This window comes from Pongo pygmaeus, chromosome 13 (genome assembly GCF_028885625.2).
Source record: "Pongo pygmaeus isolate AG05252 chromosome 13, NHGRI_mPonPyg2-v2.0_pri, whole genome shotgun sequence".
Classification (NCBI taxonomy): domain Eukaryota; kingdom Metazoa; phylum Chordata; class Mammalia; order Primates; family Hominidae; genus Pongo; species Pongo pygmaeus.
The window spans coordinates 121342455-121590998 of record NC_072386.2 but is presented as its reverse complement, the minus strand read 5'-3'; the positions used below and the strand labels follow the sequence as shown (position 1 = coordinate 121590998).

The window sequence follows — 248544 nt, the reverse complement described above, 5'->3', positions numbered from 1 at the left end:
TGTGGACACCTCTCAGAGCCACAGACCTCAGTCCTGAAAAAGGACTCGGCCCCAGTGGTTTCAAAGCAGAACCTTTTCTGGGAGCCCAACGTGTCAAACACAGGAAAGTGGGGCTTGGCCTGAGGGGCAGAGGGGTGGCCTGTAGGGGAGAGGGGTGCCTGTGGGACAGAGGGGTGCCTGCGGGGTTGGACCCCATGTTGCCTTCCCCAACTTCCATGGCCATTCCTGAGGAATTCGGCAAAGCACAGCTTGGGAACTTGAACCTCATTTTACACCACAGGAGCACTGAGGCACCCAGAGGGCAGGCATCCGGTCCAGGCTCATAGCACAGTAGGGACCCACCCTGGGCGGCACCCCATGGATAACTGGCACCCGCTGTCAGAATCAACCAGCACTAACCAGGGAGACAGGACACCACACCTCTCGTCTCACGAGCACACACACGTACACACGTGCACATACTCATGTGGGTGCATACACACACACACACGCACACACAGGACAGGGGCACCTCAGGCCATCGGAGGCAGCCCTGGCCTGGGGGATGGAAGCTGGTTCTGGCCAGCACAACTCAGTCATCGGCTTCAATCCGCAGACCCTCTGCCCGAACCTGGGCACTCAGCCCCAAAGGGGGATCGAGATTCCAGCGCCTTCCTCAGGTCTCTGGGGAAGTGTCCACAGGCTCTCTATTCCCATGACTTCTGACCCCCCAGTACCCCGGATGCAGGGGTAGTCGGCTGGGTGAGGGCCCCTGGACTGGGGGAGCCCCTCTGTGCTCAGTTCCCGACAGTGGTGGGGTGGGGCCACCTCATCACCCCCCCGCCTGCTCTCAGTGGAGGAGAATCTCTGCCCGGCGAGGAGCAGAGGCTGGGTCCTCCCGCTGGCTTCCCAGAGGTGACCCTCGGTGACAGTGGGGGGCCACCCAGGGCATGGGGCCACAGGCAAATGCTCCACTGCTGTCTTGGGCATCTGCTGTGCCCCCTTGGTTGGTTCCTGGGTAACAGGCCGCTGAGGGCTCCACCTGCCAGGGAAGTGCACCTGGCTTAGCCGCGCAGCCCCGTGCCTGTGAAACACGGGCCTCATGGGTTTCTGTGGCTTTCCTGCCCATGAGAGCCATCCTGCTAGCTGGGCAGTAGGTGTGTCGGGTAGATGTCCACCCACCCTATGTCCTCTCTGGAGCGTGAGGTGCCAACCCAACAAAGGCAGGACCCTTAGGGTGAAGGGTGGGCTTGGAACCCCCGCCAAGGGACTCGAGGGTCTGTGCCTGCAATTTGCAGTTAATGATGCTGTCCGCTCTCCTCCAAAGGGCAGCCCGCCTGCCCTCTCATCAGACTACATCCTGTGTTAGATTTTATCAACGCAGTCAGCACTGCCCCCCTTCACCACCGGCGTCCCCAATGGAATCCCAGGGTCAGGAATGCGCAGCAGGCAGTCGGCACAGCAGCAAGCGCACCTCGGGCCATATAAAGCAGGGAGAACCCAGGGGCCATGTCTCCTGGACGAGGACCCAGAGCAGCTCTGCCCAGCCCAGCCCCGGAGCCCAGCGATCCACCAGCCAGCCCTCCTGGGAGCAGTCCCAGCCACACGGTGAGCACAGCCGCCCTGTCCCCAGCAGGAACCCCAGCTCAGACCCTGCCCAGGCAGAAGCTGGGCATGGGCAGTCAGAGGGCACACAGAAGCACAGGGAGGGAGGGCCCAGAGAGGGGACACCAGTGCCTCCCCTGCCAACAGCCCAGGGCAGCACAGATTGGTCACGGCAGCCCTGCCAGGGCTGGGACCCAGCCTCACCCCTGTGCTTTTCCTGCCGCTTCCTGGCTGTGGGGCCTGAAGCCCTGACTCTGCTGGGGCCGCCTGTCCAGTGAAGAGCATCCCCAGTTTCTAGCAGATTCTTGAAGGGGTGCATGAACCCCTAAAAGGGGTGAAGGGCCATTCCAGGGCCTGCTCTGTGTCAGGGTGTCTCCTTTCTAGACACCCAGAGGCCACTCCCGGGTGGATTTATCCACCAGGATGCAACGGTCCCCGGTCCACATTGCAGTCAGCAAAGTGCTTCCTATGGGGAGGAGGGAATGGGGCTGGGCCCCTGCAGAAAGCCACCTCGTGGAAGCCCCCACTCTGCCTGTGCCCTGATGGAAAGGTTTTCCTGGCAGCACGTGAGGGAGGTCACTCCATCCCTGGGGGACGAGAGCTTAGAAGAACTGGATTTGGGTAGAAAGTGGGGTTGCATTTATTATTTTTTTAAAAGCTTCCTGGCTGAGCTCGCTTCTTTGAAATGTGTTCAAGGGAGCCATTTCTGGAAAGGGGTCTGGGGACTCCTGTACTGTCTTCTCCGGGACCGGTGCTCTCTATTCTAGCCTCAGTTTGACTCAGCAGAGGCCAAGCCAGCTCCAGCTCCCCCGTGGTCATTGTCAAAAAGGCTTCCTTTGCCAGACAAGGGAGCAAGTGTTACCAAGGCAGTTTCATTCCAGGAGGCTGGGTTTCAGATCCCCCGAGTGCCATGTGGAGTAGAGTAGGGAGTTAGGGCACGCCTTCCTGAGTCAAGCCCAGTTAGATCTGGGATTGAACTCTAGCTCTGGCACTGATAAGGCCATGAGATCTGGGGCAAGTCACCTCAGCTGTTTGAGCCCGACGCCACCCCTGTGAAACAGGAGGGTTGGGAGGACCTAGCAGATATGTATGCTTCTTGAAGAAGCCGTCCGGCCATTAGAATCAAGAATTCAGAGCCTCCACTTTCTGGCTGTGTGGCCTGTGCACAACCTCAGTTTTTCTGAAAGTTTTGTTGCCTGAAAAAGTGGGACTGGCAGGACCTACCAAGCAGGAGTACTATGAAGATGAAGTACAATCACGTGTGAGCTCTTAGCTCAGAGCCTGGCAGACCTACGGTGCCCAGGCCCCAGCGGCATCCACACGCTTCTTCCCAGGTGGGTGTCCAAATTAGGCCAGGACCATCCAATCTGTTTCTGGCTTTCAGGAGCAACTCGTTCCAAGGTGAAAGAGGCATTAGCAGGATGTCCCAGCTAAACAGCATAGCTAGACCCATTTATTATCAAGTTGAAAACTCAGGGAGATGGATGCTTTTAACTTTCCACCCCATGGCTCTGCAATGATATGGCCATTTTATAATAAGAGAAAAATGAGCATAAATTCGCTGACTGTCCCAGGGCCGCCTGGGCACTGCTCTGCCATCCAGCAGCGGTGGATTTACAGTGCTAAGCTGCCCAGGCAGGCAGATTGTGGGGACTGCAGAAGAACCGGCCTAATTGGTACGATCACCTCCTGATCCTGCTAATAAAACAGTGGCCTAGTCCCAGCACTGCTTGGAAGCCGGGCTCAGCTGAGCCCCCTGCTCACATCTGTGATGGCGGCCTGTCCCAGGGAAACATTTTGGTGAGTTGCACTTGGCCACATGTGCAGCCTGTAACTCTGCCTCTCTTTCCTCTGGGTCAGATGGTACGGCCTTACCCCCTGGTCTACCTCCTCTTCCTGCCGCTGGGCACCTGCTTTCCTCTACTGGACAGAAGAGAGCCCACAAACAACACGGGTGGCCTCGGAGCCGGAGAATGCTGGGCTGACCTGGCCACGGGGCCCCGACCCCACTCTGTATGGGGCTCCTCTCGGTGGCTGAGAGCTTCACAGCCACAGGCCCTGCTTGTCATAGCCAGGGGGCTGCAGACTTCGGGCAGAGAGCATGCTGGCTGCAGATTCCGCTTCGGGAGGCAGGACGAAGGCAGTGAGGCCACCGGCTTCCTCCCTGCTGCGGGGGAGAAGGCCAGCGGCCCGTTACGGAACCTGGCTGAGGAGCTCAATGGTTACAGCAGGAAGAAAGGCGGCTTCAGCTTCCGCTTCGGTCGGCGGTGAAGGGCCAGACGCCTTGGAAGGATTTGCTTCTTGGACTCACCCCCATTGTCTTCACTCCTGCCTTCTCCCCCAGTCTCAAAGACCACGACACCCAGATGATGTAGGCATGGTTACGATCAATGATCCACGGTAGGACAGGTTAGGTGTGTGCTTACTTTTGATTTCCAACTGCTGAAGCAAAAAACTAGGCAGTGTCAAAAAGGAGGCTGTCTTGGAGCCTCGGTCGTCCCAGCCTCTCTCTTCCCCTGGGGCTCTGACTCCGAGCAGCCCCCAGGCCCCAGCAGCACGGAGCTGAGGCTGTGGCTGGGCCATGAGTGTGAATAGCAGAGCGAGGCAGCAGGCTGAGTGCTTATAGTTGGGTAATCAAAGTTGTGACAGTCTCTATAGAGACGACTGCGGGTGACATCAGAGTGCAAATGAGTGCATTCCACTGGGTACAGAGGATAGTTCTGAAAGTTAAAAATGGGAAAAAAGAACCCGATCCCCTTCTCCATGCTATGAGCACAAGATCCCCCTGGCAAGAAGCCCCTGCTGTGGTTTGCCTCTCCCTCTGACCGCAGCCCTTCTCCGCGGCCCAGTGTTAGCCTGGCCAGGAGTCTCCTGGGAGATGCATTGGGAAGGAATCCGTTTTTGCTATAGCAAGGTTGCATTTCACATGTTCAAAATCAGAGTATGTCGTGTGTACCTTTTCAAATAAAAGTTGTGACAACTGCAAAACCATACTGGAATGCTGGCTTCTCCCATAGTCTGAGTTCTGGGTGCCTTGCCTTTAGGGAGATGGAGCTCCTGTTGACTGGACCCAAACACCCCTCCTCTAGATCCCCGTAACTGGCAGTCGGTCAAAGGGGCTGAGGAACACAGTACATGTGCTTTTCACTTCCACTCGGCTGCTCCTTCCCAGGTTTCCTAAGAGCAAGGAACATTCGGAAAACAACTCCTCTGCCCCGGGGAGAGCCCACGCTCAGCCGGGAGTGGCTGCAGGCCTGGGGCCAGGCAAAGCATCCATTTCAAACGTGCCTTTGGTGTCTCCTGCATCCCATCCCGTGTCAGAGGCGGCGGTCGGATGCTGCTCACTACTGGGCTGGCTTCCGCTGCTGAGATGAGAACTTACATTGATGTTACTATGGCAACCCCTCCCCTCCTCCTCTAGAGCTGCAGCTTGCCCCTGTTCACAATTGAATAATTTCCCATTGAGCTGTCACAATTAATTGGTGGATTTTTATTAGCCTTTTAGAACCACACTGGGCTGGGCCCAGCTTGGCACCTTGGAGTATTTCACAGTGTTTTCCATGCTATTAGTGACTTATACTCCTCAGTAGCAGCTCTCAATCCTTGGCAGCCAGAAAGCCACTTCATTAAGGGGTGACAGATCTGAGCCACAAAGAACCAACCTGACTGGGGAGCAGAATGGGTGCTGAGATGGGAGAGAACACTGGAGTCAGAACATCACCCAGTATGAAAGCAGCCGCCTTCTCCAGGAGCTCCTCACCGCTTCCCCACCGCTTCCCACACAGAAACTAGCCCCCCAGGCTTGGTGCATGTGCCCTGAGTCTTAGGGCTGCTGTGATGGGGACAAGACAATGATTCCTGAGGCTGGTGGGGGTCGGGGGGGGCACATTGTTCTCTTGGGCTCTGCCACTGTCTGAGGACGGAGCGGTTCAGGATGCCTCCTGCAAAGGGATGTCATCACCGCTTGCTAACACGACACTGATGGGGACGGACACATCCCCGGGGTCCTTGCTGTAAGGATGGCCCTGGCACAGGGTGAACGGACAGATTCATTCACCGCAGGTGTGCTCACGCACCCCATTCTGCTTGGCTCAAGGGAGGGGGAGCCACTAAGCTAGATCTATCCCTCCCTTGGCTCATTCACGCAAAGCAGCCAGAGATGTGCTCGCCAGAGACCGGGTGAAACACAGCAGGCTGAAGGCAAAGGGACGCCCTGACGCAAGGTCCCCTGGCCACTCGTCACTTGCCAACTTCTGCACCCTGAGCAAGGAGCCACCCACGGCCAGTACTTTATAGAGAACACCAAGGCTGAGCCATCCTGCACTTTCCACAGGCTCTTTGGGGATGCACTGGCTGGTTGTTAATTTAGCAGGATTAGATTAACCTTGATGGAGAAACCTGAGATAAAGAACACGGGGGTGGGGGATGCCTTCAAAGCAGTGGATATGCTGTCATTATGCTTTTATCATTTTAAAAAACCCAACAAAGCTATTCTTTCCAGTTTGCTTGTACACTTGAGCTCAATAGCCCTGAAAATCCGAACAATCAAGCTGCTAAGGGCACTGCTGTCAAATCAACTCCCGCTGGGCTTGGCTAAGCCTCCTCTTTAATCCCGTGCCCCTCTGCCAAGCCCACCGTGTCTGTCAAGGTCTTTGGGCCTCTCATGCCACCCCAGCGCCCCCTCGGCCCTCGGAGGGGCTCTCTCCTCCACAGGTAAGATTACCCCTCTCCAGGAGGGTGAAGGTGAGACTCCAGAAAACATTTATTTTGGAATCAGAGAGATGAAGCTCCCCTGAGCGGTGCTGGCTCACTCCGCCTGGCCCGGCAGTTCCAACTCCTCCAGCCCAGAGCACTTGCAAGCTGCCAGCATCTGCTCGTTACATTTATCCAAGACACAAGGCGGTCTTCATCTTGGTGTGTAGATCTAAAGGTATTTAGCTATCAAGATGAATGGAAAATATTTGTCTTTTCCTGTATGTTTGAAATATTAATAAAAATATTTAAGAAAAAACTCCAAACAAAACAGGCTCCTGGGGATAGTCAGCCATAGACAGCTGCTGTAGTAATCAAGAGGGAAGCCACCTCGTCCTAACTTTGCCCCAGTGCCAAAGATGCTGCTTGACAGATTTCACTGAAGACCCCTAACCTGACACGGTACTTTCCAGCTTCTGGGCAGGGAGCGGGGGCATGCCCTGTGCTGCTGGTGCTCCTCCAATCGGCAGCTCCTTGGCCCCTCGGAAATGCCCTCCCAGAAAAAGAGCTCAGAGATTTCCCTGATCACAGCAGTGATATCAACTGGAGTGTGGGGGCAGGGGAGCAAGACATTAGGTGACCCCCAGGGACGAGGGCAGTGCTGACAGGGACACCATGGTCAGCCTGGTCTCACCTAATGTCTTCTTGTACGAGGACGTTTAGAGTTTGCTTCCCCAGGGCACTCCGTTTAGGAAGGCCTCCTGAAATGATGTCTGCGGCCCAAGGAGCTGGGCTGGCTGTAATACTTGGCTGCTTCTCTTCCACTGTGGAGGGAGGAATCCGGCCCTGGGCACAGTTCTCTCCTGGTCCTGTTGGGGCTGTCTGCACTGTCTACTAATTAGGCTGCCGTGGTAGGCACCAGCTGGTACATGTTGTGTGACCTCGGCCGAGCTGCTTGACATCTCTGAGCCTCTCAAGCTTCCTTACCTGTCAGAGGAGGACAGTAACAAAAACTCTCTCATTAAAAAAAGTGGTGGGCTTGGCCGGGCGCGATGGCTCACACCTGTAATCCCAGCACTTTGGGAGGCTGAGGCGGGTGGATCTCAAGGTCAGGAGATCAAGACCATCCTGGCTAACATGGTGAAACCCCGTCTCTACTAAAAATACAAAAAATTAGCCGGGAGTGGTGTCGGGCGCCTGTAGTCCCAGCTACTTGGGAGGTTGAGGCAGGAGAATGGTATGAACCCGGGAGGCGGAGCTTGCAGTGAGCCGAGATGGCGCCACTGCACTACAGCCTGGGTGACAGTGCGAGACTCTGTCTTAAAAAAAAAAAAAAAGTGGTGGGCTGGGCGCGCTGGCTCACGCCTGTAATCCCAGCACTTTGGGAGGCCAAGGTGGGCGGATCATGAGGTCAAGAGATCGAGACCATCCTGACCAACATGATGAAACTCCGTCTCTACTAAAAATACAAAAATTAGCCGGGTCTGGTGGTGCGCACCTGTAGTCCCAGCTACTCGGGAGGCTGAGGCAGGAGAATCGCTTGAACCCAGGAGGCAAAGGTTGCAGTGAGCAGAGATTGTGCCATTGCACTCCAGCCTGGGAGACAAGAGAGAAACTCTGCAGACAAAAAAAAAAAAAGAAAAAAGAAAAAAAAATTTTTTCTTGAGACAGGGTCTCACTCTGGAGCTGGAATCCAGTGGCACGATCATAGCTCACTGCAGCCTCCACCTCCTGGGCTCAAGCAATCCTCCCACCTCAGCCTCCTGAGTAGCTGGACTACAGGCACATGCCACCATACCCAGCTTGTTTTTGTATTTTTTGTAGAGATGGGGTCTATGTTGCCCAGGCTGGTCTTGAACTCCCAGCCTCAAGCAATCCACCCACCTCAGACTCCCAAAGTGTTGGGATTACAGGCATGAGCCACCTTGCCTGGCCTTTTAAGAAAATGTCTAATACCTTAGGCTGGTGTTTTGTAAATAATAAAAATGGACCTTGAAGGCAGGACTCGAAATGACCTGGAAACTGCTGGGTGTGTGCACACAGGTGCATTTTTCTGGGGCTGGGATCCAGTTTTCATTAGGTTCTCAGGAGGTTTTGTGACCTAGAAAAGGTTAAGAAACCACTGTCTTAGAATGGCTAGACTAAACTAAGCTCTATAAGCTCGGGTGACACCTATGAAAGATCCCCATTTGGGAGATGAGAGGCGTCTTCCTCCACACTGGCCCAGTGTGACCAACTGGCCTCACGTGCAGGAGCCGACTCGGGACACGCAGCCTCAGCGCTTAGCGCTGGGAGGGCGGGGTGACCGTCCACATCTGACACGAGGAAGCGGCCGCCAGCTGTGGCTGTCACCAGAGTTGCCCTATGTCTTCATTCAGACCTGGGAGAAGTAGCCATTCAAAGGACAGCCCTGAGAAGCCCCAGGCTTGGTGGATCTGGTGGCCAGCTATGGTTCAACCGGCAAGGAAATTGGGGGCCCCAGCCTGGTTTTGTCCCTGTGAAATGAGGGGGAGAATCTGGTGCCTGGCACTACTCGCACTGGGCTCCACCAGCCCCGGCCCGGCTGGAGTTCCACCTGTCACCCGCCGCACAGCAGTCTCGCTCCAGGTCTCTCAAGTGGAGCTTCACCGAGCTGTGATCTTCATATGCTCTGCTGAGCACGATCTGCACCCCTGACAAACCTGCTGGCCTGATCAGTATCATTATCAGAGGGTGCTACTCACTTCCCAACCGCCCCTTTCCAAGTTGTCAGCTCGGTGGGGACTGAGCTGGGAAAGGGCAGTGGGGCTCAGTCTGGGATGGCCTTCCCAGGCCCTGAAGGCCAGCACACCTCCACTCCTCCTCATCCACACAAAGATCTAAGACACCTGGCTCAAGGAACATGCATGAGTAAGGGCACCTGGGGGCTTAGGGCGGAAAGGTGGAGAGAGAACAGGCGCACGTGGGGAGGGATTTGCCCTCAGCCAGCAAGAAGCACAGGACGTGACCTCCTCACTGCACTTCCACGTCGCTGCGACAGCCTGACACCGCCAGTCAGATGTGGCTTGCATGGTGGCACAGCCCACTCCCAGTGATGCCGGTGGGGCCAGGCTGCCGGCAGGTAAGTGCCAAGGGTACAGGAAGGGTCCGAGCATAGCAGGGCAAGTGCCTGAAAGATGGCTGTGGGCACCCAGGCCGCAGAGGCCCTGGGCAGCTGGGGGCAACCTGCCACCGTTCTGCTCTGTAAGACCTGATGCCAGGCCACAACCCCATCGGGAAACCAGAACCCACTACATCCCAGCCCCGCCACCACACAGGCTCAGAACAACAGGGCAGGATCGCAGGCCGAGGCAATCTGCCAAGGATTCTAATGTAAACACTGATTTATTTAAAAAATACTACAGACGACAGATTTGGATTCAAAAAAAAAAAAACACAGAGAATCATATACAGAAACAAAATGCACTGGACCCAGAGAAGCAGAGGAGCAGCCACCACGGGCCCCGAGGGAGCAGGGCAGGACGCTATGCACACGCCACTTATAAAAGAGCGTCTATAAAAGATGCATACCAAGAGATACGTGTAAAATATAGTGGCACGTCACGTTAACAAAAGGAAGGGACCAGTACCTCATGGAGACAGGCAGTCGGGGGACCTGGGTGGGCGCTTTGCTCTGTCTTCAAGGCCGCTGTCGGTGACTAGTGCCTCCCTCGGGCTGCGTCACAGCCGTCGGGGGCAAAGAGGTGATGTGCTGTAAGAACCGCATAAAACGATCCAGAGGAAACCATTTCTAACAGAAAAATAAAGTACAAGTTTAGGTGATGAGCGTAAACCTAGGGCCTGTGTGAGGCTGCTGGCATGAGGCGGTATGAGGGGGCGGGAAGGTGGCTTCTCCCGGCGTGAAGCCTCAGGGGTGGCCACCTGCCCACTGCTCTTGGAGTTAGCTGCTCTGTCAAGGTCCAGGAGACCCCGGGTCCCTGCCCAGAGTCACAGCCCCCGTACCTGGGCTCCAGCCTGGGGCAGCCTCGGGGAGAAGATGGCAGGCGTGCTGTGTGAAATACTCGAGGCTTTCAGGGGCTCCGTTTGTGGTTTTCCGAACACTCCCTGATGACCCCCACAGAACATGAGGCTATGTCACTCATGGTAATTAAATAAGACATTCGCCCAGTTCAAGAGTGCAGCCAGGACCAGGACTGGCCAGGCCCTCTCCTCCCACCTGTGCACAGGTGCCCGGTGGCAGCTCTGTTCTCTCTCAGGGCGGCTACACAGAGGCAGGACTTTGAAATGCTTCAAGAACTCAGAAAAGTGAAGACTGTCTTGTTCCAAAGGAAAGGGCCCTGTAAGAATCTACTTTGTCTTAGAGGAGTGGGGGAGGGGAAGGGCCCTTTCAGGGCACCCAGATGTGTGAAAGGTTGGTTCACTCTGGGCCCTTGCAGACCTGCCTGGACCCAGTCTGGGGCTATTTGGCACCAGCTGTTCACCCCACTAGCCACTGCCTCCCTTGTCCCCTGCCTCCATTCTGCTGGGGGAAGGATGTCGGCAGTGACAGTGACCTGCCACCCTTGAGACTCAAGCTTTCTTGCCAGGATTCACAGTGCACGTCACAAGAGAGCAAGAGCTGGGTTCTGGGGATGTGGAGAGGACAGATGGAAAGGACATGCTCCGTGCCTCGATCCTTTTCAGCTCCCACCTGCCCAGGACCCAAAGGCTGGTTGGCTTTAGCACCCTGTTTTCCACCCAAATCAAGAGCTGTCCTGCACGTGAGGAGATGGCGAATGCACCCCGCCCCGGGCAGCATCAGAGGGCAGAGTGACCAGCCGTGTGCATGCCTGTGCGTGCCCTTCCCGAAATGCGGTTCTTGAAACATGTCTTCAGCACAGGACGGGCAAGGCCAGGGAGTGCGGGCAGAGGGCCTGATGCACAAGGCCTCAGTTCAGGCTTCCATTCTTGGAGAAGTGGAAGAAGGCGGCCCAGCCAGGGGAGGAGGGGCTCCAGAGAGAAAAAAATGAAAAGGACACTCCACATCAGCCGTTCCCACCTGGCCTGAAGAGCTGAGTCTGGAGCACTAGGTGGGAGTGGGGCTGGCGGGTCCTGGCATGCCGACTGCAGTCCACGGAGCAGGAACTCCACAGATAAAACTCGAGGACAGAGATGGAGCAGGGAGCCCGGGCGGGGAGGAGGAAGGTGTGGGAGGGCAGGTGGTGCAAGCATAGGTAGTAGAGCTGGACTCCACAGGGCCCTCAGCTCTGCCTGGCGCAGAGCTCCTGAGCCAAGGTGCTGACTCACTAGTCCCTTGTCAGCCACCGTCACGGGTATGGGCGAGCCCGCGTGTGCTGCAGGCAGCTCCGGCGGGCCTGACACCTGACCCCTGACTGCTGCTACCTCTGCACTATGTCACTGATTTCCTTCACCGAACTGAGGAGCTTGCTGAAGTCCTGAGTGGCCGCCGGACCACTGCCTGCTGTCGCCGGGCAGATCTGAAGCTCCCGGAGATGATTCTCCAGTTTGTTGATGGCCTCTCGGAAGGCAAACTTGTTCCTCATTTGCTGGATGGAATCCACGTAGCTCACGCAGAATGTGTAGAGGTTTTTGCCTGCCTCGAGCACTGCGCTGTGGCTGGCCATCTGCTCGGAGTTCCTAGAGATGGCGAGGCACAGCGCCTCGGTGCTGTCCAGGACCACGCCCTTAGTGATGGCGCCACTGGCGATCCGCTCTGGAGGCTGGCGGGTTTTCCGAAGAGACACTCGGGTCGATATGAGAGGGATGAAGGCGGTGGAAGATGGCTGGTCCCCTGCCAGGGCCGAGGATGCTGATGGCAACGTGGAGGGAACAGGGGCTGGGCTGATGGGGGTCCCCGATGGCTTGGCGGACTGTGGCTTTGGAGTGGCTGGGAGCACGGGCTTTTTGAGGCTCTCTCCCGGCTGGCTGGGCTTGGCAGCGTCACTGTTCACAGCATCAACCAGACTTGAGGCTTTTGTCTTTGCGCCCAGGACCGCCTCCCCGGCCACCTCCTGGCTCGGGCTCTGCAAGGGCTTTCCTCCAGCCTTCCCTGCAGAGGCTGCTGGTGGGGGCGGCGGGGCAGGTTTGAGCCTGGACAATTTCCCCTTGTCCCTCCCTGGCGACTCAGAGGAGTGCTTGTGCCTCCTCACTCTGGACTCCTCGGCGGGGCCCTTGCTGGTGCCCCCTGGTGCACCTGAGCCTGCTTTGCTGGTGGGGGTCACTGGCTCAGCTGCAGCAGGGGTCCCTAAGGCACTGCCCTTTCCAGCTTCTTCCTTGTAGGGGAGGCCCGAGGCAGAGGCCACGGTGACCTGCCGCCGGAGGGGTTTTGGAGTCAGGTTGGGTGGGCTGGAACCCGGGCTGGACTCCATGATGTCTTTGAAGACCTCATCAGCAGCTTCCTCGTTCTTTTTCACCAGCCTGGGGGGGGGCGTTACTGTGCCTCGGGTCACCTGGTCAGACCTGTTCTCCCCTGCCCTCTTCCGAGGCAGAGCCGGCTTCTCACTTTTGTGCCCTCCAAATGTGGACGAGTCAAACTGTCTTCCCGTGGACTGCAAGTCCCGAGGCAGCGTGACTGACCTCCACTCCGTGTCCTTGGCCCCGTGGGGAACGCAGGAAGCGGAGCAGGAGCGCAGGAAGCGCTTGCTGGAGCTGCCACCACCCTCTTCCTCGCCAGTGGCTAGGCGGCTGCTGGTCAGCGTGCTGGACTTCTTCCACAGGTGGGGAGACCGGAAGCCTGAGCCCCCGGACTCCCGGAGGGCTCCATTGGGGACCCCAGCCCCATTGCTGGGCTTTGGGGACTTGGCTGGGTCAGCTGTGTCCAAGGGGGTGAAAGCCAGAGCCCCGTTGCTGATGTCTCGGCCCTCTTCCTCGCCGGCTCCTCTGCGCTCCGGCTGGCCGTCCATCTCCCGGAAGGAGCTGCTGCGTTTGGGAGGGGTTGGGGCTGTCTTCTTCTTCTTCTTGATCAAGGCGCTGAACAAGTTGGTCTTTTTGTCTTTGGGGAGAAGGCGCTCATCTTCATTCAGGCCACCCTCCGGGGGACCTCGCTCTTTTCGAGGGAGCAATGGAGACACGGCAGGCTCATGGTCCAGAGGATCTGAAACGCAAGGGGAAGAGCTGACAACTCCAGACAACTCTAGAGGCTGAGACAGGAGAATCGCTTGAACCCGAGAGGCAGAGTGCCACTGCTGCACTCCAGTCCGGGAGACAGAGTGAGACTCCATCTCAAATCAAACAAACAAACAAAAAAATTGTCAAAGGTCATCCCTTCTTATCTCCTGTGCATAATGGCCCATTGTCCCTTCCCCACTGTGGGACACAGCCCCTTATTCCCAGAGCTCCTCGTAGGCCTCTCGGCTAGCTGGCTGGCAGGACAGCTACAGGTTTTGACCCTTTGCTTGGCCTTGTCATCGTTTTTATACTCACTAGAGAGTGATGTTGGTGGGTGGCGGGGCTGCTGCCTTAAAGTAAACCAGTGCAGGGATGAAGAGGCCAGGGCCATCCAGCTTTTTGTTCCCATCTTCAGGGAAAGAGATCTAAGTGTTGTTTTTTGTTTTTTGTTTTTTTTGAGTTGGAGTCTTGCTTGTTGCCTAAGCTGGAGTGAAGTGGCGCAATCTCAGCTCACTGCAACCTCCGCCTCCCAGGTTCAAACGGTTCTCCTGCCTCAGCCTCCCAAGTAGCTAGGATTATAGGCACCCGCTACCACGCCTGGCTAATTTTGTATTTTTAGTAGAGATAGGGTTTCACCATGATGGTCAGGCTGGTCTCAAACTCCTGACCTCAGGTGACCCACCTGCCTTGGCCTCCCAAAGTGCTGGGATTACAGGCATGAGCCACTGAACCCGGCCCAAAGCCTTTCCTAATGACAATCCTAACAGCAATGATGGCTTTATTGAGAGAAGCGTGACACGTGCTTCACCTTTACAACATCGTCTGCATTCTCACAACAGCGCTGTAGCCCAGTTGGGACTTGCCTGGCCTCAGGGATGGTGGCATCAGAGCCAGTTATCAGATCCAGGCTGTCTGAGCCCAGACGTTTGGGTGCTCCTCTGAGGAGCATGGGGTGGGGGCAGCCCCCAGCTTGTGCCACAGGAGCCTGACCTTGTGATTCACCCACCTCAGCCTCCTAAAGTGCTGGGATTACAGGTGTGAGCCACCACGCCCGGCCAACAGTTTTTTAATGGACACTCTTTAAATATGAATCATAGCTCTTAAGAAATCTTTCTGGTAGCCAGGCGCGGTGGCTCAAGCCTGTCATCCCAGCACTTTGGGAGGCTGAGGCGGGTGGATCATGAGGTCAAGAGATTGAGACCATCCTGGCCAACATAGTGAAACCCCGTGTCTACTAAAAAATACAAAAATTAGCTGGGTGTGGTGGCACACGCCTGTAGTCCCAGCTACTCAGGAGGATGAGGCAGGAGAATCGCTTGAACCTGGGAGGTGGAGGTTGCAGTGAGCCGGGATCATGCCACTGCACTCCAGCCTGGCAACAGAGTGAGACTCCATCTCAAAAAAAAAAAAAAAAAAGAGGAAATCTTTTTGGTGTTGCCAAGCTCCTGCTAGTGAGTAACAGAATTCTCCCTCAGAGGTCAGCTTGCAAGAAGAGGTTTTCTGTTGGCACCTGTAACTCAGAACAGAGGTACCAGTGTGCATTTATCAGAACCCGAGGCAGCACGCGGGACATCTGAATCAGGGAACACCAAAGCCCTCCCAAAACTTTAATCTAGTAGAAGGAGGCCAGGAGAGTGAAATTGCAATGAATTATGCACCACTCAGTTTCAGCACTGAGCAGTTAATTGACACCCTCGGCTCACCAAGAGATCACTATCAAAATACCCCTCAGATGAAACTGACGGGCATAAATGAACATGACTGCTGATCACTGGGTTCTTAATAAGCACAGCGTTCCCACAGAGGCCTCTCCTCCTACTGCTCAGCCACCTGAAATCAGGAAAACTGACAGGAGGAGGAAGGGTGGAAGATTCTGGAGAGTCTATACGCCATAACCTCCAAGTGGGTGAGCGAGATGACCCAGCGGGGCGGGAAGTATTGCTAATTTGGACTTATTTAGCATGCAAGCCTTTTAAATGTGCGTTTTGGTACATAACATACACACTATACTCCTACAGTAGTGGACGTACGTACTTTATATACCATATATATGGGCTGCATGTTCAGGTTTTTTTTTTGTTTTTTTTTTACTAATGAGAGTATGTGATAAAGAAAACTCAGGTTTATAGATTCTGCTGTCAGTAAACATCCCACCATAAATCTTGAAGAAGTAGGGATTTGTCCAGTCCCTTCACATGTACCCAGTCTGCGGTCCATTAGAATGGAGTCCACCATTGGCATCCCCAGGATCCCCTACGAACCCAGATGCTTAGCCTACCCCCCACCTCCAATATGGTTTGGCTGAGTCCCCACCCAAATCTCACCTTGAATTGTAATAAGCCCCACGTGTCAAGGGCGGTGTCAGGTGGAGATCAATGAATCATGGGGAGGTTTCTCCCACATTCTCGTGGTAGTGAATAAGTCTCACGAGATCTGATGGTTTTATAAAGCAGACTTCCCCTGCACAAGCTCTCTTGCCTGCCGCCAAGTAAGACGTGACCTTGCTCCTCATTCGCCTTCAGCCATGATTGTGAGGCCTCCCCAGCCATGTGGAACTGTGAGTCGGTGAACCGCTTTCCTTTATAAATTACCCAGTCTTGGGTATACCTTTATTAGCAGCATGAAAACAGACTAATACACCCCTCAATGCTTTTGTTCAGCTGGTCTGCAGCAGAACCTGGACTGCTGGTTCTGGGGGTCAACCACGAACATAGAACAGAGCCTGGCCTGTAGTAGGCACACTACATAAATGTTGGCAATTATTATTTTTGCTAGTGTCTTGAGACCCCTCCTGAGCTGACCCCAACTCCCTTGCTCGCCTAGGCAATGGCACCAGAAAGATGCTCTTCCCAGAGACCACCAGGACACAGGCTCTGTCCACGGGAGTGTCCTGGTTCCACCTGGCTGCAGCGAGCTTGTCACATCAGTGCCTTCACCGTGAGCTGCTCGTCACGCAGCCTGGTGCTTACTATTGTTGAATCTGCTCTGAGACAGCAACCACAGATGCCGCGGGTAACAGGTGGGTGATGGGCTAGCTCCTTGGCAGGCTTCAGAAGCACCTCTGCCTACAGGAGTGAACTCACTGCTAGAGCCTATGCTCCTCGGGGACTCTCAGAGGGAGGGGACAGGAGGCAGGTGGGGAGAGGAGAACCTTCCTCCTTCCGAAGCTGAACCATTGACAAAGGCCGTGGCTGCCCTTCTGTGCGGGCTCCATTCACAGCTTCCCGTTGGCCTATGATGGCCTGAATGTAGCCTCTGGCAGGGAGGGGAAGAGCAGCGGGGTTGGGGGAAGCAGGGGACTTACCGCTCTCTCCCTGGCCCTTGGAGTGAGGCATCTCAGGCACGTCAGTAGCGTCTCTGTGCTCCGCAGCTCTCCTGGAGGTCCTTGTCTTGGTGGGCAGCTCTGGGGCCTGCAGCAAGGCACTCACAGCCCCACGGACGCCTTGTTTCCCCAGCTCCTTTTCCACTTCTAAGAATCATACAGAGACAGAAACAAAAATCCAGCAGCCATCAGTACTGGCATTGGCTTGGTGTGGTGGTTCTCTTTCTTTGTAAGATAACAGTGCTCATCTGCATACAACTAAAGAAAAGGCACGTGGATGCGGGAGAAACAGCCCTTAGCATTTCTTAGAACTCTGCAGGGCTGCAGCAGACAAGAAAGCACAACACTCCACAACTCTGCCCAGCTTTCTGGTCTCAGGACAGGCTGGTCTGTGAACTTTCACCAGGAAGTGAACTGAATGACCCAGGCTGCAGTCCCACACGGCCGCCCTTTCACCCCACTGCAGGTACCCCGGGATGGGTACTTTACCGTCTGAGATACTGGATTCCTGGAACATTGTTTCAAAGGCTTGGTGGATTTCAGCAAAGGAGGGCCGGTCAGAGGGATTCCACTGCCAACCTGGACAGATGAAACCCAAGTCAGATCATCCATGAGATCTGGCTAGCAATACGGGGCTAGCAGTTCTCAAGGAAAAGTCTAGAATGAAAGCAACATTCCAATCCTGCTAACCATCTTTTGCTGCAACAAGTTACAATGATGAATGTCATCATGTCCTGTTATAGACATTAAGAATCTGAAAAGACGTTAGATGCTGGCAGGAATATGGACTGTAAAACCCCAGAGACAGTGACAGCAAGAACTGCATTTACAAATATATTGTTCCCAGCCCCGCTCTAGTAGGTGTAGAAAATTACTAAGCCAAACAGCTCACCTTCTATCTTGTTCTTTCTTCATGGTTATCAAAGTCTGAAGTAAAGAAATTCTCATGAAAATGAGACTCACATGAGGACTAAACAGACTGACAAAGCCTAGTACTGGGGACCATGAACAGTCACTCCCATACGCGTCTGACTGGAGCATACAATGGCACAACCTTTTTTAACAGTTTGGTAAAATGTATCAAAATTTAAAACCCAAGCAGTTCTTTGAACCAACGGTTCAACTTTTAGAAATACCAGCCAAAGTGCCCAGAGATTCGTGTACATGAATATTTGTTTCTGCTTTGTTTATAAGGGCAAAAACCAAACAAATGTGTAAAACAACCATATGCACATCAAAAGAGGACCGGATGAATGAGTGAAATCATTTAATGGAGTACTGGGCAGCTATATATAAATAAGAGGTGGGGAGAGGGAGAGATCTGAATATATGGACATGGAAAGACATGTGTGGGAAAACAGTGTAAGAAATGGCCATATAAATACCTTATAAGATATATGAAAACATCCTGTGTGTGCATAGTATAGATAACATATATGTAATTAGTATAAAACAACCAGATAAAAATCACCTCGCGGCTGGGCGTGGTGGCTCATGCCTGTAATCCCAGCACTTTGGGAGGCCGAAGCGGGCAGATCACCTGAGGTCGGGAGTTGGAGACCAGCCTGACTAACATGGAGAAACCCCATCTCTACTAAAAATACAAAATTAGCCGGGCGTGGTGGCGCATGACTGTAATCCCAGCTACTTGGGAGGCTGAGGCAGGAGAATCGCTTGAACCAGGGAGGTGGAGGTTGAAGTGGGCCAACATTGCACCATTGTACTCCAGCCTGGGCGACAAGAGCGAAACTCCGTCTCAAAAAAAAAAAAAAAAAAAAAAAAAATCACCTCATGAGCTTAGCTACTATAGCAGAATGTCTGTCTGTGAAGGCAGGGCCCAGGAATCTGTATTTAGGAATACACCCAAGGTTTGGTATCTATCAATACCATTTTTGCTTTAAAAGACAAGTCACGCACATACTATTTATCTGTAAATAAAGGTCAATAGGTATCAAATGGCTACATTAGCTGCTTCTGAAGAACTGGAATGGAGAGAGCTCATGGAAAAACTTTTAACTTTGTGTACACACTCCTGCACAGTTGAATTTCCTGGAATGCCCACATATACTCATGAGAACAGGCTGAGGAAGGCTTACATGCTCGCATGAGTTCATAGACCTTCTCTGGGCAGCCTTCTGGGCGCTCCATGCGGTAGTCCTTCTCTAGCAGCTCATACACCTGGGACAGGTCAATTCCCGGGTAAGGGGACATGCCATAGGTAGCAATTTCCCAAAGCAAGACTCCAAATGCTGAAAGAAAACCGAAAGAGAAAGGCTGTTCAAGATGTGTAGCATTTCACTACACTACATTTAAAATCAGTTACCTCTGCAGCAGACCTCAGAAGGGATGGCCCCAGCAGCAGCCCAGGCTGTGACATTTTACCAGGCTCTTTATCATCAGAAGACCAGGACAAGGCTGGGTGCGGTGGCTCACGCCTGTAATCCCAGCACTTTGGGAGGCTGAAGTGGGAGGATCATTTGAGGTGAGGAATTCAAGACCACCCTGGCCAACATGGCGAAACCCCATCTCTACTAAAAATACAAAAATTAAGGGCCAGGTGCGGTGGCTCACATCTGTAATCCCAGCACTTTGAGAGGCCAAGGTGGGCGGATCACGAGGTCAGGAGATCGAGACCATCCTGGCTAACATGGTAAAACCCTGTCTCTACTAAAAATACAAAAAAATTAGCCAGGCGTGGTGGTGGGTGCCTGTAGTCCCAGCTACTCAGGAGGCTAAGGCAGGAGAATCGCTTCAAACCAGAAGGCAGAGGTTGCAGTGAGCCAAGATGGTGCCACTGCACTCCAGCCTGGGCAACAAGAGCGAAACTCCATCGGAAGGAGAAGGAGAAGAGAGGAGGGGAGGGGGAAGGGAGGAAAGGAAGGAAGGAAATAAATGAAGCATTTTGTATCTACTGATGGAAGGGCACACCATCTCCTCTGATCCACTCTTACTAAAAGAGAAACAGTCAAACCTGAATGTGATGAGGCCGTCCAGATCCAGCCACCCATTACTAGGAACACTGAAGTCAGAGGAACATATTAAATCACACCATGGGAGACAATGAGCAAAACCCAGAACATAAGAAACTCTAAGGATGGTTTCTTCAATAAACAGCAAGGGAAATAAAGATACGGAGAGGGGGCTTATAGAGGAGACTTAACAGACAGATCAGCAGATACACTGTGCATCATATTTGGACCTCAGGCCAAATACACAGTTAAAAAAAAAAAAAGAGTGGCTGGGCACGGTGGCTCACACCTGTAATCCCAGCACTTTGGGAGGCCAAGGCAGGCAGATTACCTGAGGTCAGGAGTTCTAGACCAGCCTGGCCAACATGGTGAAACCCCATCTCTACTAAAAATACCAAAAATTAGCCGGGCGTGGTGGCGGGTGCCTATAATCCCAGCTACTCAAGATGCTGAGACAGGAGAATCGCTTGAACCCGGGAGGGAGAGGCTGCAATGAGCCAAGATTGCACCACTGCACTCCAGCCTGGGTGACAGAGTGAGACTCCGTCTCAAAAAAAAAACAAAAAGAAAGGAAGAAAAGAAAGGGAAGAGCAAGAAAGAGGCAGGACAAAAACCCTCTTGTAGTCAGGAAGGACCACTTCAGTGCAGCAGCAGCCCTTACCCCAGACGTCAGACTTGATGGAGAACTTGTTGTAGGCCAGGCTCTCGGGTGCAGTCCATTTGATGGGGAACTTGGCTCCAGCATGGGCTGTGTAGGTGTCCCCTGTCATCAACCTGCTCAGGCCAAAATCAGCTACCTTCACCAAGTGGTTCTCCCCTACCAGGCAGTTTCGGGCAGCAAGATCTCTAAGAAAGGAAAATGTTCACCCATGAGAGCTCCTGGCCAACATTCCACTTCACAAATCCACCACTGCCGAGCAAAGGTGCAATGCTGACAATGGGAAGATTGAGTCCAGTGCCCTGGAAGTTTGTATTAATGCCCACGGCAATTAACACAGTGCCAGCCTCTCAGCAAACACACCCTGAGATCCCAACATAGGAAGAGGCTGGTGCTGGGAGCGGGCTCCCTGGCCTCATGACCTGGAGCAAGTTAATTACCCTGGGACTCAGTTACCTCATCCGTAAAATGAAGACGATAATAACGGCAACCCCCTCTTAGGGTTGCTGTGAGTGTAATTAATTAATATGCTAAGTGCTTTGATTGATGTGTCGAGAATAGTAAGTGCAGTTATTGCTACTCTATGCCAGGCACAGAGACAAACACTTAGCCCAGTCCTTGATTGCAAGAAACTTCTATCAGAGTGCATCTCTACTGGTCCTATCCAGACTTGATGAGACAAAATAAAACAAAGCCCATGGCATTCTTTACCCAAACTGTGTTTCCTACTTCCCTCTTTCTTCCTGAGGTGTACCCAAATGTATCCTAAAAAACTCTCTCCTGTATAATCTTCCTCTCACTTCCTGATTCTCCCAGGGAGGCAGGAGTCTAATCTTTGGTTCATGAACATTAACCATGAAATCACAAGGCAAACGGGAAGAGAGGAAGGAGAGGGGGCAGCAGCTTGAGGCGATGGCTGCATGAGATAGCCTGATCGTCAGCAACGAGAGTGAAATTAAATACAGAAGAGTTGTGCCTAAGAGGATTTTGGTAAAGCATTTTAAGTTCGCTTGAATGAAGAAGGAACGGACCCGGCCGTGCCAGGCAAACCAGAAGTCAGGCAATCTCAATTTGCAGCATCAGAGGGTTCACTTTCCTGAAAGCCAGGAGTATCCGGATCAGGCTCTCGTGGAGCATAGAAAATCTGTCTTACAAGGAGCTGCCAGCATTTCACACATGCTACTCTTATTCCTTGCTATGAAATCTCATGTAGAGGTTTCATACTTGAGCTAATTGGGTAGGAAAGGTCACAGTGGTGGTGTGGAGAAATCTCGTATAAAAGACGCCAGCAAAGCCCATCAGGCTCTGTCCTGCACAGGCCGTCGCTTTGCTGGGAAGCCATTTCCACCAGCAAAGAATTTGAAGACCAAGATAATTGTGGCACATTTGAAGGTCAAAACACTTCAGGGTTTAAAACAGCAAAGACGCTTAATTTAGACCTCCACATACACAATTCTGACAATTGTGAAAACATCCCTGAACCAGAGGACAGCAAGTTAAATGGAGAATGAAAAGATAATAAAGAGAAAGCAGGAAAAAACCCCCACACACTAAAAAACAAAAGCCATGTACTGGTTGTTCCCATGAGTTTGTGTAAAAGCAATGCCAGCGGCTCCCAGGAAGAGGCCATTACTGCTGGGCGCTGGCCCCGGAGGAACAGTGAGTGCTCTGTTTCAGAGGGGGCTGTGATTATTAGGAAGGATGCCTTTTATGAACTTCATTTAATATTCCACTTAGCCCAAAATGGTTCAAAAATGAAATATTTCTTACTCCGGGGATTAGCTGCTCCACTGGTCCGAAGACTAGGCCTGGCTGAATTGAGCCCTGGACGCATGCCCAAAGCTAGCTTTGCCAGGAGCCTAGTGTTTCCCTTTGTTCCAAGGTCCAATGTGTTGCCAGCACTGAGGTTAGAAGCTGCGCCCTGAGACCTCCTAGGCTGGGGCTTTTTGTAAAAGGCTGCCCGGCTCCACGCCCTGTGACTCTGTGGCGCAGGCTGCCTGGCCAGGCCCCTACCTGTGGATGAAGTTTTTCTTCTCCAGGTACTCCATGGCTGACGAGATCTGAGTGGCCATGTACAGCAGCACCACGGCGTTCACCTCCTGCCGGTTGCACTCCCTCAGGTAGTCCAGGAGGTTCCCGTAGGTCATGAACTCAGTGATGATATAGAACGGGGGCTCCCGCGTGCAGACCCCTGCCAACAAGACACCGAGGACTTTAACACGTGGTTCCACTCCCGAGTGAACAAACAACTGTCTAAAGAAAAAGCCTTCTGAAGGATTCTGACTCTGCTCCTCAGTCCTGGGCCCAACTTCCAACATGGTCCCAAGCACCTGCGTCCTGAGACTGTGCTCATGTGGGAGGGACATGGCCAGGCTCTTTTCTTCTTCTCAAGCCAGTGAACTTGAATTTACGAAGGGAGAGGCTGCCACAGAATTCAGAAGCAGACCTGGCCCCACCTCAAATGACCTTCACCACCGTCAGTTTACCCCCGAATGGTTATGTCTGATGGTTATGTGTCTACTTACGGAATCACTTCAGTGAGAAAACTCTGGAAAATGCCCAAGTTTCAGAAACTAATTTCAGATTTGCATTTGACTGCTTTTAGGTATCCACTTAAAATAATCACATTCTCCCTCTCATACATACATGTGCATATGTGCACACACGCACACACCCATCCCATACAGGCCTCATTTTACCCATGGCTGAACGTCGGCAGAGCACAAATGTTCCAATGAGGTTTTGTGCAGTGAGCCGCCCGTGCTTCTTCCCCAGCGCCTGTGTCACCCTGGAGGCGTGGTGCGAGACCCTCTCTTCAGAGCCCCGGGCTTACTCACCAAGGAGCTGCACCAGGTTAGGGTGTTTGATCTCTTTCATGACTGCAGCTTCTTTCAAGAACTCTTCCACCTCCATGGTGTCCTCCTGCAGAAGGAAAAAACGAGGGTGAAATTATTTCAGGAAGTGCTTTTCAGTGGGTAAGTACTTGAATGGTTAATGCAAAATGGAGCTTCAGCGCACACTCGTCCTGGGCTGCGTTTTGTGACAGCCACATTGTTGCAGACAGGTTCCATGACAGCTGACCAGCAACCTGATGGCAGAAAGAATTTTCCCCTTTGGGGCCAAACTTTTCAATTCTCCCCCAGGGCAACAGGGCAAAGCTGGCTTGCATGTGCCGACAACCTGCTTCTGGTGCCTGCTAGGCAGGCCACATGTGCTTTCCCACCTCTTGGAGCTCATGGGGGTGTGGGAGAGCTATACGGGCAAACACCACAAACGTGGCACACTTTCCCCAGGGAACCTGGTTTCCAAGGGGTGCTAACACACTCAGCCTAAAAAACATCACCTGAAGAATCTGAAATGTACCTGATTTAAGGGAAGAGACCCTGATGACAAGAAAGAGATATTGCATCACAAAGAAGAACATGTCTCAAAATATAGTAGCAACAGAGGATGCTGAACTGTTCTGGCACGTGGTCGTGGGCTCTTAATGAAGCAGTCATCACTGTCTGTCAGGTCAATTACTCAAAGTCTAAAATAATCCTCACCAGCAGCTCCCCTACCAACAAATTCATAAGGATCATCAGTACATGTCACATTTTAACAAGTCCACGGTATCTAAATGCCAAGGGGGAGAAAAAGATAGGAGCATGGACTCAGCACAGACAGGTCGTGACTTCTACAGGTCTTCTCATCTTTTCATTCTGGGGTCAAGTCTGAAGTGCGTGGCACTGAGCCCTGGGGAGAGCCCCATGACACAGAGCCTTGACCTTGGCCTACATCACTAAGCCTCTTTTTGACTTAAAAAATGCTACTGTCTACTGAACCGACCATCAGAACAAGAAGCAGGTGGGTGTTAAATGATATGGTCTGTTTGCTGCGAAAACCTGGCTACAAAGGCCAAAGGAGGAAGCGAGATGCCTCCAAGTTTCAACAGAGTTTGGAGAGAACGACTGTGCAGGGGAACAGAGAGTGAATGGCTTAAAAATTAGGTTCCCCAAAGAGGAAGACTTGATCAGCTTTCTGTTAAACGTAGAACCTTGTATGTTCCGGCCCCTTTGGGAGACACAGTGTCCTGATGGTCCTGCTTGCTGTGGCTGCCCCAGTTCCCCACCCTGCTGTGGGGGAGGCTTCCAGAGGACGGGCCAACCTTTACTTAACAGCCTTCTTGCTTTGGCCAATCCTGTTTACAAGTGAAGCGTGACCAATGAGGCTATGTGTCAGCCCATTATCTCTTAGCTCAGGACTCCGTGAGGCTGAAATTTGGAAACAATTTATTGCTCTTTAAAAATGGTGAGCTGCTCTTAATGTCAATTAAACCTCGTTGGTAGTCACCGTGCCAAGCTGTCCGAGGGGGAAAGAGCTCACCCCTGTCGCCACATTGGCCGTTTAATTCTTCTGAGCCCTCTCTGCTCCTTAACGTGCTCAGCAGACCATGCTGTTTTTGGCATGGAGTGCTCTGATTTACCAGGGTGACATGCTAATGTCAAAGGCTGGACAGTGAATGCCTGCCAGCATCCGGGGATTCAACGCTGCTCACGTACAGGACTGGGGCTTTAAGAATCTTGTTTGATCAACAATATGGTTAAAAAGTAGCTCTCAAAGGAAGCTTTCGAAGCAAGTGGGGTTTTTCTGTTTTGAAGACCACATAATAAACCACATACAATGAAATCATTTCATAAATATCATTTGCTTTTATAGCTACTGACCCTCTTCTAAAAGACCCATGTAATAATCCTGAGAGGCATGTACATGCAAAAGGAACATGGCTTTCAAAGGCAGCCCTCTTCTCATCTGTCTCTCTTACATACACACAAACACACACGGGAGGAAAGTACAAATAATTCCTTTTCTTACAGAAAAATCAATGTGAATTTGTCTCCCCCTGCAGCAATCAGACCTTGTTCAATTTATAATTTTAACTATTAACTACAGCTGGCCGAGTGCGGTGCCTCACGCCTGTAATCCCAACACTTTGGGAGGCCAAGGTGGATCACCTGAGTTCCAGAACAACCTGGTCAACATGGTGAAACCCCATCTCTACTAAAAATACAAAAAGTAGCTAGGCGTGGTGGCGCATGCCTGTAGTTCCAGCTACTCAGGAGGCTGACGCAGGAGAATCACTTGAATTCGGGAGGAGGAGGTTGCAGTGAGCCGAGATCGCACCACTGCACTTCAGCCTGGGTGACAGAGTGAGACTTCATCTCAAAATAGAAAACCAAAACAACAACAACAAAACAGCCTACGTTTGTAGTTGTGTTAAACTGGAAATATCCCTGATGCAATTCTGTGACATTCCTTTACTTTCATTAAAAAATTTCCTATCATTTTGCTGAAGAAAATCCTCTTTATATAGTAAAATAAAACTAACTCGGATGAATGAGGGTGAAGGAAACACTTTGAGTGAAAGCTATGAATTTTCAGCCTGGTCTCGTCTGTGCTTGTTAGGGAGGGAGATGGGTCAACTGGCCTCTTTGCACGAACTGACGAGGCTGGCCCAGATGCAGATGAACATTCTGGGCGGTACGGCGGAGCGGTTAAGAGAATGACTTGTGGATTATACTGACCTAGCTCTGCTGCTGTGTGACCATGGTAAGTTACTCACCCTCTCTGAATCTGTTTTCTCATCTGCACAACAGAGAGAATGTCAGTATCTCCCTTGTGCACAGAGTGCCAAGAGCAGTTCCTGGAATGAGGCCAGCACTCACTCAGCAGTGCTTGCTTTTACTACTATTAAGGCAGTTTATCTCTATTCCTGAGTAGACTGAACAGATAGCTCGTAGAAAACAAAGGCTGGTTCTTTAATGAATACTAGGGTTGTTTATCTTCTCATAGATACATTCTCCCAGACCCAACATCTCACAGGTATTTTCTTTTTTTTGAGACAGAGTCTTGCTCTGTCACCCAGGCTAGAGTGCAGTGGCGCGATCTCGGCTCACTGCAAGCTCCGCCTCCCAGGTTCATGCCATTCTCCTGCCTCAGCCTCCCGAGTAGCTGGGACTACAGGCGCCCACCACCATGCACAGCTAATTTTTTGTATTTTTAGTAGAGACGGGGTTTCACCATGTCAACCAGGATGGTCTTGATCTCCTGACCTTGTGATCCGCCCTCCTCGGCCTCCCAGAGTGCTGGGATTACAGGCGTAAGCCACCGCACCCAGCCCTCACAGGTATTTTCTAATCAGTTTCCTCCTTTTTGCTCACCCCCGAGCATAGGTATTCTACAGCATGAAAAAGAGCACTGTTTTTAAAAATGGCTTGGCCTCTCTGGGAGGCCGAGGCAGGCAGGTAACTTGAGGCCAGGAGTTCGAGACCAGCCTGGCCACATGGTGAAACTGCGTCTCTACTAAAAATGCAAAAATTAGCCAGGCATGGTGGCAGGAGCCTGTAATGCCAGCTACTCAGGAGGCCGAGGCAGAAGAATTGCTTGAACCCAGGAGGACGTTGCAGTGAACCGAGATCATGCCACTGCACTCTAGCCTTAGCTACTGGGCAAAACTCTGTCTGAAAAAAAAAAAAGAAAAAAAGAAAAAAGAAATGGCTTGGCCTTCCAGCAGTTTCTGTGTAGCAGGCTTTCAATATCTCGCTCTCAGCAGGGACCCCCTCCCTGAGCAGGGCCATTATCTACAGATAGATCAGTTTCCACATCTGTTTCTGGTTAACCAAATGCTAGGTGAGAGAGGTTACAGGCACAGTGAAACACCACAGGGATTATCCTTACTTCCAATATTCCTTCACCCATCAGATGAATCAGGATCAACACGGCTAAATACATCGAAGAGACTGCCGGGTGTGGTGGCTCATGCCTGTAATCCCAGCACTTTGGGAGGCCAAGGAGGGCGGATCATGAGGTCAGGAGATCGAGACCATCCTGGCTAACACGGTGAAACCCTGTCTCTACTAAAAATACAAAAAAATTAGCCGGCGTGGTGGCGGGCGCCTGTAGTCCCAGCTACTCAGGAGGCTGAGGCAGGAGAATTGCTTGAACCCGGGAGGCGGAGCTTGCAGTGAGCCAAGATCGCGCCACTGTACTCCAGCCTGGGTGACAGAGTGAGACTCTGTCTCAAAAAAAAAAGAAAAAAAAAGAAAAAAAAACAAAACATTGGAGGGACAGAGTTAGACTGAGGAAGGTGATTCACACTCCAGAGATGGGACTTGACGCTCGAGAGGAAAGCCCATGAGAGACCACCTCGCAGAGGAGCCCCCAGACGCATCTCCCTGGTCAGAGGAGAACCCACTGCAAGGAATGCCTGTCTTGCAAGAGCAAGTGCAACCTGGCAACAGTAGGCTCCGAGCCCTCCTTGTGCGGCCAGAGAGCCACTGCGTACAACTGCCAAGGGTACAACTGTCCTTCTTCTCGGCTTCTTTCTGGAGCTCCCCAGGTAACACCCATTTCCTGGGAGAAATAAAACCGAAACACACTGTGCTGGGTAGAGGAAACAGGCACTCTCTCAACACCACTGGGGAGTGCAGATTGATGACACAAACTCCTTGGAAGGTACTTTGGCAGTATGGTCAAGGCCATAAGTGCACATGGTCCCTGATCCAGTAGTTTCTGGAAGCTGACCCACCAGGATAGTTTCACATACATGCAAATGAGGGGAATCCCTGTGCTGCTGTTTAGAACAGCAAAATATCGGAAAGAAGACAAAGGCCCACCGAACATTGGTACATGTTAAAATATATCCATACAAAAACAAGACAACCTTATGTATATCGATAAGGAACAACTGCCAAGACACATGATGTGGACAACAGAAGACAGAGATCCGTGCCTATGGGATGCTGTCACCTGGTTAAAAAAAGGTTCACATATGAGGACTCAGGAAAGACACAGAACTCGAGGGTGGGACAACCTATTCAAAAAAACATATCCTGTACATTATTTTCCACTGTTTCAGTAGTAAATTTGTCAGTTAGCTCATGAGTCAATCTAAATGCCGCAGCTAGATCACCAGCGGTCTTTTCCAAATTCTATTACTTAGAGAACTGATTCATAGAAAAAAAAACACTGATGTACAAACTTTGAATACAGTTCATTTAAAAATTGCAGCCTCTTAGCTGGGCACAGTGGCACAAGCCTGTGATCCCTGCTACTCAGGAGGCTGAGGTGGGAGGACTGCTTGAGCCAGGAGTTTGAGACCAGCTGGGCAACATAGTGAGACCCCGTTCCCCCACCTCAAAAAAATTAGAGCTTCTTGTACTTGACTGTTGGTTTTCTTAAGCACGTCCTCCCTTTAACACAGATAGCAAGACTATGTCCTGCCCAATACTGTCAAAATTCAAGGGTGCAGTTCCCAATGAGCCTTTGCTGTAATTCCAGTTTCCCATCTGCAGGGGTCAGCCTAGTGTCCTCCTTTTTTCCTGTTCTCTTCTGTCTTCCTTCTGCCTGGAAGGTACACCCAAGGCTGCTTTACTTGTTCACTATGGAGTCATGGTTAAAAGTAGGCCTTTGCTCCCCCTGCTGGCAAAGGAGGACTCTGGCTCTGCCCTTGGAGAAGCCAGCGATAGGAAACAGGCTGGATGGGAGGAAACTGAGGCCCAAAAATCGGCTGAGGGAAGGATGCTTGGGCGAGGCTGCAAGGATTTTTCAAGGGTTTTGAAGAGGAAGGTAGATCGTAGCCACAACCTGTAAAGGAAGTAAATGGGAGAGTGGGGGAAAAGGTGATTTATTTTTTAAAGGCCTAACTGTGGCTTATGTAAATTTTTTATGGTGTTTGAGAAATAAGAACCTGGGTTCAATTTAAAAAAAGAAGAGCTGAGCTTTGGAGCTGAGTGCCCCGGTTCAAATCCTGATGCTGCCACTCCTGGCTGTGTGATGCCAGGTCAGTCACTTAACCTCTCTCTCTTCCATTTTCTCAGTATTCAAATGCTGATACAGGGTGAATGTCCCTTAACTGAACGGCTTGGGACTACAAGTGTTTCAGAGCTCAGATCTCTGCAGATTTGGGAATATCCATACTATATTACCAGATGAGCACTCCAAATATGAAAATCCAAAATCTGAAATGTTCCAGTATGCATTTCCTCTGAGCTGCATGCCGGTGCTCAAAAAGTTTTGGATTTGGGAGCATTTAGGATCTGGGATTTTAGGGTTCGGGATGCTCAACCTGGAAGGATCTTAAGGTTGTGAGGATTCAATGAGATGTGACATGTAGTAAGCACAGAGGTCTCTGCCAGGCACACAGCAAGGGCACAATGAAAGCTGAATGTTAGCCACTGCCATGATTTAGGATCCACTCAAGGATTTCAGCATTTTTTTTTTTTTTTTGGAGACAGGGTCTCACTCTGCTGCCCAGGCAGGAGTGCAGTGGTGCGATTACAGCTCACTGCAGCCTCAACCTCCCGGGCTCAGGTAATCCTCCCATGTCAGCCTCCCAAATAGCTAGGACTACAGATGCACCACCAAGCCTGGCTAATTTTTTTGGTATTTTTTGTAGAGGCAGAGTTCTGCCATGTTGCCCAGGCTGGTCTTTAACTCCTGGACTCAAGCAATCCACCACCCTTGGCCTTCCAAAGTGCTGGGATTACAGGCGTAAGCCATCGTGCCTGGCAATTTCAGCTTCTATAGCAAAGGTAAATGCCCAATATTTACACTCATCTTATTTGACAAATAGGCAACATACTGCAGGGATGTTTCCGCACACGGCCAGGAGGAAGGAGGGCTAATTTATTTAGCAGTTGCTTAGTACCGTATTTTCAGGTAACACACTTCCAGAAAGGGACATACTGCCTTTTCCCTAATTAGATACCACTCCGGGTGACTGCCCACAGAAATCCACGCAATGACATCCTGTAATTCTTTACCAACTGTGAGATCGTAAGTTAATTAGGCTCTTGGGAAAAATTATTACAAGTATAATTAAAAGCAGAGTAACACATTATTAGTAAAGCACATTCTGAAAGGCATCCACTTTAGATTCAGTGATATAAGAAACCCACCCCACAAACCACACAGGTCTCCAGTAGGTACCCTCCTCTGGAGTCTCCTCCTTCACTTGTTCAGAAAACAATACCACAGCACCATCTACTGAAGTAGCGTTTCCTCAAATGTCAAGTTGTACAACCTGATCTTGGAAGTTTTCAGACAAGCTTTTACTGGTTGAAATCTAGTGTATTTTGCGCTTGGAATCTTCCTTCATTTTACAAATCCTGGTAAAAGTGTGCTGAAATCTAGGCCTTTCTCAGTTTGCTGAGTTGGTCAAGGCCCCATTTCTTGGGTCTGGTCTTCAACCCTGTGCAACCCAAGGAGATGGGGCACCTGCACAGCCCCCCGTCCCTCCTTCATTCACCCCCTGGTGGTGTCCCGAGGACTGCTGCGCTGCAATCCTTCTTCCTCCTACTACCTGGACCACCCCATGTCTCAGGTGAAGAACTCTGTCCCATTCATCTTCTAATCCCAGGGTTGAGCCCAGGAACCGTCAAATAGAAGTGAAGAACTTGATAAATATTTATCAAGTCCAGGGCCGGCGTGGTGGCTCATGACTATAATTCCAGCACTCTAGGAGGCTGAGGTAGGCAGATCACTTGAGGTCAGGAGTTCGAGACCAGCCTGGCCAACATAGCAAAACCCCATCTCTACTAAAAATACAAACATTAGCTGGGTGTGGTGGCGGATGCCTGTAATCCCAGCTACTCGTGAGGCTGAGGAAGGAGAATCGCCAATTTGGGGAGGTGGAGGTTGCAGTGAGCTGAGATCATGCCACTGCACTCTAGCCTAGGCAACAGAGTAAGACTCCATCTCAAAAAAAGAAAAGAAAAAGTCCTATCTGAGAAATATCCAGGGTCCTTAGGGTAACCCCAAACCATGCCCCCACCCCAGTGCCAGTCCTGCCTCAAAGACAGGCACGTGTTGAATAAGAGCAACCTTTGGTTTCTAGGACTAAAGAATGTGATCTTTTCTCTAAAGCAGCCACTTTATACCAGCCAGAAATCATACTTCCCATTTCACTATGCCTTTGGGTGAAGGCATCAGGTCAGTCAGAGAGTCCCTAAAAGGGAGGCATGTGGCTGCACCAGTCTCAATGTGTGCACCTGACTTCTGAGACACATGCACAAACTAAGCTCTATTTTTCCCAGAGGTGGATGTTTCAGTTCTTTTCTAATAGCTCTAATAAGGGGCTCCCTCTCTTGATTTCTGTGCACAGGTCAAGGTAATCAAAGTTCATTTAAAACAAGTGGATATAATGTAAGTCAACACTAGGGGACACCCTCGCCACAGGGAATAGCCTGGATCACATTTTGAAGAATGCAAAGGGCTGAAAATGAAAACTTCCTTCCCTTGGCGTCCTAAGGGTTTCAAAGAACTTCAAAAGAAGAAAAAAACCTGCCTGGAAACTACAAACACTATTCATTAGTGGAGAGGGTAAAGTCCCAGTTAACAAGAAAGACCAGACTGTATCTGAGTTGGTCAAAAGCGAGTTTCCTGGACGCCTTTCTAGCGGGGACACTTCCACCTCTGCCTGCAGGAGTCTGGGCAGCTGCAGAATTGGAACCCACTGGGGATGCCCAGGGCACCTGCCTTCCAAATCAGCCCACAAAAATCCACAGAAGAGTCAAATGTATTTTGGTTAAATCTTCTTTCAAAACTCAGAGATCTTTTTTTCCTCCTTAACTCTTAGGTAGGAAGTGATTTCCATGCTGCACGAACAGCATGGAAATCCACGGCTTTAAAAACCTTGCCGTAGAATGAGAAAACCTCTCCAAATGACTAATCTTTTTACACCAAAACCCCTACGCGCTTGTCAGCTCTCACCATATGTGGAAACACACTCGGACGATGAGAATGATTCTACTCCTACAAAGACACAAGGATGATGTAAGACGGAAAAGTCAATTCCGCGGCACCAATGAAGCCCTCGGACAGCAGGCGGGAGGTAGACTTCCGGGCAGATGCATCGCCTAATGCCAGCAGACGCCTTGCCCCACGTACCCTGGGCGGCCCCCGGTGGTCCCAGCCTACCTTCAAGGTCTTCACGGCCACCGTCAGGCTGTATTTCTTCCACACGCCCTCGTACACCTCCCCATACTGGCCCCCGCCCAGCTTGTGCTTCATGGTGATGTCCGTGCGTTCCATCTCCCACTTGTCGTAGTTGGGGGACACACCGTAGACAGTGGGCTTGTTGCGCTTGGGGGCTGGATAATGGAGCGTGGTGATGAGCCCATCGGCCACTGTTGAATGATGATGAACCAGCTCGGCCAGGGTGTTGAAGCGGCTCTCGGAGGAGACGTAGAGCTGAAGGAAACAGGGAACAGCCTTCAGCCCACAGAAACAGGCAAGCTCAAAGAGATCACGTGAGCCAGTTTGGCTGAGCCTTAATTCACTTCACAGCAAAATCTCACATAAGCAGCTCTCCACACAGGACAGAGTGTTTAGAAGACCACTTCTGCTGTCTTTCTCTACGTGTGTTCTAAGTTACTCGCTCAAGCAGAAAGACACAATAAAAGGCCTCAGGGCCTCTACCTGCTGCTGCTCCCTCTGCCTGAAATCTCCTACTCCCTCATCTTCCGTGCCCAGTTCTCGCTTCCCGTTCCAAGGCCAGTTTTAACGTCCATGAAGTCTTCCCCAACCACCCAATCTAAAGTCATCACACGGCATGAGTCATCCTACCACCTGTCTTATTTCTCAGCAATGGACCCACTAGTAGCTCATAATTTCCTGTTTATCTGCTTAATTACTGTCTGTCTCCACCTAAGAGCATGGAAGCTTCATGAAAACAGAACCCTATGCTGTTTCCATTCCAATGTTGAGAACCGGAAATCAACATGTAATAAGTATTCAATAAATAACTGTTGATTAAATTAACACACGGTAGAACTTGGTGGGTAGTTGCTGGTAGGAAAAGCAAAGAATTCATTTAATTTATAATTTAAAGGGGATAAACCTAGAATGAAATAGTGACCAGAAGATGAAAACCACTAAACACATCCAACACGAGGAAGCAAAAGGAAGGATTTACGACACTACAGCATTCGGTCCCCGTGTGAGAGCTACAGCAGGTGAGGACCTAGGGTCAAACCCTGCATGTAGAGTTTGCATCTGGACACAACAGAGACGGAGAGGAAGAAGGAACAGGCTGGCAGAAAGCAACAATGCAGCAGGTGCCAGCTACCTGTTTTCTTCTCTTTTCATTGGTGTGGCAAGGGAATACTTCCTTACCAAAAACAATTCCACATGAAAATCCACATAAAACATCTGGACTCCAGGCACATAACTGCATCTACTGGCTTGCTCAGGGCAGCCAACCATCACTGAAGGTAGAAAGAAGACTTAAGATCATGACTAGGCGTTCAGAAGACTTGCCCAAACTGCAAAGACGTGGGAAGAAGGAGCAGATTTGGGACAGGGGTGATGCTTGGGACGAGAGGGAGAAAAGAGAACAGGATCAGGCTTCAGCTGTAACTGTAATATCTTATTACTTAAAAAAAAGAAAAGGGAAGAAAAAGCCTGAAATACACACAGCAAGGCCAAGGCCTTTGGCTGTGGGTTATGTCAGGCACCATTACTATATGTCTGTAATAGTAAATAAGAAAAATATTTTTAAAAGAAGGTAGCAAAGAAATATACAAGTTAGTCCCATTGACAACCCTCAAGAAGGTAAAAAGGATTTGTCAACATGAAGGTTTTTCTTTCTTTTGTTTTGCTCAGGGAGATAACACAAGTGAATTCCTAAAACACGCAAGCCAAAGGCACACATTTTGGGGTTACACTCTTTTGGTAACAATCTTACTAAAATAAAATTCTGAGAAATGCAAAACTTGTCTAGAAAGATTGCTCCGCTCTGGGGAACTTGCTCCTGGTTTAAGGACTGTGGCCTGGGGACACTGACTTATTCCTCTGCAAGACAGGGCCTCTGAATGGCAAGACTTTCCAGGACGTGGAGGCCCCGCTTTTATTCTTGAGAGCACTGAAGAGAAGCCTCTGAGTGAACTGCTCTAGGGACACACACCATGAGTCATGCTCAGACCCACGAACGTGCACACAGGAATGCGTCGGGGAGCGGAAGTCGGCACTGCTGAGGGCTGCCGTTAGCTTCATAACCACACAGTGACGTCCACTCCTTCAGTGCTAGTCACCAACACAAGTGCTGTACACAAAGAAAACGGAGCAGGACCTGGGGTCAGCTCCCAATCCCCGACCCTCTGGAAAAGTCTGTCAGCTGTCCGATTACTTCACAGCAGGTGGCAAGTGCTCCAACCCCTGTTCTCAGGTTAGCTCAGCTGATGGTGTGCTCCCTACCAAGGACTCTAGAGACGCGAGAAAAGCCATTCCAAGAGGACATTCCTGGAATCAGAGCACCACTCCCACCTTGGAAATCATTGGCACAGTACAGAGTCAAAGAGCCCGTGTGGCCTGCTGGGCTCCAGGGCAGGGCACCTGGGAGCAAGTCTCACTATCCCTCTCTCCCGTCGGAGCAGGAAGCACACAGGCCTCGAAGGAGTGCTCCCCAACTGGCAGATCGGGTTCCTTCACTCCAGCGTGGAATGCTAATGGCTCCCCTAAGTCCTAGTTTATGCAGAATTTCTTCTTGGGCTCATTTGATTCCCCCATTGGCTACTGTGTTAGAGACTTCAGTTACAGGAGGTTTCACTGAATGGCCCAACTTTATCCTTTTCAATAATTAAATTTATAGACCTTGTGACTTAGTTCATTTTTCAACATAAAACTTACATACTGACACTTACTAAATATTAAAACCATTCTCCCCCAAAGGCACTGCATATTCGGTTCACAGCCATCTTCCCCGTGTCCCACTAACAGTCAAGGCTGGCGCTTCCTTCTGATTAGTTCTAGGTTTTGAGCAGCATTTGTTGGGGAACTGTGTAATCATCAGGAATTCATGGCATGTTCAGGGAAGAAAGTAAAGTTAGTGTCATGAATGGCATGTCATTACGCTATGCACCTGGTTCCATTAACACTCAGGTGCTCAGTCAGGGCTGCTGCCTCTCCCTAATCATGCACGAACCTGAAGGATAGGACTTGTCAAAGAAACTCTTAGAAATAGCATTTTGCCGGGAGCAGTGGCTCACGCCTGTAATCCCAACACTTTGGGAGGCCGAGGCGGGCAGATCACGAGGTCAGGCGTTTGAAACCAGCCTGGCCAACATGGTGAAACCCCATCTCTACTAAAAATACAAAAATTAGCCGAGCGTGCTGGTGGGCACCTGTAGTCTCAGCTACTTGAGAGACTGAGGCAGGAGAATCGCTTGAACCCGGCAGGCGCAGGTTGCAATGAACCGAGATTGTGCCACTGTACTCCAGCCTGGGTGACAAGAGTGAGACTCTGTCTAAAAAAAAAAAAAAAAAAGAAAAGAAACAGCATTTCTTTTGGCAGCCACACTGACAGGCCTAACGGAGCTTAGACTTGTGCAACCTTTGGCTGCTTTGGGCCCGGGAGTCCCACCTCAGACATACTGTTTACAGGTTGCTCAGCCAGGAAGCAAGTTCCCCTGAGAGCTGCTCACACACCAGCAGGAAGGCAAGTCTCGCAGTACACAAGAACAGTCCAAAGCTCCTCCTCCAGAGCAGGTTAGCCACGTGCTCGGCTTTTCACCAGGAGGCCTACGCCTGCTGAGCCACTGTCAGGGCAGGTAAACCTTAAACATCCAAGAGGCTGTGTAAATGGTCCCTTCCTGCAACTCTGCTGAAGCTTAGGGCCTTGGATCTGTCACTTCAGCAGACCATGAAAATAAATGTCAACTGGGCAAATTTCTTTCAAAAAAAGGAAAGACTCTATTAAGGACTAGAAGGAATCGAGGAACTGACAGGGGCATCTCACAGAAGTCAATGAGGTGTGGACACATTCAGAACTAAGAACTTTACACAGGAGGGGGTGAAGAAAAATCAATCTTCAATTCCGCTATGTCAACAGAGGGTTACAACTTTGGGAAAGTATCAGAAAAATGACAATCAAATCCCAGGGTATCCTGAGATTTTTGAGACTGTCAAGGATCCTAGGAAACGGCAATGGCTCAGTTTAGTATTGGCCCCTTCAAGAGTCCAGCTTATAACTCCCAGTCCCCAGCTCTGGGCCCCGAGCTGGTGGTCCTCGGCTGATGACCCACAAGGGCTGCTGAAAAGCTCAGAACACGAGGAGAGAGGCAAATAAGAGCCAAGAGGGGGAGGCAGAAAGAAATCCTTTGGGGCCTTACAGAAGAATCTTCAAAATTCAGTTGTTTTCTAAAGATGAGCTATTTTAAAAATAAGAACCAAACTTATTCAACCCCAGCCTATTCCTCCTATCAGTCTTAAATTTTCCCCTTAGAAATCCAAAAAGGATTGCATCAAAGTTCTGCTATGTGAGCAGCATTTTTCAGCGGCGAGCCACACGGTCACACGCATAGCTGTGGGAGCTCCCTCTAACGATGTTCACTCATTCCAGCGATACGATCCTACCCAACACACCCCCTCGAGTGCGGCCCTCACAGGAAGGAACCTCCACAGACGGTCTGCTGGATGACGCTGTGGGCTCAGAAGTCAAACAGCTGATGGGAGAGTCTGTGCCAGGTGAGGAGGGAGGAGGCAAGACGCCAAGGGAAGTGTGATGTGTTGCCCGATGGTGGACACTACCTGGTCACGTGAGCTCCCTGTGCTCTACCTGGAATGAAACAAACCCACCTGGCACATACTAGCTTTTAGACAGAGGCATCTTAGGCAGATTCTCCCTCTTTGGATGAATCTCAAATTCTGCAAATCACGTATCCCATATGCAGGCCTTTCCTTGCCCCTTTGAACAGTATTTTAGACCAACCCCTAGCTAATGAGCTGTCACACTAGATCATGCCTGCCTGCATCTGTTCCAAGGTTGCTGATTAAACAGCTCTAGGGAAAAGAAACCATTATCCTGTTCGGTGCAAACCTCAAGTGATTATCTCGGTGCAGCATGACTTGCCTTGGATAAATAGCACAGATGGGAAGCAAGCTGTCTGCTCCAGAAAATCACCACCCATGGGCGGTGCACCCTGGTGTTCTGATTCACTAGAAAGGTACCTTGTGGTCTGAAGGCTCTTTCAAAGGGCCCAATGCCCTGAAGTACATCCCTCAGAATGGAAGAACGCAGCTCCACCTCTGGGATAAGAACAATAACCCAAAAAGCAAGCTGACAGGCCCATGTCTAGTCACACAGGGATAACAGGCTCTGTTGTCCATCATGCACACTGCAGTGATGGTACTAAAGAATTCTGCAGTGGTGGAAAGCATCAGATATGGGCAATAGGACTTCAGCCAGAAGACTTTGGGATGTGAAGAAAAATAAGAACATTAAAAAGGAAGTATATGTATGTTCATATGGTACAAGTGAATGTGTGAAGACAGCCAAAAAAAAAAAAAAAAAGTTAAAAAGGTAAGTGGGGACTGGCCTGTAAGATACCACATGGTATAAAGCTATAGCAATTACAAGTTTGGTACTGGCATACAGATAGACAGACCAATGGAAGAGAACAGAGAGGTCAACAGGCCTAGGTACACATATACACTTGGTATATTTCTAACATGTAGAAAAAAGATGAATTTACTAATTGGCATAAAGATGACTCAAAATATGCCACATGCATATTCAACATAATGAGATGCCATTCTTTACCAGTCAGAGTGACAAAGATGTTTTTACACATCTAATAATAAACTGTTGGTGTGGGTTAAGGGGAAACAAGCCCTTTCATGGATTGTTTGTGGGAGAACAAATTTGTATAATTTCTATAGAGGGTGACCTCTATACCTTCAATCAGTTCTACCAACTTATCTGCATCCACTTACACCCACACAAAGAAGCACGTGCAATGCATTTTCAAACCAGGCCATGGGCCACTAGTCAGTCTATGAAATAAATTTAGTGGATTACAACCAGAATTTTTTAAAAAATGAAATAGAACAGAATGAAATACAAACTATCAGAGTGCGTTACATACAGTAACGGTAGGTAAGACTTCATAAAACTTTTGTTATATTGTGAGGGCTGGGTGGTGATGTAAAATGAGTTTTTCTTACAGCAAACCCAGATTTTTAAAAAGGTTTGAAAGCCACCTCATATCAGCATTATTTACAATAACTAAAGATTGGAAACAACCTAAAAGTCAACCAGCAGGGGACTACTAAGTGACAGTTCATCCATGATACACAGTCACTGGTAAGAATGAGGCAGCTCTAAACCTGTTGCCATAAAACAATCTCAAAGGTGTATTATCACACGGGAGACGCATGATGCAGAACAGCCTGGAGCATGTATCATTTGTGTGCCTTTTTGAATATAAACATCCATATAAACATCTATATACCATTTATCTATGTCCAGGTAACTCTAGAAGGAACTAGTACCAGTGCTTGCCTCTGGGCAGGAAAAGTGAATTAGGAGACGATTACTTTTTACTGTAATTCATTTTGTTCTTTTGATTTTTTTTAACCATATGCATGCATTACATAGTATTAAAAAAATATAGGCTGGGCGCAGTGGCTCATGCCTGTAATCCCAGCATTTTGGGAGGCCAAGAAGGGCAGATTGCTTGAGCTCAATAGTTTGAGACTAGCCTGGGCAACATGGCGAGACCCTGTCTCTACTGAAAATACAAAAACGGCCGGGCGTGGTGGCTCACGCCTGTAATCCCAGCACTTTGGGATGCTGACGCAGGTGGATTACCTGAGGTCAGGAGTTCGAGACCAGCCTGACCAACATGGTGAAACCCTGTCTCTACTAAAAATACAAAATTAGCTGGGTGCGGTGGCAGATGCCTGTAATCTCAGCTACCTGGGAGGCTGAGGCAGGAGAAATGCTTGAACCCGGGAGGTGGAGGTTGCAGTAAGCCAAGAACACACCATTGCACTCTAGCTTGGGCAATGAGAGCGAAAACGCCATCTCAAAACAAACAAACAAACAAACAAACAAAAAACAGCTGGGCATGGTGGTGTGCGCCTGTGGTCCCAAGTACTCGGGAGGCTAAGGTGGGAGGATCACTTGAGCACGGGAAGCAGAGGTTGCAGTGAGCCAAGATCGCACCACTGTACTCCAGACTGGGTGACAGGGCAAGACTCCATCTCAAAAACAAACAAACAAACATACACCATCGGGACCACCCCAATCCACCTATCTACACTGTACCTCAACTACAGCCTGGTGCACTAGAGTAAACTGTGGGATCCAAGCCTATTCCATCAATGACTCACTAGGTTGACATCGGGCAAGATCTCTTTATGCCTCCCTTTCTTTAATGCAAAGATGCAGGTATTACAGCAATACCTCAGTCAATGCTAACTCCTCCCTTCTCTTTATGGACTCTTAAGGACTATTTATATGAAGACCACAAAATCATATAGGCCACCTCCCCTACAACACCACACTTTGGGTTTGGTAAGCTGTGGGTCTGATCCCGGTTTTCACTGAAAACTGCACGCGTGTATGCACGTATGTCCACACACCTCTCCATGAATGTGTTCATCCGCAGGAAGAAGCCCACATGCCAGGCGTCTGTGGGGGAGGGGATAGTAAAGTGGTCTTTCGCTCTAAGAAAGCTTATCTATTATTTGAATTTTTCTCATTGGGGATGATTTCTATCATTATAAAATATTTTTTTAAAGGAAGAATCTTATTGTAAAAAATGTGTCCAAAACCCAACAGATATTCCTCCTATTTTAAGTAACTTGCTAACAACAAAACTCTAGCAAGACAATAAGAGAATCATACCAGTCCCAGGAACTTGTAATATCACAGAACTGATCCTCAGTAAATGGTCTTCATAAGGCTAACGGAATGACTCCCACTGTTTACTTGAAAGATTCTTTAAACATCTTCTTGGTTGAGCTTTCTTGCAATAATTTATCAATCCGACAGCAGGACCTCTGGTTCCCCTGCCCCAGGCCCATCAGCGCCCCCTGCCAAAGGTCCCCTACCTTGCCATCAGAAGCAGTGTTGATCCTGTAATGGTACACCCTCCCTTCGTATCTCAGCGAGATGGACCTCTGGCCAGGACTGCTCTCACTCTCACGCACCAAGAAGCTGCCATTGATCCCGCTGCTCAGCAGATACTCAGCAGCATTGCGGGACACAGGCCCATGGTACCAGGAGTGTTTCTCCAGACTGTTGACTGGCGTGATGTAGTTGCTTGGGACCCAGCCTTGGCCATTTTTGGTTTGGGCTTCACACCATTCCCCATTGTGATTATAGCCTAAGACCCGGAGCTTTTCACCTGAGAAGAAAGGAACCAAATCAGGTATATCAGCTCTGGAAACCAGCTTCGTTCTTTTTCATTGATTCTTGTGTAACTACTAAAAATCCCCAAATTCCTAAATACCAATTTCATTTTAACAAGTCCACATAAAGATATGCATTTATAAGTGTATGAGAATACACGTTTATATCTGAAGCTTCCTGTTTGTACTGAACAGATAGGTAAGTATATAGCCTCAGTTTTTATAAATCAATTATGTTTATTCAAGTGCTCTGTTCCTAATATAAGACATTTTAGGGAAATAATGCTTTTTCTTAGGGGAAAAATTGCGTTCAGTATTTTGTCCAGCTGTCCTTTTCAGTATAAAAAATAGGGCAAGTTCTGCTTTTGCCCAGGGCTATTGTACAAGAACTCCTCTAAGCAGAGGCGACTCCCTTAGAAACATGCGGTTGTTGTTTTGGATATCCCTGCAGTCCAGATTTCAAAACTGCTCCTTTAACGAGCAAAGGGTGGCAGGTCAAACCGCAATTCCCAGATTTCTGTCTCCTGTAACCACCACTAGCTGCCCACAACCCTTTTACCTTTAGTTATGCTTAGAGTGTTATCTCCACTGGCCACAAAATCATACAGTGCAACGAAAAGGTTGGGGTCATTTTCACTGGGTCCAGCGAGAAGGTTTTCCTTGGAGTTCCAACGAGCGGCTTCACTCAGACCCTGAGGCTCAAAGTCAGATGCTACTGGCCGCTGAAGGGCTTCTGGAAGAGAAAGGGGGGAACAGAAAAAAAGAAAAAGGAAGAGAAAATTGGGAGAAAAAATTAGTTTTATTCTGAGAAGCAAAAATATTTGTGTTTCCAACTTTGCACATTCCTATTTCGTTCCTTAACATTTATACATACTATTATTATTAAGGTGGTTTTTCAAAAAACTCTTCCTTTACTAAATCTTGTGGAAATTAAGTATTTTCACTCCAAGGTGGTAATTATTGTTCCCCAATAGTTTGAGCTTCTAAAATTCATTGATTCAATATGAGTTTAGTCAAATTAAAACAGTCTATCCACATATGCGTTTGCCTTTGCTTAAAATATGCAGTGGAAGTTTCTTGCTTTAGCCGGGCATGGTGGCTCATGCCCATAATCCCAGCACTTTGTGAGGCCAAGGTGGGTGGATTACCTGAGTTCAGGAGTTTGAGACCAACTTGACCAACGTGGTGAAACCCCGTCTCCATTAGACGTACAAAAATTAGCCAGGCGTGGTGACACACGCCTGTAGTCCCAGCTACTCAGGAGGCTGAGGCAGGAGAATCGCTTGAACCCAGGAGGTGGAGGTTTCAGTGAGCAGAGATTGCGCCACTGCACTCCAGCCTGGGTAACGAGAAACTCCGTCTCAAAAAAAAAAAAAACAAAAAAAAACAAAGAGGCCGGGGGTGGAGGCTCATGCCTGTAATCCCAACACTTTGGGAGGCTGAAGCAGGTAGATCATGAGGTCAGGAGTTCAAGACCAACCTGACCAACACAGTGAAACCCTGTCTTTACTAAAAATACAAAAATCAGCCGGGCACGGTGGCAGATGCCTGTAGTCCCAGCTACTTGGGAGGCTGAGGCAGGAGAATTGCTTGAACCTGGGAGTCGGAGGTTGCAGTGAGCCGAGATCGTGCCACTGTACTCCAGCCTGGGTGACAGAGCGAGACTCCATCTCAAAAAGAGAAAAAAAAAAAAAAAGAAAAATCAAATCGTACAGAAGGGCTTAAAATGAAAGACAAATACTTTCTATCCCAGTCCTCTCCGCTTCCAGAGGCAGAGCTGTTTTTTTGGTGATCACTTCCACCTCTCTAAGTACCAGCTAGATCACTGGAGCCCTATTCTCCGTAACAGACACACACCTTCACTGCTTGTTCTTCCAGCTAGGACAGCGTCTCTGAGGACTTACTTCACAAGACAAGGCTATTAACATCCCACCCGTCCTTCCAGCTTTCTTGCCCCTACGACCACCCTCAAATATGTTCTTCTGTACATTTTTTTTTTGACCTTGTGGAAATTATTATTACAGAATAGAAAAAACTGTTACTAAACTTCCATGGTTTGTCTGAAACAGATTCTAAAAGTCGGAAATCAATCAACAGCTCTTAAATTAGAAAATGTGTGAATATTATTCATTACAGGGTCAAATAGGTTATTTCTTCCTGAAGTTTCTTCTTGTCTTTTTTTTTTTTTTTTTTTTTTAACAGGGCTCAAACTCTCCAGAATTTCTCTGTGATAAAGACAATGTGTAGACGGGTTCTTGCAAACCAGCAAATCAAATCACCTCAAGTAGATCTTACAGTTGAAGAACATTGTGCCAGTGATATCCAAAATACTCATTTAAGGAACTACAATTTAAAAACCACTAACTGGGCCAGGCACAGTGGCTCATGCCTGTAACCCTAGAACATCGGGAAGCTGAGGTGGGCAGATTGTCTGAGCTCAGGAGTTCAAAACCAACCTGGGCAACATGGTGAAACCCCGTCGCTACTAAAATAGAAAAAACTAGCCGGGCATGGTGGCGGGCGCCTGTAGTTCCAGCTACTAGTCCCAGCTACTCAGGAGGCTGAGGCAGGAGAATCGCTTGAGCCCGGGAGGCGGAGGTTGCAATGAGCTGAGATCTCGTCTCTGCACTCTAGCCTGACAGACAGAGTGAGACTCCATCTCAAAAAATAAATAAATAATAAAAATAAAAATCACTAACTGAAGTAAACCTTCAGGAACTGTTTCTCTGAAAGAGTAAATCCCAAACCATGTGATTATGATGTTTAGTAATTTTTATTATCTTAAAAAGAGAGGCCCGGCACGGTGGCTCATGCCTGTAATCCCAGCATTTTGGGAAGCTGAGGTGGGCAGATCACCTGAGGTCAGGAGTTCGAGACCAGCATGGCCAACATGGCGAAACCCCATCTCTACTAAAAATACAAAAATTAGCCAGGCAAAAATACAAAAATTAGTGGCAGGCGCCTATAATCCCAGCTACTCAGGAGACTGAGGCAGGAGAATTGCTTGAACCCGGGAGGTGAGGCTGCAGTGAGCCGAGATTGCGCCACTGCACTCCAGCCTGGGAAATGGAGTCAGACTCCGTCTCAAAAAAAAAAAGGAAGAAAAAAAAAGAAAAAGAGAGAGGAAAATTCTAATTTGAAAAGAACTGAAGGATCTACCAGATGCTTGAGCCAAACAAACACAAATGGTAACAAAATTGTCTTAGTTTTCCTTCTCTATGGATTGAGAGGATCCTCACGCATTCTATCCTGGGTAATAATACCATCTCAGGGGCGGGCCTGATTCTGATTTATCTTTAAAAAAAAAAAGATCCCCTCTGAGAGACTAGACTAAACTTCCGGAAACATGACCAGAGAACTTTCAGAAATGGATGTGCTCTAAAATATCTCTTTGGGATAAACCAACAGAACATAAATCATAAAGGTCTTCAAGTCTAGCTTCTGTACTGCTAACTGAAGTCAACCTTCAGGAACTGTTTCTCTGAAAGGGTAAGTCCTAAATTACATTATTACAATATTCGGTAATTTTTCTGAATGGTGGGGGGCAAAGATAATTTCAAGGAACAGGGTCTTGCAATACTGACATCTCCTAGAGTGTAGAAGAAGCTTAGTCATATGTTTGGCCCCCTTTCTCGAGTATTTACATTGGCTCTAAAAGTACACCCTAGCGCCATCACTATTAGGGATTATCAATTTTATTAAAATATGTGATCCTCGAGGTCAGGAGATCGAGACCATCCTGACTAACACGGTGAAACCCCGTCTCTACTAAAAATACAAAAAAATTAGCTGGGCGTAGCGTGGTGGCGGGCGCCTGTAGTCCCAGCTACTCAGGAGGTTGAGGCAGGAGAATGGCGTGAACCTGGGAGGCGGAGCTTGCAGTGAGCCGAGATCGCGCCACTATATTCCAGCCTGGGTGACAGAGCGAGACTGTCTCAAAAAAAAAAAAAAACAACAAACAACAATGTGATCTCCGCCCCCATCTAGTGTACATTGGTTTGGTAGTCTTGACTGTAGGGCCAAAGACTGTCCTTTGAAATGTAGGTATGTGGGGCTGGGTGCGGTGGCTCATGCCTGTTATCCCAGCACTTTGGGAGGCCGAGGCAGGCAGATCACCTGAGGTCAGGAGTTTAAGACCAGGCTGGCCAACATAGTGAAACCCCGTCTCTACTAAAAATATAAAAATTAGTTGGGCGTGGTGGTGCACACCTGTAGCCCCAACTATTCAGGATGCTGAGGCACGAGAATCGCTTGAACACAGGAGGCAGAGGTTGTAGTAAGCTGAGATCATGCCACTGCACTCCAGCCTGGGCAACAGAGTGAGACTCCATTTCAAAAAATAAATAAACAAAATGAAATGTGGACATGTGATTAGAGCTTGATGTTTTCTTCTGTAAGTCCTCCCTATAATGAATGTATCATCTCACTTCCAGCTTCAATTTCCTACAGATGGAGGGAGAACTTAGAGCCATTCACTATGCATTCCCACTGTCGAAGCTTTCTAGATTTCTGTAACTCATTCCAATCATTTACAGTTGTCTTACACCTAATTCTGTAGTAATTTTTTAAAGTCATCTTCCGTTACTGAGTCTTTCTAAAGCATTCATCTTAATTTTCCTAGACACAATTCTCTTTTCACGCTTGCATTTCATTGGTTTCATATTAACCAAGTAATTACAACAACAGATATATCTGAAAGAACCAGGCTTGGAAACAAACATGACTGGCTCTTGTGGACAGGAACATATGCAGCAGCAGACAGTGGTGGTGTGGCTACCCTATCCGGTGTGCCATGGGGCATGGGGACTATGGAGGCATGTTTTATAAGGAAGTGAAGAGTGCTGGTCAATTTAGCAAGTCAGTCAAGTGGAAGCCAGTTAAGACCTTCCACTGTCATTATATTAGAAAAATTGTCAGGCAGAGCATTCTTGACACACGAGGACTTCACATACCAACAAGAAAAAGAAAAATCCCTCCACTATGGAAAAAATGGGGCAAAGCCATGAATAAGCAATTCATAAAAAATTTACATTATCATTAAAGGCCAGGTGCGGTGGCTCACACCTGTAATCCCAGCACTTTGGGAGGCCAAGGCCGGCGATCACTTGAGGTCAGGAGTTCGAGACTAACCTGGCCAATATGGTGAAACCCCGTCTCTAATAAAAATACAAAAATTAGCTGGGCATGGTGGCGCATGCCTGTAATCCAAGCTGCTAAGGAGCTGAGGCAGGAGAATCACCTGAACCTGGGAGGCAGAGGTTGCAGTGAGCGAAGGTCACGGCACTGCACTCTGCCTGGGCAACAGAGTGAGACACCGTCTCAAAAAAAAAAAAAAAAAAAAAAAAATTACCATTAAACATGGAAAGTGTGTGAACGCTTGATAATAATCAAAGAAATGCAAATTCCTTGCCAAATCTGCAGATACATCTTTTTGACGCTGACAGCCAGTGGTGGGTAAGATTTCAGAGAAACGGGCACTCTCATACAATGCTAGTAGTAGGTGTATAAATTGAGGGCAACTGGAATATGAACCAGAAGTCTATGAAGAATTTAATATCTGATTTACCTCTAGGAATTTATCCTAAGTGATCAACACAATGATTTCTATACACTAACTTTAAATAACAGCACAGAAAAGGGCAAGTATAAAATATCTATCAACACAGGATAAGTTAGTTTATGCTGCATGCATAAAATAGGATATATTTTAAAAGCCACTCAAAATATTTTTGGAAAAAATATTTAAGTTTGAGAATATACTCACAATAATATATTAAGTGTTTATATTACATTCCAGTATATAGGCATGGTCCCAATTGTGAAAAAATTGAAAGAAGACTAGGAGGAATTTCACCAAACTGTGAACAGTAGTTAACTCAGGGTGGTGGGATTTTAAGTGCTTTAAATTTACTTTTCTTTTTCTTTTCTTTTCTTTTTTTTTCTTGAGACGGAGTCTTGTTCTTGACACTCAGGCTGGAGTGCAATGGCGTGATCTCTGCTCACTGCAATCTTCACCTTCTGGGTTCAAGCAATTCTCTTGCCTCAGCCTCCCGAGTAGCTGGGATTACAGGTGCCCGCCACCACACTCGGCTACTTTTTTTGTATTTTTAGTAGAGACAGGGTTTCACCATGTTGGCCAGGCTGGTTTCGAACTCCTGACCTCAGGGGATAAGCCCGCCTCAGACTCCCAAAGTGCTCGGATTATAGGCGTGAGCCACCGTGCCTGGCCTTAAATTTTCTTTATACTTCTCTATATTATGGTATATTTCTCACAATAAATGTGGATTGTTTTTATTACCAGAAAACAATGACAAACATATAAAAACTTTAATAGAAGCCAACCAATTTTTTTTTTTTTTTTTTGAGTTGGAGTCTCACTCCATCGCCCAGTCTGGAGTGCAGTGGTGCGATCTCGGCTCACCGCAACCTCCAGCTCCCAGGTTCACGCGATTCTCCTGCCTCAGCCTCCTGAGTAGCTGGGATTACAGACGTGAGCCACTGCGCCTGGCTAAGTTTTTTTTGTTTGTTTGTTTGTTTTGCATTTTTAGTAGAGACGGGGTTTTGCCATGTTGGCCAGGCTGGTCTGGAACTCCTGGTCTCAAGTGATCTACTCACCTCAGCCTCCCAAAGTGCTGGGATTACAGGCATGAGCCACCGCGCCTGGCCCTAAACTTATATAATTGATAGTTTAACATGAAAAAGCATGCTGGGGAGGGAGGCTTCCCTCAGGCTGTCCTGAAAAGGCACTTAAGTGCCTCCCTCTGGTGTGTCAACCTCGTGGCCATGAGCATACAACTTTGGCAGACCAGGCCCACACAGGAAATTAAACCAAAGTCATGAATACAGAAATGCTTTTCTTCTCAAATGCCATTTGACCTCTTCTATCAAACATTCTGCCGCATCTGGATTTGATCAAAGTTACATAATCGGGGACGTGGCCTGGAAAACACCTGGAATAAGCAGAATGCAGATCCCCGCCCAGAGGTGGCCATCCACTTGAAGTGTGGGTTAAAGTGGGACCGTCCCGAACATGTCGACAGATGCTGGGAATGTTATGCAAGAGGATGAGGCCTTTGTTAGGAAGGAAAGGGCCTCCCACTGCTTTTTGATTCAACAGGACGTCAGGCGATCCAAGGCAGTCTCTCGACTTTCCTCTCCAGTTCTTGCTCTATTCCACAAATTAATGGCTAAAGCCCAAAGGGAAGTATTGCTCATGCATGCCTCTGGATCCAGACACTGAAGGGTAGCCACAGTCCAACACCAAAACCTTCCAGTCAATTCCCAATCCAGGCTGATGTCAAAATTGACTCACAATGTATAAATGCCAAGTTACTTGCTTCATTTCATAGTGAACTATGCTCGTCAACTTTAAAAATGATCACAGCTTACAAGGCCAAAGTTGCAGAATGTACTTAAATCTTTCTTGCTTAAGACACAAACTTTCCACCGATCCCTCTGTCAGGAAGTGAGATTCCCCTAAAGAAGCCTGAAGGCTTCATTCAAAAAAAAAGATGCCCCAAATAGTTCCCTTCTTCTGTTCTTCCAGCAGATCTTTTGGCTATTGTCTTGGGAAATAAATTTTAGCATCTGCTATTATTCTTAAATTTTTTTAGTGAACATTTTCTGCAGCCTCCTTTCTGAGTCATACTTTAAATAGATTTAAGATCTGGATCTTCAAAAGTGCCTCTCACTCCACTTAAAACCATATTGTTATTTTGTCATAATGTTAACAAAAAGGTTTCCACTCACCAACTAAACTCAGAAAAAGTCACTAATTAGCTAGTTGAGCATGAAGAACAGTGATACATCTAAAAAATGCCTCAAACCTCTAAAAAGCTCTGACTCTGGCTATGACAGTATAAAATTATTTGGAAATTTTATAAGAACAAGGCCACAGAATTCACTGGATCTGGGCATGATTAACTTGTTTAGACAGTATTCTAAGAAAATGGTTTGGGTCTTTAAAGTAAAACTGAAAGATCGTTTTATATAAAAATAATCCTTTCTCAAAGCTGTGAGTCACTGATGAAAAATGTTTACAAAAGATTCTCGGACATGGCATACCTGGCCTAGACTTCCAGGGGCTGCTGGTGCTGTGCTGGACGCTGGCGAACAGTCAGGCAAGGGAAATGCCCATGAACCCCAGCACCGGCTACTTCACAGCCCAAGGGGTTACTTGACCTCCAGGAAAAACATCCCTGGGAAGCTTCCCACCTTCCTGCTGGCACTTGTGCCCAACATCATAGTTCCCACTAGAGTGCAAGGTGGCCAGCTATAGAGCATTCATTACTGTTCACACTGCAGGCTCTCCGGAAGGTTCTTGGAGATGGTTCAGTGTGGGGGGGGACAGGAGGATGGAGCATGTCAGACGTGACAAACGTTCCCTTTAATTTTGCTCACATTCAATTATTTAAACTTGTGCTGCTGTATTCATATTTCCTTTGTGGGTCCTTCACTATTATCCTCCAGTTCAAGGAATCTCTGTAATTCAAAAATCTATAAAACAGATCCTTCTAAAAAGAGGCTTCGTGTTTTATTTCATACTCCGTTCCAACGGATGAGATCACGCTCAGACTATTCTCAAGTTATTTTATAACAGTCTCACACAACTTTTCAAAATATGAGCTTAGAGGAAAAGTATTATTTCCCACATTTTGAGCTTGATGAAAGTCATTTTATCTATTTCTACATGGTCCTTTATTTGGTAATTTACACCTTCACCCAGAGAAATTAAAATTATTAAAACACACACACACACACACACACACACACAGACAGACATATGTTTAACTGAACACAGCCTTTGTGTTATCTTCAGACCCCAAAACACTGTGTCAGCTGCTAGGGTGCAGGGAAGGGCAGGGCAGTGGGGGAAAGACGTAAAGAACCAGCAGTAGCCCCTGCTCCTTGGAGAAACACAGCTCCTGAAAACTTACAGACTCAACAGCAAAAGTCTAACGGAGGGCCAGTGCTGTCCTGTGGATGAATTTTTTTTTTTAGACAGAGTTTCGCTTTTGTTGCCCAGGTTGGAATGCAATGGTGCATTTACAGAGGATTGCAAAGGAAAACAGCCCTCAAAAGATTTTTTGAAACAGTCCTCAAAATACTTTTAAAAACTTGTAATATAGCTCTTATTAATGCATTAAATAGCTGTCTCTTTATTCACACATTAAATAACAAGATCCAGTGGCAACTACGTCATTTCAAAGTAGTGGTGTGAATAATAATCACAACTGTTACCTGATATGAAATACCTGGTTTCTGGCCAGGTGTGGTGGCTCACTCCTGTAATCCCAGCACTTTGGGAGGCCAAGGTGGGCAGATCACCTGAGGTCAGGAGTTCAAGACCAGCCTGGCCAACATGGTGAAACCCCGTCTCTACTAAAGATATAAAAATTAGCTGGGCATGGTGGCAGGCGCCTGTAATCCTAGCTACTCAGGAGGTTGAGGCAGGAGACTCGCTTGAACCCGGGAGGCGGAGGTTGAAGTGAGCCAAGATCACGCCACTGCACTCCAGCCTGAATGACAAGAGTGAAACTCGGTTCCCCCACCAAAAAAAAAAAAAAAAAAAAAGAAATACCTAGTTTCTACCAGAGACAGTCACAAGCACTGTACCTACTACTGTGGTTTGTTACCTATGTTCTTAAAAAAATGAAATGCTAAATTTTAGTAAGAGGTTAGTGAAATAGAGTTTTAATTTTTCCCATCAGAGGACATGGAGCCCTTGAATTCTATCCCAGACTCCCAGGGTCTTCCAGGTTAACAACTCCTGCACTAAAGAATTGGCTCAGTAAAACCTCAGCTTTCTCACAGGAAGAGCCTAAAAAGGAGACTGGGATAAATTAGTGAGAAGTCCAAATTATACAATTTTCTTTTAAAATAAATGCAGTTTTATTACTTTCCACTTATAGCCGTTATAGGCAGTAGATTAAATGAGCTTCTAGAGAAATCTTTAAAAATAAAGTTATTTAAATTAGTCCAAGGTTTAAATATTTCCCCTGGAATCTTTTACAATGACAATGTCTTAGCCAGACAATTTTTAAGAAACAAAATTCTCCATCCTAACTCCTATCCCATCAACAGTCCAAATCTTAACCTTTCTTTTTTCTTTCTTAGACAGAGTGGAGCTCTGTTGCCCAGGCTGGAGTGTGGTGACGCAATCTTGGCTCACTGCAACCTCCACCTCCCGGGTTCAAGCAAATCTCCTGCCTCAGCCTCCCGAGTAGCTGGGACTACAGATGCGCACCACCACGCCCAGCTAATTTTTGTATTTTTAGTAGAGACGTGGTTTCACCATGTTGGCCAGGCTGGTCTTGAACCCCTGACCTCAAGTGCTCTGCCTGCCTTGGCCTCAAATATTAACCTTTCTGAAGATACACAGTCCCTGTCCCCCTCCCTCAACCAAAAAGGAAAAAAAGAAAAAAAAAATTGTGTCACCTTCTAAGAATCTATGGTGAAAAAGTCTCCAATTACTGGAAATGGAGTACAGAGACACTCATAAATAGAGACGCCACTATCTTCAAGGCCATTCCGAACACCTGCCATTCACGCCCATGTCAGGACCGAGGCTGGAAGTCATCCTCTGTCAGTTCCCACCCTGCATCTTGGCACTTTTCCTCCTTAATCTCTCATCACTTCTGTCCTTTCCATGTTCCACCACACCCTTGGCTGGGTCCCCCTTTGGCCATTCCACCTCCACTCCCTACTATCAGGGCCATCTTTCTCAAATGCAGACCTGACCAGGTTACTTTCTTGCTTCAAATCCCCTAGAGATGGCTGCCAGCCGAGAGGCAGAAGAGAGCATGGGCTTGGGAGGTGGCCCTGTCTGCCAATGGTCAGCTACCACTTACTGGCAGTGTCATCGGGGGCAATGCTGGATCATGATGTGCTTTGCAGGGTAGCTGGCAGTCTGCAGCTAACATGGGACATGTTTTTGAGGGCCTAGGCATGCCCAGGCCCTCAAAAAACGGCTGGGGTTGTTATTCCTTCCACCACTATAGTAAAAGTCTGAGCTCCTGAAGCAGGCATGCCAGGCCCTTCAGGGTTGAGTCTGGGAGCATCTGGCCCTCTACTCCTGCTTTCCATTCCAGCCTCCCCAAACTCCTTTCAGATCCCCCAGGCCTCCTGTTGCTGGCCTCTCCTGACTGCACTGTGACAAGTACCATTTACTCTCCCTAGAGTTCCCTCCCCAGCCTCTTCTGCTCTTCCTGGCCTCCCTATCTCCCATGAACCTTCTCTAACTGGTCCTTCCTCCTCCCCATCACCTCGCCCACAACAGGTTGCTTCTCCTTTAACCCATTTGGGTACCTGGCGTCTGTCTCTATCACCACCCTGCATCTATCACCCAGTAAGCAATCTGTTCACATGTCCCCTGCAGTACAAAAAGCATGGGCTCTGGGTGGACAGGCCTTGTTCAAATCTCAGCACCAGCATGTCTTGAAGACATTTGTTTCTGAGCCTCAGTTTCTCAACTGCACAACAGGGCAACAACGGCATGGCATCAACCTAGGTGGGCTGTCGGGAGGGCTCAATGAATCCTGCATGCAGAGAATTTCTGCATGGATGCCAACTGTGGCACCCGACACCGGGATGCTCACTACGGAACAACCGCGCCTTCTCTTATACCACGCCTTCTCTTCTGCCACCACAACAACGTAAACTCCTGTGGGGTGGAGACCAAGTCTCTCGTATCTCAGAGCCTTCTGTGCCTGCTCAGTGCAACGCAACAACACGGCACTGCTGGGTGAACTCAGATGTGGAACACCCTGCACTTGTTTATCTTTAGCAACAAGGTACTGAAAAGTGCAGTTTAATAATCTGTTAACCTGTAATAAGAATAGCAATAATGACAGATAGTAAAGTTGAAAAACAAATGCAACCTGACCAGGAAAACCTATATAAAAGCCTAGGGAACGCAATGATTGTTTTGACTGAAATATAAACCATGGCCAAAATCCTAAAGGTATAACGTAAAAACACAGTTCTCTGTGCTTTCAAAAGAAATAGGATTTGCTCCAGATTCCTAACAGACACCACAGTGAGCTTGCCGGACACCTTCCCAAAAGGTTCCAGGAATCCCTGCAGTGGCCGCAGATCCAAACTGTCCACAGTCAGCCTGCTAATACCCACAAAGGCATTTTTATTGTCACAGCCCATTTGCAACAGACTGAAAGGCCTCCCCTTCTGCTGCCAGCCATGACTGGTTTGAAAGCATTCACATTTCCTCTTCTTTTAACATGTCTTCATGGACTCCTGGGTCAGCGGACACCAGAGGCACTGGGCTACCCAATGACAGGCAATTTCCCCAGAAAGCCTTGTTAGCCATTAGTATTTTTATTGCTGATCTGGGTAAATGAACATGACCCTCCCCACCCTCATGGTATTTTGGCTTCAAAAAGCAATGCCTAATTCTATTCATGGCCTGTCTTTAAATACAATTTTAAGGTATTCAATGAACAACACTATTAGCTAAATTTGAGGGCTTGTAAGACAGATAAAGACTAGGTTTCTATAGAGAACTTAAGAGTAATGAGGTTAAAGTTTATGCAACTTAAATGTGATAGAATAATAGCTAATACTTTACTGATCCCGTACCGAGTGCCAGCACTTCATCTGCACTGAATCCCTATAACCTTATTAGGTAGACTCTATTATGAAGGCATTTGAGGGCAGGAAATGGAAACAGAGAGACATGAAGTTACTGATGGCCTCTCTCTCCAGCTACCTATCCATACGTCAGCTGCCTGTCCATCATCTAACTGTCTCCTGCGCTTCTCTTGCTCTCACTTATTCTCTGTACCCACCCACCCCAGCCCCACTGTCCATCCTCTTCCTCTTTGTCTCCCTTCTCTGTCTTCCTTCCCTCCCAGCTTGTTTTTTTTTCCCCTTTCCTGTCTCAACCTTTTTGTATTTGTCTCTCAGTCTCTGTCTCTATAGATCTCCCCCTTCTGTCTCCCCTTCTTCCCTCTTTCTCTCTCTCTTTCTCTCTCTCTCCTTCCCTCCTATTTCTCTCTGTCTTCCCTATCACCAGTACTCAACACAAGCAATGTAACAAAAATATTTATGGTGTAACATGGTAAAGAAAGAAGGATTTGAAAACCAACTTTTTTTTTTGAGCTGGAGTTTTTGCTCTTGTTGCCCAGGCTGGAGTACAACGGTGAGATCTCGGCTCACTGCAACCTCTGCCTCCCAGGTTCAAGTGATTCTCCTGCCTCAGCCTCCTGAGTAGCTGGGATTACAAACACTCGCCACCATGCCCGGCTAATTTTTTGTATTTTTAGTAGAGACAGGGTTTCAGCATGTTGGCCAGGCTGGTCTCGAACTCCTGACCTCAGGTGATCCACCTGCCTCGGCCTCCCAAAGTGCTGGGATTAACGGCGTGAGCCACCGCGCCTGGCCTGAAAACCAATTTCTAGAGCAAGCTTGTTCTACCCATGGCCCACGGGCTGCATGTGGCCCAGGACGGCTTTGAATGTGGCCTAACAAATTTGCAAACTTTCTTAAAAACATTATGAGATTTTTGGCCAGGTGCGGTGGCTCACGCCTGTAATCCCAGCACTTTGGGAGGCCGAGGTGGGCGATCACGAGGTCAGGAGACCGAGACCATCCTGGCTAACACGGTAAAACCCCGTCTCTCCTAAAAAATACAAAAAAATTAGCCGGGCTTGGTGGCAGGCGCCTGTAGTCCCAGCTACTCGGGAGGCTGAAGCAGGAGAATGGCATGAACCCCAGAGGTGGAGCTTGCAGTGAGCTGAGATCACGCGACTGCACTCCAGTCTGGGCGACAGAGAAAGACTGTCTCAAAAAAAAACAAAAATGAGATTTTTGTGGAATTTTTTGTTTGTTTAGCTCATCAGCTATCATTAGTGTATTTTACATGTGGCCCAAGATAATTTTTCTTCCAATGTGGCCCAGGGAAGCCAAGATTGGACACCCCTGTTCCAGAGTAACAATTCTACTCATCTGAGGACAAAGTTACACTATCAAACCTAAGTAATTATAATTAGCAAGCTATTCTTCCTAATGGCTTTGAAACTATAACTTCACTATGTAAGAAAACAAGACTGACTATAAGCTGATAATTGTTAAAGCCACATCATAAGTACACGGGAGTTCATTATGCTGTCTACTTTTGAGACAGTTTTAGGCTGGGTGCAGTGGCTCATGGCTGTAATCCCAGCACTCTGGGAGGCTGAGGTGGGAGGACTGCTTGAACCCAGGAGTTTGAGACCAGCCTGGGCAACATAGTGAGACCCATCTCTATTTTTTTAAATTAAATAAAAAGAGATAGTTTTAAAAATTGACACTAAAAAAGAACAAACAAACCTATGAATTTATTTTATAAACTGTTCTTCTATGTGTTTAATTAAGATCCACCATTACAGAGGAAAAGTTAAAGTCTTCCAATGTCCCACTTAATCTTTAGTTCTTATATATTTAAGAAAGCTACCCATTGATTTTTTTTCTGCTTTTATTTCAGATCAATGATTATACTGGCACAATTACAATGACTCGATTTTACAAGGTGGTAAGTGGCACCAGATTTTCAGTTTTCACGTTTGAGGCTGTGGAAATATTGTCTCTGGACAGGAGAAATAAAATGCCAACCATGAGCCAATGGGAATTTCTCTTCCACAATTAAAATATTCACTATGGGAATAACAGAGGGTGCGAGGAAGAGAAGACATTTTTCAGCCAAAAATCAAGGACAGGAAGTATTAATTATACGCATCAAAACAAACTTAGAAACAAATTGCTTTATTAACAAGAAAAACTATGGGTGGGATCGGCTGAATTCTATCAACACTTCAACCATTAGAGAAACTGGTAAAGCCACCATTTTAGGCTGCTAAATATTTGCTTAAAATAACAACAGCTTACTTTCCTGCTAGGCTCTTGTTCTGTGCCAGGCTCCCTGCTAAACAATTTACATGAAGTCTCTCAACAACTCAGTGAGGTAGGGATTACTACAGACCTTATTTTAGAAATGGGAACACCAAGGTACAGTGAGCCTCAGTGAATGCGTAAGACCAGCCAAGAGCACAGGTGGCATTTGGGTCCAGGCTGGCTGGCTCGGGAGCTGCCTGCCTGTGCAGAAGAATGCGACCCTAGGAACGCTGTGGGAGCCATAAACCTGCCTGGACTAAAGAGCATCTCAGAGGAATCTCGTATCAACATAATACAAACATACATTTAACTCTTATCAGTTTCAGAGCTTTCCTTCAATCATCTTATAGACCCTCAAAACAATCCTCTAAGGTGGCTGAACAGAGAACGGTCTCTCTGTCTTAGAGGTAAAAACACGGAATCTCAGAGAGGTCAGAGGAAAACTGGGATCTCCTGCCTCCAAATTGAAAAGTACTGCCACCTAAACGGGGGCCCTTCCTCTTCTCTAGAAACCTCAGGGCACTGGTGTCAAAATTAAGTGAGGCTGCACATGATGTGCTCAGTGCCAGGGCCTGTGACATTGTAAATGGTCAACAATGTTAATAGCACCCAAAATGAAATGGAAGGACTGGCCTTTTATTAGGTAACAGAAAGAGTCTCACTTTCTTTGTTACTGAACAAGGGAAGTATCTGATGACCTAAGGAGAGAGCAGAAAGCAAGCATAAGCTTCTCCAAAGCTCAAGTTCTAAAAGCGAATCTGTATGGCTGGCACCACATGAAGCATCTGCTGGAAAGTTAGCTGCTGAAAAGAAGCATTTAAAAGTGGGCCCTTAAAATAAATTTCGAAAGTTCAGGCTGAGTGCAGTGGCTCACGCCTGCAGGGATGCACTTTGGGGAGGGCAAGTGGGAGGATCACTTGAGGCCAGTAGTTCAACACTGGCCTGGCCTGGGCAAACTAGTAAAAATAGTGAGACCCTGTCTCTACAAAAAAAAAAAAAAAAAAAAAAAAAAAAATTTAATTAGCCAGGTAGCATGTGCCTGCAGCCCCAGCTACTTGGGGAGGCTGAGGTGGGAGGGTTGCTTGAGACCAGGAGCTCAAGGCTGCAGTGAGCTGTGATTGTGCCACTGCAGTCCAGCCTGGGTGACAGAGCAAGACCCTATCTCCAAAAACAATAACAACAACAACAAAAAGTTCAAGAAGAGTTCAGTTCACAGACATTAGTTTTTGATTCTACAGTACACAACTGTCACATACATGTACAATATTCATGCACAATGTATGTAAATACAAACACATGAACAAATGAAAATAAAATGAAAAGAAAACCCTGAATTCAAAAGGCTAGTGTTCATGTTTTCTTTGACGTCTCCAGGGGAAAGAAATAATCAGAAAATTCAGTGTTCAAAGTAGACCGAAGATTGCAAAGCTAAATGCGGTCCTGGTGAATAGATACTGCTATAAACACGCATATTCACAAAAAGCTGGAGAGCAAAAGTCACATGTTATAAATGCTTATATGTGCACACAGTATTTCTAGAAGGACACACATAAAACTCTAGGGTGATTGCCTCTAGGTGGGGAAAATGAATACGAGAGGGAATTACTTTTCAGTAAATACCCTTTTAGGATTTCTTACATACAGGTATTTTTATATACATTTAAAAAAATTTAATCCTACTGTTAAAGCTAATCATTTTGCCAGGATCAGGTTTCTAGAAGAGAAAAAGAGACTACCCTTATATTTCAGGGATTAATTGGAGGAGTTTCTGGAGATACCATTTTAAAAACCACAGTGAATTCCAAAAGTGACAAATTGTCACAATCAGTAGAGCATCCACTGACCAAAAGTGGGCTCTCCCAAGCCAGATAGGATGAGTTCAAATTCCAGTACCCCCACTCACTGGCTCTGTGACCCTAGACAAGTTACCTAACCTTTTGGTGACTCAGTTTCCTCATCTATAAAATGGAAATAATCATAGTGCTATCATGAAAGATAACTATATTAGATCACATAGAGTAATAAAACAGTATTTGGCACATAGTAAACATTTAATAATTGCTAGCCATCTTTATGTTTACCAATGTTGCTTTGACAGCTAGGCTGAGTAGCAGGTAGCACGCACCATCAAACCACATTTATGGTGGAAGCTTCTTTGATAGAACAATGAAAAACTTGATCTCATTCAATTCTCTCCCTGACAGGGAATGCCTGGGACCCTGAGTGGGCGTCAATAAACACTGACTGACTGATTGACACTGTTTGACTGATTTAGGCTGTCAGTGAAAGTGGAAAGCCTGGATTACTTATCCAGATGTTAGGAACTATTTTTCCCAAAAGACAAATAGCACTTCCAGTCTTTAAGAGACGATCGCTGAGGCTTGTTAAAGTCTATCAACTACAAAATGATAATTCCATTTACTTTCTCTAATTAACTATAACAACGAAAAGAAGAAAACTCAGTAAGAAAGAATTCCTAGAGTGACACCTTCCTAGAAGAAGGCTTAACCCAAGGCAGTCTGCTGTACTAGAACTTTTTTTTTTTTTTGAGACTTGAGAGTCAACATTATAATTCAAGACATGTTGGAATAAGAGTTTTAGATTTTTTTTCCCAAAACAATAATTAAACCAGCCAGGTCCATACTAAATCTCCGGTTTACTCCCAGGAAAACAAAACAATGCCTTGGCAAAGCTGTGACCTAAACTTTGCTTCAGCTCTGCACTTACAAAAGTCCATTCATCCCCACCTTAGGCACCCATCTGCAAAGTGGAGATGATGATGCCTAACACTAACTCGATACAGATGTAAATGAGAATGTGCTCAGAATTTTGAGCAACTTGGAAAAAATAAGCGATGTATTAACTGAAGATGATTTGGACTGCTCAGATGTCAACTTTTAGGGACAAATAAACCATCTCCACCCTCCAAATGCTAGGCTCTGTGAGCCCACTCCACCTAGATGAGCCTTCTCTGGGCCATTCAGCCCCTTGGAATCCCAGAGACAGAAGAGGAGTGAGGTACACAAACTGTGGCAAGAAGGGCAAACAGGTTTCACCCACACCGCTAGTGTGAGCTGCATTTGTGACTCCAAGCAGGCCTTCAGGGTAGAGTCAGAGATTAAGGAAAGAAAAATAGGTTAGAAAATTAATGAGGCCTGTTTATTTCTCCTGCTTTTTTAAAAAGAAAAACATGGCATTCTAGCAGAAATCCTACTTGATCTAAAGTGAGCTTCACATTTCTACTCTTCTTTTTTTTTTGAGACCGAGTCTTGCTCTGTCGCCCAGGCTGGAGTGCAGTGGCGCGATCTTGGCTCACTGCAACCTCCGCCTGCCGGGTTCAAGCAATTCTCCTGCCTCAGCCTCCCGAGTAGCTGGGATTACAGGCGTGTACCACCACGCCCAGCTAATTTTTTGTATTTTTAGTAGAAATAGGGTTTCACCATGTTGGCCAGGCTGGTCTCGAAATCCTGACCTCAAATGATCCACCCGTCTCGGCCTCCCAAAGTGTTGGGATTACAGGCGTGAGCCACCGCGCGCGGCCACATTTTTACTCTTATATTAAGTCCTAATTGAAAACAACAGAGAAGTCCAAGTGCCACTCCATCTCTGAAGCACAGATAGCCTTTCTGCTGAAGGCAATGGTCTGGGAGCACCAGTCTCAAATCAGATCAATTTCATACCCACCCAGAAGCTACGAAAGTGAAGACCCATAACCCTTAATTTACTTTTTTTTCCATTTATAAAACTAAAGACTACAACAGGAAATAAAAATAAAGCAGATGTAATTAGAGAAGGAGAGTAGGTAGAAAGAACGCAAAAGTGAAGACCTCTTGGCCCTGAGCTTCACTTAAGGAACCGAACTTGACACCCCAGTACTCTGGGGGACTCCTTGGAAACGCCTTCTTAAATGGGCTCTCCTCCCCTGAAAAGACAGCGAATTCCTAAGACCTCTTCGTGGTCTGTAGATAAGATGGGGGTGGGGGAGATGGAAAGATCACTTGAAATTCTGTATCCATAAATGGTAGAGTGGTGCTCCTTGTGTACATGATGCTTAATGGAAATCGCATGTTTTCACAAACACGGGTCGATCTTTTTAACACACAATCCCAATTAACGGTGGAAATTCCACAACGTGGGATCCCAGGGATGTTAAGGCCTGTCGAGTTCGCTTTCTCAAACTTTTTCGGGGGAGCCCGCAGTGTGGGGCCCCGGACGCCGCCTTCACCATCCGGCGCGGCTCTCCCAGGGCTGGCGCCGGGGCTGGGGGCCACGCTCCGCCGGGGGCGCCTAGGGGCCATCGCGAGAAAGAGAAAGAGAAAGAGACAGAGAAAGAGAAAAAGAGAGCGAGACAAGAGAAGAGAGACAGAGAGAGACAGAGAGAAAGAAAGAGAGACAGAAGAGAAGAGAAAAGAGAAGAGAAGAGAAGAGAAGAGAAGAGAAGAGAAGAGAAAAGAGGGAAGGAAGAAGAAAAAGAAAAGACGCGGGGAGGGCGCAGGCGGGAGCGCGCGGGCGGCGAGGCCTAGGAAGGGCCCAGCAGCAGCGGGAGGGCGCGCGGCTACTCAGCCCAACCCGTGCGGCCCGGGCTTACCTTCCAGATAACAGCTGGAGGACGAGGACAGCCCCTTCTTGGATTTGCAGCCCACCAGCTTCAGGCAGATCTCCAACATTTTCCCGCGCCAGCGACGTCGGGGGCCGAAGCCCCTCTCCCAGCTCGGTCCGCGGGCCCGGCTCAGGCCCGGCTCGGCCCGCGCGCCCCCCCGGGCGCCCCCGGCCCCGCCAGGCCGCCCTCACCGCCGCTCCGCGCGCCCGCGCCCGCCCATGGCCGCGGCCGCGTCTCCGCCTGGCCGGGACGCGCCTGTTAACAAAGGGCCCGGAGAGGGCGCCCGCCAGGCCCGCCCCCGCCCCGCCGCCGCCTGCGCCTTAACCCCCTCCTGGCCGCGCCCGTCCGCACCCAGGGGCCCCCGGCGTTCCCGAGGCCGAGCCCGGCCAAAGGCCAAAGCCAACCCGCTTTCCAAAGCCAACCCGGGCCAATGGCGATCCTCGCAGGGGGAAGGCCGCGCGCGGCCTGCGGAGGTCTTTCTCCGCCTGGAAGCGCCGTCCCAGCCCCGGCGGGGAGGGTGCAGGCCTGCTCCACTCCACTTTAGAAGCCGCGCGCAACTCCACCGCGGCCTGGGGCGTCTCCAACCTGCACCGCTTTTGGCGAGTTTCCCAGTGCACGGTGCCAGGCAAACCCTCTGACCCGAGAACGCTGGTGAAAATGCAAATTCCTCTGTAGTTACCAATACTAACTGGTCTCATTTCTACTCAACGCGCGTCCTGTGATTAAGGCTGAGGCAGTGGGTGTCTGGGGAGGAAGTCAGAGCTGGCACCCACAGGACAACCACACGGGCGCACGACACCCCGGTCAGGCCGCACATCCAGACCAGGATGTGAGGTCAGGCTGCGAACAGACGGGTGTGAGTTCAGAGTGAGAGAACTTAGTCCCCACAATGAGAATTTTCGGAGGCAGGGTCTGAGCCTCTTCTCTGATTCATTTTCTTTAACAGAACTTTTCCCCTTCCTTTGGCCGAGTGCCACGGGGTGAGGGTGGGGTGACCGTTGTTTAAAATCCATTTCATTCAATTATTTTAAACTCTTGTTTGGACTGACCACAGACAATGTTATAAAGTAGCAACAATCACAATCATGTTACTGGCGAACACCCAGAAATCGAGGTCAGAGGGAAACAATAAGAAACTCAATGGCACCAAATAATTCAATAAAATCAGGTAAGTTCCCCTCATGACAGGAAAAGGAATTTATTTCATTTATTTCTTTCATAAATGGTGTTAATCACAAAACTGTAAAGGGGGAAGTTTAGTCCACGTCTTCTAGCCATGAAGAGTAAGAGCTGACATGTATTGAGCTCTTCCTATGTGCCATGTTACCTTCATTACTGTACTGCATCTGCGCAGTGATCCTGTGAGGAAACAGATTATCTCAATTCTTCAGATTTAAAAAACAAACAAACAAAAAACCCACAGATGCTCAGAGAAGTCAAACACCTTGCCCACAGCTGGAAACAGGCGGAGATGGACTCAACCCAGGTCTGCCTGGCTCCAAGGATCAGGCTCCTGACCAGTGGATGATGTTGACCCTTCACATCAAAAATAAATTCCAAGTGGATTAAAGCATTGGATATCTTTGGTCAAATAACTAGCACTGTCATTATATGTTTCAGAGAAAGCCTTGGTTATGAGACCCTGGCTACTTTCTAGCCTATCCTGTAATGACAAAAACCCGGGGTATCTTCAGTACATCAGGAATGGCTAAGTAACAAGATCTACACTTGGCTCTGCCAAAAACAGCACATAAAAACTGCAGGTGGACTGGATGTAACCAGTGTATATCACAGGGGTTCTCGGCCAGGATGTCATTAACTTTCCACATGTGTCCTGACAAATTCTGATCAACATTCAACATGTATTTTTACTGTCATTGAATGGACCTACTGCTAGAGTCGTGGTACCAGATCAGGCCTCATGAGCATCCAAGAGGGCACCATCAGGGAAGTTTGCAGCGCCCATCATCTGGAGATGCAGGACTACAGGGCCCCCATGGGGTGGGTGCAGTGACTCTGGATGCGTTCTAGGATCTGGGAGGCACTGTCATTCTGCTGGACAGCCTGCATGTGGTGACTGCTAACATGTTTAGTGTTGTCTTGAATCTTTCAACCTCTATACGTAATGCCAAAAATAACACTCAGAAGGGTGCCACCAGTACCAACAAGTGAAAAAATACAGTATCTGTCTGTTTTGTTGCCCTTTTGGAAAGTTCAGGGGCCTTGGATCAGACTATAATAAAGTCTGTCATTATACAGCATTTCATATTAAAGGGCCATATTCAAATTGGCGGCTTAATGCCAAGAATTACACATTATTAGGCATTTTGGAAATTCTAGCCATATCCTTGAATACCGTCTGTTAATATAGTCCCTGATATTTGCTTGCCTTGTGCTTGCTGTACTTTATATTGGTATATGTTTATTTTTTTAAGCTAATTATTATTACTAATATTCTGATCTTGAGTCTAAAATGATCTTATCCTCTTAAATCCTCTTAAAATGAATAATGCTTATAAACTGTACCCAGATCTTTTAAATTTTAGTTATAAAACCATACATCAACAGATCTAACAAAATACTGAATTAGTGGCAATGGATACTGAAAAAACTGCCAAACTACACTTCCGTATCAAACCTGGCCTATACTTTCCATATCCAGCTTTTGACGCTTTTGAAACTCACTTGCAAGATATGAAGAGCATTCTGTTACAAGCAAATAAAGGAGAGCTTCAGTCTTCTTATCAGAAGAACACCCCAAGAAGGATTCCTTCTAATCAGCCTAAGACCTAAAAGCTATTAGCTAAAAAGAAAGGGAAAAGGAAAGAAATTAAAGACTGTGAACTAACTTGTTTGCTATGTTGCATTAGTTTGGGAAGAAATACACTTTTAATGTGCATGTAATATGTGCCAGGCACTCTTAAGCCTCACAGTAACCTAGTGATTTTGTATAGTTTAATTCCATTTCACAAGTAAGGAAACTGACTGGAGGGAGAGGGGGAGGTATTCTGTCCAAGTTCACACAGCCAGGAGGTGGGAAGGTAGGAAAGTCTTGAACTTTGTAAAATGGCAGAAAATTTCCAATTTAAGTGAAAGGTGGATAATATGAGTAAGATCAGAAGATGAAATAAGTAACATTACCTGTTGGGAAAACATGTCTTAGGAGAAAATAATTCAGGGAACTAGAGCTATTTAATTTTTTTTTTTTTTTTTTTTTTGAGACGGTGAAACCCCATCTCTACTAAAAGTACAAAAAAATTAGCTGGGCGTGGTGGCGGGCACCTATAATCCCAGCTACTCGGGAGGCTGAGGCAGAGAATTGCTTGAACCTGGGAGGCGGAGGTTGCAGTGAGCAGTGATCGCACCACCACACTCCAGCCCAGGCAACAGAGCGAGACTCCATCTCAAAAAAAAAAAAAAAATATATATATATATATATATATATATATATATATATATTTAGAAGGAAAGGATAAAATCCCCAATTACATTAAAGCGTGGGATCTGAACAATGTTTCTAAAAGCATAATCCATGGACAATCTATTTTGAATAATGTGGGGCTTGCTTAAAATGCAGAGTCTTGGTTTCTAGTCTAGAATCAGAATATGTGCAATGGGCTGGATCTGAAGCTCCCAGATGATCTGTATGCATATGTAAGATGGAAATCCACTGTTTGGGGGCCAGGCACAGTAGCTCACGCCTGTAATCCCAGCACTTTGGGAGGCCAAGGTGGGCAGATCACCTGAGGTCAGGAGTTCAAGACCAGCCTGGCCAACATGGGGAAATCCTGTCTCTACTAAAAATACAAAAATTAGCCAGGCATGGTGGTGCACACCTGTAATCCCAGCTACTTGAGAGGCTGAGGCAAGAGAATCGCTTGAACCTGGGAGGTGGAGGTTGCAGTGTGCCAAGATTGCACCACTGCACTCCAGCCTGGGCAGCAGAGCAAGACTACATTTCAAAAAAAGAAAAGAAATCCACTGTTTTGGAAGAGGGAAGAGTTGCTTATTTTCACTGGGAATAGGACGAACAGGAATGGATATTTCTAAAATTTAATTCATTTGAAAGCAATTTCTGAATTTAAGATATGCATAGCACTAGAACAAGTTACCAAAAGAGGACTCTTCTTGGATGATTAGAGGAGAGAGACTGATTTTTTTTTTTTTTTTTAATTTGGAATTTAGTCCTATTAAGAAAAAGGTGGGCAGGCACCCACCATAGAAGTGCGTCAAGGGAAGGAGGCAAGATTCAGGGTGTGGATGCTCCATCTCTCAGCAGCAAAACTGGGTGTGAGTGCAGGTGGAACAGAGACAGATGAACCTGACAGGAGGCCTGGCTTGGGACCCCAGGACCAGATGACCCCAGGTCTGGCTGACCCCTTCACTGTTTCCAGCATAGCTAGTAGCTTTGGCGGGGGTGCGGGGAACAGCAAAGATCTTGAGGTATGTGCACACTATTTCACATGCAAATGCCAACAAAGCCCACTTTCTCTGATTCAGCAAACATTGTCCAGCGAGAGCCTGCCAGGTCCTCTAGCTCTGTGCGTCCAGTGTATGTCCAACTAAAGGATAACATAGCTTAAAAAATCATTGCCGTCATACCAGTTTTTGCCACTGTATAGGGACACGTGCATCCCTTTAAGTCTCACATTTTTTCAATCGGGTAGCACTACCTGCTGGTCACGAGTTATGTGTCACAAAGGCTAGCACTGAGTCTCAGATCTGCCACTCACTGTGGGGCCATGGACAACAACTTCACCTCTCAGAGCCTCAATTTTCTCATCTGAAAAATGGGAGGTAGTCATAAGAGCAGTTATCTCACAGGGTTATTATGAAGATTAGGAATCATGTAGGGAGAGTGCCCAAAGCACAGAACGTGCTCAATAAACAGTAGCTATTGTTATTTCCAAAAGAGGACTATTCCTGTATCAGGTCTGTGTTCCTGCCTACATCTCACTGGGACTCAGTCAAGAGCTCAAATTAACAAACATGCTATATGAAAATGATTCCAGAAAGCAGTCTGGAGGTTTTCCAAGGGACCAGGAAATCAATTTATTTTATGAAGAGAAAGAAACACTAGCTATGAGGTAGGAGTAGCAACTAAGGTTCAAATGTAACAAAGAGCCCCACCTTTCATCCTAAAGCAAAGGTTTGCAACCACAGCTTCAGCAAAACACAAACCCCACACCCCCACATCTTGAATGGGGGCCTAATTCAGACCCATGATTTCATGCACAGGCTGCACAGATGACTGTCCTTCAAATGACACTGATTTTTCTGTTAGTCCTCTTGGTATTTCCAGGCTATAATTCTCAGCTGGGGACCAAATCTGAACTGCCTTAGAGTAAATCTGCTTTCTAGAAAATCTCATTACAGTAAGACTTTACTATATTTTTATAATTAACAAGTCTAAACCTAACTGTTAAACATTTTTCACTAGGAGAAAATTAATAGTATTAGTATGCTCATTTTTTAAAATTAATTTTTCTTTTTAATCAAAGTAATATACATAACATGGTTAAAACTCAAACAGTACTAAAAGTCTTGTAAAAAAGGCTAAAAATAGTCTTGTAAAAATCTGGTAATAAAAAACAGCAATCCCTTCCTTTCCCCTGTATGTTTCCCAAGAGACAGCCTCCTTCAGATTTTTAGCTAGTAACATCATCTTGCTCTTTCTGAATTCATTAGATTTATCCATTATCTATTAACTTATGACAGCAGTATTATACTATCACCATCCATAACCCCCCAAAACAATAAAATCACAATTTGGGGGATAAATCAATAGTTAGTGTTTACATTACTAGGATGATATAAATATTGTTCACTGCTTAGCCAATAATATACTATGAATGTTTCCTTTATTATACAACTTTGTTTATCCTAGAGATATTGCCTTGTTTTCATTTAATTAGTCTTCTATATACCTATCACCATTTTCCCTCAAATACTTCAAAGATCTGTCAAACATCTGGTGATATTTTTTCCAATCACTAAAACATTTCAAATATTCTCAGTTGTACTTTTTTTTTTTTTTTTTTGAGAGGTAGTCTCGCTCCGTTGCCCAGGCTGGAGTGCAGTGGCGCGATCTCCGCTCACTGCAAGCTCTGCCTCCCAGGTTCACCACGTCCTTCTCCTGCCTCAGCCTCCTGAGTAGCTGGGACTACAGGTGCCCGCCACCACGCCCTGCTAATTTTTTTGTACTTTTAGTAGAGACGGGGTTTCACTGTGTTACACCAGGGTGGTCTCGATCTCCTGACCTCGTGATCTGCCCGCCTCAGCCTCCCAAAGTGCTAGGATTACAGGCGTGAGCCACTGCGCCCGGGCTCAGTTCTACTTATTGACTGACTTCTTCATTTTGCTGGAATTCATCATCCAGTAGCTTCACAGAGGTGGGGAGGGAGGGTGCATGTCTAAAAAAATACCTTTCTTCTATCTTGACAGTTTGTCTGGGTATAGAATTCTAGGTTAAAAATAATTTTCCCAAATGAATTTTGAAGGCATTTATCTACTACTATCTAGTTTCCAGTAAGTATTGTTTAGAGATGCAATCCCATTCTGGTTTCTGACCCCTTAAAATGACTTGCTTTTTTTCTCTTTGGAAACTTTTAGGATCTTCTAATATTCTTGGTGTTCTGAACTTTCACAGTGATATGGCCTTTCATATATTATTCTGAGCACTCATAAATCCAGAGATTTATGTCATTCTGTTTTGGAAAATACTCACTTCACTAAACTCTGAAATTTTTCCTTACATTTAACGTCTCCTAACTTCTCCTCCATTTGTTTCTTCGTTATTATCATTATTTTTTTGTTTTCTTTCTGGAATTCCTACAAAAAGGATATTAAAGCCCTGGGATTGAGTTTCTAATTTTCTTTTCTTTTCTTTTTTTTTGAGACACAGTTTCACTCTTGTTGCTCGCCCAGGCTGGAGTGCAATGGCACAGTCTCGGCTCACTACAACTTCTGCCTCCTGGGTTCAAGCAATTCTCCTGTCTCAGCCTCCCGAGAGTTTCTAATTTTCTTACCTGTTCTCTCTTATAGTTCTCTCAACAGTCCATGTCTTTGTCTTTATGTTCTATTAGGTTGGTGCAAAAGTAATCAAGGTTTTTGTCAATAAAATGGCAAAAGCCCCAATTACTTTTGTACCAACCCAATACATTCTGAGACAATTTTCCACATCTTCTGTTGGATTTTAAATTTGGGCTATAATGTTTTTAATATTAAACAATGCATTCTTGCTGGGTGTGGTGGCTCATGCCTATAATCCCAGCCCTTTGGGAGGCTGAGGCAGGAGGATCACTTGAGCCCAGGAGTTCAAGACCAGCCTGGGCAACATAGTGAGACCCCATCTCTCTACAAAAAATTTAAAAATTAGCCAGGTATGGTGGTGCATACCTGTAGTCCCAGTTGCTTGGGGGGCTGAGGCAGGTTGGGGCTGCAATGAACTGTGACCTTGCCACTGCACTCCAGCCTGGGTGATAAAGAGAGACCATATATCAAAAAAAAAAAAAAAAAAAAAAAGAAAAGAAAAGAAAAGAAAAATAAATAAATAAAAGAAAAATAATTCATTTTTATTCTTATTCTGATTGTTATTGTTTTTAAAAGCATCCTGTTTTCTGACATTTGCAATCTCTCTCTCCAAGGATGGCAAAGAATAGTTTTTTTTTTAAAGCAGTATTTGTGGGAAATGCATAGCTTTATTTATTTATTTATTTATTATTTTTGAGACAGAGTCTCACTCTGTCACCCAGGCTGGAATGCAGTGGTGCAATCTTGGCTCACTGCAACCTACGCCTTCAAGCAATTCTCCTGCCTCAGCCTCCCAAGAGCTGGGATTACAGGTGCCTGCCACCATGTTCTGTTAATTTTTGTATTTTTAATGGAGATGGGGTTTCACTATGTTGGCCAGGCCACTCACTATGAATGAGCAACTAAAAGATGACTGTTAGTTTTGTATGCGTGGAAGGGGCACAGCCACTGGTAAGCTTCAGTGAAAGGAGATGGTAAACTCACTTTTTCAAGGAATCCCTAAATGTTGGTATCTGTAGGGCTCTTCTCTAGGGTCATTCAACTTTTTCCCCCTAGAAAAGAATATTTCAATCTCTTCCTTATTAGGCCCCTGGCTAGCAGGTATTAGAAGAGGGCTGGGAATCTTACTATTCAGTATGCAGACTTTTAAAAAATCTGCTCTTTGCGCACTCCACTATTTTCGGCCAATGGCCTACCCAGACCCATGCTGGGGGTCAGGCTCCTGAGTCCAGAGCCTCTACAGGGCATTTTTTTTTTTTTTTTTTTTTTTTTCTGAGGCAGAGTCTTGCTCTGTCACCCAGGCTGGAGTGCAGTGGCGCCATCTCGGCTCACTGCAAGCTCCGCCTTCAGGGTTCACGCCATTCTCCTGCCTCAGCCTCCTGAGTAGCTGGGACTACAGGCGCCCGCCACCACGCCCGGCTAATGTTTTGTATTTTTAGTAGAGATGAGGTTTCACTGCATTAGCCAGGATGGTCTCGATCTCCTGACCTCGTGATCTGCCCGCCTCGGCCTCCCGAAGTGTTGGGATTACAGGTGTGAGCCACCGCGCCCGGCCGGGCATTTCTCAATATGATGCCTCTGGTCTCCTGTAGGTGGTTAGGAGAGGTGGTCATCTGACTATATGGGGTTGGGAGGGGTTTGAAGAATCTAAACCCTCCTTTTACAGGCTTTCAATTGATCCCCTTGATTTCAGCTTCAGGCCTCATCCCCTGCTTTCTGTGGTATTAATGTCTCTAATTTCTGAGCTTTCCGCAGATTCTTACAGGCAAACCAGCTGACTCTTAATCAAAGTCTCTCTCAGAAGAGGTTTTGGCATTCTTGGTTCTGCTAAATCTATTACCACTCTCTTTGCCTTTCTTATCCCCTACTGTCTCCTTTGGGCTCCTTTAGTCCTTACACATCTTCACTTCAAATATATATATATATTTTGGCCAGGGCGTGGCACTTTGGGAGTCCAAGGCAGGTAGATCGTTTGAGCTCAAGAGTTTGAGACCAGGCTGGCCAACATGGCGAAACCCCATCTCTACAAAATATACAAAAATTTGCTGGGCATGGTGGTGTGTGCCTATAATCCCAGCTACTCAGGAGGCTCAGACAGGAGAATCGCCTGAACCTAGGAGGTGGAGGTTGCAGTGAGCCAAGATTGCACTGACTCTGTCTCAAAAAAATAAATAAATAAAAATAAATCTTTTGATTGTCATTTTAAGAATTTATTTTCCCCATATTGCATTTCAGACAAGTGTGACACAGATAGGTTATATAACTTGCACTAGGTCACATAACAAGTTAGTGGCAGAGCAAGGAAAACCCCTATCTTCAAACTCCCTTGTTAGATCCCTTTCCCGTTACATGACACCTACTAGGTACCCATAACAGACAAGTTTTAGGACACTAGGCTGAAATACTAAAATTTTTTGCAAACTATAGGTTTTAAATCTTAATTTCGCTGATGGTGAAGAAACAACAAAACTCTAAATTCTTAAATCCAGTTACAACACTGTACCTTAAGGTTTAATTACAAACAGAAATAGTATTAAGCAAAAATGGTTTGGGATATTCTTATTAAACTCTAAGTGCTTGAATTCAACTTAAAGAGATTTTGCCATGTTTTCATGAGATGTCTCTGTCCCTTTACCTTTTTACCAAATAATTTTAAATCACTAAGTCTTGTTTGTTTTTAATCTGAATATTGAAGATTAAGATATCTATAAAACAAATACATCAAAAATAGCAATGTTACAGCTTTGTTGCAATAGAAAATAGCAATGCTGTAAAAACCCTAAAGCTGTCAAATTATTATCTGTGTGATAAGATTTATGATGAGGTAAACTCAGCCAAGTAGGAGGAACTGATAAAAGAAAAGCCCAAGCCCTGGTTATTGACAAGCTCCTTTTGTTTAAAATGTTGTTAACTTTGAATTGGTAAACCAATGGTTAATATTTTCCTCTCTTTCTCTAAGACTAAAAGAATCTGCGAAAGCAGCAGAGCAGGCCTAGGAGATCACGTTACATTTGGGGGTGGGGGAAGAAGGCAGCTGGAGGGGAGTGTAGAGAGAAGGGCTAAAAGGGAAAGAAAACAAGTTGTCTAAACCTCCCCACAGTGTAAAACCCAGCAGGGATTAGGAGGTAGTGGAGGAGCCAGTGTTTATCCAAGTTATCTCTGGGGCAGTTGGAATTGGCTATAAAAGTATAGTCTCCTCCGGTATGAAGATCCTGTCAGCAGCCTAGAGCTGTACCCCACGAAAGCAAACTTCTTGGTAATTGTTACCAAGGCTTGAAACCCTAGAAATGAAATACTAAAGGGGAGTTAATGTTTATTTCTTCAAACCATTCACTACCAATTTGTTTTGTTGTCAAGGTTTTCAACACACACAAAGGACAAATGCAACCAGAAGATTTCTTCCCTCTGCTTGTTAGAAATGACTGCTGTCCTTAGAAGAGCAATGGGATCTCTAAACGGAACTGCTCTTTTTCTTCCTTAAAGTGACAGATGTGGCATATTAATCCAGAACTACATATTAACTGAACAAGAGCAGCTACAGTTAACCTTGGAGAAACTGTTCACGAAGTGGCACTGTGGTGATGGCAGGAAAGGGCTCGCTCAGTGGCCACGCAGCCACTTGAAAACAAAACAGCAAAGCAGTTTTACTTCCAAAGGCAACCTGGTAAAAGCTGTCCTCCTCATTTACCACCCGCCTCCTATGAGCTGGTGCATAAGATCTATATTCTTTACAGCAACACCAAAATCAAATTTAATGTCTAAGTTATTTTCATATTCCCTAAGTGTGGTGGTTAACTGTATGTATCAGCTTGACTAGGTCCCCAGGATGCCCAGATATTAAACATTATTTCCAGGTGTGTCTGTGAGGGTGTTTCTAGAAGAGATTAGCATTTGAATTGGTGAACTGCCTAAGCAGATGGCCCTCCCCACTTTGGCTGGGCATCCTCCAGTCCGTTGAGGGCCTGATTAGAACAAAAAGACAGAAAAAGGAAGGTTGGATTTACCCTCCCTCTGCCTGACTGCTTGAGCTGGGACATGGATCTTCTCCTGTCCTCAGCCCTCTGGGTTCTCAGACCTTCAGACTGTAATCCACATCACTGGCCCTCAGCTCTCAGGCCTTCAAACTACACCAGCAGCTTTCCTGGGTCTCCTTCTGGCAGAGAGCAGACTGTGGGACTTCTTAGGCTCCATCATCTCATGAGCCAATACCTTATAATCAATCTCTTCAAAAGATACACTTTTAGGATATCTATTCCAATAGACAGACCCTATTGTTTCCTATGTCTCTGGTAAGAACTGTAATACACTAGGCGATAATCAGTTGTATTTATAGTTATTTCATATGACAAATGTTCTGGTGTAATTCAACAGTAAAATTAGCTCCTCAATAACACTTAGGCCAACAATTGCATATCAACTAGACTTTCTTTGATGAAAATGAACAGGAATCCCACACAGGACCCTGCAATCCCAACACTGGCTCTCGACATCTGTTTTTTCTCCTGCCTTCAACCCCTAAGTTTTAGGCCTTCACCCCTCAGTTGCAGATGGGACACATCACCCCAGAATAAAGACTCCATTTCCCAGTCTCTCTTGTGGCCAGGCACTGCCACATGACTAAGTGATGGTATGTGGGCAAAAGTGCTGTGTAAGACTTCTGGGTCAGGTTCTTCAAAGCAACAGGCACGCACCCCCTCTCCTCTTTCTGGTGTCCACTTTCCTCTTTCTGGTGTCCACTGCCTGCGAGGGGCCATGGCAGCTGGCGTGGGCATTTTGGATCCTGAGGTAGAAGCTGTGCCTTACAGAGTAAGGGACAGGAGGTATCTGACCCTGAGGAGCCATTGTGCCCCTCCAGGACTGCGACTGTCAGCCTGTTACAGAGAGAAGCATCTCGCTTGTTTGAATCGCTCCTATTTTGGGTCTGTAACAGCCATTTAGTCCTTATGGTAACAATGTTAAAAGGTCAGTTCTAACTCGCATTAACCTAAGAATTCCCCAAATCAATCTTTTGTTTTCTTTCTCCACTGAAAACCGTTAATAGAAGGAGAGGTGTTTGAAACAGTCCTATGACCTTTAGAAAATTGAAGAGTGACCCAAATCATCCCCATGAAACATGCAGCCCAGTGTCCAGCTCCTAAAAAACATTCAAATATTAAACATTATTATGATTACTATTAACTGTCCCTTTTCCTTTCTATAAACTCACACTGGTGTAAGGAAGATAAAAAGCTACATGTACTATCATATACCTGATAAAGAACTTGGAAGGCCGGGCACGGTGGCTCACGCCTGGGAGGCCGAGGTGGGAGGATCACAAGGTCAGTAGCTCGAGACTAGTCTGGCCAAGATGGTGAAATCCCGTCTCTACTAAAAATTCAAAAATTAGCCGGGCGTGGTGGTGCACGCCTGTAGTCCCAGCTACTTGGGATGCTGAGGCAGAAGAATCGCTTGAACCCAGGAGGCAGAGGTTGTAGTGAGCTGAGATCATGCCACTGTACTCCATCCTGGGCGACAGAGCAAGACTCCGTCTCAAAAAAAAAAGAACTTGTACCCACAATACAGAGAACTCTTACCACTCAATAATAAGACAGTGCACAAACTTAATAAAAAAAATAGGCAAAAGATTTGAATTGACAGGTCACCAAAGATGAAATACAAATGGCTAATAAGCACACAAAAAGATGTTCAGTATCATTAGTCATTCAAGAAATGGAAACTAAAATCACGAAATGCTGCTTCACACCCATTCCAATAGCTATAATCAAAAGACAGACAACCCCTAGTACACTGGTGTGTGCCTATAGTCCCAGCTACTAGGGAGGATCACTTGAGCCCAGGAGTTTGAGGCCAGCCTCAACAACACAGCAAAACCCTGTCTCTTAAAAAAAAAAAAAAAAAAAAAAAAAGCAGGGGCGGGGATAGGTGGGCAGACAAAACCAACTATTGGCAAGGACGTGGAAAAACTGGAACACTCACACATCGCTGGTGGGAATGTAAATGGTACAATCACTTTAGGAAATAGTTTGGCAGTTTCTTAAAAAGTTAAACATAAACTTACTATAAGACAGCAATTCGGCCGGTTGCAGTGGCTCATGCCTGTAATCCCAACACTGGGAGGCCAAGGTGGGTGGATCACCTGAGGTCAGGAGTTTGAGACCAGCCTGACCAACATGGTGAAACCTTGTCTCTACTAAAAATACAAAATTTGCTGGGCGTGGTGGCTCACGCCTGTAATGCCAGCACTTTGGGAGGCCGAGGCAGGCAGATCACGAGGTCAGGAGAGCGAGACCAACCCAGCTAACACAGTGAAACCTCGTCTCTACTAAAAATACAAAAACAAAATTAGCCAGGGGTGGTGGCGGGTGCCTGTAGTCCCAGTACTTGGGAGGCTGAGGCAGGAGAATGGTGTGAACCCGGGAGGCAGAGCTTGCAGTGAGCTGAGATCGCGCACTGCACTCCAGCCTGGGTGACAGAGCGAGACTCCGTCTCAAAAAACAAACAAACAAACAAAATAGCCAGGCGTGGTGGCGCATGCCTGTAATCCCAGCTACTCGGGAGGCTGAGGCAGGAGAATCACTTGAATCAGGGAGGCGGAAGTTGCAGTGAGCCGAGATGGCACCATTGCACTCCAGCCCAGGCAACAAGAGCAAAACTCCGTCTCAAAAAAAAAAAAAAAAAAAAAGACTCAGCAATTTTACTTCTAGAAATCTACCCTAGAGAAATGAAAATGTATATCCACACAAAGACTTATACATGGATATATATAGTAGCATTGTTAATGACGACCAAAATTGGAAACAATCCAAATGTCCACCAACTAGTGAATGGAGAAAAACGTATGTCCGTACAATGGAATAATACTCAGTGATAAAAAGGAACAAAGTACTGAGACGTGCTATAATACAGATAAACCTCAAAAACATGCTGAGAAAAAAAACAGTCACAAAAGGTCATATATTGTATAAAACTTCATTTACATGAAACATACGGAAAAGACAAATCTATAGAAAAAGCAAATGAATGGTCGCCTGGGGCTGGAAGTGGGGGCAGGACTACTGCAAAGAGACAAAAGGGATCTTTTCGGAATGCTGGAAATGTTCTAAAACTGGATTGTGGGGCCAGGTGCGGTGGCTCACGCCTGTAATCCCAGCACTTTGTGAGGCTGAGGCTGGCAGATCATGAGGTCAGGAGATCGAGACCATCCTGGCTAACATGGTGAAACCGTATCTCTACTAAGAATATAAAAAAATTAGCTGGGCATGGTGGCACGTGCCTGTAGTCCCAGATACTCAGGAGGCTGAGGCAGGAGAATCACTTGAACCCGGGAGGTAGAGGCTGCAGTGAGCCGAGATTGCACCACTGCACTCCAGCCTGAGTGACAGAGTGAGACTCTGTCTCGAAAAAAAAATAAAAAATAAAACTGGATTGTGGTTATGGTGCACACTTTATAAATTTAGTAGAAATCATTGAATTGAACATTAAAATGGTAAATTTTATGGCATATAAATTACACCTCAGTAAAACTGCTAATAAAAAAGGGGAAAAAGCAATATGTTATATGATTTTAACAACTTTTTCTAAGTGGATGTCATACAAATGACGAGACAAAGGATTAGAAATGCACCCAGTGAGGGCTGCTCAGTTCCAAGCTGCAAACACAGAAAGACTGTGCTGTACGTGTTGCTGGTTTTCAGCTTATTTACTGATGCTTCTAATGAGAGCCATGTCTAGAGAGTCAGCCTGAAATGATTCCACCCAACTCTGATGCCTCTCCTCCCAACGCCCAGTGCAACGAAACTTCTGCAAAGAGGTGTGTGTGAGGGGAAGGTTGTATATACACAAATGAGATGATCAAGACTGGGTGGGAGTGGGGAGATGGAATACAGGTTGACTCAAATAAAGACATCTGAGAAAGCCAGCAATCCAGCACAGTGAAGACAGTGAGGCACAGAAACACATCTTCCATTCACAGGAAGCATTTGGACGCCCTCACAAGCAATGGCAGCTTTCCAACCTGCAGCCTTTGTAAAGGCACGAAGGGCTGCCATTTGTAGAGTTCCCAACTACGTACCATGACCCTACCTGCATCTTATGGGCAGTACAATTCCAACTGTTAAATCTCTCATGGAAACCAAGTATCATGGTAAATTGTTTAAGATCAAAATGTTAAGAATTAAAAATCTACTGTAGGAAAATTTCTAGGTAGTAAACATGTTTCCAAAGTGCTGAGAAAGAGAAGCAATCAATTAAATATTGGAATTAATTAACAATAAATATTTCATGAGTCTGAAACTTGGGAACTGCAGTGACTGAAGTCCAACAAGCAGAAGTCACCAAAGATAGGGTATAGAGAAGCCAGGTGTCCTCTGAAGCTGAGAGCCCACCAATGACCAAAACACCTGGTATAACATGTCCATGCCAGGAATGCAAAGTAGAATCACAAACAGCTCCTGCTGTTAAAAAAAAAAAAAAAAAAAAAAAAAAGTAGGTATTTTTCAGCTAGGTGCGGTGGCTCATGCCTGTAATCCCAGCACTTTGGAAGGCTGACGCGGGCGGATCACGAGGTCAGGAGTTCGACACCAGCCTGGCCAGCATGGTGAAATTCCATCTCTACTAAAAATACAAAAAAAAAGTAGCCCGGCACAGTGGTGAGTGCCTGTAGTCCCAGCTACTGGGGAGGCTGAGGCAATAGAATTGCTTGAACCTAGGAGGCGGAGGTTGCAGTGAGCTCAGATCGTGCCACTGCACTCCAGCCTGGGTAGCATGGTGAAATTCCATCTCTACTAAAAATACAAAAAAAGTAGCCCGGCACAGTGGTGAGTGCCTGTAGTCCCAGCTACTGGGGAGGCTGAGGCAATAGAATTGCTTGAACCTAGGAGGCGGAGGTTGCAGTGAGCTCAGATCGTGCCACTGCACTCCAGCCTGGGTGACGGAGTGAGGCTCCATCTCAAAAAAAAAAGGTATTTTTCTTCACTTCCTGGTCTCATTTGGCTGGTTTAGCTCTCCTAAAAATGCTTGACTTATCAGAGATTTGGGAATGGCCCTTTCATTCAACGAACATTAGAGAGCCAGCCGTGATGAAGATGACAAAAAAGGATGAGAAAATTTATTTTGTCTTTTTTTTTTTTTTGAGATGGAGTTTCGCTCTGTCACCCAGGCTGGAGTGCAGGGGCGCAGCGATCTCAGCTCACTACAACCTCCCCACCTCCTGGGTTCAAGCGATTCTCCTGCCTCAGCCTCCCGAGTAACTGGGACTACAGGCACGTGCCACCATCCTCAGCTAATTTTTGTATTTTTAATAGAGACAGGGTTTCACTATGTTGGCCAGGCTGGTCTCGAACTCCTGACCTTGTGATCCGACTGCCTCGGCCTCCCAAAGTGCTGGGATTAGAGGCATGAGCCATCGCGCCTGACAGGATGAGACAATTTGTGACCTCTAAGGATGCACAGTCTTGAGAAAGAAGCTGAGAGAGAGGGAGAATCAGACACTGAAAGAACTGCAAAGGCCAGAAAAACTCAATAATAAACATATGCACAATAGCTACAGGGGCCTAGAGTGGTTAATTCTGCCTGCAGGTGTTAGGAAAGCGTTCTTGGGGGAGAAATTGGAAATGCAGATATAGTGAAAGAATCTTCCTTTTTATCATTTTCCTTTCAGAATTTAGAAATCAATTAAAAACATGTAAGTGACCCATACATACATGCTGAATTGATCTTCCACAAAGGTGAAAGGGCAATTTAATGAAAAGAGGCTATCTGTTGAATAAATGGTGCTAGAACATCCGAAATCCCTATGCAAAATGATGACTCTTGAGCAATACCTGGCACCACATACAACATTTAATGTGAAATGAATTATAAGCCTAAAAGTTAAATTAAAACTTATAAATCTTCTAGAAAAAAACAGAAGAATCTTTGTAAACTTGGGTTAGGCGAAGATTTCTTAGCTACAATACCCCATGCATGAACCTTAAGAGAAATCACTGATAAACTGACATTTTTTTTTTTTTTTTTGAAATGGAGTTTTGCTCTGTTGCCCAGGCTGGAGTGCAGCAGTATGATCTCGGCTCACTGCAACCTCTTCCTCCAGGGTTCAAGTGATTCTCCTTCCTCAGACTCCTGAGTAGCTGGAACTACAGGCATGCACCACGACGCATGGCTAATTTTTATATTTTTAGTAGAGACAGGGTTTTGCCATGTTGGCCAAGCTGGTCTCAAACTCCTGGCCTCAAGTGATCCACCCTCCTCAGTCTCTCAAAGTGCTGGGATTATAGGCGTGAGCCACCCAGCTTGGCCCGATAAACTGAATTTCATCAAAATCAAAAACTTCTGCTGTTCTAAAGATACTGTTAAGATAATGGAGACAAGTCACAGAACGAAGACCAAATGGAGCAACTGGTGTGAATACATATGGTGTGAACTGCTGGTAGTAATGCAAAATAGCACCCTTACTTTGTAAAATAGTGTGGCAGGGTCTCCTAAGTTAAGCATATACTTATCCTACGACCTAGCAATTCTACTCCTAATTATTTACCAAAGAGAAATGAAAACTTATGTCTACACCAAAGCCTGTATGTGAATGTTTACAGTGGCTTTATTCATAATCACAAAAAAACTGGAAACAACTCAAATGTCCTTCAGTGGCTGGATGGATGGAGACACAGGGTACATCCGTACAATGGAACACTACTCAGCAATAGAAGGGAATGAACCACTGATTACATGCAGCGACACATATGGATCTGTTAGAAATGCTTGTTCCCTGCTGCCCTAAAGAAATAGCACTTGAATGTAAATTTAATTTCCTCAGCAAGGCCATTTTTTACTTTCTGCAGAAAGGGTACACTCACCAGCAGTTTTGCCACGAGAGTACACTGAATGAAGGAGACAGGGTCATTTATAACCTGACGCGTCCACACTACTGCTGTGTCCAGTTTCCATTGGCTGGAACAGGACCTCACATTCTGTATTTGTCCTGATTGGCTAGTAACTTAGAACTTTTTAAAAGAGGCAAAGGCAGAGGAGAACAAAGGAAGGAGGAAGTAACTTGTGGAGTGCTGAGAAAGGTAAAAACACCTTCAAATAAGGAAGAGGAACAGGCTATGACCTAATGCTTGCTTGGACCAGTAAAAGCATGCCAGGGCAAATATTTAGGCTAAATTGTGAGAGCTAAGAATATAAAGTACATTGATTTCTTTATTATGGCTAGCAGATATTTAAGAATGTTAGCACAGGTCTTTGAATAAATTTTGCTTCTAAGAGAAGTTACTATTTATTCCTAATTAGATGGGGAGGAAAGTCTTTGAAGAGGAACATCTACTTTACTTTTTACAGATCTTAAATGCATTAGGACTTAAAAGCTTAGATACTTTATAATTCTACTTATATGACATTCTGTAATAAGCAAAATTCTAAGGTCAGGGAAGTGAGCAGCAGTTCCCAGGGCTGGGGGGGATGACTGATAACAAAAGGAATGAGAGAGACCAGGCGGTGCCTCACGCCTGTAATCCCAGCACTTTGGGAGGCCAAGGCGGGGGGAATCACCTAAGGTCAAGGAGTTCAAGACCAGCCTGGCCAAGATGGTGAAACCCCGTCTCTACTAAAACTACAAAAATTAGCCAGGTGTGGTGGTGCGTGCCTCTAATCCCAGCTACTTGGGAGGCTGAGGCAGGAGAATCACTTGAACCCGGGAGGCAGAGGTTGTAGTGAGCTGAGATCGCACCACTCTGCACTCCAGCCTGGGCAATAGAGCAAGACTCTGTCTCAGGTTTTGGACTTACTTGGGACCAGTTACCCCTTTCTTCTTGCCTATTTCTCCCTTTTGGAATGGGAATGTCTATCCTATGCCTGTCCCACTGTTGTGTTTTGGAAATAGATAACTTGTTTCATTTCAGGGCTCATGGCTGGAGGGAATTTGAGACAGAGCAAGATTCTGTCTCAAAAAAAAAAAAAAAAAAAAAAGAGGAATGGGTATGCTGGGGTTGAGGGCTGGGAGCCGCAATTTTAAATAAGGTGATCGGGGCTGGGTGCGGTAGCTCACACCTGTAATCCCAGCACTTTGGGAAGCTGAGGTAGGAGGATCGTTTGAGTCCAGGAGTTTGAGATAAGCCTGGGCAACATAGCAAGACATCTCTACAAAAAAAAATTTTTTTAATTAAAAAATAAAAATTAAATAAGGTGATCAGAAGAGCCATCACTGAAAATGACAACTGAGCAAAGACCCAAAGGAGGTGAAGAGTGAACTATGGAGGAAGCACCTTCCTGGCAGAGAGAACAGCAAGTGCAAAGGCCCTGGGCAGGGAGGATGACTGGGGATCATTCAAGCAAGAGCAAAGAGGCCAATGTGGAAGGAACAGAGTCAGCAAGAAGGAGTGTAAAAGGAGGTAAGTCAGAGATTATAGTAGGTGGGGAGACGGGGTGAAGCCTCACAGGTGACTGCCAGGGCTCTGGTGCATGTTTGTTTATTTATTTATATTTTTTGAGATGGAGTCTCACTCTTGTTGCCCAGGCTGGAGTGCAGTGGTGCAGTCTTGGCTCACTGCAACCTCCGCCTCCTGGGTTCAGGCAATTCTCTTGCCTCAGCCTCCCAAGTAGCTGGGATTACAGGCGCCCTCCACCATGCCCAGCTAATTTTTGTATTTTTAGTAGAGAGGGGGTTTCACCATGTTGGCCAGGCTGGTCTTGAACTCCTGACCTCAGGTGATCTGCCCACCTTGGCCTCCCAAAGTGCTGGGGTTACAGGCATGAGCCACTGCGCCCGGCCTCTGGTGTTTATTTAGAAGGAGCTGGGAAGGCACTGGAAGGTTTGCAGCTGAGGTGAGACAGAAATATGACATTTAAAATGATTAACTCTGGCTGCTATAGAGAGAAGAAACTAAGGAAATAGCAGCAGAAGCAGGGACCCTGGCCAAGAGGCTAATGAAATCATCCAAGTGAGAGATGACAGGGGCTTGGACAAGCACAGGTGACCTGGATAGATTCTGAAGTTACAGTTACCTGAAAGATTGGTACAGGGTTTGACAGAAAAAGAAGAGTCAAGGAAGATCCCAAAGTTATTAGCCTGGGCAAGCAGAAACATGAAGCTGGGTTTAACTGAACAAAGGAAGAAGTGACTATATCAGACTTGGGGACAAAATATGAAGTTCAGTTTTTTATTTTTATTATTTTGAGAGAGTCTTACTCTGTCTCCCAGGCTGGAGTGCAGTGGCATGATCTCAGCTCACTGCAACCTCCGCCTCCCAGGTTCAAGCGATTCTCCTGCCTCAGCCTCCTGAGTAGCTGGGATTACAGGCGTGTGCTATCATGCTTGGCTAATTTTTGTACTTTTAGTAGAGATGGGGTTTCACCATGTTGGCCAGGCTGGTTTGGAACTCCTGACCTCAGGTGATCCACCTGCCTCAGCCTCCCAAAGTGCTGAGATTACAGGCGTGAGCCACTAGGCCCAGCCTGTCTGATTATTTTAATTTACAGTAAGACTTTAAGTCAGACAGAGGAGCTTATTTTGGCTACTCTAGATCCTTTGTTGCACACACATTTTAGAATCAGCTTTATTTTTACTCAATTTTATTTTTATTTTACTAAAATTTTTTTATTTTACTAAAATTTTTATTTTACTCAACTTCATTTTACTAAATCAGATTTATTTTTACTAAAAACCTGCTGGGATTTTTATTGGAGCAGGTTGCTTCTATAAATTATGTGGGATAGAAGTGACATTTAGAGTTGTCCAATCCATAAATTTAGTGATCTTTTCATTAATTTAGGCCTTCTAATTCCTCTCCATGATATTCTGTAGTCTTCATTATGATGGTTTTGCACACCTGTTGCCAGATTTATCCTTAAGTGTTTTTTATGCTACTGTAAATGGTACTTTTATGTCATTTCAATGTCTAATTTGTTGCTGGTATATACATATACAACTGCTTTTAAATTCAATTTACATCTTACAACTTGCTAAATTCACTTATCAGTTGTAGTAGCTTTTTTGTAGATTTCATCATATTTTTTTACACAGGCAATCATGTCATCCGAGCATAAAGACAACTTCGCTTTTCCCTTTTCAATCTCGGTATCTTTTATTCCTTTGCCTAGCCATACTGGACACACTGGAGCCTCTAGTACAATGCCGTGTAGAAGCAGTGATGGCTGACGTCCCTTCCTCGTTTCTGATATTGGGGTGGAAAGCATTTAGTCTTTCATCATGAAGTATGATGTAAGCTGAAGGTTTTTCATAGATGCCCTTCATCAGGTTGAGAAAATTCCCTTCCATTCCTAATTTGCCTATCAGAAATGGACATCAGATTTTGCCAAATGCATCTTCTGCATCTATTGAGATGATCACAGGGATTTGTTGTTGATTTGCTAAACTGGGTTTGCTAAAATTTTAAGAATCATGAGGGATGTTGGTCTAGTTTTCTGTTCCTGTAATGTCCTTGTCTGGTTTTTGGTATTAGACTGACTTCATGGAATGAGATAGGAAGTGTTCATTGCCTCCTTTTCTATTTTCTGAAAAGGTTGTATAGAATTAATACTATTTCTTCCTTATATCTTTGGTAGAATTCACCCGTGAAGCAACCCAGGCCTAGAGTTTTTCTTGTGGGAAGGTTTTTAACTACAAGCTCAATATCTTTAACAGATTTGGGGCTATTTAGATGGTTACTTTTTTTTTTTTTTTTTTTTTTTTTTTTTGAGACAGAGTCTTACTCTGTCGCCCAGGCTGGAGTGCAGTGGCACGATCTCAGCTCACTGCAAGCTCCGCCTCCTGGGTTCACGCCATTCTCCCGCCTCAGCCTTCTGAGTAGCTGGGACTACAGGCACCCGCCACCACGCCCGGATAATTTTTTGTATTTTTAGTAGAGACGGGGTTTCACCATGTTAGCCAGGATGGTCTCGATCTCCTGACCTCATGATCCGCCCACCTCGGCTTCCCAAAGTGCTGGGATTGCAGGCGTGAGCCACTGCGCCCAGCCGATGGTTACTTCTTGTATGAACTTTGGTAGTTTGTGTCATTCAAGGAATCTGTTTCTTCTAGATTGCTGATCAATATTCACTTATTACGCTTTCAATATCTTTAGAATCTGTGTGATGCCATCTCTTTCATTGCTGATATTACAGTTATTGTCTTCCCTTTTATCCCCTGATCAGTCTGGGTAGAGGTTTATGAGTTTCATTGTTCTCTCAGATAACTAGCTTTTGGTTTCATGATTTCTGTACTGGTTTTCTGTTTCATTGATTTCCACACTGGATTTTTCTTTTCTTCTTCTTCTTTTTTTTTTTTTTTTTGAGACGGAGTCTTGTTCTGTCGCTAGGGTGGAGTGCAATGGTGCGATCTCGGTTCACTGCAACCTCCGACTCCCTGGTTAAAGCGATTCTCCTGCCTCAGCCTCCTGAGTAGCTGGGATTACACAGGCAAGCGTCACCACGCCCAGCTAATTTTTGTATGGTTAGTAGAGACGGGGTTTAACCATTTGGCCAGGATGATCTCGATCTCCTGACCTTGTGATCCGCCCGCCTTAGCCTCCCAAAGTGCTGGGATTACAGGCGTGGGCCTCCCCGCCTGGCCACACTGGCTTTTTCTTCTGCTTAAATGGGGTTTCACTAGTCTTCATTTTTTCTAATTTCTAAAAGTGGGACCCCAAGGTCATTGATTTGGGACCTTTGTTCTTTTCTAATACAGATGCTTAACTTAAAATTGGGTTACATCCTGAAAAACCCATCATAAAATTGAAAAATGTAAGTTGAGACGTCATAAGTCAGGGACCATCTGTACTATATAAATTTCCCTTTAGCTTCATCCCACACATTTTATATGGCACTTTCACCTTCATTCAGTTCCAGATGCTTACAACTTCGCTGTTTTTTTCTTTGACCCATGATTTATTTAAAATTATGTTATTTTCCAAATATTTGAAAGATCTTCCAGATACCTTTCTGTTATTAATTCCTCATTTAATTCCATGTGACCAGAGATCATACTTTCTTTTTTTTGTTGTTGGAGATGGAGTCTCGCTCTCTCAGCCAGGCTGGAGTGCAGTGGCGCCATCTCGGCTCACCGCAACCTCTTCCTCCCGGGTTCAAACAATTCTCCTGCCTCAGCCTCCTGAGTAGCTGAGACTACTAGCGAGCGCCACCATGCCCAGCTGATTTTTTTGTATTTTTAGTAGAGAAGGGGTTTCACCATGTTAGCCAGGATGGTCTCGATCTCCTGACCTCGTGATCCGCCCGCCTCAGCCTCCCAAAGTGCTGGGATTACAGGTGTGAGCCACCGCGCTTGGTCAGAGATCATACTTTCTACAAATTGAATCAGCTTACATTCACTGAGACTTTTTTTTTTTTTTTTTTTTTTTTCCCTGAGACAGAGTCTTGCTGTTGCCCAGGCTGGAGTGCAGTGGCGCAATCTCGGCTCACTGCAACCTCTGCCTCCTGGGTTCAAGCGATTCTCCTGCCTCAGCCTCCTGAGTAGCTGGGATTACAGGCATCCACCACTACACCCAGCTAATTTTTGGTATTTTTAGTAGAGACAGGGTTTCACCATGTTGGCCAGGCTTGTCTCGAACTCCTGACATCAGGTGATCCGCCCGCCTTGGCCTCCCAAAGTGCTGGGATTACAGGCGTGAGCCACCGTGCCGGGCCTACTGAGGCTTTTTAAACGGCCCAGAAAATGATTTGTCTTGGAAACAGTTCCATGTGCACTTGAAAAGAACGTGTATTCTGCTGTTTAAGGGCAGAATGTTCTACTGAACATCAATTAAGTCAAGTCAGTTGATTATACTGTCCAAATCTTCTATATCCTCATTGATTTTTGTCTACTTGTTCTATCAGTTTTTGTGAGAGTTGTTAAAAACCTTCAACTATAATTATAGATTTGTTTATTTCTCCTTGAAAAGTTTGTATTTTGAATTTCTGTTAATACATGCATAAACATTCAGAATTATGTCTTGATGAATGTATCTCTTTATTATTATGAAATAATTCTCCTTCATCCTTGGTGACATTCATTTTAAAATATAGTTTGTTTAATATGCCACTAAGGTTTTCTTTTCATTAATGTTAACATATTAACATCTTTTTCCACTCTTTTGCTTTTAACATATTTGTATTTTTATATTCAAAGTGGGATAACTGTAGACAGCATATAAATATAAATAGGTCTTGCTTTTTTATCCAATCTCACAATGTCTGCTTTTAATGAGGATTTTTTTTTTTAAGGTGGAATCTTGCTGTCACCCAGGCTGGAGTGCAGTGGTGTGATCAGAGCTCACTGTAGCCTCAAACTCCTGGGCTCAAGTCATCCTCCCACCACAGCCTCCTGAGTGGAACTACACCACCACACCTGGCTAATTTTTTTTTTTTTTGTAGAGATGGGGTCTCACTTGGCTTCCAAGGCTGGTCTCAAACTCCTGACTTCAAGTGATCCTCCTAACCCACCTCTCAAAATGCTGGGATTACAGGCATGAGCCACTCTCCCTGGCCCTTAATGACGAATTAGTTATTGATATGAATTTTAACCTACCATCTTGCTCTTTGTTTCATATTTGTCCCATCTGCTCTGTTTGCTTTTCCTGTTTATTTTTTTTCTGCCATCTTTTGGACTATTTAAAGATATTTATCCCAACTTTTTTTTTTTTTTTTGAGATGGAGTCTTGCTCTGTCGCTCAGACTACAGTGCAGTAGCACTACCTCGGCTCACTGCAACCTCTGCCTCCTGGGTTCAAGCGATTCTCCTGCCTCAGCCTCCTGAGTAGCTGAGATTACAGGCACGTGCCACCACCATGCCCAGCTAATTTTTGTATTTTTAGTAGAGACGAAGTTTCACCCTGTTGATCAGGCTGGTCTCAAACTCCTGAGCTCGTGATCCACCCACCTCGGCCTCCCAAAGTGCTGGGATTATATACCAACATTTTATTGTTGTTGGCTTATTAGCTATAACTCTGCTACTATAGATTTTATCATATTCATCTTTAACTTATCACAGTCTACCTTCAATTGATATTATACAACTTCACATGTAGTGTAAAAAGCTTACAAGAGTATATTTGTTCTCCCACTCCCAGTCTTTGTGCTGCTATTGTCATAAACTTTACTTCTATGTAAGTTACAAATGCTACAATGTGTAATTACCTCTAAGACATATCTTTTAATGAGACTGAAACAAAAAGAAAAAATATCTTATGTATTTATCCACTTAGTTACCCTTTGCATTGCCTTCATTTCTTTTTATAGCTCCAGTTTTCTTTTATTTGTTTGTTTATTTAGACAGAGGGTCTCACTCTGTCACCCAGGCTGGAATGCAGTGGTGCGATCATAGCTCACTGCAGACTGGGACTCCTGTTGGCTCTGGTTTTCTACCAGGTATCATTCTCTTTCTGCTTTAATTACATCCTTTGATATTTCTTGTACTGTATATCTACTGGTAATAAATTCTTCCTTTTTTTTTAATGTCTGAAAGAGACCTTATTTTGCCTTCATTTTTGAAAGGTATTTTCACTGAGAAAAGAATTCTAGGTAGACAACTGTTGTCTTTCTTTGCTTTAAATATATTGTTCCACTGTTACCTGGCTTACATTGTTTCCAATGAGAAATCTGGTGTCACCCTGATCTTAGGTATACAATGTATGTTTTTCTTTGGCCATTTTAAACCATGGTTTTAAGCAATTTGCTTAGGATGTGCCTTAGTATATAGTTTTTCTTCATGTTTCCTGTGCTTGGAGTTCCTTGAAATTCTTGGATCTGTGTGTTTACTGCTTTCATTACACTTGGAAATTCTTCAGCCATTTTTTTTCTCTATTTTTTTTTTTTTTTTTTGGTCCCTCATGCCCTCTCTTCCTTCAGGGACTCCAATTCCACACACATTTGGCTACTTGATGTTGTCCTTCGCTTTACTGATGTTGTGTTCATGTATTTTTTTCAGGGTTTCTTTTTTTTTTTTTTCTGCTTCATTTTGGATAGTTTCTATGATTAAGTCTTCAAAATCACAAATCTTTACTTGTGCAATGTTTATTCTGAGAGTCTTCATTCAGTGTATTTTTCATCTCTGTATCTTTCTTTTTTGTGGAGATGGAATCTTGCTCTGTCGCCCAGGTTGGAGTGCAGTGGTACAATCTTGGCTTACTGCAACCTCCGCCTCCCAGGTTCAAGTGATTCTCCTGCCTCAGCCTCCCATGTAGTTGGAATTACAGGTGCACGCTACCACACCCAGCTAATTTTTGTATTTTTAGTAGAGATGGGGGTCTCACCATGTTGGCTAGGCTGGTCTTGAACTCCTGACCTCAGGTGATCCACCCACCTTGGCCTCCCAAAGTGCTGGCATTACAGGCGTGAGCCACCATGCCCAGCCATCATCTTTCATATGTTTACTTAACATATTAAATATTTTCTTTAGCTTATTGAACACATGGAATACAATTATAATGACTAATGTCTGTAATGTACTACTTATATAATCTGTCTCATTTCTGGTCAGTTATTGGTTGTATTTTACTACTTCTGCTCATACCTAGTAATTCTGGAATGGCTGGTAAACATTGTGCATTTTACTACACTCGGTCCTAGATAGTTTTGTATCCCTAAAAATATTCTTCAGCTTTTGTTTGGAAAAGGTTTGATCTTTTTGGTCTTGCACTTAACCTTTGCTAAGCAAGACCAGAATAGCATTTATTCTAGGATTAATTTTTCCCAACTATTGAGGAAAGACTTTTGTGATGATTAACATTATGTGGCAACTTGACTGGGCCATACGTGCTCAGATCTTTGGTCAAACGTTAGTCTGGCAGACTGCATAAAGCAGCTTGGCCTCCCTAATGTGGGTGAGCCCCATTCAATCTGTTAAAGGCCTGAATTGAACAAAAAATCTGACCCTTTCCTGAGTAGAAGAGAATTCTTCAGGCCTAACTGCCTTTGAACTGGGACATCAACTTTTTCCTGCCTTTGGACTTGAACTGAAACATTAGCTTTGCCTGGGTCTTGAGCCTGTCAGCCTTTGGACTATAGCCACACCATTGGCTCTCCTGAGTCTCCATCTTGCTGACTCACCCTGCAGATTTTGGGACTTATCAGCCTCCATAATCACATGAGACAATTCCTTACAATAAATCTCTTCACATGCGTGCGCACGCGCGCACACACACACACACACACACACACACACACATATGCTCTCTCTCTTTCTCTCTCCAGAACCTTCACTAATACAACTCTTCTTAGTACTCCAATCAATACCCCTGAATCATGAAATTTTCTACTCTTGCTACTGGGAACAGGAACTATTTCTGGCCCTGTGTGAACTCCATAAATGGTTCTCTCTAATCCTTTTGAGTGGCTCCTTCCCTGGACATAAGGGGTTTCCTCACATGCATGCACTGATCAGTACTCAACTGAATACTCGAGTGGGCTCCCTGGGCATCTGCAGGCCAGTGTTCTCTTCTCTGTGCATCTCTTGCCTCTTTGTTTCTCTGCCTGTGAACTCTAGCTGCCCTGGCTGCCCTGGATTTTCAGTTTTACCTCTTCAATGGGGAGAGATTGCTGGGGCCTGCTGATGTTCCTTCTCCCTGCACCACAGTCTGGAAACTTTCTCTGAGCATTAAATCAGAGCAGTCATAGGGCTCTATTTCTCAGGTCTCAGGATTCGCTGTCCTTAATCACCTTAGATCTAATAACTTCAGAGTTATTGTTTGACATATTTTCTGCAGTTTTACAGTTGTTTCAGGTGACAGGGTAAATCTGAGCCCCATTAGCTTAGTCAATCATGTGTGGACACAAATGTAAGAATTTTAAGAGTTCATTTTTGACCTGTTAGATAAGTAGTTGAGTATACAAATCTGGGATTTATAAATGTGGGAGTCATCAGAGTATGGCTGGAGTTCAGAGCTACAAGACTAAACGATCTCACCACAGAAGTGTTCAAGGTGAAACTGTCTTATGTAAAAGATGAATGCGAGGCAAGTCTGAAGGCCATATCCATCTACCCACCTGCGTACCTACCTACCTACCCACCCATCTTGAAATTGGGATAAAAAAGCTGGATGCAATGGCTCATGCCTCTAATCCCAGCACTTTGGGAGGCCAAGGTGGGCGAATCACCTGAGGTCAGGAGTTCAAGACCAGCCTGGCCAACACGGTGAAACCCCATCTCTACTAAAAATACAAAAATTAGCCAGGCCGTGGTGGTGCACGCCTGTAGTCCCAGTTACTTCGGAGGCTGAGGCAGAAGAATTGCCTGTTGGAGGTGGAGGTTGCAGTGAGCCGAGACCATGCCACTGCACTCCAGCCTGGGTGACAGAGCGAGACTCCATCTCAAAAAAAAAGAAGAAAAGAAATTAGGATAAAGGTTGTCATAGCAATACCAGGTTAACATGCTTATTTGATTTAAAAAAATGAAGTCAAAATTTTACTGACAGAAAGTAAATCTATGTTTGACCAGTTAATCTGTTTTTTTTTTTTTGATCAGTTAATTTAATAAAGAGAACTGGTTTGCCAATTTATATAAATCTACAGCTGCAAAAATTTTAAAAACTATAATTAAGGGAGGGCAGGCACAGTGGCTCACGCCTGTAATCCCAACACTTTGAAAAGCTGAGGTCGGGGGGGATCACCTGAGGTCAGGAGTTTGAGACCAGCCTGACCATATGGTGAAACCCCATCTCTACTAAAAATACAAAAATTAGCCAGGCATGGTGGCAGGCACCTGTAATCTCAGCTACTCAGGAGGCTGAGGCAGGAGAATCTCTTGAACCCTAGAGGCAGTGACTCCGGTGAGCTGAGATCATACCATCACACTCCAGCCTGGGTGACAGAGTAAGACTCCATCTCAAAAAAAAAAAAAAATATATATATATATATATATATATATATAATATATAAAATTAAGGAATGTATAAAATATAATGGAAAATACATCCTTTACAACTATTTAAACTTATAATAAAAATCTTAGATGCCAATTTAAATGTGCAAGGGGGTAAATATAGTTTTTAAAAATTCTGTTAAAAGACCAGGCGCGGTAGCTTAAGCCTGTAATTCCAGCACTTTGGGAGGCCATGGCGGGCAGATCACTTGAAGTCAGGAGTTCAAGACCGGCCTGGCCAACATGGTGAAATCCCGTCTCTACTAAAAATACAAAAATTAGCCAAGCATGGTGGCATGCACCAGCTACTCAAGAGGCTGAGGCATGAGAATCTCTTGAACCCAGGAGGTGGAGGCTGCAGTGAGCTGAGATCGTGGCACTGCACTCTAGCCTGGTCAACAGAGCGAGACTGCATCTCAAAACAAAACAAATTCTGTGACAGAGTACACAGAAAAGTTTGAAGACCACTGGATGATGGCCTACTCACACAACAGAATACCATGCAGGTATGAAAAATAAAAGCAAATTTTTTTTTTTTTTAAGATGGAGTCTCACTCTGTCACCCTGGCTGGAGTGCCGTGGCACGATCTCGGCTCACTGCAACCTCTGCCTCCTGGGTTCAAGCAATTCTCCTGCCTCAGCCTCTCGAGTAGCTGGGATTACAGGCGCCTGCCACTATGCCCAGCTAATTTTTTGTATTTTTAGTAGAGATGGGGTTTTACCATGTTGGCCAGGCTAGTCTCGGACTCCTGACCTTGTGATTCGCCTGCCTCGGCCTCCCAAAGTGCTGGAATTACAGGCGTGAGCCACTATGCCCAGCCAAAAACAAATTTTTTAAAATAATGATGAAACTTTCTATAGACAAACAGGAAAATATATCCAAGACATATTGTTATGTTAAAAAAAAAAGGTGTATAGGTCCAGAATACTTTACACAGTATGCTAGATTTTGTAAGAATGGGATTTAAAAGTATATACTTATATTTGCATAAATTAAGATATATAACATTTTATGTCATAATTAATTTTTTTTGAGACAGGTTCTTCACTTCACTTTGTTGTCCAGGCTGGTCTTAAACTTCTGGGGTTCAAGTGATCCTCCCACCTCTGCCTACCAAGTAGCTGGGACTACAGGCTTGCATCACTGCACCCTGCTTATGCTAATTTTTAAACGTGTGAATGCAATTTTTTTTAAAGTCCTCACAGGAAATAGAGCTGGCCTGGCTTACTAACAAGCTTGAATGCAATATGGGGTTCTCTGGGATACAAGCCTTATTGGTACAACTACCTACAGTAATTAAATCACCTTGGATTGACTCCAAGGCAGATTTATCTTACCATAAAGGCAACAACTATAGTAATATTTGCCACAAAAGAAGAGTCAGACTGTGAGCTCCTTGTGGGTTGAAATTATATCTGATCCATCTTTGTATACCTGTTAAGCAAATGGTATCATAGTGAGCTTCCATAGACCTATTTCCTAAGGATGGTGACAGATATCTACTGTTGAAGAGTTTGCTGGGATTCTACCTGGTGGTGTCTGGTCTTTGACCAGCTTCTGTAGACATGAGGTTTGCAGAAGCACCATTTTCACTCACTATTGTAACTCTCATGGGGTCTTCTTAATCTGGTCCTCTGGGCCAAACACCTGCTTTCTTCCTATTTTAAATCATTTGCATCTCTCTCTGACTGGTATAATTCCAGCATTCTGAAACTGCAGTTGCCACTCTGAAAATGTTGTCATAAATAAGATTATTCATTTAAAACACACATTAACTTCAGAACAAAAAGGTTAAAAAAACCTCATGAGGAGATACTCTGTCCTGCCTGTCTAAAAGACAGGTCAGTAACTTTGTTTAACTGAAGGTCTTCCCCCTTCATCCCCCTACTTAGTAAGAGCTGGCTTTTAAAGGACATGGCTTAACAGAATTGTCAAGGTCCTGAGTTACTACTGAAACCAGCTGAACTGATTCTGGCTTCTGTGGTTTGAGTTGGCATGTCAAAATGAGTTTCCCTGCATCTAAGTCTTCTCCCCTCCTTAAAGAGAGAAGGGAACTGGCCCTTCCTATCTCGCTGAAGCCAACTTCTGCTCACTTCTTTCTTCCTTCCCCTCTACTTTTTCTCTTTTCTTGGGAAACTTTGGAGATCAATCAATCATAAACAATTGTTCTGTCATTATGAATATACTGAAGAAATATCTAGTACAAATAAACAGTCAAGAAATTCCGTAAGAAAAAGAAAAAAAACTTTCTAGACATGTGATTGTAGAAGGTTTATTCATATTAAAATGTGCCACTTTGAAAATGTTGTTATAGCTGGGTGCAGTGGCTCACGCCTGTAATCCCAGCACTTTGGGAGGCCGAGGTGGGTGAATCACGAGGTCAGGAGTTTGAGACCAGCCTGATCGATACTGTGAAACCCCGTCTCTACTAAAAACACAAAAGAAGTTAGATGGGAGTGGAGGCATGTGCCTGTAGTCCCAGCTACTCGGGAGGCTGAGGCAGGAGAATCACTGGAACCCAGGAGGCAGAGGTTGCAGTGAGCCGAGACTGTGCCACTGCACTCCAGCCTGGGCGACAGTGCGAGACTCTGTCTCAAATAAACAAACAAAACAGAAAAGAAAATGTTGTTATAAACAAGATTATTCACTTAAAAGACATATTAACTTCAGAATAAAAAGGTTAAAAGAAAACCTCCTGAGGAGATACTCTGTCTTGCCTGTCTAAAGACAAGTCAATAACTTTGTTTAACTGAGAGACCTCCCTCTTGGTCCCCCTACTTAATACGAGCTGGCTTTTGAAAGACGACTCTTTGGACTAGAAATAGAAGTTAATATTAGCTTAAAAACAAGTCTATGCATCCTTCTGATTTTATTATTATATAAAAACAATGTTAACACAACAATTAAATCAACCCAAGATTTGGGCTTAATTTCTCGTGATTTAAATCTTCTAAATTAACTACATTAGTTTTATAGGTCCAGTAGGATCTCGTTTGCACAAATTGTTTAAAATTTCAAAAATATAAAACTGTTTAATTGAAAGAAATTATAATAAAAGAGATCTTTTTTAAATGATTTAGTCTCATGAATTTTTTTTTTTTTTTTTTTTTTTTTTTTTTTTTTTTGAGACAGAGTTTGGCTCTTGTTGCCCAGGCTGGAGTGCAATGGCGCGATCCTGGCTCACTGCAACCTCCACCTCCCGGGTTCAAGCGATTCTCCTGACTCAGCCTCCTAAGTAGCTGGGATTACAGGCATGCGCCACACGCCCGCTAATTTTGTATTTTTAGTAGAGACGGGGTTTCTCCATGTTGGTCAGGCTTGTCTTGAACTCCTGACCCCAGGTGATCTGCCTGCCTCAGCCTCCCAAAGTGCTGGGATTACAAGTGTGAGCCACTGGTGTGATCTCGGCTCACTGCAAGCTCCGCCTCCTGGGTTCACACCATTCTTCTGCCTCAGCCTCCCAAGTAGCTGGTACTACAGGCGCCCGCCACCACACCCTGCTAATTTTTTTGTATTTTTTTAGTAGAGACAGGGTTTCACCGTGTTAGCCAGGATTGTCTCGATCTCCTGCTCTTGTGATCCACTCGCCTCAGCCTCCCAAAGTGCTGAGATTACAGGAGTGAGCAACTGTGCCCAGCCTTTTTTTTTTTTTTAAAGAGGTCTCACTGAGTCTCTTGGGCTGAAGAACAGTGGCATGATCATAGCTCACTGCAGCTTCAAACTCCTGGGCTCAAACAGTCCTCCTGCCTCAGTCTCCTGGGTAGCTGGGACCACAGGTGTGTGCCTTGCCTCATTAATTCTTAAAACACTTCAAGTCATAAAGACTTTGATGTGTTGGCCTAACTTTTAATTTCCAGGTGTTTAGTCAACTTTAAGATCTCTTTAGCTCATAATAAACTGAGTTAATAAATAATTTTTGGATACATGGACAATTTCTAATTAGGAAAAAGGTCCAAACACCGGCCTTATGTATTCCGTTTTCAATAAACCTTTTATTGTCAAATGGATGATATACAAAAAGTGAAATCAGAATTTGTTTCCTTTCTGTAAAATGGTGAAGTTATTCTGACTCCAGATAACAGATTCCTTTCCTTTTTATCATCAAAATATTTTGTTAACTATCTGAATTTTCCAGATACATATAGTTTTAAGTTACCCTCCCTCTTTATTTTTATAAATAAAATACTTACAGATTATTAGAAGTAAAAATTTCTTGAATGATGTTATATCCAGCTTATTTTGCCACCCTGAAATTTGTTAAAGTGATATAAAATGTATGTTCATAAAAAAAAACTAGACAATTCTTGGTTTTCCTTTATGCCTATAAACTTGAACTCTATACAACTGGTGAATATAAATGGTTACAGTGAAATTGAAATATGTATATAAAATGATAAATGTAGTTTGTCTGCTTTTTTCCTTAAGGAAACCGTTAATTTATTAAGATGGTAAATCAATATAATAGATATCATTTTCTTTAATGTGTTGATATAATTAATGATATTTTAAAATTAGTTAAAAGCTTTAATCCTATCACCTACTCACAGAATTACATATTTTTATACACTAAACACACACCTAAAAAGGTATATTAAGATTGATTCAAAGGTTTATAAATGATAATAGGTAACAAAAGATCAATGTGAATGTAAACTATTAATGGCAAATGTATTAATAAAAAGTTAACTCTGCATGTCTGGATTTATAAGGCCTACAGATGATGAATCTGAAGAAATAAGGAGTTGTGTTTAAAAAGTCTTGCAATCAGCCAGGTAGGGTGGCTTACGCCTGTAATCCCAGCACTTTGGGAGGCTGAGGCGGGTGGATCACCTGAGGTCAAGAGTTCGAGACTGGGCCAGGCGTGGTGGCTCACATCAGTAATCCCAGCACTTTGGGAGGCCGAGGCGGGCAAATCACAAGGTCAGGAGATCGAGACCATCCTGGCTAACACAATGAAACCCTGTCTCTACTAAAAATACAAAAAATTAGCCGGGCCTGGTGGTGGGTGCCCGTAGTCCCAGCTACTCAGGAGGCTGAGGCAGGAGAATGGCGTTAACCCGGGAGGTGGAGCTTGCAGTGAGCCAAGATCGTGCCACTGCACTCCAGCCTGGGCGACAGAGCGAGACTCTGTCTCAAAAAAAAAAAAAAAAAAAAAAAGAGCTTGAGACCAGCCTGACCAACATGTTGAAACCCTGTCTCTACTAAAAATACAAAAATTGGCCAGGTGTGGTGGCATGCACCTATAATCCCAGCTACTTGGGAGGCTGAGGCAGGAGAATTGCTTGATCCCAGGAGGTGGAGGTTGCAGTGAGCTGACATTGTGCCACTGCACTCCAGCCTGGGCGACAGCAAGACTCCAACACACACACACACACACACACACACACACACACAAAATATTCTTGCAATCTTGGCTCATGCTAATAAATTTATTCAATTTTCAATAAACCTTTTATTGAAAGTTGTCAAATGGATGATATACAAAAAGTGAAATCAGAATTTGTTTCCTTTCTGTAAAATGGCCAAGTTATTCTACCTCCAGATAACAGATTCCTTTCCTTTTTATCATCAAAATATTTTGTTAACTATCTGAATTTTCCAGCATATTCAGGAATCATTTTAACAAAATGTTCAACTTTTTAAAGTTACATCTCTATAACCATTTTATTTATTGTTGTATGTTTCCAAATTATTGCCTTTAACAATTTTGTGTCTTAGGATATTATGATTTATGTCATGCACAGACATGACAGAAACATGCATAGAAAAAGTCATAGCATTTCTGGCTGGGTGAATCAGAAAAGAGAAGCCAGGAAACTATGAATAATAAAGAGAGTGGGCTGGGCGCAGTGGCTCTCACTTGTAATCCCAGCACTTGGGGAGGCTGAGGCGGGTGGAGCATGAGTTCACGAGTTCATGACCAGCCTGGCCAACATGGCGAAACCCCGTCTCTACTAAGAATACAAAAATGAGCCGGGCGTGGTAGTGCGGGCCTGTAATCCCAGCTACTCGGGAGGCTGAGGCAGGAGAATCGCTTGAACCCGGGAGGTAGCGGTTGCAGTGAGCTGAGATTGCGCCATTGCACTCCAGCCTGGGTGACAGAGGAAGACTCTGTCTCTAAATAAATAAACAAATAAATAAATAGACTGAAGTAATCCTAGAAGGGAAAAAGACAGGGGAAGATCTCCAATCCCCATACAATCACATCCCTGACTGACCCTTGAGCCACTCATGCATGGGACAGACACAAAGCAGCTCAGCTACAGACTAAAGATCTCAGAAAGAACACATTTGTGTTCAAACCCAGCCAAGAAAACTACCTGATAAAACCAAACAAGTATTAGAGAAAAGTAACAGAATCCAGAATTTCCAGAATTTGACATTCATACAGTCCAGTAAACAATCCAGAACTACCCACCATACAAAGAATCAAGACAGTGGGACAAATTAGTTCGACCTCCAGTCTAACCTGTAGATCAACAAAATGCTGGAATAGACAAAGATTTTAAGCAGCTATTATAACCATCTCAATGAAGCAGAACAAGGCATGTTTCCAATGAATGAAAATCTCAGCTAAGAAGTAGGAAATCTCAGTGGGGGAAATAGGAACAACAAAAAATAATTAAATGGCAACTCTAGAACTGAAGAAAATTAACTTTTTGAAATAAAAAATTCACTGGATATGTTCAGCTGAATGGATAAAGAAAAGGACAGTATGTGCATTTCAAAAAAGATGAGTAGAAATTAACCAAGATGAAGAAGTGAGATAAAAAATTGAAAAGGCTGGCATAGTGGCTGACACCTGTAATCCCAGCATTTTGGGAGACCATGGCAGGCGGACTGCTTGAGCTCAGGAGTTCAAGACTAGCCTGGGCAACATGGCAAGACTCTGTTTCTAGTAAAAATCAAAAAATTAGCCAGGCATGGTGGCGTGTGCCTGGGGTCCCAGCTACTCAAAGAGGCTGAGGCAGGAGGATGGCTTAAACCCAGGAGGCCAAAGCTACGGTAAGCCGTGATCACACCACTGTACCCTCCAGCTTGGGCAACAGAGAGAGACCATCTCAAAAAAAAAAAGACTGAAAGAAAAAAATGAACAGACTCAGACTCAGAGACTTGTTACATAATGTCAAGTGTTCCAGTAGGTAACTACAATACCAAAAGGAGAGGGACAGGGAGAATGGGGTAGAAAAAATTTAGAAGAAACAAGAGCCAAAAACTGCCCAAACTTAATGACATGCAGATATTTGAAGATGCAAGATGCCGAACGTACACCAAGAAGAAACAAAGCAGCTTGCACTTCATAGTCAAATACTCCAAAACCAAAGATAAAGAGCAAATCTTAAAAGCAGCGAGAGAGAAAGGGCAGGTATGGGAACAGGTATTAAATAGATGAGCACAAGGACCCAACGAAAGGCTGACTTCTCATCGGAACACATGAGCCAAAAGACAGTGAAACATCTATAAGGGGCAAAAACAAAACAAAAGCCAACAACAAAAAGGACACAACCCAAAACTAAAACCAATACCAAAAAACTTGTCAACCTCTATACTCTCGGGTCATAATTCTATACCCAGAGAAAATATCCTTTAAAAATGAAGGCAAAGGGAAGACATCTTCAGATGAAGGAGAAAACAAAGAAAATCCATTGTCAGCTGGGCGCAGTGGCTCACGCCTGTCATCCCAGCACTTTGGGAGGCTGAAGTGGGGGGATCACGAGGTCAAGAGATCGAGACCACCCTGGCCAACATGGTGAAACCCCGTCTCTACTAAAAACACAGAAATTAACTGGGCGTGGTGGCACGTACCTGTAGTCCCAGCTGCTCGGGAGGCTGAGGCTGGAGCATCGCTTGAACCCAGGAGGCGGAGGTTGCAGTGAGCCGAGATCGTGCCACTGCACTCCAGCCTGCATGATTGAGCAAGACCCTATCTTAAAAAAAGAAAGGAAAAAGGGCCGGGCACTGTGGCTTAGGCCTATAATCCCAGCACTTTGGGAGGCTGAGGTAGGTGGGTCACTGAGGCCAGGCATTCAAGACCAGCCTGGTCAACAGGGTGAAACCCCGTCTCTACTAAAAATACAAAAATTAGCTGGGTGTGGTGGCGGGCCTCTGTAATCCCAGCTACTTGGGAGGCTGAGGCTGAGAATTGCTTGAACCCAGCAGGCAGAGGTTGCAGTGAGCCGAGATCGTGCCTCTGCACTCCAGCCTGGGCGACACAGAGAGACTGTCTCAAAAAAAAAAAAAAAAAGAAAAGAAAAGAAAAAGGAAAAGAAAGTGAAAAAGAAAAGAAGGAAGGGAGGGAAAATCATATGCTTACACAATGGTGAGTACACAAATGTTCACAGCAGCAGTACTATAATAGCCTCAAGTTGGAAGCAATCTAATGTTATCCACTAGTAAATGGATAAATTGTGAGATATTCATATAGTGCAAAATTACTCACCAAGAAAAAAAGGAAATGTAAGTACATACAACAGGAGCATCTCAAAAAAATGATGCTAAGAGTAAAAGAAATCAAATATAAAAGTCTATGATTTTTATATAACTTTTGTATGGTTCCACTCATAGGAATTTCTTGAAAAGACAAAACTACAGACACAGAAAGCGGATAAGTGTTTGTCTGGGGCCAGAGGCTGAGGGAAGGAATCCACTGGAAAAAGGCACAGGAAAACTTTTAATGTTGAGAGAACTGTTTTTTGGTTTTGGGTTTTTTTTCCCCCCCAATAGGTTTTTGGGGAACACATGGTGTTTGGTTACATGAATAAGTTCTGTAGTGGTGGTTTCTGAGATTTTGGTGTGTCCATCACCGAAGCAGTGTAGAGAACTGTTTTATAATCTTGGCTGTGTTTGAGGTTACATGATTGACACACAAAAATTCACCAAAATGTATACTTAAAAATGGGTGGATATTATATGTAAATAATACCTTAACTTTTAAAAAAGTACTTTAAAAAATAATCACCCAGCCGACATCCTAAAATTCAATAAGTATCTATAAAAATACATTTTATAGTTGGGTGCAGTGGCTCACGTCTGTAATCCCAGCACTTTGGGAGGCTGAGGCGGGTAGATCACGAGGTCAGGAGTTCGAGACCAGCCTGACCAAGATGGTGAAAACCCGTCTCTCCTAAAAAATACAAAAATTAGCCGGGCGCAGTGACAGGTGCCTGTAATCCTAGCTACTTGGAAGGCTGAGGCAGGAGAATCACTTGAACTGGGGACGCGGAGGTTGCAGTGAGCTGAGATTGCGCCACTGCACTCTAGCCTTGGCAACAGAGCAAGACTCCATCTCTTAAAAAAAAAAAAATTTATAAATATCCCAAAATTTATAAATAAATATCTTCTCTTGACTCAGACTCTGTCAAGGTAGCGTCCATTATTACACAAAGCTTTTTTTGATTGACAGAGTTCCCTGGAAGTCTCCGAGGAGTTACTATTGGCAAATTTCAATTATATTGTACTTATAAAATAAGTTACACACTTTATCATCATGATATTAATAATGGTCAACATTTCACTTACTGTGTACTTACAATGCCTCAAGCACTTTCTATGCAATATTCCACTGAAATCCCATCAAACCTTTTAAGGAAGTGCCATTATCTAATCCGCATTTTTTTGGAAGATGAAATTGAGGCCATGGAGTAAAGTTACTTGTCCAGGGTCACAGCTAACACATGATAGAACCTAGATTAGCACCTAGACTAGGGTATGTCTGCCCCTTAGAAGTTTGTGAAGACTTTCCATGGGTTATTGGACATGGATTACTTTAAAGGAGTAAACTGTCAAACCTCTACCTGCTCTGTGCTCTTTCCTAGTGTCAATCTGCCTGAAATGATGCACCTGTAACCCATCAATAATTCTTTCCTATGGCCCTTTTGTGGTCACACTTCATGCATTTTACAAAAGCAAAGCTCACCTTGCGCTTATCCTAAATCTCACTATGGAGCATCTCCTATGGGCGCAAACACCTCCAAGAGGCCAAACACTGCTCCAAATACTGGCATAAGTGAAGCCTTCTCTCCTCATGGCACCTTACTTAGCCCACAGCTTTATGACTCCCCTGGCTTTACAGATATTTCTATTAAGGGTAAAGCAAAGTGCTCTTCTGAACTCATATACATCATAGAGTGGGTGGTGTGTGTAAAGATGATTTTTGTTTAACCACCTTGCTTCTTCCATTCCCTTCTAATTCTTTCCTTTTTTTTTTTTTTTTTTTTTTTTTGAGACGGAGTCTCTGTCACCCAGGCTGGAGTGCAGTGGCATGATCTTGGCTCACTGCAACCTCCGCCTCCTGGGTTCAAGCAATTCTTCCGCCTCAGCCTCCCGAGTAGCTGGGACTACAGGCATGCCCCACCACACCCGGCTAATTTCTTTTTTGTATTTTTAGTAGCGACGGGGTTTCACCATATTGGCCAGGCTGGTCTCAAACTCCTGACCTCATGATCCGCCCGCCTCGGCTTCCCAAAGTCCTGGGATTACAGGCGTGAGCCACCATGCCCGGCCCCCCTTCCAATTCTTAAATAATCCATTGTTACTGTGGGAAGAGGCCTGGAGAACAAAGCCAAGTATGCCATACAAAGGCATGGCAGAACATACTAAGGCACAGGTGCTTTATTTCATCCAGATAAGAAACCATGGCAAAGTGCTGTAGGGTTTTCAAGAAACAGTAAAGCCAAGCTGGAAAATACCACTCCATCTCACAGCATGCCTCCTCTGCACTTCCACTATCTCAGTAGTTAGATTAACTTCATAGGAATATGTTACAGACTCCACTGCAAGCAATACTTAATAACAATCAGTAATATAGCTTTTCTAAGTCCCACAATTAGTATGGTCCAATGTCTTTCTCTGCCTTTTGTTAATGATGTCCACAAAGTATATTAAACTGTACTCTGAGAAGCAGAGCCTTCACTTTCATGTATGGGTGTGAGGTAGAATGTTTCAAAACTGCAATGTGGAAAGAAATGTCTCAAACACTCAAAAAGCCAGGAGAAAAAGCTATGAGAGAATATTCAACAAACTTAATAGTGAAGTGATTAAAAAGATTTTTCTTATTTTGTTTTTCAATAAGCAAATGCTACCTTTGTAATAAAAACAATTTCAATCAAAAAGTGTTTGACAGAAAAAGAATTAAAAACTAATCTTTTGCGTACTACTTCTATTTCTTCTGGAAGCTGTATCAATTCTGACCTGCTGAAGAAATTAAATCAAGGAGGGGAAGGGGAGAGAAAGAGAGAGGGAAAAAAACGAAAAGGCATGGGGTGCAGTCTCTTGATGCAGTGTTTGAACTTGAGAACAGGTCCATGTTCTTGGAAACAGAAATATGCAGCTAGAATCACAACACATCAGCCACGGGAGAAGAATATCCCGTGTTCTTCTATTTGGCAAACTGTTCCTATATGGAACATGTTTGGAATAACTGTCAAACACAGAAAAGGTCTTAGCAACAAAGATTTAAATGTTAACCAGCAAGCTGTTAAATATTTTGTACGGAGTCACCACCTAATACTTAAATACAGAAGCCAGGCGTGGTGGCTCATACTTGTAATCTCAGCACTTTGGGAGGCTGAGGAGGGTGGATCACTTGAGGCTAGGAGTTCGAGACAAGCCTGGTCAACATGGCGAAACCCTGTCTCTACTAAAAATATGAAAATTAGCTGAGTGTGGTGGCACGCGCCTGTAGTACCAGCTACTGGGGAGGCTGAGGCACGAGAATCAGTTGAACCTGGGAGGCAGAAGTTGCAGTGAGCTAAGACCATGCTACTGCACTCTAGCCTGGGCAACAGAGCGAGTACTTGCCTCAAAACAAAAACAAAACAAACAAACAAAAAGTATCCTATTCATTAAAGTATAATTAATTATAAGCTAAGTTCTCCAAAGACAAGAATAAATCTTACGACAGAATATGACACAACGAAGTTTATTCAAAGTTCTTTTTTTTTTTTTTTTCGAGATGGAGTCTCACTCTGTCGCCCAGGCTGGAATGCAGTGGCATGATCTCGGCTCACTGCAACCTTTGCCGCCCGGGTTCAAGCGATTCTCCTGTCTCACCCTCCCAAGTAGCTGGGATTACAGGCGCCTGCCATCACGCCTGGCTAATTTTTGTAGTTTTAGTACAGACAGGGTTTCACCATCTTGGCCAGCCTGGTCTTGAACTCCTGATCTCGTGATCCACCCGCCTCAGCCTCCCAAAGTGCTGGGATTACAGGTGTGAGCCACTGTGCCTGGCCAAAAAAAAGTTCTTTTTTTTTTTTGAGATGAAGTTTCGCTCTTGTTGCCCAGGCTGGAGTGCAATGGCGTGATGTCAGCTCACCGCAACCTCCGCCTCCCGGGTTCCAGTGATTCTCCTGCCTCAGCCTCCCGAGTAGCTGGGATTACAGGCAAAAAAAGTTATTATTTTTTTTTAAGACAGTCTTAATCTGTCACCCAGGCTAGCGTGCAGTGGTGTGATCTCGGCCCACTGCAACCTCCACCTCTCAGATTTAAGTGATTTTTGTGCCTCAGCCTTCCAAGTAGCTGGGATAACAGGAATGTACCACCACGCCCAGCTTTTTGTAGAGATGAGGTTTCACTATGTTGCCCAGGCTGGTCTTGAACTCCTGGGCTCAAGCAATCCACTTGCCTCGGCCTCCCAAAATGCTGGGATTATAGGCATGAGTTATGGTGGCCAGCCAAAAAGTTCTTAATGAGTTGCAAACATGTTTTATAAATCTCTATTTTTTATTTTATCTTATTATTATTTTTTTGAGACAGAGTCTCACTCTGTCACCCAGGCTGAAGTGCAGTGGCACTATCTTGGCTCAGTGCAACCTCCACCTCCCAGGTTCAAGCAATTCTCCTGCCTCAGCCTCCCGAGTAGCTGGGATTACAGGCATGTGCCACCATGCCCAGCTAACTTTGTATTTTTGGTAGAGACAGGGTTTTAGCCTCGAACTCCTGACCTCAGGTGATCCGCCAGCCTCGGCCTCCCAAAATGCTGGGATTAGAGGCATGAGCCACCGCGCCCAGCCTATAAATCCCTATTTTTAAAAGGTACTCTCATAAACATTTTTAAATAAAGTAATATAAACTTGTTTTAGAAAAGTCAGAGCAGGACTACTAGTATCTTATTTTATATTTCTATCCAGTCTTTCCTAAAATTTAAATATTGTGGTATCATACCTAAAATAGAAATGTCTATCCCACTTTAAAACATGTTGATTATTTAATTAGTCCAGCTCTGGCTTTTTTGTTAAGAATTGTTTATGTTTACAAAGTGAAAAATACTCATTCTCTCTTTTATCTGTTTTGTCCATTGAGACTGCTAGACATCAGAATCCCTTAAAGGGGAGATAGGTACCTAAGCAACAAAAGAATGTGGTCAGTTTTGCAAAATAAAGTTATCACTTAAACCTTCAAGCTACTGAATACAATCATCAATATATCATATCTGGACACAACGTCATTCATAAGTGTGATGACTTCTAGCAGAAGTTCCTAATCTGTCGTGAGAGCACATATGATACTGTCAGGAAAACACTTTTAAAATTAAGAGCAAAGGAACAGCTACAAGGAACAGACTATTCTGGAACCACTTCCAGGAACAGACTTTGTTTAAACAAAATGTATTAAGTGAAACCAGCTGTATTAAGGAAAGGTCAGTGCCATCTGAAGTGGAATTCTAAAACCACCCACTTCATAATATCAGGGTATCCTTCCTGTTTTTTAAAGGAAATACTCAGTGGCAAACTAGCTACAGGACCTCAAGGCAAGGAGCAGTTCACCAATGGACAAAAGGCCCAATTGCAGTGCAAGTGGATGCTCACAAGAAAGCACTGGGGTCATACTAACTAGGCCAGCCAGCTTTAGGCCTCCATACCAGTCATATCAAGCAGTGCTGAAGAAACGGGAAGGGACTCACGGACAGCAAAAGGGAGATTAATCTACTATTTACGGTGTACTTTTGAGGGTACCAGAAAGAAGAAACCTGCAGTCAGAAATACTTAGTATATTCTGCCCTTTTGAAAGCCAAGTGAGTCCATTGTTCCTGGGGTAAGAGGAACTCTAAAATGCACACATTTGTCATGTCTGAAAAGTAACACAAATCTCAAGAAGAGTGGAACCTACATTATAACTAAGGTTCCATTATTTAAAGTCATTTTCCCTAACTTAATAACAAAAGCATAAGAAAGAGCTTGCTCCTTCAAAGACTTTCTCGGGGCAACATAATCTGGGCCTTTATGAAGTCATATAACCCCGTCAACAGTGATCACCAGTTACGAAAGCATTTCCCAATGTCTCACCCAATACAGCCAGTAAGACTGTAATCAAAACAATGCAGTTGAGAAATGCAGCCACTAATCATTTTATTTTGGAAACCAATTAGGGAATGATGAAGGAAGGAAAAACAGTGATTCATTTGTTTTGATAAAATCTGGCCTTCAAATGATCGAATGGCCAGGAAATACACATATTTCTATGGTCTAAGGTGTCTTAAACTTAGCCTTTAAAAAAAGATTCTTTCAAAGCTTGTGAGCAAACTAAATCAGCTACTTCATAAAGCAAAGTCTCTTGTCTATGACATACTCTGCTAACTTTATGGATGTGGGCTCACAGGTAAAATAAATAAATAAAAAATGACATACTGGCAGTTACAAACATTGCAGTTTGCAATGTTTAATTCAACAAGACAGTAATGTGTCATGATCCAATGGCAACAGTCCCCAACCTTTTTGGCACCAGGAACTGCTTTTGTGGAAGACAATTTTTCCACAGACTGGGGGTGGGGCCACTGGGGGGTGGTTCTGGGATGATTCAAGTGCATTACATTTATTGTGTAATGCACTTTATTTCTATTATTATTACATTGTAATATATAATAATTATACAACTCACCATAATGTAGAATCAGTGGGAGCCCTAAGCTTGTTTTCCTGCAACTAGACAGTCCTATCTGGGAGTGATAAGAGACAATGAGAGATCATCAGGCATTAGATTCTGACTAGGAGCACGCAACCTGGATCCGTCACATGCGCTGTTCACAATAGATTTCGTGCTCCTATGAGAAACTAATGCCGCCACTGATCTGACAGGAGGCGGAGCTCAGACAGTAATGAGTACTATGGGGGAGCGGTGACCCAGTCTGTGGCCTGGGAGTTGGGGACCCCTGATCTATGGGACAGTGGTGACTTGGGTTTGAAACTGCACTCAATAACTTGGTTTACCTGCCTCTTTTCAAGCAAGCAACACTCAGTACTAAAACTGCAGTCAAAATGTGCAACACAGCTTGCACAGACTCTAGTTATTTCTCAGAAGAAATGGTCTGAAACTTCTAAAATGCATAGAGAGGACAATCTCAGCAAATATCAAAAGTGTGAAGAATGTTCCAATTACAGGAAATCCTGATTAGTATGGATACCACCAATTTAAAATTCACGATAATTGAAGCCCAGTTAGACATCACAATATGTATAGGGAAGAAAGGGGGCAGATGCTGGAGGAGTTGGAGAGGTGATGGGCAAATAGATTTACGGAAAAAACTTTTAAAGAAATCCATCAATATTGAAAGGAATACTAAAAATAAGCAAATTCCATGTGAATCTTATTGGCTGATTAAAAAGTATTACCTTTGGCCAGGCGCGGTGGCTCATGCCTATAATCCCAGCACTTTGGGAGACTGAGGCGGGCAGATCACCTGAGGTCAGGAGTTCGTGACCAGCCTGGCCAACATGATGAAACCCTGTCTCTACTAAAAATACAAAAATTAGCTGGGCGTGGTGGCGGGCGCCTGTAATCCCAGCTACTCAGGAGGCTGAGGCAGGAGAATTGCTGGAACCTCAGAGGCGGAGGTTGCAGTGAGCCGCGATCGTGCCATTGCACTCCAGCCTGGGCGACAAGAGCGAAAATCTGTCTCAAAAATAAAAAGTATGACCCTTTAGTAGGATTTTGTAAGTCGTCAGTTTGTAGAGGCAAGATGGTGTTAGTGAAAAAGCACCTGATTAGAAACTAGAAAGCAGCTGCAAGGGGTAGTTCTGGGGCTCTGCCACTTTCTAACTTAGTGATTACAGGCAAGTCATTTAACCTCTCTGAGGATCTTAGCTCTAGAGTAGGGACAATATCTGTCATCTCAAAGACATCAAATGAGATGTCATATGATCAAATTTGTCAAATGTGGTGACGTAAACAAAAGGTACCATATTATTTCAACTATCTCTTGAAATATCCTACTCAACATTTTTCACGCGTCTTAAACCCTCTTATACCCTCCCCCAATTCAGTACTTCTCCTTGTGCCATTCAGGATCCCAGGTCAGAAATCACATCTGACATGGCTCCTGGTGTGTCATGCAGAAAGGGGGAGAAATGAAGGACTCATAGGACCACTAGGGGTAGGGAAGCAGCTGATGGGAACTGGAAAGGGAAAAAAAGCATCAAGATGAGGAGGAATGAAATTAAAGTCATCCTGCCCCTGGCAACACTGCCAAGACTTACTTATGTTACCATGTGAGCTACCATGTGACCACTTGAAGGACAGAAAGTAAAATCCTCTAGTTGAGCAAACAACTCAGTGGCAAGAGAAAGGAAAAATGACACATTAGCAATGGGAAGCTTAAAGTCCTGGAGGCTGTAAGACTCGACGTGTAAATGGTTGGTGCGTCCTGGGAAAAATGTAGGCCTTCTCCCAAAATGAGCCCCAAGGGACCCTGTGTCTACTTCCTGGGTGAAAATGAAATTCTGTTGTTAACTTGATTTCTTTCTTGCATCCTGTCTGGGTTCAAGTCTAGGCTTCGTTCTGAACCAAGTGTGATCTTTAGGCAAGTTAATGCATCTCTCTGGATCAACTTAATGTTGTCTTAAATTTTAAACCTTCCTTCTTGGTGTCATTTCCCTTCTTCTTGAGGATGTTTTTTAGTGATGGTATTAGTCAGGGTTCTCCAAAGGGACAGAACTAATAGGATATATGTATATATGAAAAGGAGTTTATTCGGGAGAACTGGCTCACATGATTACAAGGCAAAGTCCCACGACAGGAGGTCTGCAAGCCGGGAAAGAGAGCTCGTAGTGGCTCAGTCCGAGTCTGAAAGGCTCAAAACCAGGGAAGCCAACAATGTAGCCATTAGTCTGTGGCCAAAGGCCCAAGAGCCCGTGGCAAGCTACTGGTACAAGTCCAAGAGTCCAAAGGCCTTAGAACCTGAAGTCTTATGTGGAAGGGCAGGAGGCATGGGGGGAAGCATCCAGGATGGGGGAAGGAAGGAAGCCAAGAGACTCAGCAAGCTTATCCCACCTTCTTCTGCCTGCTTTGTTCTAGCTGCACTGGCAACCAATTGGATGGTGCCCACCCACATTGAGGGTGGGTCTTCCTCTCCTAGTCCACCAGCTCACATGTCAGTTTCCTCTGGCAACACCCTCACAGACACACCCAGAAACAATCCTTCAACCCAATCAAGTTGACACCTAATATTAACTATCATAGTGATGAATTCTCAGTGGTAAATTCTTTTTATTTATCTAATGTCTTTATTTCACTTCATTCTCATTATTTAAAAGCTGTTTCATGGCTACACAATTCTAGATCAAGTTATTTTCACTGCCTACTTTGAAAACACTGTTTCAGTAGTTCCACTCTTGGTATAGAAAAGCCAGCTGGCATATGAATTGTTGTTCCCTTGTAGGTAATCTGTCTTTTCTCTCTGGCTATTTTTAAGAATCGTTTCTGGTTTTGATGTCCTATAGGTTCACAGGTTTATGATATGTTTAGACATGAATTTCTTTCCTTTCCTTCTTTGCTGCTTTGGAATTTGATGGGCTTCCTGAACCAGAGAATTTTTGTCTCTCATTACCACCCTTAGGACCTGTTCCAAGAGAGGCCCCTACCCTAGATTCTATAATTTAAAAGACTCCACCTCTCCCCACAGGGCAAGGGGTCTGAAGGCCCAAGGAGATGCACCCACCCTGAGTCTGATCACCATATTCTAGGTATCCAGGATCCTAGAATTCCCTACTTAATTGAATCCATGCCCACATTCAGGGCTTGCATAGGCCTTTTCCACAGGTCTATTATCAAAGTGGAATGCTGGCCCGGCACAGTGGCTCATGCTTGTAATCCCAGCACTTTGGGAGGCTGAGGCAGAAAGAGTGTTTGAGGCCATGAGTTCAAACCCAGCCTGGGCAACACAGCGAGACTCTGTTGCTACAAAAAATAAAAATAAAAATACTAGGCGTAGTAATTAATGTAGTCCCAGCTACTCAGGAGGACTGCATGAGTCCAGAAGTTCAAGGCTGTAATAAGCTATGATCAGACCACTGCACTCCAGCCTGGCCAACAGAATGAAACCCTGTCTCTAAATAAATAAATAAATAAATAAATAAATAAATAAAATAAAAATGAAAGAAAGTAGAATTCACCAGCATATGGGCATAGGCCAGAGTTGCCACCTAGAAGCATGCTTCTGAGGAGCGTGAACACAGCTTAGATATGCAGGCTGAAGTATGTACACATGTGTGCATGAGGCCCCTCACAGCATGGATAAAGCTGGGGGAAGAAAGACAAAAGGGTGGGGGCCACAGGTGAAGGTCTGGCTCACTCTGTGCTGCTATGTGCCAGTGTAGAGCTCTGTGGAGTTCAAGAACTCTACATTTAAACCTCATCTTCTAGATTATCAGAGAGACATATTTGTCAAGGTAGGAGTGTAGACATATTTTATTTCACAGTCTGTCACATTTGTAACTTTTAAATATTTAGACATGGCCTATGGGCCTCCATTTAAACTGTTGTGCTAGCTTCCACAAACGACAGACAAAGGCCTGTTATTCATCAATTGTGAAGATTCTCACTCATTATCTGTTTTAATATTATCTCTTTGCCATTCCCTGTAGTATCTTCTTCTGGAACTCCAGTTAGACATAAGTTTGACCTTCTCACTATATCTCTGAGCCTCTCGTGGTTTACATCCCTTTGTTTCTATTAGCTTCAGTCTGTGTTATTTCTTCAGACTTATCTTCTAGTTCACTAATTCTGGTTTCTGCTGTTTCTATTCTAAGATTTAACCAATCCATAAATTTTTTATCTCAATGATTATGCTTTTTACTTCTGAACATTATATTTGATTTTTAAAAATAAAACTGCCTGGTTGTTTTTGATGTATCTCTTTCTTTCCTCATATTTTCAATTCCTTCTTTTGCTTCTGCAAAGGTACTAAATTAACTTATAGTCTATATTCAATATTTCCAATATCTGAAATTTTCAGAAACAACTATTGTTTCTACTGACTCTTGCGCATGATATCTTGTTTCAGGGTGTGTGTGTGTATATGTCCTTTTTTGGTGTGTTCATATTGGCTGCAATGATCTATGGAAACTCTGAGTTAGGGAAGACTTAAACTTGTTTTTGTCAAGCACCCAGGGACGGTAAAAACCTAGGTCCACTCTAAATCAAGATTTCCAGCTTGCAGCTATTGGAGGTCACACAGATAGGATAAAACCAGTTTCTAAACCCATGTGGGAGCAGCTGGTCAGCAGCCACATGTTCTTATGTGATTGTTTTTCTTTGCCCTCCACTCAAAGTGAAAGCTCAGACAGAAATATTCCTTTCTGGTTGATACTGTGTAAGGTGCTTCTCCCCAGTACATTTTCTCTCTGATGGTGTAGCCTCTCTGAGGTATTAGCTTTATGAGAAACTGTCTTGGATCACTGATCCCTTTCTCCACTCTAAGAGAACCCAAGGCTTGTATGTTATGTTTTATGAGGAGCAGGTTACTTACATGGTCACAAAATGTCTCCCCACAGATTGCTTTTTAGATACAAGAAGTTTCAGGAAATCACAGGGAGAAAAAGTTAAGGGAAAAAACAAAAACCAAAAAACAAATAGATGCAAGAGGAAAACTAGCAACTATCCAATGAAGGAATCAGACAGTACCTTGACTAAATAATCAAAATTAATATCATTAACGACAGGCAGAAAGACAAGGTATGCAAATGGATGTAATACCATGAGAAAGACACAGCATTACTTCTGTAATATTCTAAAACAGAAATGTGTAACTTGAATCTAATAGTAAGGAAACATCAAACAAACTGAAACTGAAATGTTCAAGCCAAAATTGAAAAACATTCTATACAATAACTGCTCCATGTTCTTGAAAAATACCAATATCATGCAAGGCAGAGAGACTGAAGAACTGTTCCAGCTTACAGGATATTAAAGATCATGATAAATTAATGCAATCCACGATCCTGGACTGGATCCTACACTCAAGGGGGTAATTGCTAGAAAGGGCGTTACTGGGAGAATTGAGGAAATTGGAATATGGATTTTAGGTTAAATAAAAATATTCTATCAAATTTCCTAAAGTTAATAATTATACTGTAGTTACATAAGAGAAGATCCTTGTTCTTACAAAATACACTTGAAATATTAAGGGATAAAAGGACAAAATGTTGTAACCTACTCCCAAATGATTCAGAAAAACAAATTTTATACCCATACACATATAGAAATGGGGGAAATGATAAAGCAAATGTAATGTAGCAATACGTTAAAAATTGATGACTCGAACTAAGTAAAGAACATGTAGGAATTCTCTGTACTATTCTTGTAAATTTTCTGTAAGTTTGAAATTATTTCAAAATACAAAGTAAAACAGGGGTGCTCAAACTTAAACCAATGGTGGATGTGGAAAACAGAATAACTATATATACAGTATTTGTATTAGCAACTGCAGTGATCTGTGAGGAACCTAAATTTTATTTTACTTACATAATTCTGCTGAGGGACAGGTGAAGAAATAGAGTTCTACTCCCCTTGCTTGAAGAAATAGAGTTCTACTCCCCTTGCTTGAAGAAACAGAGTTCTACTCCCCTTGCTTGAAGAAACAGAGTTCTACTCCCCTTGCTTGAAGAAACAGAGTTCTACTCCCCTTGCTTGAAGAAACAGAGTTCTACTCCCCTTGCTTGAAGAAACAGAGTTCTACTCCCCTTGCTTGAAGAAACAGAGTTCTACTCCCCTTGCTTGAAGAAATAGAGTTCTACTCCCCTTGCTTGAAGAAATAGAGTTCTACTCCCCTTGCTTGAAGAAATAGAGTTCTACTCCCCTTGCTTGAAGAAATAGAGTTCTACTCCCCTTGCTTGAAGAAATAGAGTTCTACTCCCCTTGCTTGAAGAAATAGAGTTCTACTCCCCTTGCTTGAAGAAATAGAGTTCTACTCCCCTTGCTTGAAGAAATAGAGTTCTACTCCCCTCGCTTAAGATGCAGAAAGCCATGAGAGAACATCACTTTCAACCCAACAAAAAGAAAAAGCCAGATAATCAACAAAATCGTAACTTTTCTTGAGCTAATCAGAGAGCTGAGGCCACAAGGCAATCAGGTGAACTGAATTCTAATCAGTGACAAATCCCTCCAAGGAGAAATGGGACATGCAAACCCTGTGACCCTTCACAGAGCACAGGAGGAAGATGTGGCTGCCATGTCAACAGGTGACAGGAAAACAGCTCAATTTGTAATGAATTCTTATGCAGCTGAGCATGGGCTAGTGTAACACTAGAATTCCTGTCTGAACTCACTTGCAAACCCTTTTCCACGGGCCACTACCAGGTGCTCATGAGGACGACTGGGAGCAAAGCACAAGGCTGGAGAGAGCACCCCTCAATACGGGACTCGGGTAAAATCTTGCCTCCTTCCTAAGCTCCTCTCTCAGACCTAATGCAAAAGCTGTAATCCACTGGGGGGAGGGCAAGAAACCTTCCCTGTCCCCGGGACCCAGGCAAAGATACGCTGCTCCTGGGGGTGAGGTACCAGCAAACATCATCGTCTGCTGGATTCCGCATTGATACAATGCAAAAGTCAGCTTCGGGTGGGGTTGGGGCGAAACATGGGAAATTCTCTCTCACACAAGAGCTCATAGCACACACACACACACACACACAAACACACACATAGAAGGCAGAGTCCAGGTGGCATGGAGGGTGGAAGCACACGATGCTAAGAAAGCCCTATCCTGAAGTCCAGGCACACAGTACCTGCCTAAGATGGAGTCAGACTAAGAGAACCAAGAAAGTCCCCATCCTCTTACCATAAGCCTCTGGCTCCAAGTAAAGAGCAACAGCAGTTCCCCACTGGAGCAATGACACGGGCAGGCTACAACTGAAAGGATGGGAAAAGGTGTATTATGCAAGTGTGATCAAAAGAAAGCTGAAGTGCCTATCAGACAAAGTAGACTCAGAGCAAGGAATACTGCAGAGCATAAGGAGAAACAGCATATAATGATAAAGAGATCAATTCAACAAAAAGCCATGGTGGCCCTGACCTAAGAAAAGAGCTTCAAAAATACAAAAAGAAATCACAGAAATAAAAGTCGTGATTTAGTCCTTCTTTTAATTCTGACTAGTTTTCCGATACTCTTCTTCCATCCTTATTGGTCCAAGATGTTTTTTTCACTTATTAAGTTACTATATCATAACAGGACTTTAAAGCTAATAACTAATTGCAAAGTGTGGCATATTTTCATTGCAGTACTGTTTGTGTTGGCAAAGTCACTTAAATGCCCTTCTATGACAAGTTGACAGAGCTGCTTGCCGCACTAGGGAAGAAGGAGGAAATGACAGCAGAGGAGCTTCATCCAGACAGAAAGATGTAGAAGTGTCCAGCCCTTCCCTCACATCAGAGTGCAAAGAGGATGAGGCAGTCAAACATGTATCATCACTTCCCTGCCCGCGAATTCCAAGGGAGAGGTGATGTACCAGTCAGGAGACAGAAACCACACCAGTCATTTCAATAGGGAAAATTTAATAAAAGAATTATTAACAAAAAGTAGATACTGCTAAGAGAGTGTCCTGTGTTTTCTGAGATTCTGTATTCATCTATTCGGCATCCATTAGTCTAATCACAGGGTCAAACTCACACACAGCCAAAGCTGTTTTCCGTCTCCCCTGCCACCCAGACAGAGCCCATTCTCTGAACCACCTCCTTATCTAACTCTCACACACACAGCCAATATTTCTCCTACCCTAAATCACCCAGAGCTAGGAACCAGACAACTAGGGACAGCCCTCTGCCCCAGGGCCCCCCAGAATTATCCAAAATAGCCAATCATCAGATGTTTCCCTGGCCGTCTGGCCTTTCTCACAGAAGCCCAACAAAGGCCCTGGCCTGTGCGTTCCCCCAGCTCCTTTCTGCCCTGTGGATGGTGCTTCCCCATGTGCCTGTGTGGTGTGGCGTGGCATGCTCCCCTCTTGGAAATGGAAATAATAAACATTTTCCATTTTCTTTTATTGGGATTGGCCTTTCTGTGCCATCACTCAATAAACTCCACAGACTGAAGTCCCACAGGAGATTTTTTTTTTTTTTTTTTTTTTTTTTTGAGACAGAGTTCCAGTCTGTCGCCCAGACTGGAGTGCAGTGGCACGATCTCAGCTCACTGCATCCACCACCTCCCGGGTTCAAGCGATTCTCGTGCCTCAGCCTCCCGAGTAGGTGGGATTACAGGCATGCACCACCATGCCCAGCTAATTTTTGTATTTTTAGTAGAGATGGGGTTTTACCATGTTGGCCAGGTTGCTCTCGAACTCCTGACCTCAAGTGATCTGCCCATCTTGGCCTCCTGAAGTGCTGGGATTACAGGTGTGAGCCACCACGCCTGGCCAAGATTTTTAACAGATGACAGAAGAGTAAAAGAGGACTCAGGGGTACAGAAGTAGCAAATGAACAAAGTATCTACTACTTAGAGCCCACTATATTACTAAATGTCTTAAAAAGGGCAGGTAAAGTGAAGAGGGAGGAACTAAGAACTTAGGAGAGCCTCCCCCAACCCCAAAGCTGAGATTCAGACTCTTCAGAAAGGGCACAGCTCCACAGGAACACACAGCATGCCGGTGGCAAACATGCTTGTCAGAGGGCGTGATCCAGAGCTGGCCCAGGGCAGCAGCCCACCACGTGGTGGAGAAACTCCCTGCAGCGTGTGTGTGGTTGGAGCTGGTGCACGGTACCACCCACTGGGCTGTCTATGATGGCTGCTATGTGCTTCCGGGCATCTTGCACGCCAGTCCACTGGTACTCACTCACCTGTGAGAATCAGCACACTGGCAAAGGACACCCTCCTCCTACCATGGGCTTGCAGCGTCCCTCCAGCACTCTGTTGACAAAGCCTAACACCTCGCCAGCAGGCAAAGGAAAACCGCTGATAGAGTCCAGTTCCCATGTCACGAAACATGGCAAAGAAGAATGGATTTGGAGATAACAAGCAAGAAACTGATAACTAGCACAGGTGGAGAGAGGGCAGACTGGTTGTCAGGTTGAAGGGAAGGTACTGGGGCTTTTGCCTCACTTCCTAATTGAAACTCTAGGAGAAGACCACCTCGCAGATGCAACCTTCCACCCATCCCAACACGGATGGCTGCAGAATAAAATGGCCGTGTTGCATGGCCTGATAAGGCAGGGGAAAGATCTCGGTTTTAGCACTCTAAGCCTCCTGTAGCTTAACTAGTAAGAAAGAGAGTGAAGTTCAACTTGAAAGCCATGACATCTGCTGCAGGGTGAATGTACCAAAAGGAAGCAAGGACAGTTCCCTGGCCCTGATGGAGACAAAAGAAAAAAATTCAAGATCACCAACCACACTTCAGGGGATACCTGCAAAAGGCCCAGGGACCAGACCAGACCAGACTAGATGAGCAAAGGCAGCAAGCATAGGCAAGGGCCTCCCTCACCTCCACAAAATCTCACAATCCCCCAAGACCAGATGCTGGTTTTTAATGGGGGATGGCAGGATATATGAAAAAATCCAGAATTTACCCAAAAGATACTGTTTAAGCCAAAAGAATATAAGACCTTATTAACTGGCCAAAATACCACTCTTTGCTTCTCCCCATTTCTAGATGATGACTTATGAGGAAGACAGATTGGTGATTTTTTTAAAATGCTGTAATTTCTCTGCGCAGCTAAGTAGTATATAAAACTATAACCCCACTATATTACTATATGTCTTTAAAAGGGCAGGGGTTGGGGGGACCAAAAAACACACAGAAATTTGTATATTCATAGAATATTATACTTCTTCAAATCGAAGATGCCACTGCAAGAGGTGCCTTTATTTTATGTATCACTAAATCATGTGCCAATTAAACCATGGCATTATATTGCTTTTAAGATATACCCTGATTTTAGAGATTTTTTTAAAAATGAGAAATAATGTACATTTTAGAATCAATTAAAGTAGCCCTGAAGAAATACAGAAGAAACTAGCAAGATGGGACTTATTGTTTATTGAATGTCTTTTTTTGGTTGCTTGAATTTCCTTACCTTGTGTATGTTTTCTTGAAAACACACATGCACAAGCTGGGTGCTGTGGCTCACCCCTGTAATCCCAGCACTTTGGGAGGCTGAGGTGGGCGGATCACCTGAGGTCAGGAGTTTGAGACCAGCCTGGCCAACATGGTGAAACCCCATCTCTACTAAAAATACAAAAATTAGCTGGGCGTGGTGGTGCCCGCCTGTCATCCCAGCTACTCAGGAGACTCAGGCAGAAGAATCGCTTGAACCCAGGAGGCAGAGGTTGCAGTGAGCGGAGACTGCGCCACTGCACTCCAGCCTGGGTGACACAGCGAGACTCCGTCACAAAAAAAAAAAAAAAAAAAAAAAACCCAAAAAACACATACACAAACTTCCACAGCTTTCACCTTCAATTCTGCCCTTAGAAGACAGCCTTGTCATTCTCAATTTGAGGGGAGACCTTACATTTCTACCTAGACACTTTCTAATTCCAACAAATATTTCTAATTCACAGCCACTTACATTCAAATCCAAATGTAATCTACTGCTCGACTTTGCATTTCAGGATATATCCTTTTGGTCCCCCGTTATCAGAATACATCTTTATGAACTAGCAAAGGATGCACTCCCTAAAGCTCTTGTGATTACTGCCAAGCTAAGTGTCCAAGCTAACACAGAGTAAACAATCACAGCCTCCATCTCATCAGCTCTCCAGAGTTCACATCAAGGATGCCAAAAAAACACACAATTGATTTAATATTCCACACAAGAGTTACACTTAACACTGCGTGGTTATTTTTTACTTCACAGAAGTCTTCAACTCCATGAATAAATCCATAGGCCATCTAATCCATCTTAAATTCATTGAATGGGTCATATTTAAAACATTACTGACACCTGGAGGATTCTGAATATGGACTGTATATCGAATAATGTTCCTGGATCAGTGTGGATTTCCTTAAGTGTGGCAATGATGTGATGGTGTAAGAGAGTGTTCTTGTTCTTGGCTATCGTGAGTATATAGCCAACTTCCAGGTGGATTGGTAAAATGGAAATGTGTTTCTATGTAAGAGAGATAGCAAGTGTTAAGAGTTGATGAATCTAGGTGCATTGTTCTTTCAACTTTATAGGTTTGATTATTTTCATTGGAAATGTTTAAGAAAATAAAAACAACAATAAATGCTCTTGGTAAGTACAATCTGTCCTTCCCAACATCCTCAGGGAACAGAATTCCACAACTTCCCAAGAAGCCAATCCAGCTGCAGCATCTTAGTAAGGACAGTCACCACCACGGCGGCAGCAGCAGCTAACAGTTGCTGGGGCTCTGTGCAGGCATGCTAAGACCTTCAGCGCATTATATCTTGGCATGTTCTCATTAATCCTATGAGGTGGGTGTGTGTTATCAACATTCACATCTCACAGGTGTGGGAGCCAAAGCTTCAGAGGGGTAACACGGTTAATGGTGCGATCCCACCCAAGTCAAGGGGAAAGCCAGGATTTAAAACTGGGTAGACAAACTTTGGAGCCCCATGCTCTAAATTTACCCCTACCAGTCTCTTCAAACTTGGGTCGGGATCCATTCTTAGTCATGAGATCCACTACTAATGAGTCACAGCTTATCTTTTTCAAAATGAAATAAAATAGAAAATATCGGCCAGGTACGGTGGCTCACGCCTGTAATCCCAGCACTTTGGGAGGCCAAGGCAGGCGGATCACTTGAGGTCAGGAGTTTGAGACCAGCCTGACCAACATAGCAAAACCCCGTCTCTACTAAAAATACAAAAAAATTGGCCAGGCATGGTGGCGCACGCCTGTAGTCTCAGCTACTTGGGAGACAGGAGAACTGCTTGAACCTGGAAGGCAGAGGTTGCAGTAAGCCGAGATCGCACCACTGCACTCCAGCCTGGGTGACAGAGTAAGACTGTCTCAAAAAAAAAAAAAAAAAAGAAAAAAAAAGAAAATATTACTCACTGTGCTCCACAATAAGGAAAAGCACCAATCCATAGACCTTCTTCAGCTGTATATGTACATACAGGCATATGTGTGAATGTGCTGTATATACGTATATGTATGTGTGCATATGTGAATGCTAAGTCATAACTGAATATGTATTCCTCATACAGGTCACAATGCTTGAAAGCTACTGCATTATTCTATATTACCTCCTCCTCTTCTCTCATTTCCTGCCCAGAAGTCTCACTGTTTAGGAGACTAAATGGGAAAAAAACAATACAGATTTAGATGGTTAAGGGGAGAATTCCATTGGGAATTATCTAATCTCAAAATAAGCCAAAATAATATACTTTTAGTACACACTAATAGATAATAATGCAGCTGGCAAATCTGGTAATATAAAAGACATATTTTCAAATAGGAATTCGGATAATCCCCTTGGTGTTTGTTACAGTAAGATGTTATTTGGAATTCTATTAAAAGATTATCAATTTAAAAGTCAAGCTGAAACTGCATATATAAATATGGTCAATGGTTAAAATTAGAGGAAGATTCTTCTCTGGCAATTCTTCTCCACTGAAAATCCAAACGCATGTCAACATGACTGAGGGTCAAGAATGTTCAAAGAAAACTATTGTGACATTGCGGGAGGAGTCCAAAAGCAGCTAAGAGTGCGTGCGTGCCTAAGGGTGGGGATGGGGCACCCACGCGGGCAAGTGAGAGGTGGAGAGTTACTGTACCAGTGCCCTCCCAAACCAATCACCCTACTGTGTATCCTGTTTCAAAAGGCTAAATGGGAAAAGCAAAGAAAAAAATCATTCTACATGTGTTTAAGGTATGCCACTCAAGAAGGGTTTTCTGTGAATTAATCTTACCATTACCAAATGAAGTCATAGGAAGAACGTGCTATGTCTTTAAATCCATGGCTATTTTTCATTCCAAGTTTCTGTTTGGGGCCATTACTGCTCTCTTGGGACTGCGTTGACTCACTGCATCTTCAGAATGACGCAAGTGAGGTTCTCTGCACAACTTCAAAACAGGCTGAATATATCCAGCAAAGGCTGGCTTCGGAGCCAACAGACCAATCAGGCACCCATTTGCAGAGTCGCTAGGACCAGGCAGGAGATGGGAACACTTTCCTCATTTTCAGTTTCATTAGGGTCTGTTCACCTTCTTCAACAGGCAAAACAATTTGACCATCTTAAAACAATCTTTTCTTAATTTGCCAGTTCTCTTTAGGACCACATTTCCACCTTCACTGCCCACTCAGAGTCCAATCTACTTTCTTGGACTTACTTGGTCATATGGTAAGAAAAGAATGGAAACAAGAATTCCAGCCCAAATGTCTCCAGTGCTGAGTATCCCACAATTCTGGAGCTCCCTCCTCTCAACTTTTTTTTATCTAAATAAAAGAAAACTCCTCCTTCCTGGTGTCAGCCAGGCAGAAGAGAGAGGGAGATGAGGGAAGAGGGAGGAGAAAAGGGACAATTCGCCTAGAAATAGCAGGTACGAGTACAGACACGAGGTGAGCACTATCCAAAACTGAAAGTTGCAAGAGTTTTCATCTGGAGACTGGTCAGATCCAGACAGCTCCAAGATCAGCCCCAATATCACAAAGGTAAACATGGCTACATCTGCATGGCCTGGATCCAGATAACTTCAGCATCACCTGGTTCACCGTATGGCTTCCTTCCTAAAACAGCCGAAAGCCAGAGGAAAATGTGTTTGCTTTTTTTTGAAATGGTTCACAAAATGGGCTGTTCAATTTCTTTTTTGAGACTGAGTCTCACTCTGTCGCCCAGGCTGGAGTGCAGTGGTGTGATCTTGGCTCACTGCAACCTCTGCTGCCTGGGTTCAAGCGATTCTCCTGCCTCAGCCTCCAGAGTAGCTGGGATTACGGGTGCCTGCCACCGCGCCCGGAGTATTTTTTTGTAGTTTTTAGTAGAGAGGGGGTTTCACCATCTTGGCCAGGCTGGTCTTGAACTCCTGACCTCGTGATCCACCCACCTCGGCCTCCCAAAGTGCGGGATTACAGGCATGAGCCACCACGCCCGGCCCAGGGCTGCTCACTTTCACACAGTGCTCTTTTTAAGAACATCCAAATTATAAAAGGCATCCATGGTGCCTGAAAGCAGAGTGGCTCTATTAATACAATGGCAGAGCAGCTGTAACTAATTAAACCTCTAGTAACCAAGCTAGCTGTCAGGTTTGTCCGCAGTATCCCTTAAAATCAGATGCAACTTCACCATATTTCTGTCTTATCCTTATCAAGATAATAGCTACCTAAAAGCATCAAGAGTATGACATTTGTTTTAAACCTAAAGTAACTCCCTACATAACATGTTACCTATATGGCATATAGGTTTGCTGTGTGTGCGTTTCTGGAGCAGCCTTGTTTGTTTAGTCAAGGCATTTCACCATCAAACATACCATTGCCAATCCATTTCCCTCTAGAAATTTATAACCTCCCCCTCCCCAAGCATAAAGGGCTAAATGTATAGAGGACTAAACAGTATGAGGTCTTTAGCGTTGGGGAATAAAGACTTTAATATATCTCAAGACTTTACAGACTTTGTTTCAGAGGTGAAATGTACTGCGCTATGCCATAAATCAGCAAGCTCTAATGTCAAATAAAAAAATGGTGGGGGGCAGCACAGAGGCAAGAAGGATGGAATTTTTATAGTAAACAACCTTGCCATCGTGAACGATGACTGTTATTAAACTGTGCTGCTGCTTTTCCAGTATCTCTTTCTTTCTCCCTCTGTGGATCTTCGTTGCCATAACTACCATTTGAATCATCTTAACAAATGGCACACACATCTCCGGTGCAGTCACTGCCACTCTGTGACTCCAGATTGGCTTTCACTCACCTGGCAGCGGCTTAGGCCAAAAGCTGTGATCACCTCACAGCTGCAAGACTCTTCTGCACACAAGTAATTAGAAACTGATTCTAAGACAACATTCTTTAAAAGCCATAGCTCTTATCAGTATCTGATAATATTTAAATCTCACTTATCCTAATTCTCAATTAACTGGAAAGTTTTTCTTCCCTATTTGCCACAAACGTTTTTACTTTCAAGGAGAAAATGAAAAAACTGCAAAATACAAGGGACTTTCAAACAATTCTAAACAAATTAAAGCTAAATCTCTAGGGGTTAAAGTATATTTGGTTGAATGGGCTGTGTTTTTCCTACCTGTAGGAATCCATAATATCACAGGAATTGAAATGATGCCTCTGGGGCTCCCGGTCAAGATGGTGGACTGAGCACATGCACTCATCCCCCTCCTGCCTGTGACCCCTTTACATTACAGCCAAGGAGTAAAAAAGGTATAAACCAGGACAATGGTGAGAACAGAGAGAAGCTGTCATCATACTAGATATTTCAACAAATTGGGGGATCTGAAAGTGGATGGACAAGCATTGCTTGGCAAAGCAGAGCAGAGGAATTCACAGGTGAGGATCAAGCCCATCTGCCCAGAAGAGCCCCAAACATGAAGACGGCAAGTGCAGTGGAGGAAGGGAGTGAGACACAGAAGGCGGGGGAAAACCAGGGATCATACATCTGTATATGAAGCGGCAGCCAGCCAAGGCACACGCCTGACCCACTTCTCCACCTCCTTACCCCCAGCAAGGAGGGGTCTTCTCTGAAGAACATAAAGTTTGGAAAGTACTAATGCAGTGTGTCAGTGTCCCAACACAAAGCCCTGAGAGGTTCCTCGATTCCCCTGCTCATAGTCTAGAAAGTACTAATGCAGTGTGTCAGTGTCCTAACACAAAGCCCTGAGAGGTTCCTCGATTCCCCTGCTCATAGTCTAGAAACTACTAATGCAGTGAGTCAGTGTCCCAACAGAAAGCCCTGAGAGGTTCCTTGATTCCTCTACTCATTAGTCCAATATTGAAACCAGCCAATGGACAACCCCATCCACATATATAGGACTCCCAACAACCCTTCCATTCCCATGTTCTTAACTATGAACGGAAAACCAGGATTACCAGACTGCTGAGGAAAGCCTAGAGCATCACAGAAAAAGACCAAGATGAACAGATTATCCTGAAGGAAACAGATAGTTCAGGAAACTGGAGATAATCCAATACAAAAAACTGTAACTCATATCCTCAGAGAGACCCATAAAGACTATATGCCCAGAAATCAAGAATATGATACTAGGAAAAGGATTTTTTAAATAAGTAAGAGCTGTGGTAGTTAAAAAGTATGACTGCCAAAATAAAAAATTAATAGAAAATAAATGAAAAATACTCAAGGAAAGAAATCTCCCAAAATCCAGAAAAAAAGACAAAGATCTAGGAAAACCAGCATCAAATTAATAAGAGTAAAGAAGCCAGGCATGGTGGCTCACACCTGTATCCCCAGCGCTCTGGGAGGCTGCAACAGAAGGAACGCTTGAGCCCAGGGGTTTGAGACCAGGCTGGGCAACATAGCAAGAACCCGTCTCAAATTAAAACCAAACAAAGAATAAAGAGCCCCTTCTAAGGAGCACCTCCCTTGTGGCTTCTGTAGCTTGTCTACACTAGCCCTGCAACTCCCCCCAGCTCCTCCAGGGCTACCAACTTCACGCCAGCCTGTCCACCAACAGGCAGCCTCCAAAGACCTCAAGAAAAGAGTCACCGCAGCTACTTTTTTTTTTTTTTTTTCAGACGGAGTCTCACTTTGTCGCCCAGGCTGGAGTACAGTAGCACAATCTCTGGTCACTGCAACCTCCGCCTCCCAGGTTCAGGTGATTCTCCTGCCTCAGCCTCCCGAGTAGCCACCACACCCAGATAATTTTTGTATCTTTAGTAGAGACGGGGTTTTGCCATGTTGGCCAGGCTGGTCTCGAACGCCTGACCTCAGGTGATCCACCTGCCTCGGCCTCCCAAAGTGCTGGGATTACAGGCATGAACCACCGTGCCCAGCCTCACCACAGCTTTTTAGGTTAACTTGAAGGTCACTTAATTGAATTTCACAGAGGGTTGAGTATTAACAGGACTCAGGACTCTAAAGTTTAGCTCTGTTATCCCAGGACCAGCTTTATGATTCCTGAGTGAGCTGCCATGTGATACCACATGACTAATTCTCTATTCATTCCACTTTTTCTTTTCCCTCACTATTCTTTCTTGAATTGCAGACATTCTTCCTTTTTGGATCATTTTCTCTTTTTTAAAAGTATAAAAGTTCCTTTGTGAGAGCGTGCTGGAGGCATCAGTTTTTGTTTATCTGAAAATGTCATTATCATGCTCTCATTACTAAATTATATTTTAGCTAAGTTTCAAATTCTAGGTCGACAATAATTTTTCTCTCAGAGCTTTTAAGATAGTATTCCACTGTCTTCTTTCTGGTTTCCATCGTTGCTGTAGAGAAGTCTCCTTTGAGTTTAATAGGGTTCCTTGGGAGGTAATCAGTTTCTCTCTGATTGCTTTTAAGATCTTTTTGTCTTCGGTGTTCTATTGGCCTTATATTTGGATAAAGCTTTTTTTTTTTTTTTTTAATTCCACGTGGGATTTGCTCTGATTCCTGAATCTAAAGATTCTTGTTTTTCACTATTCTGGGAAATTATTTAGCAATAACTCCTCAAATACTGCCTCTCATCTGTTATCTCTATTGTCTTTTCTCTCTCTCCTTATAGGCTTACCTTTTAGACTTCTGTCTCCCTATGCTGCGTTTTGTATAATTTCTTCAGCTTTATCCCTCAGTTTATTAAATCTCTCTTCAGTTGTGTCTAACTTGTTAAACCCATCCACTGAAGTTTTAATTTCACTGATTGTAATTTTCATTTCTTTTTTAGTTCTTTTTCAATTATTTGATTTTTCTTCATAGGATTTTAGTCCTTACTTGTTTTCTATTTCACATTTTATTTCTTTAAATGTTTTTAAACCAGTATTTTATATTCTGAATCTGATAGTTTTTATATCTAAAGCTATAAAGTACTATAGTTGTACTGTTCATTTTCCTGCTCTGTGATGCAAGGTTGTTTGTTTTCTCATGTTCTTAGTTTTGGATTGTGAGATCATGTTTGGAGAAGCTTTATCTTTGGGAATCTGGTGCTAAGACTGAGAAAAAGATAGATATAGTCCAAGAGGATATTTATTGACTTCTGCCAGCTAACTAGGAACTCTAGTAACCTAGGAACTCTAGCAACCTAGTATCTCTCTAAAATAATGTCTCTTCTTGGAATTTCACAAACTACAGAGGCCAGGTAAATTCAAACAAAGTTTAAAAGAAGGCATGCTTAGAATAAAAGTTATCTGGGGAGGTTTTTGTTTCCTCTCACTCAAAGTGCAGACCAAATCAGACAAGTTTCTTTCTCTTTGTTTTCTTTCCTTTCTTTCCTTCCTCACTTCCTCCTTCCCTCCTTCCCTCCCTTCCTAACTTCCTTTCTTTCTTTCTTTTTTGAGACAAGGTCTCCCTTTGTCACCCAGGATGGAGTGCAGTGGTGCAATCTCAGCTTTGGCTTCAACCTCCTGGGTTCAAGCGATACTTCAGCCTCAGCCCCCCAGGTAGCTGGGACTATAGATGCATGCCACCATGCCCGGCTAATTTTGTTTGTTTGTTTTTTGTTTGTTTTTTAACAGATGAGGTTTCTCCATGTTGCCCAGTCTGGTCACGAACTCCTGAGCTCAGGCAATCCGCCCACCTCAGCCTCCCAAAGTGCTAGAATTACAGGCATGAGCCACTGTGCCTGGCAAGTTTCTTTTTAAAATATTCTGCCAACAGCTTATTTTTCTAGTCTATCGTTTTGCTAAAAGTGTAGCCAATCAATGATCTTAGCTTTATAGGGTGGTCTAAATTCCAAGTCCCTGTTTACTCAGAGGCCCAAGATTGTGTCTCCTGTTCCCCAAACAGCCTTTAAGACTCAAGTGTCATCGACGTCTACCATATGACCAGCCATCCTGCTCCTATTTACCCAAGGGAAAAGAAAGCAAATGTCCACACAAAGCTTTGTTCATACTGCAGGAAAAAGGCAAAAAATAAAATTAAAAAAGATATGTTCATATGTGTTCTAGCAGGTTTATTTGTAACAGCCCAAAAAGGGAAACAAATGCCCATCAGCAGATGAATAAATAAATTATGGTCCATCCACACAATGGAATAGTACTCAGCGATAAAAAGGAACAAATTATTGATCCAAAAACATGGATGAATCTCAAGATAATTATGTCAGGCAAAGAAGAGTACATAGTATATGACTGTATTTTCTAAAATTTTATATAAATGAAAACTAATTTATGGTGACAGAAAACAGGTAAGTATTGGACCGGGAAGGAGGTAAATCAGGGAAGATTACAAAGAATCATAAGGAAACTTCTGAGGATGATGGGCATTTTCACTATCTTAATTGTGGTGATTGTTTAGTGGGCATATACATATAATTTATAATTTATCAAATTGCACACTTTATATGTGTGCAGTTTATTTTATGTCAGTTATACCTCAATAAAACTATTGGGGAGCCAGGCACAATGGCCCATGTCTGTAATCCCAGCATTTTGGGAGGCTGAAACAGGAGGACACTTGAGCCCATGAGTTTAAGACCAGCCTAGGCAACATGGCAAAACCCCAAAACCCCAAAACCCCATCTCTACCAAAAGTAAAAAAAAAAAAAAAAAAAAAAAAGAGTTAGCCAGGCATGATGGCCCACACCTATAGTCCCAGTTACTCAGGAGGCTGAGGTGGGAGGATCACTTGAGCCCAGGAGGTCAAGGCTTTAGTGAGCCATGATTGCACCACTGCACTCCAGCCTGGACGATAGAGCAAGACCCTATTTCAAAACAATAGCAACAAAAACAAAACATTGGAGGAAAAAAGCATCTTGGTTACTGAAATTAGCAAACAATGCCAAGACATTTATAGTTTTGGCTTATCTCTCTTATTTTCAGCTCATCTTTTTTTATTCATTATTTTAATTTTTTTTTAAATTTGAGATGGGGTTTCACTCTTGTTGCCCAGGCTGGAGTGCAATGGCACGATCTCGGCTCACTGCAACCTCCACCTCCCAGGTTCAAGTGATTCTCCTGCTTCAGCCTCCCGAGTAGCGGGATTACAGGCCTGTGCCACCATGCCCGGCTAATTTTGTATTTTTAGTAGAGATGGGGTTTCTCCATGTTGGTCAGGCTGGTCTTGAACTCCCGACCTCAGGTGATCCACCCACCTCGGCCTCCCAAAGTGCTGGGAGTAAGCCGCTGCACCCGGCCAGCTCATCTTTTATTTTATAGGCCTTGGGGATTTACCTTTTTTCTTGCAAGTTCAACTATTCATTAAAAAGATGTTTATTATATTTTAGGGATCAAGTCTAAGTATTTTTGTCAGGTCAATTTTCAGGATAATCTGTCCTATCACCAGCAAAAGTCTCCCTCATACCTGTGTTTGAAGACAATGCTAAATTTTCCCTAAAGTTTGTCTATCACGTTTGCCCCCATCTCAGTCAAAATCCTCGACAGTGCAGCCCCTTGGGCAAGCATTCCATTGGATCCTCACCTAATCCCTGTGCCCCAGTGTTTTCCTCTTCCCATGCCCTTGCTCAGGACATTCACTCCAGCCAGATTCTGTGTCTCCTGCCTATACCCTTTCCTCTTTTCAACAGATTTGGGGTGTGGTGAAATTCCACCTCAGTACCCCAGGCCTCTTCATATGCCCAGATCCTGTCTCCTCTTCTCCCACCAGAAACCACTCCCATCTTTTTCCCTGACCAATCACCCTAGTGAGGAGATGTCTCTTTCCTCTCAACCGCTATAATTCTTCACGTGTCTATGACTAACGTAAACCCAGTAAGGTCTAGCATTTGAATCCAGTGTCTCAGTGTTTCATCTTCTCTATTCAATTCCTGAAAATCATGACCATCTGTGAGTCTACAATAGCACAAGCTCAATGTCTTGTACTCATGTGGACAAACAGTAAATACTTGGCAAATGAATTGATAAGCATATGAAGGATGAAAATCCTTCAGGGAGACTGTATGTTTGGGAGATATCTCTCTACCAAAGATGCAGGTGGGCTGACCAGACCAGTGTTCCAACGTAAATGACTGAAATCCAGCCAGTCACAACTGCTTAGAAGTATCCATTCCAAATCTAAAAGGCAAGGATACTGTGCTTCAAGAGAATCACAACTGAAATGTTAACATTGTTCTCCCTAAGGCAGTTACCAGCAAGCATTTTTTAAAAACACCAACTTTTGGCTGGCCGCAGTGGCTCATGCCTGTAATCCCAGCACTTCGGGAGGCCAAGGCTGGCGGTTCTCCTGAGGCCAGGAGTTTGAGACCAGCCTGGTCAACATGGCAAAACCCCATCTCTACCGAAAATACAAAAATTAGCTCAGCGTGGTGGCTCGTGCCTGTAGTCCCAGCTACTCAGGAGGCTGAGGGGGAAGGATTGCTTGAGCCCAGGAGGAGGAGATTTCAGTGAGCCAAGATTGTGCCACTGCACTCCAGCCTAGGTAACAGAGTAAGACTCTGTCTCAAAAAAAAAAAAAAAAAAAAGAAAGAAAGAAAGAAAAAGTCATTTGACCAAGGAAAATATACTGCAGCTTCTCTTAGGCTGTGTACTGCTGCTATCCCAGTATGACTTAAGAACACATTAGGTTAAAAATAAATAAATAAATAAATAAATAAAAACATCAGCTTTTGAAGGAGAAATACCTATGATATTTTCCTTACAGATGTATTTTTTCTTTTCCTGTCAAGCACATAAACTTCTGAGTGAAGATATTTGGAACATTTAAAAAGTATAACATCAATTAATGTCCATGAATATGTCACAGTGCCTAAGAAAGAACAAAAGTTCCTATATTTTGGCATCTGTATAAGTTATCAAGCTAATAAAATGACAGGACCCTACTTCCCTAAAAAAAATTTAAAGCACAAATGTAGAATATAAACTGGCACTCTACTTAGAAGGCTGAGGTGGGAAGATCACTTGAGGCCAAGAGTTCAAGACCAGCCTGGGCAACATAGTGAGGCCCCCGTCTCTAAATACATACATACATACATACATACGTACATACATTCATACATACTGGCATTCTAGCTGTCCCTATCAACTCCATGCCTAATACTCAATGCTGGCCTATAATTTTTAGTTTGGCTTTTTCAGGGAGCACCACCATGTGGTGAATGTTTTTAGTACACTTTTAACACAGATGCCAATAGGATGTTATATACTTGTAAAAAGGAAGAAACCAATTATCCAGGCCCAATACGATGTAAAATAAACAGATACAGCCACATTTTATAGCATTACTTTTATACTGAACAAACTTTAGAGTTCAACTATTAGAATTGAGATATTACCTGTTCCTTCAGGAGGATTCAGATTATGAACCTCCTTTCATATGTTAGTAAGTGAGACCCAGAGTCGATAATTCACCCAAGGGACTAGGTTAAGGGGTAGGCTGGGAATGTGATAGTACTCGGGTCTACAACCTGGTCTCCTGCCTGTTTATATTATCCCACACCTCTTCTCTTTTATGTGAAATACAAATTATTTGGAAACTTAAATTTTTATTTATTTAACAAGCAGATATATAGCATTTACTATGTGCTGTAACTATTCTAAGCACTTTTAAATATTTGAAAGCAATATTTAGAACAGTGCCTGCACACAGTAAGCACTATATGTGCCAAATAATTAAAAGTTTGAAACCTCCAAAACCTCCAAATAATTTGCATTTTCATGACACTCCTTTCCTATGGAGACTCTGAAAAAGACTATATTGTAAATCTTTTAAACATTTTTTGAGACAAGTGCTTATGCTGTGGCCCAGGCTGGAGTGCAGTGGTGCAGTCATAGCTCACTATCACCTCAAACTCTTGGGCTCAGGTGATCCTCCTGCCTCAGCCTCTTGAGTAGCTGGGACTACAGGTGTGCACCACCACACCCGGCTAAATTTTTAAATTTTTTGTAGAGATCGGTTCTTGCTACATTGCCCAAGCTGGTCTTGAACTCCCGGCTTCAAGTGATCCTCCCACCTTGGCCTCTCAAAGCATTGGGATTACTGGCATGAGCCACCATACCCAGTCTTATAAATCTTAATAATCTTCTAGGGTTTAAAAAAAAAAAAGACAGAGACACACACACAACTGGTAGAAATAAAGATAACAAAGCCAGATTTCTGTGCTCTAGGACCCTGGAGCACTGTCCTTCAGCTGGTGAATGGATAAACAAACTGTGGTACATCTATACAAGAGACTACTACTCAGAGACACAAAAGGAGGAAATGTGGATAACATGCGACAAGGTGGTTGACTCCTCACCCATTATGTTGAATGAAAGAAGCCAGATTCAAAGGCTTCGGACTGTACTATTCCATTGATATGACATTCCGGAAAAGGAAAAACTACAGGGACAAAAAAACAGATCGGGGTTGCCAGCAGCTGGGAGAAGAAAGAAAGGATGACTACACAAGGGCCGCACAAGGGAATTCTAGGGGGTGATAGAACTGTTCCGTATCTCAAAAGTGGTGGCAATTTCACAAGTGTATGTATTTGTCAAAGTCCATAGAACTGTATAATAAAGAAGGGGAATATTATGATATGTAAATTATACCTCAATAAACCTGACTAAAAAATAATACAATACAATACAATAAAAGACTAGGGGCTGAGGATGGTGGCTCACACCTCTAATCCCAGCACCTTGGGAGGCCGAGGTGGGTAGATCACCTGAGGTCAGGAGTTTGAGACCAGCCTGGCCAACATGGTGAAACCCCATTTCTACTTTATATATATATATATATATATATATATATATATATACAAAATTAGCCAGTCATGGTGGCGCACGCCTGTAATCCTAGCTACTTGGCAGGCTGAGGCATTAGAATTGCTTGAACCTGGGAGGTGGAGGTTGCAGTGAGCCAAGATAGCACCACTGCACTCCAGCCTGGACAAGAGCGAAACTCCAACTCAAAAAAAGAGAAAAGACTAGGGCCATAGTTTGGCTCTCCAAATTAAAGCTAAGGAAGTTGCATTCCATAAAAGTTAAACAACAACTGATTAAACTGTTTTTCTCTGTAACCGACCTAGTTAGACCTTTGGCTCTTACTAACTTTATAACTACCTTTTATAATAGTTACAATTTATTGATCTAACTATACAACAAGCACTATTCTGTTTCTTTAGGTTTACTGCTTAATTTTCTGTGCCAATGACAGATGTATGTGAAGTAAAGAGTGAAAAATTCCCCCTCATGTCTCCAGGCCATACCCACCCTGATCCATTCCATTCTCAAAAGATAACCACTATCGACAGACCTTTCTCAACATATTTACAGACCCAATTTTTCTCTGTAGTATAAATGGGATTATATTACCCTTGCTTTTCCATTGAACACATTGAACACATCAATCCACATAAAACTACCTCTAGCTCTTTAACAGCCACAGAGTGTTGTACAGAATGACAGCCACAATTATTTAGCTGTTCCCAATGAACAAATATTTAAGTTATTTCCAATTGTCTTTAGTTAGGTTTCTCATGGAGGTTTTAATTTAATTCTCACAAAGACCCTATAGAGTGGGCCTATTGTAGACAGGTCCTCCAAGGCTTGGAAAGAGGCACTAATTCGTTCCTTCAACAAAGACTATTCTGTGCCAGGAACACGACAGCAGACAGGGTCAGGCAGAGCCTTGGCCGTTATGTAACTTACTACCTTTCTTCTTCACTGGCTCTAACAAGCAACATCCCCCAGACCAGTGCAAAGCCAGGCTGATGCAAGGGCTCTCGGGAGGCCTTTCAGCCTAGCTGGGGGCAGGGTGGTCATCAGTGGAAGCTTCCTGTTTCTGCTCCTTGGTGCTGCCTCACTTCCACTGCCATCAGATTGAGGATACACACCTAGTTGTCACTGGCTCTGTCCTGGGGGGACTTTGCTCTTGCCAGTGACAGTCTTCCATACGCTCTGAGTTGCTGCTAAATGCCAGTGCACACCAAGCCTCCGAAGAAGTTACAGACCTAGCAAAGCATGAATTATTTTACAAATTCACAAATGTAGCAACCAAGTAAATCCTGCTGCCAGTCTTCCCATCAAGAAGGAAACAGAAAAAGCGGAGGCTGCAAGCTCTAATGCTTACAGGGTTCAGGAAGTTGTACACATAGGAGTGTATGGGGGGTGGGGGGGAAGGGGGCTCTCCCATCTGGGTGATGCTGCTCAAGAGGGCAGCGGTCACTCAGCTCCAGCAGATAGCTACCATGTGAAAACACAGGGTTTTGGAAGTAAAATATATTGTTTTAAAAAAATTACTATGGAAATCTTAAAATTTCCTAATTTTTAAATCCATAGGTTCCACTTCTTTTTTCCTCGCAATTTCCATGTTAATTAAACCAAGTCATTTGTTGTGTAGAATTCCCATCAGTCTAAATCTTGATGATTTAATTTAACATGTCATTTTCTTCTGCATGAAACTTTATTTTCTCAAATGCAGGTGGCCATTTCTGTTTAAAAGAGATGCCCTATTTGTGAATGTGTGTGTACGTGTGTGTGAGTGTGCACACACATGCACACATGCACTTTACTTCAGAGAGCTGGCCTGTGGCTGCTCTGAGGAATCAAATGTGTTCCCTTTTCATAAAACCTGCAGCTCCTCCAGAACTAAAACTCGGTATTCAAATATGAGGTCAGGCCGGGCGCGGTGGCTCCTGCCTGTAATCCCAGCACTTTGGAGGGCCCAGGCGAGTGGATCACCTGAGATCAGGAGTTCCAGACCAGCCTGGCTAACATGGTGAAACCTCATCTCTACTAAAAATACAAAAATTAGCCAGACGTGGTGGCAGGCACCTGTAATTCCAGCTACTCGGGAGGCTGAGGCACAAGAATCGCTTGAACCCGGGAGGCGGAGGTTATAGTGAGCAGAGATTGTGTCATTGCACTCCAGCCTGGACAACAGAGTGAGACTCCGTCTCAAAAAAAAAAGAAGTCAGACTCTCTCCACTGTAACATGGCATTCTGAGGCCATGTGAGTCTTTAGAAGAATGGGATCACTAAGGGACTCCTGGCATTCCAAACAGATCTATCAATAATTGAATGAGGTGGTTTCAGATGGCATGAGCTGCAAAGAAATGAAAAGGGGAAGAGGACAAAGAGCTGATGCTGGTGTGGGTACTGTGGCCTGGGCCATCAGGGAAGGTCTTTCCGAAAAGATGCCATGTGAGCTGGGGCCTGCATGAAAAGCCAAGCACCAGAAGCTGAGTAAAGGGCAGGGCCCAGGGAACCCTAAGAGGAAAAAGCACTAGCAGTAAACAAAGGGAGTGACAGAAGGGAAATTTGAGAGGGAAACCAGGCCCAGACCACGCAGGCTGTGGAGAGAAGCTGAACATTACCCTAACTGAGATGGGTACCCACCGAGGGACAGGAAACTGGTAAGTGAAAAGATCTAAGTTTCTAAGGGAGGGTCTCTCTGCTAGCAGAAGGAGGGCAGACCCAGATGGCAACAGGAGGCTGGGAAGTCTTTGAGATCAGAGCCGGGGCAAGGCAGGGTGGGGCCGGGGTGGTGGCCCTGACAGCAGAGCAGTGGGTGGTGTGAGATTTATTCTAGGCACTTGTTGCTGTATCGGACGAGAAAGAGAGGGCAAAGGAGGAGGCAAGGATGAAAGCTAGAGGGTGGCAAGACCCCAGGGGAAGATGATGCTGGGGTCACAGGCTGTGGCCTTGTCCCCAAGTCCTAAGGCATCAAAAACAGACAAGGCCAGGTTTGGTGGGAACTCACTAACTCAAAAGAAAAGGCCCCTGAAAGTGCCTACACTTCCTCATCTTCCTAACCACGAGGCACACTCATTTGTATCCCAATGAGACACATCCAGCACCTGTACCCTCCAGCTCCATGTAAGAAGCCACCCTTGGTGGGGCCGCCCTTCACTGCATGTTTACCACTCTTTCCTCAGGGCCCTACTCAAGAAGTCTGTCTGCGGTCATGGATCTCTTCCTGGGCCGACAGTAAGGCATCTGTCCTGACAGTAAGGCATCTGTCCTGCCCAGTAAGACCCGCCTTCCAGGCTCCAGTCATCCGCATGCCCCTGAGCAGGCTGGCGGGGGCACTGGGGGCCGAGGCTGCTTGGTATGTGTCTGTGAGTGCCATGGCCGCATTCTTGAGAGCGCACCAACGCATGCCACGGCCTGGGGCCCTCACAGTCACAAGCTCCTGAGCAGCAGTTTCTCTGCAAGCCTGGGAAACAGGTCGTGGGCGATGACCTGCACCCACTTCATCTCCATCTGCCAAATACAGTCTGATGAATTCACCCAATTCTTCCCTTTATCTTTTCTTTCCTCAGGGAAGCACTCAAATATGAGACCAACACCCTGTCCTTGTGACTGTTTCTTTACCAAATTCTGCTGACAAACTGTTTTTCCACCAAGCCACCAAAGACAGGTGATTAGTTTGGTCATTGCCAGGATTAAGAAAACCTGCCTATTACGCCCCATTAGATTCACAGTAACTTTCAAAAATTTCACTATGTGTTCAAGCATTAAATCTGTGGCATAAAGAAGAAAGCAATAAAGGGAATTGCTTTACAGAACAGAACAGAAGAGAACAGAAGAGAAACACAAAGGCTACAGAACAGAAGAGAAACACAAAGGCTGTCAGGTCTAATTGTGCCTCTACGTTACCAAATGACTTCCATTTCCTTCCTTATAAGATAAATGAATACTGATCCATCACTGTTAACACTCAGGTACACTGACGTATCCAGTAGACCTTCCAGAAGGGCAACTGGCAATATGTATCAAAAACCTTTAAAAGTTTCTATTCTTTTGATGTAGAAATTCCACTTCTAGGAATTTATCATAAGGCCATAAGAATGTACAAAAATGGATCATGAAGATTCTGGGAGAAAAACTACAAACAATAGAAGCATTTGAGGCTTAGGGAAATGAATCATGGCCTATCCAACCCCACATGGATTTCCATGTAGACAGGATTTCCATCCTGCTAGCTACATGTTTTGAAGTGGGGAGCAGCACCCAGCTGGCCCCCAGATTGCTGGCTGTAGCACTGTCATAACCAAACCAAATCCTCCCCTTGTACCTCTAAGAAAACCCCTTGAGAAGCTGATGAAGGATATGGACCTCCCCGCCCAAAAATAGCAAACCCAAAAACCAATAACCAAAAATGAGACTGCACAAATGTTTGCATGTAATTTCAGGAAGCTTTGAAAGTCCAGAGGAAAGCACATTATTCACATTTGACAACAAAAAATCATCTTGACAAAATGATGAATTCTGAAAATGATCAACTCTGGCCAAAAAGAAAAGGGTGGAGGAACTTGTCTTTGGAGTGACTTTGGTTAATCCGCACACTACAAATTCTACTTGTATCTTTTTTTTTTTTTTTTTTTGAGACAGTCTTGCTCTGTCACCCAGGCTGGAGTACAGTGGCACGATCTTGGCTCACTGCAACCTCCACCTCCCAGGTTCAAGTGATTCTCCCACCTCAGCCTCCCAATTAGCTGGGATTACAGGCATGTGCCACCACGCCCAGCTAATTTTTGTATTTTTAGTAGAGACAGGGTTTCACCATGTTAGCCAGGCTGATCTCGAACTCCGGACCTCACGATCCACCTGCCCTGGCCTCCCAAAGTGCTGGGATTACAGGCATGAGCCACTGTGCCGGGCCTTTTACTTGCCTCCTCTTAAGTGACATTATTCATCCAAACCCAAGGTGTCAGGGACCCAAAATACAACATATCTGACCTTACGCATAACAAGCAAAAGAAAACACAGTGCCACCACGAAAAAGAAATCTGTACAGGTGTCCAGGTTTATTGAATGCATACATCAGAAGGAGAATCTGATGCTGCTAAGTAAGTTAAACACATTGTTACAAGAAGAAGCACAAAGCATAGTCCTCCTAATAGAAGGGGGAACTTTGAACATGGGAAAGGGTCAGCAATACAGTTCAGTCCCAACCAACAGGACCAGAGTTAGTTCCCTCCAGCAATAATGAAATAAAACTTGAAAAGCTCTGGACAGATGCCTCCTACACACAAACCTCACTTTGCAGAAGAAACGCACTCCAGAATACTAGGCTCCTATTTTCTCCCCTGGTTTCTGGGGTAAGCTCAGCTATATTCCTAGAGAAGAAAGATCTCCCTCAAGGACACAGTGATGAGTGTGTCCTGGCCTCCCAGACCCTGGCCCGCCTTGCTGTCCCCTCCAGGCCACGCGCTACTGCAGGCAGTGCCTTCCCACTCAGGACCTTCCCACACACCTCCCCTCAGCCTGGAACATCCTCACCTCCCAAACGTCCGCTCAGCAGCCCAGTCTCTGCCTAAGTGTCTCCTCCTCTGGGAAGCCTCTTCTGCCCAGTCCCTGCCCCCATTATGTTAGGTTCATGTTCCCCTTGTGCTGGCAGGGGGTGGTAGCGGTACAGGTGTCATTATGATGTTCATTTTACAGGCAGTGAGTGGCGAGCCTCCAAAATGCCCCCACTGATTCCCGGCGCATTTGCTGAGTGAGTGCCCTCCCTCACTGAATAGGGTAGACTGGGGAACCAACAGGATACTGCAGGACAGCAGGGTAGCATCTGTGATTATAAAGACATGTCACTTCTGCCTTGTGATCTCTTGGATTGCTTGCTCTGGGGAAAGCTGCTGACATGTCGTGAGGACACGCAAGAAGCATGTGGAGAGGTCCGTGTGGCAAGGAACTGTGGCCTCCTGTCAACCGCCAGCACTGCTCGCCAGCCCTGTGAGTGAGCCATCTTGGAGGCAGGCCTGCCAGCCCCCGTTGAGCCTTCAGATGACTCTGCAGTCCCAGCTGAAATCTTGTCTACAATCTCATGAGAGACCACAAGCTAGAACCACTCAGCTAAGCCACTTCTGAATTCCTGATCTAACAGACCTCAAGGGCAAGAACCACGACTGTCCTTTTTAATATTATAGCCCAACCTAACACCAATATAATATACCTGACATATTGTAGGCATTGTGTTAAGAGAATGAATAAATGGAATTAGTTAAATGAAAAAAAAAATCACAAAAATGTTGAGTGGATGGTAAAGTCATGAGTGACATGCCCTATTCTTTACTTTGATAAATTTAAATTTTTTTCCACAATTAACATGTATTATGGGGTCACTTCACTTGGATTCAATTTGAACTAGAACCTGAAACGAAAAAAAAAAAAAAAAAAAGCAATTATCCAAATATCCCAGGGCAGGGGAACCAGAAAGAAGTGCAAAGGCCCTGAGGCTGAAACAAATGTCATACTGAAGAAACGGAAAGATGGGCCAACGATACATGAAGCAATGCTGGGACCTAGGCCAGATCTTGGTTATATGTTTGGCTTTTTTTTTGATGTGGAAGGAGAAGCTATTAGAAGGTTTTAAGCAGAGGAGCAACATGATCTCATTTGCATTCCTGAAAGATTATTCAGGTTTCCTTTTCTTTTTTTCTTTTTGAGACGGAGTCTCGCTCTGTCACCAGGCTGGAGTGCAGTGGCGCCATCTTTTCTCACTGAAAGCTGCGCCTCCCGGGTTCATGCCACTCTCCTGCCTCAGCCTCCCGAGTAGCTGGGACTACAGGTGCCCGCCACCACAACCGGCCAATTTTTTGTATTTTTAGTAGAGAAGGGGTTTCACCGTGTTAGCCAGGACGGTCTCGATCTCCTGACTCTGTGATCTGCCTGCCTCAGCCTCCCAAAGTGCTGGGATTACAGGCGTGAGTCACCGCGCCCAGCCAGATTATTCAGGTTTTCATATGAAAAATAAGTTGCAGAGGAGGAAGACTGAAAGCAAGAGTATCAGTAAGGAGGCTATTGCACAAGCCCACAAGAAGTGATGGACTCGATGAGACACCCCTGTAATGTGCTCAGCAAAACCCTGCACATTCAACACACCCAACAACTGTTAATTTCTTTGTAAATGCTCAGTTTGAAAGTCACTATAAACAAGTTTCCCAAAAGTGCACATACATGCACACCACACAAAATTAAAAATTACCATGTTTTATATTCAGTGGCACAGAAGAATATTTACAATATATATATTTTTAAAGGCAAATGAACAAAAACAGCATATCTACTATGAACCCTCCTTCATCAGACAAGAGTGGCTATGGCAGAGAAATAAACGTTACCACAAGGTGGTTATCTCTGGGGGTGGGGTTCCAGGTGACTGTTACCTTCTTCAGCATCTCTTTCTGTACTTGTGAATTTTTTTTTTTTTTTTTTTTGAGCTGGGAGTTTCGCTCTTGTTGCCCAGGCTGAAGTGCAATGGCGTGATGTCGGCTCCCCGCAACCTTCACCTCCCGGGTTCAAGTGATTCTCCTGCCTCAGCCTCCCGAGTAGCTGGGATTACAGGCACGTGCCACCATGCCCAGCTAATTTTGTATTTTTAGTAGAGACGGGGTTTCTCCACGTTGGTCAGGCTGGTCTCGAACTCCTGACCTCAGGTGATCCACCCGCCTTGGCCTCCCAAAGTGCTGGGATTACAGGCATGAGCCACTGAGCCGACGTGAATTTTCTTATTAAATGATGAGCATTTATTTATTTTGTAATGTGATGAATATAAAATCACTTTCATTTGTCAAATAAAAGAGAAAAAAACCCTGTAACTTTCCTGTATACTAAAAAACAAAATTTGAAGAAATGGTTAGTTTACTAAATGAAGACTCAAATTACTTCAGAGAAGTAATGTTCCTATTAATGTGGGTGTTCTGATCACACCATAGCAGTGGAGTGGCACCATGCATGATGCGGAAAAGAAATACCGCGCTCATTGTTTGATGAAGGTCAATGGCTTCTGATGCCTAATAATGACTTTTGAAAAAATTAAAAGGGGAGTTGATTAAAACAGGGGTTTTTCAGCATGTCTTGATTTTGTCCTCCTTCCAGTCTGAGTAATGCTTTAAAAGAGGGACCTTTCCTTCACAAGGGAGAGAGAAAAGACCACGGGAGGCTTCAGGGTAGGGAGGGACTGGCAGGTTTACAGACTAAGTCCTTAACATGAGGAGAAAAGAGAGATGCCACTCTCCCACCCAGAAGTCAATGATCAGATTTTAATGGTATGCCAAAGGCTGTGAATGGCCATAAAAAGGGGAGGAAATAGGCCGGGCGCAGTGGCTCACGCCTGTAATCCCAGCACTTTGGGAGGCCAAGGCGGGTGGATCACGAGGTCAGGAGATCAAGACCATCCTGGCTAACATGGTGAAACCCCGTCTCTACTAAAAATGCAAAAACATAAAAAAACAAAAAATTAGTAGCCGGGCGTGGTGGTGGGCGCCTGTAGTCCCAGCTACTGGGGAGGCTGAGGCAGGAGAATGGCGTGAACCTGGGAGGCGGAGCTTGCAGTGAGCTGAGATTGCACCACTGCACTCCAGCCTGGGCGAAAGAGTGAGACTCCGTCTCAAAAAAAAAAAAAAAAAAGGCGGGGGCGGGGGAGGAAATAGCACTTTGGGGGGCTGATCACGAGGTCAAGAGATTGAGACCATCCTGGCCAACATGGTGAAACCCCATCTCTACTAAAAAATAATACAAAAATTAGCTGGGTGTTGTGGCACGTGCCTGTAGTCCCAGCTACTCGGGAGGCTGAAGCAGGAGAATCTCTTGAACCTGGGAGGCGGAGGTTGCAGTAAGCCAAGATCGCGCCACTGTACTCCAGCCTGGCGACAGAGCGAGACTCCATTTCAAAAAAAAAAAAAAAAGTGGGGGAGGAAATAAATCTAGTCCCCCAAAAAGTTTACAAGAGAAATTTTCTTCCTTAACAACTAGAGAAGCAGTATACTAAGAATTTAGTTTCCCAACATTTAAGCAGAAAAGTCACCTCCCAATATTTTCAGTTATTTTATGAGGGTCAGTGATGCAGCCACTTGAAAAAGATAAGAATACATCCTACTTTCAAAAACCCTTGACATCTGTAAGACTTGGAAGGGTCTATGTTAAGACAACTGAAAGAAATCCAGGAACAACAGATTTCTTGTTTCAATCAGTAATGATCAGGGGGACAGTAGCTTCTATTACAAACCCAAAAGGAACAGGAATCCTAATGGCCAACAGTGTTCCAGTTCTTAATAATGAAGTCCTACACTAAAGGACTGATGTTAAGGAGGGAGCTACTGTTTACCCTTGGTACAGCAAAATGACATCCCAACAGCACCATGATCTGCAGGCAAGGCAATGGCAACGTTAACCCAAATTGGTCTGTGACCCAAGCATAAGGGGACTAGCCACATTTCAACCAGGTTAAATCTTTAAAACTGGCTGGGCGCGGTGGCTCACGCCTGTAATCCCAGCACTTTGGGAGGCCGAGACTGGAGAATCACGAGGTCAGGAGATTGAGACCATCCTGGCTTACAGAGTGAAACCCCGTCTCTACTAAAAATACAAAAAAATTAGCCGGGCGTGGTGGTGGGTGCCTGTAGTCCCAGCTACTCGGGAGGCTGAGGCCGGAGAATGGCGTGAACCCGGAAGGCAGAGCTTGCAGTGAGCCGAGATGGCGCCACTGCACTCCAGCCTCGGCGACAGAGCAAGACTCCATCTAAAAAAAAAAAAAATCTTTAAAACTAAACAACTGGCTGGGTGTGGTGGCCACGCCTGTAATCCCAGCAGTTTAGGAGGCTGAAGTGGGAGGACTGCCTAAGCCCAGGAGTTAGAGGCCAGCCTGGACAACATAGTGGGACCCTGTCTCCACAGAAAAAAAAAAAAAAAAAACTAAATTACCTAAATGTGTGGCACAAGCATGTAGTCCCAGCTAGTTGGGAGGCTAAGGTGGGACAATCACTTGAGCCTAAGAGGCTAGAGCTACACTGGGCTATAACTGTGCCACTGCACTCCAGCCTGAGCAACAGAGAGAAACCTTGTTTCAGGAAAAAACAAAAAAAACAAAACAAAAAAAAAACAAGAAACCTAAACAATGACAGCGTGTCCTAGGGGAAGAAATGTGAGGCCTCCTATACTGGCTCCACCACTGAGACATGGTCTCCAGCCAGTTTCAGTAGACAGATGCCTGGCTAGTATGAGGTTGGTACAAAAGGAATCACAGTTTTTGCACTGTTGGAATTTGCCATTTGATATTCGAGTACATTCTTAAATAAATGTGGTTATGTTATACATTATTTTAATGGGCATTTCTCGCTTTACATTTTTTTGCTAATGACTTATTCCTTGCTGTTTATGTTTACTTCAGACTGTGAAAATGATGTTAGACAAAAAGCAAATTCGAGCAATTTTCTTATTCAAGGTCAAAATGGATTGTAAAGCACCGGAGACAACTCGCAACATCAACAACGCATTTGGCCAAGGAGCTGCTGATGAAACATATAGTGCACTGGCGGTTCAAGAAGTTTTACAAAGGAGACGAGAGCCCTGAAGATGAGGAGTGCAATGACTGGCCATTAGAAGTTGACAACAACCAATTGGGAGATCAATCACAGAAGCTGATCCTCTTACAACTATAAAAGAAGTTGCCGAAAAACTCAATGTTGACCATTCTATGATCATTCGGTATTTGAAGCAAATTGGGAAGTTGAAAAAGCTCAGTAAGCAGGTCCCTCATCAGCTGAGCAAAAATAAAAAAAAAAAAATCATGTTTAAGTGTCGTCTTCTCTTCCTCTGTGCAACAACAAACCATTTCTTGATCAGATTGTGATGTGCGACGAAAAGTGGATTTTATATGACAAGCAGCAATGACCAGCTCAGTGTTCGGACCGAAAGAGGTTCCAAAGCACTTCCCAAAGCCAAACTAGCACCAAAAAAAGGTCACGGTCACGGCTTGGTGGTCTGCTGCCTATGTGATCCACTACAACTTTCTGAATCCTGGCGAAACCATCACATCTGAGAAGTATGCTCAGCAAATCGATGAGATGCACCGAAAACTGCAATGCCTGCAGCCGGCACTGGTCAACAGGAAGGGCCCAATTCTTCTCCATGACAACACCCAACCGCACATCTCACAACCAACGCTTCCAAAGTTGAATAAATTGGGGCCCGATGCGGTGGCTCATACCTGTAATCCCAGCACTTTGGGAGGCCGAGGTGGATGGATCACTTGAGGTCATGAGTTCAAGACCAGCCTGGCCAACATGGCGAAACTGCGTCTCTATTAAAAATATGAAAATTAGCTGGGCATGGTGGTGCACGCCTGTAATCTTAGCTACTTGGGAGGCTGAGGCAGGATAATTGCTTGAACCCAGGAGGCGGAGGTTGCAGTGAGCCAAGATCGCACCACTGCACTCCAGCTTGGGTGACAGAGCGAGACTCTATCTCAAAAAAGAAAAAAAAAATCTTAGCCACTCTGCAAAACACAATAGAGATGATATATGTCAAGACCCAGTCCGATACCTGGGTCAGAGTAAGTGCTTGATATAAGTTAGCAAATCATCTAAGTACTATTAACAACATCTCTTCAAGGAAGGGATTATTATAAGCCCCATTTTATAGCTAAGAGAACTGAGGAGAAAAGAAGGGACAGCACCTGGGTGTGCCCTGGAGGGGCCATTGCTTCTTCACTTTCTCAAAATCTTCATCAACTTTCTCCAGTCTTTCAGGTAAAATTTTGGTTTTCTTTCTTTTTATTTGAGACACACACACAAAAAAAACGCCTGGCCGGGCGCAGTGGCTCACGCCTGTAATCCCAGCACTTTGGGAGGCCAAGGCGGGTGGATCATAAGGTCAGGAGATCAAGACTAGCCTGGCTAACACAGTGAAACCCCATCTCTACAACAAAACACACAAAAAAAATTAGCCAGGCGTGGTGGCGGGTGCCTGTAGTCCCAGCTACTCGGGAGGCTGAGGCAGAAGAATCACTTGAACCCAGGAGGTGGAGGTTGCAGTGAGCCGAGATCGCACCACTATACTCCAGCCTGGGTGATAGAGCAAGACTCTGTCTCAAAAAAAAAAAAAAAAAAAAAGGGCCTGGAGTGCAGTGGTTCAACCTTAGTTCACTGCAACCTCTGCTTCCCAGGCCCAAGTGGTCCTCCCACCTCAGCCTCCCTAGTAGCTGGGACTACAAGCACGCGCTACCATGCCCCAGCTAATTTTTGTATTTTTTATAGGGACCGGGTTTCATCATGTTGCACAGGCTGGTCTTGAACTCCTGGGCTCAAACAATCCTCCCTCCTTGGCCTCCCAAAGGGCTAGGATTACAGACATGAGCCACTGCGCCTGGCCCATTTTGGTTTTCAATAGGAAAATAGGGCTTAATGCTTCCCCCATCTGGCTTTCTCCTCCAGGAGTCAGAGGAGCTCTTCCCGAGTGGGCTGATGCTGCTGATCTTAGAGCCTATCTTAAAGTACCTCATTCTCACCAAGTTGTGAGAATGTGAACACAGCCGGCCTCAGGTTCTTCACTTACAAAGCAAACTTCTAAAAGGGTCCCAAACTGCCTTCTCACAGAGGGCCGGAAGGGAATTCTGCGGAATGGAATGTTCTAGGTCCCCCTTTCCATCGGCTCCCTGCTCTGGAGCACAGCTGTGTAGTGAAGATGACAGGCAGTGCCCTAAGGGGACTCCAGCTCTGCCCAGGAGGAGGGCTTGAAGGATTCCAAATGCCCAAATTCCAAACCATAAGCTCAAAGCAAAAAGGAGCTTTGTTTCTATTTTCTTTTAAAACACCCTCAGACATACATTCTCCAAAACCTTCTTATAGCCAAGTTAAAGAGGATGCAGATCAGGCATCCCTATTAGAACACAGTCAACCAAGGCTGATGCTGCAAAGGCCAGTGTCAGGCTGACGCTGTGTTACAAGTTTCTTTTAGATATCTGAAGATACTCAGCAAGAGCAACAATAGAAACAATGCAACTCACACTAGCCCTAACTTCTCTTTTTTGGCAAAATGCTATCGAGCTGCCTTAAACACAGTGAGCAGAATCCCAAAAGTGAAGAGAAAATGTCAGAGTAAAACAGAGCTCAATGGCTTGGAATATAGCAACGCCGAAAAATAGCTGAAAAAGGCACCAATTTTGCTGTATTTAAAGACTCAAAATGTTGTAAAAGTTGTTAAGAATTAAGTGACCCACTGAATTAGCCAATTTGAAATCTAAAGATTGCTGCAACAGTGTGTGGGAAATCTGAACAAATGAAATGGCAACCTTTCATTTGACAAAAAAAAAAAAAATTAAAACTTCCATACAAATGCAGGAAGCCCAAGAGGCAGCTCTCTCCAGGAAAACCGAATGGGAAAGCTCTCTGCTAACCAGGTCTGTCAAATGTCAAGGAGAAAAGGGAAATGAGAAGACAAAGCCTCCCAAAGTCAACTGCCTTTCTAAATCAGTATAAATACCACAGCATTTGGATTTGTTGATCTTTTCATTTAAAAACCTGTTCTTCTCTATGAGAAAAGTGGTTGCCCCTTTTCTCACAGACTTGCTTCCTTTGAAATGATACTAAGTGGCTTATATAAGGGGCCATCTACTATGCTATCAAGTCATTTTTTTTAATAAATGAGAAGTGTAATCAACTTTTCTCTGTGTTTTGACAAAAATTCATCTATGATACTACAGAGTGCTGCTGCTGCACACAGAAGCCCTCGAAGGACAGGCCCTGAGCTGTGTCCTCGTCCTCCTCAGCCACCAACCTCGCAGCTAGAACTGCCGTCTGCAGATGGAAGGTCACAGCCCTGATCTCTGGAGGCCAGGAAGAGCGGCAGACTGCCAGGATTCCACCAACCCCCACAAACCCAGGAAAAGGAGCTTCAGGGCCGGCGGCAAGGTCATTTGCTCAAGAAAACAGAGTTCTGGTTTTTCCAAGATGGAAAACAGAGGGGAATTGGTCCAAAGGGTCTCCTAACTCATACACTATTACAGCCTTATGAATGAACAGGAACACCATGTGAGGGGGCACGTCTTGCTGAACTCAAAGGAAATACGTCCTACCAGGCAATTATTCTGATCATTATAGTTGATTCTTTCCAGAGACCATGAACATGCAGATAGTGATGAGTGAGCAACACATATGCAGAAAGCACTGAGGGGACAGAGTACACAGAGACTGTTCTGTCAATGCTACTACTGAAGCAGGTCGACGAGCAAAGCCTCACCTTCTGCACAAGGAGGAACTACAGGGAACCACCCTACTCTGTGAATGTCACCCCCATTTCTAGTCGCCAGACTCACAGTCATGGAATCATTTTTACCTCTCTCCCCTCTGACCAATCCCACATCCAAGATGCCTACTGGTGTCCTCTGCCTTTCTTCAGGCTCTTCTTACGTCCTACTTAAGGGTACTCCTTTCCACTGCCAACCTAAATTCAGATTACAGAATAATTTTCTTAAATCATAGCTCTGATATTTTAACAAATTCCTTCAACAACTATTTATTGAAGATCTACCATGTGCCAAGTACTGTTCTAGGTGCTCAGGACACTTTTGTGGGGCTTTCATGGTGCTGATATCTTACTGGGTATCTATAATGCCCAGTGCCCACCAAATATCTCCAAAATCTTTGGCTTGGTACTCAAGGTCATCTTTGAGGAAGCCCAAACATGCTCTCCTGCCTTACTCCACATACTCCTCTGAATATCCTAGCCAAGCCATTCCTAACACCCTTTGCCCTTTCCCACCTGAATATACCTTCTCTCCCTGAGCAGACGATAATCTCCCTGAGAGCAGAGGCCCTATCTATTGCCTAGTCCGCTTGTTAAAAGCACTCAGAAAAGGAAGAGTGCTGAGAAACCCCGCACAGTATTCAAACCCCATCTATATCTTCCTATCTTGCCTCTCCTTTAATACCTCCAATGACCAATAATCACTGGCTTCCAAGACCCCCCCCAATTACTTGATTGCTCTCATTATCTGAAAGCTCTTTTCATACTGAGTCCAAATGTGCCTTATTTTGTGACTTCCATCCACAGCTCCTAACTGTGCCTTCCAAAGTAGTGTAGGGTGAAACCAACTCCCCTTTACATGATAGCAAATATTTTTTTTTTCTTTCTTTTTTTTTTTTTTTTGAGACGGAGTCTCAGTCTGTCGCCTAGGCTGGAGTGCAGTGGCACGATCTCGGCTCACTGCAAGCTCTGCCTCCCGGGTTCACGCCATTCTCCTGCCTCAGCCTCCCGAGTAGCTGGGACTACGGGCGCCTGCCACCACGCCCACCTAATTTTTTGTATTTTTAGTAGAGACGGGGTTTCACCTTGTTAGCCAGGATGGTCTCAATCTCCTGACCTCGTAATCCATCCGCCTTGGCCTCCCAAAGTGCTGGGATTACAGGCGTGAGCCACCGTGCCCGGTCTCTTTTTTTTTTTCTGAGACGGAGTCCCACTCTTGTTGCCCAGACTGGAGTGCAGTGGTGCAATCTTGGCGCACTGCAACCTCTGCCTCCTGGGTTCAAGCGATTCTCCTGCCTCAGCCTCCCAAGTAGCTGAGACTATAGGCACCGCCACTATCCCTGGCTAATTTTTTTTATATTTTAGTAGAGATGGGGTTTCACCATGTTGGCCAGACTGGTCTCGAACTCCTGACCTCAGGTGATCCACCCGCCTCAGACTCCCAAAGTGCTGGGATTACAGGCGTGAGCCACCGCGCCCAGCGATAGTAAATATTTTCAAAACAGCGAACACATCTTCCCTTAGCCTTCTCTCCTCCAAGCTAAAAACATTACCCAGTTTCTTCATTCATTATTCATTCATGCATTTAACAAACATTTATTGAAAATCTACTATGTAATAGGCACTATACTAGGTGCTGGAGTTATGACATAATCTTTGTTCTAAAGACATTTAAGAGGAGATGAGGCCGGGCGTGGTGGCTCACGCCTGTAATCTCACCACTTTGGGAGGCTGAGGTGGGTGGATAACTTGAGGTCAGGAGTTCAAGAGCAGCCCGGCCAACATGGTAAAAACCCGTCTCTACTAAAAATACAAAAATTGGCTGGGTGTGGTGGCACATGCCTGTAATCCCAGCTACTCGGGAGGCTGAGGCAGGAGAATTGCTTGAACCTGGGAGACGGAGGTTGCAGTGAGCCAAGATCGCACCACTGCACTCCAGCCTGAGCGACTCCATCTCAAAAAAAAAAAAAAAAGAGGAGATGAGAGAGAGGCAAGTATAAGACAGTAAACACCACTGTGATAAACAGCACAGCAATAGCACAGCATGCAGTGGGAACAGAGGAAGTGATAGCCAAGTTCACTTCTGCAGCACAAGTAGGAGTTACCAACGGTATTCTTTTTTTTTTTTTTTGAGACGGAGTCTGCTCTGTCGCCCAGGCTGGAGTGCAGTGGCGCGATCTCGGCTCACTGCAAGCTCCGCCTCCCGGGTTCACGCCATTCTCCTGCCTCAGCCTCCCGAGTAGCTGGGACTACAGGTGCCAGCCACCACACCTGGCTATTTTTTTGTATTTTTGGTAGAGACGGGGTTTCACTGTGTTAGCCAGGATGGTCTTGATCTCCTGACCTCGTGATCCGCCCGCCTCAGCCTCCCAAAGTGCTGGGACTACAGGCGTGAGCCACTGTGCCCAGCCTTTTTTTTTTTTTTGAGACGAAGTCTCGCTTTGTAACACAGGCTGGAGTGCAATGGCGCGATCTTGGCTCACTGCAACCTCCGCCTTGCGGGTTCGAGTGATTCTTCAGTCTCAGCCTCCCTAGTAACTGGGATTACAGGTGTTCGCCACCACGTTCAGCTATTTTTTGTATTTTTAGTAGAGATGGGATTTCGTATGTTGGCCATGGCTGGTCTCGAACTCCTGGCCTCCAGTGATCTGTCTGCCTCAGCCCCGCAAAGTGCTGGGATTACAGGAATGAGCCACTGTACCCAGCCACCAAGGAGTATTCTTAACAGAGATGGCAGCAGCACACCCGAATTTTCACGTTGGCCATGTTCTTCTGAGGAATGAATGAATACATACATACATGCAGTGACTAGCTTTGGGAAGAGAAGACTACTTGTTGGTTGTTTTTTGGGGCCAGGCACTATACCAGGCATTTACCATACAGGCTTTTTATACTTCACCCTCATAGCAACCCTGCAGTAGGGCAAGAAAGCATGTTTGGGCTACTTCAGAGACGACCTTGAGTGCCAAGCCAAAGATATTATAGGTATTTGGTAGGCAGCAGGAGTTACAGTTCCCAGTAGGATGCTGGTACCATGAAACCTCCGTAAAAGTATCCTCAGAACCCTATTTTAAAGATGAGAAAGTTAAGGGTTACAGTGAAATAACATGCCCAAGATCTCACAACAGCTACGAAGCAGAGACAGGATTCACATTTAGGCCTGCCTGCCTTCAGAATCTGGGCACTTCATCACTTAACTTATCTGGTTAATGGTGCTTAGCCTCTGTCAGGTCATCGTCCCCTTTGAGAATCTAATGAAAGAAAAATGTTCTTGTGCACATTCCCGAGTGTGCATAAAATTACAGGGTTCAAAGCCTCCCTACATTATACCCATACATCTTCCTACATTATACCCATACATCTTCATATCAGGTTAAGAACTTGGAGTGAATATGGTAGATGGATACTCCGTAGCCATTCCATCCTCCTTCTAGGGTCCCTTCTTTTCTTACAGTGCGGAGGCTGAAAATCTAAAAGCCACATCACCAACACCCCTGCACCTACAGTTTAAATGTGATTTAGCGTCTGCAAGTTGGATACAATCACATGAGATTTGGAAAGCAGATGGGAGGCCCAGCACACATCTGTTGCTTCTGCCGTTGCTGTGGGCAAGCCCGGCTGGGAAGCATTTGGTTTTCTGAGGCAGGACGAGCAGTCCTGTGTCCAGGCACTGGCTTCATGGGTGTTGAGGAGCAGAGTGCAGGATATCAATTTTGCTGGCTGACCACACCTGGCTCTGGAGCCAGGAGCAGTAAGGCTTTGATTGTGGCAGAGATTCTACAGCTGACACCTTCCCAATTCCTGAAGAGGCTGCAGCTTCCTCAGTGGCCCAGGTCTATGAGGCCATTCCATCTGGGAATCACTCACGAAGCCCAACCAAGAACCTGCTTTTTCAGCCCTCCCCATAACTGTTAGCTATATAATACTCTACAATAAACCCTTTCCATTAAAAATAGTAGGTTTGGCCAGGCGCAGTGGCTCATGCCTGTAATCCCAGCACTTTGGGAGGCCAAGGCAGGTGGATCACCTGAGGTCAGGAGTTCAAGACCAGCCTGGCCAGCTTGGTGAGACGCTGTCTCTACTAAAAATACAAAAATTTAGCCGGATATCGTGGCACATGCCTGTAGTCCCAGCTACTTGGGAGATTGAGGCAGGAGAATCACTTGAACCCGGGAGGCAGAGGTTGCAGTGAGCCGAGATCGCACCACTGTACTCCAGCCTGGGCAACAGAGTGAGACTCCATCTCAAAAAAAAAAAAAAAGAAAAAGAAAAACTGAATAAAAAAAGCAAGTTTCAAAAGGACATGTACAAAATGATAACATTTATGTATTCTTAAACATTATGACACTGTCTTGCATGTTTTCAACAAAGGTTAAAATTTCTTCACTATCCTATCAACACTCCTCTACAACTACCTCAATCCTACCAAAAAAGCTGAATAGAAAAAGAACCATGTAGGTCGGGTGTGGTGGCTCACACCTGTAATCCCAGCACTTTGGGAGGCTGAGGGGCAGATCATCTGAGGTCAGAAGTTCAAGACCAGCCTGACTAACATGGTGAAACCCCGTCTCTAATAAAAATATAAAAATTAGCCAGGCATGGTGGCAAGCGCCTGTAATCCCAGCTACTCGGGAGGCTGAGGCAGAAGAATCGCTTGAACCCAGGAGGCAGAGGTTGCAGTGAGCCGAGATTGTGCCATTGTACTCCAGCCTGGGCGACAGAGTGAGACTCTGTCTCAAAAAAAAAAAAAAAAAAGAAAAGAAAAAGAACCATGTTAGGTCGGGTGCTCATATCTGTAATCCCAGCTATTCAGGAGGCTGAGGCCTGAGAATCATTTGAACCCAGGATGGGGAGGTTGCAGTAAGCCAAGATCGCGCCACTGCGATCTAGCCTGGGCAACACAGTGAGACTCTGTCAAAAAAGAAAGGGAGTGAGGAAAGGAGGGAGGAAGGGAGGGAGGAAGGGAAGGAGGGAAGGAAGGACGATGGGTTTTTTTTTTTTTCCTCCTCTTTAATTTATCCCTACTGTTCAAGTGACAAAACTTAGAAGAAATAAACTGAAAAATCCGTAATGAAAAAGGCTTTACCAGCCTGCCTCTAAGTATATACCTATACTTGGATATATACATATACTTGGATATATACATATATATATATATATATTTTTTTTTTTCTTGAGTCAGGGTCTCACTCTGTTGTCCAGGCTGGAGTGCTGTGGCACAATCATGGCTCACTGCAGCCTCAACCTCCTGGGCTGAAGTGATCTTTCCTCTTTAACCTCCCAAGTAGCTGGGAACACAGGCGTGCACCACCACACCTGGATAATTTTTTCTTTTTCAATTTTTGTAGAGATGAAGTCTTGCCATGTTGCCCAGGCTGGTCTCAAACTCCTGGGCTCAAGTGATCCTCCCGCCTCAGCCTCCCAAAGTGCTGGGACTATAGGTGTGAGCCACTGTGTCCGGCCTTGGCAATATTTTTTAAGAAAGTGAGAAAATCTTCCATAAGCATTAGCAATGGAATAGAGATCTTGTATCTCAAATTATGAAGATGAATCAACAATTTCATAAAATAATAACCCCATACATTCCTAAAACACTTTATAGTATCCAAAGCTCTTTCACAGACATCAGCTCATCCGGATCTCCTACCCACCTGGGAGAGAGCAAAGAAAGAGTCTATCACCATCCTCATTCAACAGATGGAGAAACAGACTCAGTTTTACCTCATCAGCTAAGTGACTTCTACAAGATCACGTGGCTTTAAGTGTCAGGATATGAGCTAGAAGCAAATATTTGTAAACAGTAAATGTTTGATCAAGTCAACATACTCTAAAGCCTGTGCGACTGACAACAACTTAGTGGACCAGGCTTTAGCCCTATCATCTTTGGAGGGGATAGGCTCTGGGAGATTAGCAAGGAAATGCCATGTAATTCTGTTTTGTGAGCCATGAACGTTTTTAGGTTAAATAACGGGCTTTACAATTTCCAGAGATTGAAATACTGTTTATTTATACTAAACCCCCCGTGTCAAGATATGTCATTTACAGTATCCGTTCATTATTCTACTCTGCGTTGCCTTTCTGAACAGAGGTTTTTAATTCTCAAATACTGGTCACCAGCATTAATTTCCCCTCATAACTACAAGAACTCAATCAACAGAAGCTACTGTGTTGAACTTGATAAAGAACCAAAAAAGAACTGAGCACAATGTATTACTATAAACCACTGCTTCAAGAGAAAATAAATAGCTAGTGCTCAAGATCTAGTATAAAAAATCATTAAATGTCCCTAAAAGTGATCGACAGCAATACTAAACCAGTATGAACTACAGCCTAATAGCAGCAAAAAGATATGCCTGTTTCATACTTTGGGTCATGGCAGAGGGCTGGGAGGGATAACAAATTGTTCATTTAAAAAGATTATTTGGTAGTAAATAAGCATAATTTAGAGTCTTTATTATTCATTAAAAGCTTATATAGAGGCCAAGCGCAGTGGCTCACGCCTGTAATCCCAACACTTTGGGAAGCCAAGGCAGGTGGATCACGTGAGGTCAGGAATTCGAGACCAGCCCGGCCAACATAGTGAAACCCCATCTCCACTAAAAATACAAAAATTAGCTGGGCGGCAGTGGCGCATGCCTGTAATCCCAGCTACATGGGAGGCTGAGGCAGAAGAACTGCTTGAACCCGGGAGGCGAAGGTTGCAGTGAGCCAAGATCACGCCACTGCACTCCAGTGTGGGCGACAGAGCGAGACTCCGTCTCAAAAAAAAAAAAAAAAAAGTAGCCAGGCATGGTGGCTCACGCCTGTAGTCCCAGCTATTGAGGAGGATGAGGTGGGAGGATCACTTGAGCCCAGGAGGTGGAGACTGCAGTGAGCCAAGATCGAACCACTGCACTCCAGCTTGGGTGACAGAGGGAGACTCTGTCTCAGAAAAAGGAAAAAAAAAAAGTGATACAACAGTCACCTCTTATATTAGAGTCAGGCGTGTCATCAACTAAACAAATTTTATAAAGAATTTTAATAGACAAGATGAATCAAAGAGATGTGTAATGGATTATTGTACCATACTGTATAACGACAAAGGCGTGATCTGCTTAAGACAGCAATGTTCTTCTTTCCTTTAGTTATGATTCAGTTCACACTTTTCTTCCTCAAACTTATGCAGGTAAGAGGAGAAAAATTAAAAGATATGAGGTTTCCACACAAAAAGATGCTCAATCCACCTCATTAGCTGTCAGGCAAAAGCAAAACCATGATGAGATACTCACTAGAATGGCTAAAATTAAAAATACCGACAATAGCCAGTTCAGCCGAGGATACCAGGAATTCTGGCGTTCAAGGGTGCTGGTAGGAACGTGAAATGACTGCCACTCTGTAAAACAGTTTGGCAATTTCTCAGGAAATTAAAAGACATACTGACCACATGACCTAGTGACCCATTCCTAGGTCTTTAGCCAAGTGTAGTAGGCTAAAAAATGGGCCTCCAAAAGATATGCCCGCCCTAATTACTGGAACCTAGGAATGTACCCTATACAGGAGAAGAGGGTCTTTGGAGATGTGATTAACAATCTTGAGATGGGGGCATTATCCTCCGTTATCCTAGTTGGCATAAGTGTAATCACAAGTGTCCCTATAAGAGGAAGACTGGGGCTGGGTACAGTGGCTCAAGCCTGTAATCCCAGCATTTTGGGAGGCCGAAGTGGCGGATTACCTGAGGTCAGGAGTTCGAGACCAGCCTGGCTAACATGGTGAAACCATATCTCTACAAAAATACAAAAATTAGCAGGGTGTCGTGGCGCATGCTTGTAATCTCAGCTACTCGGGAGACTGAGGCAGGAGAATCGCTTGAACCCAGGAGGCGGAGGTTACAGTGAGCCGAGATTGTGCCATTGCACTCCAGCCTGGGCGACAGAGCAACACTCTGTCCCCACCCACCCCCCAAAAAAAAAGAGGAAGACTGAGGGAGACTTGATTTTGTTTTGGTTTTTTGAGACAGGGTCTTACTCTTGCTCAGGATGGAGCACAGTGGTGTGATCTTGGCTCACTGCAACCTCTACCTCCCAGGCTTAAGTGATCCTCCCACCTCAACCTCCCATGTAGCTGGGACTACAGGTGCATGCCACCATGCCCAGCTAATTTTAAAAATATTTTTTGTAGAGACAAGGTTTCACCATGTTGCCCAGGCTGGTCTCAAACTCCTGAGCTCAAGCAATCTGCCCTCCTCGGCCTCCCAAAGTGCTGCGATTACAGGCGTGAGCCATGCTCCCTCAGGGGTGCCCAGCCTGAGGGAGACTTGATTACAAAACAGGAAATAAAACAATGGAACAAGGGGTCAGAGTGATGCAAGAAGGGGTCACAAACCAAGCAATGCAGGTGGCCTCCAGAAGCCAGAGAGGCCAGGAAGTGTTTCTCTCCTGGAGTCTCTGGAGGAAGCAAGGCCCTGCTGTCCCCCTGATTTTGGCCCAGTGATACTAATTTCAGATTTCTGGCCTCCAGAACAGTGGAAGAATAATTTTCTGTTGTTTTAAGCCACCCAGTTTTGTGGTACCTTATTACAGCAGACAGAGGAAGAGTATATGCTAAGTGAATTAAAAAATTATGTTCATATAAAAACAGCACAGAAATGCTTAAAACTCTATTCATAATCACCAATGCCCCACCAAGCAACAACCCAAACACATCCTCAACAGATGAATGAATAAACAAACGGTGCCATATTCATACAATGGAATACTACTCAGCAATGAAAAGGAACAAACTATTGTCACATGCAACATTTAGATGGATCTCAAGGGCATTACATTCAGTGAAAGAAACCAATCTCAAAAGGTTACGTACTAGATGGTTGCATTTCTGTGACATTCTCAAAAGGACGAAACAATAGTGATGAGAACAGATCAGTGGTTGCCAGGGGGCAGGAGAGTAGAATAGCACGAAGAAAGTTATTAGGATTATGGAAATATTTTATGTCCTGTGGTGGCGATGGTAGTTATACAAATCTATAAATGTATCAAAATTCATAAAACCATACATTGAAAAAGTCGATTTTACTGTTCACTAATTTAAAAATAAAATTTAAAAAAATAAAGTTAAATTAGGAAAACCTACCCCCCAAGAGGCATTAAATTCATTTTAAAAAAACGCATTAAATTCTTGAAACTTTAAATTTAGGAACAAGAAAGAAGAATCTGCCCTGACCAGAAGACCTTGGAAAGGCTTGGAAATAAGCAGTAGTGGGACGTTTTGCTGGTGTCTGCAGTCACACTGCTAGTAAGTGATCAGCTGAGATTTGAATTCAGATAAACCCCTGATCTTAATGTCACCCTTGTCTCTCTATTTGGCCAGGAGATGGACAGTGAAGCATGAAACTGGCAAGGGATAACAGCTCCTCCATGTTCCAGAGTCTGTACTTCCATTCACGTTCTGAGTCCGTAACTACAAAGCCCACAGCTGGGAAGGTCTGGTTTGACACACAATGGCAAGCCTTACTTCTCCAGGTCCACTTTATTTATTTGATCTTCAATTTGGTAGGGGTACATTCTACTCTTCTGAAAGTAGAATTTTAGTCACAGTCAAGTAAGCAGGAATTTAATAATCAGACAATTGTGGAGTTCATGAAATAAAAAAAAGTCAGATTTCAACACTGATAAACATTTTCCCACATGCATTTCAAAGAACTAGAGCTGAGGTCTGTTATTAAAAGAACTCAGGCTAAAATCTTTAAGAAATAACTTTAGAATGAGAAACCTAAATGTGAAGGTCATTTTCCCCCACACTCCAGGAGGTTCCATTTCCTGTTGTAGACCAGAATATGCAAGCAGAGGAGAGGAAGAGAGAGACCAGAAGGTATCATGAGTTTTGCTATTGTTGGTTTGATTTTTTTTTTCCTTCTACAGAAAACTGAGAATCAAACAGCAGGCGCTCTATTATGCAGGCCAGCATGAACACCTACACAGTTGACAATTAAAAGGTTCCCAGGGCTGGGCACAGTGGCTCACGCCTGTAATCCCAGCACTTTGGGAGGCTGAGGCAGGCAGATCACCTGAGGTCGAGAGTTCAAGACCAGCCTGACCAACATGGAGAAATCCCACCTCTACTAAAAATACAAAATTAGCCAGGTGTGGTGGCGCGTGCCTGTAATCCCAGCTGCTAGGGAGGCTGAAGCAGGAGAATCGCTTGAACCCAGGAGGTGGAGGTTGCAGTAAGCCAAGATCACACCATTGCACTCCAGCCTGGGCAACAAGAGCGAAACTCTGCCTCAGAAAAAAGAAAAGGTTCCCAGGAAGGGATAACATCCTTCTCACCACTCTACCTTTATTCCTTGCCTACTCTGTCGCAGATGAAAGCAAACAGGTGAAAAACATTCTACCCCAAAACCTCGAATGAAACTTTGGCAATTACATCACTAGGCCACCAATCCTACTGTAATTTCTCTCCTGAAAAGGAGTAGCAAAGAAACCAGAGAGAAAAGACAGTTGTTTTTTTGAGATGAAGTCTTGCTCTGTCGCCCAGGCCGGAGTGCAGTGGCGCGATCTCGGCTCACTGCAAGCTCCGCCTCCTGGTTCACGCCATTCTCCTGCCTCAGCTTCCCGCCTGGCTAATTTTTTTTTTTTTGTATTTTTAGTAGAGATGGCGTTTCACCACGTTAGCCAGGATGGTCTCGATCTCCTGACCTCGTGATCCGCCTGCCTTGGCCTCCCAAAGTGCTGGGATTACAGGTGTGAGCCACCACGTGCGGCCAGAAAAGACAGTTTTATCCTTCCATGTGTAGAACAAATTCTGGTTTATAAAAGCAAACTATTACTCAAAGTCTTGGTCTCCCCCAGGGTAAAAAGCATTCATCATGTGACAAGCTACAAAAACAGGAAGGGGCCAGGCATGGTGGCTCACCCCTGTAATCCCAGCACTTTGGGAGGCCGAGGCGGGTGGATCACGAGGTCAAGAGATCGAGACCATCCTGACCAACATGGTGAAACCCCATCTCTACTAAAAATACAAAAATTAGCTGGGCATGGTGGCATGCGCCTGTAGTCCCAGTTACTCGGGAGGCTGAGGCAGAAGAATCTCTTGAACCCGGGAGGCGGAGGTTGCAGTGAGCCGAGATTGTGGCCACTGCACTCCAGCCTAGCGAAAGAGAGCGAATCCGTCTCAGGGAAAAAAAGAAAAAAACAAGAAGGGTTGTGACAGCAGCTTTGATGTAAAAGCTGGGTAGCAAATTAGGGAAGAGAAAAAAAAAAAGTTAATAAATGTTACCAGTACTAAAATTTGTTTTAAAGATAAAATGTTTGAATATTTGTATGCAGCAAGCATGTTGTTTCCAAAAATATCCTTAAGGGAGCACAGAAACACACCCCCTCCCAATCCCTCAATGTGGCCATTCCAGATATCTGCCTAACACCACGCCTCTTGATGGCCACCTCCCCCACCTCTTTACAGGACAGCTACATACGGCGTATGTGGCTCACCCCTCTTGTTCCCCGACCCCACGAGTACTAGATGAATATGCTACAGTGACCATGTCTCAATCACAGCGTGACCCCCACAGAGCTTGTGCCTGCTCCCTTTAAACTCATCAATTAGAACTACCGGCTTGGGTAACATAATAGCCCTAGGAAACCCACTTGGGAAACTCCCTGGACTCCCAATAAAGGTTTTGGCCCAGGGTTCTCTCTCTCTCTTCTCTGGGATCAGTAAGTAACAAAAATACTTCTGCTATTTCGTGTGTCTTGCTGTGCTGCTCTGTGTCTCACCTGACCAACACATTCGAACCTAACTTATTTTCCTGGGCAGGGCTAGAATCTATAGCCACTCTCAAGAGAGAGACCTTATGCCCAAATTAGAATTGACATTTGCAAAAGAGCCAGGAATACCAGGAGGTGGGGAATCACTGGGGATCATCTTAGAGGCTACCTCCCCCAAGCACCATTAAAAGAATAAACTAGGCTGGGCGTGGTGGCTCACACCTGTAATCCCAGCACTTTGGGAAGCCAAGACGGGTGGATCACCTGAGGTCACAAGTTCAAGACCAGCCTGGCTAACATGGTGAAACGCCATCTCTACTAACAATACAAAAATTAGCCGGGCATGGTGGCGCATGCCTGTAATCCTGGCTACTGGGGAGGCTAAGGCAGGAGAATCACTTGAACCCAGGAGATGGAGGCTGCAGTGAGCCGATATCGCGCCACTGCACTCCAGCCTGGGCGACAAGAGCGAAACTCCATCTCCAAAAAAAAAGATTAAACTTTAGTGTAAGATGTTAAAATAGCTGTATGACAAATGTTAAATCAAGATTTAAAAAAAACGGTGAAGCAAATTCAGTCCTATTGCTCATTAATAATTTTTTAGAAACAAAAAAATTTTGTACCAGTAACACATTTTTTAAAGTTTTAAATATTTACAATGCAATTTATTTCATCATTTTCATTTTATGAATGCTTTATAATATACAGTATTATAATATACAGTATATATAATATAATATAAAGTATCTTAATAGCACATACTAATGTACATACATCTGATATACATATAAACATATATATGATACACACATATTTGTTTGCTCACAAAATTCTAATAAGGGTACATGACCTTTTTTAAAATGAAGACTGTTACTCTATATAATGGGAACCACCAGAGAGTTTTGAGCTACTGAAGCCCAAACTTAGATTTGCACTTTAGAATAAAGGCTCTTTATTACCGAATTTACCAAATTACCAAGTTTACCAAATTACCAAAGTTACCAAAAGCGTTATTTGGTAGTGCCTAGCACAGAGAAAGCCCTCAATGGCAGCAACAACAGGTAGGGAATATGTGACGAAACCTGGAGTCTGGCTAAGATGGGTTATTTAAGCATGGCCCATCATCTGTAAATCTAGTAATGGCCTCCAGTTTTCCCAATGCACTTCAGGAGAGATGGAAGTGCTTTTGTTGAAATGGGTCTCAACTTCTAGCCAATGGAGAAAAAGCTGTAAATGTAGTCATCATCAGTCCATCTCAGAAGCATGTCGGTAAGGGCATTGTCCTGGATTAATCACCGAAAAGCTACGTGTGCATCTCATGTGACTCACTGCTGAACATAATCCCCAAAATGGCATCCACCACAGCTAGGGCACACAAGTGGCAAAAAGTACCAATACTCCTCACAAATAGCCATCCTTTGAGTTCAGCCAAAACCAGGGGCAACCAGAGAACATTCATGACTCGGTGGGCTGACGACTGAGCCTCGCACCACAACAAAGGACTAGGTCTGTGGAGCAAAAGGTCACAGGGCTAGATTCCTTTCTCTTCCCAACTGCTCTGTAAACGGCACCCAGGCCCTGTCTGAGAAGGTCTGGGCCAGGGACACCACAGCCACCACGGCACTGATCTGTTAAGGGGCAGGAAGCTGTGGCACTCACCAATCCCAACCAGCTCACTTCACCCCTTTTCCCAGGCCCTCATCCAATTTCCTTTTCAGTACATTGTTCTTATCTTGCTCCTGTTTTTCTCTATACTAGATTGGAAATGCCTGAGGACAGGTATGGTCTCGCCCCTTCCGTACAACCCAAAGGTCTTGGTCAAAACCAGTCACTCTGGCATGGTAACTGGTATACCAGTGTGGTAACTGTTACTCCGGCATGGTAACTGGTATACCAGTGCTGTAACTGTTACTCTGGCATGGTAACTGGTGTATCAGTGCAGTAACTGTTACTCCGGCAGGGTAACTGGTGTATCCGTGCAGTAACTGTTACTCCGGCAGGGTAACTGGTGTATCCGTGCAGTAACTGTTACTCTGGCATCGTTAACTGGTATATCGGTGCAGTAACTGTTACTCTGGCATGGTAACTAGTGTATCAGTGCGGTAACTGTTACTCCGGCATGATAACTGGTATTCCTGCTCCTCTCCCTCCACCATGGGTCTGCTGTGGCATTTGTGGGTGCCAGGTAGCACCATGACTAGCACTCACACATAACAATGCAGCCAGTCCCTTAGTCTAGGAACTCTGTACCTCAACACGGAGAAGTGGCAAACCCCCAGGACCCTTCTAGCCCTCTGACTAAAGGATATCCCAGAAGCAGGGATGTTGCTCCTTAGCCTATGTACCTGTGGCCATTCATCGCTATATAATAATCATTTGTGATCCTACTGTCTCAACATGGAGTCACTCGTGTTAGGTGGCATTAAGCCCACCATGCAGCTGTTTACTCCTCACAGTGATAAGCAAAGGCCAGCTGCAGTGACTCACACCTGTAATTCCAATACTTTGTGAGGCCGAGGTAGGAGGATCCCTTGAGGCCACCAGGAGTTCAACATAGTGAGACCCTTTTCTACAAAAAAAAAAATATCTGGGTGTGGTGGTGCACACCCGTAGTCCTATATACTCAAGAGACTGAGGTGGGAGGATCCTTCGAGCCTAGGAATTAGAGGCTGAAGTGAGCCATGATCGTGCCACTGCAATTCAACCTGGGTGACAGAGCAAGACCTTGACTCAAAAGAAAAGCAAACAAAGAATGATAAGCACATGTGTACTAGACTGACAACTGAGATCATAGTAAAATTGTTTTTCTTCGAAGTGATAAACATATGTCTAATAGAATAACGTAGTGAGATAATAACACCTGCTGTGGCATAGTACCACCACCAATGGAAAATGGAGCCAAGAACTGGCTGAGACCATGATCCTGGGCAGACCTTTGGAGAATCATACACACAACAAGGAGCTGATGATGTCTGGGGCGCCTTTGGAATCTTTGCCCATGAGAACTCTGAGGCCTCCTCCTAGCATGACAATTGCTGCCCAGGGGCTCTCCGGGACAGGAACAGCCACTCCTCACTTACCAGCATCCAAGGGACTTCCAACCCACTTGAGGGTCCATCAGTGCTCCAATCTGCTGAGCCATCCCTGTGGTTCATTGTCCCCCTAATTACGGCCTTTAATAACCACATTGTGAATGTTTAATTGATTGATTGTGTGTGTGTGAATCTCTCAATAAGTGGCGAATCTGAGCATTGCTAATTGACCACTGAGTCGCTGTGAAACATTCCCACTTCAGTGGAAATTGGCATGCAAGGCAGTGACCTGATTGAAATAACAATTAATATTAACATAATATTAATTACATAATTCATTATTAATTTACTGGAAACTCCTCAGCAAGCCAATTTAAACAAAAAACTTCGATTCAATTAAAGGATCATAATTTAGCAACTCTTCTGATTCACTTTAACATTGTCATTACACATTTTTTTATTGTTATTTTTTATTTTCTGTAGAGATGTGGTCTCCCTATGTTGGGGTCTCCCTATGTTAGAGGCTGGTCTCAAACTCCCGAGCTCAAGCAATCTTCTCACCTCAGCCTCCCAAAGTGCTGAAATTGCAGTGGGAGCCACTGCATCCAGCCATGATTATACATTATTACAAAGCAATGATGTGGACTTTACCAGTACCCACAGAAGTCATACCATGGTTGGATCAACTTATAAAATCCATACAGTAATTACGAGTTCCTGATGTGGAAGCAATATAACCCAAATGCACCCTGAAAAATGGCCTTAGGGCACCTACTTTTAATTAGGATAATTTTCATTTGAATAGGGGTTAAAGTATCATTGATCATGCTGATTGAATTTCAAATGGCTTTCTGAATCAATTTTCCTTTATTGAATAATTTACAAAAATGTATGTTGTTTTTATAATAAATAATAAAGCTTAAAAATTTTTTTTTACATTTGTATTTCCTGAAGGCTTTTCTCCATTGTAACCATACATATCTCAATTAAACTTTTTTAAAAAGCCTTCAAAAAAAAATCAGGAAGGAGACTATGCGTTTAGATTGACAATGATTGTGAGTAAGACAGTGCTGAGGATACTACGAACTAAACATCACATCATGTCTCACTCAAGGTAACACAGAGCTACGAAGGTAGCTTACCACTAACAAACAACACAAGTGCTGCTTGCCTAAAAAGACACGTATCGGGCCAGGCACAGTGTTTCACGCCTGTAATCCCAGCACTTTGGGAAGCTGAGGCAGGTGGATCACTTGAGGTCAGGAGTGCAAGACCAGCCTGGCCAACATAGTGAAACCACATATCTACTAAAAAGAATACAAAAATTAGCCGGGCATAGTGGAGCGCGCCTGTAGTCCCCGCTACTCTGGAGGCTGAGACAGGAGAATTGTTTGAACGAGGGAGGTGGGGGTTGCAGTGAATCGAGATCGCACCACTGCACTCCAGCCTGGGCGACAGAGCAAGACCCTGTCTCAAAAGAAAAAAACACATATCACACAAAAGTTTACATCTAAGGGAAAAAATGTTTTCTCCTTATATACACTAAACAATAAATTTGTTTTGAATGGGGAGGGAATAACTACAGTAAGTTCTCACTTAATGTCATTGATAGGTTCTTGGAAACTGGGGCTTTGAGCAAAATGACATATAACAAAACCAATTTTCCATGATTGGTCCATCAGTCAGCAAGGTAATTGATATAAACAAGAGTTAAGTTCCACAAGGACACTGGAGAATGTGTAAATTCCAAATAGACAGTAGCTCCAGCAGGGAATTGATTATTTTTTCTCATCAACATAATGAAACAATAGTGAACGAAAGGTTATTATCTGGGAACCTGCTGTATTACCATCACTCATGTCATGTTTTAATATTTTTGTGTGTTCTTGTTCATGCACACAAACTATCTCATTCCAGCAACCACCTCTAATGAGCTTTTCAAGAAATATAAACACTCCGGATGTGCTAGTGAGTTCTTAGTTTTCATTTCTTCCTTATTGTTCTGAATATTAAATATTAAAAGTTATTCGACTACTGCCTGGAACTTAGTAAGCATTCAACCCAAGTTACCTGTTATTACTATTGGTCTAAATAAGGAAAGACAATTAAAATACAAACACTAGCACAACATTTCTTTCCCCCTTGTGCAATGTTCTGATTGTATCTTTGCATTGAGACTACGATTTCCTTGGTCTTGGGTCTTATCTTTTGGTTTTTCTCCTAATAGACCACCATTCCTCAAGAAAGGACACTGCAGTGGCTCATGCCTGTAATCCCAGCACTTTGGGAGGTGGAGGTGGGCGGATCACGAGGTCAGGAGTTTGAGACCAGCCTGACCAATAGTGAAACCCCATCTCTACTAAAAATGCAAAAAATTAGCAGGGTGTGGTGGTGCACATCTGTAATCCCAGCTACTTGGTAGGCTGAGGCAGGAGAATCTCTTGAACCTGGGAGGTGGAGGTTGCAGTGAACAGAGATTGTGCCACTGCACTCTGGCCTAGACAACAGAGTGAGACTGTCTCAAAAAAAAAAAAAAAAAAAAAAAAAAAAGACACTGTTCTGAGACAGAGGCTGTTTTAACACACAGGCAAAGGGGGCAAACAGTAGGCACAAGCAGATGTCAAGGAAGACACTGGAACTGAGCAGATGCCTCAACATGACTTTTTCACTAGTCTCAGCCCTGTTAGCACCAAGAACCAGCTCGGTGCTCAGCAGGCTTTAAACTCTGCTTTGTGGCTTCCTTGAAACATAGTCTGGACCAAACACAAAAGCTCCTTAAACCTGAGGTACTGGGTTCTTTAAACATGTCCAGGTGGCTGGGTGCAGTGGCTCACACCTGTAATCCTAGCACTTTGGGAGGCCAAGGCGGGTGGATCATCTGAGGTCAGCAGTTCGAGACGAGCCCGGCCAACATGGTGAAACCCTCATCTCTACAAAAGATACAAAAATTAGCCGGGTGTGGTAGTGCACACCTGTAGTCCCAGCTACTTGGGAGGCTGAGGCAGGAGAATCACTTAAACTCGGGAGGTGGAGGTTGCACTGAGTTGAGATGACGCCACTGCACTCCAGCCTGGGAGACAGAGTGAGACTTCATCTCAAAATAAATAAATAAATAAAATAAATTTTTTAATTTTAAAATTGAAAACATTTTTTTGAAAAAGAAGATGCTTGCACACCTCCTTATGGTCAGAGTGTCCTCCCTATTTCAACAGTCCTTTTCCCCTCCTTGCAAAAATCCTTTTCAATAAAGTCTCTCCTTACTAAAACACTAAAATGAAACAAAAAAAACTGATACTCAGGCCTCTCCCCAGACCAATTAAATTAACCCCTGGGGGTAGACCTGGAAACAGTCTTTTCAAGCTCCTGAGGAGATTCTAATATACAAGCAGGGCTGAAAAGCACCTACTCAGCAGGCCCTCTGGAGCTTGGAATAGGGCAGTTCCTTTTGACATGCTTGGGCAGTTAAGGGGCATAGACAGGGTACCGGATTCTATACAGGCAACCAACTAGGCCCTACATAGTTTCCTATTTAAATATCTGCCACACAAAGAACCTGATGAGATGGTTCACAGAAAGATAAGTATATACCTCCCCTAAACATGTTAAAAACGTTCAACTGGCCGGGCACAGTGGCTCCTGCCTGTAATCCCAGCACTTTGGGAGGCCGAGGTGGGCAGATCACCTGAGGTCGGGAATTTGACACCAGCCTGACCAACAAGGAGAAACCCCGTCTCTACTAAAAATACAAAATTATCCGGGTGTGGTGGCACATGCCTGTAATCCCAGCTACTTGGGAGGCTGAGGCAGAAGAATTGCTTGAACCCAGGAGGCGGAGGTTGTGGTGGGGCCGAGATCACACTACTGCACTCCAGCCTTGACAACAAGAGCGAAACTCCATCTCAAAAAACAAAACAAAAAAAACAATGTTCAACCTCACTCACAGGAGAGCTACCATTTAAAACCATACTAAAATACTATTTCTTACATATCAGATTGGAAAAAGTCCCAAAGCTTGACAATACACTCTCTTAGCTAGGCTTTGGGGATGAAGGCAACCTCTGTATTACCAGCGGTGGTACTGTAAACTAGAATGATGTCTATGGAAGAAAATGTGGAAATATCTACCAATATAGATCTCTATTACTCTATATTAATACAGGCCAGGTGTGGTGGCTCATGCCTATAATCCCAGCACTCTGGAAGGCCGAGGAGGCACTTGAGCCCAGGAGTTTAAGACCAGCCTGGGCAACATGGCAAAACCCCATCTCTACAAAAAATACAAAAAACAGCCAGGCATAGTGGCATATATTTATAGTTTCAGCTACTAGAGAGGCTGAGGCGGGAGTATCACTTGAGCCCTGAGGACTGAAGCTGCAGTGAGCCGAGGTCATGCCACTTGCACTCCAGCCTGTATAACAGAGCCAGACCCTGTCTTAAAAAAAAAAAAAATTATATATATATATATATATATATGCACACACATGCATACACACACATATACACATACACATATATATACACACAGACATACACGAAATGGTAGCTATCTACTAAGTAGAATCCATCTACTAACAGAAATGACAAATGCATGTACCCTTAAACCCAGTGCCCTGACTTTTAGGAATCTCTCCCACAGCTATAAGGTTATTCCTGAAGCACTGTTTATCATAGCTAAAGACTGGAAACACTCCAAAAGTCCAGAAAGGGAACTCGTTGGAAAACCAATGATACTTCCAAGATAGTAGAATTCAATGCAGCCATAAAAAGAAGGAAGATATACATATTCCAATATGGGGAGATCCTGAGGATCTATTAAGGGAAAAACAAAAAAGAAGGTACAGAACGGTATATACTGTATGCTATCTTTTGTGTAATAAATATATATTTGCTTGTATTCGCAAAAAAGAACACTGGAAGGATTAAAAAAAAACAAAACAAAAAACACACACACACACACACAAAATGCTTTCCAGAGGAGTAGGAGAAGGAAAAGGACAGAGTGGCAGAGGTGCAAGCAAGCTTCTGAAAATACACGTTTGTACTGTAGCTTTGTAGTTTAAATTAGAAAATGTATTATCTATTCAAAAGTGTTCAATTTAGGCTGAGCACAGTGGCTCATACCTGTATTCCCAGCACTTTGGGAGGCTGAGGCAGGCTGATCACCTGAGGTCAGGAGTTCAAGACCAGCCTGGCCAACATGGTGAAACCCCATCTCTACTAAAAATACAAAAATTAGCCCGATGTGGTGGCAGATGCCTGTAATCCTAGCTACTCGAAAGGCTGAGGCAGGAAAATTGCTTGAACCCAGGTGGTGGAGGTTGCAGTAAGCCGAGATCACGCCACTGCACTCCAGCCTGGGCAACAGAGCAAGGTCGTATCTCAAAAAAACACAACAAAAAAAGTTCAATTTAATTTTAAAATAAACCTTAAAACTGCCACAAAGCTTGTAGGACAATGTATAAATTTTTTTAATTATAAATAATTTTATAATTATAAAATTTCATAACAGCATAAAATTATAAATCATAAAAGCATACATAAGGTATGTTTGTTACACACCGCCATTCCAAAACACTCAACTACCAAAGGGTAAGAACATTCAATAGAGGCTGGGCGCAGTGGCTCACACTTGTAATCGCACCGCTTTGGGAGGCTGAAGCGGGTAGATCACTTGAGGCCAGGAATTCAAGACCAACCTAGCCAATATGGCTAAACTCTGTCTCTACTAAAAATACAAAAATTAGCCAGGCTTGGTGGCACACGCCTGTGATCCCAGCTACTCGGGAGGCTGCGGCAGAATTGCTTGAACCTGGGAGGCAGAGATTGTAGTGAGCCAAGATCGTGCCAGTGCACTCCAGCCTGGGTGATGGCGTGAGACCCTGTCTCAAAAAAAAAAAAAAAAAAAAAAAAAAGAAGATTCAGATTCAGGCCGGGCACGGTGGCTCACGCCTGTAATCCCAGCACTTTGGGAGGCCCAGGCAGGCGGATCATGAGGTCAGGAGATCGAGACCATCCTGGCTAACACGGTGAAACCCTGTCTCTACTAAACATACAAAAAAAAATTAGCCAGGCATGGTGGCGGGTGCCTGTAGTCCCAGCTACTGGGGAGGCTGAGGCAGGAGAATGGCGTGAACCCAGGAGGCAGAGCTGGCAGTGAGCTGGGATCGTACCACTGCACTCCAGCCTGGGTGACAGAGAATATTCAATAGAGTATTAAAAACATACCATGAAATTGTGAAAAAATTAAAAATTTGATTAAATTCTAAAACTAGACCCCACTATTTCAATGATGCAAATGTTTTCAAAATGCATTAGTCTATCTTCAAAAAGTAATGTTTCCAACTGAAAAACACTCAAGCTATCAAGAGACACTTGATTTCAACCACAGCTCTAAAACTAATCAGCAATGTAACCCTAAAAACACTACTACCCGAAGCAGGAGTTTTCCTACTGAAAGAAAGGAATAATGCCTATCCTACCTATACCATAGACCCCACAAAAAAGTAGAAGAAAGTGCTTTACAGGCCGGGCGCGGTGGCTCACACCTGTAATCCCAGCACTTTGGGAGGCTGAGGCGGGCGGATCATGAGGTCAGGAGATCGAGACCATCCTGGCTAACATGGTGAAACCCCATCTCTACTAAAAATACAAAAAGTTAGCCGGGCGTGGTGACAGGCGCCTGTAGTGCCAGCTACTCGGGAGGCTGAGGCAGGAGAATGGCGTGAACCCGGGTGGCGGAGCTTACAGTGAGCTGAGATTGCGCCACTGCACTCCAGCCTGGGTGACAAGCGAGACTGTCTCCAAAAAAAAAAAAAAAAAAAGTGCTTTACAGCCAGGCGCAGTGGTGCACGCCTGTACTCACCGCTACCTGGGAGGCGGAGGCAGGAGAATCACCTGAGCCCAGGAATTCAAGACCATCCTGAGCAGCACTGAGACCCCGCTACAAGAAAAAAAATTTTTTTTTAACTTTACACATCCACAAGAGATACTCTTTGCAAACTAGGATGCTGCAAAATCACCAATAAAACAATAAATTACTATATGATACTGAAGAAGTAGAAAGTACAAACATTTATACTAAATCTATTCACTACCAAGGCAAATCTGGGAGTTGTTTGTTTTGACTAAACTCTTGATACTGGGTTGGCTGCCTTTCTTTCTTTCTCTTAAAAGTGAACATGCCAAAACTAAATTCTGTTCAAGTGAAGGTTCCAATCAGTTTAGATATTACTGTAAATTCAGTCCCTAGTAACTCACAATTTGTACAGGAAGTAAACCAACCCGAGATCCAACTAAGCCAAAGAGCAACCAAGACAGGCATCCTCAGATTACGGCCCCATCCTCTTATTCTCACACAAATATCTCTATTAAAAACATTCCCCTTCTCTGTTTAGCAATTCTATTTCCTGTTTTCTACCTCTCAAGAATGAAATCTGAAGGAATTCTCTACTTTTTAAGATTTCGCAATTTCATCTCTCATCACTAATAACAATTAACCTAGCGACACTTGAGGAACAAGCCACGCTCCTGGCAGAAATTCAGTACTCTTAAAGGAGGATTTAAAGGTCATGCTAGCCTTTGCTCCTCTGAAGAACAGATGGACACAATGAAAAAAAAAAAACACTGTGCCTGTAATGTTAGCTTCCCATACACATCCTAAAATGAGTGGGATCCACCAGACCCCTGGGATTTTACCACAAGCTGGGGAAAAGGTTTGTAACCTGAAGATGGTAACAGGGACAATATTCCCACTACAGCAGTATCCCAAGTGGATAGAACAAATTATGGCAGCACCAGAAACCTGGAGAAAGGAATGAGGACTTAAGAAGCAGTTGTTAGTCATTTCCAGGAGAAAAATTAAATACACAGAGAAAATTAGTCCACCAGATTTGGTGAGAGGCCACAAGCAGCCACTGATATAAAAAAGATGAAAAGCAAGCTATTATAGATAAAGGGTACTGCTGGCTCAACCAGGGGTCTCTCAATTGCTTAACAAAGAAGATCAGGTTGAGTAAATGTCCCCTTTCCTCAGCGGTTTCCCTGGACCCACTCCACACTGTTTATTCAAGTCATAACCATTCTCCCAAGCAGATGGCAGTGGTGGTCCTCAGGAATATAAATTAGACACAAAGAGCCTTTTGTTGGCTATGTTGTTCCTGGCTCTCTTACCCCAGACTGACACAGTACCTGACACAGAACAGGCACTGAGTACTTGTTCAATGCCTGAACCTGCCAAACAAGTAGATTCAACTGCGTATTCACTAAGTAGCTAGTCTGTTAAAAAAAAAATACTGTTCGATCCATGAAAATGTGTAAACATGGTCTCCACTATCAAGGGACAAGTACTGAGTGTCAAAGAAAAATACAGCTGGAAAAAAAAAAAAAAGAATAGAGAAAGGTGAATTGGAAAGAAGTAGCAGGTAGTTTGAAAGTTGAAAATTTGAAACAATTGACAGGAATCATTTAGCCTTTATCATTAACAGAAAAAAAAAGTTTCCTGAAATAGCTTTCTTTCATCAATAAGAATTCTTTATATTCTATTATTCATTTCTAGGATCAAAGAAACCTATAGATTTAGTGCAATCAGAGAAGAAAATCCTTAAGGGTATTTCTGTTTGGGTATGGAAGCTGATAAAACCCACTCTAAAATGTATATGGAAATACAAAGGAGCAAGCCAAGACAATATTGAAGAACAAAACAGGAGGCCTTATTCTACCAGGCATTAAGATTTATTTTAAAGCTACAGTAATACAGTGTAATACTGGTGCAAGGACAGACAAACAAATTAACGGTAAGGAGTTCCCCGGCAGATCCACATGTACGTGTATACCTGATTTACACAGCAGCAGATGTTCTTTTCAATTAAACAGCTAGGTCAATATGAGGGAAAAAATGAACCTTCACCCCTACACAGAAAAAACAATTCCAGGCCAACTATAAACATGAGATGTAAGGGAGTGAAACTTCTTTGTGACCTTAGGGTAGACACAAAGATTTCTTACACAGACCACAAAAAAAGTACTAACCATAAAAGATTAAATTAGACTAAGTCAAAATTAAGGTTTATCCAAGACACCATTAAGAGAGTGAAAAAGCAGCCAGGTGCAGTGGCTCACGTCTGTAATCCCAGCACTTTGGGAAGCCAAGGTGGGCGGATCACCTGAGGTTAGGAGTTCAAAACCAGCCTGGCCAACATGGTGAAACCCCTTCTCTATTAAAAATACAAAAACTAGCTGGGCGTGGTGGTGGGCGCTTGTAATCCCAGCTACTCGGGGGACTGAGGCAGGAAAATCTCTTGAACCCGGGAGGCGGAGGTTGCAGTGAGCCGAGATCACACCACTGTAATCCAGCCTAAGTGACAGAGCAAGACTCTGTCTCAAAAAAAAAAAAGAGAGAGAGTGAAAAAGCACAATGGCTATAATTATGTAAATAAATAGAGTGAAAAGGTGAACCACAAAGTGTAAGAAGATAGTCATAATAAATACACTCAACGAAGGACCTGTATTGAGAGTACACAGGCTAGGTACAGTAGCTCACACCTGTAATCCCAGCACTTTGGAAGGCCGAGGTGGGTGGATGGTTTGAGCTCAGGAGTTTGAGACCAGCCTGGGCCACATGGTAAAACCCCAACTCTACAAAAATTCCACAATTAACCAGAAGTGGTGGCATACACCTATAGTCCCAGCTACTCAGGAGGATGAAGTTGGAAGATTGCTTGAGCCCAGGAGGTGAAGGTTGGAGTGAGCCGAGACTGTGCCACTGGACTCCAGCCTGGGCAAAAGAATGAGACTCTGCCTCAAACAAAGAAAAAAAAAGGGAAAAATATATAAATAACTCCTAAAAATCAATGAGGAATAAACATAAATAGAAAAATGGACAAAAGAGGTGAACTGGCAAGAGATACATAGGTACACATATATTCCAAATGGCCAGTAAACATGAAAAGGTGCTTAACCTCATGAGTCATCAAAGAAGGGCAAATTAAGGCTGGGAGATACTACTGCACAACTACCTGCAAGGCTAGTATTTAAAAGTCTGGCCGGAGGCTAGGCGCGGTGGCTCACGCCTGTAATCCCAGCACTTTGGGAGGCCGAGGTGGGTAGATCCTCTAAGGTTGGGAGTTCAAGACCAGCTGATCAACATGGAGAAACCCCGCCTCTACTAAAAACACAAAATTAGCTGGGTGTGGTGGCACATGTCCGTAATCCCAGCTACTCGGGAGGCTGAGGCAGGGGAATCACTTGAACCCAGGAGGCGGAGGTTGTGGTCAGCCAAGATTGCGCCATTGTACTCCAGCCTGGGCAACAAGAGCAAAATTCCATCTCAAAAAAAAAAAAAAAAAAGTCTGGCCGGGCACAGTGGCTCCCGCCTGTAATCCCAGCACTTTGGGGGCCAAGGCAGGTGGATCACTTGAGGTCAGGAGTTCGAGACCAGTCTGGCCAACATGATGAAACCCTGTCTACTAAAAATACAAAAAAAAAAATAGCCCGGTGTGATGGTGCATGCCTGTAGTCCCAGCTACACAGGAGGCTGAAACAGGAGAATCGCTTGAACCCAGGAGGTGGAGGTTGCAGTGAGCCAAGATTACGCCACTGCACTCCAGCCTGGGCGACAGAGTGAGACTCCATCTTAAAAAAAAAAAAAAAGAATATGCAGAATTGAACTTCTGCTTCTGTCCATAATGCAGTAAAAGTGGTATTAGATATCCTTTTGTCCTAAACAACTGTACGGCTGAATAAAATATTTGAGACGACTGTTTTCAGGCATTAGACGACAGGCAAGGCAAGGCTGTGACCCTTGAGGAAAGATAAAAACATAAGGTAAGTTGCATGTTGCTTCCAACTTCCTGCCTGGGGCACCTTCCCAAACACAGTGCAGGGAGATGAAACCTAAACTGACAGCAGCCGTCTCGGTGAACTGAGGAAGCAAAGACTTGGATTTGAGGATGCTGAGGCAGGTAGAATTTGTAGGGCAAGAAATCTGAGAGAAGATGAGGGCACAGGTGGGGTAACAGAACACAGAGGTAGGCAGAAGATGGTGGGAGGCATCCTGTGGGTCCATGGCTTCCAGATTCTATGAAGTTTAGCAGACAGCAGTGGCTGTGAGGCTGAGAACTGCACAGACACAGAGGTTTCACAGTGCTGGAAGACATTCAAATACCAGTTCATCCAGGGTGGAGAGACTTTGCTGAGCACCTCTGTTATTTTGTTTTGACCCCAAAAATGCCAAGCATTAAGTCTAAAGAGTACCCTCTATTCTAAGGGCCGGGTGTCTGGACCAAGGATAAAGCCATACTAACAAAGCATAAAACCAAACCTGGCAGGGTCAAACTAACTTAACGACCAGTCACTTACAGTAATTTAAGTAACTACAGTAACCTAACTACTTGTCAAAACAAAATGAAAACTTCTTTAAAGAAAGATAACAAGATTGAGAATCCCTACAATATAACACCCACATGTCTGGCATACAATCAAAATTATTTAACATGCAAAAATGCAGGAAAATCTGACTCATAATGTACAGAAAAAGCAATCAATAAAAACAGACCCCAAGATGACTCAGATATTTAAATGAGCAGGCACGGTCTTTATTACAAATACCTTCTAGGATTTAGAGGAAAAGATAGGCCTAATGAATGAAAACATGGTGAATCTCAGCAGAAAAACACAAACTATAAAAAAAAAAACCAGGCCGGGTGCAGTGGCTCATGCCTGTAATCCCAGAACTTTGGGAGGCTGAGGCGGGTGGATCACAAGGTCAGGAGATCGAGACCATCCTGGCTAACACGGTGAAACTCCATCTCTTCTAAAAAAAAAATACAAAAAAATTAGCTGGGCGTGGTGGCAGTCGCCTGTAGTCCCAGCTACTCGGGAAGCTGAGGCAGGAGAATGGCATGAACCCAGGAGGTGGAGCTTGTAGTGAGCTGAGATCACTCCACTGCACTCCAGCCTGGGCGACACAGCAAAACTCTGCCTCAAAAGAAAAGAAAAGAGAAAAAAAAAACCAGCCAGGCACAGTGGCTCACACCTGTAATCCCAGCACTTTGGGAGGCCTAGGAGGGCAGATTGCTTGAGCTCAGGAGTTCAAGACCAGCCTGGGTAACATGATGAAACCCCGTCTCTACAAAAAAAAAAAAAAAAATCAATTGGACATGGTGGTGCATGCCCATAGTCCCAGCTACTCAGGAGGCTGAGGTGGGAGAACAGCTTGAGCCTGGGAGACAGAGGTTGCAGTGCGCTATGATTGCCACTGCACTCCAGCCTGAGTGACAGAGATCTTGTCTCCAAAAAACAAACAAACAAAAAAAGAAGCAAAAACTGAGAGAGTATTTATAGTTATATTTTCATTCTAAATATTGTTCCTTTTCTAAATATTCTACCTTTTCTTTTTCTTCATTAGTCTTACCAGAAGTGTGCCTAGATCAATAATATTTTTCAAAGTTAGCTTTTGATTTTATTGATTACTTCCATTCTTAATTTGTTTTTATTTTTATTATTCTCTTCTGTGTACTGTGGGATTACTTTGGTTCTCTGGCTTCTTGAGTTACATGCTTAGTTCTCTTGTTCTTGTTCAGTCTTTCCTGTTTCCTAATACATGCTTTTTTTTTTTTTTTGAGACAGTGTCTCACTCTGTCGCCCAGGATGGAGTGCTATGGCGCGATCTCGGCTCACTGCAACCTCCGTACCCCGGGTTCAAGTGATTATCCTGCCTCAGCCTCCCGAGTAGCTATAGGCAGCTGCCACCAATCCCAGCTAATTTTTGTATTTTTAGTAAGAGACAGGGTTTCACCATCTTGGCCAGGCTGATCTTGAACTCCTGAACTTGTGATCCACCCACCTCAGCCTCCCAAATTGCTGGGATTACAGGCATGTGCCACCGTGCCCGGAGGAATAAATGCTTTTTAGACTAAAAGAAGTGATAGAATTAAAGGAAAAAAATAAACGAATATATCATTATAGCTGCTGATCTTCAGCATCACTCTCTCAGTAAAAAAGAGAGATACCGCCAGGCACAGTGGCTCACACCTGTAATCCCAGCACTTTGGGAGGCCCAAGAGGGCAGATTGCTTGAGCTCAGGAGTTCAAGACCAGCCTGGGTAACATGGTGAAACCCTATCTCTACAAACAAACAAACAAACAAAAAACCTCAGCAAAGCTATAGATGAAATAAGTACAACATAAAAAGTAAGAATATAGAAGATGTTTAAGCAAAAGCATGAAACAACTTGATTTATAGAAAACTACATGCAACAACACATACTTTTTTCAAGTACAAATGGAACATTCACTAAGACAGATTATATGCTGGGCCATAAAATTAGTCTCAGTAAATGTCAGAAGACTGAAATTCTACAGAAGATGTTCTCTGACCCCAATGAAATTAAATTAGAAACCAAGATATCTAGAGTTCCCAAATATTTGGAAATCAAACACTTTGATAATAACACATGAAAACTTATGTGATAAACTTATGTGATAGAGCTAACACAGTGTTTAGAAGGAAATACACAGCTTTAAATGCCTATGTTGGACAAGAAAGGTTTGGAATCAATCTAAATTTCTACTTTAGGAAGCTAGAAAAAAAGAACAAATTAAACCCAAAGTAGGCTGGGTGCAGTGGCTCATGCCTATAATCCCAGCACTTTGGGAGGCCAAGGCAGGAGGATCGCTTGAAGCCAGGAGTTTGAGACCATCCTGGGCAACACAGCGAGACCCCATCTCTACAAAAAAAAAAAAATTTTAAGTAAAAGAAAGAAAATAAAGAGCAGAAATCAATAAAATGGAAAACAATTGAGAAAGTTAACAAATTTTTTTTGAAAAGATTAATAAAATTGGTAAACCCTCAGCAAAACTAACTGAAAAGGTGTGTGAGAGAGAGAAGCAGAGAGAAAAAACACAAATTACCAATGTGAGGAATGGAAAAAGCGTATCACCACAGACCCTATAGACATTAAAAGGATAACAAGGGAATATTACAAACAAAAACGGGAAACTAATCGATGGTGCTAAAATGTAAGACAGTAGTTATCTCTGAGGAGGAGGAAGGCAGGAGTGAAACTGGAAGGGGGCACAAGGCTTTCTGGGGTGTGCTCATAATTTTCTATTTCTTGAGCAAGATAGTGGAACACGGAGGTATTCATTTGTGATCATTCATCAAGCTGTACATTTACAATTTGTGCCCGTTTCTGTATGCATATTACACTTTTTTAAAAAAATATTAAAATATCAGGTCACGCAAGGGAGCTCAATCCTGTAATCTTAACACTTAGGGAAGTTGATGCAGGAGTATCACCTGAGCCCAGGAGTTCAAGACCAGCTTAGACACCATAGCAAGACTCTGTCTCCATAAATTTTTTTTTTTTTAATTAGCCAGGTGTGGTAGTGCACATCTGTGGTCCCAGCTACTTGAGAGGCTGAGGTGGGAGGACTGCCTGAGCCCGGGAGGTCAAGGTTCTAGCAAGTTTGAACTCCTGGGCTCAGGCAATCACACCACTGCACTCCAGTCTGGGAGACAGAGTGAGACTGTTTCAAAAAAAAAAAAAAAAACCACCACCATACACAAGTTCCACCAACAGACGGACAAAATTTGGTGTGTGTATATATATATATATATACACACACACACACAATGGGATATTATTCAGCCTTAAAAAAAGAAGGAAATTCTAATACACGTAACAACAGATGCACCTTTAAAACATGCTAAGTGAGGCCAGGCACGGTGGCTCATGCCTGTTATCCTCGCACTTTGGGAGGCCTAGGCAGGTGGATCACCTGAAGTCAGGAGTTCAAGACCAGCCTGACCAATGTGGAGAAACCCCATCTCTACTAAAAATACAAAATTAGCCAGGCGTGGTGGCACATGCCTGTAATCCCAGCTACTTGGGAGGGTGAGGCAGAAGAATTGCTTGAACCTGGGAGGCAGAGGTTGCAGTGAGCCGAGATCGCGCCATTGCACTCCAGCTTGGGCAACAAGAGCGAAACTGTCTCAAAAACAAACAAACAAACAAAAATACTAAGTGAAATAAGCCAGACACAAAAGGGCAAATACTGTATTATTATAGTTATATGAAGTCCTAGAATGAGCAAATTCATAGAGAGAAAAAGCATAAAAGTGGTTACCAAGAGGTGGGGAAAGAGGGAAATGGGATATTATTTTTTAATGGCTACAGAGTTTCTACTTAGGATGATGAAAAAGTTCTGAAAATGGATAGTGGTGATGACTGCATCACTGTGAATATACTTAATGCCACTGAATCATACACCTAAACAGGTTAAAATGGTAACTTTTATGTATATTTTACCACAATAAAAAATAAACACAGAAGGGAGATGACAAAGGGAATATTATCGTTTGAAAAGCGTCGCAATACGATGCACGTGTTGTGCGGTCACTGTGGCTCTAAGGCCTGTCACCTTCCAAAGTCTACCTGTGGCAAATGTGGCTACCCCGCCAAGCCCAAGAGGAAGTATGACTGGTGTGCCAAGGCTAAAAGACTAAAGGCCACAGGGACGGGCCGAATGAAGCGGCGTGGATTTCCATAAAGGAACAACTAAACCCAAGAGGACAGCTGTTGCAGCATCCAGTTCATCTCAAGAATTTATTTGTTGTTTTTTTTTTTAAAGACAGGGTTTCGCTCTGTCACCCAGGCTGGAGTGCAGTGGCACAATCCCAGGTAGCTGGGATTACAGGTGTGTGTCACCACGCCTGGCTAATTTTTAAGTAGAGATGGGTTTTCACCACGTTGGCCAGGCTGGTCTCAAACTCCTGAGCTCAAGTGATCCGCCCATCTTGGCCTCCTAAAGTGCTGGGATTACAGGCATAAGCCACCGGGCCCAGCCAAGAATTTCAAAGATTAGCCACACAATAAATGTTCTAGTTTTTAAAAATACAAAAATAAATAAATAAAATAAACACATATAAGTATATACATTGGGAAAGAAACCCCAGAACCAGATAAAAAGTCCTAGGATACACAAGAAAATAAGTTAGCTATTTGAGAACTTTCTCTCATTCCTTGTAAGTGAATAAAAAGTTTAATTTCTCATTTAGTCCATTTAATATCATTCTTATCAAGATTTTTTTTTTATGGAGAGCCTATGTATTCAGCATTATGCTGGGGAAATAGAAAATGAGATGAAACCTGCATTCACAAGCTTACAGTTTACTTGAGGAGTTCCAGGCTGCAATGAACAGTGATCATATCATTGTACTCCAGCCTGGGCGACAAAGCAAGACCTTATCTCTTAAAAATTTTTTAAAAGGCCAGGCGTGGTGGCTCACGCCTGTAATCCCAGCACTTTCGGAGGCCGAGGCAGGCGGATCACAAGGTCAGGAGATCGAGACCATACTGGCTAACACAGTGAAACTTGGTCTCTACTAAAAATACAAAAATTAGCCGGGTGTGGTGGCAGGTGCCTGTAGTCTCAGCTACTTGGGAGGCTGAGGCAGGAGAATGGCGTGAACCCAGGAGGCGGATCTTGCAGTGAGCCGAGATCATGCCACTGCACTCCAGCCTGGGTGACAGAGCGAGACTCCATCTCAAAAAAAAAAAAAAAAGTTAAAAAAAAAGTTGAAAAATAAAAAACAAACCTACCTACATTTCAACACTCTCTTCCATAAAACTCACATAAAACTATTAGGAAATACTACTAGGCGGTATATGATTATGTATTCATTTGTGTTGCAGAAGAGTTACAAGGGCAGAAGTTACAGAAAATTTAATGAGGACCAGAGATGTAAAACATGGTTTCAGAAGGGAGGGGGGACTGCAAGAGAGTGTTGAAAGGTTAAGTAGGTTTTTTGTTTGTTTGTTTGTTTTTTACTTTTAAGGGATAGGGTCTTGCTTTATCACACAGGCTGGAGTACAATGATATGATCACAGTTTGCTGCAGCCTCAAACTCCTGGACTCAAGTGATCCTTCTGCCTCAGCCTCTCAAGTAGCTAGACAAGTGCATGACATTATTATGCCTAGCTAACTTTTTTATTTTTAGTACTAATAGGGTGTTGCTATGTTGCCCAGGCCGCTCTCTCAAACTCCTGGTCTCAGAGGATTGTCCTACCTTGGGTTCCCAAAGTGCTGGGATTACAGGTGTGAGCCACTGCACCTGGCCAGCAGGTAGGATCTGAACACACAGGGGAGTGACATCAGGGGCACAACCACCAAAAAGGCAGGGACGAACACAGCAAGGAGTCAGGGAACTGCAGAGGCACAGGGCAGAGAAGGCCTTCGGGAGACCTCCTCTTACTGAAGCCCATCATAAGTAGTCATTTTAATCTTTACCCCCTAGTCACAGAAAATATGCCTGACACATTCCTATGGGTTTAATTCCCAGCTAAATCATGTTAACACATCCCTCTCCCTCCTACTCAAAAAATGCATCTATTTGCAACACACTTCACACCACATCAGTGTGTTCACACTTGGAGATCTGAAGCACAAGCACGGTTATGTCCTTAACTGATACAAAATGATTTCACATTTTTTCCCACTTCTATTTTCTTTGACAACATGCTTTGTTTAAATGAAGTAAAACTCTTTTGGTCAAATCATCTTTGATCATCTTTCTTTACTTACCCCGCAACTGAAACTTCTGTTTTCTTGTATATTACAAATTTCTTAAAATGGGTAGTAAGGTTTCATGAAAAATAAGAAGGCCATACAAAATGTATTAGACTATTGGAAACAACCGAGTGCCTATTAAAAATGTACACACATGGCCAGGCGCAGTGGCTCACATGTGTGATCCCATTGCTTTGGGAGGCCAAGGCAGGAGGATCACTGGAGCCCAGGAGTTCAAGGCTGCAGTGAGCTATGACTGTGCCACTACACTCCAGCCTGGGTGACAAACCAAGACCCCGTCTCTAAAATAAAACAAAGTACATACCTCCAATTTTGCATTTTCACAGTCCATGTACCACAATCCAATCCCTAGCATTAAGTAGATGAATATAATCTTTCCAAATAATCTTTTTTTTTTTTTTTTGGAGGTGGAGTCTCGCTCTGTTGCCCAGGTTGGAGTGCAGTGGTGTGATCTTGGCCCACTGCAACCTCCACCTCCCAGGTTCAAGTGATTCTCCTGCCTCAGCCTCCTGAGTAGCTGGGATTACAGGCACATGCCACCACGCCCTGCTAATTTTTGTATTTTTAGTAGAGATGGGGTTTCACCATGTTGGTCAGGCTGGTCTCGAACTCCTGACCTCAGGTGATCTGCCTGCCTCAGCTTCCCAAAGTGCTGGGATTACAGGCATGAGCCACCACGCCTGGCCTGTCCAAATAACCTCTTTGAGAATCTGATGGCTGCGCGTGGTGGCTCACGCCTGAAATCCCAGCACTTTGGGAGTTCGAGCCAGGTGGATCACGAGGTCATGAGATCAAAACCATCCTGGCTAGCAGGGTGAAACCCCATCTCTACTAAAAATACAAAATATTAGGCTGAGGCAGGAAGGAGAATCGCTTGAACTTGGGAGGTGGAGGTTGTAATGAGTTGAGATCGTGCCACTGCACTCCAGTCTAGGCAACAGAGCAAGACTCTGTCTCAAAAAAAAAAAAAAAACAAAAACTGACAAATTTAACTTTAATGCCTATAGGATCTAATAATTGCACTTCCTCCCACCTTCTAATGTATACAGATACTTAGTATAATTTTTTTTTTTTTTTTTTTTGAGACAGGGTCTCACTCTGTCACCCAGACTGGAGTGCAGTGGCGCCATCATGGCTCACTGCAGCCTTGGCTTCTCAGGCTCAGGTGATTCTGCTACTTTAGCCTCTTGAGTAGCTGGGATTACAGGCGCGTACCACCACGCCCAGCTAATTTTTTGTACTGTTAGTAGAGATGGGGTTTCACCATGTTGCCCAGGCTGGTCTTGAATTCCTGGGCTCAAGTGATCCATTTGCTTTGGCCTCCCAAAGCGCTGGGATTACAGGCATGAGCCACCACACATGGCCTTAGTATAATTTTAAGACTAATGAGAATTACAGTGTTTTGTTTTGTTGAGACAGAGTCTCGCTCTGTCGCCCAGGCTGGAGTGCGGTGGCATGATCTTGGCTCACTGCAACCTCCGCTTCCCAGGTTCACATGATCCCTTTGCCTCAGCCTCCCATGTAGGTGGGACTATAGGTATTATTAGTAGAGATGAGGTTTCACCATGTTGGCCAGGGTGGTCTCAAACTCCTGACCTCAAGTGATCCGCCCACCTTGGCCTCCTAAAGTGCTGGGATTACAGGCATGAGCCACAGCACCCAGCCTACAGTGTTGATTTATCAAGTTTCTATTATTTTAAATAAAGTTTTGAGAACCATAAAGTAGTTTTAACTGATAGTAAATAATATTTTTTTTGAGACGGTCTTGCTCTGTTGCCCAGGCTGGAGTGCAGTGGCACAATCACAGCTTACCACTGCAGCCTCCACCTCCATTTCAATAAAAGGCAACTCTATTCTTCCAGTTATTCAGTTCAAAAACCTGAGTCACACTTGGCCCCTCTCACACACCCATATCCCACATCTATTCTGAGAGTAAATCTTGTCGGTTCTGACCCTCCACCCACTGCCACCACTTTGGTCCAAGCATCATCACTCTTATCTGGCTCCGTGCAATCAATGCCCCCATGGAATCCCTGCTCCTTGTCCTCCTTCAGATCTCAGCAGCCGGAGAGATTCTATTTAATACTAAAACATACATCAGACAGCATAGTCCCCTTGGAAAATTCTCCAAAGCCTTCCCACATCATATGAACCAAAGTCAAAATCCTTGAAATGGCCAATGAGGCCACCCTCTCCTTCAGCCATTCTCTTCCCACCCTCCATTTTACCTCCTGCATCTCCCCTTTTGCTCTCTGCTCCGGTGCAGTGGCCTCCAGGCTGCTCCTTGAAACTAGCAAGCTCTGCCTCAGGTCTCTCCATCCTGGTTCCCTCGGCCTGAAATGCTTTCACATATTTCAACAGGGCCTATTGTTCGTCTTCCTCCTTCGGGTCTTTAATCAAATGCCGCCCTCTCAGTCAGGCCTCTCTAGCCACCTTAACTAAAATCACACCTCCTACCCCATTCCCTGTCCCCTTCTCTATGTTATTCTTCTCCTCAGCACATATCACTAACATATCTGTATTTTATTTACTTAGCTTATTTATGATGTGTCTCCTCCCACTAGAATGTAAGTTCTAGGAGGGCAGGGATTGTTTTGTTTACAAATATATCATCAGTGACTAGAACACTACCTGTCATAGTCTGTGTTCAATAAAATAAATGTTTGTTGAAGAAAGAAGGAAACACTAAGGAAAAAATTGACTACTAAATGCTTTCAATTGTTGTACCAACTCTCCCAAAAGTGAATTTTCTTAGTCAAGCCACTGAAATTTGAAAGGAACATATGGTGCATGAAATATTTAATAACACAGTTTCCTTTTTTCCCTTGTAAATATGACTAGCCCTTTGACCCTGAATGATTCTGGCAAAAAGTTGCCATCTGCCCACTCTTTCAGATTCACCATCAACAACAACAACCAGTACTACTCTTGGCTTCCAGATCCATGTCTGATCTAACACCGTACATTTCTGAATTCAAGTTTTTCAATCTAACCTACATGGATATTAACCAACTCTAGCAAGATCAGCCTATGAAAGATCGCAAACAATCTCTAACACAAAATAACATGGTATTATTCCCTTAGAAAAAGAATACCCAGGGTCCAAAGAAATTGGTTTGTCTTCAGACACAACTTAAGCAAATTCTTTCATAAAAAGGGATTTGAAAAAAGTGACAGGTTGGGCTGTCATCAATTCAGTTTTTATTTTTATTTATTTATTTATTTTGAGATGGAGTCTCACTCCGTCGCCCAGGCTGGGAGTGCAGTGGCGTGATCTCAGCTCATTGCAACCTCCGCCTCCCAGGTTTAAGCAATTCTCCTGTCTCAGCCTCCCAAGTAGCTGGGACTACAGGCACCTGCCACCACGCCCAGCTAATTTTTGTATTTTTAGTAGAGACGGGGTTTCACCTTGTTGGTCAAGCTGGTCTCAAACTCCTGACCTAAGGTGATCCACACGTGTCAGCCTCCCAAAGTGCTGGGATTACAGGCATGAGCTACCGTGCCTGGCCTCAGTTTTTAAATCTTCGTATTTTTTGTATTACAAGATAACCCAAGTTTGTTGTAAAAAGACACTTGGAACATCACACAAACCAAAAGAGAAAGTTTTCTCCTATTCCACCTAAAGCTCAAGTCCCTGAAGATAAAAATTTCGGTCTAAAATCCTTCCATACTTTTTTCCCTGGACATACACAAATAAACAGATATTTTTGTTTTACAAAAATGGGGCCATACCATAATGATTTTCAAATTGCTTTTTTTCTACTCACCACAACACAGACATCATTCAGTGTTAGTACTTCAGCAACAAACATCCCTATGTGCCTTCTTGATAGACTTTCCATAGCAACAGTTCTCAAACTTTGTTTTGAGATGGGGTCTTGCTCTGTTACCCAGGCTGGAGTGCAGTGGCGTGATCCTGGCTCACTGCAGCATTGGCCTCCTGAGCTCAAGTGACCCTCCCACCTCAACCACTCAGGTAGCTGGGAACACAGGTGTGATAACACGCCTGGCTAATTTTTTTTGTTCTTGTTGTAGAGACAGGGTCTTCTTATGTTGCCCAGGCTGATCTTGAACTCCTGGGCTCAAGCAATCCACCTGCCTTCGGCCTCCCAAAGTGTGAAATTACAGGCATAAGCCACAGTGCCTGGCCTCAAAACTTTTTAATCTCAGGCCCTTGTCACATTCTTGAAAAATAACTGGAGGCCCCTAAGAGGCTTAGTTTGTGTAGGTTATCTCATCAATAGTTACCATATTAGAAATGAATACTGAAATTTAAAAAAATAATTATTCATTTAAAAACAAATTTTTATTACTGGAAAATAACTGTTTTCTCCCCCCAAAACAGACTTTTTAGATAACCGTAGATATTGTTCTTTGATGCTACATCAAAACATGGTAAATGGTAGTTTCTTTTTTTTTGAGACAGAGTCTCGTTCTGTTATCCAGGCTGAAGTGCAGTGGCGCGATCTCAGGTCACTGCAACCTCTGCCCCCTGGGCTCAAGATATTCTCCTGCCTCAGCCTCCTGAGTAGCTGAGATTACAGGTGCATGCCACCATGCCCGTCTAATTTTTGTATTTTTAGTAGAGACAGGGTTTCACCAAGTTGGCCAGGCCAGTTTCGAACTACTGACCTCAAGTGATCCGCCTGCCTTATCCTCCCAAAGTGCTGGGATTATAGGCGTGAGCCACCACGCCCAGCCAAGAATTTCTACTTTTTTTTTTTTTTTTTTTTTGAGACAGAGTTTCACTCTTGTTGCCCAGGCTGGAGTGCAATGGTGCGATCTCGGCTCAATGCAACCGCCGCCTCCAGGGTTCAAGCAATTCTCCTGCCTCAGCCTCCTGAGTAGCTGGGATTAGAGGCATGTGCCACCACGCCCAGCTAATTTTGTATTTTTAGTAGAGACGGGATTTCTCCATGTTAGTCAGGCTGGTCCTGAACTCCCGACCTCAGGTGATCTGCCCACTTCGGCCTCCCAAAGTGCTGGGATTACAGGCGTGAGCCACTGTGCCCGGCCTAGCCAGGAATTTCTTAAAGGCTGGCTGCCTTTAAGAAACCCTACCAATGAACTGTATTCTTTTTTTTTCCCCCCAGAGACAGGGTCTCCCTCTATTGCCCAAATTGGAATGTAGTGCTGTGTTCATGGCTCACCACAGCCTCGACTCTTTGGCTCCAGTGGGAGCTTGGCTAATTTTTTAAATTTCTGTAGAGGTAAGATCTCACTAAATTGCACAGCTGGTTTCGAACTCCTGACCTCAGGTGACCCACCTGCCTTGGCTTCCCAAAGTGCTGGGATTACACGCATGAGCCACAGCACCTGGCCTCCATTTTGCACTTTGAATGGATCTTTAACCTGTGCATGATTTTATATCATGCATTGATCATTTAGAAAACAATGGTTTGGCTGGGCACGGTGGCTCACACCTGTAATCCCAGCATTTTGGGAGGCTGAGGTGGCCAGATCATTTGAAGTCAGGAGTTCAAGACCAACCTGGCTAACATGGTGAACCTCCATCTCTACTAAAAATACAAAAATTACTCACTTGTGGTGGTGCATGCCTGTAATCCCAACTACTCAGGAGGCTGAGGCACGAGAATTGCTTAAACCTGGGAGGTGGAGGTTGTAGTGAGCCAAGATCACACCACTACACTCCAGCCTAGACAACATAGCAAGACTCTGTCTCTAAAACAAACAAAACAGAAAATATTGATTTACTGATTTACGTAGATCTTCCAAATAATACATCATTATAAGATATTAAAATATGGCATCTGTAAATATTACCACCAATCTCTATATCACAGAGGCAGATAAAAATTCTCCATTAGCCAGGCGTGGTGGTGCACACCTGTAATCCCAGCTACTTGAGAGGCTGAGGCAGGAGAATCGCTTGAACCCGGGAGGCAGAGGTGGAGTGAGCCGAGATTGCACCACTGCACTCCAGCCCGGGCAACAAGAGCGAAACTCTATCCCGAAGAAGAAAAAAAAAAAATTTCTCCAAAATCCTAATTTTCACTGGAAAGCTAAAATTTCACCATTGGCAACAAATGCTACCTGTTGTTTTCTTTGAAAGATTCCTTCATACACTTTTTAGTTTGAATAACCATAGTTTGTCATAGTTTCAAGTAAAAATGGAAGTCCATGAAAAAAGTGGCTAGTTCAGTTTGCAACCCAATCACCAAAGTGCTTTTCCTGGAGATAATCATTATACTTTACTGTACAGAAGTGCTTGATGCATACCCCTCTTTTTAACCCACAGAATATTAAGAAAACACACACAAGGGTCAAAATGTAATAAAATTAATAATTTTTGCTGCTTCATCAAGGTATTTTCCAGTGAAAACTAGCCAGGCGCGGTGGCTCACTCCTGTAATCCCAGCACTTTGGGAGGCCAATGTGGGTGGATCACCTGAGGTCAAGAGTTCAGGACCAGCCTGGCCAACACGGCGAAAAACACCATCTCTACTAAAAAATACAAAAATTAGCCGGGCATCAGTGATGCGTGCCTGTAGTCCCAGCTACTTGGGAGGCTGAGGCAGGAGAATCACTTGAACCCAGGAGGCAGAGGTTACAGTGAGCCGAGATCACGACACTGCACCCCAGCCTGGGTGACACAGAGAGACTCTGACTCAAAAAAAAGAAAAAAAAAAAGACATTTTTCAGTGAAAAGTGGATATATGTGTGTGTGTGTGTATATATATATATATTTTTTAACTGTGAGTGCACGTCATGAAGAATGCAATGACTACAAGTATAGCTAGGTGCCACAACCCTGATTCATGCTAAGACACCTGCTTTACTTTTACTTTTGTACCATTACTGCAAATGTCAACACAGCAAAAGAGACAAGATCTTGGTACTCTATTAACATGAAAATAGTTTTAGCCTCTCAACCCCTGAAGGGGTATCAGGGACACGCAGGGAACTACACTGCTTTCTCTACTAGCTTCCCAGAATGGGATTACTGGGTCATTGGCACGTACATTTCAAATTCTGATAAGTTCTGCCAAAGCTCTCCAAAAAGTCTGTACCGATTTTCACTATGTAAGGTGCATGATCATCACTAGTTAAAATGTAAATAATTCACTTTTTAAATCCCGAATTTGGGAAACATCATAACAACACATTACCATATTTGCCTGCCTAAAAACAAAGCTAAAATAGAACTGTTTCAAGGCAAAGTAAAATCCAAGCACCCGGATTTATTTAGATGAAGTGAATATTTTCCTGTAAGAAAGTAAAACTTCAACTGTCAAATGCAAGTTCATCCAACAGAAGCCTTTGTTGATTGCAGTCACCCAATGTTGAGGTATTTCTGAATGAATTTCAAAGTATAAGCCACTGGCACACTTCATACGTTTGCTTATAGGATAGGCGGGCTCAATTGATTTTTTAATGTAAAGGACACAATCCGAAAAATGTCAGGCTGCAACAATACAAACAGTAACCCTAATTAATTGGTTATAGCCATCAGTGTAAGCCGACCCTTAGCTTTAACTTCGCACGGAATTACTGGACATGAACAACATAAAATGTACTGGCAGCACTCAAATGCCAAATATGTTCATAAAAATGTCACAGCCAACCTTTATTGGCCCAAATATCATTCTAAACAGGGAGAAGAGAGGATGAAAGCTTCATCAACGAGGAAGAGATTACTCCTTATGGAAGGTAAGACAGAAGTTGTGTATCTAAAATTCACAAGGAATGCTGCTTCCCCACTTGATTTTTCCCACATGGCTCCAAAGTGGGTATTTTCAAGTCCTACTTATGATGGAAAAGGTCAAGGATATTAGCGTCAACCAGTATCTATGATTCTTAACTTTCTCAGGAACACAAACCACTTTGAGAATATGATAAAAGCTCTCTGCAGACAAAGCAGTAAAGAATCCATGCTTGTCAGAAGAGCCCATGACTTCGGTTAGAGCAGAATCATAGAACCAGGGATCCTAAGAAACCACTGAAGTCCAGCCCCTCAGGAAACTGAAGCCCTGGAACAGTAAAATGGCTTGTCCAAGGTCAACAGTGAATTAGCAGAGGAATCAGGCAAGAAATAAGCAACTCAAATAGATTTTGAATAAAGCCGAAGTCACGAAGTAACTTTTTCTTATACAAAGAAAGTTCCACCAGAAACTAAGAGATAACTATAGTAACAAATTTATTAAGTGGAATTGGAAGGAACTGTCGCAAGTACTGTTGTTCAAAGTTCCTTGAAGGCCTAAGATGAATGCATGAGGAAAACCATGAGCAGAAATTTTGAAAAGCACTCACCATGTTCCACAAAAACATTGCAGTGTGGACCCCCATGCCTCGATGATTCCTTCCTCCCTGCTCCTTTGATAAAATGCAGGGCAGGCAAGCTTGGCCTTCTTTGGTCCCCAAGAACTTTTCCAGGCTGCTGCCCCATAAAGTAATAATAGGTACCCCTTTCCAGAAGAGGGTTCAAGATCTTCCAGAACGGTCAGCGAGCGCAGAGGGAAATGGCATATACGTGGGATTTCACATTCGCTGCATCTCCACAAGTCAGCAATTGAAGTCAATCACAGAAAGACATCTTCCATAACAAAAGGAAGCACTTTTTTTAGGTTGACACTTGGAAGCAGGAGTTCCAATTATTTTCGCAGTTATCAATTTTATGTAATTGCAATGTTACCCAAAAGTTTCTTGATTTTTTTAAACGGGCTGAATAACAATTTCTTTTCAAGAAGAAAAACCTAAACAGAAATATTCACAGGGGATGCCGAAAAGGGTCAATAATGCTAGTCATTTCAATTCTCACACATAAAGGAAACGCTGATGGTCTTTGGCTACTCCTCCAGAACTTTTCCTGTGGAAGTCACCAACCCCCTATCTTAGCTTCTTCATCTTCCAACAAATTTCCTGCCGAACTAGTGGCCGCTCTCGCTTCTCTGCTCTGCTCTCCGGAAAAGGACACGGGTCACCCAGATTTCAGCGAGTTTGCCCTCGACTCTGACGAAAAGGAATGCATTGCCAGCAACTTTTAAGTCCGCTTTTTAAAAGGCCTGTGGAACCAATCCAGACTTTTCCTTTGCATTAAAGTTTTTGGCTGAGCTGAGACTAAGGGGGCCGGAGGTGACATTGGAAGAAGTCAGGGCATTAGAGGCTCGCGGGAGCCACCTTGGGGGAAGGGGAGACCCCTTGACAGCAGGGCAGGGATTTGAATGGGAGGCTCCGTGGCCAAAGTTGGGGCCGGGATCCGGAATAAGGGGCGGCTCGGGGCTGAGGGAAGCTGCCGGGGCGCGGCACGGGCAGCTTACTCTGGGGCGACGCTCTTCCACGCCTCAGAAAACGGGGTGTCCCAAGCTGGGGGAAAAAGACCACCCCCAGTGTCCCAAAGCCGGGGCGGGGCTGTAAGGGACGAAGGACTCTCGCGGCCCAGACAGCGGAAGGCGGGCCCCGTGTAGAGGAGGCCCGGCCGCCTCAGCTGCCCCAAGCCCGGGGGTCTCTGCCCGAGACACCCCCTCCCCCGGCCTCGGACGCTGACACCACCACCGCCCTCAGGCAGTCACATCTCCCGAACTCCGCCGAGGGACCCAGCCGCCCCCCGCCGGTAGGGGCCGTGGACAGCGGAGGGGCTCCTCAGCCGCAGGACCCGGGAACCGGCTCCGGCTCCAGCGCTGCTCAGGCACAGACACCAAATCCCGCGGCCGCCATGATGGATTACGAGCCGCTCCACAACGAGGCCAGGCCCCGCCCTCGGCCCCGCCCACGGCGACGTCCGGAGCCCGCCTCGAGGGGACCCGGATGCCCCCAAAGCCGCTTTCCTGGGACACCACCGCGCCTCCAGGCTCTGGTCCCACTGCCTGCGAAAGCCCGGCCCGGCACGACCTTTTAAATGTGGCTTCTCTGAGCGCAAGGTGAGTGGTAAGGAAGCACCCGCCTCCTCTGTATTGCCATTGGCCTCCGAGAATCCGGGTCAGACCTCTTTCCTCCGTCCCATTGGCCGGTGGGGGCAGTAGGGCTGGATCTCCTAGCCAACCGTGTTCGGCGCAGTCCGCGGTGCGTGCTGGGAGTTGTGGTCCCACGGCACGCGCCCGAGTCCGCCCGCACCAAGACTCCTGGCCCGGGCCCCGACGGCTGGGGCTCGGCCCCGCCCTACTGGGACCTCGTAGACTCTTGCCGGCCTAGCGTAGGCCGGACCGCGTCTCCCCGGCGCGAGTAGTGAGACCTGGAAGAGCCAAAGCGAGGGAAAAACTGCGGATTGGATTTTCCTGGAACCGGAGTCGGATAACTTCCTTCAGTCTCTTAAGGGAGAAAATTTAGCTCGCTCCTAGAAACCAAGGTTTTTGATGCCTCTCAACCCCTTCACCCTCCAAAAAGCATAAATATTAGAACTAGCGGGCCGGGCGCGGTGGCCCAAGCCTGTAATCCCAGCACTTCGGGAGGCCGAGACGGGCGGATCACCTGAGGTCGGGAGTTCGAGACCAGCCTGACCAACGTGGAGAAACCCCGTCTCTACTAAAAATACAAAATTAGCCGGGCGTGGTGGCACATGCCTGTAATCCCAGCTACTCAGGAGGCTGAGGCAGGAGACTCGCTTGAACCCGGGAGGCAGAGGTTGCGGTGAGCCGAGATCGCACCATTGCACTCTAGCCTGGGCAACAAGAGCGAAACTCCGTCTCAAAAAAAAAAAAAAACTAGCGAAGAAATATACAGACATAGGGAAAACATCCGACATGTTGCTAGCGAATTCAACTGTTTCTTTGGGCATTAGGAGGCTTACTCATTACAGAAAAGGCATTTCTTGGGTTTGCCAGGCGCTATCAGATGTTCGCCCCAGAAGGAACCTTTAACATTATAAACATTTCACAGGTGAACACGTGTTCACATGAAAACATCCTCTATATTAGCCGAGAAAATGCCCAGATGGTTGGGTTTAGCAAGTCTACAGAACCAATGACCTAGATGTGCCAAAGCCACACCTAACAAATAATCCATGTTCTGCGACTAAAAAGCACCTTGGTCCCTATTATAGGCTCTCCACATCTCCCCAGAGCAATGCACCTGACAGGCATCCCATTTCTCCCTTTCTTTCCTTCCCTGTCTTTCTTTTTCCTTTTCCTTTCTTCTTTTTTCTTTTCTTTCTCTTTCCTTTTTTTTTTTCAGATGGAGTTTCGTTCTTGTCGCCCAGGCTGCGTTGCAGTAACAGGATGTCAGCTCACTGCAACCTTCACCTCCCAGATTCAAGCGATTCTCCTGCCTCAGCCTCCCGAGTAGCTGGGATTACAGGCATACACCATCATGCATGGCTAGTTTTTGTATTTTTAGTAGAGACGGGGTTTCCCCGTGTTGGCCAGGCTGGTCTCGAACTCCTGACCTCAAGCGATCCACCCACCTTGGCCTCCCAAAGTGGTGGGATTACAGGTGTGAGCCACTGCGCCCGGCCCGCGATCCCGCTTCTAAGGAGGGATCCACTTATCACAGCGCCTACCTTACACCCAGCAGTTTACACTTTCCATAAACTGCATTATCTCATGTAATCCTCACTATAGCCCAGTGAGGCATAATACAGATGGGGAAACAGAAATGTGACTTACCTACCCAAGGTCACTTGGCCAATATGTGACAGAGTCACAATTTCATCCCAGACTGACCTTGCTCCAAAACCCATGGTTCCCACTGTACCATTCAGTATCAAAAACCTGTTGATCTGAGACCACTGATTTTTCACAAGTTGCTACTGATATCAGAGGAACAGCTGCATGATGAGTGTTGTACATTCAGCTATTATACTAAGTATTTTAGAAATATTTCTGCTGCATTGAAAGATGACACTTTTGATACTGGTTTCAAGAGGAATTAGTTACTTGGAAGGTATTGAATGGAAAACATGAAAAATTGTGCCTAGATTTAAAACTGGAATTTATAAATTCAGATGTGATTTGGTTTAGCTTTGTTCTCTCACAAAATCATCTGGCTGACAATCTTAGTTCTGATCTGTAGTGTCATTCTTCAACTGTCAATGCCCCTGTTCTCCTTTATTTACCCATTATCTTTATTATTTACTTATTTATTTTGAGGCAGAGTCTTGCTCTGTTGCCCAGGCTGGAGTGCAGTGACACGATCTCTGCTCATTGCAACCTCTACCACCCAGGCTGAAGCGACTCTCCTGCCTCCCAAGTAGCTGGGATTACAGGCACATGCCACACACCTGGCTAATTTCTGTATTTTTGTAGAGATGGGGTTTCGCCACGTTGGCCAGGCTGGTCTCAAACTCCCGACCTCAGGTGATCCGCCCTCTTGGCCTCCCAAAGTGTTGGTATTACAGGCATGAGCCATTGCACTTGGCCTATTTACCCGTTATCTTTTTCTGATTATATCCTAATTATTCCTTCTGGAGATTGTGCTTTCTTTTTATTCCCATTCATACTTTAGTCATCTTAGTCATTTTCTCCACATTCTTTTTTTTTTTTTTTTTTTGAGACGGAGTCTCGCTGGGTTGCCCAGGCTGGAGTGCAGTGGCACAATCTCAGCTCACTGTAAGCTCCGCCTCCCGGGTTCATGCCATTCTCCTGCCTCAGCCTCTGGAGTAGCTGGGACTACAGGAACCCGCCACCATACCCAGCTAAATTTTTTTTGTATGTTTAGTAGAGACAGGGTTTCACCGTGTTAGCCAGGATGGTCTCCATCTCCTGACCTCGTGATCCACCCACCTCAGCCTCCCAAAGTGCTGGGATTACAGGCGTGAGCCACCGTGCATTCTTTATTCTCTAGTTTAGCTTAAAATTGAGCAGTCAAATCAGAACCCCTAATACACATTTTTTTAAACTAACAATTCACAGCCACGTGCAGTGGCTCACACTTGTAATCCCAGCACTTTGGGAGGCCAAGGCAGGCGGATCACTTGAGGTCAGGAGTTTTGAGACCAGCCTGGCCAACATGGTGAAACCCCTCACTACTAAAAATACAGAAATTAGCCGGGCGTGGTGGCATATGCCTGTAATCCAAGCGACTCGGGAGGATGAGGCAGAATTGCTTGAGTCTGGGAGGCGGAGGATGCAGTGAGCTGAGATCATGCCACTGCCCTCCAGTCTGGGAGACAGAGTGAGACCATGTCTCAAAAAAAAAAAATAAATAAATAAATAACAATTCACTTAAGAAGCATTTATTGAACATCTGTACGTGAAGCACTGCTTTAGGTGCTGAGACACAGTGGTGGGGGAAGAAACCCACCCTTGACCTCATGGAACCTACATGGAGGGATGGGCAATAAGCAAAGTAACAATCCAAACAAAATATCAGCCTCAATGCTGGAATTAAATTTCTGGGTCCATAAACTTTCAGTCAGCCCAGTCCATCCTCTAAAGGACTGCATTATGACACCTCCCTAGAGCTTAAATCTACATTGATTCACAATTGCAAAGGGGCTTCATCAAGTCCCTTTAATTCTGAGTTCATTCCTTCACCCGTAAATGGAGGTCATAGCTTACTTTACAAGGGTTTTGGGTTTTTTGTTTAATTTGGTTTGTTTGTTTGAAGACAGGGCCTTACTCTGTTGGCCAGGCTGGAGTGCACTGGCACAATCTCAGCTCACTGCAGCCTCGACTTTCTGGGTTCTGGTGATCCTCTGGCCTCAGCCTCCCAAGTAGCTGGGACTACAGGGACATGCCACTACACCTATATTTTTTGTTGTTGTTGTTTTGTAGAGACAGGGTTCATGAGGATCAAACTAGATCTCGTTTGGTTTTCCACAAAGATTGGGACTGTGCCTCCTGGGAGTCACAGCAGAGGTCAACTGCACCTGATCTAAAGCCTTATCCCTAGTTTTCCACTTTGCCATTTTCTCGTTTTAGGTGAGCCCCATGCCCAATGCCCAGACTCTAATATTTTTTTCTAGAGATGCACTGTATTATTATTATTATTTTTTTGGAGACAGAGTCTCACTCTGTCACCCAGGCTGGAGTGCAGTGGCATAATCCCGGATCATTGCAACCTCCACCTCCCAGGTTCAAGTGATTCACCTGCCTCAGCCTCCTGAGGGATTACAGGCACCCACCACCACGCCCAGCTCATTTTGTATCTTTAGTAGAGCTGGGGTTTCACCACGTTAGCCAGGCTGATCTCGAACTTCCGACCTCAGGTGATCCGCCCACCTCAGCCTCTCACAGTGCTGAGATTACAGGTGTGAGCCACCGCACCCGGCCGATGCACAATACAATACTATAGAATGATACTTTTTTAAAAAACCAAGGCACAGTCTCAAGAGGTCCTGAGAACATAGGTCCTGAATACTTTTAAGGGCTTAAAAGCTAGAATCCAAAGCCTGGCAAATGCCTGACAATCAGAAATAAATATTGCTTGGCTGGCTGCGGTGGCTCACACCTGTAATCCCAACACTTTAGGAGGCCAAGGCAGGCAGATCACCTGAGTTCAAGAGTTCAAGAGCAGGCTGACCAACATGGCGAAACCCCATCTCTACTAAAAATATAAAAATTCGGCTGGGCGCGGTGGCTCATTCCTGTAATCCCAGTACTTTGGGAGGCTGAGGCGGGCAGATCACGAGGTCAGAAGATAGAGACCATCCTGGTTAACACAGTGAAACCTCGTCTCTACTAAACATACAAAAAATTAGCTGGGCATGGTGACATGTGCCTATAGTTCCAGTACTCGAGAGGCTGAGGCAGGAGAATCGCTTGAACCCGGGAGGTGGAGGTTGCAGTGAGCCCAGATTACACCACTGCACTCCAGCCTGGGCGACAGAGTGAGACTCCGTCTCAGAAAAACAAACAAAATTAGCTGGGTGTGGTGGTGGGTGCCTGTAGTCCCAGCTATGCAGGAAGCTGAGGCAAGAGTATCAGGTGAACCCGGGAGGCGGAGGTTGCAGTGAGCTGACATCCCGTCACTGCACTCCAGCCTGGGGAATAGGGCGAGAATTTGTCTCAAAAAAAAAAGTAATATTGAGTAATATTGTCAAATATTGAATAAATCCCTTCAACTTCATATATTTTAATTAAAAGTGATTCAGTTAAAGCAACCCCCCACGTTGCTAAAGGGATTCAGTACCATGTAAAGATTTCAGTGTATTCCATTTTTTGAAAAAAAACAAAAAACAAAAAACAAAACACCTACTGGAATTACACTTAACAACGGCGCCCTCTAGTGGGCCACTGCAAGGAAATAATCACCAAAAATTGCTTTTAGATATACTTTTCTATTAGTTCCACTTAGCAGGTAATCACCATTCAGCAGATACTGGATGAACAGCATAGGCTGGCAGACTGGGAGACACCAAGTGAGAAGGGTAAATAAGCTGACATATGGCCCTGGGGAAAACCAAACCCAGCTACTCAGGAGGCTGAGGCAGGAAGATTGTTTGAGCCCAAGTCTGTAGTGAGCCATGATCATGCCAGTGTACTGCAGCCTGGATTACAGAGAGCTTGTCTCTTAAAAAAACAAAACCAAACTTGACTCAGACTCCCACTCTTTGCCATTCCCTTCTCTCCAGAGGTATACAGCCTGGATAACCTCAAAAACGTGACAGGTCGACCCATCTAAAGCTGCAACACAGCCTATAGAATATTCAATTGTCTGCAAACTCCCCAAAACTAGTAATACAACTTGGGATAGGAAAAAAAAAAAGAGGCCAGGAGCTGTGGCTCACACACATAATCCCAGCACTTTGGGAGGCAAAGGTGGGTGGATCGCTTGAGCCTGGGCAACAACAAAAAAATTTGTAAAAATAAAAAAAAATAGGCAGGGTGTGGTGGCTCATGCCTGTAATCTCAACACTCTGGGAGGCTAAGGTGGGAGGATGGCTTCAGCAGGAGGGTTGCTTGAGGTCAGGAGTTCAAGACCAGCCTGGGCAACATAGTGAGACTTCATCTCTACCGAAAAACAAAAAACAAAAACAATTAGCTGGATGTGGTGGCTCAACACCTGTAGTCCCAGTTACTCAGGAGGCTGAAGTTGGAGACTGCTTGAGACCAGGAGGCTGAGACGTGATTGTGCTACTGCAGTCCAGCCTAGGTGACAGGGCAAGACCCTATCAAAAAAAAAAAAAAAGCCCAGGCATGGTGGTACGTCACATGCCTGTGGACCCAGCTACTCGGGAGGCTAAGATAGGTTCGTTCACTTGAGCCTGGGAGGTAGAGGCTCCAGTGAGCCATGATCCATGCCACCCCACTCCAGCCTGGGTGACAGAGTGAGACCCTGTCTCAAAAAAAAAAAGTGAGGTAAGAAGTTGTTTATTGTGTTGTTATAGAGAAGCATACCATTTAATGAAAAAGAGCCAAGTTGTATTTCAAAGTTATCAAATGCAGCGTTCAAAGTTATTACCATTGAGACTGTCCTAGGTTTACGTGGAGTAGTTAGGGCTCTGTCGGAAGGCATTTTGTCTGCCAAGCCCTTCCTCAGCTGTCCTCAGCTCATTATTACCCAGAACAAAACAACAGAAAACAATGATATTAAGACATCTATAGCTGGGCGCAGTGGCTCACACCTGTAATCCCAGCACTTTGGCAGGCTGAGGCGGGGGGATCACAAGGTCAGGAGATCGAAACCATCCTGGCCAACATGGTAAAATGCCACCTCTACTAAAAATACAAAAATTAATTGGGCGTGGTGGCACGTGCCTGTAATCCCAGCTGCTCGGGAGGCAGGAGAATCGCTTAAACCCAGGAGGCAGAGGTTGCAGTGAGCTGAGATCATGCCACTGCACTCCAACCTGGTGACAGAGCAAGACTCTGTCTCAAAAAAACAAAAAAAAAAGACATCTATAAATATCAAAAAATATGGCTGGGTGCAGTGGTTCATACCTGTAATCCCAACACTTTCGGAGGCCGAGGCAGGTGGATCACGAGGTCAAGAGATCGAGACCAGTCTGGTCAACATGGTGAAACCATCTCTACTAAAAACACAAAAAGTAGCTGGGCGTGGTGGTGGCGCATGCCTGTAGTCCCAGCTACTTGGGAGGCTGAGGCAGAATTGCTTGAACCCAGGAGGTGGAGGTTGCAGTGAGCCGAGATCGAGCCACTGCACTCCAGCCTAGCAACACAGCGACAGTCTCAAAAACAAACAAACAAACAAAAAATAGTTTGCCACATATGTGAAGATAGCACTTGCATATAGTCCCCCCCCTTTTTTTTTTTGAGACAATCTCACTCTGTCACCCAGGCTGGAATGCAGTGGCACGATCTCAGCTCACTGCAAGCTCCGCCTCCTGGGTTCACGCCATTCTCCTGCCTCAGCCTCCCAAGTAGCAGAGACTACAGATGCCAGCCACCATGCCCAGCTATGGTTTGGTTTTTTTGTATTTTTAGTAGAGACGGGGTTTCACCATGTTAGCCAGGATGGTCTCAATCTCCTGACCTTGTGATCCACCCACCTCAGCCTCCCAAAGTGCTGGGATTACAGGCATGAGCCACTACGTCCGGCCACCTTTTTTTTTTTTTTTTTTGAGACAGTCTCACTGTGTCACCTAGGCTGAAGTGCAATGGTGCGATCTCAGCTCACTGCAACCTCCGCCTCCCGAATTCAAGTGATTCTCATGCCTCAGCCTCCTGAGTAGCTGACTACATACAGGCTTGTGCCACCACACCCGGCTAATTTTTGTATTTTTGGTAGGGACGAGGTTTCACTATATTGGCCGGGCTGGTCTTGAACTCCTGACCTCAGGTGATCTGCCCACTCAGCTTCCCAAAGTGCTGAGATTACAGGCACATAGCACCCTTTTTAAGAATGTTCCCCCAAACCTACATCAGGGCACCATTTTTAGATAGTCATCAGAAAAAACAATGCACAGGAATTCTCACACTCTTCAGCGAGAACTCTGGCATCTTTTTATCTTTTAACTCTGAATTATCCACAAGTTAATGCACCACTACTTCAATTATAGGAGGAAAACAGCTTTGCTTTTCCAGTGTCCATTTTTCTTAGCTTATTTTCTTCATGTTTATCTGAGTACATGGACCCAGAACATTCACTCTAGTATCATGAATAATTCAGCATCTTACAAGTCACTCTCCAAGCAGGACAGATTAAGGCAGCCTGGTGTGGACATAATCACATCTATGGCTACAAGGAATATGCAACAGAAAATCAGATTCCAACCAAGCAAAAGGCTGCTTTTTTTTTTTTTTTGAAATAGTCTCGCTCTGTCACCCAGGCTGGAGTGCGGTACGCGATTTCAGCTCACTGCAACCTCCACCTCCCACGTTCAAGCAATTCTCCCACCTCAGCCTCCCAAATAGCTGGGACTACAGGTGCACACCACCACACCTGGCTAATTTTTTGTATTTTTAGTAGAGATGGGGTTTCACCATGTCGGCCAGGCTGGTCTCGAACTATTGACCTCAGGTGATCTGCCCGCCTTGGCCTCCCAAAGTGCTGGGATTACAGCTGTGAGCCACTGCACCTGGCCTGCTTGGTTAACTTTATTCTTCCAACTTTACCAGCTGCATTCTCAGTCACTTAAAGGATATAGGAATGGAGGCCAAAACAGACCATTTGGAGGTCAGGGATGCCATGTTTTCTACTGGGGCAATTTCATGGGGCACTGTGCCTTGTGAATGACAGTGAGTGGAAGACAAAGGATTCTCCATATTATTCCAGGATGGGAGTCCATTCGACTGGAACACTGTGCACTTTGAAATAGCTGAAACTATTCCCTAATGCTGGGACTCAGCCGGCAACCCAAGGAAGCACTGTTCATCTGCCACCCAGGCTTGGTGTTAGGACAGGAGAAAGCAGGCCTGTAGGCTGGAGGCAGTCACAGGGCCATCAATGCAGACAAAGGGATGATCTCTCGAGTCTTCGCTGAGCCACATATGGGGACCACACATCACAGTCTTCACTCCTGCAAGGTCCACAGTCCTGTGCTTCTGGAGCACCTCCTTATCCCTCCTGTTCTAAAAGCCTCTGGCGTGTTTCCATCACAATCTCCTCCATTATTTCTGGCTTTAAGATGTCTTTGATCTGAAAAAGGGAAAAGGCATTTGTTCAGAAAAGAAACCAACCATAAACAGACCACCAAGCCAATCCAAACATAAATCAAGCCGTTAACATAAACTTTCTGTATTCCTTTCATGTCTCAGAGACTAAGCGTTACAAGATATGATCTGCTAGAAGCAGCCTAATAAATCAGCAAGATTCTCTGGGATATAGCCGACAAGAACAAAGATATTATTCTGACATTCATCCAAAAGCTGGCTGAAATTTGGGATAGGTAAGATGCAGTCCAGAGGTTGCTCTCATAAACTAGTCCCACCTGACACCTCCAGCCCCAAAATCCTTAGACTGACACTAGGCATTGAGAATATTGCAAGTATCTTAGGGAAAGATCTACCAGACACTCATTAAGGCTGTTTCAGGCCGGTTCATACTGACAGATGTTGGGAAAGTATTGGGGAGACATGCATATTGTCTCTGAACAAACAACAGAGCAGCTCACAGATCAGTGAAGGGAGAGGCCCTGGGGAGAGTACCTGATGTGGAAGGGATGCTTCATAGCAGTACAGGATGCTGGTATCATACAGCATCATCCTCTGAGTTACCAGCGAGATGATGCAGTTCCGAAGCCGGGATATCACCTCTCGATCAGCAAGAGAGACAGGCTATAAGGAGACACAGAGAAGGGAAGGGAAATATAAACAGGACCAAAATCCGTGACCAGCCACAGAAATTCACAAATAAATCATTTATGACTCAGACAGTATCACCCTGGAACTCCAAATCAACCAAACAGCTAACTCCAAGGGAGATTAAAAGGAATGGAGCAGGGTGCAGTGTCTCATGCCTGTAATCCCAGCACTTTGGGAGGCCGAGGCAGGTGGATCACAAGGTCAGGAATTCGAGACCAGCCTGACCAACATGGTGAAACCCCATCTCTACTAAAAATACAAAAATTAGCAGAGCATGGTGGGGCACACCTGTAATCCCAGCTACTCGGGAGGCTGAGGCAGGAGAATCACTTGAACCCAGGAGGCGGAGCTTGCAGTGAGCCGAGATGGCAGCACTGCACTCCAGCCTGGGCGACAGAGCAAGACTCTGTCTCAAAACAAAACAAAACAAACAAACAAACAAAAAACAGAAAAAGAATGGCTTCTTCACTGGCTCTTCGGCTATTACGCTGCAACTTTGCCATCTCCACCAACAAACATCAAACCATTCACTGAGTTCATCTCCTTAGAAGAGAGAAGATCATATGAGGTTCATGAACACACCTTGATGGAAAGTCAAACTGACTCAGCCTACAGCAGTAATATAGCTAAAAACAACCAACTTCATTGGCCACAAAAACACAGCAAAGACTGAGCCTCCTCCATCCCACTGACAATGGCCACAGTGTTTGCTCACCTCCAGGTTTGCAATGAAGCCCCCTGCTTCCTCTTCTTTGTGCTCAGGTGTTGGGTAAATCCAGATGAAGCCGTTGTTACCGAGAATCACTGAGGCACCACATGGCAAATCATGAAAGTGGGTCTTCTGCCGTTTCACCAGGGAGGGGGAAACCTGGACCAAAACCCCCTGACCTAGCTAAAGAAATATATCACAAAGCTAGGTCACTGCAGCATCAGTGGGATGAATGAAAAGGAGACTACAGAATACACATCCTAAGTATATTCAAATTGGTGTCCTTTCTGTTTATAATTGCTGTTGCCTACATGCATATACATAGTACACATTTTTGCAGAGAACACTTTGGGACTCAGAGGCTATTCATACATCCCAGCAGAAGCTGACTTTCAAAACTCTTCTCTGTCATTTCCCTTTGCAGTCTTCCTTGCACTCTAAGCCAGAACTCATGTCCCAGACATTAGAGAAGCTGAAGCCAATGAGGAAGCGAGCTGGAGCTTCCTGCTGGCCCAGAAGCACTGCATTGTTCCATGACCCTAGCTCATACCTGAACCCCAAACACTCATCTTGCCTGTGAGATGTGTGCCTCCGGGTAGGTAAGGAGATGGGTGGAGCTGGGTGCAAATCCACGTCTGGTCCTGGCAGGACAGCTCAAGTCCACGTCCTGCCAAGGGCGAGTCTGCAGGACCCAGGGTTGTGAAAGTCAGCATATTGCAGCAGTCCTCTGCCTACTCCACGTACATCAGTGTGGCTGGCTGCAGCCACTCCATTAAGGGAAGAGGTTTTGGTTCCACTCAGAAAATAAAAACGTTCACCCAGATAAAGCTAAGAGACTAGTATATCCTAATTTGTTTTAGGAAGTATGCTCTCCTTAAAACAATAAATAGCTTCAATAATGCAACCTCGTACAAGAAAAGCAGTGAAATTCCATTTAGAGGCTCAGATGACAGAGCAAGCTTTGCCAGCAATAACATCCACTGGACTGACTGGACGTTTGTCTAAGGGCTGTTTAACCAGGCCCAGCCTGCCTTTGTTCCCTGGACAGCCTCAGCCCCAGTGCTGAGCTGCAGCGCCCCCTGGAGGAAGAGAGACAGCTGTGCCTCCCAGCCCACAGTTGGAGAGGCTCTTCTGGTGAAAGTCAGTCTCCTTAGAGAAAAAGGATAAAACTTGTTCTTTACAAGGCTACTGACCCATGACCCTGTGAACCCTGACCTTCCTGATGTTACGTTTAAGGAACACGATCAGTTTGTGGGATGCCAGCCTCTATTAATGCTCAGCTACTGGGGTTCTTTAGGCCAGAATTCCAGAGAGCTATGGGGATTCAAAAATAGCCTTGTAGTCTCAGTCAGCAAACAGGAATATCAAGAGCCCGACTTACTTTTCCATATTTCAGACTCCTCGTGTGCAGAGAGACAGCTCCATCAGAGAACACTGCCTGGACCTCAGCCTGGCCAGGGTGATGAAGGAACAAACAGCAGCCTCAGCTACACACTGTCCTGTCCTCTGCAGCCTCTGCCCCTTGACCCCACACCTCCATCTTTTCCTCCCCTCTCCAATGGTCCAGGCTCAACAATCTTAGACCCAGAGGACATCACTGTGACCTCACCTCTCCCCTTGGTTGTCATGAATATCTTTTTTTAAAAAATAGAGACAGAAGGCCAGGTGCAGTGGCTCACACCTGTAATCCCAGCACTTTGGGAGGCTGAGGTGGGTGGATCACCTGAGGTCAGGAGTTCTAGACCAGCCTGACCAACATGGAGAAACCCCGCCTCTACTAAAAATACAAAATTAGTTGGGCGTAGTGGCGCATGCCTGTAATCCCAGCTACTCGGGAGGCTGAGGCAGAAGAATCGCTTGAACCTGGGAGGCAGAGGTTGCGGTGAGCCAAGATAGCACCATTGCACTCCAGCCTGGGCAACAAGAGTGAAACTCCATCTCAAAAAAAAAAAATAAATAAATAAATAAAGACAGAGGCGAGGCATGGTGGCTCATGCCTGTAATCCCAGCACTTTGGGAGGCTGAGGTGGGCAGATCACCTGAGGTCAGGAGTTCGAGACCAGCCTGGCCAATATGGTGAAACCTGTCTCTCCTAAAAATACAAAAATTAGCCAGGCATGACGCACGCCTGTAATCCTAGCTATTTGGGAGGCTAAGGCAGAATTGCTTGAATCCGGGAGGCGGAGGTTGCAGTGAGCCAAGATCATGCCACTGCACTCCAGTCTGGGCAACAGAGCAAGGCTCCGTCATTTAAAAAAAAAAAAAGAAAAGAAAAATTAAAAAAAAACAAAATAGAGACAGAGTCTTGCTCTGTCACCCAAGCTGGAACGCAGTGGTGTGATCATAGCTTACTGTAGCCTTGAGCTCCTGGGCTCAAGCTACCCTCTGGCCCCAGCCTCCTGAGTAGCTAGGACTACAGGCATGTGCTACCATGCCTGGCTAATTTTTTTTTTAACTTTTTTGTAGAGAGGGGGGTCTTGCTATGTTGCCTAGGCTGGTCTTGAACTCTTAGGCTCAAGCAATCCTCCCTCCTTGGCCTTCCAAAGCGCTGGGATTACAGGCATGAGCCACCACACTCGGCCTCTCATTAATATCTTGACGTGAACAACACCTTTTCCACTCCCTGCGCTAAAAGTTAACATCATTAACAAAAGCCTAGTCTAAAGCACAGGCCACCATAAGTTAGAAGATCCAAAGAAATGACTTAGCAGCAGGTTCAAACAAGAGCTGGGGAGTCCGCCTGAATTAAGGAGACTGAGAAAGGATGCAGCAGAGCCCGACACTTGGTCTAAGACTCGGATCCCTGCAAGGATGACACGGTTCTTCCATCAGAGACATACAATGGAAGGCCCATTTCCCAGTCCCATAGAAAAGCATCAAGAGGCTGGAGTGCAAAGCGCAGGATACACTGATAAGGTCCCCTTCCTGTAAGAAACCTCTCATTGCAAGCTCATCTTCTGCAGATCTTCTCCTCTGAAATACACAAAGAAATGACATTACTTAAGCCAGATCCTCAGAAAGGTCTCCATCACCTCTTTCTCTTTCACTTCCTTTTGAGATTTTTGAGGCCAACCACAATATTCAAGCACTGAGAACTATGGCAAGAGTAGGTAACCCAAGCCACTTGAGGGGAATCAGTGATAATCACGACTTTCCATCTCAAAAGACTTTTCCACAGCTCCTCCTCTCTTCCTCTTTCCCTCCCTTCTCTGAGGAACATTCACACCCCTCCCAATCTCACCTAGCCAACATTTCCACACTCACCTTCCATGACAGCCCTCTGTGGTCCAGCAGGACCAGACTAACTCCTGCTTGGATATATCTCTGCTCACACATTTCTCTTTATCTCAGATTCCCTGAACTAGTCATTTAAAGTCTCTCCATCCTTCCAGGATCAACTCCAATGCCTGTCTTTCCTACAAGCTTCTCTCACTGAAATCTCCTTTTGTATAACCACAGCTTATTTATTCTTCTACTGCCAGGGACTAGGTCAGTTATCTTATATCCCCTGCTGGGGAACTCAATCGTGCTTGGCACTCGGCACAGAGCTTGGCACAGTAAGCCTCTCTGTAAATACATGCTGGACTGAAGATCAAGGTGAACCATGGCATTTTACAAAAGGCTGTGGCTTAGTTACTGTGGTTGTCTGGAATAACCAAATGTTTTTCAATTCACAAACAACTAATGTAAAGACAACTTTTCAAGGAACATCTTCACTGTGCAAGGCTGCTATGTCCAAAAAGGAAAACTATTAACAACCAGCATCTAAGGGCTTCTCTCCCCAACTCTCTGTTGGGATCCCACCCCATGGATGTTTCTGATCCTACCATATGCCAACTGCTCCCTCTTTCGGGAGACCTGGACAGGGTGAAAAGTCTACATACACATCTAGGCAGCAAACTTGACAGCAGACAAACAGGAGTCAAAGGGGCAACCTCGGTGTAAATCAAAGTCCTCTGATGGAACAAAGGGTCCCACGGCTCCCCCCAGCCCACTGGGCCCTAGTCCATGGCCCCAGCTGTAGCCCTTACCAGCTCTCCTCCAGGAAGGTTCATGGACGAGAGCAGCAAGACCGAATCCAGCCTGGAGTTGGTCTCCACCTTCCACCTCTTCTGTTGAACCTATAAGCCAAGTTCCACACCTGGACACATGCTCCATGTTCATGTGTCGTATCATAAATAACCAGTAAGGCCAGACGCGGTGGCTCACGCCTGTAATCCCAGCACTTTGGGAGGCCGAAGCTGGTGGATCACTTGAGGTCAGGAGTTTGAGACCAGCCTGACCAATATGATGAGACCCCATCTCTACTAAAAATACAAAAATTAGCTGGGCGTGGTGGCGGGTGCCTGTAATCCCAGCTACTTGGGAGGCTGAGACAGGAGAATCGCTTGAACCCGGGAGGTGGAGGTTGCAGTGAGCCAAGATCACGCCACTGCACTCCAGCCTGGGCAACAGAGCGAGACTCCATCTCAAAAAAAAAAAAAAAGAAAGAAAAATTAACCAGTAATCTGAAGTCGAACAAGCCACATATTTACATCAGAGGCCAAACAATAGCCAAATGCAATGAATGCCTTTTTCATGTAACTACAAGTGGAATGACTGTCCCATGAATGAAATCGCCAGCCTGCCTCGACTTTGTAAACACCAATCTGATATCGACGTTACCTCTGTGATTCGTCCCACTACAATGTCTCCTACTTCACCAATGTATCTGAAAGATAAAACACAAGGGATTCATCCATCTGTGAGCAGACTTTCCGACAAGACCACACACCATTTGAGATGTCGGTTCAACAGGGTGAAAGCCTGGAAGAGGCACCACATTCAGCAAATTCATGTAACTATATTGTCTGGACTTATTTTCAGAAATTGCTAACTTCAAACATTCCTCCACGTATAAAGTCTCCATTAACTATCCTTAGACATATCACTATTCCAAGTAGTTCATTTAGCCAAAAAACCCTATTTTGTTCGATTACACGACAATGAAAAACATGGACTATTTTCCTGTGGCACATGGATGAGTTATGCACCAGCCAAAGGAAGAGAAAGGAAATCTGAGCCAGGACGCCAAACACACAAGTCTGCTCATGTCTTCTCCACTCACTCACTGCCTGCTCCTCTCAAGCCCCTTTGCTAGTTCCCTATCCGCGATTCTAATGAGACGTACTCAGTGCTAAGGCTAAGTGCTTAGACCTCTTCACTTTTCGGCCACTCAATCTAATACCTTTAAAACACCACTCTGTGCTGTGACTGTGCCACTCTCCTGAATTCCAAATCCTACTCAACTGCTAGCTACCCAACTCTGCCATTTAGATGACTAACAGGCATTTTCAAATGTATCAAGCCAAAAACTAAGCTTTCCCACAGCCCCCTCCAGTCCTCCATAGCAAACCAAGATAGGGGATGAGTTATCCCCATCTCAGTCAACGGTGACTCCATCCCCTCAGTTGCTCAGGCCAAAAACCTTGGAGAGTTCCTTGATTCCTCTCTCTCTCTCACGCTCCAGGACAAGTCCAGTAGCAAATCCTGTTGGCTCTACCCTTAAAACATATGCAGGAAATAAAAGGCATCCAAATTGGAAAGGAAGAAGTAAAATTATTTCTATTCACAGCTGACGGGGTCCTATGCACAGTAAAGCCCAAAGAATACAAAACCAACACCTTTTCATGATTTTAAAACAACACTCGGAAAATAAAATCTGTGTAGATTCCAATCACTCCTCCACCTTCTACTGCTCCCACCTTAGCTGAAGCCACCATCACTTCAGATCGTGAGTATGGTCCCTAATCCACCTCCCTAAGCTTGCCCTATCCCCCTTCAATCTCCCATCAGCAGCCAGAGTGAGCTTAAGTCCAGATCAAGTCCCTCCTCTGCTCCACCCCTTCCAGTGCTTCCCAGATTACACAAAGTAGAAGCCAAAATGCTTACTCTGGCTACAAGGCAGGCCCACGCCCGCCCACCTCAGCTCTCTGCTTATATCTGCCCCTTCTCTCCCCCTCACTCACTCTGTTCCAACCCCACTGGCTTGCTTTCTGGGGCTAACCTTCATTGAATGCTTCTAGGTATCAGGCTCTGTGCTAAATACTTTACAGGTGCCATCTCACTGAATTCTAAAGAAAATCCTAAGACAGGTGCAGTGGCTCACGCCTGTAATCCCAGCACTTTGGGAGGCCAAGTCGGGGGAAATCATCAGAGGTCAGCAGTTCAAGACCAGCCTGGCCAACATGCTGAAACCCTGTCTCTACTAAAAATCAAAAAAAATTAGCCAGGCATGGTGGAGGGCGCCTGTAATCCCAGCTACTTGGGAGGCTGAAGCAGGAGAATTGTTTGAACCCGGGAGGCAAAGGTTGCAGTGAGCCGAGATCACGCCACTGCACTCCAGCCTCAGCAACAGAGCGAGGCTCTGTCTCAAAAAAAAAAGAAAAAAAAAGAAAATCCTATGAAGTAGGCCATGCTATTATACTCACTTTGCAGAGGAGGTAACCAAGGCTTGGAGTGGTGACATAACCTGGGGAAACCTCTGAAGCCTGCACTGATCTGCAGGTGCAGATCAGACTGTAGGTACACCCCACCTACAGTCATGGTCAAAACCTCAGACTTACAGCATGACAGGGCAGGCAGGGGTGGGGTGGGGGATAAGGAGGGGGCAGGAAAAGCCTGGTTGTACAACCTGGATGCCACAAGAAAGGGAATACACACCTTTTGTTCTCACCTGGTTTTCAAAGCTTTCACACAGATCAACTTGTTCACTCTCTCCACAGAGCCAGCAACAGATGCAATGAGCTTCTCTTCTCCCATATACGTTCCATGGCCCCTGATGCAAGGCGAAGATACAAAGAAAGGATACGCGGGTAACTCGAGGTGACCTCTCTCCCTTCAAGAACAATGTGTTCCTCAAAGCTAACAGGCTCCCCCTGCAAAGCATGGCTTCTGTGCTGGCTGCTCCCTCTGCCTTCAGTGCTCCTTCTCCAGACAGCTACTTGGACATCGCTCCTCTCACTCAGGTCTGCTCAGGTGTCACTTTCTGCAGCAGGCCTACCTTGACTGTGCCATTGAAAACACAGCCCACCCCGTTGCCACCACTCCCCCCACATACCACTGACCCTGCTCCACTTTTTTCCCTATTGCATTATAGCCTAACATTCTGAATAACTTATTCATTGCGCTTATTACCTATCTCTCCCTGTTAGAACTCCACCAGGACAGAGATTTTCCACTCTGCCATAATAACCCAACTGCACAAAATATAGGTTGAAAGCATTAATGAAAGAATGAATCTTAAGATTTCTTAGGTGCCGGGCATGGTGGCTCATGCCTGTAATCCCAGCACTTTGGGAGGCCGAGGCAGGCAGATCACACTTGAGGTCAGGGGATCCAGACCAGCCTGGCCAACATGGTGAAACCCTGTCTCTACTAAAAACAAAAAAACAAAAATTAGCTGGGCATGGTGGCGTGCGCCTGTAATCCCAGCTACTCAGGAGGCTGAGGCAGGAGAATCACTTGAACCCAGGAGGCAGAGGTTGCAGTGAGCTGAGATCGCACGACTGATCTAAGAGAGACTCCGTCTCAAAAAAGAAAAAAATTTCCTAGTATCCACTAACCTTAAACTAACAGGTTAAAGGGCAATGATATGAATGCTGTGCCCCTTGTACATATACATGTACAAAAAAAAAAAGGTTGAAACACTAGTGTTATCTATGATGATATAATGGCTGGTTTTACTTCTTTTCTTACATAATTGTCTCATTTAATCCTCATTACCGTATCATACTGTTATTATCACTGTCTTACAGATGAGGAAACTGACCGTGGAGAGGCAATGCCGCTAATAAGATGTGATGGTAGCAGGACTGGAACCCCAACTGTCTGATTCAAAAGCCTTCCCTCTTAACCACAATACACTGTACTACACCCCTTAGATTCAAAATGTGTATAAATGGGTGCATGCAGCACGATGTAACTGTTTGCCCTAAGCTCGAACAATTACGGATTCTAAACTGAAGAGGAGGCGGCCAAGGACGCCCACCGTCCCCTCACAGAGCTGAAAACTGGAAAAGAGCCTGCGCCTTTTCCCCTCCCCAGCTTTCCAGGTCTCCCACAAGGAAGGCTCAAAGATTTGGACTTCGGGCAGAAGACCCAAAAGTCACAGCCACCGGAGGTCAGGAGTGGAGGGTTTCAGGGAGCTGAGACAAATGCAGACGGGGACACACAAGATGCAGGGGGCAAGAAGCACGAGGCTCGGAAGCGAGGCGAGGAGGATGCTCAGACGAAGTGCCTTGGGTCCCGCGGGGAGTTACACACACAGGGATACGAGGCCTGGACCACGTGCAGAGAGCCCTGAAGCCGCTCTCTGAAGCCTCGACTCCCCCAAGTCCCCACGTACCGCATGAATCCCGTGTCCGTAGTGATTGTATCCCCCGGCACCACTAGATGTTTCTTGGTGTCGCGGCCCAGTCTCTCGCTAAGAGGCTTGCGAGCCACTGGAAGCCTCATCTCCATCGCCATCTTGGCGCCAATGAGTTGCGCAGGCGCAGCTCAGCCGGGAGCCGCGATATCCGACTCCACAACTCCAGGCCGCGTTCGGAGGGGCGGGGAAGGGCGGGGACTCAGAGCAGCTGCCAATGAGAACTCACGGCCTAGAGGCCATGTTGACAATTGGCAACAATAAGGCGAACCCGAAGAGAAGGGAGCCGAGCTGCCATGTCTATTACTGGCAAGGGAGCACCCGTGGAATAATAAAATCTCACGTTGTGTGGCGTGTGACTTTTTACCAAAACTGTCTTGTACTCATCATCCCATTTATTGTTTACCAGGGTTAGAGATAATTGAGAAACGGACCTCTTGAGTTTCTGTCCAATTCTAAGCTGCTGAAATCCGATATTTTGTAAGAGAGAGCTCAGGAGGATGGAGAGATGGGATCTACAGAGAACACTATTTGAACAGAAAGAAGAGCCCCTTTCCACACGGTTCCCAGTAGCCCCAGGATTCTACATTGCGGCCGCCCCGGGGTGCTGGCTCAACATCATCATCTATACCCCCAAACCGGGCTCCAGATACTTCTCACTTGGTTCTGTCCTTTCATAAAGACTCCTTTGAACAAGCTAATTTACTCCAATATTTCTTTTGGAAACAAGTTAAACATCGTCTAAGAAAACAGGTCAAACCTTGCAAGCCAGGTATATTTGGTAGGGAAGGGAAGAGCACACATAATGCGAAGATCTTGGCTTGCATTTAGTTACACAGCGAGTTAAGCGCTCTCTGTGTGCCAGGCGCTGTTCTAAGGATTCAGCGGGGAACAGACAGATGTCTCTGCGGGTTTTTCTGCGGCTCCGTTTTAATAGGAGCGTACCCCTCGCCCCTTCTCCCCGTCCCCCACTACCCTCTCCCTCTCCTTGCCCTGCATTCACAAGAAACTAATTGGGGATGGTAACTCCCCATGCACAGGGACTCTAAAGACGATTAAATGAAATCATTGGCATCAGCTGTGGGCAGTAAAGCCGGTAAACCAAGTCCGCCTCCTGAAGAAAGAATCATCGAGCCAATTGTTTTATGAATCTCCAAAGCGACAGCATTTCTTCCACTTAAGCAAGGCTCACGACCACACTTAAGAAAGCCAGCCCTGCCAGGCAGTCGATGACATGAATGCTAGTGCCCCGAGGCCCTGGGTAAGTGGGCTGCCAGACCCTCGCCCTCCGCCGTGCCTGGAGGAAGGCGCTAGAGCCCAGCCCCTCGGTCCAGTCCTGCCGCGGCCATAAGAGGGCGATGGTGTCCTTTGAGCCCCCGTAGCCCGGCAGCCAGGGAGCCAGGCCCAGCGAGCGGCCCTAGGCGGAGCGAGAGTGTAGGCCTGACACCATCCAAGTTCTTCCCGGGAGGGAGAGACGTCGCCTTTCCCCCGCGCATTCTCACAGCGTTCACATTCACGGAGCCTGTGACAAGCTTGGCATTGTGGATACCAGTTTATGGAGGAGGAAATCGAGGCCCCAAAAGGAATGGAATTCACATTAGCAGATGGCAGCAAAGCCGATGTGTGTTCCAACTGCACGCGATTTACCCCAGAGCCTGCACCCTTTACCAAACATAACCCGAGTGCTTCGGCTGGTCCTTTGCTGAGTGCTTTACAAATACTATGTTATGTATTCCTCACTTTCAGCCCATCCTCGAGGTAGGCATTGCTATCCCTGATGATCACTTGGGGCCACCGAGCCCCCAAACAGACCCGTAACTGGGACTAGAATCCAAAACGACAGACTCCTCCTCTCCCATCCCCAGTGCTCCTCTTTCTGCATCATCATACGCACCCTTTTTTATTTTTTATTTTTTTTGAGACAGAGTCTGTCACCCAGGCTGGAGTACAATGACATGATTATGGCTTACTGCAGCCTCGACCTCCTGGGCTCAGGTAACCCTACCACCTCAGCCTCTTGAATAGCTTGGACTACAGGCACATGCCACCAGGCTTGGCTAATTTTTTGTATTTGTTTTGTGAAGACAGGGTTTCACCGTGTTGCCCAACCTGATCTCGAACTCCTAAACTGAAGTGATCCGCCCACCTTGGCCTCCCAAAGTGCTGGGATTACAGGCATGAGCCACCGAGCCTGGCCACACTTACCCCTTTACCACCAGTAGACAAGTGGGTACCCGGAGACGGAGCAGCACATCCCAGGGGGCTTGTAAAAAGTATAGATTCCTTAGGCATTGAGGCTGTAAACCTCGAATATCTGAGACAGGTCTCAGTTAATTTAGAAAGTTTATTTCACCAAGATTGAGGACGAGTGCCTGTGGCACAAGCTCAGGAGGTCCTGACAACCTGTGCCCAAGGTGGTCGGAGCGCAGTTTGGTTTTATACATTTTGGGGAGATATGAGGCATCAATCAACATATATGAGATGAATATTGGTTCGGTCCGGAAAGGCGGGACAACTCAAAGCTGGGAAGGGGCTTCCCGGTCATAGGTAGATAAGAAACAAATGGTTGAGGCCGGGCGTGGTGGCTCACGCCTGTAATCCCAGCACTTTGGGAGGCCGAGGTGGGCGGATCACGAGATCAGGAGATCGAGACCATCCTGGCTAACACGGTGAAACCCCGTCTCTACTAAAAATACAAGAAAAAAAATTAGCCGGGCATGGTGGCTGGCGCCTGTAGTCCCAGCTACTTGGGAGGCTGAGGCAGGAGAATGGCTTGAACCCGGGACGTGGAGTTTGCAGTGAGCCGCGATCGCGCCACTGCAATCCAGCCTGGGCGACAGAGTGAGATTCCGTCTCAAAAAAAAAAAAAGAAAGAAAGAAACAAATGGTTGCTTTTTTTTTTTTTAAGTTTCTGATTAGCATCTCCAAAGAAGGCAATCAGGTATGCATTTATCTCAGTGAGCAGAGGGGCGACTTTGAATAGAACGGAAGGCAGGTTTGCCCCAAGCAGTTCCCAGCTTGACTTACTTTTCCCTTTAGCTTGGTGATTTGGGGGCCCCAAGATTTATTTTTCTTTCACAAGGCTCTGCAAAGGTAAGGTCCAGAAGTCTGTGCGTGTTTTAACTCCTTATGTAATTTCAGTGGCGGAAAAGGTCTAAGATTCACTGATGCCACACATCTGTGCATCTCCGCAGCCACTGCTCCAAGCTGATCAACGGCATCTCTTACCAGGGAGATAACCTCCTAGCTTGTCTTCCTAATTCTACTTTTGTCCTTACTATCATCCAATCTCCGCACAGCAGCCAGAGGGAGCTTTAATAACAGATTAAATCACTTCCCTGCTTCCAGCACTTCTTGACTCCTGCCTGTCTCTGACCTCACGCTCGTCCTAACCCACTGCGTTACTCACTATGCTACAGCCAGACTGTTAACGGTGGAGGGTGCCCAGCTTCTCAGCCTCTTGGACAAAACACACAGACAAAGCAAGGAAAGAATAAAGCAACAAAAGCAGATTTACTGAAAACGAAAGTACACTCCACAGGACGACAACAGCCCAAGCAAAGAAACTCAACAGGCTCCTTACAGAAGTTTCTGGGGTTTAAATACCCTCTAAAGGTTTCCCATTGGTTATTTGGTGTACACCCTGTGCCCGTGATCAGTCTGATTGGTTGTGGAAAGTGGCCAATCAGAGGCTGAAGTGAAGTTACAAAGTTATACTCCCATGCAAATGAAGACTTGGGCCCCTACCAGCCTGACTGGTAGTGGGAAGGGACCAATCAGAGATACTTTCAGTTTTTCATCTGCCACACAGAAAAGCCGGGATTGCAAAGGGAGTAGCCTCTGGTCCTTTTGTTACTTGGACGTGGAAAGTTGGGGTTTTCCTTTTGATTTAGTTCTAGAAAGTTAGTGTGAATCAGCCTTATGTTCCCTGCCTCCAGACCCTATTCTCCTGCCTCAAGACTAGCTGGCTTCCCCTCGGTTCCACAGCACCAAGCTCCTCATCACTCCAGGGCCCTTCACTCTGGTCTTTTTCTGCATGAATTCTCTTCTCCCAGGCTTTTGTGTGGCTGGCTCCTTCTCCTCACTCATGGCTTGCTCAAACATCACCTCCTCAGAGAAGACTTCCCTGATCACCTTATCTGGAATAACTTTCCAGTCCTTTTTTCAGTCCCTTGATCCTGTTTTACTTCTTGTCACTGATTTTTCTTTTCTTTTCTTTTCTTTTTTTTTTTTGAGACAGAGTCTTCTCTTGTCGCCCAGGCTGGAGTGCAATGGCGCGATCTTGGCTCACTGCAACCTCTGCCTCCTGGGTTAAAGTGATTCTCCTGCCTCAGCCTCCCAAGTAGCTGGGATTACAGGCACCCATCACCACGCCCAGCTAATTTTTGTATTTTTAGGAAAGACGGGGTTTCACCATGTTGGCCAGGCTTGTTTCAAACTCCTGACCTGAAGTGATCTGCCCACCTTGGCCTCCCACAGTGCTGGGATTACAGGTGTGAGCCACCATGACTGGGCTTCAATTTTCTTTTTTTTTTTTTGTTCATTGATTGCAGTCTCCCCCCACTAGAACATGCATGTGCTGAAAACAGGGACTTTATCTGTTCTGTTCATCATATATCAATGCTTACATCCAGGCCTGGCACACAGGGCAGCCATAAAATATTTGTTGAAAAAAATACAATATATTTACAAAATACAGATTTGCTTGTCTGCTCATCGCCTGTCTTCCCACAGGATATGAGCCCCACAAATACCCGGACTGTCCATTTTGTTCACTGCCCATTTCCTATATATGCTTGATATATAGTAGACCCTTGTATTAAGCATGCGTTTGCTTTTTTTTTTTTTTTTTTGAGATGGAATCCCGCTCTGTTGCCCAGGCTAGAGTGCAATGGTGTGGCCTCTGCTCACTGCAACCTCTGCCTCCTGGGTTCAAGCGATTCTCCTCTTGGACCTACTACAGCCTCCCGAGTAGCTGGGATTATAGGCACCTGCCACCACGCCTGGCTAATTTTTGTATTTTTAGTAGAGACGGGGTTTCACCATGTTGGCCAGGCTGTTCTCGAACTCCTGACCTGGTGATCCGCCCGCCTTGGCCTCCCAAAGTGCTGGGATTACAAGTGTGAGCCACCGCGCCCAGCGCCTTTGCTTTTCTGTACTCAGGTGCTTTGAGGTCTTGGGGACTTGCTCTTCCCGGAGGGACTTCCCCACCCAGGGTTAACCGGTTCCTGGAGATAGTGAACAACTCACCCAGGAGGTCCCTGGCAAATACATGCCACCCAATCCAGAGCCCACACCCACAAACACCTCCTTTCTTAGGCTTTCTTACTCAGGGCCAGTATCCAACTGCCCTGATCATCCCAAGGCCGGACACCAGACAGCTAGGGAAAGCCCTTATATAAACCCCAGCACCTATTGCAGTTATTCAAACCAACCAATCCTAAGCCTGCTTACCTTGCCTCACCCATTCCTTCCCATGGAAACCACAATAAAGGTTCTTGCTCATGTTTACCCCTCCTTCCCTCTGCCTCCTGACCAACCCGGTGCTTTCCTGTGCGGCTCTGCACGGCACACCCTGCCTCTTGTTTCTAGAACAAAGATTTCCACGTTGGCATACCATGTCAGATTTCAGCACCCTTAAAACAGCTCTCTGCTGGGCGTAGTGGCTCACGCCTGTAATCCCAGCTCTGTAGGAGGCTGGGTGGGTGGATCACTTGAGGTCAGGAGTTCAAGACCAGCCTGGCCAACATGGTGAAACCCTATCTCTACTAAAAATACAAAAATTAGCTGGGCATGGTGGCAGGCGCCTGTAATCTCAGCTACTCAAGGGGCTGAGACAGGAGAATTGCTTGAACCTGGGAGGTGGAGGTTGCCGTGAGCCGAGATTGTGCCAGTCCACTCAAGCCTGGTTGACAGAGCGAGACTCTGTTAAAACAAACAAAACAACAACAACAACAACAACAACAAATCTCTCAGTAAATCTCTGTTGAATTGATGAATAAACTTTTTCAGCAGGCATTTGCTGGGCACCAGCTATGTGCCGTGGGACCACAGAGTTGGATCATTTGAAGCCCCAGTCATCAAGGTGCTAAGATGTTCAAAGATGGGGAAGAGACAGGGAGGACAGACAGAAAAGCTTGCCTGACAGAGGAAGCATTTGAATAAGCCTTGAAATGAGGGAACCATGGACCCTGAGGAGTTGGGGTGGGGAACAGGTGAACTCCAGGTGAAAGTAACTGGCAAGGAAATCCTGAAAAACGTGAAAACAGAGGCAGCAGGGACTCTCTAGCCCAAAACTCTTGGCTCAATCCTCATCTACCTACTGGGTTCACCTTGTGTTCCATTGAAATGGTAAAATGGTAAAAATAACTGCATAAACCTTTTTTTTTTTTTTTTTTTTTGAGACAGAGTCTCGCTGGAGTACAATGGTGCGATCTTGGCTCACTGCAACCTCCACCTCCCAGGCTCAAGTGATTCTCTTGCCTCAGCTCCCAAGTAGGTGGGATTACAGGCGCCTGCCACCATACCTGGCTAATTTTTATATTTTTAGTAGAGCTGGGGTTTCCCCATGTTGGCCAGGCTGGTGTCAAACTCCCAGCCTCAAGTGATCTGTCCACCTGTGCCTCCCAAAGTGCTGGGACTATAGGCGTGAACCACTGCGCCTGGCGAACTGCATAAACTTTCTAAGCAGAGACGTGCACGCAGATTTCAGCCTAAGGATGCTCATCAAAGTGTCACTTGTTGTGAAAGTATTAGAAACAGTGTCAATGTCTATGGTCATATTAAGCATGTCCCTGAATATTTTCATACTTCTTCAATCAAGAAGTGGAGTCTGGCCAGGAGTGGTGGCTCAGGCCTGTAATCCCAGCACTTTGGGAGGCAGAGGCTGGTGGATCACTTGAGGTCAGGAGCTCGAGACCAGCCTCACTGGGAGTGCAAACAGCTGCCTCAGATGTCCTCTGGGGGCTGCCCAGTGGGGTGAGTGGTAGGAGCATCTGCCACCCTTCTCACCCGCCAAAGGCATGCTTGTATTAACAAAGGTTCCAATTTATTGAGCACATACTATGTGCCAAGCACTGAGTCATGTATGTATTCATGTATAGACATTATCCCATTTGATCCTCATGTCAACCTTAGGAGGTAAATATCACTCCACTTTACATGTGAGGAACCTGAGGCACAGAGATATTAATTGACTTGCCCAAGATCACACAGCTAGTGAATGGCAGAGTGGAGTTTCAGACCCAGATCATTGGCCTCTATCTAGAATCTTCTATTACTGGAGGTCTTAGACCATGCAATAAGGCAAGAAAAAGAAACAAAAGACATCCCAATTAGGATGGAACAGGTAAAAGTGTTTTTATTCACTGGTAACATGATCGTGTGCTTAGAAAGTCCTAAGAAACGTACAAAAAAGTACAGGAATGAATAAGTGAGTTTTGCTAGGTTGAAAAATACAAGGTCAGTATACAGTGCTGGGCTACACTGCATCCCTATGGGAGATGCAGAAAGCCCTTTGGACTGAATCTGCAGGCTGACCAGGAGGTGATGTGGCCTAATAGTCACAGGCATGGCTTCTGGGGTCAGACATTTGAAGGGAACCCTACTCTGCCACTCACTGAATGAGTGATGTGGCAAATTATTTACTCTCTCTATGCCTCTGTTTTCTTGTACTTCAAATGGACATTGATTAAAAGAGCATTGGGGGAAAAGACTGGGGGGGTAGTAGCCACTTGTGGGTTTGTGAGGAGGATTTCTGGAACTCATGTGTTTAAAGCCCTAAGCCCGGCTGGACTCATGCCTGTAATCCCAGCACTTTGGGAGGCCAAGGCGTGTGGATCACCTGAGGTCAGGAGTTCAAGACAAGCCTGACCAACATGGTGAAACCCCATCTCTACTAAAAATACAAAAAATTAGCCAGGTGTGCTGGCGGGTGCTTGTAATCCCAGCTACTCGGGAGGCTGAGGCAGGAGAATCGCTTGAACCCAGAGGCAGAGGTTGCAGTGAGCCACTGCACTCCAGCCTATGCAACAAAAGCGAAGCTCCATCTCAAAAATTAAAAAATAAATCCCCAAGCCCAGCGCTGGCCCACAGAAACTGCCATGGCTGTGTTTGCATGTCTTTGATTAGGGGGGCTGCAATCTCAGGAAAGGGGCCTTAGGCCTCTGCTGGAAATGCAAGCAAAGTAAGAGGTTAGGCTTTTCAGCATCATGCCTCCCTCCAGCGTGCAAACCACAAGTCACATCCTTCCACCCTGGTAGCCCAGGCCCTGGCATCCCAGGCCCTGGCACCTGGGGCAGCAAACTTCTGTGGAAACAGATCTGTGGGCAAACCAGAGGCACCTTGGTCTGCAGTTACAACCAGCTACCACCAAGTGGGTTCTGGAGCCTGGGATGGGGATCCTGGGATCTGTTAGCTGAGACTTCACAGGACAGAATGACCCACAGAGAACAATTTCGGTTTTTGTTCAAGGGCCTCACTGACCTCTCTGAGGTCTGACTCTGGGAGGCCCTACTTCAGGAAGCCAGAATTATTTCCTGGGAGTCTCAACATGTGGGCAGGAAAAGCACCTGCCATTTCACCCCTTGGCATCCAAGGGAGGGGGACTCAGGACAGATAGGCTTTGGTCAAGGGGACAAAAGGCCTGGATGGGGGCTGCATGGGAGGGGGGAATGCAGGGGCCACCGGAGGCATTGGGAGCCTAATGGTGGGGTGTCAAAGGAGAAGCGAGGTTTCAGTGGGAGGAGAACCAAAGGTGACTTCCCCCACTGGCCTGAGGGAGTGAACCCCAGATGGGGCCTGCAAGTGAACTCATCAGGTGTCCAACCCTGCCTGTGCCCCCCATTTCCAGGGTCCAGGACAAATCCCTCAAAGTGTGGGGGTCTTTAGGAGTACACCCTTGAAGTTCCAAGTGGGGCTCGGCTGTGTGTCCAAGTGTGAATTCCCAAGTGTCTGCAGGTGCACATGTGTGCACACGTGTGCTGGATGAAGATGCAGAGTTGTACTTGTGGGATGCCAGGAAACCACACACCCAGTGGGTTGGACAATGACACCCTCATGGCTGGTGTATGCTGGAGCACAGGTGTGAATTCACACTTCCCTGCACGCACCTCCTTCCTGGAGAGGAGAGGCGAGCCTGGCCCTATAGGAACCATGAAGCCCTCTGGCTTTAACTTGAGGTCTTCCTGCTCCCTGGTCTTCTTCAAGAGGGTCTGGAAATGGGTGCCCAGAACATTTGGAGAGTCTAGGCATTGGGAGGGCACTTGGTGGCCATCTTGGCCCATTCCCACTGGCTGGTTGAACTCCTTCGAGTTGGCCATTAAAATGAAAAAAAAAAAAAAGTAAATATTTGGGAGAAGTTACAAAGTAAGGCACTGATGTTTGAGCCAGCTGGAAACCGGGAGAAATCTGCCCAGCCCCTTTCAAGATTTCCAGTTGCTTTGCACTGTGGCCCATCTCACTGAGATCTGACACCCCAGTTGTGACAGAGAGAATTTTCCTGTACACACCAGTAAGTGGAACAACTCTTACCCACCCCTTTCCAGCTTCTAGACACTTTCTATATTTCCTTCATACAGACAAAAGTGTCCATCCATTCAGATGCTAAATGATAAATGTTCCAAGTAATTTTTATTTTAGAATACAAGAGAGGTACAAATGTATTTACAGTTGTACATATACAATCAAATAATAATATATCACAGTTTTGTAAATATCATTTTAGATAAATATTTACAAGGTTAAAGTGACCATTTTCTGGAAGTAGAACACGGTTTCTTGAAAACTCTATACATTTTATACTTTTCATTAATATTATAGTTTCTTTATTTTACAAAACGCCCTACGGGAATCCTGGTAAATGACTGCAAGGTATGAGAGGCGACACCAGAGGGCGCGCATGGCCCGAATTTGAGGAAACTTGGGCCGGGACCGAGGGAAGTGTGGGCAGAAGGGGCGGAACTCCCGGGACTGGGCACAGCTCGGAAGCGCTTCCTGGCCACAGAAGCCACCTTCACCTCTCGGGCAGCGGTTCCAGTCTTGCCCTCCTCTCGCTGGAGTGCGTGTGTTGGAAGGGGTTGGGGGAACTTTCGCTTTCTCAGGCACGATGTCACAGCTGAAGGGGAGGGGTCATTGGTCCAACTCCCTCATTTTACAGATGGGGAAACTGAGGCCCAAAGAGATGCAGGGTCTTGCTCGGGGTCCTACAGAGGATGTCCGTTGTGCCTCCACTCTCAACGTGCCTGGTGCACTGCAAAGAGCTCCTTCCTCATCCATCCCCAGGAGCCAGGTTTGGGGATAAGTTGGCCTAAAGAAGAGAAGGGCCCAGAAGACGCAGGTCTCTCCGGGTCTCTTCCGGCTGCCGATGGACCCCAGTGGCCCGCACCTGTCAAGGTTGCGTAAGGACTCCCGACACTTCAGGACACCAGTCCCAGGGGCCGGAAGAGGAGATGGCGCCCCCACAACCCCCGCGCCCGGCTGCACCCGGACAAAGAGGTCGCCCTCCCTTCATTCCGAAGCACGGGACTCTCGGTGGCGGAGGAGGGGACTCCCCTTCCTCTGCTGAGGGGCCCTCGGGGGCTCTAAGTCCGCTCTCCTGCCACCCACGAGGGGGATGCCGGCCTGGGCGCCCGGCTCTACAGCAGCGGGGAGACTCGGGGGCGAGGCCAGGCAGGGGGACCCCTTCCCAGAGGGGGCGGCCGAGCAGCCGCACCAGCTGCGTGGCCTGGGTGAGGGACGCCGCCCTCAGTGTCCTCATCTGCGACACAGGCCAAGGCGGGGGTGCCTGAGGTCCGCCTCCGGGGCGCAACCCCAGGGCGCGGGGCTCCGCGGCGGCGCCGGGCCGGGGTTTGGGGCGGGAGGGCGAGTCGCGCTGCGGGGCCGGGGTGCCGGGGTGCCGGGGGCCCAGGAGCGCGCGGGGCCCGGCGGGGGCGCGGGCGCGCTCACAGCACCATGGCCGGCAGGTGGTGCGCGGCGGCGGCGGCGGCGGCGGCGGCGGCGGCGAGCGCGGGCGCGTGTGCGTGCGGGGCGGGCAGCGCGGGCGAGTGCGCCTGCAGCGCGGTGCTGGGCGGCCGGTGCCGCGCGCTCTTCTGGTGGGCGCGCAGGCCGGCCAGCTGCGAGTAGGCGCTCTGGCACACCTGGCACTTGTAGGGGCGCTCGCCCGTGTGCAGGCGCACGTGGTTGCGCAGCGTGGACGACTGGCTGAAGCGGCGGTTGCAAAAGCGGCACACGAAGGGCTTGTCCAGCGTGTGGATGCGCATGTGCGAGCGCAGGTTGCTGCGCGAGTTGAAGCCGCGGTGGCAGATGACGCATCGCATGCGGCCCGCGGGGCCCGCCGCCGAGTCCGCCGGGTGGAAGTCCTCTGGCCGCGGGGCGGGGCGGGGGAAGGGAGACGGAGAAGGGGAGAGAGCAGCCCCGTTAGAACCGGCGCCCCGCGACCCGGGCCCTCAGCGCCCCCCGCCCGGGGCCCGTCCGTCCTTGAGGGTGGGTGCTGCTTGGACGGTGGCAGACGGACGGGAGGGACAGCGAAGGGTACCCCGGCTGGGGGGTCCAATAGGAGTTGGACTCCCGATCGCGATGCGAGACCTCGGGGACTTAGCGACTCAGCCTAGCTAAACCTCACCTTTCTCATCTGTAAAATGGAAACCTAGCACTGCCTCTTCGGGCGTACGATTGCCCGAGAGGATGAGAAAAGACGTCTATGGAAGGTCTCCGACCTGCCTTAGCCAGTGCCTGAGAGGTGCCTGGATTGGAGCAGGCCTTCCGTAAAGGGGAGCAACTGTGATGACCCCCGCCCCCAAACCATTCATTAACTCATCCCACAAACATTTACTGAATGCCTACTCTGTACCATGGAACTGCGCCTCGGTTTTCTCCTTCCTGAAATGGAGATAATACTAGCGTCGCCCTCATAAGCCTAGTAAGGATCAGCGAAAAAATATTTTTTTTTTTTTTTTTTTTTTTTAGACAGAGTCTCCCTCTGTCGCCAGGCTGGAGTGCAGTGGCGCGATCTCGGCTCACTGCAGCCTCCGCGTCCTGGGTTCAAGTGATTCTCCTGCCTCAGCTTCCCTAGTAGCTGGGACTACAGGTTTGCACCACCACGCCCAGCTAATTTTTGTATTTTTAGTAGAGACGGGGTTTCACCATGTTGGCCAGGATGGTCTCGATCTCTTGACCTCGTGATCTGCCCACCTCAGCCTCCTAAAGTACTGGGATTACAGCCACAGCGCCCGGCCAAAAAGATTTTATTTTATTTTTTTGAAACAGGGTCTGGATCTGTCACACAGGCTGGAGTGCAGTGGTGCCGTCTCAGCTCACTGTAGCCTTGACCTCCCGGGTTCAAGCTATCCTCCCACCTCAGCCTCCCAGGCAGCTGGGACCACAGGCTTGTGCCAGCACACCTGGCTAACTTTTAAATTTTTTTGTAGAGATGGGGTCTTGCTGTGTTGGCCAGGCTGGTCTGGAATTCCTGGGCTCAAGCGATCCTCCTGCCTCTGCCTCCCAAAGTGCTGGGATTACAGGCATGAGCCACCATGCCCGGCCTAGAGAAATGAATGTCTGTAAAACATCAGCTGCAGAGCAAGGACTTAATAAACAGTAGCTCACCAGCTCAGGTTCATCCTCCAAAAATAAGGACCACTGACCACGATGCTTCATGCCTATAATCCCAGCACTTTGGGAGGCAGAGGCAGGAGGATCGCTTGAGCCCAGGAGTTCCAGACCATCTGGGCAACATGGCGAGACCCCATCTCTACAATAAATTTAAAAAATTAGCCAGGTGTGGTGGTGCACGACTGTGGTCCCAGCTACCTGGGAGGCTGAGATGGGAGGATAGCTTGAGCCCGGGTGGTTGAGGCTGTAGTGAACCAAGATAGTGCCACTGCACTCCAGCCTGGGTGACAGAGAGAGACTCTGTCTCAAAAATAAATTAAATAAAATAAAAATATGGATAATCAAATTTCACAGGCCAGGTGCCTTGGCTTATGCCTGTAATCTCAGCACTTTGGGAGGCCGAAGTGGGCAGATCGCTTGAGGTCAGGAGTTCGAGACTAGCTTGGCCAACATAACAAAACCCCATCTCTACTACAAATGCAAAGATTAGCTGGGCATGGTGGCACAGGCCTGTAATCCCAACTACTTGGGAGGCTAAGGCAGAAGAATTGCTTGAACCTGGGAGGCAGAGGTTGCAATGAGCCAAGATCGCACCACTGCATTCCAGCCTGGGTGACAGAGTGAAACTCAGTATCAGAAAAAAAAAAAAAAAAAAAAGCAAGAAAGAAAAAGAAAAAAAAATACACAGAGGTTTTATGAAGACCCAGTGGGATGATATCTGCCAAAGGTTTAGCCCAATTCTTGGCAAGAAACAGTTGTCGAGCAAATGGTCTCTGCTGTGATGGGCAGCGCCCCCCCCCCCCACACACACACAGGCACAGTCTGTCCTGCCTTCCTTCAACAGGCTTATACGGAGCATCTACTCTGTGCCAGGCCCTGCACCAGACATCATCGACAGGGCAAGGAAATATACAGGTTGTCAGAACCAGAAGGGAACTTAGAGATTATCTTGCCTAGGACCTTCCCTTTACAGATGAGGAAACTGAGGCACAGGGCATTTCCAAGATTGCACAGCAGAACTAGAACTCAATCCAGGCTCCTGCTGCCCAGCTCCTTCCTCCTCCTGTCACACCTCATTGCCTCTCTGGTCTCCACCACATACCCCCCAGACAGTCTATTCTGGCCAGGAAGCAGGAGGCCCATCTCCCACCCATGCCCGGCCCACGCGGCAGCTCCAGGGGCATCAGCCTCCTTGGACCTGTATGTTTTATCTGCTCAATGCTGCCAGACATTGAACCAAGGTCCCTAGAGGCCAAGAGCTTCTCTGCCTCTCTCATTCTCTCTCCTCTCCCTGGGCTCACCTCTCCATTGGGTCTGTGTCTCAGTGGCCCCATGGGGAACACCTACCATGCTTGTTCTTTTTCTGGTCCTCCTCTAGCCCGGGCACACCAGGGATCCCCAGGAAGGTGTTGTGTGAGTTTCCGTACCACACCAGCAGTTCCTGGTCAGGCGGGATCATCTGCAGGGAAGAAGGCAAGAGGAAGTCAGGGAGGCCGCAGCTGGGAGGTGAGAGTTGGGGGTCTCTGAGCACCCCTTCACGGCCAGGAGACCTGGACCCAGTCTCAGCCCTGAGAAAGCCACACAGGCCCATTTCCACTGAGCTGTCCCGGCAAGCTGCACAAACACGGAAGGCCCTGGGGTGTCGAGCCCCTCTGTCCCCCTCTCCCTGCCCAGGCCATCTCTGTCCAAGCTCCAGCCACAGGAGCGCTTCCAAGCTGACAGCACCAGAGTGGACGCCTCACAGCAAGCAGAAGTAACGAAAGATGGAAAACTAGAAACCTTTTCAATTCTTACCCAGGGGAAATAGAGTCAGCTAGCCCCTGGGGCTGCAGGGCTGAGCCAGATGTTTCCAAGAAGTGTGGGCTGTGGTGCACCCTGGGGTACTTGGCTACACCCTGAGGGGATAATGTTCTGGAAACATCTCTTATCCAAAGCTCCCATAGGCACCCCACATCACAGGTACTTCCCGACCAAGCACAGGGCTCTGAGTGTCTCTGTGCACACGGCAGATGCTAAAAAAGAAGCATTCGGATGGATGAACACCTCCACCTCAGGAAACATTGGGGTACACTGTCTTACACAGGGTCCAGTTCACCGCGTCCTAGGTCAATGACAGAGAACCCCACAAATGACGCTGGGGCTCTACTGCTCTCGGGGAGGACCTGCCCCAGGCTCATGGCAAAGGATGTTGGTCAGAGGGTTTTGCAGTGATGATCCAGGGAGGTGTACTGGGCCTGCTCCTGGGATGGCACTCATCATAAATGCCACACACTCCAGGATATCCCAAGGAGCCTGCCAGACGTCTCATGGAAGCCAGTTACCCCTCCCAAGTGGGGAAGCTCCAGGCCCTAGCCAGGCAGGGCGTATGATAGAAGGGACATCCTATCACTCTCCCGAGGCCTGGACCCCAGAAGTGCTGGCCTTGGCACCTGCCCCTGGGGGCCACTATCTGATGTGCCCAGAGAAACCCAGACACCCCCAGGCAACAGCTGGTTTGTTTTCCTGGCGGGTCCTTTTTTAGTTGAAGCACAAAAAATCACATGGGATTCCATCTAGAGGTGACTGAAACCGGCCGGGACCCCGCGTTGGCTTCTGTGGTCAGAGACAAGGCCCCCTCTGTGTCTGTTTGGTTCAGCCTGCAGAGCCCACACTCAGAACTCTGGTGTTCACTACATCTTCCTTCCTCTGGTCAGAGCCTGGAAGACCCTCAGACCATTGCAGCAAGCTCTGCTCACCCCTGAAAAGAAGGGAAAGTGGAGGTCGGGCGTGGTGGCTCATGCCTGTAATCCTAGCACTTTGGGAGGCTGAGGCGAGTGGATTACTTCAGGCCTGGAGTTTGAGACTAGCCTGGGCAACATAGCAAAACCCTGTCTCTACAAAAAAATAGAAAAATTAGCCAGGCGTGGTGGCGCACGCCTGTAGTCCCAGCTACTTGGGAGGCTGAGGCAGAACTGCTTGAACTCAGGAGGCAGAGGTTGCAGTAAGCCGAGATTGCACCACTACACTCCAGCCTGGGTGACCACTCCAGTCTGGGTGACAGAGCAAGACCCTGTCTCAAGGGGAAAAAAAAAGAAGAAGGGGAGGTCGAAGGAGAAGGGGTGGGAACAGGAGGGTGTGAGGGGGCTTAGGTGACAGCCATCCTCCTGAGACTCAGCCTGGAGTCACCACATCCATTTCCACATGCCTGCCTGGTTCACGGGGCATCATGGCGAGCCTTAGGGTCAGTAAATGATGAGAAGCCAATGTGGAAACATGAAGTGCAGTCCCAGAAGCCACAGAAAGTTAGACGGTGCCTCCGAGAAAGTGGACAGATTAGAATGTGGCACCACAGCAAGATCCCTGGTGACCTCTCTGCTCATTCACAATAATGGCCATTGTCCAGGAGGCCAGCAGCTCAGAGGTGGAGGCCCCTGCTGGAAAGGGGCAGAGAAGAAAGAGGTTCTGATTTGGGTTTTTTTTTTGTATTTTACATTTTTAAAAATTCTACTTTTTTTCCAGACCTCACCGGGATGGAAGAGGTTTTGTGAACCTCCCAGAAAAGCAGATGATGGAATTGAAATATTTAACATGAATTAATTGTGAAGGAAGTCTGTCTATGAGATGGTGCAGATGAGCCCTCTGTCACCAGGTCCATGTGTGACCTTAGGCAAGTCACTTTGCCTTTCTGTGTTCCTCAAATGAGGGGGTCAGGGAACACGGTCCCTGAGTTTCCCCCAACTCTAAGACTCTGGTTATAAGTCACCTCCAACATTGTCCTGACCCTTGGTTTCCAGTCTTGGATGAAACCGGACACGTTGATGTCATGGTTCTTCCAAAGCAATCAGCACCCTCCCCCAGACCACTGAACATGCCCCACAGGGGGTTCCTGCTCAGTCTGGAGTCAGACATGTTGGGATCCACTAGGGCTCCCCATCTGCTGAGCAAGTGACCTTGGGCAAGTTGCCTCACGTCTTGGGGCCTGTTTCCTCACATTGCCTTGGCCTCACTGAGTGGTTTTTGGGGTGCAATGGAGCATATGCATAAAGCTCTTTGCATAATCGAGACATGGAAGCGCCAGTGATTGTTTTTCCTGGAGCTCGCCAACCTCTCAGAGAAGCTGGCAGCGGTTTCTGGTGCATCCAAGTCCCTGCAGGAGTGCTCGCTGAGCCAGCAGAGTTGCAGAGGCCGCTGGTTCAGTGGAAGCCCAGGGTGACCAGGGTTCTGCCTTCAGTGTCCAGCAAGAGCTCAGGCTGGGCCCGAATGCTCCAAGGACACCAGCCCCATGCAGATACCCCCACTTCCCAGCCCCATCTCTCGCAGAAGGGAAACCAACTCCTCCAGCACAGATGTGGGATGAGATGGGAGGCTCAGCAAGCCCCCAGCTGAACTCCACCTCCAGGCTCCAGGCCTGGGGGTCATCAAATACTAAGTCAACACCAATCTTTTAATTTTAATTGAAAACAACTATTATTAAATATAAATACAGTGACAGTAGGCCGGGTGCAGTGGCTCATGCCTGTAATCCCAGCACTTTGGGAGGCTGAGGCAGGCAGATCACTTGAGGTCAGGAGTTTGAGACCAGCCTGGCCAACATGGTGAAACCCCGTCTCTACCAAAAATACAAAAATTAGCCGGGCGTGGTGGTGGGCGCCTGTAATCCCACCTGCTCAGGAGGCTGAGGCAGGGGAATCGCCTGAACTTGGGAGGTGGAGGCTGCAGTGAGCTGAGATCATGCCACTGCCCTCCTATCTGGCCAACAAAGTGAAACTCCATCTCAAAAAATAAATAAATAAAATAAGAACTCTGATGGCGACTATTGCAGTATAAGGGTGAGTCATTTATTTACTAAGAATGCTTTTAATGTACTAAAATTAATTTTACTAATGAATTTAAAAATTAAAACAGCGATGCAGACATATGGACCAAATTGTATAAACATATAACATGGTATGAAATGAGAAGTCACTCTTTGCCACTCTGGATGCCAGCCACTGTCACTGGTTTGCTGTTTATCTTTCCTCAGAAGGGTTTGCCTTTTCGAGACTATTTTAAAATGCTGACTTAAAGTTCATGGAGAGTAGCATGATGCCATCTACATCATGCCTCTGACTTTTTAAAAAATAATGGCACATATTACTTCTATACACACACACACACATACACACACACACACAAATTATTTTTTAAAAGCAAGAAAATCAGTTAAGAAGAGCCTACAGTTTGGGTGCAGTGGCTCTCACCTGTAATCCCAGCATTTTGAGAGGCCGAGGTGGGTAGATCACTTGAGGCCAGGGGTTCAAGACCAGCCTGGCCAACATGGTGAAACCCTGTTTCTACTAAAAATACAAAAATTGGGCCGGGCACAGTGGCTCACGCCTGTAATCCCAGCACTTTGGGAGGCCGAGGCAAGCAGATAACGAGGTCAGGAGTTCGAGATCAGCCTGGCTAACACAGTGAAACCCTGTCTCTACTAAAAATACAAAAATTAGCTGGGTATGGTGGCATGTACCTGTAGTCCCAGCTACTTGGGAGGCTGAGGCAGGAGAATCTCTTGAACCTGGGAGGCAGAGGTTGCAGTAGGCTGAGATGGCTCCATTGCACTCCAGCCTGGGATACAGAGCAAGACTCTGTCTCAAAAAAAAAAAAAAAAAAAGAAAGAAAAGAAAAAGAAAAAATAATGGCCAGGCTCGGTGGCTCAGGCCTGTAATCTCAGCTCTTTTGGGAGGCCAAGGAGGGCGAATCACCTGAGGCTGGGAGTTCGAAACCAGCCTGACCAACATGGAGAAACCCTGTGTCTACTTAAAATACAAAATTAGCCGGGAGTGGTGGCGCATGCCTGTAATCTCAGCTACTCAGGAGGCTGAGGCAGGAGAATCACTTGAATCCAGGAGGCAGAGGTTGCGGTGAGCCAAGATGGCATCATTGCACTCCAGCCTGGGCAACAAGAGCGAAACTCTGTCTCAAAAAAAAAAAAAAAAAAAATTAGCCGGGAGTGGTGGCACGTCCCTGTACTCCCATCTAGTCAGGTGGCTGAGGCACGAGAATTGTTTAATCACCTGAACCCAGGAGGTGGAGGTTGCAGTGAGCTGAGCACTCCAGCCTCAGAGACAGAGCGAGATTGTCTCCGAAAGAAAAAAAAAAAGAGGCTGCTGGAATTGAGAATGACACATATTTCCAGACAGCTAGAAGCCAGCAGCCCCACCTGCCCAGAGACTGGGAACTGGGAGTCTTTCTCAGCCCTTTTGTGCCCCGTGCCCAGGCCTCTGGTGTCTGCCTGCTCCCAGGCACCCGCCATCAACAAACTTCTACTATCAAGCCCAGGAAACCCAGGAACCTGCAGCTTCTTCCTTGGAACCCTGGGATCACTGTGCAGAGGCTCCCGGGGTCCCGCCAGCTGACCACCTGGATGCAAAGAACAGCCACCGTGCCCTCTAGGCCCCCTCGGCGGCACTCTTTACTGCTGAGACTCAGGCCTGGCCTGGCTGGCTGGGGCTCTCTGCTGGGGCTCGGAGAAGCAGGATCAGCTGGTCGTTCACTTTTCTGGGGAGCAGGGATAGGCTCAGGACACAAAACAAACAAAGCAATTCCCAAAGGAACTGAGTCCTGTACCACAAAAACAACATCAGCAAAACTCTGGAATACCAGCGCCTGAGTCTCTTTTGACAAATGGACATGCCCTGTCAACGTGCTTCTCTGGGCCCCATCAGCCCAGAAGGTCTGTCCTGCCCCACTTCCTGAATTTTTATTATAAATTGGAAATGACAGAATTTTTGGTTTGTTTCCCTGCTGTAAATTCACGTCCTGCCACTGAACATGCTCCCAGGAGACTGCAAATACCCTCCCATTCTCCACAGGGTCTGAAGCCCCAATGTAAAAGGATCTCAATGTCATCTGAACAAACATCAATTTCCATTGTACCACAGATGTCCCGACACACCAATTAATAGAGTTCCAGCAAATAGATATTGGCCAGGGAGGCCACATGGCATGGTGACTCAGCACTCCAGCTCAGGGCTCGGACGGGCCTAGGTTCCCATCACAGCTCAGCAACTTCCTGTAATCTCCGTAACATTTCAGTTTCACCATCATAAAAATGAGGATAGTAACAGAGAGCAGCACCCCGAGGGCTGAGCAGATTCTATTTTTTAATAGTTGCTGGCCAGGTGCAGTGGCTCATGCCTGTAATCCCAGCACTTTGGGAGGCTGAGGCGGGCAGATCGCTTGAGGTCAGGAGTCCGAGACCAGCCTGGCCAACATGGGGAAATCTACTAAAAATACAAAAATTAGCCAGGCGTGGTGGCACACGCCTGTAATCTCAGCTGCTTGGGAGGCAGGAGAATTGCTTGAATCCGGGAGGCAGGGGTTACAGTGAGCCAAGATTGCACCATTGCACTCCAGCCTAGACGACAGAGTAAGACTCCATCTCAAAAAAATAATAATAAAAAAGTTGCTAAGACCCTTTTATTCCTTCAACATTTAGTGGCCACTTGCTATGTGCTAGGCACTTTCTGGAACTATCATTTTAGGCACCTGAAGTTATAGTAAATTCTGTGACTGGAATAAGCCAGGAGGTTCCCCAGGGGTCACATCAGTGGATCCAGCCAGATGCACGCCCTGCTGGGGAGCCTCCACTGACCGCCTGGGCTCTAAAGCCCCTTTGCCTTTGTCTCTGTTGAGAAGGCTGCTATTCTGTATTTATGGAAAGTTTTAGAGCAGCAATAGTATATTCTGCTTATTGAATAAAGATGTTCCTTCCTATTTTTGGCAAGTAGTGGGTTACCGTTATGAACTATGAGTGGCAGTTCTAAGTGGCAGAAAGTTTAAGAAAACATCACAGCAGAGGTCCTTCTCCTTGGCTAACTCACCCACACGCACAGAATAAACAGCCGATTGGTTCCCGAGTCGTCCAGGGATTGGCCTGGGTAACAGCAGTATCTTCCGGTCTAGCCCAGAAGGGCTGCGTGAGCTCTGGGCCTCGGCCTCATCTTGAGGGTGGCCACATACACCCAGACACACAATTTATCTGGTAAGTGGAATCTGACATTGTGACAAAATGGTTTGAGAAATCTGCCACCACAAAAAGTGTATCCACTTTAAAAGTAAAATGGGTGGCATTTTGTTTCCTTGTCATTCACGCAGACAGCCCCTTCTTAGAAGTCTTGCTAACTCTGTAAAAACACTGATAGCCAAATTGGTGGATCTGTCAATATCACATATGTGATATAGTGTGTGTGTGTGTGTGTGTGTTTCCTGATCCTCTTTTTTTGTTGTTGTTGTTGTTGAGACAGAGTCTCACTTTGTCACCCAGGCTGGAGTGCAATGCTACTGATAGTTCACTACAACCTCCGCCTCCTGGGTTCAAGCAATTCTGCCTCAGCCTCTGGAGTAGCTGGGATTACAGGCACCCGCCACCATGCCTGGCTAATTTTTGTATTTTTAGTAAAGACTGGGTTTCACCATGTTGGCCAGGCTGGTCTTGAACTCCTGACCTCAGGTGATTCGTCCACTTCATCCTCTGAAAATGCTGGGATTACAGGCGTGAGCCACCATGCCCTGCCTGATCCTCTTTTTTCAACTTAAATTCATGATCAAATGTAGATGACCATTTTTCCTAATCCTATAAACTCAGATGCTTCCCTGAAGATATTCTTCAGCCTCCTTGCCTTCGGACTGAATTTCTATCTAAATGTCTATTCATGTTTCCTGACTTTGTTTGGCTTCTAGCTGGTATGACCTGCACAGCGAGATGAGACTCAGGCCCCCACATCTGCCTCAGCCTGGAGCCCTCTTGCCAAAATGATGTAGGCGTTTCTGGTCTGTCTCTTGTGTTCACACGTGTGGGTATGTGTGTGCATGTGGGGTTGGTGAGGGGATGGGTTGGAGCCCTCCATCACATCTGTATCAGGATGGCTGGGAAAGAGGGTATGAAGGTGAAGATGTGTGTGACAGAGGGTGGTGGTGTGAGGATCTGGGAGGGTGCCTTCTGTTATATGTGGGGTTCAGCTACACTGGAAGCCAATTTTAGGATGTGGTGGCCCAGCCAGATGGTCAAGGAGCCACCTCTGTCCTGGGCCTGGGCTACCTTCAGTCCTCTCTGCACCCTGCCCCACGGCCGTCTTACCTCACTTGAAACCCAATTCAGGAACCGCTCAGCTTTTTCTTATCCTCCACCTCCTGCTCCTCCAAGCACCACCCCTCAGCTGGGACCCAGGCTAGGCCGCCTGCTGTCACCTCTGGGATAGTCTCTGGGGCCTTGTTATTCAGGGACAACCAACGAACCCATCCCAGAAGCTACTAGGCCCTGGCACCCCCAGGGGTCTTAGAAAGAGCTTCAGGGTCTGAGTCCTGGGGAGAAAATGGAACATGGACTAAAGGTCGGTCACTCTCTGCTCCTCCAGAACACCCAAAAATCTCCATCAAGCCCTAGCCCCAAGGGGAGCAGAGAAGTGTGGTGGGAAGCACCTGACCGCCTCTGCACAGCACTTGCTACCAGCCTACCCCCAGCAGCCTGTGGGTAGCTTCCCTCTACTCCTGGGCCAGATTTCCCGCCAAAGGACACTATCCAGGGAGGGTCCCAGTGTGGACCTGCCCGGGCGACCATGTCTCTGCTTGGTTTGCACCCTCAGCCACTGACCAGATACCTGGATCTTTTCTGCCTCTGCCCAAGCACTGCCCTACCAGGAAGCCCTCCTCTTCCTACCCTCCTCTGAACCTTCCTGGCTCAGCCTCACCCCTGCCACACCACAGGAAGTGTTATTTACCTGTTATCTTTTTGGTTTTTTTTTTTGAGATGGAGTGTCGCTCTGTTGCCCAGGCTGGAGTGCAGTGGCGCCATCTCGGCTCACTGCAAGCTCCGCCTCCCGGGTTCATGCCATTCTCCTGCCTCAGCCTCCCGAATAGCTGGGACTACAGAGGCCCGCCACCACACCCGGCTAATTTTTTGTATTTTTTAGTAGAGATGGGGTTTCACCGTGTTAGCCAGGATGGTCTCGATCTCCTGGCCTCGTGATCTGCCCACCTCGGCCTCCCAAAGTACTGGGATTACAGGCGTGAGCCACCGTGCCGAGCCTTTTTTTTTGAGATGGAGTCTCACTGTGTCACCCAGGCTGGAGTGCAGTGGCGCCATCTCGGCTCACTGCAAGCTCTGCCTCCTGGGTTCACGTCATTCTCCTGCCTCAGCTTCCGGAGTAGCTGGGACTACAGGCGCCCACCACCATACCCGGCTAATTTTTTGTATTTTTAGTAGAGATGGGGTTTCACCATGTTAGCCAGGATGATCTCGATCTCCTGACCTCACGATCCGCCTGCCTCAGCCTCCCAAATTGCTGGCATTACAGGCATGAGCCACGGCGCCCAGCCCCTAATTTTTGTATTTTTATTAGACATGAGGTCTCATCATGTTGGCCAGGCTGGTCTCGAACTCCTGACCTCAGGCAATTCACTCACCTCAGCCTCCCAAAGTGCTGGGATTACAGGCATAAGCCACCGTGTTCAGCCTGTTACCTGGCCCTGTCTGTCTCCTCTGAGAAGGCTCAGGAAGCGCAGCTATTAGTGCTAACACTCCCCCCAGATGGCCTGCAAAACCCCCAAGTCTGCTGCCACCGAGGGAGACCTGGTTTTCTGGTCTGTAAACTGTAAATAATCACAGAATCCTCCTCCTGGGGCCGTGTGGGGATTAAATACCGTACTGCATATCCAGCATCTGGGAGAAGCCTGACACATGGGGAGCCATCGCTGAGTCTGGAGTCATGAGCCGTAAGCCACTGGTGCCCATGCATGCAGAATGAGGGCCATCAGACAGCTAAACGGCTGCAGACACACACCCTCTCTCCCACCCCAACGCATTCCCTGGGCTGCCTCTCCCTATCTTGCTTCTCTGTGTCTCTGTGACCCCTGAACCTCAGGAAACTGTCAGCCAACATCCAGGGACCTCACTATTGAGATGCTCGTGACATTCCCAATGGCATCAAGTTGAGAGCTCCATCATTTCTGATCTGCAGCAGAAAGCTTCGCATGGAGGTCACACACCTGGAGAGCAGGATATGTGGAGACCACCTGTCTGCCACAGCCCCATGGCCTGCGCAGAGCCATCGAGGCCAGTGTCAGCTCCCCTCTGTCCACTATGGTTCCTGGACACTGCTGCCCTGCACACCTCCCCCCGCCGGGTTCACCGGCTGGTCCCTAGACAACAGTGCACACACACACACACCTCAATGGCCTTGTAGAAGATGCTGGTGCCGATCTGGACCACCTCCAGGTTCTGCTCCTGTTCGTTACGTGCACACTTGATGTAGGTCATCCAGCTCCGGTGGTCCTCCTGGCTGGCATCGATGAAGTAGCGCACCGTGCCATCCTCATTGAACACCTGGGCACAGATGGATCAAGGACCAGGTAAGGCAGGGCTATGCCATGTGTACCATCTTCCAGGCACATCCACACACACACTCTCCATCCTCACAACAGCCCCAGGAAGTGGATAAAGCTTCATTTTCCCACTGAGGAAAGGAAGGCTGGAGAGGTGCAGGGACTTGCCTGAAGCTAGCCGGCTGGAAGTGGCCCACAGGGGATCAGTCTCCAGGGTCCTATGGGCTGACCATGATACACGCTCCTGTTGCCGTGTCCTCCCTACCCCCAGAAGAAAAGGGTCTCCAAGGGATCACTGCCCAGACAAAGTGGCTCTGAGCTCTCTCAAGGGATGCAGAGGTGCTCCCCATGGCACTGGGAACATCAGCCAGGGCCTCAGAGAGGGAGGATCCTGGAGTCCAGGGAGGGAGGGCTGGGTCACTATGGCACTCCAGCTTAGCCTAAACCCCTTCACGGGAGCTGCCAAGGTCACTCGGAGGTCAAACTGGACCCCAACTTCCTGACCCAGCAACTGGAGAAGGTGGTTAGTGGCCCAGCCCTCCAGAGGAGGGAGAAGATGAGGTCAAGAGAGGCCTCTGGGCCATCCCCCAGTTCTATCAAGTTGGGCTTCTCCAGGGTCCGCCAGGAGGCGGCTGGAGTGGGGGGGCGGGCGAAGGAATGGGATTAGGAAGGGTGTGCACCAGTCTGGCCTCAGTGGGTTTCCCATTCTGCAAGGTTAGGAGGAAGCACAGGGGTGGCCCTCCCTGGCACTGGCACTGTGATGGGTGGAAAGGCCTAGAATGGAAGCCTCTTGGAGCTTCCTTTTCCCTCTGTGAAAAGGGAACAGTAAGGCATGGGCTACTGAGGTCATCCGTGACTGCAGGCTGGGGACACAGAAGCTGACTCAACGCCAGCTCAGCCACGGTCATCGTGAATGTCATTCTGCTTTCACCAGGCATTCTCCTTTCCAGCCCCACCTCACCCCCAGCCCAGGACTGGCCTTGAGGGGCTTCCCAGGCTGCTTCCGGGGCCAGGGAAAGAATGTAAGTGGCTGGGAGGAGGCCTGGAGGGATGGCGCGTGGGGACCCTGGGCAAGCGACCTGACTGCTTTGGGTCTCAGTGCCCTCATCTGCGAAGTGGAGCCAACCACAGTCCTGCTCTGCCGGGGTGTCCGGAGGAAGGGGGGTCGGATTTTCGGCACGGGTTGGGAGAAGCCTAGAGGCGGGGTGAGCTCCAGGCTCGGGCGGCTTAGAGTCCCGACTCAGGGGGCGTCCAGGCCGGGAGTGTCCGCTGCTCTCAGCCTGGGTGGAAGCGGCGACGGCCGGACGCCCGAGTCCCACCCGGGGCCAGCGCCCCTCGCCGGCCCCTGCGCCCCTCTGCCCCAGCCCGCGCGTACCTCCCACATCAGGTTGTTGTTCTTGCAGATGTCCACGTGCTCCGGTGCGATCACGCGGCCGGTGAAGGGGCCCATCTCGGTTCCCGCCTTGATCCACGTCTTGGAGAAGATGCCGAGGCCCTCGCCAGGGATGGAGCTCTGAGCGATGATCACCTCCGCTGGCAGCACCAGGCTGGACAGCTTCTGCACTTCTGCGGCGGCGGGGCCAGGAAAACCGGTCAGAGCCCGAGGCAGCCGAGGCCCGGCCCTTCCTTCCCCGCCGGGACCCCGGCTTCGGTCCTGACCAGACCGGCCAAACCCAAGTCGGCCCCAAATCCAGAGAAGCCACCCGGGTGTTGGGGGCAGTCGGATGTGCGGAGGCTCAACGACCTCTCCTCTGTTTGCAACCTGGGGACCCTCCGTGCCCTGGAAAGCGAGTGGTGCGTTGGGGATCATTTTTAGAAGCGGGTTTTTAGTCTCTCCGCGAATTCTCAAAGCATTCACAACTTCTTCCATCCTCTGCCCCGGATAAGTTTAAGAATTAATGAGCCAACAGCAGCTAGCGGTTTTATGCACGGGGAAACTGAGGCCAGATCCTGCAAGGAGGTGAAGGCCAACCGGAGACTCTTTCGCCTAGTCGGGTTCCGGGAGCCCACTGTGCGTCCAGGCTCTGGGCACTGGCAGAGGAGCCGAGCCGTGATCAGCGCTGGGGACAGACCTCTGGCTGGCAGGTGTTGGAGGTGCCAAAGAAGCACCGGCAGCAGCTGGCCAGGCTCTGCGCTCGCTGTGTGACCCCGGGCGCGCCCCAGTCCCTCTCTGCTCCCAGGCCCTGGGGTGCCAGGGAGGGCGGCGCCCGGGCTCAGACAAACCCCGATGTCGTCTCTCTGGGCGGGGAGGAGCCGCGGCGGCCCCCAGCTCCTCGAAGGTTCCCCTGTCGGGCCTCTGCGGCCGGGCTGGGAGCGGCGAGGCGCACAGGGGCGGCCTCCGTGTCTTACAAGGTTCCCCTCTAAGCTACCTGGGAAAATACCCGGCGAGCGGGCCGGCTGAAAGGGGGGGTTAAACGGTGTCCATTGCGGCGCGGCCGGCAATTTGTCACGCTGTTAAAGTGATCGCATTCATTCGGCTCCATTCGAAAGAAATTGCTAATTCTAAATTCATTAGCCCTGGAAGAATGCTGTAGCAGTAAATTGTAGCTCAATGCGGAGGGGACTTGTTTAAAAGGGGCCGAGGAATTCCCCTTACAAAAAGGGGGGATTAGATGGTTGACATAGCGTGAATGGAAGTGGAATTAGTCTTCACGGTAAATTAAGAGAGGAACAGAAATCGTAAACGGGGAAAAGAGGGCGACGCGCAGAGATGCCAGAGCCAGGGAAAGATATTGTTTGCGGGTTGATGAATGAGGAATAAGAACTTGAGACATCTTAAAGAAAAGAAACTTTTCTCGCTCTCTCTTTCTCTCCCTCGCTCTCCCCGCGGTTTTTCTCCCCGCCCGCCCTCCCTCCACCCCCTCCCCAGCCCCGGCTGCCTTTTAAAGTTCTTGGTTTAAGTGGGAACTTTCGCAGGTCAAGCCCAAGTTAACTAAATGAATTTAAAACCCCTTCTTTTTGAGTCAACTGCTATTACACGCCTAGTAAGGCTGTAAATGCCGGGAACCCGCCAGCTCAAGCGATGGAGGGGAAGGGAGGGGCCTGCGTGGGCGACGGGGCCGAGCGACGGGGTCGCCGGGGTCGGTCCTTGAGCCGTCTGGGCTGCGGAGCTGCCCCGCGCCCCACCTCGGCTTGGTGGCTCGCGTCCTGGTTTGGCCCATGGGGAAACTGAGGTGCACCGAGCGCCGGGAGAGCCCAGGTTGGGGCAAGCAGCAGCGAGGCCGGGTATCCCAGCCGCGCCTCGCGCATCGCCAGGACGGGAATGGAGGTCGCCGGGAGGAGGGATTGCGCCGGGTCCCGACGGCTGGACTCACCGCCGGAGAAGGACTGCGCCAGCACCTCGGCGGTGAAGGCCGTCTTGGGGCTGGCGTGGTGGCTCTTGTCCTCGAAGAGCTGCTCCCCGAGCACGTTGCGCCAGCGGCCGTACAGGAAGCTGTGCAGGATGTCGGAGGTGATAACCTCAGCCAGCGCCAATCCCGGCGCCTTCAGCCCGGTCTTGAGCACCAGGGCCTCAGCCGGGAGCACGGAGCCCATCATGGGCGGCCCGGAGCTCCCCGGCGCCGGGGGACGGCCGGGCCGACGGGGGAGGTGGGCGGGCGAGAGGGGAGCCCAAGGGGCCAGAGGAGAGGGCTGCGATGGAGAAGGAACCAGAGCAGGGGGAGGACGGAGAGGAGGAGGACGTAGGAGGGAGCGGGAGGTGAGGGGGCGACTGGGAGGAAAGTGAACGAGGGGGAGAGAGGAAGAGAGATGGTGAAATCTGTAGAGATGGCAAAGGCGGCGCGAGGGTGGAGAGACGCGGGTGGAGGCGGAGGCGGGTGCGGGGGGTGCGGGGTGGGTGAGAGGCGGGTGGTTGCAGGGAAGCGGCAGCAAGGGGCTCTCAGACGCGCGCTAGCCTCTCGCACACTCGGCCGGGGCCGTCTTCCCCTTGGCAAAATCTCAGCGCCTTTATAGGAGCCGCAGTGACCCTCCTAATTGGTTATTAATGACCCCCTGACGTCGGAGGACAGACTTGTTGTACCCGGCCGGGCTCCAGGAACCTTCGTCGCGAGAGCGCGAGGGGCGGAGGCGCGCGAACCGCTCCAAATAGCCCCCCTCCACTCCTCCCTCCCCTTCCTGGTCCTTCCTTCCCCCTCCTGTTTTTTCTTCTCTCCCCGTGGGAAGCGCCGGGCAGGGAGGGAGGCTCAGCCGGCTCTGAGGAGAGGAGGGGACGGAGAAGGGGAGGGGGTGCGGCGAGGCTCGCTAGGACTCCAGGGACCAGGCTAGACAAGAGGGGACGCCTGGCTTCGGGCCCCGCGCTCCCCTCAGGCCTGATGCATGCTCACCGGCCTGGCCCAGCCCGGCGTTCACCTTTTCTCTGCTGCCCGGGCTGGCCGGCCCAGCCCTGCACTGCTCTCCCTCCCTGGCCAGGGCCCGCGTCCCCTTCCCTCCCCGGGCCGCCACAGTCGCCCCGAGCTCGCGCGCAGCCCCAGTTGCCACGCGGATCCCCAGCTCAGACTGCGCTGCTGAAGCCGGCGCTTCGCTTCAAACGGGCCGCACCAACTCGCTCGCTGTGCGCAGTCGGGTGCGAAACTCCTCCGCGGGCTCACGGGGCTGCCGAGGCGGGGTCGCAGCCGCCGTCGGGGCTGGGGCTGGTCCCTGCCTGAGACGGCTTCATGGGCGGCCAGGCTCCCGGCCCTTGCGGGGCCGGGTCGGGGGTCGAGACGGGCGCACTGGAAGCCTGTCTCTGGGAAAAGAATTTCCTACGGGATATAGGGGAATTGAAAGGGGTCCCGAGACCGTTCCTAGGTGGGAGCAGGCGTGCCTGAGAGCGAAGTCCCTCAGAAACTGCAGGCAGCTCCACGACAGGCCTCAGTGCGGGTTCAGCTTGCGGCTCGGCTTTCGGGCTCCTTGCTGAGCTGCAACCTCGGGAAGCCGGTGGCGTTGCGGCGCCCCTTCCTTCTTGCCTCCTAGTTCTTTCTTTCTCCTCTGCCTCTGTCTTCTTTCCCTTGCTCCCCTCTATTCCTCCTGCTCATCATCCCAGAAGTAGACTTGCTTTGCGGCGGTTTCGAGGCACCTCGGAGCCCAGCGATCCCCTCTTCCGAAGCAGGTAGCTGCTGAGCCCGGCGGAAGGCCCCCGCTTCCTGCAGGCTTCGCAGCTCCCCAGTGTCAGCCTCAAGCCTCGGACCCCAGGCCCTGACATGTTGGGTGAGGGAGCTCACCCCACCTGCCGCACTTCTGGCTCCCATCACGAGGCTACAATTTCAGATGCCGCTAACAGAGGTGCCTGGACCCTCTCGGCGTAGGTCAGGCTCACGGATTAGTCTCCGCTGGACTGTGTGCGCTCCCTAGACCTTCTCCGCAGCGCGGAGGACTTGGGTGGAAGAACAGCGAGCTGACTGCCCATAAGCAGACCCATAAGAGACCCTGTCCAAACGACTGTTGGCATAGACGCCCCTCCACCACCCGGACGCGCCTTGGCTAAGAGGGTCTCACACCTGGCGTCCAGACTCCAGACCCCTGGTCCCCAGTCCTTGCCAGTAGTCTCCGGCATCCCCCGTCCCCGTTGGGACGCAAAAGGAGGAAGGCGGCGGTAGCTGGCCTTCAGACCCTGCGCCCGGGTCCGCCCGAGGCTGAAGCCCAAGGAAGGGCACACCTGGCAGAAGGCAGGACGGTTGGGCAGGGCGCCAGCAGAGGGCAGCGATGCTGAGGAGGGAGGTGGGTTAGGGTCTCCGAACCCTCCAGTCATTTTCCGACGCAGCCGGCGGGTCACATCGGCTCCCTGGCCAGAGCTCGAGTCTGAGGGGGCGTATGGAGTCCGATGGCTCCTGCAGGGGAGCCTCACCGGCGCCTACTTCTTGGCTTCTAGGAAGACCTAGGTGGAGAGGACAAAGTGCTAGCAGCGAGGGAGAGGACGTCGGGGAGCGCTGCCAGGAGCCAAGCGCTGCGGCAGCTCCCAAGCCCCGAAAGCGACCTCAGTTCCTCCAGGAAACCAAAGGGGGATAAGGACTGCTGTGTGTCCTGTGGACTGCCCCTTTCCTCTCTGGGCCTCAGTGTCCCTGTCTGTGCAATGGTTTGAGCTGGACTTTGTGAACTGAGGTTTCTTTGCTTGGTCTCACTTTGGGTAAGATCACTTTCCCCCACGACAACCCCGAGGATTTTGCCCTCTCCAGGGCCACGTCCCACTGCGGGAAGCCCTCAGGTCTGTGCATCCTCCGTGCTGGGGTGCAGCGTTTGGGTCCTGAACCCCGGCTTAGAGTCAGAGGCTTGGATTCCGCTGGCGCAGTGACCACGGGCTCGGACTGCGGCCAGGGAGTCCCATTCCTCTCCTCCGGACCCGCAAGCCCGGGGAGCAGTGCTGGGAGCCGGGCAGAAGCGGAGCCCAGAACGGCCTCCCAGCTGGTGCGCCCAGATCTCCACCGCGCTCACATTTTGTGCTTCTGGTCTAGCCGCAAACCCACCTGGACCCCCGCCCGGGGAAAAAGGAGCCTGTAGGTAGCGCCCAGTCTCAAGGTGCATTGAAATAGGGAGCAAGACCCTGTGCTCGCATCTCCCCGGGAGGAGATTTCGAGGGGAAACATTCCGGGCTTTCCCAGCGGATGACCCGTGTTATTTTGTCATTTTCCGCGGGGCCCAGGCGCGGAATGTGCTCGCGCAAAAGCCCCCTCCCCTCGGCCGGGCCTGAGCTCGCAGGCGCGGTCGCCCCCCTCGCCCGCTGGCCGCCACTTGGCGATCTCTTTAATATTCATGGGCGTTAATAGAGAGGCCCCCAGTATATCGGTCCATTGTGGGCGGCTCGTAGGATTTGAATAGGCCTCGGCCCCCTTTCTTCGGCGCGGCTTCCCGAGGGGCCGGGCCAGGAGTGAATGGCCCCGCTTCCCGCTCCGCGCCCCCTCCCCTTTTCAGGGAGAACATCTTTATCCTCATCGCCGCTGCCGCCGCCGCCCGGGCCCCCATTCACGCGGCCCCGGCTCCGGGCGGAACGAATCAATTTGCCGCGGCTCTTCGGAGGTCATCCTCGCCGCCCGGGTGCCCCCTTCCCCTGAGCCCACGGGAGTGGAGAGAGGGCCGCTGAGGCGGGCCGACGGCCCCACGGAGGGACATTGAAGGGAAAGTGGAGGAGAAGAGCAGGGGCGACTCGGAGGGGTGGCTGGGCCGGGGCGGGCAAGACAGGCTCAGGGCCTGGCAGCGGCCCGGGGTTGGCTAATTTCTACTTGTTGCCCCGCGCAGGGCGGAGCGCCGAGGGGAAGGAGGCCGCGGCCCAAGCCCGGAGGTCCGTCCGGCCTCCCCTCGAGGCACCAGCGCGCGTCCCTTCGGCCCGGCTGAGGCACCTATGAGACCGGGGGCGTGTGGAACAGCCCAGGGTCCCGCACGACGCTTTCGTTCTCGCCGGTGCGCTGGGGCTCAGCTCCGGGACAGCCAGGTCCCGACAGTGCGCTTCAGGCGGACGCTCGGAGGGGCGGCCGGCTTCGCGGCTCCTGCGCCCTTGCTCTGGGGCCCCGGCCTGGGTGCGGGGGAGGGGGGTGCGAGTCGGTCAGGCAGGGCCAAAGCGCACGGGTGCCCGCCCCGCCCGCCCCGCCGGCCCTCAGAGGCGCAGAAAGAAGCCCATTGTCCGCCGAGAAATACATTTTTGGGGGCCGAGTGAAAGCCCGTCTTTCTTTTGAACTTTAGAAGAAAGTCTCCTGTTCTCGCTCCTCGGAGGGAGAGATTTGTCCCCCCTCCCGGGAGCTCCGCGCGCCTCCTCCTCCCGAAACATCTGCCGGGGGAAAATCCACCCTGGAGGGCAGATCGCGCTCGCTTTAAGCCTGGCGAACTCATTAAAAAGATATTAGCGGCGGGGGCAGGTCCCGCGCAGGTATCGATCGGCCAGAATGAGCCCGAGGAAGAAAAGGCGAAGAATGCGCCCGCGCCGCGCCCAGACGCCCACCCGCCCCGCCCAGCCCCCGCGCCCCAGCCCCGCACAGGGAGAGGGGCCCCCGCGCCGCCTCGCACTGTCTGTGAGTCCCGCGGCCCGCAGTCCAGCCGCCCCCACCCGGGGTCCTCGGCACAGCCCCTCGGCAACCCTCCCCTGCCGGTGCTGAGCTCCGGCCTGGCTTCCCCCCCGCGCAGGTCCCGTCCGCTCCGCTCCTCCGCCCGCTGCCATCGCGCGCCCAGCATCCGCGTCTCTCTTCTCCCCCTCTCCTTCTCTTCCTCCTTCCCCAGCGCTCCCCTCTTTCGCTGGAGCTCCGACCCCCTCTCCAGCTTCTCACACCCTCTCCGCTTCCTCCTCGCAAGTCTCTCTCTGGCTTTCTGAGCCTCAATCTTTCTTGTTCCCATTATCTCAGTGGCCCAGGAAATTCCTTCCTCGCGTGGGGCCCGCGCCGCTCCCCGCCCCCCACCCCCTGTTCCCCGTAGGACGGTTCAGGGCTCCAGGGCGCCCCCGCCGGCGCGTACAAAGGCGCGGCGGGCTGCCGAGGCGGGTGGGGGCGAGGCCGAAAAAAACGGTTTCAACAGACGTGACTCGGGGCCGGGCCTGCGCGGGGCTGCCGGCGGAGTGGCGGCCTCGGCGCAGTGAATGGGGACAGCCGCCCCCTCTCCCACCCCACCCCTGTCCCCGCCCAATCTAATTAGCTTTCGAGGCTCGGGAGAGACAAAAGCGCGCCCCGGGGCGCCCACGTGGAGTGCGTAGGCGCGAAGCCTGGGCCCCGACCGGCAGGTGACTGACACGCGAGTCTCCCCAGGCGCCCAGGGGCGGAGGGGGGGATGCCCCTCCCCTGCGTCTCTCGAAACCCCCTCCATCGCCCACACCCCGGTCCCCAGGCCAGGGATGCCAGCGCCACAGCCCAGGCCGATCAAGGCGGCGGGACCGATGGGAGAGGCGCCGGGGACACCAGGGGACGGGGCGGTGGGAGAGAAAGGGAGAGGCGCCGGGGACACCAGGAGACGGGGCGGTGGGAGAGACAGAGGCGCAGGCTTCTGGAAGCAGAGGGGGCGAGACGGGGGTGGGGGGAGACTGAGGCAAGGCGATGCCGAGGTGAAGGGCGTAGATGAAAGGCCGAGTCGGAGACGCAGGGGTACAAAGACACGGAGATGAAGGAAGCAGCGAGGGAGAGGCACGGCTTCCGAAAGAGCCCGAGGCCTGGAGAGGCTTTCAAGAGGTGGATCACCAAGAGGGAGCGACAGGGTGCTACAGAGAGACTGGAGTGTGAGGGCAAAAGGAGTCCTGGGGAAAACAGGAGGGAAAGGATGAAGAGGGCAGGCTGGTTGGGGTCTGCGGGAGGCAGGCGCCCTCCCTGTCCGTCTTCCCTGGCCCCTCCGGCCTCCAGCTCACCTTCGTTTGTTGCCTGCCCCTCTGGTGGGTCTAGGGGCAGCCAGAAGGAGCCCTCCCCGACCCATTCACAACCTCCTCTTCCGCCGGAGTCCCTTCCCACCCCACACCCAGCCCTTCCTCCACAACCTTCCCTGCACGGCCTCCTGCCTTCCAGAACCTTGCCCACAATTCCACCTGAAATGTCCTCCCTGCATTGCCCCGGAGCAGACAGGGGGTTGGGGTCAGGGGGCTTTGCCCTGACTGCTGCTCCCTGAGGCCACCTGCTGCCATCCACACCATCTCCTGCCTCACGGGGAATGATCGCATTATTCAACAGACATTTATTAAGCACCTACTGTGTACCAGGTCCCATACAAGGGCCTGGGGGCACCGAGTGACCAGGACAGACCCAGTTCTTGCCTTCTCAGACCACCTTCCAAGCAGTGCACCCTGGTAGGCCAGAGCTTCTCCTAGGTCGCCCTGGTGGCTCTGAGGTCTCTCTGGACAGCTTTCTCTGAGGGCTCCTGCTGAAATGGCTGTGACCTCATTTGTAGAGTGGGAACAATAACCAGGCCTGTTTGTGATACCTGATGTATCAGGTGAATGATGAGCTCACACTCAAGTTGCAGAGTGAATGGTGAAAAGGTGCTTATGGCTGGCACACCTATTACTATCCCCTCCCCGGAGACCACTCCCCAGGTGAATAGGTCCTCTGGGGCCATCAAGAAATGCCCAGGGCCCCAGAGACCTGCAGATGTGGGTCCAAGTCTGGTTCCAGCAGCTACTGGTCAGGAGCCAAGGCACCCACTTGTCCTCTGTGAGCCTCAGTTTGTTCGTCTGTGAAATGGAGATAAAAATAGACCCTCCACTGGGAAGGCTTTTGTAAAGGATAAAAGGCAGTGCATGAAAAGCTCATAGGAGACAGGATGCACTTGATTTATGAAAAATGTGGGCACCTTCATTACATTTAAAGGACAACATATGGCCGGGCAAGGTGGCTTACACCTGTAATCCCAGCACTTTGGGAGGCCAAGGCAGGTGGATCACTGGAGGTCAGGAGTTGGAGACAAGCCTGGCCAACGTGGAGAAACCCTTGTCTCTACTAAAAATACAAAACTTAGCCGGGCGTGGTGATGGGTGCCTGTAATCACAGCTACTCAGGAAGCTGAGGCAGGAGAATCGCTTGAACCAGGGAGGCGGAGGTCGCAGTGAGCCAAGATCACACCACTGCACTCCATCCTGGTGACAGAGCGAGACTCTGTCTCAAAAAAATATAAATAAATAAATAAATAAATAAATAAATAAATAAATAATAACATATGGTAGGTCGGGTGTGGTGGCTCATGCCTATAATCCCAGCACTTTGGAAAGCTGAGGTGGGTTCAGGATTGCCTGAGCACAGGAGTTTGAGACGAGCCTGGGCAACACGGCAAAACCCTGTCTCTACTAAAAATACAAAAAATCGGCCGGGTGTGGTGGCACACACCTGTAGTCCCAGCTACTTGGGAGGCTGAGGCAGGAAAATCACTTGAATCCATGAGGCGGAGGCTGCAGTGAGCTGAGATCACGCCACTGCACTCCAGCCTTGGTGACAGCAAAATTCTGTCTCCAAAACAAAACAAAAACAACAACAGCAACAAACACCACATGGCTACATGGTTTTGGGAAATATGGAAAGAACAAAGGTAGGTACCAAATATCACCAATAAAGAGATACTGAAAGCAAAACCATATGCTAAGAAAGTTGACCAGGACGCCAAGGAGTCTGTGAGCCATATCTTACAAAGAGTGGCTGGAATGAAGAACAACAGTCATCATATAATGAACATTTGCTAGGCACCCCGGGTATCTCAATCCATCCTCAGCCCTGCACCCTGAGGTAGCTGCTGTCATTATCTGTAACTCACAGAAAGGTAAACTGAGCCACAGGGAAGTTAAGTGTCTCAGCCAGGAACACCTCTGTCCCCAAGCAAAAGTGGACCTGACCCCAATGGCTGCTGTCACAAGAGATTTATTTTTTCACATAACAGAGTACAGAGGTGGGTGTGTGTCTATGACCTTGGCCAGCAGTTCAAGGATGTGAGGCCTGAGGTACCTTCTGTTCTCGTGTTGACACAATGGCTGCTGCAGCCCTGCCATCACATTAGAGGCTGGGAGGAGGAAGGGGCAGAGTTTCACTGACATGCCCCTGGTCACACACAGTGAGCAAAGAGGAGAGGTGAAACTGAAATCCGGGCAGCCTGAGTCCAGGCTGGGACCTTAACTACAACCTCCCAGCTAGGGCTGTCCAAGCCAGAGGAACAATGACTCGGGGGATCCATGCGCTGTCTGCCAACCTCGAGAGCCTGTTCAAGCGGGCAGGGAGCAGCTTTTGCTTACTGCACAGAAACTAGGCATCAGGTGTGCAGAGATGAACTCCGTGGTCCCTCCTGATCCATCTCAGGACTGGGGCTTCTGGAGGACAGGCATCTGGTCTGAATCTTCCTTGGTCTCCAGGGCCAGCACCAGGCGCCAGCACCAGGGCCTGGCACACAGCGAGTGCCAGCCCATGAGTGAATGACAGGGTAGATGGAGCCACAATGGCATGGACACGTTAGGGAAGGACAGTGAGGACTCTGGCCTTGCCTACCTCCTCTGGGTGGCACGAGGGAGCCTCTGAATCCCAGCAAAGCGGATGGCAGCTCCAGAAACTGCCAACAGGCCAGGGCAGCCCAGATTCTCAGAACCCGGGAGCCCAGTTAGGATGTGGAAAGAGATGGTGAAGCCCAGTCATAAATGCTCCCCCCTAAGTAGACACAAACAGCAGGACGTGTCCTCAGACCCCAGATCAGAGCTGGAGGGACCCGCTGCAGTGGGTTGGACCCGCTGAAGATACTCCACTCCCTCCGCTTCCCTGCAGCCAGGGCCTCAGCCGTCCCCGGCCTCTGCTTCCAGCCTCTGGCCTGTCCACCCTGTGATGTGCGTCCCCAGCACCTCCCATATCATCCTCACCACCCCAGCTCCCAAACCGTCAACAGCATGGAGGACAATGCACCAATGGCCCTGCTCCTCAAGAGATCCTTTCTGTTCCCAGGTGAAGCATTGGGTCCAGCACATTCACATGTAGGCAGTTCCTAGCAACTCTGTGAGATGTGTCCCCGCATTTGCCCACTTTTACAGAGGAGGAAACTGAGGCTTGGCAAGAATCTCGAATGCTCTCTAAGGCTGTGCCCTTCCCCTCTCCATAGCTCAGAGAATAAAACCCTCAGGGGTCCTATCTGCTTATCCCTCTGCCCCCATGGGAGTCCAATGCTCACAACTGTTGAGATGACAGAAAACGTGTGTTACACTGGCCTGGAAGGAGATGTTTAATTCTATTGTTTGTTTGTTTGTTTAATATGGAGTCTCACTCTGTCACCCAGGCTGGAGTGCAGTGGCGCAATCTCGGCTGACTGCAACCTCCGCCACCCAGGTTCAAGCGATTCTCCTGCCTCAGCCTCTGGAGTAGCTGGGATTACAGGTGCACACCACTATGCCTGGCTAATTTTTGTATTTTTAGTAGAGACGGGGTTTCACCATGTTGGCCATGCTGGTCTGGAACTCCTGACCTCAGGTGATCCACCCACCTCAGCCTCCCAAAGTGCTGGGATTACAGGCGTTAGGCACCGCGCCTGGCCGGAGATGTTTAATTCTAGATTCCCTTCCCCACCCTCTTCACTTCTTCCCACCTGTCCCCTCCTCTGTGTCTGGGGTCAGACCTTGGATAATTAAGGAAGAAACTTGTTTGAAGACCAGTTCAATTAGTTGTAGTTACAACGAAGGGGAATTTTGCTGCTCCAAATGTTCAAGAAGACACAAGTATTCCAGAGCCGTCTGGACACACCAGACTCTCAGATCATCATGTATTTATTTTAATTATGCAAATATTTAATGCACACCTACAATGCATCAAGCTGGACCTGGAGCTGGGGGCATGGAGCAAGGGCGAGTCAGGTAGTGCTTGGCCAGCCCAGCCCTGGCAGCCCCTGGTCACTGGAGACTTTAGTTAAAGGTGAGTCAGTTCCACCGGCAGCTACTGGGAACTTGCCCCTTGCTGGTGCTGTCCACACACTGAGCGGCCAAAGAAGAATCAGCTGGGTTCTGGCCATGAGGTGTTGCTTCCTGTGGACAGTGCCCACACCATGCTGAGGGATGCTTGCCAGAATTTTAGACTCCTTCCCATGGGATTTCTTTTTTTTTTTTTTTTTCTTTTTTGAGACGGAGTTTCACCTTTGTTGCCTGAGCTGGAGTGCAGTGGTGTGATCTCGGCTCACTGGAACCTCCGCCTTCCGGGTTCAAGCGATTCTCCTGCCTCAGCCTCCGAAGTAGCTGGGATTACTGGCACGAGCTACCATGCCCGTCCAATTTTGTATTTTTAGTAGAGATGGGGTTTCACCATGTTAGCCAGGTTGGTCTCGAACTCCTGACCTCGGGTGACCCTCCTGCCTCGACCTCCCAAAATGCTGGGATTACAGGCATGAGCCACTGCACCTGGCCGAGATTTCTTTTTGCTTTTTTTCTTTTTCTTTTTCTTTTTTAATAATTTTATTTTCTTCTCCTTTTTTTTTTTTTTTTTTTTTTTTTTTGAGACAGAGTCTTGCTCTGTCACCTAGGCTGGAGTGCAGTGGCGCTATCTCGGCTCATTGCAACCCCCACCTCCTGGGTTCAAGCAATTCTCCTGCCTCAGACTCGTGAGTAGCTGGGATTACAGGCACCTGCCACCCCGCCTGGCTAATTTTTGTATTTTTAGTAGAGATGGGGTTTCACCATATTGGCCAGGCTGGTCTGGAACTCTTGACCTCAAGTGATCCACCCACCTTGGCCTCCCAAAGTGCTGGGATTATAGGTGTGAGCCACCACGCCTGGCCCAATTTTTATTTTTATTTTATGTTTATTTTTATTTATTTTTATTTATTTATTTTTTGAGATGGAGTCTCGCTCTGTCACCCAGGCTGAAGTGCAGTGGCACCATCTCGGCTCACTGCAAGCTCCGCCTCCCGGTTTCATGCCATTCTCCTGCCTCAGCCTCCCGAGTAGCTGGGACTGTAGGCGCCCGCCACCACACCCAGCTAATTTTTTGCATTTTTAGTGGAGACGGGGTTTCACCGTGTTAGCCAGGGTGGTCTCGATCTCCTGACTGCGTGATCCGCGCACCTCGGCCTCCCAAAGTGCTGGGATTACAGGTGTGAGCCACCGTGCCCGGCCCTAATTTTTATTTTTAAAATAGCTTTATTGAGGTGTAATTCATATATAATAAGCTGCACATATCTAATGTATACGATTTGCTGAGTTTGAACATACGCATACACCCCGAAACCGTCACTGCAATCACAGTAATAAACATATTCATCACCTCCAAAAGCTTCCCCCTGCTCCCATGTGTGTGTACCAGGGGCTGGTGGTGGGGGTCGCTGGTAAGACCCCCACCTTGACATCTGCTCTCTTACGTTTTTTAGTGTACAATACAGTATTATCAGCTATAGGCACTACGTTGTCTTTTCTTTTTTTTAAGACAGGGTCTCGCTCCATCACCCAGGCTAGAGTGCAGTGGTGTGATCATATCACCCAGGCTAGAGTGCAGTGGTGTGATCGTATCACCCAGGCTAGAGTGCAGTGGTGTGATCGTATCACCCAGGCTAGAGTGCAGTGGTGTGATCGTATCACCCAGGCTAGAGTGCAGTGGTGTGATCGTATCACCCAGGCTAGAGTGCAGTGGTGTGATCGTATCACCCAGGCTAGAGTGCAGTGGTGTGATCGTATCACCCAGGCTAGAGTGCAGTGGTGTGATCGTATCACCCAGGCTAGAGTGCAGTGGTGTGATCGTATCACCCAGGCTAGAGTGCAGTGGTGTGATCGTATCACCCAGGCTAGAGTGCAGTGGTGTGATCGTATCACCCAGGCTAGAGTGCAGTGGTGTGATCGTATCACCCAGGCTAGAGTGCAGTGGTGTGATCATGGCTCAATGCAGCCTTGACCTTCCGGGCCCAAGACATCTTCCAGTCTCAGCCTCCTGAGTAGCTGTGACCACAGGTACATGCCACCACACCCGGCTAATTTTTAAACTTATTTTTGTAGTGTTGGGGTCTCCCTGTTTTACTTAGGCTGGTCTCAAACTCCTGGCCTCAAGTGATCGTGCTGCTTCAGCCTCCCAAAGTACTGGGATTACAGGCATGAACCATCATGTCTGGCAAAAGTTTTGTTTTGTTTCATTTTGTTTTTAAGACAGGGTCGGGCTCTGTCACGAAGGCTGGTGAGCGGTGGTGCCATCATAGCCCATTGCAGCCTCCAGCTCCTGCTTTCCATGGAATTTCGAGGGAAAAACCCTCTCATTCCTGTTGTCTAGTTGGGCAGGATGTCCTTTTGTTCCCCAGAGCTCTCTTAGAGGGGGTGCTCAGAGCCCCCCCACCACACAGTGGGGAACTGCACTTTTACAGCCGCAGATTTTTATGGGGGGAGGATAGATTTCAAAAACTTTTTTTTTTTTTTGAGATGGAGTTTCGCTCTCGTCGCCCAGGCTGGAGTGCAATGGCATGATCTTGGCTCACCACAACCTCCACCTCCCGAGTTCAAGCGATTCTCCTGCCTCAGCCTCCTGAGTAGCTGGGACTACAGGCACACGCCACCACGCCTGGCTAATTTTTGTATCTTTAGTAGAGACGGGGTTTCACCATGTTGGCCAGGCTGGTCTCCATCTCTTGACCTTGTGATCTGCCCGCCTCGGCCTCCCAAAGTGCTGGGATTACAGGCGTGAGCCTTGGCGCTCAGCTGAGATTGTGTTTTTTTCTTGCCTTTTTGCATGCCTTGCAATTTTTTGTTGAAATCTAGACATACAGTATCAGATAACAGGAACTAAGGTCAAGAGGCCTTTAGTGTGAGGAGGGTATATTTCATTGTACATTTATTGATTTATTTTAAAGGCTTGTTTTATTTTAATGGCTGATCCATGTAATAACGGAGGCCACTATATACAGACAAAGGGGGAGCTTTTATTTCTTGGCCTTTTCCTCCTGGGACAAAGTCTTGATGATCTCCTCCTTCTTGGTCTGGAGGTGCTCTTCACCGAGCTTGCATGCTTCCTTGGTCTTAGACCTGTGGGCCTCAGCCTGGTCAGCCAGGGGCTTCTTGCGGGCTTTGTCTGCCTTCAGCTTGCGGCTGTGTTCCATGAGAATCCGCTTGTGTTTGAACACATTCCCCTTCAACTTCGGGTACAGGCTGTGATACATGTGGCGATCAATCTTCTTAGATTCTGAGCAGCTGGCACAGAATCCTCATTCTCCTCATCCACGTGACCTTCTTTGGCATTCAGGGATTGGCTGTACCCCTCTGCTTACCTATGCCCAAGTGCCTGCCCTTCCGGCGGGCCAAGGTGCTTTTCCAGCATTGAGCTTGGGAATGGACCGTCACAGGCTTGCGGTGATGCAAGATCAGCCCATCTTTGATCAGCTTCCAGATCTGCTGACGGGAGTTGGCACTGGGGATTTCATTGGTCTCATCGGGTCCAACCAGACCTTCTTCTTGCCACAGTGGAGGATACTAGAGATGAGCCTCTTCTGAAGTGTGAGCATACTCATGGCTGCAGCTGCAGCAGCAAAAAGAAAGTGCTCGATCGCATTTTATATTTATTTATTTAAATTTTTTGAGATAGGGTCTTGCTGTGTTGCCCAGGCTGGGGTGCAGTGGCATGATCAAGGCTCACTGTAACCTCTAACTCCCAGAATCAGGTGATCCTCCTACCTCACCCTTCTGAGTAGCTGGGACTACAGGCAAGTGCTACCAAACTCAGCTAATTTTTTTGTAGTTTTTGTGGAGATGGGGTTTCACCATGTTGCCCAGGCTGGTCTTGAACTCCTAGACTCAAGCGACCACCCACCTCGGCCTCCCACAGTGCTACGATTACAGGCGTGAGCCACTGCATCCGGCCGAGGCTGTATTATCCTCTTTCTAGGAGCTGGATAGTGTTAGGTGTTTGCTGCGGCTGCAGTTGCCAGAGGCTCCACGTCTTCTACTGTCCTCATTGTTGGGAGGTCTGAGCCTTGAGTTCTGCCGCCTGTGACTCCCATGATTGTACCCCAGCCTGTGGGTGTGGTGAGGTGTGGGAGAGAGGGAACATTCTGTCGTCAGTCCTATCTTGGGCCTGGGTCTTGGGGCTGTGACATTCACAAGTATCCCTGCAGGGGTGTCACTTTTCCCGCCTGCCACTTACTACCTTCTCTGGCTCAGGTTCCTTCCCGACCTAATTCCTTGCAGCCTGGCTCCTGAGCACTGTGCTTGTTCTTTGCGAAGCCTGGAGGGGGATGGAGGGCGCTAGAAGGAGAATTCCCTTCCCCCACCTGGGATAGGCTTTGGCAAATCTCTTCCCCCTGGAATGGGGCCTTGGCTAGAAGGCTTTGAGTGTTTCACAAGGATCTCTACCCCCACCCCAGCCAGAGCCTGTGGGATTTTTTTTTTTTTGACACAGAGTCTCGCTGTCTCCAGGCTGGAGTGATCTCGGCTCACTGCAAGCTCCGCCTCCTGGGTTCAAGTGATTCTCCTGCCTCAGCCTCCCGAGTAGCTGGGACTACAGGCGCACACCACCATGCCCAGGTAATTTTTGTATTTTTAGTAGAGACGGGGTTTTCACCATGTTGGCCAGGATGGTCTCGATGTCTTGACCTCGTGATCCGCCCGCCTCGGCCTCCCAAAGTGCTGGGCTTACATGCGTGAGCCACCGCGCCTGGCCCGGGATCTTTCTTCGACAGAATCAAGTGGGATTCCTGGAGGGAAACCCATGAAAGTGTGGGGGACCCCCTAGATTGAAGACTCTAGGACTTTGTCCCTGTGATGCCAGTCCACACTCAGCCTCTAGCAATTAATCCGAGTTCCCATCTGTGTTCCCAGTTAGGGCTCCTGTGGCTTCTGCTCCGGGTCCACAGATGTCGCTGGGATTCTCCAGGTTCTCCTGTCTCTCCTGACTCGGGTGGAGCTTTGCCTTTGCAAACTCAGTTTTCTGAAACCTCAGAGAACGTCAAGAAAAGTTTCAACTGCAAGAAAAGTCATCAATTTTCAGTTTGTCCAAGTTTTTTTTTTTTTTTTGAGACGGAGTATCGCTCTGTCACCCAGGCTGGAGTGCAGTGGCACAATCTTGGCTCACTGCAAGCTCTGCCTCCTGGGTTCACGCCATTCTCCTGCCTCAGCCTCCCGAGTAGCTGGGACTACAGGCGCCAGCCAGCATCCCTGGCTAATTTTTTTTGTATTTTTAGTAGAGACGGGGTTTCACCCTGTTACCCAGGATGGTCTCAATCTCCTGACCTCGTGATCCGCCCACCTTGGCCTCCCAAAGTGCTGGGATTACAGGCGTGAGCCACCGCGCCTGGCCATTTTTTTTTTTTTTAATTTTAATAACAAAATAATGAGAGAGGTGACTTTCAAGTTTTTTTTGTTTGTTTTTGTTTTTTTTTCAGGCTGGAGTACAGCGGCACGATCTCGACTTATTGCAACCTTGGCCTCCCAGGCTCAAGCAATCCTCCTACTTTAGCCTCCCAAGTGTTTGGGACTGCAAGCACGTGCCACCATGCCTGGCTAATTTTGTAGTACTTTTTGTAGAGATGGGGTTTCGCCATGTTGCCCATTGCACTACAGCCTGGGTGACAGAGCAAGACTCTGCCTTACAAAAACAAAAAAATTAATGACAGGCAAATAACCACAGGTCCAGGAAACTCAGAGAACACCAATCTGGATAACTAGCAACAAATCATCACAACAAAAATACCAGAAACAGAAACACACACACACACACACACACACACACAAGCAAAACAAATAAAAAACACACACAGAATCCACACCCAGCCACAATATATTCAAACTGCAGAAAGCCAAAGAGAACGGATACAAGTCCAAGTGGCATTTATTTCTTCTTTTTTTTTCTTTTTGGATGGAGTCTTGCTCAGTTCACCCGGGCTAGAGTGCAGTGGCATGATCTCGGCTCACTGCAACCTCCACCTCCTGTGTTCAAGTGATTCTCCCACCTCAGCCTCCTGAGTAGCCGGGACTACAGGTTCGTGCCCCCACGCCTGGCTAATTTTTGTAGGTTTTTGTTTTTTTTTTTTGAGACAGAGTTTCACTCTGTTGCCCAGACTGGAGTGCAGTGGCGCTATCTCGGCTCACTGCAACCTCCGCCTCCCAGGTTCAAGTGATTCTCCTGCCACAGTCTCCTGAGTAGCTGGGATTACAGGTATCCACCACGCCCAGCTAATTTCTGTATTTTTAGTATAGACGAGGTTTCATCATGTTGGCCAGGCCGGTCTCAAACTCTTGACCTCAAGTGATCTGCCTGCCTCGGCCTCCCAAAGTGCTGGGAGTACAGGCATGAGCCACCATGCCCGGCCTCACACCCTGCTAATTTCTGTATTTTTAGTAGAGACAGGGTTTCACCATGTTGGCCAGGCTGATCTCAAACTCCTGAGCTCAAGTGATCCTCCTGCCTCAGCCTCCCAAAGTGCTGGGATTACAGGTGTGGGCCACTGTGCCCAGCCTGAACCAGTTTTATTACAGCATATCCAAAACAACAAGGTAAGCAGTTCAAAAACTGTCATCATTGACAACTGCTTATTTGTTTGAATCAGGATCACAAGGTCGAGAGATCGAGACCATCCTGGCCAACATGGTGAAACCCTGTCTCTACTAAAAATACAAAATTGGCTGGACATGGTGGCATGTGCCTGTAGTCCCAGCTACTCGGGAGGCTGAGACAAGAGAATTGCTTGAACCTGGGAGGCAGAGGTTGCAGTGAGCCAAGATGGCACCACTGCACTCCAGCCTGGGTGACAGAGTGAGACTCCTTAATAAAATAAGATAAATAAAATAAAATAAAATAAAATGGTTCAGAAGATTTTAAAAAAAAGTGTAGGAGGAATTTTTTGTCTCCAAGTTGAATTGCTAGGTGGGGCATAGTAGCTTACACCTGTAATACCAGCTCTTTTGTAGGCCAAGATGGGAAGATCGCTTGAGACCAGGAGTTCAAGACTAGCTTGGGTAACATGGCGAGACCTCGTCTCTACAAAAAAAAAAAAAAAAAAATAGCTGGGTGTGGTACACCTGTAGTTCCAGCCACTGGGAGGCTGAGGTAGGAGGATCACTAAAAAATAAAACTAAAAAAATATAAAGTTGAATTGCTAACTAACCATTGCCAGATATAAACAAGTATAAACAAGTGCCTCTCCTAGACAAGCTCCATGCAGGGAGAAGTGACTTTGCCCCATCCCCCAGGGCTGAGCACAATGCCTTGGGTACAGCTGGTGCCTCAACACTATTAGTTGGATTTTATTTTATTTTTTATTATTTTTTTTTATTTTTTGAGACGGAGTTTCGCTCTTGATGCCCAGGCTGGAGTCCAATGGTGCGATCTTGGCTCACCACAACTTCCGCCTTCCAGGTTCAAGCGATTCTCCTGCCTCAGCCTCCTGAGTAACTGGGATTACAGGCACCTGCCACCACGCCTGTCTAATTCTGCATTTTTAGTAGCTCAGGCTGGAGTGCAGGGGATCGGTCTTGGCTTACTGCAACCTCCACCTCCCAGGTTCAAGTGATTCTCCTGCCTCAGCCTCCCGTGTAGCTGGGACTACAGGTGTGTGCCACCATGCCGGGCTAATTTTTTTGTTTTTTGTTTTGTATTTTTAGTAGAGATGGGGTTTCACCATATTGGCTAGGCTGGTCTCGAACTCTTGACCTCAGGTGATCCGTCGACCTCGACCTTCCAAAGTGCTGGGATTACAGGTGTGAGCCACCGCACCTGGCCTAGTTGTGGGTTTTAACTGCACAAGAACCATCATTGGCCATGGCGAGACCATCTATTTGCTGAACCTTGCCTGGCATCTGAGCATGGAATTCCGTAATGAACTGAGAAATGAACTTTTGGGCACAAGAGCAGATGCCCACAGGCATGACTTCAAAGACCAGTGTTAGAACATTCCGCAATGGCAATGTGCGCAATGAGGACGCACCTGCTCAGAAATGAGTTAAGGTAGTAGCACAAGTTGACCTGTTATGCATCTTCGATGGTGATATGGTTTGGATTTTTGTCCTGGCCAAATCTCATGTTGAATTTGAGGAGGGGCCTGGTGGGAGATGACTGGATCATGGGGGAGGATTTCCCCTTGCTGTTCTCATCATAGTGAGCGAGTTCTCATGATATCTGATGGTTTGAAAGTGTGTGGCATTTGGGCAGGGCACGGTGGCTCACACCTGTAATCCCAGCACT

General features: G+C 46.7%; 5 protein-coding genes, 1 long non-coding RNA gene and 2 pseudogenes across 10 annotated transcripts; 3 read left to right on the top strand and 5 right to left on the bottom strand.

The window, feature by feature from the left end:
• The first annotated feature begins 1198 nt into the window (after positions 1 to 1198).
• On the top strand, positions 1199 to 6593 carry QRFP (pyroglutamylated RFamide peptide). Its single transcript, XM_054500391.2, has 2 exons — positions 1199 to 1587; positions 3445 to 6593. The coding sequence occupies exons 1-2, from the start codon at positions 1489 to 1491 to the stop codon at positions 3853 to 3855; spliced, it is 510 nt and encodes a 169-aa protein (XP_054356366.1). The 5' UTR covers positions 1199 to 1488; the 3' UTR covers positions 3856 to 6593.
• Positions 6594 to 9620: 3027 nt separating this feature from the next.
• Positions 9621 to 184244, bottom strand: ABL1 (ABL proto-oncogene 1, non-receptor tyrosine kinase). Of its 3 annotated transcripts, none has more exons than XM_054500388.2 (11): positions 182629 to 184244; positions 41046 to 41219; positions 40187 to 40482; positions 32270 to 32542; positions 23149 to 23233; positions 22325 to 22502; positions 20315 to 20499; positions 18781 to 18933; positions 17174 to 17263; positions 16667 to 16831; positions 9621 to 13348 (listed from the first exon to the last, which is right to left on the bottom strand). In XM_054500388.2, the coding sequence occupies exons 1-11, from the start codon at positions 182762 to 182764 to the stop codon at positions 11634 to 11636; spliced, it is 3450 nt and encodes a 1149-aa protein (XP_054356363.1). In that variant the 5' UTR covers positions 182765 to 184244; the 3' UTR covers positions 9621 to 11633. The 3 variants fall into 3 exon arrangements, with proteins under 3 accessions (XP_054356363.1, XP_054356364.1, XP_063506485.1); XM_054500389.2 differs by lacking the exon at positions 182629 to 184244 and adding an exon at positions 59961 to 60236; XM_063650415.1 differs by lacking the exon at positions 182629 to 184244 and adding an exon at positions 41635 to 41704.
• On the top strand, positions 172105 to 172396 carry LOC129044417 (large ribosomal subunit protein eL37-like; annotated as a pseudogene).
• LOC129043628 (uncharacterized) lies at positions 183359 to 183457 on the bottom strand. Its single transcript, XM_055019519.1, has one exon. The coding sequence runs from the start codon at positions 183455 to 183457 to the stop codon at positions 183359 to 183361; it is 99 nt and encodes a 32-aa protein (XP_054875494.1).
• Positions 184245 to 187665: 3421 nt separating the features above from the next.
• On the bottom strand, positions 187666 to 203209 carry EXOSC2 (exosome component 2). Of its 2 annotated transcripts, XM_054501613.2 has the most exons (10): positions 203051 to 203209; positions 201380 to 201481; positions 199330 to 199375; positions 198696 to 198785; positions 197572 to 197637; positions 196046 to 196114; positions 195239 to 195346; positions 194671 to 194847; positions 193800 to 193928; positions 187666 to 193290 (listed from the first exon to the last, which is right to left on the bottom strand). In XM_054501613.2, exons 1-10 carry the CDS (start codon positions 203170 to 203172, stop codon positions 193210 to 193212), a joined length of 990 nt encoding a protein of 329 aa, XP_054357588.1. In that variant the 5' UTR covers positions 203173 to 203209; the 3' UTR covers positions 187666 to 193209. The 2 variants fall into 2 exon arrangements, with proteins under 2 accessions (XP_054357588.1, XP_054357589.1); XM_054501614.2 differs by lacking the exon at positions 195239 to 195346 and having other exon boundaries at positions 203051 to 203208.
• LOC134737957 (uncharacterized) lies at positions 201429 to 203166 on the top strand. The gene is made up of 2 exons (XR_010123435.1): positions 201429 to 201528; positions 202461 to 203166. It is a non-coding gene; the product is annotated as an uncharacterized LOC134737957 (long non-coding RNA).
• Positions 203210 to 212682: 9473 nt separating the features above from the next.
• Positions 212683 to 230928, bottom strand: PRDM12 (PR/SET domain 12). Of its 2 annotated transcripts, XM_054501495.2 has the most exons (5): positions 230338 to 230928; positions 228399 to 228589; positions 226869 to 227024; positions 217028 to 217139; positions 212683 to 214430 (listed from the first exon to the last, which is right to left on the bottom strand). In XM_054501495.2, the coding sequence occupies exons 1-5, from the start codon at positions 230558 to 230560 to the stop codon at positions 214012 to 214014; spliced, it is 1101 nt and encodes a 366-aa protein (XP_054357470.1). In that variant the 5' UTR covers positions 230561 to 230928; the 3' UTR covers positions 212683 to 214011. The 2 variants fall into 2 exon arrangements, with proteins under 2 accessions (XP_054357470.1, XP_063506028.1); XM_063649958.1 differs by lacking the exon at positions 230338 to 230928 and having other exon boundaries at positions 212902 to 214430; positions 228399 to 229779.
• A 12364-nt stretch (positions 230929 to 243292) lies between these two features.
• On the bottom strand, positions 243293 to 243886 carry LOC129044253 (large ribosomal subunit protein eL19-like; annotated as a pseudogene).
• Positions 243887 to 248544: the final 4658 nt, after the last annotated feature.

Bases quoted from the DNA above. Each gene is read 5' to 3' on its own strand.
- QRFP (XM_054500391.2), top strand. From the start codon at position 1,489: ATGTCTCCTGGACGAGGACCCAGAGCAGCTCTGCCCAGCCCAGCCCCG. The intron at 1,588-3,444 runs GTGAGCACAGCC...CCTCTGGGTCAG, and splicing joins GGAGCAGTCCCAGCCACACG to ATGGTACGGCCTTACCCCCT.
- LOC129043628 (XM_055019519.1), bottom strand. From the start codon at position 183,457: ATGTCACCTCCGGCCCCCTTAGTCTCAGCTCAGCCAAAAACTTTAATG.
- ABL1 (XM_054500388.2), bottom strand. From the start codon at position 182,764: ATGGGGCAGCAGCCTGGAAAAGTTCTTGGGGACCAAAGAAGGCCAAGC. The intron at 41,220-182,628 runs GTGAGTGCTTTT...TTTCTCTTCCAG, and splicing joins CAATGTTTTTGTGGAACATG to AAGCCCTTCAGCGGCCAGTA. The intron at 13,349-16,666 runs GTAAGTCCCCTG...CTTGCGTTTCAG, and splicing joins CAAGGGCCAGGGAGAGAGCG to ATCCTCTGGACCATGAGCCT.
- EXOSC2 (XM_054501613.2), bottom strand. From the start codon at position 203,172: ATGGCGATGGAGATGAGGCTTCCAGTGGCTCGCAAGCCTCTTAGCGAG. The intron at 197,638-198,695 runs GTAAGGGCTACA...TGTGTATTTCAG, and splicing joins ACCTTCCTGGAGGAGAGCTG to AGGAGAAGATCTGCAGAAGA. The intron at 194,848-195,238 runs GCAAGATGAGTG...ATATTTCTTTAG, and splicing joins CGGAGGCACACATCTCACAG to CTAGGTCAGGGGGTTTTGGT.
- PRDM12 (XM_063649958.1), bottom strand. From the start codon at position 228,893: ATGGAAGAAGTTGTGAATGCTTTGAGAATTCGCGGAGAGACTAAAAAC. The intron at 227,025-228,398 runs GTACGCGCGGGC...ATCTGTGCCCAG, and splicing joins ACAACAACCTGATGTGGGAG to GTGTTCAATGAGGATGGCAC. The intron at 214,431-217,027 runs GTAGGTGTTCCC...CCCCGCGGCCAG, and splicing joins CCAGAAAAAGAACAAGCATG to AGGACTTCCACCCGGCGGAC.